The sequence below is a fragment of the Tamandua tetradactyla genome, chromosome 4, assembly GCF_023851605.1.
Source record: "Tamandua tetradactyla isolate mTamTet1 chromosome 4, mTamTet1.pri, whole genome shotgun sequence".
In the NCBI taxonomy this organism is placed as follows: Eukaryota; Metazoa; Chordata; class Mammalia; order Pilosa; family Myrmecophagidae; genus Tamandua; species Tamandua tetradactyla.
This window is the reverse complement of record NC_135330.1, coordinates 17,006,323-17,294,680: the sequence shown is the minus strand read 5'-3', so window position 1 is coordinate 17,294,680 and position 288,358 is coordinate 17,006,323. Positions and strand designations below refer to the sequence as shown.

Sequence of the window (288,358 nt, the reverse complement as noted above, 5' to 3'; positions counted from 1 at the left end):
CCAAGTCTGATCATAAGCTCTTCAATTTAATAATAATATACATAAAAAGACGTTATTCTCATTTAGTAATAATTATATTTAGAACATTATTTTATATGTTCCTGATTGGGGCTTTTTGTAGTGCTTCTCACATGCATACCCTCCAAGAATTTTATATGTTTTTTATTTTATTTTTTTGTTTTCACTTCATTTCACTGAAATGAACCATTTTCAGTGTACCCTAGACAAAGTAAAGGAGATGGATACTTAGAACACTAAGAAAACATTAAAACAACCACTTTGAGGTATTAAAGTTATGTCTTAGTTGTCTTCCTAATCTTATCATTCTTCAGATTCTACTGTAATGTTTGGAAAACGCAAGTGGAAATGGGTTTTCTTCTGATCCCACTTCACTGCCCTGAGTACTTCAGCAGTTATTCCTATTTAGGCACCAAAACCTTGGCTGTTATTGAGAGCTCTGTCTTCTTATTTCAGAGTTAGTTTTTTTTTTTTTGCATGGGCAGGCACCGGGAATCGAACTCAGGTTTCCACAGAGTTCTTTTTTAAGATATGAGATTATAACAATTCTTCTCTTGAGTCTCTGTATATAAAGGTAAAAAATTCAATCAAAGAGAATTGAAGTTCTACCTTATAATGAACAATGCATAGTTTATTATACAGATAATATGATAATATAAATGAACATTTAATCAACCATTAATATACTTATATAATATAATGTAGCTATAATGTTATTTTATAAATCTTATTGCTTTTCTTTTGTTTACCTTCTCTTTTCTTTTCTGGTTCTCTCTTGATTTCCAGTCTTCTTGGGTATTCCGGTCTACATCTTAAGCTGGTTCCTCTTGTACCAGTCATTTCCTTATAATAAAAGATACTATGAGAATCCAGATTCTTGTTTACTTTCTCTGCCATTAACCAAAAGTCAGATTCTATAATCCAAAGTTAGCATAAGTTGAATTTCTATAATATTTACCTATCTTAGTTCTGATTTACAACCTTACTTATGAATACAATATTAGAATTCTTTCTATTCTCCTCTAGGGTAGGAAAAATTTGGATGCCTGGGAACAGATTATTTTATTTGTCCTTTCTATTATTGAGAGTGGCTTTTGTATGTTATGTTAATATTTGGCAGGAAGAAGTAAAACTTTTAGTAGAAGAGCTACCTTAGGAAGTTTTCTCTCACAGCTTAAGAGATTGTTCACCTACAGTTACTTCTTATTCATACATTATAGATCACACACACTTTTGAAGTCACCTGTATTTTGGTCCAGGAATGAGTTGTTTCCAACTGCATTCTTTTTATATTGCTTGGCCTTACCAAGAGCGGGTATGAAATAATTGAATAACATTTGGGTTTATGGCATAAGCAAAGAGTTTTCTACAAATGGAAAACTCTGCAGATCAAGTTTTCTGACTTTTATTTTACTAGAGAGGAAAAAAGGCATCTTAAATGCTTCCCTTTCCCCATTGGAGGTCTGTCTTAGAATGGGAATTGCTAGGACCCAGCTCCTTGAATGGGTGACAATGAAAGATGTGTGCGTGTGGAGTAGTGGGGGAACTACAACTATCTCACAGTCCAGTGCTTCATACAGAAGATGTGATCTGAGCAGCATGAAGCCAAATTCACCAAAAGAAACACTGATAAAAGCAACTTGATAAATATTTAAACATTATATGAGCCCCTTGAATTCATACAAATACAGCTGGAAACCCCAGTAGCACCCAAAGCTACACCAACCAATTTCACTCACTGCTTTTGCTGAAATTGAGGGGCCACAAATCAGTAAGATCCCTAAAGGTCTCTTAGCATCCACTCACATAACATATGGAGCTGAGTTTTGTGATTCTCTACACTTGCTGGAAGAGATGCTGCATTTTCACAATACGTTAGGAAATTATGACAGGAAGGGTACGTGCATATAAGCACAAAAGGAAGGATTTTGTGTTAATGAAGATTGATTAAACATCAGAATGAGGAAATATTCCTATTATCTCTTAAAATGTGGATAGATATTCAGCTGCCTTAGAAGTTTCGTGCCTAGGTAGATAACCTCCAGCTAAGCTGGTTTTTGTGCTTTCTACATTTAAATGTGCTACTTCTTACTAGATATACACACATAGAATTGTGTTTAGATCTATATTTATTTTTCCATATTGATCAGTATTTGGCTTCTAAGATTTTTTTGCTATAAATCAAACAATTTGACAGTTTATATAATTGATTATAAAGATAAAGAAAATTAAATACTTAAAGGTATTTCCAGCTGTTTTCTTCAAGCATGTGATAGGCACCAAAACATAGAGTGTCAGACTAGATTCTGAATTAGGGTTAGGAATATAAAAAATGAAGAAAATAACATTGAATTTTAAGATTCATTCAATCTGTTTGGACAAATTAATGGCAAAACACATATGAACATCTCTATCAAAAGTAGTTCTTAAATTTAATCCTGTGGGTGTGAACCCATAGTTGAGGTGACTTCAGCTAAGGTGTGGCCCACGTCGATCAGGATGTATCTTAATCCTTTTACTGGAGTCCTTTATAGAGCAGTGAAATATAGACAGAGAGAGAGGAAAAAAATACCATGGGAAGCAAAAAGATGAAACAGAATCAGGAAGAAAAGGGACAGGTCAGGAGAGGCTGCCGTGTACACTGCCGTGTGACAAAGGGGCCAGGACAAAGGATCCCCAGCAGGCGGATTCAGAAGGCCAGTCTTTGGGAAGAAAGCATTGCCTTGATGAGGACTTGATTTGGACTTTCTCTTATCAAAACCATGAGTTAATAAATTCCCATTGCTTAATCAATCCATTGCATGGTATTTTCTTGAGTAGCCAAGGAAAGTAAAATACTAATTATGATCAAAAGTATCTACAAACCTTCTGCGTATCCAAATTCTGCCCCCTTTTCAAGTCTAGCTTAAAGACTACTCTTTAACCCTTAACAACTACTAGATATAAGCACTGCCCTTGGCAATGTAATAGAAACTGATTGCTTAAATAGTTGTAGTCTGATATTCGACTGAAAATATGAAGATTATCTAGAAATGTTCTAAAATACTGAAGAACCCTTTAAAATTATTGTTTTAAAAGCTCTGCAGCTAATCAGTCTGTTCACCAAATTGCACTTTATCATTTTTACTTTTTTTCCTTCAATAACCACAGTTCTTAGATCCATGATGATGGTGATTCCATCAAATTTTCTTCCTCTAAATACTTGTTCTAGTTGTTTGGGTATAATTAAGTTTCCAGGTTGCTTAGGAAACTAAACATAGGCAGCAGCTGCCAAGGTTTAACAATGAGGTCCCACTCCAATTCAGCAACTTTGTCAGAGGTTAAATGGACAACATATATCATTTCAGAAAAAAAAAAAAAACTTTAAAATTGCATTTAATTAAAATGTAAAAATATATTTTGCAATGTAATAGCCCAAGAAATCTTCTTATCTGAGAGTTGTTGAAGGAAAGAGGATTGCATTAATGTTAGAACCACACATTCCAGTATGTAAAACACCCTTTTATCAAATACATGCAGCACCGGGGACCTGGCTGGGAGTGAGACAGGAGCTGTGTTTGCAGAAGTGCCAGCATCTCTGGACAGGCAATTAAAAACCACCTGGCAGAGCAATGATACCCATGAGCCTTCCTCAGGCCAGACCAGGCAGAATCAATTGTTCTTTGAAAATGAAGGAAAAAAGGAGTTCAACATTATAGAAATTAAAATGGTTCAAAAGATCAACAACATAAGGATAATGGCTTCAGCTGTGGCTTTAGAAGAGTAATCAAATTTTCATGGACACCTTTTCTTCATATTTTATCATCATATTTCTGAGTCATTTATTAAACAGTCAGTTAATTTTATCAATTTGCTAGGCATACTATAAGAAATATAATATAGTTCCTCCCAAATATCTTAACTTTTCTTACTATTATTTGTGCCATTATTTTGTATGTATTAATTTACATCTTAAGCATGTGTTTACCAAATGCCAGGTATGTACTGAGACCTGTTCCAGGTACAGAGTGATAGCAAAGAGGAGAAAAGCACAGGTTTTCATTGAAGGAAGCTCAAAGTCTGCTCCTACAGACAAAGCAATCAAGCTATACTGGGACACTGTAATAAGTAGATAGGGTTAAGAATAAGATGCTATGGGAGCATGTAGGATAGGCGATAAACCTAGTTTGGGGTGATGGTCAGGGAAGGCTTTCCAGAAGAATTTAAGATGATGCCTAGAGATGACATTCTTTTAACTAATGGTAGAAAGTGTGTATGGAGCTGAGACTTCTATGTGGAGGAGAGTAGCATGAGATAGTGTCAGGAAGCAGAGCAAAAGGCAAATCATGCAAGATTTTGTAGGCCATGTTAAATAAAAATTTCTCTATCAGAAAGTTAAGAAACTTAGGTAAGTCTTTTAGATAATACAGTGAAAGTTTTTGTTTTATAAAGAAAGATTTATTAAAGAAAGATTTAAAACAAATAAAAACGTATTTTTTTTAATGGAGTTTGGATGAAGTGGGAAGGCTAAAAGTAGAGCCCTGTGAGATATTATAATCATAATCCAGTGATGAGATGTTGGTGGACTAAACTAAAATAGTAGTGATGGAGATGGTGAATTAAGGGAAAATTTGAGAGAGCTTTTGGAGGCAAAATTGAGACTTGACTTTTGGGTATGGGCAATGAGTGAGAGAAGCCAAGGTTCAATTTGAGGTTTCTGATATAGGCAGGTAGTATAGTATGAGGGCCATCCTTTGAGATAGAAAAACATCAGAGATAAATTAGACAATGGAAGATTTATTCAGCACCACTCCTGGGTAATGCACAGTATTGGACATGTAGTAGAAAACAGGAAAGACAGATATCTTGGTCTCAAATAGCTTATATTCAAGTTGAGAAAAACATAAACAAATTATCAAATACTTAAATGTTGATTATATGGTGGTGAGTGATTGACATGATTAGTGGAAAGTGTTAAGAAGAAATCTGATTAAAAAAAATAGGAGTATGAGAGAGGGTTATAGAAAGCTGGAGAATATGAAAATTAGATAACCAAAGAAGTCTTCTTTAAGATGCCAGTTGAGCTAAATGATAAGATGGAGGTAGGCTTGTGAAGAACTAGGAAAATGGCACCGCAACAGAAAAAACAGTATTTTTTTTCTATGAACAGTGAGAAGGCAATGAAAGATTTAAAGTAGGTAAGTGACGTGGTCTGACTTTCATCTGCTGTTTAGAGAAGTCATTGATTAGAAGGTGATAAGGTACCAAGATATTAGATAAGAATGATATCATTTCAAGTAAATTAGTGTTTCACTTTGCTTAAGCTGCCTGAATACAATATACCAGAAATTGATTGATTTTTTTTTGTATGCTGTATGGCGAGGTCACATTTCATTTTTTTTCCACGTGACAATTCCGTTACTGCAGTACCATTTATTACATCTTTGTTTGTTTGTTTGCTTGCTTCTTTGTTTTGGGAAGTGCATGGGCTGGGAATTTAACCCGGGTCTCCCACATGGCAGGCAAGAGTTCTACCACTGAACTACCCTTGCAATCCCTAGATTGACTTTTACAAAAATTGACTTACAATTTATAGTGCTTAGCCATGAAAATGTCTAAATTAAGGACTCAACAGTAGGATTTCTTCTCTGAAGAAAGGCTGCTGGCATTTGGGACAACTCTGTCACATGGGAAGGCGCACGACCATTGTCTGCTGGTCCTTAGCTCCCAGGTTTCCTTGCTATCAGTTCCTGGCTTCAGTGGTTTCCTCTCTCAGCAACTCCAGGGGCTTTTTCCAGGCTTTTTTGTGTTCTTTCTCCTGTCATAAAGACTCCAGTAAAAGAATTAAAACCACCTAGAATCAGATGGGTCACATCTCAATTGAAATAACCTAACCGAAAAATGCCATGCACAACAGCTCTGCACCACAGGAATGGACTAAAAGAACATGGCATTTTCTGGAGTAAATAATAACTTCAATCCAGCACAAGTGGTAAATATGGTTGTGATTAGATGAACTTATTTTCTTCTTACTGTTGTTATTTTTTCAAAGAATTATGATGTGAAGTGTCAGTTGAATATAAGGGTGTGGAAAGGAGGAAGATAAGGGAGTAAGGGAGTTGACTGTGATTCCAAGTGCATAATTATAATATTTTATCTTAGGAATGAGCATGGAGTATAGATGGATAGTGAAACACACTGAAAGGATTTGAGGTCTTTAAGTGAGGGATGCATTGTTGGACTGGAGCCATTACAGTGAGCTGTAAACATAGAAGACATTAGAGAGAAAGATTCTTGAAATTAAGATTGCAGACAGATCATGTAGTGGTGACGTGGGGTTGGGGAAGTGAGATGGGTAGAGAACTTGGCCAATGAAACTGAGTATAAAGAAATGGGAGTCTGGAATATTCAAATGGTCATTGAAGTCAATCATTCAAGGGGTTGCTGAAGTCACAAGATGTCATGACGGGAACAGAGGTAAAGAAAAGAAAGTACGCCTGAGAGAAAGAAAGTACATTTGAGAAATGCAAAACTCACCAGTAAATGAAAGATATAGTAATCAGGATGGCAGTTAAGAGAGACAATATAATTTAATGACATAGGCCTCAAAGTATCTTGGGTGTTTGCAGAGGACTGGAGAATAGTCATTTTGCTAATAGGTGGCTTTGCACTCCCTGGACATAAGTTTAGCCTAAATGGTTGGAGAGTCAACAGGACACCAAAGGAGATATTTTAAATACGTACCTTGAAGTCAAGGATGTGAGATGACTAAGAAGTACCAGATTTGGTAAAAATAGTTATATAAGACAGTTGAATATGTGGGAGTTGTGAGTTCATCTGGTGAGCATTTTGAGAGACACCACCCTTTAGGGGAGGAAGAAGGGACTATAAAAGAGAACGAGAAGCATCCAGAAGTGTAGAAAGGATGCCATGAGAAATGCTAGAGAATCCAAAGACATAAAAAAACTTCAGGTTAGAGTTGAATATAGATCGATAGTAAGTTTTGATGAGAAGGTACTTTGCTGGTGACAATGTAAAATGTTGTAACCATTTTGGAAAACTTGTTGGCGTTTCCTCAAAATCTTAAACATAAATATACCATATGACTTAGTAATTACATTCCTAGATATGTACTCAAAAGACAGGAAAACATATGTCCAAACATGTACACCAATGTGTATAGAAACATAGATCATTTTATTAAAAACACGGAAACAACCTAAATGTTCACCAACTGATGGGTGCGTAAACAAAATATTGTACATCCAAGTGATGGAAATAATTCGGCAATAAAAATGAATAAAATATTGACATGTGCTACAACATAAATGTACCTTAAAAACATTATGCTGGGCGGGCCGCGGTGGCTCAGCGGGCAAGAGTGCTTGCCTGCTATGCCGGAGGACCCCGGTTCGATTCCCGGCCCCAGCCCATGTAAGAAACAAACAAACAAACAAAATATAATAAAACAAGAAAATGTTTAAAGATGTTTCCCTTTCTTCCTCCCTTCCTTCCTTTCATCCTTCCTTCCTTCTCTCTGTCTTTCCTTCCCTTCCTCCCTCTCTCTAAAAAAAAAAAAAAAAACAAAAAAACATTATGCTAAGTGAAAGAAGTCAGTCATAAAAGGCCACAAATTGTATTATTTCATTTATATACAAAGCCTAGAATAGGCAAACCGATGGAGAAAGAAAGTAGTTTAGTGTTTGCCTAGGGCAGACGTGGGGTGGAGTGGGAAGGAAGTAGTGACTGATCTTAAATATGGGGTTTCTTTTTGGGGTCATGAAAATGTTTAAACACATTGTGGTGATGGTTGCACAACTTTGTAAATGCAATAAAACTCTCCAATTCTACTTTTAAAATGGGTGAATTTTATGGAGGTTGAAATGTACCTCAAAGATGCTTATAGAAATAAAATAATCAGGTGATGCAATGTCACAAGAAAAGGCAGAGATATGGGATTGTGGAAGACAGTTTCAAGGAATGGCAAATTGTCTAATTTTTCTTAAGCATAAGATAAGAATGGGGAAGAGTAGTGAAAAACTATTGGAAATGCAGGATGGAACCAAATATCTTTCTATGGAACTTACTCTAAGGAAGCCACTCTTCTGCCAAAATAATGGGAACCAATGAAGGCTTTCAAGAAGAGTAATGTGATCCAAACAGAGCTTTAAAAAGATGGATTTTTATATGCTGAGATTTTTAGGTTAGATGGATATCATTCTTACATTTTAAAATGCCGTCATTAGGTGCCAACATTATTTTTCAGTTTTTGTCAATATAGTCCCTCTACAGGAAATACAGCTAACTGCTTTGCTATTTCTCATATTTAAACTGTATATGTCTTTCCTTACCCCATTCAGCCCAACAGAGTAGCTCTTCCCTGCCATCCACTGTTTTTTAGGACCTTGTTTGAAACATATTTTCTCCTGAAATGTTCCCTGATTACATCCCATTCTACTCTGATCATTCTTCTACTTTGTATGTTTCTTTCAACTTATACACATTCAGTGTGTACTGTGCTGGATGGCATGCTTTTCTCTATACAATTAATTATGCTTCTTCTTGTAATAATGTTTTCCTAATACAAATTGAAGGTAAGAGGTACTACTTTGATTGCTTTTGAATGTGTCCTGACTAGCCATATATAGGATTGAGTGGCTAACAGTGGCTCAAAAAATGTTGCAGCTAGCAAACTCCTCAGGGAGGTCCACATTCATTTAGTTTACACTTCCTTCAGATCATTTGGCCGAATCTAATTTTCTCCATGTGACATTTAATGGCTATACTCTCAATTTTCAGAATGTGCTATCTATAATATACACTTCCCAGATGGCCCTATTGTTACAACACTGTAGTACAGTGCTTACATCTTTCTGACTAACTTTCTTTCCTACTGACATCTTATGACTAGTGCTACATCCAAATCACAGTGGTCTGATAATGACCTAAGTTGCTTGGAAAACCATGGGAAATTTCACTGAGACCTCACTGCAAATGCTAAGAATAACTGTCAGGCAAAAAGGGAGCTCTCACTCAACATTTGTCATAACTTGTTGGTTACCACTTTCTTCTTAAATAGACAGCTTTAGTTTGCAATTTTCCTAAGGAAAAGTACTTTTTATGAGTCAGGGTTAAGATTACCACAATTTTTAATGATGCTTGAGACCTACAAAAGATGAGTCTTCTGCTTAGGGGAGGAAGGGGTATCTGACTTAATTAACACCCAATGCACAGACTGAAGAACTAGCTGTGCACTGTTCAAATGAGGGCTACATACAGAAAATTATGAAAGGACACTAAATATCCTTTTATTCCTATCATCATCACGATTTAGCAACTGGGAAGGAATTCAGTTTCACTGAATAAGAACCTATCTTAAATTCAGTAGACCTTGCCTCTAGTTTCAAATTCAGGCTTTTACTATATGTTTATTTTGGGTTAAGTTGTAGAAATTTGCTGAGGCTTGTTTCAGTGGCCCTATCAAATTTTTTAAAGAGTAGTTATGAAGATTAAATGAACTAAAGCTACAAAAGTGACGACAAAATATTCTACAGTTAAAAAGTAATACTATTTTACACAGCATAAAAAAAAAAAAAAAATCCAGAGATCAATGCCAAAAGATCTTCTTAAAAGAGGCCTGGAGCAATGCAATCATTATTTTCTTCATGAGCTAAATCAACATATAAGCACCCAAACTTAAATATCAGATACAGTATATTAAAGCTATGCAAAGATGGGTTCTTTTTAAGTGCCATGAAATTAGATAAAATGGCCAGACTTTGGAATTAGAAGTCGAGTGCAGCAGATGCTGGGGGAATAAATCCAACTAGAAGGAAGTCCTGTCAAAGGTAATGGTGACAAATAACAGGTGGTAATCCTGTGGAATTATTACTATGAAGAAGATTTAGTCAGTTTAACAGGGTGTATCTACAGGCATTCAGTCCACAGCCATGGGGGTTCCAGAGGGAGAGAGGATTTGTGGAGGCAAATTATCCAAGTTTATGATACTTGGCAGGCCCTCAGGCACTTGGCTAGGGACTCAGCATAAGACAGCAAATGGTTTAAGGGAAGGGAAAGGGTGAAATCAAGATGAATCCTTGGACTTACTTGGAATTGAGAAGTTATCAAGGCAGATTCTCAGGCACAGGGCAATAGGACTAAGATCCAGTTACCAAGGCTGGACCCAAGATGAGCAGTGGGTCTGTGGACCAAGGCAGGAGCCCAGTTATGTAAACTGGGGAAAATTAGTGCTAATATTAATAATGACACCAGTGAATGTTTATTGACTGCTGAATATATGCTGAGTGTTGTTTTTTATGGAACGTGTATTATATTATTGACTTCCTAACAATTTCATAACATAAATTTTATAACCATCCCCATATTATAGAAGAGGACACTGAAGCACAGAAAGCTAAGCAACATTCCAAAGTCAAATTAGAATTCCCTTCTAGGCATCTGTCTGTAAAGTCCTGGCTTTTAATTACTACATTGTACTGCCTATTAGCCCCATGAGCAATCCCAGCATGAGCCTATCAGCAAGGGTGACATCGTGCTTCTGGTGTCCACTACCATAGAAATGAACTCACAGCATCAAAGACAATGAATTGGAGATTTCGAATTGCTTTTTCCAGAAGCTTAGGTCTGAGCTGTGAAAATAATTTTCAGTTGGAGTTCTGAAGACTCAGAATGAAGACTCAGAGAACAAAGGAAAAGCTGGTGCCAGGTAGAGTGTTTGCAGGAAAAGATAAACTCTACTTGCATATTCATCATTTCTTAGAACATTTGCATCGATTTAGAAAAAGAAATACAAAGACAACAGGAAAAAAAAAACGATAACAGAGAAAAAAAAGGTTATACATACCATGCCCCTTACCCCTCGCTTTCATTTACCACTAGCATTTCAAACTAAATTTATTTTAACATTTGTGATGATATTAAGAATTACTGATTGTATATGTAGAATGGAATGATATCTTAATGTTTTGTTTGTTGTTAATTTTTTTTCATTAATATAAAAAAAGATAAACTCTAAGAATGTATTGAGGCAGGGAGTCCAGAGATATGCATGGGCCAAAACCCATGTAGCAGGATATGCATAGAAATTTAAAAGACATGGACTAGTTTGGAGGAGTGCTAGATATGGTTAGTACTCTTTAAGTAACTCCTGCCTGTTGACAGGATTGGGTGGATTGGGATGGCTACACTAGCAGAGAGAAAAAAGCAATCAGAAACATTATTCTCCTCCAAGGAAGGCAAAGTCTTGTTGGCTTCATTTAATTGTTTTCTTCAGAAATGTTGTTTTAACTTAGGTGCAGCATTGATTCTCTTTTGGAGTCATAATTCAAAGTGAGTATCTGTCCATGTTTTCAGACATGTGTAAGAAGCAGAAGGAACTTAAAGTCCAGTCATTAAACTTCACCATCACACACACTCTCGGGAAAACTCATTGGTAATTTTGCACTCCTGATGAACTGAGGAATTTTCCAAAATTCAACAATATACAATAAATCATACTTCGAAAGCTTCCCTTCCTGATGGCAACAATCAGGACATTTCCACATTTCCTCAAAGGGGGGTGATGTCCCCTCCAAAATTCTTCTTCCTTCAAATAAAAACTAGGAACTGAACTGGAAGTACACAAGTTAATAATAATCAGAAGGATTTACCATGAACAATCACGGATTATCTGTATTGCCTAAGGGGCTTATTTTAATAATCTTGGTGAAATTGCTCAGAGTCTGGTGTTGGAGTTTCTGGAATGGGCTGAACCTACTGAGACACTTAATTCTGGGTATACCTTTAGGGTTCAAATTCAATTCAACAAATATTTATCGAGTCTTTTCTATTACTAGGAATTGGAGAAGCAAAATAAATAAGGAATGATCCCTGCTGAATTTGTCATCATTTGTTAGTTTATTGTAACAATTTTATTTTTTTTCATGTAAAAGGAAGAGTAAGTAGTCCATGGCTGTTATGGTAGATTGAGATTTAGAGACCTAAGCTTCTTTTACCTTTTTGTATTGAAGATTTTTTCTTTATTGACGTGTACTTTACATATAGGAAAACACACAGATTTTAAGTGTATAGCTCAATGAGTTTTGAAAAATTTACAGATACTTGAATTCAGTAACCAAATCAAGAAATTATTTCTATCACCCTGGAAAGTTTCCCTATATGTTTTTTCCAGTTAATCCTTTACTCTTGTGATTTCTATCCTTAAAAATTAGTGTTGCCTGTTCTGTAGCTCCATATAAATGGAGTAATACAATAAATGTTACTTTGTACTAGTTTCTTTAGCTGAACATAATATTTTGGAAATGTAGTCATGTTGCTGCAAGTTTATTAGTTAATTCCTTTCTTTAACATATTTTTTATTTAAGAAAACAAACAATACACTTAGAACAACCAACGATGGGTATCTTAGTTAGCGTAATCTTAGGCATATTTAAATAAAGTTAATTCCTTTATATTGCTGAATTGTATTCCATTGTATGAACATACCTGAGATGTAGGTTCCTGTGTCAATTTGGCCATTCTGGGGTGCCCAGTTATTTGATCAAGCAAGCACTAGCCTAATTATTACTATGATGTATTTTGTGGACTCAAATCACCAGTCAAGTTGATTGCATCTATAGCTGATTACATCTATAATCAACTGAAGAAATTGCTTTCAACAAAGAGAAACTTCATTTGATCAGTCTATGGCTTTAAAAGATGAGATTTCAGCACTCAGGAGAGAGAACTTCCATCTCTGCTTCAGTCAGCCTGCTCCTCCTGGGAGTTCATTGAAAACCTTCTTGGGATGCCCACCTCGTGGCCTGCCCTACGGAATTTGGGCTTGCCCATCCCCACAGTCATGTGAGGCAATTCTTATAAATGTGTCATAATATTTACAGACATTTCCCATTGGTTCTGTTTCTCTACAGAACTCTGACTAATGCAGTACCATAATTTGTTTATACGTTTTCTTGTGGAATGACATTTGTGATGTCTTCAGTTTTCAGCTATTATGAGCAGAGATGCTAAAAATATTTTTTGTACAGATCTTTTTTTGGACATATACATGTATTTATATTGCCTAAATATTTAGAAATAGAATTTCTAGTTATAAGATAGGTGATGTTTATAACAAACTACCCAATGTTTTAAAGATATTTTTTACCATTTACAGTTTCACCAGGGGAAGATTTAGCAACTATACATTCTCACCAATATTTGATATTGTCAGTCTTAAGGTTTACCCTTCCTAGTGAGAATGAAGTGGTGTATCATTGGGGTTTTAATTTACATTTCCTAAATGACCAATGATGTTCAGTTTCTTTTCATGTGTTTGTTGGACATTCATATTTTCTCCTTTGATGTGTCTTTCAAGTCATTTGCATGTGTCTAACCATATAATGTGTCTTATAACTGAAAATTAATAGAAATTCTTTATAAATTCTGGATACAAGTCTTCAAACAGATATGCATATTGGGAATATTTTCTTCCTCTCTGTGGCTTAAAACTTCAATTTCTTAATAGTGTCTTTGAATGAGTAGAGTTTTTAACCTTGAATCAAGTCCCAAGCCATCAATTGTTTTCTTTAATGGGAAGTATCTTTTGTATCCTGTGTAAAAAGTGTATATATATTTTCCCACTCCAAAATTATGATGGTCTTATCCTATGTTTTCTTCTAAAAGATTTGTAGTTTCATATTTTATGTTTAGGTCTATGATCCATTTAAAGTAATGTTTTTGTGTGCAATGAGGTTGAAAACAAATAAAAGCCAACTTATATTTTTTCCATATGAATATCCTGTTGTTTCAGCACCATTTGTTACAATTACTTTCCTTTTTCCATGGAATTGAATTGAAAAATTTATCAAAAATCAATTGAATGCATATGGATAGATCCATTTGTGGATTTTCTATCCAGTTCCATTGATCTATTTGTCTATTCTTTTGTCAATAACATACCATACTGTCTTGATTACTGTTGCTTTTATAGTACTTCCTAAAATTGGGTAGTATAAGGTTTAGGTTTGTTTTTATTTACTTAGATTGTGTCACTGTTCACATATCTGTATGTCCATACAAATTTTAAAATCAGTGGATCAATTCTACAAACAGGAAGCTGCTTATTTTTTAAAAAATATAATACATTTTATTTTAAAAGTATTTTTATATTTTCAAAGATTTTATTTTAAGATAGATTTAAACTTATAGAAAGGTCGTAGACATAGTGAGGAGTTACTGTATACCCCAAACCCAACTTCCCCTATCATTAACACCTTATGTATTAGTATGGTACATTTGACACAGTGAAAGAACCAAGGCTGATTCATCATTATTAATTAAAGTCAGTACTTCATTCAGGTTTCCTTAAGAATTTTTAAATATTAAATAATTAAACAATAATTAATTTGTTTTTACCAAATTCCCTTTCTCTGTTGTAGGAACCAATTCAAGATACCACATTATATTGTGTCATCAAGTCTATGTTACACCAAGGATTTCTGAACTCTTTCAATACCCTGGGGCTCAATGTTGTTCGTCCACAGAATGAGGCAAATCAAGTGTGCATAAACGCACCAGGGTAAAAAGGCAAAATGTGCATGGATTCAGGGTGCTCTGGTTTCTCTCTAAAGGAGGGTTTTCCCAAAGGAAGCCAGTCTGCCCACCCTGTTGAGCCAGCTCAACCTTGCTCTCATGAAGGAAGCCCTGGGGTTTCCGTAGCAACTGTGCAGGACTTTCAGGGATACTTCAGGGTCTGCTTGGTTGCTAGGGAAACAACAGCAGGGGGCACTGGGGAAGCTGGGCAAGATGGGTAGCTGCTGCTGTCCTGTGGGAAGAGCATTTCCAACTCCTGAGCTTTCTGGTGGGCAGGTTTCACCGTCATTGGAATCACCAGTTTCTAACAACCAGAATATGGAACAACAACAAAATTTTACCTTGAAACCTGAGAAGCATCTTCTCCTCATCCTTTCCCAGCTAAAGTTGTTTCTGTGTAAATAACTGGCAAGGAATACTCATCAAATATGGTGATTTTCAGCTTAAAAGATAAAAGTTGTCTCTTGCAATGTGGGACACAAGAGGCATCTCGTTAGAGACACCAACAGGGAAGAGCTTTGCAAAGTTTGAGAAATGTCTCCCATTATTTGCAGAGCAATCCAGGAAAATTTCTCAGACTGAAACAAGAAAGGCAATTAGTTTCCTGTTCAGAAACAAAGAGACATCTGTGCGAAGTATGCTAGCATATTCACCAGGGGCAGGCACTGTACATGAGGAATATATTACAGCTGTACACCTCTTCCCTTCTTCACCCCCAGTTCAAAAGCTCCAGTTAGTCTCAAGTAGAATTATTCACCATGATCTAAGGAAAGTACAGATGCATTAATAACCAATTTTCAACCTTCTCAAGGGTACAGGAGAAACGTGTTGTAGGCCCTAATTATAATATCTGTAGGCAATTTTGAAAGATTTTTGGGACTCTGAACTTCACAAATTCACAATATCCTTATTTTAATGAAGAGGAAACTGAGGTCCACAGACGAAAAGAGTAACTTACCCAAGGCACAAAGTAAGTAACTAAAATAGAAATCAGACCCCGATTATCTTGGACAATATGAATCATAGCATTTATTAAGCAGTCAATACGTGTCACAATCTTTACATATACACTCTCATTTAATTTGTATAATCACCTGACAAAGTATGTATTAGTATTTCTGTTTTATAGAAAAAAAGCAACAAGGCTTTCTATTTTATAAAGAATTAGCAAGCAAATTAACTAAGGCACATAGCTAATAAGCATTAGAAACTGAATTCAAACCCAGGACCATCAGACTTAAAAATCTAACCATTTTTCTCTGCATCATTCAGTACCTTCTGACTCCAGAGCCTAGGTTACTTTCACAAACTTGTATGATGTCTCATGAGTAGTTAGACATTCATCATTGTGGAAGAGGACAAAGCTGAAGTACTAAAGAAGAATATAAATGTTGTCCTAAAGTCACAGCTCTTTCTGTTTTCTGCCCTAGTTGCAGCCTGCCCCTCCCTTGATGGATTGTTTCCATCTTTTGGCAATTGTGAATAAGGCCACCATGAATGTTGGTGTGCAAATATCTGTTTGAATCTCTCCTTTCAATTCTTTTGCATTTAAACCTAGAAGTGGGATTGCTAGGGGTATGATAATTTTATATGTAACTTTTGAGGAACTCTCAAACTGTTTTCTGCCGTGGCTACACCATTTCACATTCCCACCATCAGTGAAAAAGTATTCCTATTTTTCTACATCTTCTCCAAAACTTGCAGTTTTCCATATTTTTTTTTAACAGTAGACATTCTAGTGGGTATGAACGGGTGTCACATTTTGGCTTTGATTTGTGATTCCCTAATGGCTAATGATGATAAGCATCCTTTTTAGGTGCTTATTGGCCATTTTTGTATCTTCTTTGGAGAAATGTCTCTTCAGGTCTTTAGTCCATTTTTTAATTGAGCTGTTTGTATTTTGTTGATGAGTTGTAGGATTTCTTCAAAAATTCTGGATATTAAATTCTTACTGGATATATGGTTTCCAAGTATTTTCTCCCTAAGCAGGTTGCATTTTTTTTTTCTTTCTTTCATGATGGCACCCTTTGGTGCACAAAAGTTTTAAATTTTGATAAAGTTTCAACTATCTACTGATTTTTTAGTTGCTTATGCTTTTGGTATAAAGTCTAACAAAACATTGCCTAACAAAAGGTCCTGATGATGATTCCCTATGCTTTCTTTTAGTAGCTTTATAGTTTTGATTATTATATTTGGGTTTTTGATTCATTTTGGGTTAATTATTATCTATGGTTTGAGGTAGGGATTGACCTTCAGTCTTTTGCATATGGAGATCAAATTTTCCCACTAACATTTAATAATGAGGCTATTTCCCCCATTAAATGGACTTGGTAATCTTGTCAAAAATCAATTGGCCTTGGATGTGAGCCTTTATTTCTGAATTTTCAATTCATTCCATTGATTGATATGCTTGTCCTTGCCCATACCATCCTGATTTGATGACTTTAGCTTTGTAAAAGTTTTTTAAATGGGTAGTGTGAGTCCTCGAACTTTATTCTTCTTTTTCAAGAAGTTTTGGCTATTTGAGGTCCCTTACTCTTTGATATATATATATAACATTTTTTTTTTTTTTTTTTTTTTTGCATGGACAGGCACCAGAAACTGAACCCAGGTCTCCGGCATGGCAGCCTAGAACTCTGCGTGCTGAGCCACTCTGGTCTACCCCTTTGAAATAAATTTGATGATGGACTTTTCCAGTTTTGCAAACAAGGTTCTTGGAAGTTTTTGGAATTGCATTGAATCTTAAATTATTTTGGGTTGAATTGACATCTAGACAATTTTTAATCTTCCAATACACAAGCATGGAATGCCCTTCATTTATATAGGACTTCTTAATTTTCTTTCAGCAATATTTTGTAGATTTTTCCATGTATGAGTGCTTTGTACCCTTGGGTAAATTTATTCCTAGACATATGATTCTTTTAAATGCTACTGCAAATGTAATTTTTTAACTTGATTTCCTCTCAAGATTTTTCATTACTTATGTGTAGAAACACCACTAATTTTTGCATGTTGATATTCTAATCCACTGTGACATTTTACCTCGCCTGGTGTCAACTTGGCCAGGATTTGATGCCCAGTTTTCTGGTCAGGCAAGCAGTGGCCTAACCATTGCTGCAAAGATGTTTGTGGCTGGTTGATTAAATAATCAGTCAGTTGATTGCCTCTGGCTGATTACATCTACAATCAACTAAGGGTGTATTTTCTGCAATCGAGATAATCCAGTCGGCTGGGTTTAATGCAATCGGTTGTAGACTTTTAAGGAAGAAAAGAGAATTTTCACTGTTTTTTTTCAGCCAGTGAGACGCTCCTATGGAGTTCATTGATACCCTTAATCAAAGTTGCCAGCTTCATAGCCTACCCTATAGATTTTGGACTCTTGCATTCTCACAGTTGCATGAGACACCTTTATAAATCTCATATTTACAGATATTTCCTCTTGGTTCTGTTTCTCTAGTGAACCCTGACTAATACGCCCACAGTTTTGTCAAATTGGTTATTAGATCTAGTGGCTTTGTTGTGGATTTTTCCAGGATATTCCATGTACAGAAGCACATCTGCAAATAAAGGAAATTGTACTTCTTTTCCAATTTGGTTGTCTTTTATTTCTTTTTCCTGTATAGTCACTCTGGCTAAAACATCCAGGACAATTTTGAAAACACTGTTGGCAGTGACCATCCTTACCTTGTTTCTGATGTTAGAGGGAAAGCATTCAATCTTTCACAAAAGTATGGTGTTAGCTGTGGATTTTTCATATGTGCCCTTTATTCTATTCTTAGTTTTCTAATAGTTATTATCCAGAAGGGGTGCTGGATTTTGTCAAATGCTTTTTTTTTTTTTTTTTGCATCAGTCAAGTTGATCATGTGTATTTTTCACTTCATTCTGTTAATAGGGTAGATTTCATTAATTGAAATTTATATGTTGAACCTTGTGTAAATCCTGTATGATCATAGTGGATAATTCTTTTAATGTGCTTTTGGATTCAGTTTGCTAGTATTTTTGTTGAGGGTTTTTGCATTTGTATTCATAAGGTATTTTAGTCTATAATTTTCTTTTCTTGTGGCATCTTTATTTGTCTTTGGTATTTGAGTGTTGTTGGCCTCATAGAATGAGTTAGGGAGTAGTCTCTCCTCTTCAGTTTTATGGAACAGTTTGAACAGGATTGTTGTTAATTTGTCTTTGAATATGTGTTAAAATTCACCAGTAAAGTTTTCTTGTCCTGGGCTTTTCTTTTTTGGGAGGTTTTTAATTATTCATCAATATTTTTATTTGTTATTGGGCTGTTGAGAACATCTATTTCTTTTTGAGTCTTGTGTTTCTAGGTACGTTGTGTATTTTTAGCCATTTGACCATTTTATCTAAGTTATCTAATTCGTTGATGTATAGTTTTTTCCAAGAATCCTCTTATACTGCTTTTTATTTTTGAGGGGTTGGTAGTAATATCTGACCTTTCATTCTGATTTTAGTTTATATGCATCCTATTTACTTTTTTCTTTGTCAGTCTAGCTAAAAGTTTTTGATTTTATTGATCTTTTCAGTAAAATTTTTGCTATGTTGTCCCTTCTGTTGTTTACTTATTCTGTGTTTCATTTATTATGGGCTGAGGTTCTCTTCTCATGGTATTGACCTTGAAAGAATTCAAGATTTCCCAGATGGACGCCTGTCCTGGTGAATTCATATGCTTGGATTCTTTTCTGGGAAGAAAGCTTTTGTGTGTACCAAGCATTGAAAGCCTCTGGTATAATAAAAGGCCTAGAAAGCAGAGAGACCTAAATTACTTTCCTACCTCTACTGTTGGTTGCTTTTGTGATCTTGGCAGACCGTGTAAGATTTTTGGGTCTCAGTTTTCTCATCTATAAAATTGAGATAATAGTCGCTATTTCAGCATTTATTTCTGAAAATTAAATACTATAACTTCTCTGAAGTTCTTAGTAGAGTCTTGGGACATTGAAAACATTTGCTAAATGGCAACCATAATTATTGTTACTATCATAATATTATTATTATTGCTGTTATTATTTAGACATTATTATCATGTGTTGGTGAGTAATGTAATTCCTATACTTGTGGTATAATACAAAATTAGGTGCTCAGAAAACAATGAAGGGAAATCTGCTTATGTAGATGATGATTCTTATGTTGGATCTGGATCTATGCTGCTTAGACAGGACACAGAGGAAATCGGTTGTGCATTTAAGTACAGATACTGCTAAAGGGTGTAAGTGTAAGAAAATCAGGCAAGAACCTCACATCTATGGAAATATTCTGTTCTTTCTCTCTTTTTTTTTCTTTTTCCTGTTGGTTTAAGAAAAATATGGACAATTTATCATAACACTATGATAAAATAAAGGATATAGAAAAATTATAAATATGTAAATGAGGAGGTTTCAATTTTACTTGTTGGAGGATTGATGTGGGTCTTCGGAAACTCTTTTAAGGGAAAGGTTGCCTGATATTTAAAAAAATTCGTTGGGGCCCCAGTATTCTAAAAACCCTATAACCCAAGCCTGCCCATGCCAAAACAACAACAACAAAAAAAAAACCCTATGACCCAAGGTTCATGATGACTTTTGTGCTTAAAAATATTAGAAAAAAGAGGGCGGGCCGCGGTGGCTCAGCGGGCAAAGTGCTTGCCTGCCATGCCGAAGGACCTCGGTTCGATTCCCGGCCCCAGCCCATGTAAAAAACAAACAAACAAACAAAATACAATAAAAACAAGAAAATGTTTAAAGATGTTTCCTTTCCTTCCTTCCTTCTCTCTGTCTTTCCTTCCCTTCCTCCCTCTCTCTTTAAAAAAAAAAAAAAAAAAAAAAATATTAGAAAAAAGAAACAAATCCCGCTAAAAAAACTACCTGGGAATATACAAAGTTCTTTGCAGAAAATAACATGGGATTTCCTGGCTAATCTTAAGGGATCAAACTATTCTGACTCATATGATTCAGTGAATCTCATCTACCTACAGAATAGCCCTATGATTCATCTCCCTCCAGTAAGAGATCTGGAGATTGGCTCTGTGTCTGTTAATCTACCATCTAATAATCAATATGAAAGTGGTCATTAGGAATCCTTTCAAATGGCTAACAATTTCAGAGGGAAATTATCATATTTTTTTTTGTTCCACAACAATTATTAACTTAAAAAAAGAAATAGAAAAAAAGGAAGCTAGAATAAAGACTTTTTTTTCCTTTTGGAGTTATCTAAAGCATTTACATTAGCCTGAGTATGATATGTGGATGTGTAACTTTGCTGAGAGGTAAGAATCTATAACCTTTCAATGGCTGGATCAACCATTAGCACAAATAATGAAAAATAAAATTTCAATACTGAAGAAGGGATTATACCGTTTTGGATTTCAAATTCCTCATCACATATTTTCCTCTCCTGCTCTTCTCCCCTCCCCTTTTACTCTCTATCTAGCTTTACAAAAGTATAATCCAGATGAACGGAAATTCATGCTTGGTGATTTATAGGATTCGCTCATGGAAGCTGGCAAACATTACTTAAATCTCTTATCATGGCCAGACTTGGTATTTCATAATCTGGGTGAATATGGAGATGCTTTGGAAAGTCAGATGGGAAGATGTGTTTTGAGGACCATCGAACCACCTGGAAGTTTCCACTAAGTATACTTTCTAGTTCGTAATTCTACAAATAGAGAAATGGCATAGATGGTTATTATCCTTGAATTCTGAACACTTAAAAACAATTAGTAGGAAATAAATCCAGAATTCTTATTTTCAATGAAGATAAGATGTCTAGAAGACTGAAGCACCTTGGCAAATTTATAATCCTAGCTAACGTCCAAGCAAGTCTACTGATGCCTGGCATTCTGCTCTTCCCAGGGTACACTGACATAAAAAGTTCAGTGGAGGGTGGGCCATGGTGGCTCAGTGGCAGAGTTCTCGCCTGCCATGCCTGAGACCTGGGTTCAATTCCTGGTGCCTGCCCATGTTAAAAAAAAAAATTCAGTGAAGTTCCCTTGTTCAAATGAATTCGGATGACCCCCCCCCTTTTTAAAAAAAATTTTCATGATAACTGAAAATTATTTAGATGATGGTATAGATGTGCATAGTCCTTTTTTAGTTGGCATTGAAATAGCAAAAAGAGTATTTTTTTTCACTCAGAGAACTATCATAGTGTAAAAGAAGCACATACAAAAGCAATGAGTGCATATAGATCATGTGTGCATGGAGATGGTCACGCAGTTACAGGGACATTAATTTTTCAGTGAATTAAAACTGATATTTTCATGTGACTAAGTTAATATGAAGACAAAGCACAGATTGTAGATTTGATATAAAATCAGAAAATAGTTTTAGTTTCATACATTAAGATCTAACTCCAGTATGTATAGCAAATATACGGAAAAGATACTTTCTATTTTTTCCTTTTCAATATTTTATCAGTTCTATTAATGTCCATTGTATCACTATTGCTATCTTGGTGTGGAAAGATGGAGGAAATGAAGAAAGTTGTAAAGGGGAAAATTACGAGTGGTTTGCAGCATAGAAACTGATGTAGAAAAAAGCAAAATGAAACAGGTAAAAAAGAGAGGAGTCAAGTCCAAGTTTATTTTTGGAGACATTTTATGCCCTGTTTTTAAAACCATCCTGTTATTCTCCTGATAAAAAAAAGAAGAAACAGAAAATGTTTATGTGCCTCTATCTCCTACCCAATATAGTAGTTATTTACGACTTGTTAACAATCTACCTTTCCAAGTTTCTATTCACTCTGCTCTGTATACAGTATTCTGGCTAAAATCTTTTATATGTCATTTGCTAAACATGGCATCTGTTTTCATATCTTTCTATGAACTCTTGTGTATGCACATTGAACTAGAAAGTTTACTTCATCTTCAAAGCATAATTAGGACATGACCTACTTTCCCTCAGCAGAATTAGTTCCACCTTAATCAATATGTCCTGACAAAATTTTATCCATACATGTTTTATAAGCCTTGTCATATTTTCTCAGTTAATACATAGATGTGTTTACTTCCTATGACAAAATGTGAGTTCCTTAAAGTTAAAGATAGGTATTTTACCCTTGTAGCTCCAGTATGTTCCTGACACCTGGTTAATATATGTTTATTGAAATTAATTTATATATTCTCATATTCCTTGTAAGAAAGTAAGGAATAGATTTTAGAGCTCCTGGTTGAAACTGGAGCCCAGTTCTCTTTATTGAACTGTGTGGATTCCTTGACTCTCCAGCTCTTTTTCAGAATGCTTCCTCATCTACCCCAGCTGGAGCAGTCATGCTCTAGTGACTCCAGATGGTTGGCCTGGGCCCTGGGCAGCTGGGTGGGGAATGTACCTTCCATCTGATTGCACCCACCACGGGCGGGCAGGTGCCCTCTGTCAGGATGGCTGCAACCAGGAGCCAAATGGGTGGCTCACTGAGGTGGAGGCAGCAAACGTGAATTGCCACGATTCAAAGCTCAACAAAGACCCCAAATTTAGAAGATATTATATAGTTGACCTTGAAATACTGCTTCCTCCTTATGCACATAATTTCCATTTTTATTGCCTAAGGGCTTGGCCTCTTCCTCAGATACTTTTACCCGATATTCCATATCTAGCTTGAGAAATAAGTCATCAACAGCCACAATGTGTTATTGAGTCAGATGTCTGGAGAGCTACCAAATTCTCTTTAGGTGGTGGGGGTTTATAATGTCACAGATTATGTCCAGATGGTCAATTACAGGTAAACAAAGGAGGTATGTAGGCCAGCATCATCCAATTCAGGAGAGCTCTCAGGGGCGCTGATCAAGCTCATTTCAATTGGGAGTTTCCCTGAACCTTCTCACCACTTCCAAGTCATCAGCATTTCTCCCAGGATATTACAATAGTCTCCTAACTGGTTTGCTGGCTTCTGTTTTTGTATCTCCTTCAGCCAATTTTCCTTGTGTCAAAGTGCTTTTTTTTAAAAAAAATAAAAGTCAGCTTGGGTCACTCCACGATATAAAACCCTTGAATGGTTTCCCATTTCCTTCTGTGTAGATGCCAAAGTCCTTACAGTAACCTACAAGGCCCCTCGGAGATTTGTTCCCCATTAACTCTCTGACCTCATTTTATCTCATTCTATCCCTCCTTTACTCTGCTCCATTCACACTGGCCATCCCATCGTTCCTCAAACATAGTAGGCATGCCCCCACCTCAGGACTTTTGCACCGGCTTTCAGTTTTTCCTGAATTGTTCTTTCTCCAGCCCTGCCTTAGACATCTTCACAATTAACACCTCACCTCCTTTGACCACACTTAATAAAGTTGAAGCACTCTTCCCCAGGACACTCCTAACCACTCTCTCTGTGTTGTTTTTGTCTGATGTACTTATTACTAGCTGACATACATATTTTACTGATTTATTGTTTTATTGCCCATGCCTTCTCTGTAGAATGTAAGCTCCACAAGAGGAAGGATTGTGTGTTTTGTTTGCTATTATACTCCTGTGCTCAGAGCAGTGCCTGACACATAGCAAGCAATATTTTTTGAGTGAACACAAGATATTGGCCATATTAATCACAGTATCGGCTACACATACACCCTTTTAATAGAAAATGCATTATCCATATTCCTTGCTGAGATAAGCCTTTTTTTTTCTTTTACATTGGCCACATTCTGCACCACATAAACTTGTACTTTCACCCTCCTATATTTCTCCCAGGGGTGGATATCTGTTTCAAGCAATGAGCTATAGACTGCTCTGAGGCCACTGGGTCTATGACAGTGATTAGTTGGTTGATTAGAGTTTCTCTTCTGGGAATCTGAAAAAGGAAATAAGAGGAGAATTTCTCAAATGAAAGTGAGAGGGAATTCAAAGTGAAAAAAAAAGTGAAATGAGAGAAAGAAAAGCAGAGACTGACTGGGAAAGAAGTTGGCTCCCATGGACATCAAGGCTTCAGGGTTGAGGGGAGAAGACTTGATGTTGAAGGAGGAACTCAGCTGTGAGAAGTGTCTAAGCTTCTCTGCAATTCCTTTCTTTCTACTGCTATGTGTGACCTCAGAATGAATCCTCATCAATTGAAGAAGTTGAAAAGTCTATGTTGCTTGGTTATAAAAAGCAACCTAAGATTACCTGGATGCATGGGAAGCAGATCAGTTTTCTCTGGTTGTCAAAATACTGCTGTAGTTCAGGCAGAAGGAGCCTCCAGATTTAAATTTCTTAATAATAAAATGTAAAAATTATTGAGCACTTACTATTTGTCAGGCATTGTGTTAATTACTTGACATGCACTAGCTAATTTAATCTTCATAACACATAGCACAGTCTGTATGAAGGGAGGTACAGTCAATTCTCATTATTCGTGGAAGTTATGTTCTATAAATGTTCTGAATTAGCAAATAGTGAACACTGCTCTTAGGGTTCACACAGGGTTAGGTTCCTGTGAGCCTTTAGTCACAACATTTTTGTCAATTGATCAGTGCATAACCTTGTATTATGTGTGTTTCAATTTAAGAAGACCTTATGTAATACATGTTTCTGATTCATTAACATTGAACTCTCAACCAATACCACTATAATTAGTTCCTAATTGATGCTAATCTTTTTTTTGCTTCTTATTATCCTTTGAATGATGCTTATCTAATACACATTTTTTCCTCCATAAGGTACATCACAAACTTCTTGCACTTGGAAGCACAAGACAGCACTTTACAGCTATGCTTGGAGGCCATTTTAAAAAGTGAAGTCACCAACAAATAGTACAAAAGTGTGTAAAATGTGGCACTAACTATACTGTGAAAAGCATGCTTGTTTGAGAATGAGAGTGGAAACAAGAAAGCAGAGCATCGCTTTGTTCCACCACAATTGGTAAAGTGTGCATCGGATGACTCAAATTTTTTGTTGCTCTGTATATATCCACAAATGGCCCCAAAACACCATGAGCATTGACATCAGGCTTACAAATAAATGTTAGAGAGTAGGAGAATTTGCAAATTACAGCATTCTAATTGGTCTCTCTGCTGCCATTAATGCCTCACTATACTCTGTAGAGGTGACACATCATCAAGAATAATTTTTAAATAAAATAATTAAATTATACCAGTCCTCTGCTCAAAACCACCCAGTAGGCTCCTGTTCTAGTTTGCTAGCTACCAAAATGCGATATACCAGAAATGGAATGGCTTTTAAAAATGAAAATTTAATAAGTTGCTTGTTTATAGTTCTAAGGCCAAGAAAATGTTCTAATTAAAGCAAGTCTATAAAAATGTCCAAATTAAGGTACAACAAGAAGTTACCTTCACCCAAGAAAGGCCAATGAAGTTCAGGGTTTCTCTCTCAGCTGGAAAGGCACGTGGAGAACATGGCAATATCTGCTAGCTTCCTCTCCAGGCCTCTTGTTTAATGAAGCTCTCCAGGGCATTCTCCTTCTTCATTTCCAGAGGTCACTGGCTGGTGGGCTCCATGGCTCTCATCATTCTGTTGTGGCTCTGCGGCTCTCTCCTCATTCTCAAAAGGAACTCTTCCTGAAGCATCTCTTTTATAGGATTCCAGTAAGCTAATCAAAACTTACGTGGAATGGGTGGAGACACATCTCCATCTAATTAAGTTTAATATCCCCAATTGATTGAGTCACATCTCCGTGGAGATAACCTAATCAAATTTCCAACCTATAGTGCTGAATAGGGATTAGAAGAAACCATTGCTCTCACAAGATTGATTAGGATGAAAACATGGCTTTTCTAGGGTACATAAATCCTTTCAAACTGGCACAGCTCCCATTCCATTTAAATGTGGCTCTCTAGATAGCACAAAAGGCCACCCAGTCTAGTTTCTACCTACCTTTTTGTGTTATCACTTCACTCTCTCCTTGTTCTATATTTTAGCTACCCCACATCCTTGAATTCCTTAATTCTGCCTCTGACCCTTGTACCAGCTGATCTTTCTGTCTTGCCTTCTCATTATTTAGGTGTGAGATCAGATGCCACTTTCTTAGAGAAACTTCTCTACATGTACTCACCAGCCATTCTCTAGATTCAGTCTAGTAGTCACCAGCCATGTGTTGTCATCCAGCATTTGAAATGTGGCTGTATGTACAAGAATGAAATACACACTGGATTTCAAAATCTTTGTAATGAAATAACTTCTAGAGAGTACATGTGAAGTTATATTTGGGGTATATTGAGTTACTTAAAATATAACCAACATTTATTTTTTTTACTTCATCATTATAAAATTTTGGATTACATTCATGGTTCACATTATATTTCTATTGTGCCACACTGATCTATACTATCATTCTGTTTATTTTCTTCATAGCATTTATGATTCTCTGAAATCTCTTACTTGTGTGTTTATTTTCTGACTCCACCACAAATGTGAAAGTTCCAGGAAGGCTGGGACTCTCTTGTATCGACTATTATATTCTATTCACTAGAATAGAGACTGGCACAGAATGGGTGACCAGTAAAGACTCACAGATGATTAATGAATGAAGTAATGGGGACTTTTTTCATCAAATTTGCTTCCTTTTTAATGAATTCTATTCAACTAGACCCAAGTGCTGAGTGCATTCTTCAGAATAATAATGCTAGTAGTCCTTTATATTACAATGTTATTATTATATAAACCAGTGATCAACAGGCTTGTTCTGTAAAGTGTTGGATAGACAGTATTTTAGGTTTGCATGACAAACATTTGTGTTTGCAATAAAACTTTAAAGAAACAGGTGGTGGGCCAAATTTGGTGCATAGGTAGCTGCTGGCTAACCTCTGATAGCTATCCAAAGATAATATCTTGGCCAGAAGGACATTTGAATCAATTAATATATATAAATCTATAGATAGATAGATAGATAGATAAATGGAGAGAGAGAGAGAGCCTGTATTAAATAGTGCCTTAGGAAACACAAAAATGAATAAAAGATGTCTCCAGTCCTTGTTGCTTACATGTTAGCTACAGAAACCATACATGTAAATGTCATCTTGATAACTATATAGATGGTAAGACCATATCCAGAAAGCCATACATTAAGATTTGCAACTCTTTCCATACTCTGATGTATTGGAAATAAATTGGGTTGGATGTAGAAAAGATATGGGATGTGAATATTCAAGTGGCAAAAGAAAGACATGACTTTAACTTAGTATACAGAGATACAGACATTTTATTCTCTTGGGCAACAGTTGAAGAAGACTTTATTCTACTAGCATCTTTTGAACAGAGTGAATCTTTGTGCAGACTGAGTACACAAGACAGAAATCCTCTAAGATGTTAAGCATAAAACTTCAAGTCTGCAGGAGAAATTTCTTTCCAAAACATCTAAGTCTGATGTTGTATAATTTCCATAAGGCCAATTTAATATTTCCTTGCAAAGCATAGAGTAGGAAAGGGAAGACTAATGCCGTTTGAACTTGATTGACTTAATGGGCTGGTTTAAGCAACTTAGATCTCAGGGACTCATGATGTCTCATCAAGTCCTCTGATGTGTAAAATTGCCCCATATTTTCTAATAGGTCCTAATGAATGTGAGTTCTTTCCAAATAGAATCATAAATTCTCTTAAGATCAGGTAAGATCTCACTCTTTTAGAATCAATAGTTTACTTTATAACCTTACTGAAGGTTTATAATCACCTACTTCCCAAGTAAGACCTTGCTTGACCTTAATGAGTTTCCTGGGCACACTCCTTTCCTCAGAAGGATGGGAGGGAGAAGAGATGACCCGTAGCTTAATAGAGAGTGGATTTAACTATTAATGTGCAAGGCCTATCTCTGTCCTTGCTACCTAAGTTGCTTTCTTTTCTTATCCGTCATGATGCTGATGCAGCACCACTCCTGTGGTTTTTCTGGGAAAGAAAGGTGATTACCAGCTGAATGACAATTGGGTTAAACAAGTCTGCATTGGAGAGCCAGCTGCTGAAATCTGACATTATAACTACCACTTACACTGGCATTTCTGGAGAGGAATTTACACATCTAATCATTAAAGTCACATCCTTTAGTACATGTCTATGCAAAGAAGAACAAGGGGATGAAAAGTATGGGACGGGGGTAGAGACAAATGAATAATATTTCAAAGTACTTAAATATATTACTGTATATGACTTGGATACAATACTGTGAGGGGATATCCCCATTCACATGTAAGTCATTTCCATATATAATCATCCAGTTACATTGAATATTCTGTTAGGATCTCCAAAATGAGTAATTAAGGTGGAGACTCAATGGACAAAAGACAGAGAATAGCAATTACAATTTAAGGAAAGCGACATGCACCAAAGTCACATAATTAATCTGTGGGGAAGGTGGGACGAGAACCACAGACTACATTTCTGAGATTTTTCCCCATAAACTTTTCTCCCTAGAATTTAGGACAAATGCTGATGATAGATAAATATGTGAGTTAGGTATTTAAGCAAGTAACAGAAAAAAGTCAGCACTGAGAGAAATATCCTTTATTCAATTATCCTTTCCTAACAGATGCAATTCTTTGCATGGCATTCTTTATTTTTTTTTAACTTAATTTAATTTGAATGTGAAAACCACAAGAATTTACATTATCCAGACTTTCTCAGTCTGATACCTAATCACCATTTCAGAAAGAAGGAAAGAAAAGTTGAAAAATCAGAAAAAATAACAGAAGGAAGAAGAAGAGAAAGAGGAGAGGTGAAATAAAAATGAAGATTTTCTAGCTAATACCCATTCAGAACATAAAACATGATATTAGAGTTCAAAAGATAAACAGGGTTTCTCTTCTTCATCCCTCTTTCTCTTCTATCTCAAATGCTTACCTTTTTTTTATTTCTCTTTTCCTCCTTCTGCTTTCTTCATCTGTTGTTTTTTTACCCTGATTTGATTTGCTAAAGCTGCCAGAATGCAATATACCAGAAATGTATTGGCTTTTCCAAAGGGGATTTATTAAGTTACAAATTTAAAGATCTAAGGCCATGAAAATGTACAAATGAAGACATCACCAAGAAGAGACCTTCATTCAAGGAAGGCATATCATGTCTGTGGTCTCTTTGTCACATGGGAAGACACATGGCAATATCTGCTGTCCTCTCCCGGGTTTTGGTTTCAGATGACTCTTTCAGCTTCTTCCAATGGCTTTCTCTCTAAACACCTATGGGTCCTCTCTTAGCTTCTTCGGGACAGACTTTCACTTTTGTCTCTTAGCTTAGCATCTCCAAATGTCTGGTTCCATTTCTCTGCTCTCCATGTCAATTCTGAACTCTCTCTCTCATGAGCTCTTTTAAGGACTCCAATAAGCTAATCAAAACCCACCTTGAATGGGTGGGGTCATATCTTCATGGAGATAAGCTAATCAAAAGGTCCTACCCAAAATTGGGTGGGTCTCATTTCCATGGAAACAACCTAATCTAAAGTTTCCACTTAAAAACAATAGCTCTGTCCCACAAGACTGGATTCGCATTGAAAGAACATGGCTTTTCTGGGGTACATAACAGTTTTAAACCAGCACACCCTTTGGTCAGCTATACCTTTAGCTTGTGTCCGTAGCCCTGCCAATGAACGCACAGGTATTTTAACTCTCTTCCCACGCTATCCAACCCCAGCTCGTCCAGCCTACCCCACTCCCCATCCTGGAAAAAAAAAATCAGACCCAAATCTTTATTGAATTCCACATGAGTACCTACTTTCTAAATCACAAGCTTTGACTGGGTGAGGCTTCTGAGCATGTTTGAAGAGAGAGCACAGAGAGAGAGTTAAAAGGGCCCTGTGAGGGCCCCCAAGGATCAACAACCCCTCACTTCAAGGCAATCTCTCGCCCTCTCCCTACGATCTACACAGAGATGGAGAGAGGAGCAAAGTCCTTGGCCAAGTAAGTCATCAGGCTCTTAGGAGATATAATTTCAAAGTTTCTGTGGGTCTGAGGTGAACAGCCATTAAGAGCTGCACAGCTAGGCTATTCAGAGTCCTGTTCCTCATTCTGGCAGACCCAAAGGGTTACAGCGCATACAGGGGGGACTGTGGAGGAACAAAGCTAACATTACTTGGGAATGGAAAATAATAGCCTGGCAGTGAGAGGGGAAGCCTTGCATGTTTAGGTAAATTTGGAAAATATTTCTCTCCCTACGTTAGCATCAGGTGAGGACTACGGAAGTGAAGGGTTTCTGAGGACTACCAAAGGAATGTTTGGTACGCATATGGAACAACACTTTTAGAAAATGTGTTTTAAAATGATTCCAGGCCATTAGAAAAATAATGAAGAGGAAACAATATTTAAAAATGAAATTTTATTTCCTATCTGTGATAAGTATTTATTTAGCAACAAAATAAACCTGCTATGGGCCAGGCTAGGTCCTAAATTTGGGGGATACAGTTGGGTACAAACAGCCCTTGCTTTGTGGACCTTACACTCCAATAGAGGATTTATTGAGTGATGAAGTAAGGAGTGTGAGAGAAAGAGTGTTGTACTCTCATCTAAATCACTGCAGTGTTGTGCAATACCTAGGTTATTCTGAGCAGATAATTGTAGCCACCAAAGATGTCTGAATTGGAGAGGGAGCGCTGTTTCCTCACAACCTTCTATCTGTTATAATAAATAGAGATCTCAGACCAAATTCTGGGATGCATAAAGTCATTTACTGGCAGGACATTCTTTAGTGAGAGAAACAAAATGCTTCACAGACACACTCAGGGAAGTTAAGCTCTCACACCCTATAGGACTAATTAATTCCAGTCTGATGTGACAACTCTTCTGAGGCAGGTAGCAGAATTTCATGGCCTATAGATAGAATCTAGAAATCAGAAATCCTGAGTCCTTGGCTGGGCAAGGACTGATTAGAGATTCAGCTTCAGGGTCTCATCCCTCAAGTTTGCAGAGCGTGGATCTCAGAGGAATGTTTACATGCTAACGTGGGGGAAGATCATTAAGCAGTTTCAGCTCATCTCTGTATCTTAAAGACTTTAATTTCATAAAAGACAGCCCATTTCTAACTCCCTCACACTAATGCGTAAGCTGCTACTTTTAAAACTCTAAGCAAATGCTGGTTTTCCAATGAAACTGGAATAACAGAGGGGCTCACTGGGACCACCTCTGGATGCAGTATGACTGATAACATACAGGTTGACCACACCAGGACTGGAAATTTTTGTAGTTTGTTAACTGGCCACACCCAGGATTCAAATTTAACCTAACTGGAAATGTATAGTGTCCTACTGATTATATCCTTTAACATTCTAAAATAAAGATCTCAAAATAGGTAGGTTGAAAAGCCACTAAGAAGACTTTAAGGTTTTGGCCTGAGTGGTGGAATGGAGTTGTCATTCACTGAGAAGGTACAAATCAAGGGTAGTATAGACTTTGGAGAAAATCAGGAGTTCATTTTGAATAAATTAGGCTTGAAATGGCTGTTAAACACCAAGTAGAAATATTGACTAGGAAGATTAATACATGATCTGAAGCTCAGAAGAAAAGGCAGACCTAGGGACATGAATTTGGGTATCATCAGGTTCTTCATGATAATGAAGACACTAAAGGAGTGAAGTAGATAGAAAACTAGAAGAGTTCTGGGGACTGAGCCTAGAAGCATCTTTTCAACATTAAGTGATCAGAAGGATGTTGGCGATGACAGTGATAAATGCGAATACCTACCTTGTGTTTAACTGTACCAGACACCATTTTAAATACTTTACATATATTAGCTCATTTAATCCTCAATACAGTTCTATGATCAGATGTTATTATTAACCCCATTTACAGTTGAGAAAATTCAGAAAGGTTAAATAACTTGCACAAGGTCACAGTTAATAAGATGAGGACAAACCAATAAAGGAAACAGTGAAGATGCAGCCAGCGAGAAAGGAAGAGAACTAACACAGAGAGATACCATGGGGCCAAGTGAAGAGAATGTCTCATGAAGGAAACAAAATCTAGTGTCAAGTGCTCTTAGGTCAAGTTAAAATAATCTGAAGGCAAGGTCATTGTGACTGACCTTCATAAGAGCAGTTTCATTGGGATAGTAGTGATAAAAGTCTACCTGAAGTTGATTCAAGGAAAAATGGGAGGGACAAAAGTGGAGATAGAAAATATTCAGAACAATTTCTAAAGAGTTTCTCTGTAAAGGGGGGTAAAAAAAATAAGGCAATACATAAAGGTGGGTGTGGCATGTTTGTATGCTGATGAGAATGACTCAGTGGAGGTTGGAGTCATTGGCATTTTGATGGTGCCAGAAGGAGGGTCAGTCCATAATGTAGAACAATGTCATTTAGGAAGCTGGCAGGTTGAGCTCCAGAAAATAAAAGAAAAGATTGGCTCTAGACAGGTATAGGGAAAGTTTATGCACTGTAATTGTAGGTGAGGCAAAGTATTGGGTACATAGAAAGATTAGTTCGCACATTTGTTGGTGGGAATGTGGAGCTTTCATCAGTTTGCTTCTTCTTTTTTTTCCAATGGAGTAAGAAGCAATGTCATCAGTTGAGAATAGGTAGAGAGAAACTTTGGTGGTTAGAGAAGTGAGAAGGGGATGAGATGCAATTTAAGAGATCTGAAAAGCACATTGACCAGAGAAATTTAAGAGGAGAGCCAGGTTGCTACTTCAGGTTAGTAATTATGAATTAAATGGGAAGTATTATTTAAAATTGTAATAAGTATTAAAAGTAAAGCTTTGAGAGTGATGCAAATGCTCTAAAAATGATCGTGGTGATGAAGACACAGCTATGTGATGATATTGCGAGCCATTGACTGTATACTATGGTTGAACTGGATACTATGAGTGTGCAGATTTCTCAATACAAATATATATATAAACAGAAGTAAAGCTTTGCCAAGGAATCAAGATACATAGATGCAGAAAACCCAGAGGGGTCAGAATAAAATGCGAACTTTTGAAATAGTGGCTGAAATACATGAGTGGTTTTGGTGGAATGGACGCAGCCCAGGGTAGAAAAAGAGCCAGTGTGGAGACACTGTATGTCCTGCTCAAGTGCACCATCAGAAAGGGCAATGAGGTTTCAGTGAAGTGATTCTGGGTATGCTGTGGATCACTTGTGAACCAGGGCATAAAGGGGAAATGGCTACCCTAAGGGAAAGTCCTGTCTCTATCATCAGAGTTCCTGAGGAAAGGCCTCCCCAGAAAGAGCCTCATCCCTGGAGGATGACTGCATTTCCCATGGCGGACTGGACTCAATTCCTTCAGTCTTCTCTTCCTTGGTGGTGGTAAAATAGCAATTATCAAGCCAGAATAGAAGAAGAAATGTTAGGCAAAGAAAGAAAAAAGAAGCACCGTCCGCTAGCTCTGAAAGAAATGAGCATACATGACTGTGGGGAGTTTTGTAATGAAATAAATACAGGAGTTTTAATTATTGTTGTGGATGTATTCATAAACTGAAGCCGTATTTATGAACTATAGTAACCCAAGGAAACTCTATTAGTAAACAACAGGCACAACACTCATAGAACTACCCCCTTTTAAAAAGAAAATGCAGGTGCAGGGAAAACCTTTCCTTACTAAATAAATGTTTAAATAATAGTGAAAGATAAAACAAATTTGTGGCTTGTTTAATGTAATAGTTATACAGTCTTTTACACCTTTTAATTTCTTTTCTTACTCTTTACTTCTATCAATGCAAAAAAATCCTAAATCATCCTTATAGATTTTTATGAAGTGTAACAAGTATTTGGTAGCTCTATCAGAAGCTTCTGGGTATTCAGATCAAACCAGAACCTAGAAATTAAGATATTTTTCTCAGAGCACTGCACAAATGCTAAAGTTAACAACCCATCACACTAAAAAAGTTGAATGGTTTCATTTTTCCAGTGAATTCTGGTCCATTCTTTAGGTTCACTGGATTTTGGAAAGTATTTCTTCACAATATCATAGCAATATTTGGATGTGGTTCTAAAATAGTAGAAATAATGCCCTATTGATCTTTATGTGATAAAAATCAAGTGATGACGAAACCTAAAATTCTGGTGAATGATACGATCACAACATAGTCATGGTTTCTAAAAATATAGTACCTTAACTTCGATATTTAAAAAATTCTAATATTTTGGCCTAAAAGGATAGGCACACAACCTCTCACTGAGTTAGGTCCCTAGAGTAAACCATGGGCAGTCTTAGAAATAGTCTGTAAGAGCATGCTGAAAAAATGCATGTGATGTTATCATATTTACAATTTTGCTATTTCTTTCAAAACTGAATTAGGGTAATGAGGCATATATTGAACAACAAGTAGTTACTGGGAAAACAAAGTTGGGTTTATCTTCTTTTAGTTGCATACCAATTGTCTGGCTAGTACTGATACCACTGGACCATTTTCTGTTTGTATCATATTTTACAAAGCAATCAAAACATTGCTTTTCCTGTATTATGACTCTTTAGTGATTAAAGGACGTGTCTACCCCCATATTGGTACAAGATACATATCAGGAAGTTTCTACACTCTGTCATTTCATTCTCATATAAAGCAAAATATCTGCTCCAGACATAAGTGATAGCATTTGCTCTGTCCCTTTGTGCCACTGATGTTTAGTAATGTCCAATGATGTCATTCAATTTCAAAATTGTTAATAGTTTATTCTGAATTATCTCTAACAAATCCCTTTGTCATTAATGTTGAAAGAGTTTTTTAGGAAAAGCATGACTTGAGCACTGCACAAAGGTTGATCCAAAGGTTGTAACTTAAAGCATATCTCCCTGGTTTTCTTTTCTCCAATTGATAATAAAAATAGCCTTCCTTTTTTATGGAAAACCTTATTCTACTTCTGTTCATAGTGGGGAAAGTCTCAATTGCTTTCCTGGAAAGGTCACTGTACCTTGTTCTCTAATGATGCGAAAACTTCAGTGACTTCTTGGTACTATTTGAAAATAACATGCAAGGCACTGAAGACCAAATATTAACATACCAATGATTGAATAAAATAAGTTTTCAGGAATTCCTCTTCATATTTTCAATTTGCTGTTTTAGTCTGAAGTCACTTGGTGCAATTACCACAATCACAGATATACTTGCTGCAGCATGTACTAGAGTCCTGTTCACAATTTGCCTAATTACAGTTTCAGATATTTGCTATTATTTTATCATTTTAAAAATAATTCCAGGGCGGTGCACTGGTGGCTCAGTGGCAGAATCCTTGCCTGCTGTGCTGGAGCCTCGGATTCGATTCCTGAAGCCTACCCATGCCCAAAATAATAATAATTGTAATAAGAATTCCAAAACCTACTCTTGAGACACAATACGCCTCAAAATAAATGCAAAATTAACATAAATAAGCATCAATATGAAAATGACAAGAGAATACGTTGGCTGAAATGAACTTCACCCTATTAACTGAATGTCAATGGGATTGCACTTATCAATGTAGCTCTTGAATGCAAGCTCAACATTTAAAAAATGTGTCTGTTTTAATAATGCTACTGAATTCCTTTGAAAAAAAGCCTTCACTTTACATCCCAAATTTGTGAGGTGTAATTGAAAAAGAAGGTTTAATGCTTTTTCCTCTGAATCTGTCAAATCTCAGGCCATTTTCTGAAGGCTATCAATGTTCAGTGGACTTGATAAAGCAATATTTTATAGAAAATATCTCTCAGAATTGTTTTTCTTTGTGAGGTGTGTGTTTATGTGCATGTGTGTGTGTGTGCGCAGGAAGATGAATTGGTGAGAAGTGAAAAAAAAAAAAGGACCAAACTTTTGGATCCCAAGAGGTTCAATTTATGCATTGGACCATAAGAAGAATTAAGGGCTATGGTTGTAAGTTCCCAGGGTTGTAAGACCTCAGAAATACATCTGTCATGCCCTCTCCCACTTTGAAATATTTTTGGAACTTAAAGTCAAAACTGGACTATCCTACCTGAGCCATTGAGGCATTATTTAAGTACAATAACTTAGGTCTAGAATGCTGTCAAAAATCCTGTCTTAAATATAAAGCTTTATACAAATATATATGTAGAAGAAAGTTACTTCTTTTGATTTCCAGCATTATCATCTTTGTCCAGCCACTGTTGTCTCCTACTTGGATTATTGCAATAGCCTCCAAATTAAACTCTTTGCTTTTGTCTCCCTACAGTATATTTTCAACTCCCTGTAGAGTTTCCTATTAAAACATAGATCTGATTACATCACTCCTCTTCTTGAAACCACAGTCCTTGCAGTGGTACATATAAACCCGCAGGAGCTGCTCCCCTGCTCCATTCCACCTATTTCCTACCTCTCTTCTCTTTGCTGGACCTGCTCTAGCCACACTGGCCTCCTAGGACATTCCAGGCATCTTCCTGCCTCAGGTCCTTGCAATTTCAGTCACTCATTCTAGAATACTCATCTTCCCCTTTATCTCTGTGCTTTACTTCTTCACCTCCTTCAGACCTTAACTCAAATGTTGCCTTCTCAGTATGGTCTCTTTTAAACACCCTATTAAAAATTGCATCCTCCCCTCCACTTCTGCACCCACCAGCCCTCTTCCTTGCTTTGATTTTCTCCAAAGAACCTATTACCATATGGTATACTATATTTTTGATACATTTCGTTATTGTCCACCCAACCCCCCACCCCCATCCCCACTACAATGTAAGCTCCATCAAGCATAGATTTTTCATCTCTATTTTTCACTGCTATATGGTCAAGTCACAGATCATCATTTGGACCATAATAAATATTTGTTGAATGAATAATGGAGTGTATTGATGGAAGTAGGAGGGTGTATCTTGGAATGAGCCCAACCTCTGTGAGTGAGATGGAGCTCTCCAAAGTGGTAGGAGATGTGTATGGTAGAAGTTGGTTGAAGACATTAGGGAAGTGCTTTTCTCAGAGAGAATTATGGATCTGAAGGCAAGTTTCATAACTGAACTATAGACACGAAATGTTTAACCTTGGACACTTTTCCCTTGCACTGTGAGCATTATATATGGTTTGCCATTTTTACTGTCTGGTTTCATGTGATGTAATTCCCTTTAGTTTTACACAAACCTAGTAAAGGCCAATAAACCAAAACTTGGTACAGTAGCTGTTTGAAGGAGAGATGGAGGAAGTAAGGCCTGCTTCACACTCAACTGCTCACTTCCACAGAGCTCCATGTAGGAGGGGCAAGGTTGTAGCAAGGGCGAGTGTGAGGTGTGATCCTTAACCTCTGAGTGGCGGCTAAGTGAATGGGGGTAGACAACTGGAGCAGTGATCAAGATTATTGATTGAGTATGGATATAAGAGATAATCCTCCTCCCTCATTCCTAAATATACTTCCCCTTTGGGGAAGGGAAGAACTGAAGATACATACAGGTGAGGAAGCAAACCCTTAAAAAGAGATTGACTTACAAAATTTCTTTGTCTTTGAATTCTTAATGCAGTGCTTTTGCTACTATTTCAGGCTATTCTTCTATATTTAGCTTATCTTTAACCCACAGATTTATGGGCTCAGTTTCCTAATCTACAATATGAGCACAATTCTCACACTCTAACTTATCTCAATTTATATGTGTCTTCCAAGCAATCGTGACTCTTATGATTTTATATGAATCTTAGAGCTTACTAAACTACAAATTTTGGAAATTTTCATCTATCCAGAGTTTATCAATAACCCCAAGTAAAAAAAAAAATAAAACAATCAGGAGAGGAGAAGGAGCTATATTATAAAAAATGCTGGGATCTATGCAGAGTGCTCTTTTTTTCTATCCACAATTCCACAGCCAATAAGAAAATGTTCCCCTAAAGAAAATCAGACTGATATGGGTATTTTCTCCTCCCCCTTGTCTATATTTTCTAAGCTATTTCATCTTCTAAGAAATGAGAAAAGGAAAAAAAAAGTTTATGTTGGTTTGAAATAACATATGTGATTTTGTCAGTTAGAAACGAAAACAACCCTTGCCCTTCCAAGGACCCTCAACCCAACCTTTATTCAGTCCAAACTAGTAGAGCCCAAAGCTCTGGAAAGGGCTAGTGCTGGAAATATTGTCTGTCTCGGTGAAGTCACACGATATTGCAAATGTTCCATTGGCGTGTTGTTTCTTTCCCCTACAATAATTGCCTTTCTTTTAGATTTCAGTGTTTCCCTTTTGTGTTTACGATAACAGAGGGATGCTTTATTGCATTTCACCAGGCCGGTTGCCATGGTGATCAGCAGTTGCTGTATGCTGTAAAAATAACCCTCCTTCCTTGATAGATTTCACTTGAGTGAAAATAACCCTTAAAAATAGGTTGAAATTTACATACTAACTCTTCCAGCAGGTTCAAGGGGAAAAAAAAAAAGAATGAATCAAATCATGATTTGACAAGCTATTAGGCAAGGGGCTGTTGGATGAGGTTTGAGCGGAGAAGTCTGATACAGGCCAGTGTGAGACCCACCAAATTTCTGTATAAAAACACCAAATTTATTTCCCTTTTATTGAGTCATTTCTCATTAGTATTATATAATGGCTGCAAAGGAATACAGGGAAAATTAAAATTTTGGCAGACATTAGCGATAGCAAGAACTGGTGGATCATCATATGACAGGTTGGTCTAGACTAGATCACCACTTCTCAAACAGTGTTCCAGAGAACACTGTTCCAGAAAATATCAGTGGAAAGTTACTCCAGAAGATGTTAATCAGGCAAATATATTTGAGAAACATCACGTGCTATACTCATAATACATATCATGCTGAGCATATTGAATCTTGTGAGATAGTCTACAAAAAATGCTTATCTTAATTTGATAGACATATCACCTTTGTTTAAGCACGGATGAATTAACAAATAACAATTACGAGAATTACATTTTGGGAAACTTTTAGGATCCTTCAAATTTCTTTATTTCTTTTTTCTAAGGTTTTTTCTAGGGTTCTCAATGATTTCATGAAGACAGTGTTGCAAACTATCTTCTCTTACCACTTTCTGCTGAATATATTTTTACCCAAGAAAAAAAACAATAGCAGGACATGTGAGAGTAGTAAAGTTGATATAGATAAACTGGGTATTGAAATAGAAGAAAAATACGCTTCCTTGGCTGTCTCAGGAGAATTAACAAGTCTAGAGTAAAAATTCTGTAAGAACAAGGTTAGAATTGTCCTAAATACTTAACTTAATCTCTGGTGAATTAAGACGTTAAGCATCAACAAAATACGCTTATCTGAAATAAGTTAACAAAATAGATTTATATGCAAGGTTTTTAGGCATACACATACATTATAAATGTACCCCCTCCAAGAAACTGAACCCACAGATAGTATCCTTTTGGCTTTCCCTAGTTATATTCTCATATCTGTGATCTTCTCTGGTTCAGATATCTCATATCAATATTCTGCACAATGTGTTCCCACTTCTGTAAATCAAAATGTAATGATTCTTTTTCTATTTAACACCCAAGGATCTCTGGAGACTAATTGGGTACTTCAAGAGATGGTATTCAAACCTTTAGTTCTAAATGGGTTGAACTCTTATCATATGACCAAGTTATTCCTCTTACCTCTCAGTTTATTTGACCTTATGATACCAACTTTTTTTTTTTTTTTGGCATGGGCAGTCTCTGGGAATTGAACCCAGGTCTCCAGATCGGTAGGCGAAAATTCTTGCCACTGAACAACATTGCACCGCCCATGATATTAATTTTCAACAATATCTGAAAACTTTCCAAAACACTTCATAAATCTGATTCTTATCCTCAGTCCCTTGAAAGAAGGAATCACAGCCTCATCAAATCTTTATCTTGAAATAAATTAAATTGTGTTTGAGAGGGCAATATATCATGATATTTTACATATATATGCATAACACTTGTGTGAGTGCACACACACACACCTCAAAACTTCAAGGAACTCATAGTTAAAAGAATAGACCTCAGTAATGGAAAGGAAAAACTTCCCTTCTAACTTTGACTTCCTACTTCATATCATACACAAAAAATAATCTGAGATGAATCATATTCCAAAACTGCAAAGCTCTAAGAATGCATAAGCAAATATCCTTGCAAGCTTGAAGATAGCATATAAGATAACCACAAAAGGAAAAAAAAACTATAAATTGGACCTCATAAAAAATGAAAAATTCTGCCCTTCATAGGATAGCATTAAAAAAATGAACAAGCAAGCTACAGACTGGGAAAGTATGTGACAATATATACACAATATATTGCAATATATAACAAAGGGCACATATCTAGCACTTATAAAGAACTGCAACTCAACAATAAAAAGGTTAAAAAAAAACTTAAAAATTGGCAAAGTACTTGAATATGTACTTCATAAAAGAGGATAGAGGAATGGACAATAAGTGCCTGTGATTATGTTCAACATCATCAGTCATCAGGCAAATTCAAATGAAAACTTCATTGAGATACCATTTCACAGCCATTAGAATGACTTAAAAAAACAAACAAAAAACAGCAGACTAACAAATCCAAATGCTGGCAAGATGTAGAAGACTGGATCTCTTATATATAGATTATGGTGCTAAATAGCCACCCATTTAGAAAAAAAAAATCCACTGTTTGTTGTATAGTGGAGGATTTATCTAGTCTATGGCTCAGCAATTGTACTCCTTGGTATTTGCCAAATAATAATAATAATATATATGTATAAAAATATATGCATCTAAAAAAGGGCTTGAATAAGACTGTTCATATTAGGTTTCTTAATAGTAAAAAAAGAAAAAAGTGAAGCAAAGCAAATGTCCTTCAATAGCTGAATGGTAATCAAATTCACTAGTGTTTTCATAGAGTGGAATATTGCCCAGCAGTTGAAAGAATAAAACTACTTGTACATGCAATAGCATGGATGAATTTCAAACATATTAAATTGAGTGAGTAAAGCAAGGCAGAAAAGAACACACACTGTATGATTGCTTTTCTATGAAGTCCTAGAAGGGATAAAACTAAGGCGGTGGGGGAAGAAATCAGGCCAGTGATTGCTCTGAAAGAATGGGCTCTGACAGGAAAGGGGCACAGGGAAATTTTGGGGGTGATGAAAATGTTTTGTATTTTGATTGGGATGGTGATTATATGAGTATATACATCTGTCCAAACTCATCTGACAGTACAACTTAAAATCTGTGCATTTAATCTCATGTAAATTGTACTCTTACTTAAAAATATTCCAATAATAAATGAAAGAAACAAAAAATTCTTGCTTTTAAAATTTTATCTTTTTTATAAGCATCGATTCAGTGGTCTGGGTTCCTTTCTCAGTATTGTCCCCAGTTAGAACTCAACTACAGAAAATGAAATAATCTAACAAGCATTGTAATAGTCATTATTGTCTCCTTTGCTCAATTAATAGAAGGAGAAAATCAATAACTTGAGTTTTACTATTGACCCACATTTTGAAGTCCTGATGTTCATTTTGAATGTTTGCCTTCGGACCCCAGGGAAGTAGAAACAGGGAAAGCAGGAGGGTTTTTAATTCGCATGCCTGACTTACCTCATCCGGGATGTTTTCATTTACAATATACTGAAGTATAATCTGTCTTTTCTCACCCTATTTTATTTCCTTCTTGAGGCAGATGAGAAAGGGGGACCCGAAACAGGAATAGATAAGTCCTAAATTTTTTCGTAAGATTCCAAATGAATATTCTTTTCAAAATATGAAAAGTGAAAACCCAGACTTTACCTTTAGTTTTCTAATTTCCAAATAGAATTTCAATAACAGAAAAGATGAAAATGGTTGCTGGCAAAATATAGTTAACTGCTGTGTAATCCTTATACCTTTGATTTCTATCTTTTTTTTTTATCTTGTCTTATTTCTATCTTTTTAAATAGAGAAGTTCATTTCTAAAAGAGTAAAATAATTCTCTTGGATATAAAGGCCTACCTCATGTAGTCTCTGAAATTACTGCAAAAAGAACCGTGCTTAATTTACAGAAGGTTCTCAATATACGGGTGTTGAATGAATGAATGGAGGGATGAAATGCATCTTTTATATAAAAAATTTTTTTAGATTTGGTTTACCTATTACTAAAACATAATAATATCATAGTTCCGGTATCATCAGGGTTAGGATTTTAGTTTCTAATTTTTAAGGGGTAATTCTCTGTGATTCCTTCTAGAGAATTACAATCTGAGTTGTTCTTGGTGCTTCCACCAGCATTAGGTGTGGTGTCACAGGAAAATTATGCTAAGCCTTAGCTCTGTGTAAATAAAATATATTTATTTTCCCTTCGAAGTGCAGTGGATTTAATAAATAAATGTTTATGAAGAGGTTAGAGTCCCACCATCAAAGGTGTTACAGAACTGGTCATAGTCGTTGTTGACATTTGAGAGAAAAGATCATGGAAAAAGCAATGTTTATAGCCGGATGACGGTTGAAGAAAATCTACTTAAACATACATTGCAATTTGCACTCAGGGCTCTCACTCCATCCCTGAACTATTTCCCTGTTTTGATCCCCCTTTCCCGCCCCCCCACCACACACAAAAGATAATGAACTCAGACAGTATGACTTGTTTTTTTTTTTTAACGTGAGTACTTTGTTTTCTTTTGAGTGAATATTCTATTGTGTACTCTGAGGTTGTGCCTGGAGAGAAACAAAGCCTTTGTAATCAAAGGCAAAGACAGCACATTTAAGCATTTAATGCTTGCATCTTGATGATTTCATTATTGACTTCTATTAAGCTCTCTCTGGGCTAAGAACCAAACTCCCCTACAGCTCTACAAAGCTGCATGGCTGGCTCTATTTGCTATTAAGTTTAAATCCTCATTTCTCCCCATGACATGCTTATTGGCTTGGGATGACTTCCTCCTGGTCCCATAGAGACATCTGCAGACACCGTGTCAAGTTCCTATCCTTCCATCCTCTCTAGTCTCTCCAACAATAATTTGCTGAATCTCTTCTCTCACAAATTCCTGTGTATGCCTGTCTCCTTTCTTTCTCTCTCCCTGCCTCCCCTTTCAACTACTTCAGCCACTTTCCCCTCGGCCCTGAAGACCATTCTCAGTTCCGAAACAGAACCAAATTCTTCTTGCAAGGTGAGTCCAGCCATCAGAGGTAAAGTAATGAGATTATGATTAAAAGTACACCTCGATAGTGGAGTATCCATCAACCTGTCATAGAAATCTTATCTCTGGTGCTAGTCTCATCAATCTGACCTTTCAATTACTATCCCCAGTTCATGACTCTAAGTATATATATCTTAGAGATGGCATATGAAACATACAACTCTTTGTTTGGTGCTTTTGGCAGTCAGCACAACTGGGTATCTCTTTTGTGGAATCTGTGGCCTCCTTGGAAGGTAACTTTTGCTAGGATCGGACCTGGTCATTTTTACTTTAACCTGTGTATTTAAATGACTCTAGCTGTTCTAGTGTACAGACCTTTAGATATCAGGGCCTTAATACAATGGAAGTTCATTTCTACTCACACAAGAGTCAGTGAGGGTATCCCTGGTTTGTAAGTGGTTTCACCCACATGGAGATTCAGGGACCCAGTTGTGTTCCATTTTGCAGGTTTGCTACCCCACTGGGCCTGGGGAGGGCTTTGTATTCAGAAAATGTGGAGAAAGCTGGCCTGTTTCTCATAGATCCCCAGCCCTGGTGCAACACCATTCATTGCTGTTTCTTATGTTCATAAGAACTAGACATATGGCTTCCCAACTGAGGGGAGTTGGAAAATATTTTCCCTGGTGGGGCAAACGTATCCACCTCATAATTTATTACTACAGAAAGTGGAAAGAGGTGCAGGAGTCCTTTAGCCTGATCTGCCACGAGCCTCTTCTGTAATTCTATAAAGATTTAAAATATGTGTTAAATGTGTTTCAATCCTGAGACTATACTATTATATTAAATATCAATTTCTACCTGAATTTTCTGTCTTCAGGTACACGCTTGACAAGAAAATCCTCCTTGAACATGTGATGATACCTTATGTGCAAGGACATTCTACATCCTGGTAATGCAGAACTTGGTTACAGATTATAGATATTCCAGTTTAAAAGCTGATGACTCACTTTGATTGTTGAGAAGTATCCATGCCTGACAAACTAAATCTGAAGGCATTAATTAAGTACCTTTTTGTGCACAAATAAAGCAGAATCAGCTGTTGTGCAGAAGAGTCATTACAGCTCAGTAAGGATCTTGTGAAAGAATATAAATCCCCCCTTTAGCCAAAATAGATTACATACCACCTTCACATCCCAGGGTCCTTCTTGCTTAGTCTAGGTAAAGATCTCTGGAGGTGACAAAGAACTATAGAATTTATTGGCTTGGGTGTCAGCACCCTAGGACTGGATTCCCTCACCCATACTCACTCAAATGGCCCGGACATTTCTGTGCCTCAGTTTCCTCCTTACTCATATGATAAGGTTGGACAAGATAAGGTATGAGGTTTCTTCCACCACTGGTCTCCCATGATTCTATACTCTCTGATACCAACAGGCTTTTTTCTAAAATATGGGAAAAAGGGGGAAAATGAGCAAAATGTTGATAGTGAAAGTATCATCGGACTAATTTTGAAATCTTAAAAATTAGCAGACAAGACCCCTTTCCCTTAAAGCTGGTAATAAAAACACCACATATAGAAAACTGAGAGATCTAGTCTTTCAACAGTTTGAGTAAGAATATTTGCAATTTATCACTTCACAAACCATCAAATACTTACATTCAGAATTGCATTCTGACAGTGTCAGAGCCAATAGGGCTTCAAAGAGATCCAGCATATTTGTCATCTTATGCTCAGAAAGCAGTCTTCATGCTCATCTGTGTACAGCGGTAGTCCATGTCCCCTGCCTTCAGACTTCATTCTGCTTAAGGATGGACTGTGCCACTTAATGGCTCAACAGTGTTGTTGCGTCTTCCCACCAACCTATCAATACAGCAATTGCTCCTAATCAAATGTTTCATTTTCCATAGGGCATTAAACATGGTAACAGCTCTCAGCTAGATGTGTATAGCTGTCCTGAAGCAATAATGCTCAGGTGAGGGGATGAGAACAGGTCAAATATTACTGATCAGAAACAAGCAAGTGTTCCATGCAGGATATCATTTTTGCTCTAGAAGATGCTCAAGAGATTCTAGAAGTCCCTCTGCAAGTGGAGGGACTTCTGTCTTGAGCAACAGGGAGGGAGCCAACTAACAATCAGCCAACTGATCGTTATGTTTCTCTGCTCCATGGTTCTTGCAGGCTCTACCTTTTATGTTAAACAGTACTTGGAAGTTCTTAGGAAGACTGCAGATTAATCTTAATTAAACACAGTGAAGTCAAAGCAGGCATGCAGTATTTAATGATAACACTAGCCATCATTAAATAAGCTCCTTTTACATAGAAGTTCTGTAACTGGTGTCTATATACGTGTCCACTGAATTATCACAATATTCCTGAAAAATATTTTTCAGACGAAGGGATTGAAATTCTTAAGTTTATGAAGAAATTTTGTAGGTCAAAAATTTGAAAGATCAAATGTTGCACCCATGTTTAAAGCAGATGCTTTTATCTTAATGCTCAATGTCTTTCCTAGCATTCCTTTCCTCTTTATTTTGTTTTACTCAAAGCAAACTGCTTTTCTTTTGTTTAAAGAGGAATCAGAGAAAAGGATATAGGGAACACTTAAAGAGTTAATTAAGAATTCAAAGAATGAAGAGTTAATGTATTTTAACCAATGTGCTTAGAAACTGGCAGTAAAGATCTTTTTAGACTAAAACAATTGAAGCAGCGCTGTAAAAATAAGCATCTTAGAGTTAAATCCAAACTGACACTTAGGCTATTCAAAACAAAATTGAAATTTAAGAGAAATGATTAACTATCTTTTTGAAGAAACATTAGGACAAAGAAAGGTTACATGAAGCAGTGCTGAGAACAGTTGGAGACTTTGAGAAAATACCTAACTCTAGATAATGTATTTTTTTTTATTTCCTTATATCTTACTCTAAATTGCATATGCCTTTCCACTAATATTAGGTAAATGCTTATGTTATTTTTAAAATGGTTTATTTTGGAATCCAAATCACAGATTTCTAGAGAGTGCTATATACTTTTTTCTCAGTTATTTGATCCTGAAAAAAGTGAAACACCTTGTAACAGATCCACAGTTTACAAACATTGGAATTATAAAAAAGTACCTCCAATTTTAGATTTGTACACCTAACTAAACCTCTAAAGTTTCAGAACATGGCATCATTATGTTCATTCTCTGGGTATCATCCTTTCAGGGAATTCCTGTATTTCATTGAATCCTATAATTTTAAAGTTCTAGGCACCTTATAGCTCACCTGCTTTTGTGCTTCACTACCATTTTGTTTTTCATTATCAGATTTGCATGAGAAAAACTGTTATATTTAAACTCTCGCTAACAAGAGACATTAAATACTAAAGAATATGATTTTGTTGAGTTAGGTTGTGCTTTGGAAGGTCACAAACCATTGTAATATGCAAGAGTCTGTCCATCCCTCAAGAATCAATTTCTACCTTCTTGGGGGCAAAATTACCCCTGTTGAGAATATGCGATCTAATCCAATTTACAAATGAGGAAACAGCCTAGAGAAGAAAGAGACAATGGCCACATAGCAATTTAGTGACAAGGCTATGTAGAGGACTTGGTTTTTTGCTTCTTTTGTCATTGTTATTCCCCAGCTCTTACCTTGCTTTCCTATCCCAAGTCTAAGAGGGTTGATCTAGAACGGGCAGAATGTGCTAAAATTGGCTCTGATGCCTACTCTAGTTTGTATCCACTATGAGAACATGAATGTAATGGAAGAGACACACAGTGGGACCTTCAATTCCAGTCTGATAGGGCTTGCAAAAAAGACTTGGTGGGAAGCACAACCTCGGCAAACATCTCTTGTCACTCAGACCACTACACTTTGAAATTCACACCAAGTGACCATTTTACTCTGGGTTTCTCAGACAAAGAATCTAAGAAATCAATATCTACTGCTGACAGCAAAAGTAGTCTTTAAAACCAATTGCCCACTCTCAGAATAAGCACTCACAAGAGCCAAATTTCTAATAGAAAAAAAATGAAATCAGTTTTTCTTGCTATAGGATTGTTCATGGAAAGCATCTTCTCCTTTAGAGAACTTGACTCTGAATTCATAACATTCTCAGTGGCATCCCTCTGAATAAAAGCTGAGTTGAGGCAAACTGGTGCAGAAGCATTTCATGCTCCTCTATTTATGTGTGCAAGTAGTCCAATCTGTTCTTGAGATAAAGCACTTAGAATTGGATTAAAGGCAAAACAGGTAGCATTCTCAAGGAGTGATAAACAAGGCAGGAACAGAAAGCATTATGGTTATAGCTGAGAATTATCATGAAGAGTGGTGGGGTATTGAAAAATAAACTATTTGGATGTCAGGCTTAGTAATTTATTTAAATGTTATTGCTGCTCTGCTACTCCCAGTGGAGTTTCCCTCTCACATTTTTAATATCAAATAACTTTGAACAGCCCATATACAAATTTCATAAAATGAAATAACTCATTTTTGTAAAGCAATCTTGGCATTTTCATTTGCTAACTGATAGCTGTAGCTCCAGGGCAATGAATTGTTGGTGAGAGACTGTCCTCACCCAGCAGATTGTTCACTTGCTGGTGGTGGTGGAAGGAGGTCTTGTACCACGTCTAAGTGTAACGATATTCAAGCACTTGCTTCTGATTCATATTGGAACAAAGGCGCAAAGGCACAAAGCAAAGGGAAAAGAAGAGAGGTGCCAGCCCTCTTTTGATCCTTGAGGCTATTTTAGTGGTGTCATCTCTGTCCAGTGGTACTTGGGAATGCAGGTAGGTAAGAGTTTTCCATATTGTCCGAAGCAAGATGGGAGGTTATAATTGTTCTTATATGAGAAAGAATGGTTGAATGTGCCTCCAATTCAAAAGCCAGTATTTTCCTTTTTAGGGGGATGTTTCTCTAATACTATCAGGGAACTCTTTTTCGCCCTGTGATTTCAGATATAGAAGACTCTTTAGTGATGTCCCACTTAATGCATATTATGAACAATTTGCTTGCTTGTTAAATTCTCATGACAATTGTCTAAATTGCATGCTGCTGTATAAAAAGTTTCCAGTAGAGGAAACTGCACTCCTGAAATATCCACATGACATTAATTCATTGACTTAGATCACAACTTCCCATTGTTTTAGGCACTGGTGTACCTTTGATGGGCTTAGGGTGTGTCAATCCATTCATCCCCTCTGTCAGCCTTCTAGTGGTCAGCCTGAGGGGAGCGATGGGCAGAGAACTAGGGCTAGTTTCTTACAGCCTCTCCTGTGCCTTACAAATACGATAGTTTTCTATGTATTTTACCGTGCATAAAAGGCCGAGAAGTCCTGACCTACACCATCTTAGCTAAACATTTTCTTGGTGCCATCAAGGTTTAAAGGTAGCAGTTCAGTTTATTTCAAGAACAAAACGACTGGACAGAAGTAAGACTGAAGAAGATAACTAGATTTGTTAAGTATCTTCTGTATACCGGGTGCTGTGTTGGGAAACTTACGTATAATGTCTCAGGGAAACCTATCAACTATGAAACACATATATGATTATATATTATATTAAATATGATTCATTTTAACATGGAAAAGAGGTTCTAGGAGTCACTTGTTGCTCCAATTCACTCAATTAGTAGAGTGAAGAAAATTAGTTCAAATCTGATTTTACCAGACTCTAATGGCCATGTTTAAACCATAAACAAGTATGTGAGATAAAGTATGTGTCTGGCAATGTTCTCACCTACTCCTACATGTAATTGCAAGCTTCTTGAAGGATGGAGTAGGCCTCAGTCATCTGTGAATTTCAAAGAACATCTTGCTCATCTAATAATAAGTGCTGAGAGTGGAGAGAGAAATGAAATTCAATACTCCATGTTTTAAAACAAAATCAGTGACTGTGGTCTAGAATTTGTAAGTCAGAAAAAAAAAACAGAGAAGATTTTTCACAGCACAAAAATAGTCTAAAATTATCAACATATTTTAAAAAAGCAATCAATTAATTTAAAACATGATTGATTTGCTAATCCAGGGGATTATATTTCAAAAAACAAAGTAAATCAATGTTTCACTTTTTGTCTTTGGAAGAATGTGTGTGGTCTAAGCTCATGATATCTATATAAAAAGCAAATAAAGATGCACGTGGGATTCACGATGGAACTATCATGAGGATCTATGCAGTGTGAGGAAAGAATGATCTTCTCTCTCTGGGAAAGAGAAACTACACAGTCTTATTTCCCATCAGCTCCAAAAGACCAGGATTTCTTTGAGAAATTGAAGCCCAATTGTAAATAGAACTAAAATTTAATGACAAGAACATACAAGTAAAGTATAGATGTATTCAGCAAAAAAACCTGAACTTTGAACAGAACTCAAACTCTGGATGAGCTGATTTTGGAAAAATAAAGAGCAAGCAGAACTTCAAATAGCATGTGACAAAGGTATAGAACTTCTTTTTCTTGAGATAAACATAAGGCTTATTCATAATGATGATTTAGGTGCTAGAATTCAAGCTAGGGTCTGTTGAAAAGAGTGAAAGTAAAGTTAGAGAGATCTCTGGCTTAGTCTTCAACTTTGGGAGTGATATCTGAGAGGAAATGCTCTGTTCCTCTTTGGTTCACTGTCAGAGCAAAAAATTATTCTGGGTGGAGCACTAGCAACATGGAGGTCTTTTATTTGGTTGAAATAAACTTTGATTATTTTTTCTCCATGTGCTACTATGTACAAATATCCTATGCTAGTACACGCATGCACGCATGCACACACACTCACACATACACACACACTCACTCACATACACACAGATACACTCACACATACACACACACACTGATATCTAAACAAAGAACAGCAATATTTTCCACTACCTGTCCAGTTTAGGATAGCTATTCAGAAAGCTCCGATTTCATTGCAAAGCAGGCAAGACTCAAAATAATCACTCAACATTCTCTGGAAGGCCAGTGCAGTGGGGGATTGTATGCTAATGCCACCCATAATCCCATGCTAATTTATTTTATCAAATTAAAGCAAATGCTGCTCTTTGACCTCAGGGGAACTTCCATTCTTTTTCTGATCCCACAGTGAGCTAGAATCCGTTTAGTGGAAGAGTTTGCCAAGAGTATAAATTAATAAAATAGGATTAAAGGGAGACATGGTTATAACCGATTCCTTAATCCCAGTGAATAATTAATGATAGTGATTCATGATTTGGCTGAATTTTTCTTATATTTGAATAATAAATAGCTTCAAAACAAACTTGCAATGAAAACCAACTGAAGCAAACTTCTGGCTAGTGGAGCTTCTCTTGAAAGAATCATGTCACTGCAGCAGAATCCAGAGAAAACTTTTCATCCTGCATGTTTTTTTAATTCATATTTCAGGATGGAAAATTAATTCCATTATCCGCAAAGTCTTCTATATTTAATTAAACATAATTTTAAATGTTGCCTTCATCAAATGTGGTCAACCCAATATTATATTTGGATTATAGCCTTGCAAAAATGGTTAGTAATAATAATAATAATAACAATAAAATAACATCCAGAAAACTAAACTGCCAAGATTGCTGCTCACTCAAATATCCATTCAGAATAAAAAATGTGTAGTAGCTACTGTGTTCAAGCACTGTTCTCAGAACTAGGTAGGGAAGCAACGTGTATAGAAGAGACAAACTGTCCTTTCATGGAGTTTACTTTGAAGAATTGCTAAAATGGATGTGTTTATTTGTTTTGAGATCCTTCTCCCACAAAATGTGATCTGTTCTACTTGTTCTTAAAATGGTGCAAATAATATCAAATAAAGTAGTTTTTCCCACAATGGCTATGTCATTTCTGTCCATTATTGTCTAGACTCACTGATAAAGAACAGCTGGTTGCATCTTGGCTGCTAAATAGCTTCTGAGTCATGTAATTTCTTTCTCTGGCTACCCCATGACTCTCAGAATATCATCTTTCTGTAGAATGTGCTTTTTCCTTTGCTCTCTCCCTAGGTGTCCATTAAGTTGTAAATAACATAAGAAGGATGGAAGAACCTCAAATGTGATTTATTCACGGCATTCCCTCATTTCTTCAATGTACACCAAACTATTCCCTCTACCCTCAAACATTCTCATTTGCACTGTAAACCTACAAAGCAAGGACTTGCATTTAAATGCTCTACATCAGTGGTTCTCATCCCTGACAGGCACAGAATCTTTACACAAAGTTCATAGATAATATAATCTATGCACAAAGATGAACTTTAAAAATCAATATAATTTCTTAATTGTAATATAAAGGAGAAATTAAAGGATATTAATTTATAATAAGACATGATGTATTTTAACATAGCAATGCTGGGAAATGCTACCTTACAATCATAACTAAGTCATTAGTATCATCTGTTTGTAGATTTACTGTGACTATGGCGGCTACAGAATCAAACTACTACATATGTGTTGTTTTGGGTACTTAATATTTTAACCAGTTTTTCCTTCAATGATGCGATTTTTCAAAATGATGATCAGATTATGTAAAGTTCAAACAAAATGAAGCAAACTTTCCCCCCAATTGACATGCAGGTAATATTCCTGGAAAACTCAGTGTATATTAAAATCACATAAAAACATGTAATTCCTTATATGTATAGTGGATTTATACATATTCAGGGTTTTTTGCCTACATGAATGTTGTGAAGGGCATAGGACAATCTTCTTTATTGTGCTGGTGTGCACCAGAGATTGCAGACCCTTACCCATTAAATGTCAGTCATTCTCTGTAATCATTGTTCCAACCAAAATCTCTTACCAATTTCCAAAATATGTACTAGGAAGCAGTTTCACCCCCTGTTAATGGCCACTGGTAGAGATTTTTGCAACTAATCTACTTGGAAATGTATAAAGAAGGGAACTTTTCTTTGAAGGATTTGATCAGAGGCTTAAAGTTTGCAATTGCAGGATCAAATATGCCAGAATATCCTGACTCTTGTCAGGCATTATGTACTGAATATCTAATGTGGTGAACAGGGAAAACTGAGTGTTTGGTCACTTCAGCATAGCTGCCATTTCATTCTTGTTTTCATAATATAATTTATCTGATTGCTGAATGGAGATGTTGCTCTTATTTTCAGAGAAAGAACAATTCATTCATTCATTTGACAAATACTTACGAACACTTCGCTAAGAGTGTGATGCAATAGAAGATTAAAAAAGTAAAACACTGGCTTCCACATATCATGGAGTTTCATACTAAGTTGGGGAGATAAAGCGTATATAAAATGTTCAAAATTCTCCCCCCTACAAAAAACTGTCTAGAAATCATCTCCTTGTGTTCGTTATTGTCAAATGGGCCTTTCCTAGTCAGGAAATCATATCTCCTTTCTTTTTCTCAAGATAGGAGACATGACTTTTGGATTTGGTGTCATTGAAGCAATGGAGATCTTTGTGCCTGTGCATTTCCCAGTTTCGTTTATTTAATAACTAGCTGCCTCATTACTCACATTGTTACATCAGCTGTGGCCCCACCTGTGAATACTGTCTTCCAATGACTCTCTTATTGCTGATGACTGCAAATCTCATTCAAAATATACAGAAAATGTGAACAATAATTTTGTTAAATTTACCATTCAGAATTTTATAGCATAAGCAACAAATGCCTTCTTTTGAACACCTTAAGTTGAAATCACTATATTCTTCAAAGGTGACCTCTTTCATTGTTGAATGCTTCTCCTTTTACTTCCAGAACATGAAGGATTCAAAGGTGATTAAAGGATCCACATATACACTTAAAACCCAAAGGCCAGCAGTGGACAATTGGTATCACGGATCTCTGAACTCACCCTGGATCTAATGTGTGTCATCCATGTGTCAACACCATTCTGGCAGCTGAAACTTGTGCAATACTGTGAGAGAAATACCTTGCCAGTCAGAAAGAATGATCCACTTGCTAGGCATCCTTTTATAACAGGTCCCTGGATGTGGAAATCTTATACAACCTTGTAGACATGAGCCTGGAATTCCTTGGGGCATCTTGTCAAACTTACAGGTGAAGTAAAGAGTTGGCGAATATCCCAAAGGGGAGAAAAGGGGACTAGGACCCACTTAGGTTGCTGACTTTGTCTGGGGCTCCCTCTAGAGATGGTACTGATGGCCCTAGAAGGTCCCAGGCACTGGAGCGGGGCTTAGAAATTTTTGAGGAAGTCATTCCAAAGCACTGAAGATGGGGGCTCCTCAGGCACAGTGCTTAGGGAAGTGGCCCTTTGTTTCTGGGTCTAAGGGCATACTGGAAGAACTCACCAGCATCTTAAGAAGCAAATTACATTGCTATGGAGAAGGATATATTTTTAATTTTTGGTGAGATTTCAAGTCTTTCACTTTAAATAATGTTGAAAATGATTGTGACTGTGCATGATTCCTCCAACACAGTTGAATGCAGTTTGGATATTCAGTCAGTGGATGAGTGTGAATTGTTTCATGTTTAATATAATTTGAATATATATAATTTAGAGCTTCTAAGAGGTATTCATGCTTTGTAACAACAAACTAACTTTCAATCCTAATCAAATATTTGCTGAAGGTTTATTGCATTTTCAGCATTGTGCTAAACTCTTTGAGTAGAATAAGGCAAATATTAAACCCAAACCTTACTTTCAAGGAACTTATAATCTATGAAAAAAAATGAAGAAGGAAGAGATTAATGAAATAATAAAAAGTTAATGTCCAGCCTTGACTACAAGTAGAGATTCTTTCATGAGTTAATATTTCAAAATACAATTAATTATTGCTTTTGGATGAAACAGTATAATTTATTAAGTGAATTGGTAAAGAGATAAAATTGCAAAGGAATCTTTTCGATATTCCCCATCTATTAGTTCACATTGGCTTTAAATTAGCTGAAACCTTGGCTAGCTTTGAAAGTAAAATACAATGTATATTTAATCAATAATTCTGTAAATTAAAAAAATATGTCACTTAAACCCATTTAACAATCATGCCAGGAGAAGCTGATGAGCTATTTTAGTATGTGAAAAGTTGCTGTTGCCAGTTTTCCCTCTGCTCTGGAAAAGTTTATCTTAAAACTGCCAGATACAGGAAGTAACCACTCAGTAGAATTTTTATTTTATACACTCAAAAAGAAATGGGCTCAGAGTATCCTCCTTTATCTGAGATAAGACCCTGATTATTTTGCTGACTCTCTCACTTGGAAGGGAGCCAGGATAATAATGGCTATCTGAGGATCTTCAAAGATTTAATCTTGGAGATGAATTCTTTACAGGGCTCAATTCCTTTTGCTTTGCCAACCTGTCCACTTTGTCAAATGGCCTTTAGTGTGAAGGTACCTGACAGGGGTGTACACCTTCTCAAAGTCAGCTTACTGAACTTCATTTCTGTAAATCTCAGCTACACGTGCTAGAGGAGGTTACAGTGGTGCTTAGGGTCCACTAAGAACTGTGCTGCCTGGGATCCCTGATACCAAGTCCAGACTTTGCAATGACTCAACCCAGGCATCTGCACAGTCAATCTACACACTGAAGAGGACGTGTGGGAAGACAGGAAGCCCAGAAGGGACAAGACAAAGCAATGGGCAGATCTGGGAACAGGGCTCAAATTGAAGGTAAAATTCATTGAACATTCGTACATGTGTTCATCCTTCTTTCTTCAAGATTGTTTAGTGCCTACGATGTACTTAAGCACTGTTCTACATCTAGTACACAGTCATGAACAAGATGAAGTCTCTTCCCTCGTGGAGCAACATTCTATGAAGAAAACATACAACAAATGAACAAAAACACATATAAGAAAATGTAAATTGATGGTTGTTTCAGTTTGCTAAAGCTGCCAGAATGCAATAGAGCAGCAATGGGTTGACTTTTACAAACGGGATTTATTAGCTTCCAAATTTAAAATTCGTTGGCAGTGAAAATGAGGCATCAACATTTTCAAATTAAGGCATCAACAGAATAATACCTTCTTTAAAGAAAGGCTGCTGGCTTCTGGGACACCTCTGTCACATGGCAAGGTACATGACCAGCATCATTAGTCCTTCTCTCCTGGGTTTTGTTTCTTTTAGCTTCTGGCTTCAATAATTTCCTCTCTCAGCTCATCTTGGGACTTTTTCTCTCCAACTTCACTAAGTGATTCTCTCTGAGCTTTCTAGGATTTTCCTGTGTCCTTCATCCTCTCATAAAAGAATGAATTAAAAGGATGAAGACCACCTTGAATGGGCTGGGTCACTTCTCAATTGAAATAACCTGACCAAAAGATTCCATCGCAACAGGTCTGTACCCACAGGAACAGATTAAAAGAGCATGGTCTTTTCTGGGCTACATAAGAGTTTCAAACTACCACAGTGATTAAGTGCTATGAGGAAAAATGCAGCATAATATTTTAGTTAGAATAAGATGAAGTTCCTAAAACAAATTCCATAAAATCCAGGGCCTTAAAGAAGATGGAAGTCTGTTTCTTTCTCACTTACATAGTGTGAGAGGTGAGTGTTCCAGGTTGGTGGACAACTGCAGTCCACGAGGCCATTCAGAGACTTGTATTATTTCCTTTGTGTTGCTTCATAATCCTCTAAGGCTTATTGTTATCTGCATGGCTGACACTGCCTGGGTACCAGGCCCTATACAGCAGGAAGAGGAAAGAGAGCAAGAAGAAGGCATAGCCATGTCCTTACGGAGCTGGCCTGGAAGTAGCATGCATCACTTCCATTTACATTCCATTGGGGAGAACTTAGTGAAAGGTCCTTAACTGCAAGATGGAAGGGGGATATTATAATGTAGCTGGGCATCTTTAATTCCATCCCTGCAGGGAAAGGAAAAGATAGATTTTTGCACATAGCAGTCTCTATTACACAGAGTTAGGAGAAGAGTGATGGGATTAGGGGCTTGAGATACATTTGAGAGGCCAACTTTTGAAGTAGGACCCAAATGAACTGAAGGAATGAGCCACATGAATATCTGAAGGAAGAGAGTTCTGGGCAGAAGGAATACAGAGTGCAAGTGCTCTCAGTCAGAAAGTGCTTGTTTTTTTGTAGAGGAAAGTTCATGTAGTTTTAGCAGTTAATAAGGGGAACATTAAGTAGTTTGGTGTCAGGACATGAAAAGACTTACAGGATTTAATGAGGCTTTGGAAATGTATTATTTGAAAAGATGGTATCATAGAAGGGAGGAAGTTGAGATAATGTTGGCTAACAATGGGACATAGGCAGATGGGTAGAAAGCAGCTGTGAAAATGTTAGAAAGTCTTCCTCCATGAAAAATATGTTTACCCTGTGGGCATCAAATGGGGAGGATAGATTCATTTTAAGATCCTACCTTCCATCTGTGGCTTCCATGTGCTTTCAAAGAAAAGAGATTTTGCATCTTTGACTTTATGTTGTTCATTATCAGGACCAAGTATTGAATGTCCTTTTAACTGCCACTATCATTCAAGGAAAAGATTACTGTAGGTACTGAGGCCAACAGTATTTACATCAATAACTCAGACTACTTAACATTTTATTTATACTAATGAAAAAGCACTTAAATTCATTTGTATAGGCTCCTCTTTCCGAGAGATTGAGAAAAAGGAATATGTGCTGTAAATATATGAAAATGACTGATTTCATTATTCTTTTAATAGTTGTTCCTAATAATAGGAATTTAAAATGCAGGCTGAAGTTTAGCTTAATGTACAACAAAAGTCACAATTTTTATAGATTTTCCCTGCTAATGACTGTCTTTCCCATTATTATATAAGTAGTTTGCACGTGGTGAACAATTAAAATTTTAATGTTTCTGTTAATACTGGAAATAAGATTAAAATAAAAGGCTCTCCCCCCTTTTTATTTTAACACATGTACAAAAGCCAGACCTTTAAGAAATAAATTCCCTGCTTCTCTTGTCCTTCTATTGCATGCATTTTGCCAAAATCACAATCCTAGGTGAACTTAATTATCCACCTTAGTTGAGTATGTATTCAGAACACTAATTGCTGCTGAAGAAAAAAAACTTAAATAACTCTTAGATTGGAGACACTTCTGGATCTTCAGCAATGCTCTGCCATTCCACTATAGACTGTTAATCAACACCATTTATTGGAATAAATCCACGGTGGCTGTTTCCAACATTCACATATTCTTTAAACATATAAGCCTTATATATGCTCCCTCACTCTCAACATGGAACTCCCATCCTTGCCAGCCTACAGAAATTCTTCATTTCCTGACACAAAATGTGCTTATCTACACATATTCTCCCTTTCTTTCCCCCTTTCCCATGTGTGAAGGTGGAAGCGGTGTCTCTTTTGTCAAAGACAAATCTGTAACCTGTGTGTGCCCTGAGTCCCATCTTCTCTAGCCTACTTAGGAAATTTGTTTTTAGACTAGCACCTCTTTTACAGAAAACTTTAACCTTTCCCTCTCTGCTGGCTCTTACTGATCGACATTTAAGAGTTCCCAAGTTATTATATCACATTTCTCTTGCATTTTCAGAGGATTCACTGGCTGTCTCCATTTCCTTATATTCTTTTCTTTTCTCAGACTGCTTTGATCTGGCTTCCACCTATACTCTTTCTCTGAAGCTGCATTACTCAAGGTCTCCAATGATAGCTTGTTGCTAAATTTAATAGTCAATTGTTGCAGATAACTTTCATGTTGTCCAGAGCCTTGCTATGATTTCCAGAATAGCATCATCATCACCTGGGAATTCGATGGAAATGAGAATCTCAAGTACCACCCCAAATCTACTAAATCAGAATCTCAGGAAGTAGGTCCCAGGAAATTGTTTTAATAAGCTTTCCAGGTGATTCTCAGGAATGGGTTTGGAACCCATTGGTTTAGATGAATAATGCAACTTTCTTCAAAGATGTACACGCATGGCCCAAGCACACTGTTCACTCAAACTGGACACCAGTTCTGGAGCTGTGTATTCCTATAGCTGTGTATTTTTCCCTTGGGATGGATGTAGCTGATGATTAAGAAGTGTTAGTGTCTCTTCCTGGACCACCTTTGACTGTAAAGTATTTCTTTCCTTTGAAATACTCCTTTCTATAGTCAATCAAAAGAGTTAGCTTGGGTCTCAAGGTTTCTGCCAAATGAGGAGGATGTATCCATGACAGCAATTATGCAGCAAATTAGGACTAATTCTTTTATGGTGTTCCTTCCATTAGTGTCTTTGATTTTGAAACAAAAATGGGTTTTCTCTTTGCTGAGGTGCTCTAAGTCTGATATCAGCCATGGACATTTATCTTTATAGGCTGATAGCTCCTGTATGAGTCATGATTCTAAGCTGTGAGCTGTGAAGCAAATTGTTGTTGATTAAGCAGAAAAATAATGTATTAAATGGGTATTGAGGGAGTTTGTGAAATAGGTATAAGGGCTCACCAACCAGACTTGAGCCCACATTTCGGGAAGAATATCCACAATCAAGTTACACAGCTGGTCTGGTGAGGATAACACTGGTTCAACAGCTCTTGCATGCTAGATGTTACAGTGGGCAAGCCCATGGATACTGCATCCCAAATTTAACTTTGTAATCGATGATGACCAAAAGCTTGATGCCTCCACCACTTCTTTTACCAGAGAATGGATTCTGTATGATCTGATTCCATCCTTCCATTGGTGGCTCTCTTCTCAATAGGAATCAATAGCAGGTGCTTTTGATTTATTGGAATAAATCCACAGTGCCTGTTTCCAACATTTGCATATTCTTTAAACATATAAGCCTTATATATGCTCCCTCACTCTCAACATGGAACTTGGTAATGGCTCCTGTGGGGCAAGTTGCTGTAAGGTATGTTTAGGCATAAAAGAGACTACTCACAAATGACCACTTCATTGATTGCACAGCACTAAGGGTCCAAAAAGAGCAAGTGGTTCCCTGGAGAGCCCACCTGCTCTAGTGAGTGTGAGACCAATTGTGACATGTCCCCCAGGGAGGCCAAACTACTCAGAAGCTCCACACTTCTCTGTACTGCAGAGGAGAGGCACCTGCACTGACTCTGTACTGTGCTGTTGTACACTGAAGGGATCGGGTTTAGACAATAAGCTACCTTTGTTCCCAGGCAAGCAGCTGTGACTGGTTAAGATTTAAAGTCTCTCTGGCTACCTGTGGTCTCTTGTAAAATAGAAACACACAGAACTGCTAACTACAAACAAGCACAAATGGAAACATAACCAACACGTGCACAACTGCATACAAAGACGCAAAAAGGGAAAAGGCAGGGAGTAGGCAAGGGCTGTGAGATGGCTGTGAGTAGGTCCTTGACTTCTCTAATAGCACCTCAGTTATATAGTTGCCCTCTAGTTGCAAAGGAGGCTAGGAAAATGTGCTTATGGCTTCCTCAGACATAAGAAGTTTCAAAAGTTCTGGCCAGTGACAAACACATGACAAATATTTACTATGATTCTGAAGTATACTCAGAGAAGAAGATAGGGTCATAAATGTGTTGATGTGATGGTGGGGTGGTATGGGGGATGGTATCTCAGTTTGCCAGGGCTGCCTGTATTAAACAACAGGAATGTATTGTTTCACCCTTTTGGAGGCAAAAGTCCAAAATCAAGGTATGGGCAGCCCATGTTTTCTCCAAAGTTTGTAGTATTCTGGTAGTGACTTGCTGGAAGTCCATAACTCACTGTCCTCTATCTCCTTCTGTGTCTTTCTCACTCCTATCACCATGGCCAAATTCCCTCTACTTTTAAAGACTCAAGTCATGATGAATTAAGGATCACTCTCATTCAGTTTGGCCTCCTCTTAATAGGATCTTTGAAGATCCTATTTACAAATGAGCTCACACTCACAGGACTGGGGGTTAGAACTCACACATGTCGTTATGGGAGACATGATTCAATCTGTAACGGGTGGTTCATAATACATAGAAATTTTTATAGTCACTCATGTGGCTCAGTATAAGCATCTTTAATTCATTATTCATACTGGGCCACAACATATTATGTATCTAAATCTAAACATATAAAAAAACATGGCTTTTACTTCTTTTTCCAAGCAAGATAATCTTTAGGAAGTTTAGGAAACTCTTTAGGAAATTTTCCATGCACCGTTTTCAGGCTTCATTTTTATTGAGCTTACGGCAGGATTAGAATTTGTTCTCTATTACTCAATGTTTTTCTTCCCTGTAAGACTGTAAACTCCATGAAAGCACAAAAAAATTTCTGAAAGATGGTTTTATAAATAGTAGTCTAACTCTAGTGTCTAGCACTTAGTAAAGCAGCAGTAAATATCTGTTTAATGACTGTATCCATTAATGAGAGGCAGAATAATGGGTGTGTCTTAATTCCCAACTTGTATTTTCCCACTCAAAAAATTTATGCGTCATTGTTTTACTTAGGTATGCAGTTTGTAAATTTATTACCAGTTCAACCTCAGTAAAATTGTGTGGAGAGGCCACAAACAGTCAAGAAAGTTCTTATATGAAGAAAGGAAACTCCCTTTCTTCATATAAGATGAAAGATACATTTTTAAAAGTAGATAAGTGTTGGTGAGGATGTTTTATTTTGACTTTCATCCCTGCTCATTACAATGGAGCTGGGGTTGGAGGATAGAGTCCTCCTTTAGGACTAACAAATACATTCTGCTCATGATTTAGACAAAAAGAATGAAACCCAAGGAGTTAGATGACTTGCCCTAAGCCATTAAGGAGAACTGGAATAGAAACCAAGTTTCTTAGGTCTCAGTTTATAATTATTTTTCTTCTACATAATACTGCTCTTCTAATCCATACAGTATGAGAAGTGGAGATATTCCAAAATTTAATCTAAATTGTGGAATCCATTTGTTACTTAACCAAAGGATAAGATCATTATGATAAGAAAAGAGCACTAGATTAGTGCAGAAAGTCTTACAGCAGCTTATCACGTTGAACAATCTCTCCCAAGCAAGAATTTCACCTGCAGCACATATTATGCATGTGCATTCACATAATCTACTCTTGTGTGATGTGTTGTTTCCTAATTGTGTTCCCTTTGGCATTCATTCCCCATAAACTTAGGTCATCTCACTTGTTAAGCAAGGGTAGTGATATTTTCCCTGTGTATTTGATAAAGTAACTTCAAGAATATAACAAGCCTATACATGTGAGTGTTCTTTGAAAATGTTAAATAATAAAAATACAATATATGATATCTCAGGAGGGGTTCTTTGAAGACCTCATCTAGCACAAAGGTAACTTCAAGAAATATCTCTCTTTGGATAAGTCTAAACACCATCCACCACTAAAATGGATACCAGGAAAATACTGCTCTAAATCTGTATGCACCTCTATTCCCAGCCTCAGGATTACTGAAATTTTGTTCATTCTCTGACTTAGATTTTCTGATTTGTCTCTGACCTTAATGCAAAGGATTCAACAGTACTGATGTTTCTCCTGCATTCTGGGTGCAGATAGGCAAGTTGCAAAGAGATGGAGAAGCTTATCCTAGACCTAAAGCAGTTTGTAAGTGGTCCAGGGACTCTGTTCCTGTTTGATTCCAGCATTGCCAGAAAAGTGAAACTAAGAGGCTCTCTGGTGAGCTCCCCGCTGGTAAGTGGGCTGGGGTGGGACAGGGCAGGGGTGGGGCAGGGGTCAGAACCTGGTTCTGACGACTTACTCCAACTATTGCTCTTTCCACTGAACAGGCAATTCAAAAAAAAAAAAAAAGAAAAGGAGTAAAAGCTGAGCAAGACCAAACCTAAGAGGCAACTGGGAGAAAAAAAAAGAGTTCTAAGATTTTAGAAGAGTACTTAAATTCTGTAGTTAAAAAGGAAAAGGAGATGGAGAAGTAATTTCAGGGAGTTTAGGAAAAGAGAAAACAGTTTATAGATCTCTTAGCTGGAGGATTTGGAGAGTTGTTAGTAAATTTTATTGTTTTAATTTGAGAATGAATCAGCATTGCCTTGGGCAGCACAGCTGTCACTATCAGCAAGAGAGTAACACGAGATCAGATTCAGCAGAGAACTGTGGAAAAAGACAATTTAATTCCTTCTCTCTTCCTTATTTTAGCCCCCACCCCCCACCCCCACCTCCTTCTTTATCCCCAGCCCTTCAATCCCATGGAAGGGGTGACGTTTTTTTAAAGATTGGGAAATTAGGGGTAGAATGAGTTAGTAAAGTAATTATCTGGAGTTGCAAGAGTAAAGTTGCTTCATCATTCACAGCATCCACTATCAATACTACCCCCTTTATACCAGTTGTAATGAATGTTATTTAGGGTCACCATAATGTCATCTAGATAAATGGAGAAAAGTAAATAGTAACATGGATTGTTCTCCTCTATTTACTTCATCATCATCTAATTAATGCCCTCTATTGGTAAACAATGTTTTACCATGTTATAAAATGCTTTCATATTAGTTACTAAGTTTCGCAGATGAAAAAACAGGATGCCCAGTTAAATTTAAATTCCAGATAAACAACACTTATTTGGGGCATACTTATAAAATACTCATATTTATCTGAGATTCAATTATAGCTGGGTGTCCTATATGCCATCTGACAACCCTATTTTATGTCCATTTTCTAATTAAGGGCCACAATCATTTTTGATACAATTAGGTATTAGCATAATTTTCAAATGAATAAATCAAGGCTCAAGCCTTTTAAGGGACTTTTCCAAAGTTATCCTATGGCTCTGGCTGCACAGTGGTGCATAGGTGCATATTTTCATAGCTTGTGCTAGTCTGGAACTTTTTAAAAGACCCCTTGGGGTGGTGGGGTGGAGAATGCAACGCGGAGAAATGGAAGAGATTGCTGTCTTGGGAGCAACAATGGAATTGACTGAAAATTCCAAAGAAACATGCTAAGATTGGATATGATTTAGATGAGATCAATTATCAAGGCATCTTACTTATTTGTGAGCAATGCTTGAGAGCAGGAGTCCCTGCAGTGGAAGTGATGCTGTTGGATAAGTAGTAGTATATAGGTTTAAGTAGTAGTACAAGTAGACAAAGGGAAACCCAATTATTTAATGAAGAAGATCAGGATACTTGCGATAAGTGAGAGTAGAGTGATGGGATCCAGTCCTTAGAGAGAAAAAACAGTAATAGATATATGTACCACATCCAGGGAGAGTGCAGAGGACGGAGCATTTGAACTGCATTTTGGAGGTGGAACAGGGGAATGTTAGTTATTCAGGGCTAATAAAGGTTTGATTTTCTCTTTTTACCAAAACCACCAGATATATTAAAAAATTAAAAGTTAGAAAAAAGAAGATATATATATATATATAGGTTAAACTAATTTGAAATTGCCACTGAATTTTTAAGACTAAATTCAACAAAAGAAAATAATATAAACATACAAACTTTCCTGTCTCTCAAAATACCATAAAAGTCTTGAAACTGAGTTGTCAAATGGGAACAAATTGCACTATGTATGAAAAAGCGTAGTGTATTCATTTTACAAAGCACCATTTAAAATATTGGGCAAAACACAACACCTTAAAAGAAGAAAGGGAGCTGGGAGGAGGACACAAACAATTTACAGGAAAAGAAATACCAATGACATTTAACATGACAGTCAATTATAATAAAAAATGGTGAAATATGAATTAAAATAATCCACTATTTTCATTGGTCAAATTGACAAAGTTTAAGAAATAATTATTAGTGCTAGTGAGAATATCATATAAATTCTGTGCCACTTGTGGGAATAATTTTGTAGTCTGTTGAATTAATGATTTGCCAATTTATAAAGGCTCAAAAAATGCTCAAAAATAACCAGAACCTATGATCAAATGATGCCATTTCCAGAAATTTTTCTAAGGGAATAATTAGAAACGAAAATATGAATTTTGTGAAAGGGTATTGAGTGAAGTATTCAAAATAACTAAAATAAAAACAATGAAAATTTCTTATAATATTGGATCAGTTAAGTAAGCCATCTGTATGTAGACAAGAGAATATTAGGTAATCCTTAAAAGTTCCATTTTGAGGGGGTGTGAGGGTAGTTCAATGGTAGAATTCTTGCCTGCCATGCGGGAGACCTGGGTTTGATTCCCAGCCCATGCACTTCCCAAACAAAAAAACAAAGAAATCAACAAAAACAAACAAGCAGTTTAACAAATGGTGCTGCAAGAACGGGATATTCACATGGAAAAAGAATGAAATGTGACCTGCCATGCAGCATACAAAAGAAAAGGATTCCATTTTGGTGACTATTTATTGCGTGGGAATATTGATCTTGAGACAAATTAAGTGTGAAACAGCGAAAAGTACTATATTTTAAAAAAACAAACAAATAAGCAAACAGACAAACCTGGAAGGAACTCATAAGCAATAATGAGTTTATGAGTGACTTTAACATTTCCTGGTATACTTTATACATCCTTTATACTGTAACTTTTACAATGGCAAATTTAGTATTTTGAAATTAAACCCTTTAACATGTAAACTGAAATGTGAACAAATCACAAATGAACAGCTGGATGCGTTTTTACAAACTCAAACACATCTTGTCATCAACACCCAGATCATAAATAGCACACCATCTCACTCTCCCAGATGTTGTCCTGACTTCTATCACCAGTGCTTACTTTTACTGGATTTTGAATCTAATATGCATGAAATGTACAATATCTTGCTCATTGTGTTTGGCTTTTTTTGTTTGTTTGCTTTTGCTCAGTTTTGTGTTTGTGAGGTTCATTTTTCTTGTATGTAGCAGTAATTTATTTGTAATGTTCCATTGCATATTTACACCACGATTTATTTATCTCTTCTACTATTGATCGAGATTTAGGCTATTACAAAGAGAGATGCTAACTTACATTTTTTCTGTGTGTTTCTTTGATGAACACAAATAATTCATTTCTGTTTGGCATATACATTGTAGAGAAATTACTATAATCAGATAACATATTCTGAATTTATTCAGTCTTCTGAAATCTGGTGAACATTTTTTTATGCCCCAGCATCTATAGGGTCTATTGTGGTAAATGCTTCATGTGAACTTGAAAAGAATGTGTATTCTGCAATTGTTGGACGTGGTGTTCTATATATGTCATTAGATCCGTATTTTTAAACATGTTGTCCAAATATTCTATGTGTGGTCTAATCTGATAGTAATTTTCCCATTTCATTAACATTGCTAGCACCTTGAACACCTTGATTCCATTTACCCTCTCCCACTTTTTGTACTATTAAATATTTTAATTTTAAGTATATTTTAAACCAAATAAAGTATTACTATTATTGTTTTAGTTAATTTTCACTTTGTTTATTCTGTCAATTGCTCTATATATTTTTCCTACCTTTCCTTGTCTCTACTTAGGATCATTTCTCCTCTGTTCAAATAACTTTTTTTTACTATACCTTTTGGGATGGGTCTTCTAATGACAAGTTCTCCCAGTTTTTTTTACTGGGAATTTCTTTATTTTGATGTCACTTTTGAAGGAGGTTTTTGGTAGGTATACAGTTTTATTTTTTTTATTTTTTATTTTTTTAGGTATACAATTTTAGACTAGCAGTTATTTTATTTCATTATTTTACAGATGCCATTCTGTTGTCTTGGTTTTAATAAATTTCCTGTGCCGTATCTTATTTTTGCTTTTTGAATCTAATATAATTTTTTCCTCCTCTAATTGTTCTTTTATATGTTGCATGGTGGGGTCACATTTCATTATTTTTCCATGTGAGTATCCCGTTATAGCACCATTTGTTGAATTTTTGTTTGTTTGTTTTGCTTGTTTGTTTATTTTTTGGGAAGTGCATGGACCGGGAATAGAATTTAGGTCCCCTTCTCATTTTAAGTTTTGTCTTTGGTGTTCTACTTTTTCACTTTAATATGCTTATGTGTTAATTTCTTCGCATTTTTCCTCCTTGGTGATTGTGATACATATCGAATCTGTGACAATGTCTTTCATTGATTTGGGGGAAATTCTCAGTCATTTTTAATTTCCCTACCCAATTCTTTTTCTCCACCCCTTCTGGAAGTCCAATTATATTTATGCTATATCTCTTCTCCACGCCAATACATATTTAAAATTTTTTTATTGTTATATATTATGTATTCACATACTATGTAATATTGATAATATACAGTCAATAGTTCACAATATCGTCATATAGCTGTGCATTTATTATCACCATCTACTTTTTTTTTCTTTTTCGTGAAAAAACATATATGCAAAAAAGCAATAAATTTCAAAGCACATTGCAACAATTAGTTGTAGAACAGATTTCAGAGTTTGGTATGAGTTACAGTTCCATAATTTTAGGTATTTACTTCTAGCTACTCTAAGATACTGGAGACTAAAAGAAATATCAATATAATGATTCAGCAATCATATCTATTTGTTAAACCCTAACTTTTCTGTATAAGTCCACCATCAACTGTCATATTTCTCCCATTCTTTAGGGATATTTGAGCTACACTTATTCTAACTTTATCATATTGGAAGGGGTTGTCCATAATATGGCATGGGGTGGGGGTGGAACTTGTTGATGTTCTAGAGAGGCTGGCCGCTCTGTATTTCAGGACTTATCTGATCCAGGGACCCATCTGGAGGTTATAGGTTTCTGAAAAGTTACCCTAGTGCATGGAACCTTTGCAGAATCTAATTTAACACTCTAAGTGTTCTTTAGAATTAAGCCAATACATTTTTAAAGAGAAGTTGTGGGTTACAGATCATGCATAAAATACGTAATTTGCATATACCGTCCTATTACTAACACCTTGCATTGATGTGGAACATTAGTTACAATCGATGAAAGCACATTTTTGTAACTGTACTATTTGAATATTGTCCATGGTTTAACTTAGGGCTCACTGTGTTGTGCAGTTTATGGATTCATTTTTTAAAATTTTATTCTAGTACCATATATACAGCTAAAGAATTTTCCCTTTTGGCCCCATTCAGATATATAATCCAGTGCTGTTAATTCTGTCCACTCTGTTCCACTACCATTATCACTATCCATTACCAAAATTTTTCCATTATCCCAAATAAAAACTCAGTGCATTTTAAACTTAAATCCCTATTCCCTATCCCCACCCAGCCTCTGGTAATCTATATTCTAGATAATATTTTATGATTTATTTTTCTCTCCTTTTCATCTCTTTGTTTTAGTCTGGGTTGTTTTTTACTATTCTGAGCACTAATTCATTATCCTTCTCTTTAACTATGTGTAATTTCTGCTATTGCACTCATATTCAGTTCTTAATTTCGATTATTGCCTGTTTTATATTCTTTTTCTTTTTTACAGATTGCATTATTTCTCACAAAAATCTTAATCTTGTCATTTATCTTCTTAAACTTAATTGCAGTTTTCTTAAAGGCCATGTCTGATAACTCTAATAGCTGTACATTTTTATTAATGCCAGATTTTTTTTATGAAAAATTATAGGGTTACTGTGTCATATCATGTTTTTTGAGAGAGGATTCACCTATCTTCTGACAGTCAGCAAGGGTAAGGGAAGGTAAGCTATTACTATCAGGGAGTTAGGGTGATTTGAGGTTACATTTAATTTCATAAGCATCAGTCTACGTCTGTATCCTCAATTATGGGGATGTAGTTTTCTATTGGTTTCAACTGAAAGTTTTTACAGTTCCTACTTGGCAAATTCCAACCTTAAAATTTGTCTCCTTTATACTGCAGGATTGTTGAAATCTCAAGATTTAGCACTTGCCAGGCACTTTCCATCTAGTGATTGCATTGTTTAGTCCATGGAGCAATCTCTGATATAAATTCTATTGAAAAGGTTGATTGTACAGAATCACCCAGCCACTAGTCTGAAGAACTAATATTTGAACGCAGAATGATTTGACTCTTAAGTCCATAGCTTTACCAATATACTATAATGTTTGTGAGGTCTTAAACTGAGCTCTTACTCTAGATTTCATTTGTCTTTTTATGTCACCATTTCTCTTAGCTCATTACAAAAACCTCTTGGTCATTCTCAAATTTTCATTTTCCCTGAATCTCATGTAATAGTGGCTAAGACTGATTTCACATCTGCAATTTTCTCACATCTGTCTTTTCCATGTTACCCTAGCCCAGATTTTCTTCAACTCCTAACTTTTCATCCACTAATGTAGTTCATTAGTTGTTGCTGAATAAATTTTCCAGTGCTCCATTCTGATCATGCCACTCTACAGTCAAAAATCTTTTACTGGTTCCCTGTATTCTAACAGATTCACTTCCAATGACTTTAGCCAGTTACACTAATATTTTTTGTAATATGAAAACTGCTTTAAAAATCTTTTTACTGTAAAGCAAAACATGGATACTGAAAGCCACACACATCAAATGCTTAGTTAGTGGATTATTATAAGATCAACACCACTCAGGTTAAGACCTATAAATTTGCCAACTTCTTCAGAAGCTCTTTCCAGGTAGCCCCTCCCAAACACTTCATCCTTCCTGTTACAGGTGGTCATTATCTTCATTTTTTTTTTTTTCACATGGGCAGGCACTGGGAATTGAACCTGGGTCTCCGGCATGGCAGGTGAGAACTCTGCCTGCTGAGCCATCTTGGTCTGCCTTATCTTCACTTTTATTGTAATCATTTTTGTGCATTTTTCTTTTCATACTTTGTTACCAGAATATGCATTGCTAGACACTAGAGTTTTGTTTTACCTTTGTTTTCTAATCTATTTCATATCTATTGATTTCCCCTCTAACTCTTTCATTTCTTACAATTTTTGTGCTAGGGAAATGGGCCATTTGACCTGTAGAGTATCCCATCATCTTTTTTTTTTTGAGGGGGATCTCATGTTCTTAATGCAGCTCAGCAAGTTCTTCTGTCTTTGATGTTTCCTGCAAATTGGTAGGAAACCAATTTGGATGGCCACCTGTAAGGATAAAGTGTTTGGGAGGGGCTACCTGAAAGGAGCTTCTGGAGAAGCTGGCAAATTTATATGTCTTAACCTGAGTGGTGTTGATCTTATAATAATCTACTAATCTAAGCATCTGATGTGTGTGTTTTTCAGTACCCTTGTTTTACTTTACAGTAAAAACTGGATGAACCTGGGTCTATATGTTTGGGAAGACCATTGGAAGTATATAATGTCTGGTGATCTTGGCAGCCGTTGCTGCTCTATGAGTAAGTATAGCTCATCACTTAATGGGGTTGGAGAATGGTGACATTCTAACTATTATTTCCTTTTCATTTCTTAGCTATAATACATTTATGAGGAGACATTTCTCCTCATTTACTATTTGCTTACCCTATGACATAGTTCAAACAGGAAGGGCAGGATCAATTATTTAGGCAGGATGATTATTGTCCTTTATTTTCTGGTTTTCAAGGTAATCAATTGATTCCCTTTTATCTGATGCAAAGGTGATAAATTTTTATTGAGCTAATATATGTAAATATATTGTACCAGTTTTAATCACCTGGATTTATTATGTTATTAAATTGTCGCATTTTAGGCCAATGAGAGCATCTCCAAGATAGCCCTGAATCTTCTTGACATGACTCTATTAGTCTTTGGTGGTTTCCTTGCTAGCTGAGGTTCAAATGTTCCAAGCTCATTTTCCTTACTTCCTGCCTCGGACGTGAAATTAGCTATATCTCTAAGAAGGACCCTGTTTCTTTTAGTGACAATGGTATTTTAAGTCTACCATCTGGACACTAAGGGATGCTCATTACTACTGGGTGGACTACTGGGAGTTGATCTACTTTTATCCATTCATTGATTATCCATTCTTCCTGCCATTTTTGGAGCATTATTAAAGCAAGATATTTGGTTGAGTGATATAGAAGTTTAAAGGTGACACCACATAAACCCTAACCTCAATGAACTTACAATATAATAAGCAAGCAACTAAAATGCTAGGCATATAATAATAGCAGTAATAACTGAAACTTTGACCATTTATATGTACCAGACACTATTCTAGAATGAACACATTGAATCATCACAATAATCCTGTGGCATTGGCATTATTATTATTATCATTATATTGATATTAGAATATCAAGCTCAAATAATTTGTTCAAGGTAAGAACAAAAAATAGGAATTCAAAACTAGGCAGTCTGGATCTAGGGCCTGCCCTCATAACTATCACACTACCACCCACTCTGATGGCATTTAGAAGAGATTTTTCTGTTTCCATAGGGAGAGCTATATTGAGATCATATGGATGGTAAAGCCAAATAATTATCTCTTACTAGCAGTTGTAATATGTTATATATATATGATATAGACATAGATAGATATACAGAGATGATGGAAGCAGAGATATATTTAACAACCAGTATGTATACAGACACACATGCATACACATATTGTATACATATTGGTTGTCAAATAAGTTTGAATATGATCCACATAAATCATAAATTACAGTCATACATCAGATAAACACACATCCATACACTCACATCCATATACCTACACACCCTAACACACCATTCTTATTTCTCTATCATGTTTCTTTTCTGTTTCTTAGTAGCATCTTGGAAATGGTAGTGAGAATTCCTCAGAAGTGATGATACACTGAAGTGATGGGATGCATGAACTGGGAAAGGGTGAATAAATGATCATTCAGAGTATAATGGATTTGGAAATCCCTGACCTCCTGGAAGATATAATACACAGATTGGTATTTTTTTTCTCCTGGGCTTCATCCACTCTTACTTACTATTCTTGATAAAGGAGATAACCCCACTCCCTTAATAAATACCATGCTATCTTTGTTGGAGAGGCTTGTTAAAGGATAGATTGACTGTGAAATCTTCTCTCATGTAATGATTAATGAATCTAATATATATTGTTAATTCACAGTCCACTCCTCACCCCCCAGCTTTCCATTTTCTGGCTCAACTCGTGAAAGCCAAATCAAAGGTGGCCATCACCACAAATGCAGCTTTAATTATTTATTAATTTTAATCATAAGCAACCTTTCTATTGAAATCGTAATGCATTATGAATGTGTTCACAGAGAGGGGATAATATGGTAGTGATGACATTTCTTGGACCCTTTTTCTTTTTTTAATATGGTTTAGCATCAACTTGTTCAAACAGAGAAGAGTGGGGACTGATTAAATATCAGGGCTGGACTGTAATGAAAGAAAAGTCCATAGCAAATATATGGTGATTGTTTTAAATCAAATGTGTGGGAGATTGGATTTCAGGTGATAGCTCAGCAGTTTCACTCTTAATCCCAACCGAGGCTGCCATGTCGTTTTTCATTTGGCTTACAAAATGGAGCTGGATTTCAACAAGTCCCTGTTGGCTGGTCCAGGAGCCAAGCACCACATGCCTCCATCTTTGGCATTTGACAATATTGTTATTTTAATATTACAAACTAAGAGAAGGAAGCTGCTGCTGATAACCTCTGTTTTGGAAGGTTGTATTAACTCATTAAATTCCTGAAACCTGCTGGGCTTCTTTAAGTAAAGCAGGAAGTTTAAAATGGGATGAAGAAAAAATACTCTGGGTGTCAATAAGTGCCATGATTTCAATTTACAACATTAATGAGGTCATGAGTGCTGCGTTTTATTTTGGAGGTTTCCACCTCAGGTTCACTTATTAAAGTAAGTCAGGAGTCTTGAAAGCCATGACATTAGAGACTGTTTACTTCTCTTGTGTCATTTAATATTGGCCTAGACAGAAGGAGCATGCATCTTTACCTGACCCTGTGCTTTAAACCCAGACTGGTCTATCTAGCAGGTGTGCAATAAAAGAGATGTACACTAAACGAGTGTACATCTATAGCCAAAGTCCAGCACCTTTCACTTGGGCTATCACTTGCTTTTCAGCTGTCATTCTTTGTGTTCCTCCAACCTCTCTTATTTTCTCTCTTCTGTGCTTTGGATGTGAGGAAGCATAGGCCAAAAGAGCGTATCAAAACTACTTAAAATATTATTTGCACAAGCAAAAATTATCTCTGAAAGTCTCATGGAACCTTTCCCAAAATGTGAACACTGCTGATGGAAAGCTCTTATGAACAGTGAGTTTGTGCTAATTTTCTGGAAAAGATAATGGAAAATATTACATATTTTGTTTCTCCTATGTTCTTTGAATTATGCTAGATGCTTTACAGCCATTATCTTATTCAAACATTAAGACTGTCCTTTATGATTTCTATTCGGTGTGAAAGGTAGGCACATCACCACAGTGGAAAGACTCCTAAGTCAAGAATAAGGTTTCAAGATTTTGCTCTGCTTCTTATAGTGCATTTCTGTTAAGCCATTTCAATTTTCTTGGCTTTAGTTTTCAGATTTAATAAATAAGAGTATTGATATAGTGCTTTCCAAGATCTTTCACAAATTTCAGTTTCTTTGATTTCATGAGCCTCTCATAAGAAATATTTCTTAATTTTATTGAACCAGGTTTTGAATTTTTTTTTTTTACTATAAACTTCATTCAGAGTCTTATAACAATTACTGTACTAGTTATCTTTTGATTGACCTGCAAGTATCCTTTCACTTGGAGGTCTTCTCTCCAAGTCCATATAGTCCTAGGGGAACACAGAAGCAGATGACTCAGTCTAGGCTAATCATAATATCACTTTCTTCTGGAACCAGTGATGGGTTTAGGGACTGGACATGTAACACATACCCAGAACAATCATACTCTTTCCAAAGCATTTTCTGAATTGCAGATAGATAGTTGCTCTCTCATCCTTTTGGACCACAAACTATACGTAGGTTTTCAGCTCAGTGCTGCAATCTTCCCAGTGTGTGGAGAAGGCATGCCTCTAGCATGATACAATGAGATCATCACATAAAGAGAAACTGAAAGAGATAAAAAGAAAGTCAATATACACCAGGAAGAGAGAGAGAGAGAAGAAAGAAACAGGGGGGGAGAAAGAATGAATGGATGCTATTAAGCCTATAAATCCAACCAGCTTCAACCCTGAACTCCCCAGTTATGTTGGCCAATTAATTGTCTTCATATGCCTTTTTTTTTTTAATCTTTTGCTTAAACTACTTTGAGTTGATTATTCTCACTTTCTTCTAGACCCAAAGCTATGGACAAATAAAAAAAGAAAAAAGTTTCCATGCCCTTATTTTAATGCTGGGAGTTACAGGCATTATCACCAGCTTAAGAACATTTGCCAAAGATAAAATAATAATAAAACAATACATTTGTGTAGTTCCTTATAAGTTACAAAGCAATTTTCTATAAAATATTTTCAGTTTTTATGAGAACATTGCAAGCTTTGTATTATTATCCCCGATTTGCAGATAAAGAAATGAAGGCTCAAATAAGTTAGGAGACTTCCCCACAGTTCCATAATTAGGGTGAGTGACAGAGCCAAATTTGAGATGCCTTTCTCTAGTTTTGCTTTTTAGAGAAAACATAAGAAGTATGATGGCAAGGAAAACTATCTTTCTAAACTCTTCCACTTGCAGAGTAGCAGGAATAAAATTCAAGGTCATAATAAAAAGTTACAACAATTTCTCCTATTATCCTAGTCAGCTTCCCATTTCTAATTGATTTTTTTCATGTTGCTTCTCCTGTTTGTCAGCACTGCTGAAACAAAATGTTTAAAAAACTTTTTCCTTGAAGAGTTAATGACTCCAAATCTGTATTTGATTACTTGGTTCCATTGGGGCTTGTGTTTGTGCAACGGCCAAGATAGAAGAGCAAAAAGAAATTGTGTTGGTCATGCATTATGTATCTGCTGCCGTTGGATTTGGGCTGGGACCGAGGCTGTGACGTCTTTACCGGGCTTGGAATTTACTTTGAACTGTTTGCTGTGTTTGAACATATTCTCTTCAGACTGTGTGGGGTTTAACTCATGAGTCAACCATGGACAACTACTCACACTATAAATTCCAAGAAAAGTCAAGGAGATTTAGTTTCCAGGTTTGATCTTTAAAAGACCAATAGATTTCCTCTTCTTGTTAAAATCCTTCCCTTCCCCTCTTCTCTTCTCCCCAACATATATCAGCTCTTTGAATGAAGACTGTCAAGATCAATGCCATGATATTAATAAATGTTTTCTTAATCAAAATAGAGAAAAAAGTGTGTAAACTAACTGGGATAGGAGTGGGTAGATATGGATCTACCATTAACTTTTTTTGTGTGATCCTAGATCAGCTGTTTCATTAACCCATTCCCAGTTTCCCATTGATAACAGGAGACATCAGTACCATCTATTCTTTTAAACTGTATAAAATTACAACCACAGAGCCATTTCACTTTGTTTCTGATCTAATCTGTATTTTACAGTACAGATGTACTTATTGGTTCTTATTTATCAACTCTTATTTAGAGATTCTAAACATAGACCTAACCAAAAATGATTTTTTTCAGACTGGGTTGAAAGTAAGTTAAGGATGATACAATCCTAAATTCTGGTTTGAATTTATTGCTTTTAAGCATTTGTTTCAAATTATAGATGAGAGTATATGCCTATTGACTTGCTAGAGAAATCGAGAACTCTCTCTGAGTAATATTTGGAGAAGTCATTTTAGGTTTCAGTTCATTGCTTTATTTAATATTACTGATTCTAAATCTTTATTGGGATGTTGGTGGATAATGTATTTAAGATAAGGTTTAACTTGAAAAGGTAGGTCTTCTACCAAGATCCTTCATAATCTGATCACATCAAGCCTTTAAACCTTCCCTTTCCTGAATTCCAATAATTTACAGGCAAACACTACTACAAGATATTTATTCAACACATCTTATACTTTCCCACTGCTGTACCTGTTGATCATTCTCTGTTTTACAAAAACCTACCAATTCTTAAAGTATGAGCCAAATGCAACTTCCTCCATGAATCTAACTCAGATCTTTCTAGCTAGAATTCCTTTCTACTTCCCTTCCTCTATCCACTTCTCTGTATTCTCACACTATTCTGTTGGTACTTCTCTTGTGGCATTTAACACACTCTGTCTTATAGAATAGCTAATGCCATATGGCTGGTAAATTGGATTTTTGCCTGCTTAAAGAAAAGCTAATATATGAAAAATCAGAGCTTATAAAACAGATTCACTAGGAAATGATTATTTTCATAACAAGAAGACTCTTAAGTTGACAAGATAATTTGCTGTGAAATTACAAGTACATTTAATGCATTGAATATTATTTGATTTATCACAGATTTATATCAACTCGGTAGGGCACATACTTATTGTATAAATTGAGATAGTAAAAAATAAATTAAATTTATTTGAGCTCATCAATGTCCTAAACTTGGAACCAATATTATAGCGTAACCATTGGACTATACATTTTCAATGTGTGCAAGAGTTTTGTAGACACTGTTACTCTAGGGTTCTCAGATCCTCTCCATTAGAAGGGAATGCTCTCTTCCAGAATCTTCGCACGAGATTACATGTTATTTTAGTCAATTTATAAAACTACCAGCAGCCTTGCTCAGGGAATATGAATAAGAATTTAGCTGGATAGAAGAATTGTGGTTGACTTGTACTGAAGGTGAATGAGTAGATAAGAAATAACTTTATTCATGGGAAGAATATCATGGGCTATTTGGATATTGAACTTTTTTTCACTTAGACACATTCTTCCTCCTTTCCTTGATTCATTCTGAGGCTCGATTCCTAGCCTTTTGGTTTCAAGGTAGGTTTGCCCAGTGGAGAGGTTTTATGTTATGGATTAAACCATATGACCCACAAAGACATGCTCTTGTCCTTACACCCAGTCCTGTCATTTGAACACATTTGTAAAGAGGCTCTTTGAAGATGTTATTAGTGAAGGTGAGGCCAAACTGAATCAGGGTGAGTCTTAATCCACTTTGACTGGAGTTCTTATAAGCAGAGGAAATTTGGATTCAATCAGTAAGAGGCAATCAGGGAGAGAGATGGCTTTGTGACAGACGCTGAGATTGAGATTTGGGTTGCCAGCAAGCTAGAATGCTAAAAATTCAGTCTTTAGCATGGTCCTACAATCTTTGACTTCTGGCCTCCTGTACTAAGAGACAATAAATTATTACTGATTTAGTCTGTGGTACCTTGTAATAACAACCCTGGAGAACCAAGCCAGGAGGGCAGGTAGGAGATTGGAGTGTGAGAGGGACAGAAAATCCAAGATGTCTGTCTCTTCTCTCTCTACTACATTTGGTATCCCGGGCTGTGGCTGTGTCTTCTCCATGCCTCCACAAGTGAGCCACTTCCTCTATGATCTTAGATTCTGCAAGGCAGATGTACCACAGTTCCAGTATCATCTCTTGACCCTGGCACTGAGATCTGGTAACACTATCTGCCATATAGTATTGGATCTCATTTCTACAAAAAGATGAGAAAAACATTACCTCAAAAGATGATGAGGTCTGTTCTGTTCTAGATGCATATACATATATTATATTATGAACTTTCCAATAATCCTACAAAGCAGATTTCATTATTCTCATCTTGCAGATGAGGAAGCTAGAAATAAAAAGTTTACATAACCAGCTTGAGGATTAAAAGCTTGATAGTGTCAGAGACAAGATTCATACTTAGTTTTCTGTTTCCAAATCTATTGCACACGTGGGCATTTGGCTCTTCTATTCAGTGAGATAAGAAACTCAGAGTAGACTATATGACTTTGTTTCCAATTGGGATGGTTTATAATTCTGAATCAGGAGATGTTTGTACAATCTTCCCACCAGGTTAATTCTTTATCTCAGAATTAAGTCATGGGAATTTATGCATCATTAGTCACAGAAAATGTTATTACAAAAAATGGTTGAAGATAATTTAATAGAAAAAAATAAGTGACTTTCAAATCAATGTCAAAGTTTTCTTTCCTCTTCCTGAAAACTCTCTGCAGCTACACATTTAAGATGGCAAAGGCAAGGGTCATATGAAGTGCCATCATTAGTGATCTCAGGCCTTAGGCTAAGCTACTCTACTTTTGAAACACAAGTACACTTGAGAAAATTAAAAAATCACCCACCTTTGAAATCAGATTTTCTCCAATGTAAAATATAGGAACAATTATTTGCCCTAAGAATTAGAAGTGTGTTTATTCATTCATGTGTTCATTCCTTCATTCTACAAGTGTTTTTTGAAGACTTTTAGATAATGAGTTGTTGAGTCAGATTCTGTAAAGTTTCACTTGTAAAGGTAAAACAAATGTTAAAAATGCACATATATAGAAGTCCTTCTCTAATTCTTTTGAGCTAATCTAACCAAACATCAGGCACCTGGCCTCCAACTCTTCACTGTTATTAGAGCTAGACTACTGAGATTAATTCAACATTCTTGCATTACCTTCTGTAGTTACTTCAGCCCTTTAGCCTTGGTCATTTAGATGTTGGCTTTCTCCTTTTCCTTTTTCAGATCTGAGACAGTTCTCCAAGTTCTGAAAACCTAATATCCTTCTTGAAATATACACACACGTACACCCACACACAAATATATACTCCAAGTCCGATTATTTCTCACTTCCCACTCAAGAATCTAGTCAATTCTGAGTCCATGAAGATTTGGGGAATCTGGACAAATGGTAAGAAACAGGAAAATCAAAATGTAAGTTTGAAAGAAACAGGAGGAGACAATCTAATCTAGGTTTATAGCTAGGACTGAGTGAGAAGTCCAAAGTAGCATGGAGATACTGAGCATCGGGGAAGATGAGTGAACTCTCTGGAAGAAAACATGAATATGCCCTCTATGTCCACAAGAGGTGGACAAAAAGTGGAAGCTTAATAAAATAAACACCTTTACAAAATGTATCACTTTACAAAACTAGAATGGGTACTCTCTGAATCTAGGAACTTCTCTGTGCTGGAGGTGCATATAGACATAATTGTGGTATCTATATCATAAGACTATTCCAGAATGGATTTCAGCACCAGATGGCAAGTTGAATTGTATGACCGTTAAGATCTCTTCTATCACTGAGATTCTCATCTGAGACCAACTATATCCCTAAATATTAGATCAGAGCTCTCATTTTCCTCACTAACTCTTTATCCTCCACCATTTCCACTTTGCCTTTGTAATTCTAGACCATATTCTTAGTCTCAAAATCTGCCCTTTGGTTGTGTCTTAAGTATTCATATGAGACAAAGTATGTGATGTGAAAGAAAGAAATGAAAAAGTTCTGATAAACTCAGCTTTACCTTCTTTCACAATCCAACAAGGGATCCTGGAAGCAAACTGCCTACATATCTTCTCAAGTACATTTAGTTGCCAAGAGTACTGATGAAAATCTTTTCTGAGAGAAGTTAAAACTTGGTTCCTGTAGAGAATTATCAGAGCTTTGCCTGAACTGCTGCCAGTGGAGCCTCATCACCCAGGGCTGGCAGATAAAATGGTCACCTACTGTCATGGTTACAGACTGTCAAATGCTCATTTGAGGACACAAGATTGCAGCTCTGTGAGCCCAAGGCACATTAAATTTTTTACCTTAAAGGTGTCAGGAGTTCTTGGGCTACTGCCACCTTCTCCTCCCCTGCTCTCCAGCCTCCATTTTCTTGCTCTAGTTTTCACATCATATCTACCAGAGGAATTGGGGAATGGTTTCTGTCCTTGCCTTTTCTAGAGATACCCTTTCCTCTTCTCTATTACTGTTTTAGTTTGTGAAGGCTGCCAGAATGCAATGTACCTGAAATGGACTGGTTTTTATAAAGGGTATTTATTTAGTTACAAATGTACATTTAGGGGGAAGCCACATGGCGACATCTGCTGGGGCTTCTCTCCCTGATTCTCAGTTCAAGCAGATTTTCCCCAGGCCAGTTCCTTTCTGCATCTCCATACATCTGGGTTTGAGCCAGCTCTGAGCTCTGAGCTGTATTATGCTGGGCTGTGCTGAGCTCCCTGGAGCTGTGTTGAGCTGAATCTTTCTCTTCTGACTTCTCCTTTTAAGCCTCACTCATTGCAGAAGTACTCCCCTTATGCGACTGCACACATATTCAGCCTTTCACATGCTGATGATTTAAGTCCACAGCAACACAACAACTGGGCACCATTACCTGGTCAAGTTGATACCTGAACCTAAGTACTACAATTATCTACAGAACAAAGTCCTCATTTGTAAGACTAACTTACAAGTGGCCATATCCCACCTTATTTGCCTTGACCATGCCACTTTCTTTCACGTATATTGTACCTCACTGGGACCTCTGAAATCTCTCAACTCTTCAGCCTTTCCTTTTGTTCCTTTCCCCCATGCCTAGAATGCTACCCTCCCAACCAGCCATCCCTATATGCATCAATCTTTTCTACTCTTCATAACTCAGCTTATCTATAGCCTGGAAGACACTGTTTATCCAAACAATAAGGAGAATGCTGATAGAGATGCACCAGCATTAAGAAGCTGTCCTCTGCAGGTCAAGGTTAGTGATAGGAGGTGCCGATTAATATAGAAGTAGACTCTTTAATAGCAGTAAGATGGCAAAATATAAAAAAAAAAAAAATAGAAAATATGTGATTGTTTTCAACTGTCAAAAGCAAAGTGGGTACAATTATCATAAAGAATGGAAAGGCCAGAATTAGAGTTGGGAACCTGAACAAACTTTTTCCTAGGGGCAAGATAAGGTAGATAATCAACAAGATTATTGTTCAATCTATAAAACAAAATGAATGCAAAAGATGGATAATTAGAAGTCAGAGGTCAGCTGTCACTAAATTATTTCATTATCCTTGGCCTCATTTTCAGATCTGAGAAAGTATTTAAATAGGGATCCACTGATTGAAAGATAGACCAGGTTCCTAGGAGAAAGGACCTGCAACATCATGACAATGTATGGTGATGATTTTCTCAGTTCATCCTAGAAGAGCCCTGTGGCCATTTACTTGGAAGATTATATACCGGGAAATATTCAAACATTTTGAAGAATGTTGAATGTAGGGTCCAGAATCACATTAACACCTAGAGAACTGAAACATTGCCATGCCCCCTCACTTCAGACCAAAGAATATGGGGCTAAATAATAAATTTAGTTCTGGCCCATGACTGAATTACAGTGGTTCCACAAACCCATCATTAATCAGTTCTTCTTTTTTAAAATACATAATTGCAGTGAATGAACTTGGTATTTACCAGAGGCCTTTTATGAGTTCCCTGGCTACGGAATTTAAACTATTATCATAAGAGAGGCCAAGGGGAAGCCTCTGACACTCCCTCCACCGCAAACCAACAGTTAGTCAAAAGCATCATCTCAGAAAAGGGATTGCAGCAGGTCCAGCCTGTGGTTCAAGCAGTCTAGTTACTTAGGCCATATGACCTAGCAGAGTCTATGGGGTAGAGTAATCTGTGGGAAAAAGAAAGGAATTTGTGGGAAAGATGCCACATGGGGCTTATGGTAAGCCTATGGAAGCGGGCAGGAAATATGAGGATCTTTGAATCACCCATTAACATACACTAGAGACCATTCATCCCAAATGAGCCATTAAACAAAAAGACAGAATGACTCAGGAAGTTGACATCAGCCAACCCCTATCATCCATCTCCCCAGTGCTAACACAATAAGTGCCTTGAACAGAGTGGCCCCCGTGGTAGAGGTGGAGGTGCAGCATGGTCAAGAGCTCAGGTTCCCATTTACCAAGGTTGATCGAGTGACCACTACTGGTGATTGCCCAAGTTAACAGCAACAGAAATTATGTTTAGCCCATGAAACAGCATCATCTCTCAAAAGGACAAACAACCACTTGGTAGCAAGTTGACCATGTTTTACCTTTTTTCACAATGGAAGAGGCAGTAATTAACCAGGATTAAAGTTGACTGAGAACAATACTTATTCTGGGTATGGTTGTCTTAGTTTCCCAGGCTTGCTGTAACAAAGTTCCACAGGCTACTTGACTTAAACAACAAGAATTTATTGTCTTATAGTTTGGGAGTTAAGAAGTCCAAAATCAAGGGTTTGGCAGGATCATGCTTTCCCTGAAGTTTCTAGCATTTTGGTTATGTATTGCCAGCAGTCTACCACTCAACCTCTACCTCCATCATATGGCCATTTGTCTCTGTAATTACTGTCCAAATTTTCTCTACTTATGAGGACTCCAGTCATATTGGATTAAGGCCCATGTTGGATTAAGGCACTGATTCAGTTTGGCCTCATGTTAATATGTTAATAACATCCTCAAAGATCCTATTTACAAATAGGTTTCCATCCATGGGACTGGAAGTTAGGACTCAAGCATATCTTTGTGGGGGACATGATTCAATCCATAGTAATGGGTTTGCTTTTCCTGCCTGAAAGTAGTGTCCAAGCCAGCTACTATCAGAGAGTTATAGCATGTTTCATCCACCATGGGATCCTGCAGAGCATCACATTGGACCAAGCAGCTACTTTAAAGCAAAGGAGATATGGCAGTGCACACAAGAACATGAAATCTGTTGTTCCTATCACACAACATACCACCTCATAACAATCCTCTGTTAGAAAACAAAACATATCTTTCATTCATAGTTATCTCTTGAATTTTGCTTACACCTGAAACCCTACTTCTGAAATTTATTTCTGATATACACTGAAGAAAATGGGATATTATACAATGAGTTTTATTTAGTATGCAGGATAGAGACTGGGCTGGAATTACATTTGATTTCTTGAATGTAGAATTTTTCTTCTTCATTGAATTCCTCTTTCTGGATTCTCTCTGCACCAATCAGAATCTAGTGGGAACCACACCTATGCTATTTTTCATAGGTTATCCATGTCTGTCTCTACATGTTAGCTTTTATCATGGCTTATTTCTGCACAATTACGTGAACAAGTCATGCTGTGAAGTGAAGCTGATTCTTTAAGTACACTACAGCTTGTAGGCCACACCTGGTCCCATGGCTTGTTTTTGTAAAGTTTGATTGGAATACAGCCATACTCATTCAACTACATATTTTCTATGGCTGTTTTCATGCTATAATGACAGAGCTGAATAGTTGTAATAGAGACTGCATGGCCCTGTGAACCCTAAAATAATTACTATCTGGTCTTTTACAGAAAAAGTTTACCAACCCCTGCCTTGAGCCAACAGCTGAAAATATCAGAACTGCTTTTGGAATCAATGTCTTTCACCAACATTTCCAAAAACAAAATTTTGTAGTAGATAAAAGATACAGATCCACTTTTCCCACACTGAACAATTCAATCCGAGTTCCAGCATCTTCAAAAGTGAATGCATTATTCCGAGGTAAAAGATCTGTGACTCTGGTTCCTATCTGTTTCAAGACCATGCTCTATCATTGGCACAGGAGGGAGAGAAGGGCCAGGCAGCAAGCCGAAGTCACAACATGAAGGGACTTTTTATTTGAGTGGTAGCTTTCTTGGGAAACACAGTGTCTGGTGTTTCCCATGATGGCTCTTTTTCCATCTTCCTTTACCCTTCCTTCATTAAGTGTCTATCTTCTAAAATCTCAAACCACTACACCCCTCTTTGGGATGCTTAGAAGGATTCACTGGCAAATGTTTTTCAATGCATTCCAAAAATTGAAGCTTGTTAGGTCTGTGTTAAGTATTATTGATTAAAATGGCTCTCTTTTCACAGTCTTTCCACTAATTATGTCCATGTTTCACTTTTCTAAGTGAATATCAATGTCACAAAGAGCATTTCCTACAGCAAACCTGAAAGCCCAATACTATCTTCTTTAAAACAAATAGATTTCTCATTGAAATCAACATATCTTTCTGAATCAAATCGGTTTTCATGGGGCCAATAAATTTCTTCAAAACAATGCATTTTTATTACAACATATTTTTGTTCAAACCAATACTTTTTGACAACCAGATATTAATGACCTGGCCAGAACTATAAATTTACACCATACTATGTGTTTTCTCAGCAGAAAATAATTTTTCTTATACAAACACATTTTTATTTGAATCAATCCTTTTCTGAAATCAGATATATTTCTGCAGGGGACATTGGGAACCTCTTTTCTAAAAAATGTCATTTGGTTAAAGGAACATGGTCTGTGTTTCAATTTTCCCTAGTGACTTACCTTAAACATCTTTATTCAAGGACAGGTGAAGTAAAGACTATCAAAGAAAACCTACTTTTTTTTTCAGCCAGAAATGCACTGAGATATGAATAGACATTTCTTATGGAGCTCAAAGAAATAGATATCAAGTCCTATCTGTTGTCAGGGCTAACAGTACTCTACTTCCTTGAGTGCAGCATGACATCCATCTTTATGGAAGCTTGGTAGATAACTAACTAACTATAGGGCACCAAAGCCACAATATTAAGGCTCCTCTTTGGCATCAGATAGCAATGCCAGTACTATTATTTTAAGTTATCTCAACATTTTGGATTTTCCCTGTATGTAACTGTGGCTCTAGGAGAGACCCACTCTAAGGAAAGAACTTTATTACTACCGGTTGTCTTTATACATCAGCCTGTTCTGGAAGCAGGTCCCCATCCTTTTAGAGAAGGGGTTTCTAACTCTGCTCAAATATGAGAAATTCAAACAGCTGACTGAAGAATTATAGGGAGTTTCTGGTCCTGAAAGGTAAAAAGCATAAAAATAATACCTAAGTAAGCTTCAACAGTTACGTAAACACATAAAAGATATATTCTCATAGTTTCCCATTTGTTCTTTTATTCCTTTTTAAGTATGTAGCCATAGCCATTTGATCAGTTTAAGGCCTCATCAAAGATTTGTCACCTCTAGTATATCTGGGGACTACCAGCTCATCCACTGATGGCACCATTTTGGTGTCACATGGGCACAAAGCTATGCTAACATGTACCTTCACCATGGAAAACTCACAAAATCCAGAGAGAAGATCTAGTTTTGTAAAGCTACACATTTTAGATATTTCCTTAAATTGAAGTTCTACTTACTACCCTCCATTCAGAGCCAAAGAGAAGATAGTCATGGCCGCTGCTGTCTCAACTATAGTAAATATATGGGAACTGTGGTTTTATTTTTCTTATTTTTTTCTTTATTCTTCATTTTGGAACTGTGTTTCTTACTATTAGTGTAAGCACATTCATTTATCTATTTCCTAGTCATCTTTCTTAAAATAATAAAAGAAAGGGACAAAGGGAATGTTCACATAATTATTTCAGACAAAGGTAGCTGTGTGGCTAAAGCTGAACTCTTGGTGAGCAGGTTTTATAGACATCCTAAATAGGCAATTGTGGGCTTATGTAAAAAAAAATTTTTTCTCAAAGTTTCAGGGTACATGAAACAATTTATCCCAAGAATGTATGAGGTAAGAACGCCTGTATTGTAACTCTTAAAGAACCTATAGAGCAAAAAAAGTTGGAAACGGGATGCTTAAATTCTTATTAATGAAAGCAATTACTATTGTTAGGCATCTACTATGCACTAAGTATTTCACATCTGTTTTCTTATTTCCTTCTTATGACGAATCTATGAAATTGGTAATTTCCCCATCATTAAGGAATGAAAACAGAAACAAAAGCAAAATTCAGGGAAGCTTCTGGCCTAAGCTTACAAAACTAATGAGTAATTAGTAAGGGACTTTGAACACAAATCTGCTCAACTTCAAAGCTGTTGACATTCACATCAGCCTATCCTTTTTACTTAGGGCCACCATTCACCTGTTAAGTGATTTTGAGTGCTCTTTACCAATAAACCTTGGTTTTCTCCTTCATACAGTATGGTTAACATATGCCTCTCCCACCTCCCTCCCTAGATTTTGGAAGCATTCAGAAAATAAGTGATTGTAATAGAAATTTATAAAGTACCAGTTGGTAAGTGCAAGTTCATTTTTCAAACATGGATTGAATGAATACATTTTGAATACATTAATAGATTTTTTCACACTACTTAATCGATTACTTCACTTATCTGCAAACATGTTTATGCATATCTGAAAGTTCCTTATTAGAAGAACAAGAATCTTGTGCAACAGTAAGGGAATTTAGCTAAGATGCAGAAAATGGATCTGAGACTGCATGAGATAGAAAGTTTACAAAGTAAATAAATAAGCAATAATGGTAACATTATCATACATTTATAGAACTTTTTTTTAAGTTGGAAAGAATTTCTACTTAAAATATCTTCTTTGACCTTCATAGTAGCTCTGAAGAAGGCAAAGCAGGAGGGCAATTAAAAATGCCCACTTAAAAATGAAGTCACCAATCCCCCAAAAGATCAGATACTTGCCCAAGAAATGCAGTTTAAATAATTAACATGGCCAGAGGCCTTTCACTTCACTATATTGAAAATTATTTAGTTGTCTAATAAAAAAGAGCAGAAAAAAGTATTTGCAAGAGCAAGGAAAAGAAGTAATAATACAACACCCATTATGTAAAGCATTTTCAATTTCTTTACCTTATTTTTTCCTTTGAATCACCCTTAAGTTTAAGTCATTTGCCCAAATTTACCCAGACCGTTGCTCAGCAAATCAGGACTGACATTCAGGTTTTCTGACTTTGATTCTAGTTCTTTTATAGGAGCCTATGCTGTGAAAGCAGAGCCTGTTATGAGAGGGCAGAGTGGGATGTGGGGAATTAGGAAAATAGCAAGGCAAGGTGGGGAGATGTGGCTGTCAACACCTGGGTGTCTCTGAGGCGATATGGAAGCTGCAGAGCTGTAGCAGGAGAAGCTGAAGGTATCATTGAGTCATGCTTGGATGAGATATGCAATCAGATGCTGCCATATGGGTAGGACACTGGACCCAGCATCTGAACATATGAAGGAATAATCTGGGAGGGGAGGGGGATGAAAAAGTCAGGCCAATTCTGAATAACCAACAGATCTTCTTGAAAATAAACTTCATCTTTGCAAATTCAAATTCAAGAACTATTATTATATTCATTTATAGCAGCTATCATATGTATTATAGCAGCTAATTACTGTGAGAACCACAAAGATGTCTAAAACTCAACTTCTTTGGAACTCAGTTTTCTCATCTATAAATAAGTGGATTGAAATAGAAAATATTCAGAGGCTGGTGACTGTCCCTTCCTGATTGAATTTACAATCTAGTGGTCACAAAATGTAGCATGTTGGCACTGGATGGATGTTAGAGCTCACTTGATTCAAATATGAAGCAATAGAATTGCTGGTTCAAGCTAGGACTAGAGGCTTGATCTTCTGAAACCAAGTCCCAGATTCCCTCCACAACTAAGCAGCTCCCACTGACTACACTATATGAACCCTCCATGGTGGAGGAGACCTTACAAGCTGTAAGTTCAACTGCTCATCCACTGCTGGAAACTGTTTTGGGACAGCATGTATCTCCAGCACAGAAAACTCATTAAATCGAGAGTGAAGTTCTAGTTTTGTAAAGCTACACTTTTTAGGTATTTTCTTTAAATTGAGTTTCCACTTATCGCCCTATATTTAGAGCAAGAGAAGATAGTCATGGCCTCTTTCAGTTATCTAGTTCATGCTTTTTTGACTCATTCATGATTCTTGGCACTGGTCTACACAACAGGCTGTTACAGATGGTTTTTAGGATGAGCAATGACTCACAATTAGAAAAAGCTATGACGTCCTTCCTGAGAACACTTCAGTTTGTGCCAATTAAGAAGAGGACATTGAGTTTCATGTGGGGCATAAGGTGGTGGCCAGTATGACCCAGGCCACTTTCTTCAACACAGGACTAAATTTTTTTCTCCTTTATCTTTCTCTTCCTTTTTTTTCCCGGGGGAGCAGGTTTTCCTCATTCAACCTTTCTAGTACCTTCATTCCTAACTGTGTTAGTCAGGGTTTTCTAGGGAAGCAGAATCAACAGGAGGGATCTGTAAATATGATATTTTTATAAGAATTATTTCATGTGACTGTGGGGATGGGCAAGTCCAAGTTCCAAAGGGCAGACCACAAGTTAGGAACTCAAATGAAGGTTTTCCATGACTTTCCCAGGAGAAGTTGGCTAGCTGAAGCAGATATGAAAATTCCCTCTTGTAACTGCTGAAATCATCAGTTCTCCTTTTAAAACTTTCAACTGTTTGGATAAGACTTCTCTCATTGTTGAAGGCAATCTCTTCAGGTCATTGTAGATGTAATCAGCCATGGATACAATAACTTATGATGATTTAAGTCCACAAAATGAACTCACAGTACCAGTCAGGCCAGTGCTTGCCTGCCCAAACAACTAGGCACCATAACCTGGCCAAGCTGATATGAGAATTTAAGCATCACTGCTATAAAACTAAGAAAATACAGAGTCAGGCTTTTGCAACAATGAAAGATAAGACAGATGTTCCTTGTGCATAATAATGTACCACATTTTTACCAGAGAAAAGGTTGTTTATCATGTGGTTGCCTCCTTGTCAGGCTGGTCTGGGAAGTCTTTTACCCTTTCCACACCCCACTGCACAGGATCTGAGGCCTTCTCCTGCCCTGTATTCTAAATTAAGGGAAAACTTGGCCCAGAAACTGAAAAGAGGAAAAAGAAACCTAAGAGGGTGAGTGTGGAAGGGATAAAGTATAAACAAGAAAGAAAAGAAAAGGAGAAGAAGAAAAGAAGTGTTTCGAGGGAAAAAAAGAGCAGGAGGTCAGAGAGGATGGACTCTAATCCACATCTTGGTAAATTCAAATTTAAGAAGAAAATAGCGGGCTGCTTCAACTTCTGGACTTCACGTGTGTACTTGATTGTCATAGTCACTCATTTTGGTAATGCTTTTGGGCAATACAGCAACTCTCCAAGCTCTGAGATTAATGGCATAGGGAATACTTACATGGCTACGAAGATGGAGATACATCTTTCCATCAGTATTGAAAGTGAGGCATATATTCATTGTGATATGTTAAGACCAGATCATTATTCATTAATTCATTCATTCCTTTAAGTTATAAATTTGAATACTTATTATGTTCAAAAAGCTTCATAGGAACTGTGTTTTATCCTTGTACTAGCAGCTTACATGATGTTCAGAAAAATGAGATAATAAATTGCAGCAGAAATCAAGAGAAAGTTCATAGATGAATTTAACCTGAAGTACAAAATGTGTAATATAAACAATAATTGCTTGGAGTTCATAGGAAGATTATACTTTGGAATGAATAGGGAAGGCTTTGTTGAGAAGGTGAGTATTCATCTGGCCTATAAAATGGGTTGGAATTTGATAAAGAAGAGAGGGGAGAAAATCTTAGCCATGGGAACAGAACAATCAAAAGTGAAGAGGAAGAATGAGTGTACCATTTATGAGTAATGAGTAGAACCAATTTAATTGATGAATACTGTTTTTAAGAGTCATTAATGAAAGAATAACCTAGAAAGGTAAATTATGGAAGATCTGAACAAAAGGCTAATCAAAAGTTTTGGTCAGGAAAGTGATATTAAAATGGTGATTTAGAAAGAACATGACATAGGAATGAACTTAACTAAGGGTACAAAAGACCTATAAAAATAAAATTACAAGAAATTACTAAAAGAAATCACAGAAGACCTAAATAAATGGAAAAACATACCATGTTCATGGACTGGAAGACTAAATAAAGTTGAGATGTCAATTCTACCTAAATTGATTTATAGATTCAATGCAATACCAACTAAATCCCAAAAACTTACTTTGCAGAAATAGAAAAATTTGGAAGGGCAAGTTGCCCCAAATAGGTAAAAATATCTTGAAAAAGAAAAATGAAGTCAGAAGTCTCATACTACCTGATTTTAAGGCGTATTATGAAGCTACAGTAGTCAAAACAGCATGGTACTGGCATAAAGATAGATATGCTAATATACCAATGGAATTGAATAGAGTGTTCAGATATAGACCCTCTCATTTATGGACAATTGATCTTTGATTGGGCAGTCAAGCCAACTCACCTGGGACAGAACAGTCTCTTCAATAGATGGTGCTTGAATAACTGGATATCCATATCTAAAAGAATGAAAGAAGATCTATCTTTCACACCTTATACAAAAATTAACCCAAAAGACCTAAACATTAGATCTAAGACCATAAAATTTTTAGAAAAAAAATGTAGGGAAATATCTTATAAGACTTGTAATAGGAGGCAGTTTCCTAGATCTTATACCCAAAGCACGAGTACTGAAGAAAGAAATAGATAAATGGGAACTCCTCAAAATTAAACACTTTTGTGCATCAAAGAACTTTGTCAAGAAAGTAAAAAGGCATCCGACACAATGGGAGACAATATTTGGAAACGACATATCAGATAAGGGTCTAGTATCCAGAATATATAAAGAGATTTTTCAACTCAACAATAAAAAGACAAACAACCGAATTACAAAATGGGCAAAAGACACTTCTCAGAAGTAGAAATACAAATGACTAAAAAGCACATGAAAATATGCTCAACTTCCTTGGCTATTAGGCAAATGCAAATCAAAACCACAATGAGATTTCATTTCTTACCTAGCAGAATGGCCATTATTAAAAAAACAGAAAACAGCAAGTGCTAGAGAGGATGTGGAGAAAGACGCACACTTATCCACTGTTGGTGGGAATGCAAAATGGTACAACCGCTGTGGATGGCAATTTGACGGTTCCTCAGGAAGCTAAATATACAATTGCCATATGATCCAGCAATACCATTGCTAGGGATTTATACAGAGGACATGAGGGCAAGGACACAAACAGACATTTGCACACCAATTTTTATAGCAGCATAATTAACAATTACCAAGAGATGTAAATAGCCCATATGTCATCAACTGATGAGTGGCTAAACAAGCTGTGGTATATACATACTATAGAATATTATGCAGCTATAAGACAGAATAAAGTCATGAAGCATGTAACAACATGGATGGACCTAGAGGAGGTTATGCTGAGTGAGATTAGCCAGAAACAAAAGGATAAATACTGTACAGTCTCACTGATATGAACTAACATTAATGAGTGAACTTGGAGAATTTCAGTCAAGAATAACAAGGTCATCAAGAGATAGAAATGGAATAGAGGTTGGTTAATTGGAGCTGAAGGAATACAGATTGTGCAATAGGACTGATTGAAAAAATTCAGAAATGGATAGCACAATACTACCTGATTGTAGCACAATAATGTAAGCACACTGAAGGAAGCTGAATGTGAGAATGATAAGGGAGGGGGTCTGGGGGGCACATATGAAACAAGAAGGAAAGATGGATGATAAAGACTGAGATGGTATAATCTAGGAATGCCTAGAGTGTACAATGATAGTGACTAAATGTACAAATTAAGACATGTTTTTGCATGAGGAAGAAAAAAAGACTACATTATCTCAATAAATAAGTAAATAAATAATAAATTTAAAAAACCCAGTAAAATGGTCAGCTTGTGGAATACATAAGGTCTTTAACTCCAGTGGGTAGTGGTGGATTGAAAAAAAAAAAACAAAAGAAAGAACATGGCATGGAAATGGACGCCATTTTGGTAAGTAGACCTTAGGAAGGCAGATACCCATTAGCAGCATTTTGGTAATAATACAGGTGGGAGAACTAAGATGATAGAATTGATAAAATAAAAAAGCATTGTTTATGAGTGAGTTATAAGTGAAAACTAGTGAGATTTTATGACTGGATATGGAGCAAGAAGGAAGTTAAAAGGATTCAGAGATTTTGAATTTGTGAGTTTATTACTGTCAGGAAATTTTGAAGACCAAAAATACAGAACGGTCTGTTGCTGTATGAAAGTAGAAAAGAGTGGTTAGAGAGGAGAAGGATGGAGTCCAAACTTCTTAATACGAATCAGAAGATACTCTTGATTTGTCCTTTGATAATTTCTTCAGTTTCACATATTGCCATTCTCACCTCACATTCTATAATTTGGCCATTCTAGATGTTCTCCCTTGATTCTGGGTGTTAGTACATAGTGGTCCCCATCCCTGCAATGTTCTTTCCTTCTCCTTTTCCCTCTGCATTCCCTATTTTACTTTATCATCCTTCTTTTCCACTTTTTAGCTTAGATGACATTTCCATATGAAAACCTTCAATAAATTCTAGTTGTGGATTAGATTTTTTTCTCCCCTGGCTTTCACCTCTGTCATGGCATGTATTACATTATTTACTTATATCTAATCACCACTAAACCATTAGTTTTTAAGTATAAAGACTATGCAAATCCTGGTCACCCATTTTATACCTAGCTCCCAGTAAAGTGCCTGGGATATAACAGATGCTCACTTAATAATTTTAGCATCACAATGAAATGAGTCCTCTCTTATTATATTACAAATAACTTAGGTGCAGACACACACAGTGTTTAATACATATTTGTGTCCTATGCTATGAACGTAGAGCAAACAAATAGCTGTAGGTAATATTTATTTATTTTTAATTCAGGTCTCTATGAAGAAACCAATGGAAAAGCAGAACACTTTAGTTTTAATCATCTCTCTGTAGAGGCAGAAAAATATGAGGGTTACTCCAAATTAATCTAAATATTTATCTCTTTGGATGAATATTATTACTATAACAAATGTCAAGTTATCATCATTGGTATGAAGCACAATAGAGAAAAGATTAAAACTAATAAGAAGTTCTGGTGAGGCATCAGACATGAAAATTTAGCTTGGCTGAATTAAGTGCCAAAATCGAACGGTAAGGTATTCTATGATTTACTAATCCATTACATTTACTAAGCTCCTTAATTCGGCATTTAAATGCTTCCTGGAATTTCAATGCCCACATCTAGGCCATTACATTTTCTCATATAAGAGAAGATTGGGATGAAATTTCACTGCATCAGTGTTTTGAGATTAAATTCCTTCAGGAATATGGGAGGGGAATTAAAATGGTTTTGATTTTCTCATCTTTTGGTTTCCAGCTCCTTTGCCATCCAGAAAAGGCCTGACAATCAGGGTCAAGCAGCCCAGCACCAGCAGGACAGAACATGTTTCCTTTGTTCATTTCTCTGTGGGAGGACATTTTAGGCATGTAGCCACGCCCTCTGAGACACAAGAGTGAATTAAAAGTGGATTTAGAGAGCACCCAGTGATGATGAAGTGAGTTCTGAGAGGAATAAATTCACTGCCTAGATTCCCTTTGTGCAGCTGAGGGAGGGACCGAGAAAAGAAGCAAAATTCACCTTACTTTGCCAACAAACAAGAAGTATGGAGTTTTCTTGTAACTCTGCAGATAATTCATTAGGGTAAGGACAAAAGAATTTAGGCCTTTATTTTTATTTCTCTTAAATTCTAATGGTGAATAAGTGTATAAAACAGAAAATCACTCCACAAAGGGAGTTCCCAGGGTATTTAATTCTAACCCTTTGAATGACAAACTGTCTTACAAGTATAGGTGGTAGGGACCATAGGAGTTATTTAATCCAACCAGTATCTGACACTCACATTTCTTCTGTAACACCTGGGCCATTGCCCAGGAATTTGTCTCACATGTGCTTTCTGTAATAGGAAAGTCCCAATGACCAAGAATAAGTGAAGCCACTGGGAGTGGCCTTTTGGGGCTGTGTTTCTTCCTAATCAGTCTTGTTGGAAACTCTGCATCAGCAAGATCTCTACTACTTATTCACAGGACTCAGCACAGCATGCACATATGAGAAACGCCACTCTGCGATCCATATCCTATCTCTCCCAGAATCCGGTGTCCAACTATGAAGCCAAAAGCTATTTTTCAGGTAAGCTGTCTTTTAGAAAAACTTTTTTTTGGGAAATGTAATAATTATCCCCCATGGCATTGTCTTAGCGACTGGAGAATTACTAAGAAGCATCACGTGCTTTCCCATGCTCACTACCATACTTAATCTCAGTTCTTTACACGACTTAACTCAACTCACATTTCTTGAGTTCTAACTTTGGATGAGTGTCTTGCTAAGTGCTCTCTCCTCTTGGGACAAGTTTATTCTGTGAAGGAGCATTTCTTAGTTTTTCACATTTAGTCTCTATATTTCATGGAGTAGCACTTATAGTTCTTACATTTTAGAGAAAGAAACACATTAAAGGTAAGATTATGAATACCTTTCACCTATAAATAGACTATAATCTATCACTACTGGCTGGTTGATTATAGATTTATTGTTAGTTTTTATTTTTGTTTTCACTATGTCTTTCTTATTCTGATCTGGTATTTCTCAAAGTTTCCCATTGCAGTATTCCAACTCATAGGCCCTAAAATCTGGGTCTTCTACAGAAGGGTGTATATGTTTTAACTTTATAATTGATCAGAATTTTGCATTCTATATCATTATTTATTCAATTTAATAAAACATAATATTTTATATGAATATTAATTAAAGTCAGTGTTTATCATGTGACCTAAATCACAGTAGGTCTTCAATAAACAAAGTCTTAGAACTCATCTAGAGTCAAGCTTCAGACTCCTCTTGCTGTGGGTATCCAGTGATGTGTCATCAACAGCCAACTTGCTATGTAAGTCACCAGCAGAGGCATGCCAACAGTGAGGAGAACATATTGAAAAGAAATTGTATATTTTTAAAAAACATGGTAATCATGGAAAAACTAGATTTTTATTGTACTCCCTTATCCATATTCTACATGGAATTAGAGATGTACGAAGTTGGGACCACCATCATATTTTAGTTCTTAAAGCTACTAAAGTGTCTTGGACTTATTAGGGCAGACATGCTAGAAACTCTGCTTTGTAGTATATACTGAAAAGGTATACTATTCTACCTGCTGAGTTATTCTACCTCAAAAAGAGTGAGTTGGAAAGTCAAAAGATTCAGTTTTCTGCTTCACTACACAAAAGAGTCATCATTTATTGAGTACCTACTATGCATCACACGATTTATGTACATCTGTTCCTTTAGGCTTTACCATTATTTCAGTCTTAACATGTGAGGAAATTGATGATTATGGATGCAAAGCTGTGTGCCATGGGTTACACAGCTTCCCCAGAGAAGAACTGAGATTGAAAGCTTGGCCTTTCTGATTCTGGAGCCTGAAAACTTAACCCCTATGTTATACAATCTCTTTATTTTCCTAGTTCAAATGGTTATTTCCAAGTCGGCCTGTGTTAATGCATGTTAGGCAAATCATTTTTAAAACTGTTTCTTCCACTGCAAGCCTCATGTGGATGAGAAAAAAAGTGATAAACAAAATTAAGCCAGAAGACAGAAAGGGGTAGGAAAAATGATTGCACAACCTAAGAAAGAATTTGCAAAATGAGACAACAGAGCTAACCCCCGCCACAAAGGGATGTCAGGAGAACTGATGAAGTAACTGATATAAGCTGTACTATGTTCCTTGGAGGAACTGAGCTTTATAAATAACTGAGGCTATTCTCTTTAAAAGCAAAATAAATGACTGTTGATTGTTTGCTTAACTAGCACAACTTGACCTTTATTGCTAGTGATTTTTTTCTTTCCATAAAAAGCAGAGCCCTTGAGATCATACAGCATCTCCAACATGTGGTGCAGCCCAAAATTTGCATTGAGGGTCCCCAGAAAACCATCTTCATCCCAGACAGCCTCACCCAGGCTAGCACAAGGAGTGCATAGGATAAGCAAAGGGCTGGGTGCCATGGCATTTGTTTTCCATTGAATAGGATTAGGGATTCTGACATGAATGATTAATCACCACATTGCAGACGACTGACGAACACAGGAAAGAGTCCACACGGAATGGATGGTGCACGCAATCTATTCCAAACAGCTGCTGGGTGTTCCTGTCCCTTTGCTTTCTCCAGTTTCCTTAAGTTACTCATTCCTCACTAATCTTTCTCATTCCCTTCCTCCCTTTTCTCTTAACTCTTCTTCTCTCTTTTCACTCTTTCATATCACTTTCTTGTCCCCAGTCCATCTTTGTTAATTCCTTCCCTCTCTTTTCCTCTCTCACTCTCTGTCCCTCCCTCTCTCCCCTCCTCCTCTTCTTCCAACATCACTCCCTTTCTTGTCTTAGTTACACACCGAGCTGTTACCAAGTCTGGAGTCCTGAGGAAAAACAAACTGAAGGCTTTTAAAACAAATGCTCAGGAAGCTGGATTTGAAAACACTGGGCTAAATGACAGCTTTTGCCATCACACCCCTATCATAAGGCAAAGAAGGGGAAAGTGTCCTTCAGCTGCCTGAGGGTGAAGAATATGAACCGAATTGTACAGAGCCAGCCATACATAATTTCATGCAAAGAACACAGTAGTAGGAGCAGAATTTGCATTTCTAGGTGTCTCAAGATCTAGAGGTTTAGAGTAGCCCCTTTTTATGGAAGTAGATTTAAAGGGAGACTATTTCCCAGAAATGTGCCCCAGAAAAAAACATATTATTAGTTTAATCCATTACAATGTGAAATCATTGTAAGTAGAATCTTTTGATGAGGTTGCTTCAGTTAACGTATGGCCCACCTCACTCAGGATGGGTCTTAATCCTATTACTGGAGTCTGTTATAAGCAGAATGAAACTCAGACAGAGAAGAGAAAGCCACAGAAGGAGCTCCAAAAAGAACCCAGAAGAGAAGGAAGAAGCTAGAAGAAGCCACCATATGACATTGCCATGTAACGTGATATGATAGAAGAACCCAACATCAAGGATCACTATTAAGACAGCCTCTGGATGCCACTTTTGGGAAAAAAGACTCTCCTTACTCACACCTCCATTTTTTAATTCTCCTAGCCTCAAACCATGAGCCAGTAAAATTCCATTGCTTAAGCCCACCCATTGCATGATATTTGCTGGAGCAGCCAAGGAAATTAAAAACAGATCTTGGTACCAAGTGCTGCTATGCCAAATACCAAAACTGTAGAAATGGCTTTGGAATTGTGTAATTGGTAGAAGCTGGAAGAATTGTGTGGTATTTGATAGAAAAGGCTTTGATTTCTTTGAAGAGACTCTTAAAAGAAATATGGATGTTAAAGGTACTTCCATTGAAACCTTACAAGGAAATGATGAGTGTGATACTGGAAACCAGAGGAAAGGCAAGCCTTGCTTTAAAGTGGCAGAGAATTTGGCAAAATTCTCTGTTCTAATGTTCTAATGTTGGAAGGAAGGCAGAACTTGAGAGCAATGAACTTGGATATTTAGCTTAGATTTCCAAGATGTGTGTGGAAGATGCAGTCTGGTTTCTTTTTTGCAGCTTATAGTGAAATGCAAGAGGAAAGGGATAAGCTAAGAATTGAGCTTCTAAACACAAAGAAAGCAGAAAATTGATGATTTAGAAAATTCTGAGCCCATCTAGATAGTTTACTATGAGACTAGGATCAGAAATAGCTCTATCATGGCCCTTCCTGAGCTTCTGGAAAGTGAGTCTCCAGAGAACAGTGCTTCATGTGAGGGGATAACTGAACATGAAATAAGTCAGCCATTTCAGTGGAAGTCAACATTAGAAATGCCATATACGTATACAGGGAGGATCCCGGGAAGTTCTACTGTCTGATGGTTTAGATCCCTGTGAACTACATGCAAAAACAATAAGATTTTTGCAAAATTTGTATGAGCAGAACCACTGCCAGCCTGGACAGAAAGGACAAAGAAGGGACAAATTCAAAGAAAATTGGCCTGAAGGGTATAAACAAGGAAGCAGAGGTCCAGACTAAAGAGATCTCTTCAGGCCAAAAGAGCCAGCACACCCAGGTGTGTGGAAAGGGCAGGTCTACCTCTGCACTTGTCCCATTGTTCAGGGAGAGTGTTGTCAGCCCAAAGCTTGGAAATGATGGGTCCTCTGTCCTCTGGTTTTCAGAGAGTCTGACCACCATGTCAAGACTTCGAGAGGGTGTAGTTCACACCAGTGTTCAATGAAAGCATAACCTTTGTGCAAGAACTTGGAAGATGTGGGCCTGCTTCTCCATCAGGCCCAAAGGACAAAACATTGATCCATAGGTGACTCTCAGATATTAAAATCCAATGGAGTTTCTCCTGCTGGGTTTCAGAATTGTTTGGGACCTGTGACACCTGTTTTTGTTCCAATTTATCCTTCTGGAATGGGAATGTCTATCCTATGAGTGTCTTTCCATTGCATATTAGAAGCAGGTTAATTTTTCTCTAGATTTTGTGGGTCCATGGACAAAGGGAAATTGTGCCCCAGAGCAGAAGCATAACATATTTTGATGATACTTTGTACTTGGCATTGTTTCTGAAATGATTTAAGGCTTTGGGGATGTAATGACAGAATGAATATATTTTGTAAATAGAAAGAACAAGTTTTTCTGGGTCCAGAGGAGTGTGGTGGTTTGGAGCTATGTTCTCCAGATAAACATGTTCTTAAAATTAACCCATTCAGGTGGGCATGAGCCCAGTGTAAGTAAGACCTTTTGGTGAGGTTACTTCAGTCAGTGGGTCATAATCCAATTATTTGTAGGCTTTCTAAATCTCTTGGAAAGAGATTTAAATCTCTTGATTTAAGCCAACCCATTGCATGGCATTCTAGGGTTCTCTAGAGAAACAGAATAAGCAGGAAATATCCATAGATCTAAAATTTATAAAAGTGTCTCATATAAATTTTGAGGAACATAGAGACCAAAATCCATAGGACAGGCTGTGAAGCTGATGACTCAGATGAAGGGTCTGGATGAACTCCATGGGAGAGGCTTGCTGCCAAAGAAGGAAGAGAGTCTGTCTCTTCTGAATCTTCCCTAAAAGCCTTTCAGTTATTAGATTAAAACATCATTCATTGCAGAAGACACTCCCCTTGGCTGACTACAAATGTAATCAGCTGTGGATGCAGTCACCTTAATCACGATTCAATTTTATGAAATGTCCTCGTAGTAACAGGCCAGTACTTACCCAACCAGACAAATAGGCATTACCACCTGGCCAAGTTGATGCATGACCCTGACCATGACAGTCCACCCCTTGTCAACTTGGCAGCTATAAACATCACCTTTAACCATACTTAATTTCTAAATAGAGAACTAAAGGACATATTTTTTCCCCTCACCTAATAATGCTCAACTGTCCACTTACAACCAAAAATGCATTACATCTTCCCAGAATAAGGTGCAAGTTCTTGGGTGCATAGTCACTCTTAAACTTGATATCTTACAACTTAAATACTATAATATGAACAAAACAGCATTACAGTCCTTGTTTCTGTAACTGATCATGTGGTCATCATTCATATTGATTACTATCTTCTTCCTCTACCCATTCCATGTTCCATTTACCCTCAGCAAGCATTTCAGATGGCCATAGTTCTTTGCCTGGTAGAGTGACCTAAACCTTCATTCCTGAATTTTCAGAGCCATTAGTAGTCCTCTATGGATTGGGTTGTCACAGTTTTCCATTGATTTTAATCACAGGGCATGGTGGTACTAAAACACACCCTAGGGAATCTCCTATATTCCAGGGAAACTCTTCTTTACCTCCATTGTGTAGTTGCAGTCCTATTTCCCCATGATAGGATCAATAACTCCAGCCAATAAAGTAATCCCTTTCTTTGTTTGTTGATCCAGGGGCAAGAGTAGCCCAAAGTGACCAGGTGGAAGCCTTAGATTCCAGTTCAATGGAATCTTTGTTGTTTCTCCTGGTGGAAGCACTCCCCCTTCTAGAACTAAAACCTGTAGGCCAGCAGAGCTCCAGGTTGCAGGGACAGCAAAAAATTTCCTAGTGGATCACTAGGGATTATAGTGAGTGGTGCCCCTCCCTTTTCCACTCCTTGGTTCCTGGAAGTATGGATCCTGGCTACGGGAGAAACGGCACCATACAGCGGATGTTGATTCAGAGCATACACAGCTTCCTGGAGAACATTACCCCAGCCCTGAAAGGTACTGCTACCTAGTTGGCACTGTAATTGAGTTTTCAAAAGGCCATTCCACCGTTCTATCAATCTAACTGCTTCTGGATGATGGGGAACATGGTGAGACCAGAGATTTCCATAAGCATGTGCCCATTCCAACACTTCACTTGCTGTAAAGTGTGTTCCTTGATCAGAAGCAATGCTGTGTGGAATACCATGGCAATGGATAAGGCATTCTGTAAGTCCACAGATGGTAGTTTTTGCAGAAGCATTGCATGCAAGGAAAGCAAACCCATATCTAGAGTATGTGTTTATTCCAGTTAGAACAAATCACTGCCCCTTCCATGAAGGGAGTGGTTCAATGTAATCAACCTGCCACCATGTAGCTGGCTGGTCACCTTGGGGAATGGTGCCATATAGGGGGCTGAGTGTGGGTCTCTGCTGCTGACAGATTGAGCACTCAGCAGTGACTATAGCTAGGTCAGCCTTGGTAAGTGGAAGTCCATGTTGCTGAGCCCATGTATAACCTCCATCCCTACCACCATGACCACTTTGTTGATGAGCCCATTGGGCAATAAAAGGAGTTGCTGGGGAAAGAGACTGACTGGTATCCACAGAACAGGTCATTTTATCCACTTGATTTTTAAAACCTTCCTCTGCTGAAGTCACCTTCTGGTGCACATTAACATGGGACACCAATATCTTCATGTTTTTAGCCCATTCAGAAAGATCTGTCCACGTACCTCTTTGCCAGACCTCCTTGTTGCCAATTTTCCAATTATGGTCTTTCCAAGTCCCTGACCATCCAGCTAAACCATTAGCAATAGCCCATGAGTCAGTATACAAATGCACCTCTGGCCAGCAAAATGAACAACCAGGTGCACTGTTCAAAGATCTGCCCACTGGGAGGATTTCCCCTCACCACTGTCTTTCAGGGACATCTCAGAAAGGGATTGCAGTGCTGCAGCTGTCCACTTTTGGGTGGTACCTGCATATCATGCAGAACCATCTGTAAACTCAGTCAATTCACTGTAAGGAACTCCCCAAGAGGCCACAGCTCTGCTCTTGGAAAGAGAAGGTAATGTGGCAGGAGTGGGGACTGTGGGCATTTGGGCCACTCTCTCATGTAACTTACTTGTGCCTTCAGGACCTGCTCTGGCCCTATCTCATATATGCCTGTGGTAGTTAGGTTCAGGTGTCAACTTGGTCAGGTAAATGTGCCTAGTTCTGTTGCTGTGGACATGAGCCAATGGTACATGAACCTCATCTGTTGCTCATTATATCTGCAGTCAGCTAAAAGGCGTGTCTGCTGTAATGAATGACATTTGAATTAATTGGCTGGTGATTAAATGAGAGACCTCAATGTAGCACAGCCCAAGCAGCTCAGCATACCTCATCTCGGCACTCACAGCTCAGTCCAGGCCTTTGGAGATGCAGAAAGGAATCACCCCGGGGAAAGATGTTGGAACCCAGAGGCCTGGAGAGAAGGCCAGCAGAGATAGCTTTGCACTTTACTATGTAAGAAAGAACCTCAGTTGAAAATTAGCTGCCTTTCTTCTGAAGAACTAATGAAATAAATGTCTTTTTATTAAAAGCCAATCCATCTCTGGTGTGTTGCATTCCAGCAGCTAGCAAACTAGAATAATACTGTTTCCATTTTATGATGAAGTGCTGCTGTACAAGCCCAATTTTATGCCTTGGTGGGTCAGACAACACCCAGCTCCTTATAGGCAACTCAGATCTCATGGTAACTTGGTGGCCCATGGTTTAGCATTCAGTCTCTACTAACGCCCAGTAGCAGACCAAAAGCTGTTTCTCAAAAGGAGAATAGTTATTTTTAGCAGATGGTAAAGCTTTGCTCCAAAAGGTCTGTATTGCAGTTCTCCTATAGGGGCCTGCTGATGGCTCCAAACAGCATCTGTATTTGCCACTGACACTTCCAGCACCATTAGATCTGCTGGACCATATGGTCTAAGCAGCAGAGTAGCTTGTGCAGCAACCTGGACCTGTCACAGAGCCTCCTCCTGTTCATGTCCCCACTCAAAATTAGCAGCTTTTCTGGTCACTCAATAAATTGGCTGGAGTAGCACACCCAAATGAGGAATATGTTGCCACCAATATCCAAAGACATGAAATAGGTGTTGTTCCTCTTTTTTGGTCATAGAAGGGTCCAGATGCCAAAACTTATCCTTCACCTTAGAAGGGATATCTCTACATGCCCCACACCACTGGACACCTAGAAATTTGACTGAGGTGGAAGGTCCTTATATTTTTGTTGGATTTATCTCCCATCCTCTGACATGCAAATGCCTTACCAATAAGTCTAGAGTAGTTTCTACTTCTTGCTCACTAGGTCCAATCAGTATGATATCATCAATGTAATGGACTAGTGTGATATCTTATGGAAGGAAGGAATGATCAAGGTCCCTGCAGACAATATAATGACATAGGGCTGGAGAGTTAATATACCCCTGAGGTCGGACAGTGAAAGTGTATTGCTCGCCTTGCCAGCTGAAAGCAAACTATTTCTGGTGGTCCTTACTAACAGCTACTGAGAAAAAATCATTTGTCAGATCAATAGCTGCATACCAGGTACCAGGGGATGTATCGATTTTCTCAAGCAATGATACCACATCTGGAACAGCAGCTGCAGTTGGAGTTATCACCTGGTTGAGCTTATGGTAATCCACCATCATGGTCCAAGACCCATTTGTTTTCTGGACAGGCCAAATAGGAGAGTTGAATGAGCATGTGATGGGAATCACCACCCCTGCATCCTTCAAGTCCTTAAGAGTGGCAGTGATCTCTGCAATCCCTCCAGGAATCCAGTATTGCTTCTGATATACTCTTTTGTTAAGTAGGGGCAGTTCTAGTGGTTTCCACTTGGACTTTACCACCGTAGTAGCCCTCACTCCATGAGTTAGAGAGCCAATGTACAGATTCTGCCAGTTGCTCTGTGTATCTATTCCAATTATGCATTCTGGAACTGGGGAAATAACTACAGGATGGGTCCAGGGGCCCACTGGAGCCACTTTGAGATGAGGTTGAGTTAAAATTCCATTGATCTTCTGACTTCCATAAGCCCCCACTCTGACTGGTGGAACAGAGTAATGTTTTGGGTTCCCCGAAATTAATGTCACTTTTGAACCAGTGTCTAATAATCCCTGACATATCTGATCATTTCCTTTTCCCCAATGCACAATTACCCTGGGAAAAGGCCATCAGTCTCTTTGGGGAAGACTTGAAGGAAGATTAACAGTATAAATTTGTGGCAGTGCAACAGGGTTCTCCCCCAAAGGGACCTGGCTTCCCCCTCATTCAAGGGGCTCTGGGTTTGTAAACTGCCTCAAGTCTGGAAGTTGATTAAGGGGCCATGACTTTCTGTTTTTGTAATTCAATTTAGGCTGCTGTTCATTTGACCTAGAACTCTTTTGTTTATACAGCTCAAACAAGAATTTAGTAGACTGCCCATCTTTTGTACTTCTAGGAACCCCATGATCTGCTAGCCAGTGCTACAAGTCTCTGTGAGTCAGATTATTTTGACTCCTGCTTAAAGTCTGCTGTCTATTATGACAGCCACGCCCACCTTGTCTTTGGTGATTAAGTGTTGCCACCTGGCTTCTGCTAGCTCCAGATCCAGTCATTCCCATCGTATTTAAGGATTCCAGCTCAGTGGCAGCTGTTCCCACATAAAATCTGACCTACAGAGAAGTGCAAGTACAGAACTGTTCGGGGATGATGGTGCTAGTCTCACAAATTTATTTCTCACGGTTCTGGTAAAAGATGCATCCTCTGGATATTCCTGGGGTATAAGAGTAGGCTTTCCATGATAAATTCACTCCAAGATTCCAATCTCTCTAAGTCTCTGGATCCCTTCATCCATATTATACCAGGGCAGTTCTGGCATTTCAACCTCAGATAATGTCAGCCACCTTTTGATCCATGTTTCAGCCAACCATCCAAACAAACTCTTAATGCCTTTTCTAACCCCTTGAGTTATAACATTGAATGCAGAATCTCTGCTGAGTGGGCTCATGTCAATCAATTCAGTCTGACCCAGCTTTATATTTCTCCCACCATTATCCCACACCCTTAAAATCCATTGCCACACATATTTACCTGATTTCTATCTATATAAGTTGAAAAACTCACACAGTTCTTTTGGGTATAACATACCTCCTCATGGGTGATACTTTGTACCTCATCTTATGGGGCCTGTCTGGACTTTAGTCTAGTTGTAGATCTGGAAGAAATGAGAGATGGTAGGGGTGGGTCATGAAAGGAATTAGAAGTATCTTCCAAGCCATTTGCTCTAGGGCATTCATTTTCAGTTTCATCTGGTGAAACAAGATTAATCACTCTAGGGATAATCCCTTCAGGTGGAGGCTGGGTGGCCAAATCCTCAGGGCAGGTTGGAAGTGGGGTGGACTGAAGGTGGGGTGGCTGTGTTCTCAGGGCAGACTATTACAGAGTTATCTAGAGAAGACTCAACATGACCTAGGGTTTCAACTTCTCCACTGACGTCATTATCAATCCATATGTCACTATCCCATTTTTCAGGGTCCCATTCCTTTCCTATCAATGCCCTCACTTTAACAGCAGACACCATGCAAGACTGAGATTTCAGTTTATGTTGTAAAGTTGCTACTCTAACAATAAGATTCTGAGTCTGATTTTTGGAGATCTCAAGTCTACAGCCACAGGAAAAAAGATTTTCCTTCAGGACACTCATAGAAACATTTACATCTGTCAGATGGTATGCAAGCTTCCATTTGAAGCCTTTAGCCCATCCCTTTCACTTATTATGCATACAGTGTATCTAACAACCAGCCAACATCTGTATACCTCTTATTTCCACAAAACTCCATAAAAGTGTCAAAAACATTATCCCCCAGAGCCTGACTTTGTACAAGTGAAGCATTAGAAGAATCAAATGGTGATGTTTTGACTATCTCTTTTGCCAACCACACCATGGATTGGCAGAATCATTCTGATTATGGGAATCAAAGTCCTTAGTGCCTTTGAGTCCAGTCAGAGTAGAAAACCAATCATAAAAAAAACATTTTTAAAGGCAGGCCACAGTAGCTCAGCAGGCAGAGTTCTTGCCTGTCATGCTGGAGACTTGGGTTCAATTCCTGATGCCTGCCCATGCAATAAATAAATAAGACCCATTTTTAAGATTCTGTTTTTTAAGAACCACCCCACTCCTGGTACCAAGCTATATTAGCTAGGGCTCTCTAGAGAAAAAGAATCGGCAGGAAATATCCACAAATATAAAATTTATAAAAGTGTCTCACATAACTTTTGAGGAATGTAAAGTCTAAAATCCGTAGAGTGGGCTGTGATGCTGATGACTCCAGTGAAGGGTCTGCATGAACTCCATAGGAGAGACTTGCTGCTGAAGAAGGAAGGGAGACTATCTCTTATGGTTTCTTCTTAAAAGCCTTCCAGTGAGTAGATTAAACATCACTCATTGCAGAAGACACCCCCCTTGGCTGATAACAAATGCAATCAGCTGTGGATGCAGCTGATGTGATCATGATTTAATTCTATGAAATGTCCTCATAGTAACAGACAAGCCAGCACATGTCAAACCAGACAAATCGGCACCACCATTTGGCCAAGTTGACACATGAACCTGACCATGACACATGGTGTTTGCTTAAGTAGCCAAGGAAACTAAAGCAATCCTCATAGTTCTTTTTATTTCTGTGGGTTCAAGAACAAAGTTCCCCTTTACATTTTTGATTGTAGTTATTCATGTCCACTCTCAGTCTAGATAAAGTTTTGTTGATTTTATTGATCTTTTCAAAGAGCCAATTTTTGGTTTTGTTGATTCTCTCTACTGTTTTTTATTCTCCATTTCATTTTTCTCTACTCTACCCATTGTTATTTCCTTCCTTCTCCTTGCTTTGGGGTTAGTTTGCCCTTCTTTTACTAGATCCCATGGTTTTGAAGTTAGATCTTTGACATGGTTTTTCTTCTTATTTAATACAGGAATTTACAGCTATAAATTTCTGTCTCATAAATTGCCATATCCCATAAATTTTGGTATGCTGTGGTATCATTTTCAATCACCTCAAGATTATTTCATAATTTCCCTGGTGTTTTCTTCTTTGACCCATTGGTCAAAATACATTGTTTAATTTCCATATATTTTTGAAATTTTTATTTCTCTCTCTGTTATTCATGTTTAGCTTAATTCCAGTGTTGTTGGAGAAGATACATTGTATATTTTCCATATTTTTTAACTTACTGAGTCTTTGTTTTGTGACCTAATGCATGGTCTATACTGGAGATTGATCCATGTGCACTAGAGAAGAGTGTGCATTTTGTTGATGTGGGGTGAAGTGTTCTCTATATGTCTGTTCAGTCTATTTGGTTTAGAGTATCACTCAAATCTTTTATTTTTTTTTTTTAGTGGCCTTCTGTCTAGCTATTATATTCATTATGGAAAGTGGTGTATTGAAGTCTCCTACTATTAATGTTGAAACATCTATTTCACCTATCTAATCTGCCAATATTTGCTGCATATATTTCAGGGCTTTGCTTTTAGTACATATATTTGTAATTGCCATGTCTCCTTGTATAATTGATGCTTTTATCAGTATATAATGACCTTCTTTGACCCTCATAACAATTTTATCTGATATTGGTATAGCTACTGCAGCTCTCTTCTGGTTTCTACCTGCATGGTAAATTTTTTCCATCCTTTCACTTTCAATATACTGTGTCTTTGAATTTAAGGTGAGTCTCTTAAGAACAGCATTAGTTGAGTCATGTTTTTTATCCTTTCTGACAATCTCTCTTTCTAACCAACAAGTTTAATCCATTTACATTTAAGGCAACTACTGATAAAGCATGCAATTCTTTGTCCTTTTGTTTATTTTGTGTATATAAGTCTTATACATTTTTTGGCCCTCAATTTTTCCATTAATGCCTACTTTCATGCTTATATATATTTTTCTTTTTTTTTTTTTTGGATTGTAACATTTTGAATCCCATCTCATAATTTCAGTATATATATTTTTAGATATTTCCTTTTGGTTACCATAGAGCTAATTTTCTTTATGTTAGATTTATTTATTTATTAAACATAACAACATACAAACACAAACATTCTTACCATATGATCATTCCATTCTTGATATATAATCAATAACTCACAATATCATCACATAGTTGTATATTCATCATCATGATTATTTCTTAGAACATTTGCATCAATTCAGAAAAAGAAATAAGAAAACAGAAAAAATTTGTACATACCATACCCCTTTCATTGATCACTAGCATTTCAATCTACTAAATTTATTTTAGCATTTGTTCCCCCATTGTTTATTTATTTTTAATCCATATGTTTTACTCATCTGTTGATAAGGTAGATAAAAGGAGCATCAGACACAAGATTTTCATAATCACAAAGTCACATTGTGAAAGTTCTGTCATTATACAATCACCTTCAAGAAACATGGCTACTGAAACACAGCTCTACATTTTTCAGGCAGTTTCCTCCAGCCTCTCCATTACACCTTAACTAAAAAGGTGATATCTATATAATGTGCAAGAATAACTTCCAGGATAACCTCTTGACTTTGTTTGGAATCGCTCAGCCATTGACACTTTATTTTGAATCATTCGCTCTTCCCCCTTTTGGTCAAGAAGTTTTTCTTAATCTCTTGATGCTGAGTCCCAGTTCATTCTAGGATTTCTGTCCCATATTTCCAGGAAGGTCCACACCCCTGGGAGTCATATACCATGTAGAAAGGGGGAGGGCAGTGAGTTTGTTTGTCTTGTTGTAGAGAGAGAGGCCACATCTGAGCAACAAAAGAGGTTCTCGGGGGGTGACTCTTAGGCCTAATTTTAAGTAGGTTTAGACTAACCTTTGTGGGGTTAAGTTTCATATGAACAAACCCCAAGATTGGGGGCTCAGCCTATTACTTTGGTTGTCTCCACTGCTTATGAGAATATCAAGAATTCTCTACTTGGGGAAGTTGAATTTCCCCCCTTTCTTGCCATTCCCCCAAGGGGACTTTGCAAATACTTTTTTATTCACTGTTCAAATCACCATAGAGCTAAAATTTAACATCCTCAATAACTAATATTTACATTTGAGTTGATACAAATTGACTTAAATAATGTACATATGCATTGTTCTTATACCTCTCCATTTCCCCACTTTTTTTGTAAATATTACAAATTATGTCTTTATACATTTTTACATACAAAACTATTTATTTTAAGTACTTTTTTAATTTCAGGTGCAGCTTCATTCAGTGTTTTAACATAGTTACATTACAATTAGGTATTATTGTGCTGTCCATTTTTGAGTTTTTGTGTCTAGTCCTGTTGCACAGTCTGTATCCCTTCAGCTCCAATTACCCATTATCTTACCCTGTTTCTAACTCCTGCTGGTCTCTGTTACCAATGATATATTCCAAGTTGATTCTTGAATGTCGGTTCACATCAGTGGGACCACACAGTATTTGTCCTTTAGTTTTTGGCTAGACTCACTCAGCATAATGTTCTCTAGGTCTATCCATGTTATTACATGCTTCATAAGTTTATTCTGTCTTAAAGCTACATAATATTCCATTGTAGGTATACACCTCAGTTTGTTTAGCCACTCGTCTGTTGATGGACATTTTGGCTGTTTCCATCTCTTTGCAATTATAAATAATGCTGCTATAAACACTGGTGTGCAAATGTCTGTTTGTGTCTTTGCCCTTAAGTCCTTTGAGTAGATACCTAGCAGTGGTATTGCTGGGTCATAATCCATTCTGCCAGTCTATGTCTTTTGATTGGGGAATTCAGTTCATTAACTTTTACTGTTATTACTGTTTGGACAATATTTTCCTCTACCATTTTGGCTTTTGTATTATATATATCATATCTGATTTTCCTTCTTTCTACACTTTACTCCATACCTCTCTCTTCTGTCTTTTCGTATCTGACTCTAGTGCTCCCTTTAGTATTTCTTGCAGAGCTGGTCTCTTGGTCACAAATTCTCTCAGTGACCTTTTGTCTATAAATGCTTTAATTTCTCCTTCATTTTTGAAGGACAATTTTGTTGGATATAGAAGTCTTGGTTGGCAGTTTTTCTCTTTTAGTAATTTAAATATATCATCCCACTGTCTTCTAGCTTCCATGGTTTCTGCTGAGAAATCTACACATAGTCTTATTGGGTTTCCCTTGTATGTGACAGATTGTTTTTCTCTTGCTGCTTTCAAGATCCTCTCTTTCTCTTTGACCTCTGACATTCTAACTAGTAAGTGTCTTGGAGAACGCCTATTTGGGTCTATTCTCTTTGGGGTGCGCTGCACTTCTTGGATCTGTAAATTTAGGTCTTTCATAAGAGTTGGGAAATTTTCAGTGATAATTTCTTCCATTAGTTTTTCTCCTCCTTTTCCCTTCTCTTCTCCCTCTGGGACACCCACAACACATATATTTTTGCGTTTCATATTGTCATTCAGTTCCCTGATCCCCTGCTCAAGTTTTTCCATTCTTTTCCCTATAGTTTCTGTTTCTTTTTGGAATTCAGATGTTCCATCCTCCAGTTCACTAATTGTAGCTTCTGTCTCTTTAAATCTACCATTGTAGGTATCCATTGTTTTTTCCATCTTTTCTACTTTGTCCTTCACTCCCATAAGTTCTGTGATTTGTTTTTTTCAGATTTTCTATTTCTTCTTTTTGTTCAGCCCATGTCTTCTTCATGTCCTCCCTCAATTTATTGATTTGATTTTTGAAGAGTTTTTCCATTTCTGTTCGTATATTCAGCATTAATTGTCTCAGCTCCTGTATCTCATTTGAACTTTGGTTTGTTCCTTTGACTGGGCCATATCTTCAATTTTCCGAGCGTGATCCATTATTTTCTGCTGGTGTCTGGGCATTTGATCAGATTTCCCTGGGTGTGGGACCCGGCTGGTTGAAAGGTTTTTCTGTGAAATCTCTGGGTTCTGTTTTTCTTTTCCTGCCCAGTAGGTGGCACTCATCTGTCTGCGGGTCCCACCAGTAAAAGATGCTGTGACTCCTTTAACTTGCCAATCCAAATCTCGCAGTCAGCCCGGGAAACCGCGCGTGGAGGGGGGTCGCTGGCCACCGCGGCTTGGGGGAGTGCCGGTCCTAATTGCCCAGCTGGCCCAAGATGCCAAGCGTGGCAGGAGGGCCCCGCTATCCAACGTTCCCAGTGAGACCGGGAAGCCACGTGTGTGGAAGGGACCCCAGTCGCCAGCAGCCCCGGCCCGGGAAAGCATGGGCCCCTCGGGTATCTCACCGCAGCGGATTCTCCCTGCCCGTTCAGCCATTCCAGAATGGGGTACGCTGTCTTTTTGTCTCTGTCGTGGCTCCGGGAGGTGTTTCATATTGTTTCTGTTTCTTTAGTTGCTGTTCTCTTAAGTACTTTTTATGTTTGCATTTTAACACTTGTAAGAAAAAAGCAGTTGAACTACATGCAGAAATTTACTATGCAATAGAGTGGCACTTATATTTACCCATATGGTTACTTTTACAAGAGTTCTTTATTTCTTTTTGCTGCTTTAATCCCTTGTCCTGTGTTATTTCCTTTCAGTCTGAAGAACTCCCTTTAGCATTGCTGATGGGGCAGGTCCAGTGATAATGAACTCCCTCAGCTTTTGTTTATCTAGGAATATTTTAATCTCTCCTTCATTTTTGAAAGAAAGTCTTACTAAATGTAAAATTCTGGCTCTCAATTGTTTTCTTTCAGCACTATGAATATTACATAAAACTACCCTCTTGCTTCTGATTCTTTCTTCTGCCACTTCCAATCTTCTGTTGAAACCATGTAGGACATGTTCATTTCAGTTCATGCGTTCCTCAATTCTAGTATTTCTCTGTAAAGGTTCCCATATTGTTCATTCTTTGTTTTCCTTATCTCCTTTCATTCTTCCTCCTTGTTCTCCTTTATTCACTTGAACATATTAAAGAGAATTAAAAAAAACAAAGTCTGATCCTCTTTGTTGATGGTTTCTGGATTTTTTTTTTCATGTTCTTTTGGGTGGACAACATTTCCTGTTTCTTTGTTTGTCTTGTAATGTTTTGTTGCACACTTTCTGTTTTAATATTTTAAAGTGGTAATGCTGGGATTCTGTCCTTGAACTGTCTGTTCCTTAAGTTAACATCCAGATAGTGATATATCAGAGATTTCCTTGAATCCCAGGAGCTAATCAAAATAAACAAAACAAAGCAAAAACACCTTTCACAGTCTTTGTGAATTGGTTGGTAATCTCCTTCAAAGATTAGCTGTTCTATCAAGAGCTGATCAAGACAAATGCAAAGTGTAAAGTCCTCTGTCTTACTGAACCTATGTTGAACCACAAAGCCTGCTTCTATTTCTGGGTTTGTGCTTGCTCCTGGCTTTGGAAATTCCCCCATTTACAGTTTACAGAAGTTCCAGTGCATGCCCTCTCTACTTCCTTTGAGATAGACTTTCACCCTTTCCTGACTGCTCTCTTGTGAGATACAATGCAAGTAGTGCTTTGCCTCAGGCCACTTTGACTTAATTCTTTCTTACACTGTCCCAGGTGTCTGCAAGCCACTTCCCTGCCTTCAGGGTAAATTCTGGGAGGAGAAACTAAGGCATGTTCCCCAATTTGGTCCCTTAGATTTCTACCCAAATAATTGACACTTACATACATAATCCCCCAGACCATTCTGCTCTTTCTGTATCAAGACCCACAATAGGAACAAAAGCTGACTCCATCCTGTATTGTGGAGGGGGATGGGAGGCAGCCAGTTTGCAAAAACTGTGAAAGGCGTTTTTGGTTTGGTTTGTTTTGATTAACTCCTGGCATTCAAGAAAATCTCTAGGGTATCGACTAGCTGGATCCAAACCTAACAGACAGCTCAAGGACTGAAGCAAGGGTGCCAGCAGCTTCTATGGCTTTTGAAGTTGAATTTTCTAGATTCAACACCTTGTAGTTCTTTTCCATAGTTTCGAGGAAGGTTACTGTCTTTAAGATCCATCTGCTGTCTTTCCCCAAGGGCAATTGGAGCAATGGCTACCCTCATAGCCATCTCCCTAGCAATCTGAAGTAGCTAATCAAAACAAAAAATAATCATACATACCTAGAATTTGGAGGACTATGTCTTTATGTCCCTCCCTGGCATTGGCAAACTGCACAGGGAACCTATGCTGCAGTCTCCACGGCTGCCCACCATAAGACTGGATTATAGGTGATCGAAGCTACTGCGGAGAGGGCAGAACTCACTTGTATTTACCACAGTTTAGCAATCTGTTCCTCCTACTCTTCCCTGGATGATGCACCATATTCCACGATGTTACAGATTCAAAATAATAGATTTAGATAGTTCCTGCCTGTTTAGTTGTTTTAGTGGAGGGACTGTTTCCTAGAGCTTCTTTGCCATCTTTGTACAATCCTCTCCTCCCCCCTCTACTTTTATTTCCTTTTTTCCCTCATATCCAGATATGAATTTTCTTGCATGTGGCAACAACTATAAAAGCTATGAATGTCCTAAATTGCAATAAAGTGAAACAACCTCAAGTGTTACGCTCTCTAGTGTGCTGGTTTTGTAAATGGAGTTAGCACTTTGAAACCAGTGTCTTGAAATCCAAGACTGGCTTTTTCAGACACTGGCCCAATAGATGAAAGGTACTGAAGTTACTGATTCTTACTCATTCATAGCAAGAGATCCTGACTATGCTGCTGACCCCACCCACTGTTTATATAGCCCTGTGGGAAAAATTGCCTCAATGTATTTGAGAATCTACTTCAAGCATAATCCTGCAAGGGGGAATGAAGGACATTTGTCTTTTATGAGTAAATACAATCTTAAAGCCCATGGATAGTTGATTGCTGTAATATGCATGGTCCCCAAAAGCTGAGCTGTCACATTTAGCTAAAGGATGGGAACAAGTAAAACTTTGTAAATATCAAAGTTTAACATTTTTCCAGTAACATTAATTCACCTACCCTGTATATAATTTCTTAGATTACTCATTAGACTGGTAAAATATAGAATATAGCTTTATATAGAATAGGAAAAATATGGCTGATTGTATATGACTTAGTTTCTCAGGTTTTGTATCTCCTAACTTTTTTTTAAATAAATTCTTAGTATAAATTTGTTTCTGACTGCTTAATTAGCATGATTTTTGCATATAATTTCCCTAGTGGTTTTTTTTTAAAGAAAGTATGACTAGAGCAAAGGAACTACCAGTATTTAATAATGTTTGAATTTAATTATTCTGCATAGATTTCGAGGTTAAAGTGGTGACCAGAGTGACTGTGTGAGGAGTAGATATCATTCATTTTGTTTCTGCTGCTGTATATATAGAGGCTTCTATCCAGGCTTACCTGAACAGACAAGAGAGAAAAACTGAGAGCAGAATAAGGTTTCTCTGTTCTCCTCTCTCAACCTCCCCTTGAGAGCTTTCTTTTTATAAAGTTTTAATACTTTACCCAGAGACTTCGCTGGGTGAAGACCTCAGATTCAACATGAGAGTTCCTACCTCCTCCATCAGAACCTAGACCTATTATAGACCTTAACCTAAATAAATGCCTTGCTCTCTGCCACACAATCATTGGGTTAATCTGAGAGAAGCTGGAAATTGATACATAGTAGAATATCACTGGAATTTGAATATTTCACTGAAACCCTCTTACCATAAATTTCTTCATCTATAGTGGGAACAAACCACTTAATTCATAGGATTGTATTGAATAAATGAAATTGAGTTATAATTTAAATGAAAGTGGCTAGAACATTGTTTTGCTTTGTTTTCTACATCTTCACAACAGCCCTCCCCCCCACACACACAAGACATATTACAGGAGGATCACAATGCTGAGACGGGTGTAAGAGATGACTTTCATGAGTAAATACAATCTTAAAGCCCAGGGTAGTTGATTGCTGTAATATGCATGTTCATGGGACATTGGGCATAGTTGAATGTTTATTATACATCATAGACTGGAACATCCCAACACTTTTCCAACCATAGCTGAAAGCAGTGGATATTAACAATATTCATTAAAAGGCACACCTTAATGTAACAACAGAAATTCATTTGCACAAAGCCTGATGTAGAGTGCATTGTAATTGAGCAGAAACTCACTTTGGGAAGCAGGGCTTGAAAATCTGTCAACTGCTGTCATGAAAGCAAGGAAATCCAACATCTTTCACACACACAGTAAAAGCCTTGAACACAGATTGAGGTTCCTTGGGAGCCTAGAAAGGGCACCCATGTTTTACTGAGGGCCCATTCAGGCTAAAGTTGCTGACAACTGAGTTCTCCCAGGGAAATGCTGTCAGAAATCTTGCTTTTCTTCTGTCAGGACAAATTTAAACATCAGGTTTAGGAAAGAAGGACCAATTGCCTAAGTAAAATTTCGGAGGATAGCCGATCTGAATTTATGGTGACAGTATCTAAGGTCCAACTGCTCTTATTAGCCATTTAGGATCCTTACTTTGTTCGCTCCAATACAAACAAATTGTGAGGAGAAAAAAAAAAATCAGTTAAATTAAATCATGAAGAAATAATTAGATCTGATTTTCAAAGTAAACATTTATTTAAGCTTTTCCAACCCTCTTCTCTGACCACAAACAAAGAGACACAAAGATTTGTTTCAACATTCATTTGAAGTGTCTGCTCTGGAAATGTGGGCTGAAGTCCATAACTCTTCAGGCAGGTTTGGCAACTAATTTTAGGAAATGAGCATTAAAGGCCCTCTTTTATCTTCATTTTTCTTGATATCTAGGAAATGTGGGACCTATATTTTGCTCCTAGAATCTCTAATGTGTAGCACAGTGCCAACATAGAACATTTGTTTGGTAAACTTTTTGTGAACTGATGGGTGAAATATGTACATATGAGTCATTTACCAACTTCAATCCCCTAAATTTATGTTTCTGTCTGTCTATCTATCTATCTATCTATCTATCTAATCTCTATATATGTATGCCCACACAGACATATACACAGGGATTTGTGTGTAGAAGCATGTATGTGTGTAATTTAATATATTTATACTTTTTCATGTTTGCCTCTTCAAATAAATTGACATTATTACATTACTTACTCTCCCTTAAGGAAAAGTAACCATACGTGATCATGTGAACATTATTCACCATGGCTCTTTCACTAAAAATTACAAAGAAAGCTATTCAACACATTTAAAAAGTAAGCTTTTCTTATTTCCTACTCTTTTTCTTTTTTTCCACAGTAAAATTTATTGTCCTACACCTGACATTATGAGATAGCTTGTAGTACATGTGCTATAATATATTCTTATTATGTATATACATGATTCAAACAGACAAATATTTCTGTAAGACCTGATGAAAGATAGCAGTATCCTGCCCCAATCATTCCCGCCCCACTCCATGGCTCATGTCCAAGAAGTAGTCACTTTCAATGTTTTTTTTTTAGCAATTTCTTTTGGAACAGATTTCTGTGTTGTGTAAAAACCTGCCTGTACTAATATTTCTTAATTTTGCATTTTTAGACATTATCTTTTGACTTCATAGAATATAAAATGAGGACCGTGTTCATTTTCTTACACACATGCATTCACGGATGTATCTAGCATTTTCCATCTTTCCCAATGTAATCATTTCCCACATTTTTTTAGTGTTTTTGCATTTAAGCTATGATGATTATATGATTGCTGCTTAGCCAAAGTCTGCATGGTGAGTATACTTCCCCTCTGGTACAATATCTTGTTTCTCCTGAATTGATAATCATAGTCTTTCTTCTGAGACCATACAATGAATTTGTAGTGAGATTTTGGTACAGATTTCTAAAATTAACCCCCCAAATGTTTTGTCTTGCTGGTTGTTTGGTTTGCTTTGGGGACACTCCTCTTGGACCCATGTCGCCTTGGCTACCACAGGAGAAGGGTGAGCCCAGGCCTAGCCTATCTGCATCACCCTAAGAAAACTGCTTGCTCCTGTGTTGGAACCTCAGTTCCCTGAATACTGTGCCTTCTTTCTTGACATCCTTTTTGCATGAGAATAGGGTATTCTCTTGAGAAGGTGTGCCTGGGAAATTAATTGTGATGGTTAAAGTTTTTTGAGTATGTCTTTGTCTATCTAGCCATCTGATTAGTTCACTTGAGAAAGATTTCTAGGTGGTATTTTTCTCTTTTTCTTCTAAATTTTCCATAGGCTTCTAACTCTTGGAGTTTCTATAAAGTAAAATGGCACTGCAATTTTCAATCCTTTCTACAGGTTTTTCTCCAAAAATTATCTGGGTTGCCCCAGTGGTGTTCTCAGCTTCACCATTGTGGACCTTAATGGAGGTCTATTTTCTTCCAATGTGATGTGCTCTTAATAAGCCTTTTCAATGTTGCAATTTATGTTCTTGACTGTAGGAAAATAAATTTATGTTACTTCTTTGGCAATACCCTCCCCTCTATTTTCTTGTTCTTTTTCTAGAACTTCTATTATCCAGAATTTGACCCTATGTATTGAACCTCAAATTTTGTAATTTCTCCCTGATCTTCACTTCCTTGTCATTTTCTTTCTCTCTCTCTCTCTCTCTTTTTAAATAGTTTACCAGATGTCCTATGCTTTAAAAGTTCCTGTATTTAGAATCCTGTCCCTGTTTCACGCAGGCAAAGAAATCCACTTGGATGTTAATTATAGGATTTTTTCCTTCTATTCCTTGTGGTTTTCTGTTTTCCTTTGTGTGCTTCTCTTTCTTTTTTGTCCTATTTACACATATCTATATGTTCTAGCTTTCACATTAAATGCTTTCCTCAAATATCTGGTGATTCTTGGTTATGCATACATTTTTAGGAGTTAGACTCTAAAAATCCAGTTGTGTGTGTTTAGAGATGACAGATTAGAGGCCTTTAAGGACAGATATTGGACAGAGTTCTTCTCGGGTACCTTCAAAATGGGGAGTTGCAGGTTTTATTTACCGTGTTGGTCCTTAGAGAAGAATTTTAGTTTCTCTTTTCCAGGTTTCTTGACAATGAACAGTATGGGCATCTATAAATGCTTATTATTGTTGTTATTGTTGTTTATTTTACTATCAAATTTTAAATGAACAGATCTGCCCAAATTTGGTTTTGAAATCATAATGAAAAACATCTTGAATGGAAAACTGAGAGAGGACGTTTATAATTTGTCAAAACCTTCATGACAGAAACTTTTCTTAATGAAAAAAATACCATTCATATGACAATATGGAATACTACATGAAAAAACTGGTTGATTTTGTTCTTCATGGTTTTCTCATTTGATTTATGGAGGTTAATGTGAAGCAGTACCAATAAGATCCTTAAAATAACCAAAATGTAGAGGTCTCCAAGTGGCAGGGCCAGATTTTAACTCATGTAACTTTATTTCTCAAGTGCACACACCAGCTCTTTCCTAGTGTCGTGGTGTTGGATGTTGCTGGCAGGAAAAAAAGCAAGTGAGTGAACAAAAATCCAGCATCTTCTTCAGTACATGGAACTCTTTAGAGCCTCGAAGCCAAGACTTCTCAGAGTTACAATTCTAGTAATTTATTCAATGGAGCTGCCCTTGTGACCTCAAACAAGGAATGTCCTGGTAGAAAAAAAAAAAAGAGCAGTGTATTCACTTCTCACCCATAAGAGTTGGCCTGAGATTGATATCTGCCATTTCTGCCTTTACAAGGGTATCAGATAAGGAGAGCTGGTAAAAGATTTGGTGATGTTGGAATAAAAGCCTTCTATAATACTAAGAGCTGTCAAAGTGTTTAAAAAATTGACCATGCCACAGTGTTGCCAGCAAGAACTTTTTTGCGGATGTGATAAGCAAGTGAATATCAACTCATATCAATGCTGTGAAGCATTACATCAATCCAGAGATGGATGAAGTTATTTGCACCATATCCAATGCCCAGGAAACAGAGATGGGACCTCTAGCCATTACTTCAAAGCTATAAACCTTGTGTCTTTGTCCCCAGTGGAATACACTCCAAATTGGTCAAGGTCAAAAAGTATTTGAAAAAAACTGAAAGAAAAAATAAGAAAGCTTCCCAAGTCTTGATGCACACACACCGACACACATACACACAAACACAAACATGTAATGTGTGTTAACAGAGAAGGAACTCAAGGAAAAAACAGCACCAAAATTTAAAGCTAATGACTCGATAAGATAGTCATTAGTTATAAAAACTGGACAAATTAAAGATGATTAAAAAGTTATTCTCCACTTTATAGAAAGATCCACCTCAGAGCTCCTTCCTTGAGCCTTTATTTGACAGTTTTTAGAATAGTAAATGATACAGCTGACAAAAAGGCAGGGAAAGAAAGGAGAATGGGGAGCTGCTGCCACATGAAGATCACTTAGAAAACGAAAATAAATTCTTGGAACTGATGATTTCGGGAACTAGAAAAATGGGAACCCATTCACAGCCAGTTGGGTTTTGTATGGTTTTTCTCAAGAACATGACTTCCAGTAACTGGCAAACCACAACCACAGAAACTCATAAAACGAACGTTTATTTCTTTAAGGATCTATACTGCGAGTGTCAGTGCCACTTTCTTGGAGACGGGTGGACCCTTACCTGCTTTCTGGGTCTTCCTCAGCAGTTCTAAGACATTTAAATTCTATAAACAATAAGATTAAAACCACTGCAGGGGCAAAAGACTGGTGTGTAGGGAACAGGGAACGAGGGGCAAGCAGACACAGGGCTGCAAACTTTATTTCCACAATAGAAACATTAAACAAAACCAAACAAATATATTAGCTTACTGTGTCTTTATTTTTCATTTCATAGAAGAAAGGATGCAACACAATCCAAACAACAAGAGCACAATCTCAAAATAAAAGACAGTCCTTTACCTTAAATTTTTTTAAGAATAGCAAGATAAGTTCACAAAAATCTTACTCCATGGTCTTTAAATCTTGAATCATGAAACACGCCGGTGTTCACCTTTCTGTGTTCAGCAGTGGTTACTGGAAGGGGTATGTGATCCAGACATTGCCAGGTACTGGGAGGTCGCATAGATGATCCTGTTAGAATAAGCACTGGAGCCAGAAAGTGACTTAGAGGTTATTTTAATAAATTGTTTGTTTTACAGTTAAGGAATGAAGACTTCGACTTGTCTAATGCAGCCCAGCTAATCAGGGGCTGTACAGGGTCCCGGTCCCCAGCTCTCCTGCCTGATGGGCTTGCGGCCATTCCTGCCGTGTGTCTGCCTGCCTGTGGTGCTAACACTTGGGCACAGCTTTGCAGGGTGTGGAGGCGCTTAAGGGATACTTCCTTTACATTGAAAGGGTTTCATTATCAAGAAGTATTTACAGGGTACCACCCTGAGCAGGTCCCAGGGGGTGTGGAAGTCGTTTTTTCTCAGGTTGCTAATAAGGTGGTTTGGAAGACAGTTAAAGTGCATAAAAGTAAACCTGAGAGCACGAGATAACATAAGCTCGAACATTCCATGAGGGGGCAGATAGCAAGTGTCGACAGGGCCTGGGGGGAGGGTTTCGTCGCGTGTTTCTGAGAGGCATTTATAAGAAGTGGTATGGCCACATTGTAATTTGGCTTTGGGTCCAGAATTTGCCTCTTACTGTCTAAGAATTAAGACAACTGAGCCTTGCCAGTCCCCTCAAAAGTGTTTGGAATAGCTTAACCTTCAATGATTTCAATTCTCTGGAGACAAAGAACTCAGGAACAGAGGAGTTGCAAAGAAGGCATGAGTATTGGCAATGAAACATTTAATACTCCCTTTTCCACATCTCAGTGGATGCCTCAGCCTTCACTATTAACTATGCTCTTGACCTTGTGGGACAAGCTCTAGGAGCAAATTTCTCATTTGCTGGCCTCTCCCTGGGCCTTCTGCGACATACTGCCTCTCAGACAAGTACAGTTCTTAATGGGTTATGGGAAAGGGTTGGCCTGCCTTTCCATCTGCACCTTCTGCTGGCTCCCTCTGAAAAGCTCTGGCTTGCCATACGACATTCCCTTGAATTATTTAGACTGGTAAATCTTTCTGCATCTCACATCTTTAGTCCATCTGTTAGCCGGAGCTTTGCCTTTATAGGAAGTGTCCTTTATGCATGCTGGCTTCTGTCAGCAGTACACTTCCCTCTTTTATTCATGATCTTCTATGGGAGAGGGTACAAGCTGCAGCAATGCTGCATGCCTGGTATGCATTTCATTTTAATGGAAGATTACATGACTGGGGTGCTGGTTTATCACCTTGCTCCACATGCCTCCATTCATCACCTGGCAACCTGCTTCACCAGCCTGCCCTCCTGCATCCCCAACTTTACTCAGGAAATGGGCTTGATGGGGAAGAGAAAACCGGTTCTTTAAAAAAAAGAAAAAAAGAGATGAAAGATGGTGAGGAAAGAAAAAAATATAATGGGTAGTCAAGGCCAGGGAAAGGGAAAAGATCTTGACCTTAGCCTAATATCCAGATGCAGACATGGAATCATTTAAATAAAGCACAAGACGCATTAAGGAAAATGGTATGGTGAACACCATGTTCTAGCTGAGGATTTTCTCCCTGGACTTCAAGCTCCTAAACTTCATGCTCATGTTTCCTGGGTTGCCTGGAACATTCATGGTTTATGTCTATTGTAGATTAGTTCACGCCTGTCAGTGATTTTTTGCAACCCCTTTCACTCACAAAAGTATGCTGGTTTGAATGACAAAATAGGGTAACCTTAATTTTAACTAGTGCAGATGGCCACTCAATCTCTGACTACTGCTAGTATGATTTCAGTGCCCATGTTAGTGATTCTGTTTGCTTTCCCATGAAAATGCATAGTGCCAAGGCTTGCTACTTTACTACAGAAATAAGGATTGCATGCCCAGTGAGGAAGAGGCCAATATCTATATTCAGATGATATTTTCTCCTTCTAACTTGGATATTTTTTAACATAGCATTCATTCATTCATTCAACAAATATTTATCGAGAGCCTTCTATGTTCCACATGCTTTTTTAGATACTGAGGACACAATGTGTGTACAAGATAAAAGTCTTTACTCTTATGGGATTTAAATTTGTTGAAAATTACTAAAATTATGCTTTTTTTAGATACTGAGAATACAATGTGAACAAGATAAAAGTCTTTACTCTTTTGGGATTTAAATTTGTTGGAAATGACTAAAATTATGCTTTTTTAGATACTGAGATACAATGTGAACGAGATAAAAGTCTTTACTTTTATGGGACTTCAATTTGTTGAAAATGACTAAAATTATAATCTGCTTGAAAGGCACTTCCAATTTATTTGATGTATTTGTATACCTAAAGGAAGAAGTGTTCTCTGGCCTTGGGTGAGCACAGATTTTGGTAAGTAGTGCAGACAGGCAGGGTGAGGCAAAAGACCTACGGGAAAGGAATGAGAACGAAGGTCAGTTCAGAGTTACTGCAGGCTGGAGCTCAGTCCTTTTCCTCTCCACCACATCTGATACATTTTATAGGGAAATGAGAAGAATGAAGTTTGAGCTCCTGCCACTTGTTATGGGAACCTGTAGAAAAACTGGAAAGTGACCAAAAGAAATATGGGTTAAACCCCTAAGCAGAAGTGAAAATTCTCAGAAATTTTATTGGAAAAGAACACTGGAAGGGTTAAAAAAAAAAAAGTCTTTCATATGGTAATCAAGTGAGAACCTGGCCTACAGAAATTTAAAACTATAGTTTACTTGAAATTTCCTTAATTTTATCTTCCAACTCTTCCATTGAATTTTCTATTTCAACTAAATATATTTTTAAGTTTTAAGAGCTCTTGTTCTCTCACTTTTCCTTTTTTATATCATCCTGCTCAAAGTCTATGAATGCAATATAATCTCTTATCTCTCTGAGGACATTAATTACAATTAGGTTATTAAAGCGTCCCTCTGCTCCTTGCAACTTTGTCTTTGTTCTCTAAGAATTCCATTTCTTTTATACTTGCTGATTTGGGTCCTGCCTTTAATATTAGGTTTTTATTTGTTTTTAAATAAAGTATCCGGCACTTCTGACCATTTATGAGAGAGGATTACAAAGCTATTTGGAAGTTTTGTGCCCAGGGGAAGGGCTTGCTGCCTGCAAGGTTCCCTGTATGGTGATTTGAGCAGGGACCACACATTTTCACTGGAAGATTCCCAACTGTCAGGTTCTGTGAGTCTTTTCTCTTCGACTAGCAAATATCCCTGCGGTGGTGGCCTTCTACCTCCAAACTGTCCACTTTCTAGATGGCTAAAGGGAAGACTGGAGAGTCTCATAATTCATAAATAATTTCTCTTACTCTCCCTTTTCCCCTCCTGGCATCGGATCCCCTTTCTCTAATAGGCCTAGCATCCCCTTGCCTGAAATCTCTCTGGTTCAATTTCTTCAGAGAGTTAGTCTTTCAACTCCTATCAGAATGGGAAGAAAGTCATCACTCATCTCAGAGGGTTAGGAGAGGGGATCTTGGGGACTAAATGAACTTTAACCAATCCTCCATTTCAGTCTCTTTGTACCCCACCTTTGGAGGTAATGGGTATCTCCCATTCCCAAGTCTTTCTTGGCTTGAATTGGATTGCTTCTTCTTGGTCCTACTCTGAAAGTTTGGGTTTCGCTACTTTTGCTCCGCTAAGAGAGATGCAAATAATCCATCTGCTTTCTCATGTCCAGAATGTTATCTATAACCTCTATATGCTACCATGTTCTTTTCTCTTCTCTTTGAGTTTATGGGTTTATTTCTTTCTTTTAAAAATTCTACCTAATTGTAGTAGAGTTTCAAGTGGGAGCAGAGATGAAAATTTGTGATCCATTTTCCAGCTTTAACTGGGGGCCCCTTTCTCCCTTTTCCAGGATAAAGATTTCTGATGACCCCCTCAGCTCTTCATATGAAAAGGTATAGAGTGCTCTTGCTGTTCTGAATGTCCTCTTGTAGCATGAGCCATTGCTGTCTGGCTTATTTCAACTCCTAATTATTATACATAAGAAAAACAAAATATAAGCTCCATGGAAAGTAGGGATCTTTTTTTTTTTTATGTTGCCATATGTTAAAGTGACAATGAATATATTATACATAATATGGCCCTGCTCTTTAAGATGGTGATAAGCCATTTAGGTTTTGGGTCTCAGGTCAAAAGATTAGCCAGAAATCATCAAGAACAAAGGCTGCTGCTCCTTATTTTCTCTACTGAGAGAAACCTTAGCTCACCAAATTTGTCCAGCCTCCTAGGCAGGTAGAACATAGATAAGAGTCTCAAATTTCTTTCTTTCTACTGACACTCACTTTATTTGAGCGGGGATGACTATGTGGTGGTGAAGCCTCCGAACACTGGGGAATTCAGATGGAGGATATCCTGGTTTGGGGACCAGCTCCAGGGTGTCTATCCTGGGTAGCTGCACATGGATCTCTGCTCAGAAGGACCCATTGTATATATATGTTTAATGCTCTACTGTCCCCATCTTGAAATTATTGATCATTTTTGAACAAGGAGTCCGCCTTTTTATTTTGTATTGTTCCCTAGGCACCGAGCCATAATTTGCACTTACAAATTATGTAACCTGCTTGGCATACTTCCCAAATACTTTGCAGCTGAGAGAGTAGAAGGTGACTTTAACAAGTCTGACCTCCCTGTTGTGAGAAAATGGCTGGAATGGTCATAGAAGCTATCAAAGTGAAGGAAAGAAAAATAGCAGTATAGATGGAATCTGCCATAGCGAAAGTGTATATTCGGGGTCAAGGCAGGCAAGCTACATGTAGGAAGAGGCTTGTGTAATAGCATTAGGTTAGTTGTTGGCAAGCAGAAACAGTGTGTCCTTCCTAAAGATACTCAAATTCAGTTTTAAAAACCGTGAGTTGTAGTAGTAGACCACCAATTTACAACCATGTTTTATAGCCACTTAGGAGGCCCTTGTTATTTCCCAAGACATCTGCTTATCTTCCACAGTTTGTTCAAACTAAGATTTTTCTCATCCAAATAGGATGTCAGGTCAGTTCACATATCAGTTTTCATTTTCTTGTCTGTTACTTCCCAAAGATATAAATGTATGTTTTACACTTAAGACCCATATCTGGCACTAGACCTTATACTGAATCTTCCTGTTTCCCTTCACTTTGAGCAGCCTTACTCTTGCCAGTCATTCTGTATTTGATATTTGCTGCCATCTGATTAGATAACTGGTGAAGGTGTCATTCCCTGGACAAATCAGCAAAACATTTACGGAGAGCCCTGTGAGCATACTGAATGAGGGACAAAGAACCTGTCTCACCATGGCAGAAACTGAAGAGGTGCATGTTTGTGTGCATCTGTGTACATAAGCATGTATGCATTGTCACTACAAACAAGATTCACCAAAACAGGTGGCAAAAATGTCCCAATCCTGAGTGTTGCTGCAGGGACATCCAAGGGACTAAAGAACTTACAACGTTAGCAGCTAAAGATTGATACTGTACTGGTTTGAAAATATTATGTACCCCAGAAAAGCCATGTTTTAATACTGATCCACTCTTGTGAGAGCAGCCATTTCTTTTACTCTTGATTCAATACCATAGATGGGAATCTTTTAATTAAATTATCTCCATGAAGATGTGATGCACCCAACTATGGTTGTAAACTTTGATTAGATGGAGACGTGACTCCAACCATTCCAGGTGGGTCTTGATTAGTTAACTGGAATCTTTTAAAAGAGGACATATTTTGGAGAGAGTCAGAAATGACAGAAACCTCAGAAATGACAGAACCAACAGAAACTTTAAAGCAGAGCTGACACAGATTCCAACACTTGGAGAACAGTGATATGGGTGTTTGGAGATGCTTGGAGTCCAGCAGACATGAGATGTTAAGCAATCTAGAACCTGGAGAAAGACAAGGGAAGCCAAGAGATAAAAGCCATCCCTGGAGAAGCAAAGTGAGAAATCCTCACAGAAACAGCTGAAAGCGACAGAGCCCAGGAGTAAGGGACCAGCAGATGCTAACCATGTGACTACCCAGCTGACAGAGGTGTTCCTGACCCATTCACCTTCCTTGAACTAAAGTATCTCTCTCTGAATGTCTTGGTTTGGACATTTTTATAGGCTTAGAACTGTAAAGCTGTAACTTGTTAGATTTCTCTTTTTAAAGGCCATTCCACTTCTGGTATATCACACTCCAGTAGCTTGCAAACTACAACAGATACTGGTGCCAGAAAAGTGGGGTAGTATTGTGGATTGCAAATACCAAAATGTTGAAATGGCTTTTTAAATGGAAAAGGGGAAGATTTTGTAAGAATTCTGAGTATCTTAGTAGATAAATTCCTTGAAGAGATTGTGTAGATAGAAATGCAGACTCTAGAGATACCTTTGACAAGGCTTTAAAATGAGGAATGTGTCATTGCAGGTTGGAAGGAAGGTGACCCTTGTTTTAAAATGGCACATAATTTGACCAAATTGAGTATTGCTATTGGAAAGAAGTTAGAATTTAAAGGCAATGATCAGGATACTTGGCTGAGCATATTTCCAAGCTATGTATGGAAAAGGCAGACTTGCTTCTCCTTACAGCTTATAGTGAAATATGACAGGAGAGAGATGAACTGGGGCCTGAACTCTTGAGCACAAAGAAACCAGAAATTGTTGGTCTGGAAAGTTCTGGACTTCCAGAAGGGGAGACCCCAGAGAGTGGTGCCTTATGTGAGAATTTGACCAAACAGAACCAGTCAGCCATTTCAGAAAACGCCAATATTGGACATGGAGTCATCTAGGATGGATTTGTGGAAAGTCCATTTTGTCTGGTGGGCATGATCCCAGCGTACTGCATAGAAAACAAACAAGAGTGTTGTGGGATCTGTATAAATGGAACCACTGTCAGTCTGGACTAAAAGGGACAGAAATGGGACAAAGTGAAGGAAAAATGTCTTCAGAGGCAGAAAAATGGAAGCTAAGGTCTGGACCCAGGAAACCTTGGGCCAGGAGAGCAGACTGACCTATACATGTAGAGAGGGTGAGTTTGCCCTGGAAACAGAGGATGGGCCTTCCACTTCATTGTGCCACTCAGGTCTCAGAGAGGATGGAGTGTATAAGCTGGGGATTGGGGGGAGCCTGGCTGCCCCCCTATTGTTCTGGACACGTTGAGCATGTGCCTTGGAGATGGCAGAGACCCTGGGTGTTGCCCCGATGTATACAGAGGGTGGATCCAAGAAAAAGCTTGTCCCCCCCAATAAGACCCGGTGTTGCAACACACCCTACCATTTGGAGAGAGAAAGTCTTGTAGAAAGGGTGGGACTGCTGCTTTCTAAAGCCCTGAGGATAAATGACCCTCAGACTTTGAAATCTAATGGAGTTTGCCCTGCAGGTTTTCAGAACTGTTTGGGTCTTGTGACCCCTGTGTTCCTTCCAATTTCTCCCTATGGAAATGGGAATATGTATCTTATGACTTTCCCTCCTTTGTATTTTGGCAGCAGATAACTTATTCTGAGTTTTACAGGTCCAGAGGCAGAAGAAAAATTTTTGTCTTAAGAACAGACCATGCCTAAAATTGGCTTTGATGAGATTTTGTATTGTTTTAACTTTGTATTGTATTTCTATTATTACTGGAAAGTTTTAGGGCTCTGTGATATTGTGATTGAGTGAATGTATTTTGTATAAGGTAAAAAAATGCCTTTGGCAGGGGGTCCAGAGGATGGGATGTACGGGTTTGAAAATATTATGTACCCCAGAAAAGCCATGTTTTAATCCTGATCCACTCTTGTGAGAGTAGCCATTTCTTTTGATCTTAATTCAATACTGTTGGTTGGAATCGTTTGATTAGATTGTCTCCATGGAGATATGATACACCCAATTGTGGGTGTGACCTTTGACTAGATATGATTCCAATCATTCCAGGTGAGTCTTGATTAGTTTACTGGTATCTTTTAAAAGAATTCTTTGGAAAGAATCAGAAATGACAGAAACCTCAGAAATTACAGAGCTGACAGAAACTTCACAGCAGAGCTGACACAAATGTCAACACTTGGAGAACAGCGATATGGATATTTGGAGATGCTTGGAGCCCAGTAGACATCTCCATGAGATGTTAAGCAAGCCAGAATCTGAAGAGAACTAAGCGAAGTCAAGAGATAAAAACCAGCCCCAGAGAAGCAAAGTAAGGAACGCCCACAGGAACAGAGACTGAAGGCAACGGATTCCAGGAGCAAGAGACCAGCAGATGTCAGCCGTGTGTCTACCCAGCTGTCAGATGTGTTCCTGATCCATTGGCCTTCCTTGAATCTCTTTGAATATCTTTCCCTGGATGCCTTGGTTTGGACATTTTTATAGGTTTAGAACTGTAAAGTTGTAGCTTATTAAATTCCCCTGTAAAGTTGTAACTTATTAAATTCCCCCTTTTAAAGACCATTCTAGTTCTAGTATATCACATTCCAGCAGCTTGCAAACCAAAACAGATAACTTTACCTCCTGAGTGTTACCCAGTGGCACAGTGACTAACAGAGACATGTTGGTCAATGCACACAGCTTCTTCCCCAATTTAAAATTGATTTCTTTTTCTCCAAGCATGTTTGAATACATACGTATATCAAATTATAATATCATATTCTTGTTCTTGAACTCTCAGAAAAAAAGCTGAAGTCTTTATTGCCTGGTAAGGTGAACATAAAATGCCTAAATGTATGTACCATGTAAGATTTGGCAAAAAGAGTGCAAGACCAAGATTCAAGTTCCTGTTCTACCTCATAAAGCGTAGCCTTATACAATTTATTTAACTTCACTGAGTCTGTTTCATTATCTCTAAAACGGAATTGTAATGATAACTACATCACTGGGTCATTGAAAGGATCAGATAATATAAAAAATCCTCCCTGTTACCCAGAGTTTTAGGGGCATTTAAAGCTAAACATCCTGTAGTTCATTCATGGAACCCAGGTTGGTAAGAGCTTTTTGATGCGAAGTCCAACGATTACCATACTCTAGTCCATAAGGAGAGGGTCTCTCATGATTCAGGTGGGAAAAATTAATTCTATCCAAATAAATTATTTGTGTAAAAGAATTTGTAATTTATCTAAAATGAGCAGCTTTGGAGGAAAGGGAATATCAACTAATTTGGATGGAGTTCAAAGGTAAAGAACAAAACAAGTTCATAATCCTTGGGTCTGTGGGTTCTCTAAAGGTCAAAGATTTAGGATTTTTATAGATAATAGTTATATCACTGGACTGAGAGTTACTGGAGTAACACCCATGAGGTCTATGACATTATTTTTTGTTGTTTCCAAGGGACACTGATGATGCCTTTTGGACCATATAACACCAGAACCAACTTGTGTCAAAAGATTCTTGTTCACTCCTGTTCACTTGTGCACTGGGTGATAGATTGGGCCTTATGAACCTCCACTTGCTCCAGTGGTAATTCTGGGATATAAATGAAGTCTGTCTTTAAGAAATGGAGTACTCTGAAATGATGAAGGCATCTAGCAGCCTCCATACAGATTATGTGATATTCAGTAGATTCTGTAAGTAAGGTGGAGGTGAAAACATTCCGCATACCACATCCAGATTAATCTTCCAAAAAAATCATAGGGTAGGCTGAATAATGGCTCCCAAATATTCAGAGTCTAGCCTGTGATTGTCACTCTAATTCAGATTTGATTTAAGGTAATTCAGATTTGATTTAAGTTAAGGATCTTGAGATGGGGAAATTATCCTGGATTACTAAGGTAGGCCTTAAATAATAAGGACAAATGTCCTTATGAGAGGGAGATTTGACTACAGAAAGTAAGAGACTTGATGATGACAATGGAAGCAAGATATTGGAGGGATGTGAGGAAGGATTCAGGAGCCAAAGAATATAGGCAGCCTCCAGAAGCTAGAAAAGACAAGGAAATGGATTCTCCCCTAAAACCTTTAGAAGGAACCAGCCCTATAAACAACTTTTCTTCAGTCCAGTGAAATTGATTTCAGACTTCTGGCTGCCAGAACTGTAAGAGAATAACTATATATTTTAATTCACCAAGTTTGTGGTAATTTTTTACAGCTGCAATAGGAAACTAACTCATAATATCTAAAGTTTATTGAGCACTTACTACTATGTGTTAGACCCTGAATAAAGTATAATACTTTACATACGTTATTTATTTAATCTTCCCAGAATTCTTTAGGCAGACATCAGTAATATCAGCATTTTACTGGAAAGGAAAATAGGGTTAATGAGGGCTAAGTAACAACCACAAGGTCACCAGCCAATAACCTGCCTGATTTTATTGTTTACACCTCTTTTAACCCTAATTCTTAGATTCTAGGTTTCTTACAGGCAAAGGTTATCTCTTAACTACCCGTGTCCTGACTCAGTTTTCACCATAGTTCGTGAATTTAAATGAAAACAAATTCAAATGAAAATAAAATTGAAGCCTACCTGCAACCATGATGTTAGCCAATGAGAAAATAATTTTATATGTGTGAATTTAAGCTACAGCATCTGTTCAGAACTCTAATTGCACAAGATAGGTCCATCTGATTCCCTTCAACAGTCACCTCTACTCAATTTTCTAATGTCTTACGACATGGAACACCTCTTCCTGGAAACTGGGTTTACACTCTTCTCCTTGGCTACATTTTGTTTGTAAAGCCATTCGGTCAGAGGAACCAGATTTCTTGCAAGAGAGCTGTCACACAGAAGCCAAGTGCTTCTGGTATTTCATCTGATATCATGGTGTTAGATTTAAAGTTGACTCTGAAGTCTAATTAAACATTATGCTAATGCACATATTCTGCAAATTTAGACAAAGCCCAGTCTGAGATAAGTTAAAAAGAAAGCTGGCAACATGCAAAGGACTCTGTTAAGTACATTAAGTGCAAACTTTGAATTCAAAATACAAGTGAATTGATACCTCTTTTCCTTTCAAGTTGGGAAATGAAAATTAAGTGAGATAGAGTTTTATTTCATTTTTACTAATTGAGGAGTTTTGACTCTAATAACAATACAGTATATCACAGCAGTGTTAGAAATGGCAAGAGAAACTGGTCTAGAGCTAACAACCCACTTTTGGCCCCTCACTAGCTGAATGAAAAGCACACCAACCCCATCAATGTTGACAAGTCAGCACATGTATTGAAAAACATTTTCAGATTAAAACAGGCAGGACCACTGGCACGCTTTGGATTTGTACAGCTGTGGAAAAGTTCTATACCTGACTCTATCAAATTGAGGTAAGTAGAGTCTTGGAAAAATCCAGAGAGGTTGTGAAATCCCTGGTGTTGGACTCCGAAGCTGCTGAGCTTGGAAGAGAGCTGACTCTATTAGAGGAGACAATCAGTTCAGTGAGTAGGAGGGTGGGACAAGAAACCATGATGAAGGGGGCGGGAACACTTGGGGAGGCAGAGGGTGTGCTTTCCTTCTCTGCATCCATGTCCAGTAGCCAATAAGAGCTTGAGGTGAGATTCATCTCACTACACCTGGGATTTAGCTGCTTTTATACATTTATATTTCTTAGTCTTCCCTTCTTGCTTTTTTTCTGAGATGTTATTTGTACTCACCAAAAAAATTCATCTTCACTATGGCCACATCATGAGTAAATGAACACAAAGAAAATGTGGTTGCTGTCCTGAAAAAGTTTGTAATTAAAAAAGGGAAAGAAGCACAGACACATACCTTACCAGCTGCCCTTCCAAGTGATAAATGCTTCAATGGAAACTAACACAAACTGATCTCCTTCAGGATGGAGCAGAGAAGTGGGTCCAAGTCAGGTTAGAGAGGAAGTATGTATGAAGACCTCACAAACACAATGTATTTGAGTTGAACTCGAAACAGAGGTAAAATATACATTGAAGTACTTTGAAAATAATGTTTCAAAATAAAAGAAAATCAGATTAATTGAAATAATGTAAAAAAAAAATCATATCTATTCTACTCAACCAAAAGAGTAATAACTTGATTGCTTAATTTTCTGAGATGTTTATTGGTTTATGACTGACTCCAAGACATTTTATATGGTCTATCAAAGAACTGAAATGACAGTTTTGATTACTTTAAATTTTTAGTTACTTTGGTCTTAATAAATTAAATAGAGTTGGGATGTAGAGCTCTGATTGAGCAACTAATCCAGAAAATTGGATGTAAGTTGGTTTTATAAACCCTGTCATTAGATCATTAAAATTGTTTAAATCATCTACCCCTTAAGAAAGAACTCCATAAGCCTTGGTCAAAGCTCCATGCTAATAGTCAAACAAATTTATTTTGTTTCCATTAAATTCAGTTCCTATCATATGTGCAATAGTCTGTCAAATAGATGGAAAACACAAACCCATATATCTGCATGCATACACACACACACAGAAATACTGGGTTTTGCTCTCAAAGAAGATAATATTTTAATGAAAGAAAGGATTTATGTACATGAAAAACTATAGAGCAATAATAAACTATGTAATAAAATACTACATAGAATAAAATTCAGGGCCAAAATCTATAGTACAAGAGAAATTCTGTGGGTGGCAAGGATAGAAAAAAAATCAAAGCTGGAAAAGCTTATTGAACTTGGCTCAAGTCAGTACTTTTATTAAATGTACAAATATATGATTTTATAGATGAGTTAATAATTTTATTATGCTATGTAGTTTGAGATCCCAAAATGGAAAGTACCATGGAGCCACCAGAAATTAAAATTTTGTAAAACTTTTCAAAGTTTGCCTTTTAAAAAAAATTCACAACTTTAAAAATTTTCTTTAACGTATTGAACTATTTAATTTTCTTAAAATCATACTGAGAAAACAGGTTTTAAAAATTTGTGGGCAGGCCATGTTGGCTCAGCAGGCAGACTTCTTGCCTGCCACACCAGAGACCTGGGTTCGATTTCCGGTGCCTGCCCACGGGGAAAAAAAAAAATTTGTCTTGATTTTTAAGAGTGAATTTAATGTACAAAAACTGATTGAATGACATTTAATGGATTTTGCAAACTGAAATAATCAAAGGATAATTGCTTAATAATGCCAATTTATTTTCTGCTGTATACAATTATTAATTACATACAAAGAAAATTGAATTGTTTACTGTTTTTGTCAACTGCAATGATTGAATAAATTATTTAATAGCATACAAGTAATTGTGTTCTATTCAATAAGATTATAACTGATTGAAAAGTAATGGATGGATTTGGTCTTCACATTCTGTAAACAACACTACGTGGAATAGAAATCCAGTTTAAATCAAGAAAAGGAATAAATTACTTATTTATTCTTATAAGTCAATAGATTCTGTTAAAATTAATTTTTCCCTTATTAAAGTGAGTTTGAATACAACTATGTACCTTAACATGTTTTTTCCTAGAAAAAAAAGCTGAAAGCTGCTACATAAGCCCAACCAGGCCTCTTTTGTGCAGTGAAGTGAGGGGGCCTCCTGCATCCTACAAGGGTGCATAGGTAGTGTTCCCTGAAATTCTGCATGAATCTGGAAGACTTCTGATGATGGAATGCATGTTCAATTGTTAGTAAGCCAGACAGGCAGAGTGAGATGCAATTTCCTTAAGCATACCCAATCACAAGCAATACTTTCATGAGCAAATTCTCTCTTTCCCCATGCTGGGAAAGCTGTCCATATTTCCTTCACTAACAATTCCACCTTTGATAGCAGCAGTCATTTCAGAATCATAAGTTAAAGTTGTAATAGATCTTAAAATCCACCCAGTTGCATGGTCCCCTCAATACGTGAATCCACTTCCTTTTGGTGTGGACAATGCACCGATGCTCATGAATCTGAGGGGAGGGACCTCAGCCAGCGGTGACTGTTCCAGGTGCTCCTCCAGCAGCCAGTAGTTTCTCCAGTGCTGTGGGTACTGCCCCCTTATAGTAATTGATGGAAACTTCCTAGAGGAGGGGGTAAGAAAAACATGGGACAAAGAAGCAGACAGAATTAGAAATGGAATAAAGGAAAACAAACAAATATTCTTCCCTGAACACACACACCTGGTCAAAAGTAACTCTCTCTCTATATTTGCGGGTGGGGGTGGGGGGTAGGGAGAGAGAACGAGAAAGAGGTAGAGAGAGGAAGAGAAAATAGGAGAATGGAAGGATGATGGATACATCTTCCTTTTGGTTCTTTGGTCATATGACAAAACACCCCTTTACTTATGCTCATTCTTACTGTGGTAGCTAAATGCAGCAAAGGAAATTTCAAATCTTACACACCTAAGACATATTCTTGTCAGACTCCTGAATTTTTAATTAATAATTTTACTCTTACCATAACATTAAATATTTTCATTGTAAGATATTCAAATAAAAATTATCTTCCCTAACCAGCTAATGCATCTCTACCCAGTTCTGTTCCCTAGAGGTATAAGTTGTTAAAACCTTCCATCTAGCTTTCTAGAATGGGGGGGGGGGGGGTCAGGGATGGGGGAAGGGCTTGAAAAGCAGTTGTAAAATTTTTACACAAAAGAAATCATCAATAAACAATATTTTGTAACTTGTTTTTTTCACCCTAAAAATACAGTTTGTGTGTAGTCTATATGAGGATATATGGATCTACTTACCTCACTCTTTTTAACAGCTGCATATACTGCATTGCGTATTAGTATAATTATTTTTTAACTAATTTGCGCAAGATGGACACTTAGGTTATTTTCAGTTTTTCAATAATACAGACCTGTTGAATTTTAAAAGCTGCATTAGGAGCCAGCAGTGTAGAAACTATTCATCAAATAATAGGCAAGACCTTTGCTATGAAAAACATATCTGAAAATAAGAGAGTCAATGTTCTTTGTCTGCTTGGAAGTCAGTTAAGACAGCAACGTAACTGATTAAATTGATCGCAACTTTAAGGTTGATAATGGGGAAAAATTTTTAAATAGTCAATACACTGCCTATCTGTAAGCATTGTCACAGTTACTTTGTGACCTTGGCAAGCCTCTATCTCTTTACCCCTTCTGTAAAGTGATAATAAATCGTGACACATCACAAATATTCCTAAGTGAAGTTTTCCCCAGTTTTTAGCCTTGTGCATCATTTGTATTGAAGAAAATAGTTAGAATGAATTTACATGATATTCAATGGACAATGCCATTGGCACCATTCTCTTCAGTTCATTATAATCCATTACTTAGGAAATTAATTTAAAAAAAACTCTTCTTTGACTCCCACTTTGAAATTAAAGCACCAAACATATGTTTTTCTTTTTCTCATTTACCTTGGACTTTGGCTGTCATTTATTCAATCATTCAATACATATTATTTTTTTAATAGTCACCATGGGCCAAGCACTGTGCCAAGAGTTAAACATAGAAACCTGAATATGCTCTAAGGTAGACTGTGTCTCCACATTACTTCAAAAATGTTCAAAAAGGACAGCTGTCATTCTCTTTGCTTTTTTCACACCGGTAAATTCTGAACTCTTTCAGATGATCCTACCTCATACTTTCTAATTTTTTTCTGATTTCCTGTGTCCCAGTTTTAAGGAGTGGCAGATAGTTCAGTGTGGCTACACTTTAGAGAATTAAAAATTGAAGTGAGACTAGAAAGGATTCAGCAAAAATATAAAAATAAAAATTGAGCTCTATCTTGCAATTGCAAAGGATTTGGACATGGCAATGATGTGATCAAACCAGTAACTTAGGGAGATAGTTCACAATTAGGTTTATGAAAGAAAGGAGTCTATCAAAAAGCAAGAGAGAGAGATGATGGAGGACTTGAAATAAGGAGGGACAGCAAAGGTGGAAAAGAAGAATAATTTCAGAATAAGTATCAGAAATACGTGGGGAACAACTAAATAGAGGAGTGAGGGAAAATGGCACTCTGATCAAAAAAGAACCCATTCTTTCTCGTCTGAAATGGGAGGAGGGTGTTCCTTTATCCGTATGTCACTGCCGTAAGAGACCTTGGCGTTATGTGTGTCCCCATGAAAACCCCCAGCTTCCATTAAACAAAGTGCTCTTCTTAAATGCCTTCCTTGTAAGACCTGGCTGCCCTACCCCAAACCATTAGTGGGAACAGAACGTTAATAAGGAGGGACTGTGGTATCTCTAAGAGAGGTTGACCTCCTTCAGCGGAAGCAGGACAGCCATTATAGTGTAATGATAAATCACAAGCTTTCCCTTTCCATTATTTCCACAGAAGACTCCTCTCTGAATGCATAAACATACTGGAGGGAGAAAGGAAAAAACAAGCAACAGATGAACGGAAAGGTGAAAAACAGAAAATCAGCAGACTTGCAGTGGGATTTAAAATAATGAATACACCATATACAGGCACACATTTGCATCTAGTAAAACTTTAACATAACCTCACAAGGAAAAAAAATCCACGAGAACATGTATAAATATACTAGAAGATTCAAGTACTTCACTCAGAATTATAAATACAAATAACCCTTCTAGGCATGCCTTATTGTATTTAATATTATAGTGCTTCAGTCTTTGCTACAAATCCAAAAGCAAGCTAAACCAAGAGGGAAAAGGGAGCATCAGTTATTAATAAATTTATAACTGAGCTTATTACCTACTTGCTTAGCCAGTCTTTCAATTTTATCAGTGATTGCCTCACTCTGTGCTTCAGAAAGATACACATTTAACAGGAATAAGCTTTCAGGGTAAAAATGTACTGGGTTCTCCTCTCCTGATAACACAGAAGAAGGAGATCAAGAGCCAATGCTGAAAAGGCTCCAGTAACTCTTGCTGGCCATACATGGATGACCATAAGACAATCCAATAATTATCATCAAAAACATTATTTTATCACACCAAGGCTATACCAGGCAAATGTTGAAATGAGCTTCAGAGCTCTGAGAAGATGGTCCTGGTCAATGAAAACAGGATCAGTGTGAGAACGACTGGGAATGAATAAGGCAGCTTCCAAGGTGGTTGATCTGAGCATTGAGTGTATGGTTTGCCTGTGTAAACTGGTGAGCTCACAGACAGTCCATGGGTTAGTTGGACTGCCTCTCCCACATCAGACTCCATCTACTTCTATTTTATCTCTGATCCCAAGAACTTCTGTTTAAGTGTCTCCATATGGGAAATTTTGCATTCCACTCCTTAGGTTTTTAATTTTATATATGGCCTCTTTCTGTTCTACCTGATATAAATCCCCTTATAAGACTCTGGTCCAGTGAAAATGGTCTCATTTGGCAACTAAACTGAGCCAATCCCAACCTGCTTATAAGATTGATAAGGGATTGATGTTGAACATTAAGGGTATTAAGGGCATTTGATAAAGAATTGAAGTTGGACATTAAGGACACTGTGATCAAGGGAAGTCCAGCTGTTCTCTTCTATTTGAATCTCTGGATGCACTTTCTGTATCCATATCAATATATCTGTATCTGTATCTATATCTATCTTTCTGTATAATCTATATTTCTGTCTTGCCCTGTGTCTGTATCTCTAGCTCTATCTGTCACTATCCCTATCCCTATCTAATCTCTCTATATTTTTAAGCTTCTAGTGGATATTTAACAGTTGCCTCCAAACTTTGCTTCTATTTGATTTTGAGATCCAGGTCCATATGGTCCTGGGGAAGCTGGCTTGATCTCTGGCTAAGAAACGAAGTGCATAACCTAGGCTAAGCCAATTGATGCATTCCACTCTCCTCTTCCCTTATATCCTGGCCAAAGTGATATGTGACCTGAGCTGGTCCAATCAGAATGAACTTCAGGACTTCTACTGGGGATGCTGGGGTGAAGGTATAGTCTCTCTTCTGCAGATGTGAATGGGAAAGCATGCAGCTGTTGGAGCTACAGCTATCTTGGAGCAGTAGTGAAGCTAGACTTAGAGTCCAGTCCACAGCAAGTTAGGTAGGACAAAGTAATGGGAATAAAATGGGCCTTGGGGTATACTGAAACTCCTTATGAGGCTTTCTTAAAGCTAACCCTATTTCTGGAAATTTCCTTGTATGAGACATTGCATTAAATTAAGTAATTTGCTTGTGAAGTGTGGTTTCATAAACCTGGTATATGATGTAAATAGTGTGTTTCCTATGTGCTATGCCATCAAGAAAAATCTAAAATACACAGTAAAATGCATAATTCAAAATTATTGGTCGATTTCTTTTTTCTCTATTGGTCATCTAGTCAACTTTGAAATTCTTCCTCCAGCGTATTTGATATACATTACTTCCATTTTATCAACTTTTTACAACTTCATTAAAAAAATAGTTTTCCATGTCCTCCCTCCTACTCTGTTTTCTTCACAATTGCTTTCTAGTTTATATTCCATAGCTGTTTTTATGACGTTTGCAGATATTTCTCCTTTGTTTTAGTAAAAATTGCAGTTAGCACCATGTGCACGGTAAAGGACCAAATCATCTTTGGTTTGAGTTGAGAAATATTTCCTCCCAGACTACTGATTTATGCCTCATATTTTTAAAATATTCTCCAATAGTGCTTTCCATCAATAGCTACTTTATATGTACAAAGTATTCATTGCTTTCTAATAACCAAAACCGCTTTTCTTTAGCTTTGTCGCTAACATCTATTTTTTTTTTTTTTACCAAATGTCAGTTCAGTAACTCAGTCATTTTAGAGCCATCATGACTTTCATCCCTTTCCTGATTTATTAGCAGACTACTCTTTCTCTAGTATGCCTTTCTTCCTTAATATATTTGTGAAAGACTCTTTGACCCCAGCTGTCTTGAATGTTTTACTGTGTTTCCTGGCCAAGGCTTTTGCAATGGGTGCAGTCTTATGAAACTCAAAATGGCTTTGCTTTTAAAAGCTGCCCTTTCAGTTCATTTAAATAAAATGTCTCCAGCTGTGTTTATACTACAAAACCATTTGCAACCATCTCCTACATTTTGGCCCCAAACATTTTTTATTCACAGACCTCTAGATTGCAGCCACAATGCTTCATGTTTTTGTACTTTGCTATGAACCTATAATAGTACTATTTTCAAGAATTATCAATCACTACTCCCACTCTGAGTCTGCCTTTCAAGCCCAGACCCCTGAAATTTGCACACTAGCTTCATAACCAACATTTTATTGTAATCCCTCTACCCAAACTCAGACAGTATCTTCCGCCACCAATTTTCAGAAGCTCATGGTGTTTAGTTAATCGGCCACTTAGTTTACCTGTGGGATCTGACAATACCAGAAACATTTAGGACTGACTGAAAGTGCCTCTGATTAATTTATGAACTAAGGAATTTGGCTCATGGAAGCTATAATGAAAAGATAACCGTGTTAATTTGTAAAAATATATTTTCAGTATGGCAATGGCCAAAAAAAAAAACCAAACAAAAAACCACCAGAATCCTTTCATGGATTAATTGTTGATTCCTTATTTTGTCTTCTCTCCAATATTTTGCTTGATCTTCCATTTTCTTTTTCTACTCTACCTTGACAACATTCGAGGACTCCTTCAATTCTCACAAATAGATATTAGATATCCATTTGAACATTCCCCACTAATCTGCCACAGTGGTGCCATACGAGTGAGCCACTGGCAAGCACTGATGTGGTTGGGTTGGAGTTTTCTTTTTTAGTAGGAAATGTTTTCAGCTATGATATTACTCTTGGATTGTGGCAGAGCATTCACTCATCATTCCGAATGACAGCCTGATGTAGGCTATCACATGTCAGACTGAAGCATCAGACAGGCTTGGTCATGGAAACAGGGAGAATTAGGTATGTGCGACTTGAGAATTTAGTAATGTAAGGTATCCTATACTGGGTAACTCAAACTGGCTAAAAACTAATCCACAACAAGTCCTTGAGAGAAATTTGAGAGTCAAGCTGGTAAAATGAAATACCACATTAAGTTCAGATAGACAGGAAAATGATTATACCTTAAAAGTGGAGCCAAGAATAAGAAGTCAAGAAAAAAAAGGATAAGAAGTCATTATGGAATCATAAAAAAGGAGATACTTTTAGGGTAATGAATGGGATCATATATGTGATATTAAATAACATTGGATAAGTACGATAAAATTAAGGGATAATGATTACTGATTAATAGGAAGAATGGTTTACAAATGCCTTGGATAAAGTAGATTAGGGATTGGGATGCTTTAACAGATGTTAGAGAAATCTGGATAGCCATTGCTCTGACATTGATTTATCCATAAGTTGATGCCATTTAAACTTCTCATTAAACCATTTCTTAAAATATGTACTGGACTTCTTGGTTCAGGGTTCTAACTTCCGATGAAGTAGCAGAGCATGTGCTGCCCATGTAGCAGATTTTATAGACAGATTTGCCTCTGTGGCAATTATTGATTATATTAGGCAATGTTTAAATCTTCCCTGACAAAGGATGGAAGAATAGCACAGTTGTGTTTACTTTTTATCTTTGATCCATAATTGCATGTGGATTTTGCAAGGTGAGCCTTAACCATAAGCATGATTTATGCTAACTTATTATCCTGTTGACTCTACTTAAAGTTAGAAAGGAAATTCCAATTGAAGTTCACTGTGAGCTTACATTCAAGAGCTCGTGGGGATGTCACTGATCTAAATGTAATATTTAATAATATGAACAGCAGTTTAAAAGGAAGGGGTCCTATTGTCCTCCCCCCTACTTGGGACATGGCATCCAGGGGTGAATATCTCCCTGGCAGCATGGGAGATGACTTCCAGGGATGAGTCTGGCCCTGGAACCATGGGATCAACAATACCATCCCCACAAAAAGGGGGGAAAGAAGTGTAACTAATAAAGTATCAGTGGCTGAGAGTTCAAATAAAGCTGAAAGGCTACTCTGGAGGTTGCTCTTAGGCAAACTTCAGTTAGACACTGCTATCTATCATAACTTGCCAAACTCCAACCAAAACCATTCCAGCCAATCCTAAAGAACACCTAGGGAAATATATAAGATTCTACAAAGATTCCACGCACTAGGGTAACTTTCCATAAACCTTCAACCTCCAGATGAGACCCTGGACCAGATAAGTCCTGAAGTCTAGAGGGCCCACCTCTCTAGAAAATCAGCTAATTCCATCTCCCTACCCCATATTATTGACAGCCTCTTCCAACATGAAAAAGTTTGAATGGGCATAGCCCAAATACCCCTTTGATCTTGAGAAAGATCAAAGGTGATGGTGAAGTTATACAGAGAAGGTAGAGTTTAACAAACAAGTATGATTGCTGAATCATTTTATTGATATTTCTTTTAGTCTCCAGTATCTTAGAGCAGCTAGGAGTAAAAACCTAAAATTGTGGAATTATATCTCATACCAAACTCTGAAATCTGTTCTACAACTAATTGTTATGCTGTGCTTTGAAATTTATTGCCTTTTTGTATATATGTTATTTCTTACACACACACACAAGTGAAAAAAAAAAAAAAGTGGTCCTAGATGCAATTTGGTATCCTGAATTGGATCCTGGAACGGAAAAATGACAGTAGTGAAAATTCTGCTAAAATCTCAATAAAGTCTGTAGTTTAACTAATAGAAATGCACCAGTGTTAATGTCTTAGTTTTGAGAAATGGACTGTAATTAAGTGAGATGATAACATTGGGGTAAACTGGTTGAATGTTATGTGGGAACTTTTTCTTACTATCTTTGCATCATTTCTGTAAATCTAAAATTATTCCAAAATAAAATTATTTAAAAGAGTCAAGTCTTCACTGCAAAACAGAAAACAGAATGTGATTTCTACTATTACTGCCTTATTTTTTCTTTGGCAAATTCATTCCCCTTACTAAAATGGTTTCATTTGATTCTCTCTTTTTCTAAAGACAGGAAGGAATTAATGAAAAAAATTAGGCAGTTAATTATGTGGATGTCAATAATATGTCTATAGAAGATATTTGCAATAAAATAAAAAGTGAAAAAAACAAACAATAGAAAAACAAGCAAAGAAACAAACAGAAAAAGCAACAACCTACAAAATTAAAGTTCGCTTTTTCTCTTTAAACTAAGTTCTCTAAAAGTAGAAGTATTTTTATTCTTGAATTGAGTCAAGATTCAAAACAAATATTTGTCAGGATTCCTTTGGTAATTAACCCAGAATCTTCCACGGGTTTTCTTTATTAAGCACCTACAGATGATATTTGGCCTTGCTCTATCTGCATGCCCAATTCTCCTAAAAGCTGCAATTCACTTGATAATAACAACCATTGGTGGAATTCTGATTTGTCCCCACCCTGAATACCTGACTGTTTTAGTTTTCTAGGCTATTTAAGCAAACACTGTGAAACGGGTCAGGTTAAACAATGTGAATTTATTCACTCATGGTTTTGAGGCTGGGGAAATGTTCAAATCAAGGTGTCTTCAAGGTGATGCTTTCTCCCCAAAACCTGTGGCATTCTGGAGCTGGCTGCTGGTGATCCATGGTTCCTTTGTCACACAGCAAGGCACATGGTGGAATCTCCTGATCTCTCTCTTAGTTTTCAGGTTCTGTTTCATTTTGTTGCTTCCTGTGGTTTTCTCTCTCTCTGTCTGAATTTCATTCTCCTATAAAGGACTCCAGTAATAGAATTAAGACCCCATTTGATTGAGTTGGCCACACCTTAACTGAAATAACCTCATCAAAAGGTCCTACTTACAATGGGTTCATACCCACAGGAATGGGTTAAATTAAAAAAAAATTAAATTAAAACATGTTTTTCTGGAGTACATAAAACTATAAACCACCATGCTAGCAAATGGTGGTTGCTTAGTAAATGTTGCTGAATGAATAAATCAAATTGAACAGGGAGCTTCAGATAGAAGCAGAGACCAAAGGACTCTGTCACTTTGGTCAGATGATCCATTCCTGGCCCAAGCCTAGTCCTTGAACATTGTCTAATACTTACAGAACTATAACTCACTCTTGGATATTGTCCTGTGCTAGGAACTGAATTTGCTTTGTTCACAAACTTTTCCAAAGGTGAATCTTGTCCAGAGGCATTAATCATACTCTGGGGTCAGAAATGGGAGAATTGCTCAATGAGTTTGATTCTTGTCTTGAATTGAAGAAGGTCAATTGGTTGTTGAAAGTTTGATGTGGCATAAGCAAAATAGATTTCTGTATGTACGCATATAATGGAGGGCTGTAATAATGTACCGTCATTTCCTTTGGAACTTACACCTCCAATAAGCTCTATGAGCTTGTCCCCTGACAGTTTTGCAGTTAAAGAAGCTATTGGGGAAAATAATTCTGCAGTAATCTATAATAATTCCTGCCACTGCCATATGTTTCTAAGCAGTTTGTGTTTTGAAGACATCCTTCTTCCTGTGTGGCCAAAGCAAGGAGTTTTGACGCTTTCAGCAAAGTAAAAAGAAAAAAAATTAACATTGAGAATATGGAATGGAATTTAGATTCTCACTTGGGCATTTGTGAGGTATCCCCATTTTTACCTTTGTACGCACTAGTTGCTGCTACATTATGTTTAATAGCAAAAAAAGGAGGTTGTTCTAGTTTGCTAGCTGCCAGAATGCAACACACCAGAGATGGATTGGCTTTTAATAAGAGGGTATTTATTTCATTAGTTCTTCAGAGGAAAGGCAGCTAACTTCCATCAGAGGTTCTTTCTTATGTGGGAAGGCTCAGGGTAATCTCTGCTGGCCTTCTCTCCAGGCCTCTGGGTTCCAACAACTTTCCCCTGGATGATTCCTTTCTGCATCTCCAAAGGCCTGGGCTGAGCTGCAAGCGCTGAGATGAGTTATGCTGAGCTGCTTGGGATGTGCTACATTGCGCTCTCTCATTTAAGCACCAGCCAATTAAGTCAAATGTCATTCATTGCAGCAGGCACGCCTTCTAGCCAATTGCAGATGTAATCAGCAACAGATGAGGTTCATATACCTGTTGGCTCACATCCACAGCAACAGAACTAGGTGCGTTCACCTGGCCAAGTTGACAACTGAATCTAACTACCACAGAGGTTTCAAAGTTTTGAGATTCATCATGAGTCTATCATCTACCCACATATGTAGAAGGGGATCTATTGCTTGGAAAGATTTCAAAGGTATCAAGTCACCTCCCCCAAATAAATTAAATTCCATAATTAAATACCCATTCCTTTTGCCCCCAAACTTCCTAGTCTGTTAAAATGCAATTGCCCTTGGTAGAACTAGCACATTAGCTTTAGAATCCGTTAGTGTGGATTTGTTTAACAGACCTTTTTCTAGATAGTTTTGGGAGAAGAGAAAAGGACCTTGAGAAAGAAATAAGGAAGCAGCTTTTCTTAAATGCATTTTACATGTTTCATATTTAATCATCATATGATCCTAGCTCAATTTTTCAGATGAGGGAATGGAAACTCTCAAAGACTAGGCAGATTGCCAAAGGTTATCCAACTGTTAACTGAAGGTTCTGAGACTTAAATCTCATGCATCTGACTCCCAAATTCAGCTCTACTCATTTGAAGAAGCGAAGAGTGCATTGAGTTGCAAGTCAGTGATGGCAAGAGCAGAGGAGGCAAGAGAGAGGGGTGGGATGGAAAAAAAAAATTAGCGATCATTTGTAAAACATGATTACTGGGTTCCAAAGCCCTTAAGGAGATTAGCTCAGGAAAATCTTTTTTCTAAGAGTGTCTCTCTGCCCCCCACACTATACAGAGGCAGATTAGCACAATGGTTTAGCTCAGGAGTGCTGAAGTTAGAGTACAACTTGGGGTTCAATACAGTCCCTGTTTACTAAGTGCTTGATCTTGGAAAACACACTTATTTCGCTCTTTTTCTTGTTCCCACATCTGTAAATTGCAGTCATTAATTGACAGTTCTTTATAGAATTATTGCGAGGATTAAATAAAGTTCTGTACATAAAGTGCTTAACACTAAGATAGGAGTAGAGTAAATGCACTGTCAGTGGTTGCTGTTATTATTCTGCAGGGAAAGGCAAGGGCATGGTATCCTGTCATGATAGATCCTTCCAACCTTTCTCAGGAAAGGAGCAGCCTCAGACTCTTGACTTCATGACAGTGAGGCTTGATTTTATGGTGCTATTTGAAACTTCCTTTGTTTTTTTTTCCTTCCCATATGGGGCTTCTCATCATCTCATTACAGTTCTGGCACCTTCCTGTCTCTGAATATGGAACAGAAAAACACTGTAAGTGCAATTTTCTCAGAGAAGAGAGAGACAGAGGGAGACAGGCAGAGAGGAAATGTCTGAAAGGGCTGAAGCAGGTTTATATCAACTTATGCCTTTTCTTTAAGGTAGGTCAAATATTTCATATTTCCATTTACTGTTCTACATTGGGGTTTGTTGGGGGAATGTATGGAGAGGGTGGTCAGTAAACAGGAGACAGTAAGCAGAAGGTTCTTCAATGGACAAAAACATCATTAATTTCTGTGTTACAAACTGAAGTGACATGGCATGGGGGAGGGGCAGTTTTTCCCTATCTTTCAGAAAGCTCACCTGGTTACAGTGGGTCATAATGGCCAGGAAGAAAGACCTTTCTTCTAAGGGCTGCAGCTTAGAGAGAGAGAAATGAGGGAGAATAGATAGGGTCTTGCTAGGCACTTGAATATTACCCCTGAAAATGGATTGGAGATGGGGGTGGTCAGGAAGAGGAGGGGAGGGGTAAGGAGGCTGAAATACAAAACAAAACAAAGCTGAAACACCCAAGAGAGTCCCAACCCCTAAACTGGTAATAAGTCAGCTTTTGTTAGCTTGGCTTTTGAGTATTAAGCACTCAGTTCATCTCCATTGATTTGTAATGAGGCTGGGAGGCTCACAAAGCCTTAATCAAGCCGAGATCCCTTTAAAATGAACTCTTCTGCGAAGAGAGCTGGCAGATAGCATCTGTGGAGTAGCTGTGTTGGAGAGAGCTCACTGGCCCCATTGTGAGGTTTACACTGGGCCAGAGAATGGGTAGGGGCTTCATTAGTCTGATAAAAACAGACAGGCCAACTTTTCATTAGAGGGATGTACAAATCCACTTTACTTGGCTTTCCTCCTTTACATTATAAAGGCATTATCAGGCTCAAGCTTATGGGACTCATTATTCCATACAAACACTGGGCTTGGAGGTGGGAAGGAGCAGAGTAAGCTGAGGCCTCCATCTTGGAAAAAGGGATTGAGCACTTCACCTTTTTCAAAGCAAAAGCTTTGAATTACCAGGGGCCAAGCCTCCCAGGCCCACAGAATTAAGATCCATAAGATAATTTTCTGCTTTTTTTTCCATCGTCAAATGAAAAAAATAGTGGTAGAACTTTTGAGCTTTTGCAGTGAAGAGTGACATCTTCTAAATTTATCCTTCAGGACTCTGGATTATAGAGAAATTCTAATGTTGGTTTGTCTTATGATCTCTATCTCTATTCCAGTTAGGATGTTTTTAAGTAATTTAAGTAAATCATATACTGCTACTGTTATTTTTTTCTGCATCATGCTTAATTATGAAATCGCATAATATTTGTCTAATTCTCTAGTAGGTTTAAATTAAAACTAGAAGGTAGAATGGTTGAGATAATGAATAGGATCCAAATTCCTAAGGTAACTTTTACAACACTTTTTCAGCCCTGGCCTCAGCCTTCTGCTGTGCCATCTCTTTGTCTTACTCACTTTTTATCCTCTCAATTTTTTTTACCATTTACTAAGCCGACAAATTTATACCCTGCTTAATGTGCGCCTGTCGATTAATATTTAAGACTTTCGAATGCTTCACTCTTTTATGTACCCTTCTATACATAATGATGTATAATGTTTAATGCTGCATTTTATCAGGTTTCTACATTTTACGTCATATTTATATTTGTTGTCTGATGTTGTCTTTAGATTAAGGCTCCTTATTTTATAAAATGATAATACTAATAATCATAGCATCTTTATTAATATGATACGTACCACGTTCTGAAAGATAAGTTTATTCAAAGTGAAGCATACCTAAATAAACCACAAATTTATAAAAATAAAAGCACTTTCTGCTTTTGAAAAATTATACTGAAACCTTCACTGGAGATGTCTAATCCAACTAAGGAAAAGCTCAAATGTTGGTTGTATTCTGTTACTCCAGACTAACCAAATAACTTACTTCCTAATAGAGAGTGATCTGAAGCTTCATGGGGGAAAAAATAGGTAAGACATGGAGAAAGCTAAGTCTGCATGGAAAGCCAAGGATTCATTTCATTCTCTGACATACGTGAAGCAAAGCATGACTTGACCTGGAGCTGCATACTGTTGCAAAATGCACACCAATCACTCAGGAGTGGTGAAGTCTACCAAAGAATGGCAATGTCTTGAACCTGCTTTTAGTGAATTTTAACCTCACCACAGATCTCAGCATCAACATTTCAACCTATATGTTGTTAACAATACTGTTAATCTGGCCCTCCCCAAAGTGTCTTAGAATCCAGCCTACATGAACCAATGCTTAGGATAGTGATATATTCTAGAGTACATAACCAACCTGAGTTTGTAACAACCATGTTGATAATAATATGATAGTGATGATGACAATGAGGCAACCCAATCCATCCCCCTCTCTGCATTTTTAACTTCTGACTTGAGTATGGCAGAGGCTGAGGAGCCAATACCTCTACTGTTTCAACTTGCAGAGCTCAGGAGATTCATCACCTTGGGGTAAAGAGATCCATCTCCTGGAGGGTGACTCTTTGACTTAAGGTGTCATTTCAAGATGTTTCCCTGGGGCAGGCCTTGGGATTAATTAGGTCCAGAAATAGCAAAACAGGAAGTAGACAGTTTTCCAAACTGTGACTTGACAAGATAGGAAATAGACATTATCCTTTTCTTCAGGAATGTCTGAGTTTACTAGACAAAGGCCTAACTTTACTTCTAAGAATGTAGAATTTGGGGCAATGCCAGGAATATGCAGTTAATAACATGTTTGATGAAAGGAAAAATCTGTCTCTCAGTTTGTATAAATATCCATGAGGACCTATCAATGTTTGCTTTCTAAATCTTTACCTGAGACAAGATTTACCTGTTTATATTCAAAGAAGAGGAAACCCTGACCTTTCATTTAACTCTCTTTGAATGATACTGCCATGGACCCTTACTACAAATATAAAGTTATTGTTTAGGCCTAAATCTGAGCCTCAACCAGTGGAAAACTAGATGTGTTTGCATCTTCTGACTGAGACCATGCCATTGACACAAGCCTACTTGTGATACACTACTTGATCTGAATGTTAAGTTTTATCTTTCAATAAAGGATTAAACTCCTCTGTTATCTAATCAGCACTAAGAGGGCTGGGTTATTTTGCTTCCTTTAGTGATAAATTTAATTGGGTCCTAGTCCTGAAAATAGCCTCTGGTTTAGCACTTATCCAAAGAGAGATGATGGTATGTGGTATGGAGGTTAAGCACAGGGTGATAAATTGAGAAATTATGGATAATACCTTCAGGTCTGTTATTTTAATAATTTTTAGCATCATCATGAAAGAAGATTAATCCAGCAATGGTCAAGCCTTTACCAAAATAAAGCAAGAATTGAAAGCATGAAAAACAGGAATAGATGTGCTCTGGTATGGGATTTTCTGAGGTCAAATTATGTGTAACTCCAACTTTTTTCAGACACCAGCAATGGAATAAATGGAAGTGATGCAGCCATGAAGATGTGAAGCCTCTCAAAGAAGCCCTAGTTTTAATATAGTCATGAATGGGCTAATATCAATAACTGAAGGAGTTATTTGAGAACATAGGAAGTTTCACAGACTGTTTTGGATGCTAGCCTGGGGTACAAAACAGGTAAAGTGTCCCTGGGGCACTACAGAAGTGGTTGAGAACAGCCTGATGGTTCTGCTAGGTCTCCCAGTTTAGACAAAGAAACCTGGGTACATAGACCTTGACCAATGTGAAACTAAGGACATTCATCAAGGGATGCAATGAAGACAGGGGCTGACATCCAAGGGCAAACATGCCGACATACTTCTAAACAGATGTCTTTTCTCCTATGCCAGCATTGCCCTAGTGAAAAGAAAAGGACTAAGGGAAGGAAAGAACATGAGACTGTTCTAAATACTAAACTGTTTTAAATACTAGACTGTTTTAATACTAAATTCAAAGTTTAAAACTAGAAGGGATGATCTATGTGAATTGGTAAATTTTTTTTATCTGCCACGAAGAGAAAGTTACATATCTATATACCTGAATCTTGTGAATACAAGAGGTTCTATATACATCAAGAAGAACTGAAAATACTGTGGAAGAACAAAAATCCAGTAAGATAAGGACTGAAAAGGATTCTCTGAATGAAGCAATGTGATGGTCTTTTAAGAGAGAGCAGTTGCAATGTACTGGTGGGAACTGAGATAGACTTGAGAGTGAATGGGAAGTGAGGATGTAGAGATAGTGGTCGTAGTTAACTTTTAAAATCAGGGATGAGAAGGAAATAAATGAGAGAGTATGGAGATGAGAATAGATATTAATGTCTATTAAAGTTGAGGTCAAGTTAAGGATGCAGGTAGTCAGAATGTTTGTCTGTTAAGGACAAAGCCAACAGAAAAAAGAGAAGCCATGTAAAGAAGAAAGGATGCCTTGGAAGAAGTAAGAAGGTATGGGGTGGAGTGGATGGGTAGACTGGCTAGTTTTTGAGCAGGAAGAGATTTGCTTTATTTCTTCAGAAAGGAAGAAAGTAGCTAAAAATGATTATATTGCACTTTATATAAAGAGACATGAGAGGTTCAGGAAGATAATGGCTCGTATATTTCTGGCATTGGAAACATGCACCATCTCAGACACTCCTGTATGATATTTTCTCTAGGTGCTCTCTCCCTCCAGAAGTCTAGAATCATGACATCTTAGAAAAGGTCACTAAAACCTGTATTATCAGCCTCTTGCCCTCTGTTTCTACTTTCTCTTTCTAGTTCTCCTCTGCCTTGTCCCATAGATTCAAACCTGATCTCTAACTGCTCTACGTGGAGTTTTCAGATTGGCTGCCTGCCATTTATATAACTTGGCGATTTCCTGATATGTGTGACCTCCAATATTATAGCATTAGATTCTTAATGAGGCTGGTGGACAAGGGACACCACACTGCATGTTCCAAGTTTCTAGTCTATCGTACCCTGTAACTCCACTTTTATCAAGGAGCTAGAAGTATCAGAACCATTTTGTTGATGGTATCTGTATTTTTTGCAAATTCACCCTTTTCTCTACTTTTTCTCTCCAGTTTGTTAGCATAATCAAAGTTCCTACCTCTTAACTCCTGACATCTGGGAACTCTGGTAAGTATATAAGGCACTCAGAAAATGATGAAAGTAGGAAATCCCAGAATGAGCTTTTGGCACTCTGTTTTGTTTCCTGGAACCTAGGAGATGTTATTGGTTGCCCTCATCTCTCCTAGAAGCCAATGGTCATCCAAAGAAAGAGCATTTTACTTCTTGACAACATTTACCTAATCAGGTAAACAGGAGCTTGCTTCTTTTGATAAGGTAGAAATTCTGAATCCTAACAACATTTAATTTCATGGCAACAGAAGCAGCCTGATCTGTACTATAGTTTGAAATCTATGAGTGTTTAACAAAATGCACATTGGTTGGGCATAAATGAATACAGCAAGGACTTGGAGTCACAATTTTCACACCTCAATGATTCAGGTCTCCAATAGTGAAAATCCAACTACAGAGTTTGTTCCAGTCTGATAACATTCTTTATGGCTTACTGCTGCTTTAACTCATACCCCTGTATGATCAGGTTGGGACCCTATTTTCCTGCTCCCTTTATACCTGAGGTAGAGATAGGTCTGACCAGTTAGCTCTCTGCCTCCTTTCTCCATGTCCTAGCACAAAACCTTCTGAGGATGAGGGTAACTCCATTTAGGAGGCTCCCCAAGACATGCCTTACCATATCATCTGTGTGAGCATAAAGACACAAGGGTAAAGTCAATAGAAAGTGTTTGCTCCCAGCTCAGTTTCATTTGGTATCCCTTTGTTCCTCCTATTATGATTTCTATATCTAATATTATAGCTTCTCTGGTTGTTCAATGGAAAATGTTTAATACAGAAATTGTAACTTAGTAGATAATCAATGTTAAGTCCTCACTATTAACATTGGTCATTGTCAGTGTGACCTACAATAAATAGGTCCTTCTTGAATAAAAGCTCAATGTGCCAGAGCACAGACATTTTTCCCTTATGTAGAAGTGGTTTGGAACTCCCATCTGGCCTGGTTAAGCCACCATTCATCTCTTAAAAAATATGAATGAAAGATCTAAGCACTGGTTTTGTTTAGAAGTAGCTAGCTTGAGAACACTAGATTCTGATTAGCACCCCCTACTCCCTGGAAACATAAAAAGGAGATCTTGGAGCCCGAGGCTGAATCTCTCTTACTTTGTGCAGTTTTCACCCCACATCGATGCTGCCCTTGTCCCAAAGGCCAATGCCTCTTCCCTAAGGGTGTTATTTAGCCAAGAGAGTAAAAAAGGGGCTTGGAAGTAGTAAGATATGTTGTGCTTACATTAAATAGTGCCAAGCATCAAAGCCCCAAGTGCCAATCAATCAGTAGATCATTACTTAGTCTGTAGTCTGTGCATACCTCATTTGTCTGTGCAACCCTGAGAGACTTAGACTTTTCTGGAGATTTAGAGATGCTACTCCCAGGGAGCTGGGTGCTCTGGCACCGTGTGGTTAGCAGCACTCTCACTGACCTTCCATTTGCACTGTTTTAAAGGTCCACGAGTGTTCCCTCCCCTAACAGCAGGGCAGAGAACCCTGAACTTGGTGGCTGTGCCTCCTCTGAACAACAAGTACAAGCTGCTGCCAGGGCAGTCCTGGGGGATTCAATGCTGAGCAGCATTGCTCCCAAACTGTCTGGCTCCGCCCCAGCCCAGGCACAGATCAGCTCCAGGAATCTGAACCCGCTGTCTACAGGGGACAGATTGAGAGGTCTGGGCCTGTGCAGACAGCAGTTGTGCCAGCGGGGATGGGGTGAGGTCCCTGTGTGGGAAAGAGACCAGGAAGGAGGTGCTTGAGTCTGAGGTTGATGATCAGGCATCCTATAACAAACCAACCTGTGAGCCCTACCAGACAGCTCCTGAGTCCTTCCACTGAATGAGGTAATAAATATATCACTACACCATGAAATGGCCTCTGGGTGGCTATAGAACACTTAATTATTGATTAATCTTCATTAATTAATGAATTTGAACATGAGTGCTGCTAAACAGGAATATGAAAAGCCAACATTCGTGAGGGCGGAGAGAGGAGGGCTGTGCTTCTAAGGCTGGAAGGACTCTGTCCTTCTAGATCCAGGCAAAAACTATTACCACAGGAGTGCCTAGTGACTCTTTTGTCCCAGATGCTACTTCTAGGGTTGATGGTGCCTGTGGATGTCACTGCAGTCCCAAGACCGATGTAAAATAAACACAGTGATAAAAAGGCGGCAGAGGAGGAGGGAAAGAGATCATTGGAAACATGGAGAATGACAGGGGAAGCAGTGATTCAGTTCAACTTTTATTTACCACCTACTATTTACCAGGACTTGAGGTTTCAAAGGTGAATAAGACGTTGCCCTGCCTTTGAGTTGTTCACAGTGTAGTAGGGGAAATAGACGACGTCAGTTTAATACCTAACACATTTATATTTGGCATTTCCTGAGAATTCTGAAAATGTCATGTAGGGATCAGAGGACACTGAAGCAATAATTTAAACATGCATTTGATGCGCACCATTGAGATGAAAAAGACCACAAGAGATAGTAATAATAACAACAACAATAAAAATAATGTCTTCTTTCAATTGGAGGAGGGGAGACAAGAAATTATTTACTAATGCAATCTCATCTCTTCCTCCAGAATTTTGCAGGTAGCACAGGTTGTCATCAACGGCAGCAGAGTGGGTCAGGGCTGGTTTCACACAGGCTGATGGGCCTTGTGCATGCTCCTTCACCTCGCTGGCTTCTAGTTTCCTCATCTTTTAAATGAAGATAATTATGCCCTCCTTACGAAGTTTAGAGACAATTACTGGAAAGGGGTATAGGTCCCTGACATGGAAGATTCATATATACATAGTAGTGATTAAAGCTATTATTTTATTTGGCAGGGTAAATTATAATCTTTTTACCATGTGACTTCCATACTCAAAAACCTTCAATATTCATTAGTGATTGTAAGAAAGAAACCATGACACAGGCAAATAAAGAAGTTCTCATCTTCGGAGAAAGACAAAATAGTGTATTGCTTAAGAGCGGGGGTCCTGCCTTCAGCTAGTCTGAGTTTGAAGTCTACCATAGCTATTTACTTGCTGTGTGATCTTGAGCAAATAACTTAACCTTTCTAGCCAGCACCTGAGTTTCCTTATCCATTAGAAACAGGTAATGATATATGACAGGTAATAGATATAATGATATATACACCTGCCTCTTATGGGTCTCATGAAAATTTAATGTTATATTGCATGTAAAGCACTTAGCCTGGTGCCTAGCATTTAAAAATACTTGAATGTTAAATATTAAAATAATGCTTTATAATATCAGTATTAGAGAGAATCATGGCTAAATCCCATTGTGGCATAACATTCTACTACTTATTGAAAAAGCACTCTTTTTCACCCACTACTCCTCCCTTCTCTTCACTTACACCCCCATACACTCACCAAACAATTTGATTTGTTATATTGGGGTAAACTCAAGTGCATCATGAGGAGGTATTGTCTAATCTCCAAGTTGCAGCAGTCTAGGAAGGAGCTAACCCTCAGAGAATCTCAGCAGGACTAACTCTGCATTTTTTCCACTCTGACAACAAATTTACAATCGACCATTGCAGAACTTGAATTCAAAGGGATATGCTTTTCTTAGTGGAAATTTTAGAAATGAATAAAATAGAACTCCTACCCTCAAGGAGTTTACAGTTTAAAAGTAAAAATAACAACCCTACAAGTAACTTGAATGGCATTTTAAAAGCTAGAAAACCGTTACAAAAGCAAAACGCAGGTGGAACTTGGAGGAGTGAATCAAGAACTTTCATCTGGGTGATTAAGTAACTTTTCAAAGAGGCATCTGAATGGCGCCTTGAAGGATAAGCTGAATTTCAATAAAGAAGGAAAATGATTGACGTTTTCCTAAGTTGAAGAAACAGCATAAATATAGTACAAAGGCCTAAAAGCATGTGGAACATTCTAGAAATGCTATATTTGTGATTTCTTTTTTTAAATCAATGATTTCTATGCACATGCATGTTGTTTACTTTTACAGTTTTTGTTCCAATATGAGTTACAGTCTCAGCTCCTGGTACTCACAAAGAGTTCCATGTTATAAAAGCCTCTTTTTCAGTTCCTAGGGGATATGGAGGCGCTAGGGACATATGTCCTTTGCCTGTGGAAAGCCATTTTGCAGAGGATAATGTCAGCTAGAATCCAGGGCAGGCCCTTTAGAAAGTGGCTTATAAGAATGACTGAGAAGAATCTTTTTTTAGCATGTCACCAAGATTCCTTAGCACGTATCCTGGTATGGACAGCAACAATTTTTTTTTTTTAAAGAAAACATAAAAGGAAAAAAATAAAGATGTAAGAAACAAACAAAAACTCTCGATCCATAAAATGCAATCCATGACCTGATGGGTAGTCTGGAAAAGCAGCTGGTGACCACTATTTGTTGAGAGCCAGGATGAGTTGGGCAGTGCCGTATTCCAGTTCATAGGTGGGTTCCCCCATGGAAAAGAAATCACCGAGACATAACTTTCCCTATCCCCCAGCTCTTCCCCACCCTTGTGCATCATTGAATGCCTGGGGGAAAAGAAATAAATAGCTAGGTAGAGTTCAAACCAGAAAAAAATAGAAACCAGATTCTCTGAGGGATAAACACAATCAGCAGCAACACAGCGAGCTGCGAGAGAAACCTGGAAAGCAGAAATGCTAAAAGCGAGTGAGCGAGGCTCTTGCGAAAGGAAATTAGATATGAGCTGCCAGGTGATATAGCAGCTGAAAGGTCAATGCTATTTTGGGCTGAATATGAAGAGGCTTCAGGCATCTCAGGACTGAAAAAAAAATGTACAAACTAGAGAGGGTTCAGAGAAAGGCAACAGCATTGATTAAAGAATGGCTGTTGGCTTTGTGGTGAAAGATTAAAGGCACAAGATAGGCAGGAGCAGCCAGGGATCTTGATGCCAATTGTATATTAATAGCACTTTGTGGTGACAAAGCACTCAACACTATGTTTATTTCTTATCTCTCACATGGCTGTTCTTCCTTGTAAAATGCATTCATTCATCCAACAGTCATTTATTGACCACCTGCTATGTGCCATTTACTGTGCTGGTGAGTCAAAGTTAAATAAGTGACAGCTTCAGTCCTTGAACAGCTCATTGGCTAAAAGAGACAATGACAAGCAGTAAGAAGAATGCTGTGCAGTACCATGGACTCAAGAAAAGAGATAAATAGTTGTGCCTGTAAGAGGAAAGGAAAAGCTCTAAGGAGAAGCTAATCTTTTAGCTGGAATTTTGCAGAATGAATGGGTTTTCACAAAGTAGAATGAGTGAAGAGGTTCTTGGGGAGAGCATTCCAAGCAGAGGAGACATGACCAAATGCACAGATTAGGGAATGTGGCCCAGTGAGGCTAAAGCCTACGGGGTCAGAGCAAGGAGGAGAGTAGAGGAAAATGAATCACAAAAGGAACCAGTCACTTGTTAGAGTATATTGGAATATTCTGATTGATATTTGACTTGAAGGTCTAAAACAAAGCTCTGCTCTAGACATTGTAGGAACTATAAAGGTGGGTATAAAATAATCTCTGGCCTTAAGGAGTTTATCAGTCTATCAGCAAACATTTGTTGAAGTCCTACCCTGTTGCAGGTGTTAAGCAAGGAGTTAGGGGATTCATCTAAATAAGGCAAGTACAACCCCCCACCCTTGCCAAAAAAAAGAAAAAAGCTTTCCAACTAGAAGATGGATATTGATCACTTATACTAATTGTTTAAAAAAAATTAATAGCATGCTGATAGGGAGGGATGACAGTATATGAAAAATTCCTGTTCCAAATATCTATTGGTATAAAGTAAATCTCCACAAATCTTAATGACTTAAAACATGGTTTATTATCATTACACATTCATGGTTCTGTGGTTTACTGGGCGCAGCTGGGTGGTTCTCTTTTGGGGTCTCTAGTGCCCTGTTGTGAACAGATGGCAGCTGAAATCATCTACAGGCTCAATTGGGTTCGATGTAAAATGACTCCTTTACTCTTGTGTGTGGTGCCTCCATGGGGATGGTTGACAGAGTTGGGGCCTGCCCGTGCATCTCTCTTTCTCTCTCTCTCTCTCTCTCTCTCTCTCTCTCTGTCTCCCACACCCACACTGTGTGGTCTCTTTGTGCAACTACCTTGCACTTTCTCACAGCACGGTAGTACCAGGTAATCTCAGACATCTCATTCTGGCTTCCCTCAGAGCAGGTGTTCCAAGGGGGAGTGTTTCCAGAAACTAAGGAAGGAGCTGAAAGCCTTCTTAAGACCTAACCTTGGAATCATGCAGTGCCACTTCCATCGTATTCTATCAGTCAAAATGCAAATCACAGAGATAAACTAGATTCAAGTGCAAAGACTACACAAGACGTAAACATCAAGAAGAGGGTGGCACTGGAGGGCCACTTTGGAGACAAGTGATCTCAGTTCCAAATGGCAGTACGGACTCCAATGGAGGAAAGGATCATTGTGCATAGGACTGTCAAGGAAGATATTTCACTGAAGATATGAAGCGTAAGGTGGCTTCATTTGAAGGGAATGTGTGTTTTACTTAAGGAGGGAGAAGAGCTCATGGTGACAAAATCTTATACACTCAAGAGAACTGTGGTTTCTATCTTCCTTTTTCTAATCACAGACTTTTGGGTATGATGCATCAAAGAATAGTGATAGTATTTGTAAAAAGTGGAGACTCATAAAAAAGAAGCATTTATTATTTTTAATACCTTACAAAGGAGGACATTCCAAGTTGTGTAAAAATAAGGACTCAAGATATATCAAGGGAAGAATGAGTGAATTACAGTATTATTAGTGGTGTTCAGAATGGAATGGGGCGGGGGGAGATTCATAACAAGGTCCTAGATCCTATAGCTTCTGCATTTGTAACCAGTTGGGCTTCCTAAAATATATACGTGATAATGATCTGACCAGGTGCTATCATGATGTTGCTAGAGAGCAAAGAAGACTCCCTTATCCCAAAATATCATCTTCTCTAATATGCCCAAGGGTCTTCTTATTAATAGTCCGTTCTTCTCATTTAAGATATCTTGTTCCCTGTGATGTTCTATCACAATGGATAAACTCTGGGAGAGATAGTACATTAAATATTATCAATTACTAATGATGTAGTATAGTTTTGATTACTTTTCAAAGTATTTCAAGATGCTTTAGGTTATGCAGTGGTAAAAACATTCCCACAGCCTTAGTTCCTTTTAACACAACTAATCTTATTCATGCAAAGTCCCCTGCATGTTTGGGCAACTCTCCAGAGCAGCTGTATTCCATGTGTTGGTTCAGCATTATAGACTGCTTTGATCTTATGGCACCTCCGTATCAGCATGTGCTCCAGTGATAACCACAGTCAGAAGAAGGGAGGACTGGAGAGTCATGTCCTAGCAATTAAATGCTCCTACAAGAAAGTGACATACATCCCTCCGTTTCCTATTTCACTGGCCAAAATGAGTCACATAGCTAAACCTAACTTCAAGAGGAGTTTCAAGGGAGTACACACCTTTATGTGCCCAGAACAGCAATCAGATATTGGTTCAGAGAAGTATACACAGCCCACAGACCAAAGAGAAATTAAGGAAAAAATAGGCTTCAATTGGGAAGACTTTTGATAATGAAATGGGGGAAACTGTTAAGTACAGATTAAAAGAAGATCATATGGGTCATCACTATGAGTTTCCATATACATAGATACACCAGGTTACGTTAAGCTTCTGGAATTTGGTGAGTTGTCAAAATTGGAGATAGAGGCTCCTAATGAAAAAAGAATTACATACCCAGCAACAGATTTGCTCTTCCTTTTAAACATCTCATCATTTACCTTCAAACACTGTATTGTGATGATCACCACCATCAAGAAGTCAAAATTCTAATGGTAATCTTTTACCAATAGTTAACAAATGGAGAAGGTTCTGGGTAAGCATTTCTATATCAGGTAGAAAAGGATGGAGGCTGAAATAAAACAGCAAAACTGTTTTCTTGCTCTTTGGAAAAGGAGGAACTTTAGATAAGTTAGCTGTGAAGTTTGAACCTATGTGTCTCAGAAAGGCTGTCTTTTTTAATCTATTATTGTGGGGAGCAAACTTACTGTGGTTGGGACCATTTGATTAGATTGTTTCCATGGAGATGTGACCCATGCAATTGAAGGTAGACCTTAATCCTTTAACTCAAGTCCTTCACGAGAGGTAGCTCAGAGATAGAGCCCAGAGAGAGGAAACCAAGAGGACACAGAGAAAGACATGCCTGGAGACATGAAGAAAGGCCCACAGGAGCTGAGCGAGCCATTTTGAAATCAGAACCAGGAATAAAGGGCCAGCAGACATTGCCATGTGCCTTCCCATGTGACAGGAGAAGGTATCTTCCTCCTGATGTCTTAATTTGGATATTCTCATTGTCTTGGAATTGTAAATTTGTAACCTCATAAACTCGCATTGAAAAAGCCAGCCAATTTCTGGTACATTGGTTTCCAGCAGCTTAAGCAAACCTTAACAGTAGCAATAGGGAGGATCCTAGAGATCCTAGGAAAAGCATCCCAAAATGTTTAAGAGAGCTGGTCATCCTTTTCCTCCTAGGGCTGCTGCCCAACTTTGTCTCTATGGACTTTGGAAATTCTAAGAGTTTATCTCTGCCACCCTGACATGATTCCTACTATCACTTGTCCTCTAGCCTTAAGTGATAGTGGTTTTATATCAGGTGAATGGCTCACAAATCCTTTGTTTTGACTTTTTATTTCAGAAGTTTTAGACTTACAGAAAGATTGAGAAGATACTACAGAAAGCTGCCATGTATCCTACAGTCAGTTTCCTGTATCATTAACAATCAATATTGGTAGATTATTATTATTAACTAATGGCTGGCAACTTTTAAAACCAACTCTACATATGATCTAGAGATTGGTAATAACAACCATGACATAAATTTAGTAAAATAGAAGAGCTCATGAAACAGTAAAACTTTACGTATAAACAGCAGATCATTTCAGCAACATTTTCTTTGGTAGGTAAACAACAGTAATAGAATTGCATACAAAAAAAGGGCCTGTAGGAACCATATGGGTATTTTTTTCATTTATGCATTAAGGTTCACACTAAATGGGACAGAATAAAATTAAGGGGACTATAGATGATTGAGTTCATGACAGCTTAAAAAATTAAAAACAGGAAGAAACAGTCACCAACAAGAACTGTGTGAAACTCCACCTATCTCAGCTCTGCTCAGCTGCAGGGTGTGAAACTTTTCATCACACAGAAGCTGGATCTCTTTTTTTTATTTATTTATTTTAATTTGGGAACATCTTTATTTTTATACATGACAAAATTTTACACCAAGAATAGTCAGTTAAATGGTACAAATTTACATTCATGAGGAATGTTAAAAAAAATTCAACTAAAAAATCCCACTTCTTCCTGTGACCCACAATCCCAACAATTTACAGTGCAGGGGAGAATGGATCTCTTTTAAATAAGCCTGGTAAAAAAGTTTGCCAGCCCTTTCCCACAGGTGGAGTCTGGAATTACTTATGTAGCTCCAGGCTAGGTATCTAATAGGTACAGGTGAATGTCTGACTACTGTGTGCCTTCCAAGCTGTGGCCTTCACTAATGCCCAAGATGCTTGCACATCTTACATCGTGTGCTCCTGATTTACTTCTTCAGTCCTTCCCTGAGTGCCCAGCCTATTTGAATGACGATACTATGGGCCTTTCCAGGTGTCTCAACAAACAGCTGGACTTTGTCCCTACCTGTATCTGCTGCCTGGGGAACTATTTCAAGCCAGATAGACCTCATAGAAATGCATTTCTATTACCTATTTGATTATGACTATTACTACTTCCAAAGATACCTGTTGCCATTTTTCACCCATTCCTTGGATTTCCAAAACAGCTGAAATTAGAATAAAGGTCACTGCACCCTCTGGGCACTGTGACTGAAACTGTTGACTGCTTGGTTTTGTGTATAAACCTGACTACTGCTGGATAGTCTGACCTTTCAATATAAGTAGTTAACACTATCTGTTGACCTGAGTAGATCCAAAACTATTGAAGACAGCACATAAGCACATATGCTTGCATGTATATTGAGGATGGTGGTGGGGTACTGCAGGAGTCCATGAAAAGGTCTGTAGGGCACAAGTATAGTAGTGGGTTAAGCAAGGCTATTGATGGGGAGAGACTGTGGGATCATTATAGGCTTAGGGACCAGGTGTCAGTATAGTTTTATTTTTACAGGTACTCCTTTGAAAGAACAGTGAGCTGGGGGGTTATTGGGCAGAAGAGAAAAGAAACAATGAATGATTATTAAAGTAGAAGAGGGAAGAAGACTCCACCTTTCCCTTAAGTTAGAGATCTGAGCCATTGATGGTAACTTGGCATCGATCCCAAGGGGCCATATAACCGCCCTGAAGCATTAGTCACCAGCCCCCAAATTTTGTCTGCACCTAGATTCTGGCACAAACTACAAAATTATTTGATTTGAACTTTCATCTTTTATTTCCAGTTTTTAGTTACACTCAAGGTTTCTATTTCATTAGCGGAAATATATGAGAGCCCTCCAGTGGCCAAAAATAAAACCTATAAATTTATACCACCTCTAAGTAAAGCTTCTATAGCCTTGTGGAAAAATTTGTCTCCATATTTCAAAGGCGAAGAATTCAGAGCCAGATAAGGTGGGACTTTTATTATCATTCCATTGACTCTCAAATAACTTGAGTAATTCTTAGCATCACCACATAGATGGACAGTATTGAAAATAGAATCAGAAGTGCAATATTAAAACATACACAAAAAGATTCTTGGTATATTTTCTTAAATGGAGATTTGTTACATTAAAAAAAGCAGCATCAAAGAAGAATTAATGTTTATTATGGTCAAGTTGGAGAACTCATGTACAAAAGAACTTGGGCTCCTCTCATTGAAGATATAAATTTATAGCCATGAGGAAATGCTTCTAAATTCTTAATAGGGATTTATACAGATATATATGGCCAGACTGTTTTTTTTCTTCTTCTCTCCCTCTGACTTATCTATGCTGCACACTTTCTCTTATCCATGCTAATGGAGAGGATCAGTAGTGCAGATAATTGAAAGGTTGTGTGCCAACAAACTGCTTTGTGGCTGCTGCCAAAAACTCCCCAGTGTTGCATGGTTAATGAAAAGTCAAGCAATGGCAGGGTTCTCATCATGTAGCAGCCCCACATAATACTAATAATAGCTATTTTTTATTGAGCCCTCATTATGCGCCAGATTAAGCACTCTATGTTCAATTATCTCCTTATGTCCTCACCTACAACCTTATGAAATTGCTATTAAGATCTCTGTCTTATGAATGAGGAAACTGAGGCTCAGAGAATCAAGTAACTTCCCAAAGTCACCCTGTTCGTAAGTGGTAAAGTTGTCTTCTGAACTAAGCCTTCTATTGAAGCAAGGTCCATACATACAGTCATTAAGCTATACTGCCTCCAGATGCTATCATGCATAAACCCATGCTTGGCAGAAATTTTCTGCAAATGTGGGATTTTGGAAGTGGATTCCAAAGACTGGTCCTGCTTGAACCCTTCAAAAACAGATATTGCCAGGCTGCTCTTATTATTCATAGGCTATCTGTCTTTGAGGCTTCCCCCAAATTTCTGTTTCATCTCTGGTTGAGTGAGGGGGTTGAGAGTCCACATACAAAGGACACATTTTAATCTTGAACTTACTGAATTGTGCTGCAGGATTTGACTAGTAACAGCTCTCTTCTCAAAAACTTTCTTGTATCAGTTTCAGAAGCCATTCAATCCTGGTTCTTCCTTTACAATTGCTTCCAATTTCTTTCATTGTGGCTTCTTCCTCTAGCTATCTTTTAAATATCTGTATCCCCCATGGTATTGCACTTTGCCCATTTTATGGCTTGCTCTAAGCTCTCTGGACATAATTTCAACCAAAACCCATATGCCAATGAGTGGTTATTCTTGATATTCAGCCCTGATTTCACTACATTGCCATGGCTTCCATACTTCCAGATGACAAATTGCTATTTCCATTTGAATGTCATGTTGGTACCTCAAACTCATGAATTTTGAGTATATTGCTTAGATTACTAAGAAAATTACATTATTACTTAGCAAAATATCTAGGAATTAATAACCTTTTCTATGTGATATTTTTTATTACCATAATTATCAGTAAACAATAGATGAGCAAATGCATGAAGTCCAGATTTCTTAGCCAAGAGTGTAGAGACTGTCTTTCCCTGGCTTTAAATAAACCTTTATTTTTACATCCTCATTCCCTCCATTTCTGTCCCACCCTCATCTGCCCTCAGTACCCTAAGTTCTTTTCTTAACTTTCCACACTCTAAAGATAGATAATATTTTTTTCTCCTGCCTCTAGTTCAGTATGTATTGCTTTCTTCATTTTATCTTTATCTTATGAATTCTTGACCATCTTGTAAAAGTCATTCCAAATATCCCTTCTTTTGTTCAGTTCTCCCAGGCAAAATTAGTGCTACTTTTATCTGTGTTCTTGTACACAGAACCATGCATTTTGTGACCCAGAATGACATGTCATATCCCTCTTCATCGCAATAGGAAATGGACAATTTCAGCAAACATGGTCTATGAGTAAGGCAAAATATGGACTCAGACCACTTGGAAATAAAGGTTTGGGTCACCCCACCAAGCGAGCAATTTATATCAATTGAAGTGCCAGACAGGAGTGAGGGAAATCTAGAATGGGTAGTAGAAGAGAGAGATTTTGAATATCAATTTAAACCTCTGGAACAGTTGGAGCAGTGGGATTGTAGCTTGTTTCTTAAATTTCTTTATAAATCTCAATAAATCTTATTTATTATACTTCCTGTAAAGTTTGTAGCCAGTCACCACCTTTGAGAGCAGTTTACAGATCAGACTTTATGAAGGCATGAGCAAATCTGTAAAACATAAGAGGTGGACTGTATAAGGTGCATCTAGTGTTCCATACCACCGCATATAAACATACATATTATTCCTGCTATGACAGCATGTAGGTTTCAACTAACTTCATACAACAGTGCTTCCATTCAAGAATACCCTGCACTCCTTTGGTTTCTGCCCTAGAGCTTTCCCAATAGCTAAGACATTGGCAGAAACTTGCTTAGGCAGCATGAATAAGCATCTAAGAAGTTGGTCCTTGACTGATGAGGAATGGACTCTTGTAGATAAATGCTCCCAGCCCCCATTGTTCAGCTGAATAACTCTGAAGACATTTAGTAAATTTCTCAGGAGATCCCAGGGAAATTGAGAGACCATTACTTAATAAGGAGACTTATACTGGCTTTTTTTTCCTTTCCTGTCTTACTTTCCTTATCCCTCATTCTTATTCTCCAGAATCATACCCCAAATAAACTGCTTGAAAATATATATTTGTCATGGGATGTGTTTGGGAGAACATAAGCTAAGATAACAGCTCTGGATTGTTAACTCCTGGTCTGACATGAAAGAGATAAATATTCAACTTATTCATGCTATCATCATTGACTCTATCCAGTTAATATATTCCTTATGACTCCCATTATACTCACTTGATATGTATTTTCAGTTTCAATTCTTATGTCTATTTTTCCTTTTACAGTATTTTCTAGTTCAAATTCCAGAGAGAAAGTCTTTGACTTAATTCATCTGTTCACACCAGATCAATCCATAGCAAGGTTATCAGGTTATGGATTTACTGCCATCATGGAAACAGCATATTATTGGACAAATTATGGGGAGTAGTAAGATAATAAACAGAAGGCTCTTCCTCAGCAATAGCTTAAGTAAGACAGCTCCCCTAGAAGAAAGTGTGAACTGGTCAGTCTCATGACTGATTTGAATAACATAATCCCCCAGGCCTCCAAAACTTCCCCAGGTGTCTCTCATTTCTATCCCTTCATCTTCATTTCTGCTGCCCCATAATAATTAAGTTTTGGTAGGTAACCACAAGTCTCTTAGGACAGCTTCCATTCCTCCAACTTCATCACATTTTCACCCAGCTTTCAGAACTCTGCCATGCTAAGCTTTCTGAGTTACCACTTTGATCATTATCCTCTCTTGTTCATGTATCTACTATAGGCATTTCTTTCTTATACATCAAATTTAAGCCACTGCCTAATATTTAAGGATGTCCATCAACTACCTACTGGAATACAAATTTCTTTAGGGTAGAGGTTATATTATCTGTTTCTTTAAATATCTCCATGAATCTGAAGAATTCTAGATAAACAATAAGTGCTCAGTAGATGCATGGTAAATTGAAGTGAATTGAATTGATGCTTCTGAATGGTTCATCTATGATCTTCTTAAGGGAATCTTTGAATTGTGAAACCAAATATTTTCCCAGTGAAAAATAAGCTGAACAGAATAAGAAGGGACAGTAACGTAAAAAAAAAAAATAGTAAAATGAAAGTACTGCTATTAAGTGGCATCACCAGAAACTGGGGAGAACAAAACAGGTTATATTTTAGCAATGGCTGTGTCCAGAGAAAACAAATAGTCCCAGAGTCATTCTTGAATTTTTACCCAACTAAAAGATGGAAATTTATTGCTAACTGATCAATTTCATAAATTATTTTTTGTAATTAATCATTAATGTGGACAAAAAGTCCATGAAATCTGGTGAACATGAAAGCTACAAACAGAATCTTCACCCCCAGAAGACCATTTAATTAAATACTATCAAATGACTTTTATACAATATAATTTTTGTTAAAATACTTTTCAAATGTCTCTCTTTTAAATGAAGGTTGAAAAAACACTGACTTTCCTTATGTGTGTTTAAAATTGACATATTGGTATAGTTCAGTTCTGCTAAGAGCAAAACGATTTAGCCACTTAATTCCTGTAATAATGATCAACGCAGTTCTACCTGGAATACCAAGTTCAGGAATGAAAACTTGTACCCTATAGCCAATGAGGATTTCATTTCTCCTTTTAACTTTTTTTGGGGCCATGGACCCCTTGAGATTGGGTGGAAGGCTATGGAATGTCTCTGTAGGGGAAGAAAAAAAAATTGTCCACAATATATCACATACAATTCTGAGGGGTCAGGGAATCACAGACACCTTGAAATCCAACCATTGATCCTTAGGGGTCTCAAATTTAACCCCTCTGACTAAAATGATGGCTCCAAAGTTGCAACATGCTCTCAGGGAACATGAGTACTCATTCATTTAACCAACACAAGGCCCTTCCATGTGTCAGAAACAGTTCTAGGTCCCGAGAGAACAGGTAAATGAAACATGTTCCTTTTCATAAGGGGAATTTAAAAATTGGTATGGGGAGCTTAAAATGCACCCTAGTGCAATGAGATATCATGAGTACTATGAAAGAAGTACAACCTATAAGAAATTGACATGTAATTTTAATAGGTAGACTTTGGATTCAAATTGCCTAGACTTGAATCTGCCTTGATGTTTTAGGACTAGTAGGACTTTGGAAGTATTCTGTGCTTCAGTTTCTTTTTCTATATTTTGCAGATAATAGTATATACAATTCATAGGGTTGTTGTGAGGATTAAATGACTCATTGTATGTAAATCACTTAGAACAGTGCCTGGGCCACAGTAAGAACTCAATAAATTAAGATAGTTAAATTAAGATTACAAATTATGATTATCATCTCATTGGAGAAGGATGCTTTCAACTGGAATAGTACCCCCTCACCCCAGCCCCCCCACCCCCCACCCCCCCACCTCCTCGTGGCTAAAAGGGAGGAAACAGCTAATTGGAGGCAGGAGAGGAATGGAGGGAGGAGCAGTGACTGTAATGCACATTTTATCTCTTCCCAATGAGTTGTCCTTTGAGGTTTATAGGAGCCCAATATTCCACATTCTTCAAAAGACTAAGATATGTGATGCTTTCCTCTATGAAGCTTCCATCATCCTAATAAATATTTGCATCTTAATATATATTTGCATCCTAATAAATTTTTGCATCAAGTGCTGTTATACAAGCGGAGTAAATGACTTGCACAAGGTCACAAGGGGGAGTGCCCACAGAAAGACAAGGGACTTCCTAAATCTTGCTTGGTTTCTTCTCCAGCATACCAGATGGACTTCCAAATAAAAATTCATTTATTTGATTTATCCAATGAAGCAAACATCCTTTTAAGATGACAAAAGTTATCTTGGACAGGTATTAAAACAGGATTTTTTAAAGTCATGAAGTCACTAATTGCAATATAATAAGAAAGTAGGAAGAATTACTACCAGGACATGATAGGAGAATACCATGTATTTGCTGTTTCCTTGAATTTCTCCAGTAATAAGTCAGTTCATTTTAAGAAAATTAATCAGTGTCCATTTAGTTACATGAATAGATAAACTTATAATTTCCTTAAAATATTAAGCATTGAGCTTTCTGTCTAGAAACTCAATATAGGCTCGAATTCCTGGAGTAACAGTTTTCAGATTTTTTCCTGTATAAGTCAAACTAAAGTTTTCAACTATACTGCTTGCTTCTTTGTTCTAAATCTTTGTTTTGAAGATGAATGGGACAATGTGTTTATATCAGTTATCATAGTACCTGACTTAGTAGGAGCTCTATTATTAATATTATCAATAATAACAACTAGAATTATGATTCTCATAATACTTTTACTATGGCAACATTTGATTTTTTTTAATATGCAGACCTTAAATGTTTATAGATATAGTGGAAGAGCCAAATTTTACCCACAGACGGAAGGGCAGAAGGGTAATTTCATGGCCAGCAAGTAAAACTTATTCCCTTCAAAAGCCTCCCTAACTTTTTGCTTTATTCTTGAAATTCCACAACCACAATTTCAGCCTTGATTATGTATTAAAATCCCTGGTATCCATAGTTTCCTTCACCTTTGCGCCTGAAGACTAATAACTTAAGTTTTATCAATCATTTTAACCTAAATATGGAAGATATCCAGAGAATGGATTCGATTGCGGTAGCAGATCAGAGACTGAAAACACAAAGTGCCTAGTAAGAGGAGAGGTGGATATACAAGCCATGCTGATTCATGAAGAGGAGGCTGGCTGTATCTTAAATACTGGGGTTTCTGAAGCTTCTGACCTCAAGTCTCTTTTTTTTATCATGTCCTCTGACCCTCTCACTCTGGTGTTCTCATCTGCTTCAGTTTGAACCAGCTGTCCACTGGCTGAGGATTTCAAACCTTCCAGACCAGATCACCATTTTGAGAGTCTGCTTGTTTTGTACAACCATGGACAGAAACTCTCCACATCAAAAAGTTTTCCTTGAATCCTTTGGTGACCATCAAAGGATGTTTCATGGGTCTCAGACAATGCCCAACTCTACCATAGCACTCACCATGTTGAATTACAGGAGTTACTCCACTTGTCATCCCCAGGGACTTGAGTGCCTTGTGAGTAGAAACTATGAATTTTGTTCCTTCATCAATTTATTCATCCTTTATTCATTCAACAAATGTAGGACTCATATTTAGATCCAAGGGAACACAATTATGCTTGGTTAAAAGGGTGATCAATGAATATTTGTTTTATGAATAAGAGGGTAAATATATGAACGAACAAAACAAAGGGACTTGGGGACAAGATGGTGGGTTCACGTGAACATCTATAGAGGTTTGAAAATATGTGTGCCTAGAAGCAGATTTTTAAAGCAGTTTCTCTTCAAAACATCTTTTTATAACACTCAATATATACATTGATTCACCATGACAGTAGTAGCAGTAAAATGAACGATATCAAGTAGGAATATCTTGAAACATTTATTTTTGATCCAAAGTGGAGCTTTATATCACGTTTGTCATAAATCTACATACTCTTCTCTTCCAGATGACTATAATTGCAAAGTAGAACTTGCTTTGACATCCAATGGCAGGATGAGAGTATAGTGCCACCCTTCTGTGGATATGCCATATGAACACACAAAAGGAAACAGGGCTGCAATTCTTGTGGGCTCTTTGATTCTCTATGCCCTGGAAAGCATACTGCCTATGAAGATCCTGGTCAAATCCTCACAAGTATCAACCGAGACTAACCTTAAGAACGTTAAGATGATTTTCATCTTTGGTTTTCTCCCTATCCGTCAACCAGATCCTGTGCATAATAATGAAGAAACATGATCGAGTGCTGAAAACCAGATTAGAAGGAAATCTTAAGCAAGGACCCATGATTGAACAGCTTAGCAAAATGTTCTTTACTACTAAGCACCGTTGGTATACTCATGGACAGTTATCAAAGATGTCATAGGAAACTGAATCCCCCAGATGAGAGATTATTTTCAAATTCTCTTTAGGACTCAAAGAAATGTTATCTTTTGCCTTATTTGCCATTTGAGAAAATATAATCTGATGTATTTACTAATATGTTATATAGTAAAATAGTAATAAAATAACTTTTCATATAAGTCATTTCATAAAAGTATATATAAATATACTTTTCATATATATGTACATATATATATAAAGCAAAAGGACTATAAGCCCTAAAGACCAGCTTCCCTGCCTCACAATTAGGCTTAAGGCTTGCCCTGGTCCTGTTGTGCAGAAGCTGCCATCAGAGGCAAATGTATGACTACGTCTCTTCTACAACATTGTGTAGCAGGCTTCAGAAAAAGGCAATGTGATGAGAGTGAGATCAAGCAGTTTAATAACATCAGATACCAATTTCCATTTCTTCTCATGGTGGACTGAAAGATGAATGCAAGCCTGTCAGGCATCTTTCGAAATTCCTAGGGTCCATGGTAGCTCTCTCCTGGCTTCTGGAATAGCTCTTCTCTCCTGTCTCTGAGTGGATATGAGGAAATACACTTCAACCTTAACTTTATCTCAGAAGCTCCAGAGACTGGTTTTGTGTCTTGGAATTTCCTCCCCTAGGAAATTGGTATTTTATTGTACTTCCTTTGACCTCTTGGGTAGCTAGAACTGGGTTGGAGTATTGTTTGACCAGGTCATTAAAATGTTCTTAGATAGAATAAAGGGAAATATATTTTGGAGCCTTTTTGCAAGTCTGCTCAACTACTTTTCATTTGATACTAACATCAAAAAATGAACATGGGGACTGACAAATGACTAAGGAGTCTGGCTCAGGCTCTCTCAGAAGTAAAATCAAAGAAGTGCCCTGGATTTTCCAAAATAATTTGCAACCTATAGGCATCCTTGATTTCAGGGATAGAATATATTCAGAGACTGTAGACTGTTCGAGCTAGAATGAAACTGTGTCTACTTCAAATTTTTCACATTACAAATGCTGAAATTGAGTCTCGGAGATTTGAAGTGACTTGCCAAAGGCTATTCCCTTAGACACTTAATTGCAGAACCTGCAGTAGAATCAGGTTTGTAGATTCCTGGTCCATTTTTCTCTTCCTTTTTCTTTTTGCTTTTAACCGTACCACAGCAGGTTCTGAAAACTTATTGTGCTCTGGCACGCAGTGAACTCAAAGATTCACTCAGTGTTCAACAAGATTTACTGAGCATTATGTGTGAGATACTCTGCTCCACACTGTCTTCATGAAGCCTACAGTCTACTCTCCAATAAGATAACATGCTAGTTTTAGAAATGGTCTGTAGTGTAGGACCAACTAAAGAAAAGATTTATTAGGGACCTGGAAACTGAATTTGCTGTTGAGCTCCATAATAGAATCTGACTGTGCATTTCCAGCTATCATTCTGGTAACCATCCTTACAGGCATCCAGGGAATCTCCTTTCCGGGTGGTAAGCAGGGTGCACATTTGTTCACCAATCTTGCATTTTCCATTTCTTAGAGCTGTCATCCCATATTTCTCTAGGGCTCCATGGCTTCACTCACCCATATCCCAAATTAAATCCCTCGTGATCACTATTTCTAAGTGGGATAAGCTGTCTCACAGTGTCAGGGAAGTCTCATATGTGCATTCAGCAAGGATTTGAGCTACAGGGGTAGGTGAAAGTTGGTGGGTAGTTGAAAATTGGTGGTCTTCATGACAAATCCAGCCTGCTGATGTGTTTTATTTGACCCAACTGTGCTGAGCCATATAGTATTTTAAATTTGAACTTGCCTACACCAGTTTATAACAACACCTGACTCTGTTCTAGGTAATTATAACAATAGGTTATAATTATTTGATTAGGTTGGTAGTTAATTTATATTTGTTTACATTAGTGCACATTTAATTAGTGTATAATATTTACAATTGCGTTTTCGCAAGTTGTAGGCCTCAGAACTCCATGAAATGGGACATAGCTATAATAATGCCCACTTCTCAGCTAACAGCATTGAATCTTGGATAGATAGAACAATTTGTCTAAGGATAGACAGACCTCAAATTATCCAGCCCATGGCTCTTTTTTTTTTTAAACTTTTAAAATTGTATAATATAACATATATACAAATCAAAGACAGAAAAAAGCAATAGTTTTCAAAGCACTCTTCAACAAATAGTTACAGGACAGATCCCAGAGTTTGTCATACAGCCCATGACTCTTTACATGATGTCTCCACTTGATGGCTATAATAATAGTTGCTGTACCTCCAAGTGTAAGAAATAAGTACACATTAGTCTTTTGGTCCCTATATTGCTGTAGCTATTGAAGCAAACTTGCATTAATAAACGATAGGAGTAATTTCCGTTACAATGACACACCAAATGTTAGTCTTCAACCTTAATTCAGAATAGACTGAATTTTCTAATTAATAATGTTAATTTGTGCAAATTTTTAATTTTAAATTAAATTCTACCATAAAATGTTAGAGGTGTAAGGAGATTTTTGTATAACTTCATCTATTTCCTTTACAGATTATAAGACTAAAATTTAAACTGTGTACAGTGCCAGAGTTGGTATGGAAACCTGGATCTCCCAGTTGTAAAAAACACTTTTCATGCTCTTTGTCATGCTATATATATTGATTGAGAAGAATTTACTTAACTCAACTATGCAAATGAATATAGGAGATATCAAACAAATAAAAGACAATTCTTACCTTCCTTCAAATAACATAAAACTTCTCTATGGAACTACAAAATAAAATCCTTTAGAGAAACAAACACAAGTTTTTATCTTGTGTTCTACCACATTCTTAAAAGAGATGTATTATGCTGCAGGTGATACTAGAAATAATTCTTAGAAAACTCAAACAGATTTGTCTGCATGTAGTTCCTCTTATCTTCTTCTTTTTCTTTTGTATTGTAGAGTACACAGAAATCATCATAATACCGGGTGGGACAAAAAGACTGGAATACAGGGGCGGATAGATGGGGCTGTGGATACAAAACCACATAAGGGAGTGAAAAGGCAAGTGTTCCCAGCTGGGAGAGGGGGAAGTGTCTAAGCTAGTAGGTGAAATATGACCATGGAAATCAAAACAACAATTTTGCCTCAATATCGGCAGGTACAACCTGAGTCCAGTTAGAAATCTTCACAGAAGGGAAAGGTCTATGAAGGATGACACTCAGCATAAAACATAACTGAGTTAATGAATGTGTTTTATCACATTTATACACTTATTACTCCTGGATTTTGGAATATCAGCTTTGAAGAGGGCCATCGGAGTATATGGGAAAGAGGGAAGGGTGGCATGTTCTGTGTCTCTTTATGCTATGGTTTGGTAGCTAGGCTGGTGACCTTTAGGTGGCTTTTTTGAGAATGAAGAATGTTGTCCAAGTTGCCAGTGAAGAACTGTCTCCAGGAAAAAGCATTTTATCATGGCTTTTTTCATATAATCAGAGATTTACCTTCAAATACTAGCCTGGTAGGATACAAAAGTGCTAAGTGGAGAAACCAAGGCAAAAGACAGGTCATTCAGAATTTGTCAACACAAAAGAGGAAGTCAGGGCTGAGCACATAGGAGAAAGCTAAGAGTTACTGGACAAAAGCCTCCTCAAGATCAATCACTACACTCTAGAATCTTATTCAATAATCATCAATTTAAAACCAGATCCCACCAGCTAGTAGGAGGTGATACACCTCCTACCCCGATCAGGATGACCACATGATCTGAGCTAGTCTGGAGACAGCATCAGTGGCTATTGCTAGGAGCGTCTCATTACACCAGAGCTGAATAGCAACATTAATTATTTTATATTTGGTTCTATGCATCTGAAGAAATAATAATGCTCAAATCAGTGGGATGTTTATCATATGCATTTGTAATAACTTCAAAGATATTGAAACTCTAAATTAAGGACTATCTCACATGTTTCTTTCTTAACAAGAGGTTCTATGTTTAAATAATTTAATTTGTTTTCATTTGTTTGATGCATTTGCTACTGACATTGCATTCCTATTTCTGAAAGCATTAGTAAATTACACAGGAACATTAAGCATTTCAACCACCATTCTTCATCTCTCAGAAAGCAACTCTCCATATTGTATGGAAGAAAAGAATACTTTTTAAAAATCATTATATCAGCTTTGGAGTTCGACATTATACTTTGAAACTATTAAGAAGAGCAGAGAATGAATAAATATGTACGTTTAAATTTTCAATGAAAACACTGCTTTTCAGAAATGAACTAATTGATCTTCTATAGTTTCCATGAGCTGGATTCCACATGTTTAATAGTGCAGTGGTCACTTCTCTCTGCAAATGTGAAATATATGAGAGGATCATTTGATTTTAGCTTTGCTCTGGGACTCCTCTCTTCCCACAAGGCATAGAGAGACAAACACATCTCAATCATCTGCAGAGGATTATCTACTTTCCAATTTGTACATGACAAATATCAGAGACAAGGAAAGGCTGGTTTGTTTTCAACTATTTGTTAATAAAAACAGCAGTACTCAATATCTATGTAGTCTTCATGATTAACAGTGTTTTCTCATTTGCTTTCTTATTTCATTGCCACAGAATACCCGGGAGGTCAGTAGGGCAAGTATTATCATCTTCATTTTATATTTGCATTAACTGAGGCACAGAGAGGTAAAGTAACTCATAGAAGATCACACTGCTAGCACACAGGTAGAAGCAAAACTAAATCAAGTCTTCAGAATCCTCTGTATGCACATGTGTATCTGTGTGTGTGTGTGTGTGTGTTTGTGTGTGTGTGTGTGTGTGCATGTGTGTCTATGTGTCTGCTCTTTTCTTCTAATAGGAAATGAGAGCAGCAAGGAGATAAGGTTCAGCTGCCCAAGGAAAAGTTTCTGAAATTATAATTCCTCCTTTGTCCCCCAAATATTTTCTGAATTAGCCAGAAGTAGAGTTAAAGGCAAAGACATATGCTTAGATTAGATTCAAGTGGATTGTGGGTAGGAGGGGACTTGGAGATGAGGAGAGAAGGGGAAAGAGGGTGGGGGCAGCAGGAAGGCATTGGGCAGCTATGGGGGGGTGGGAAATGAAGGAAAATGTAGTTGGTATTTTCCCCCTTTCAGAGTGAAGCCTTCACAGTGCTGCTTTGCTTCCTTGGATGGAAGTCCCTGAACATCAATTCAATCCATTTCAACATGTATTTATTGAACACAAACCATGTGTTCAGCCATGAGCATGGCATCATGGGGGACATAAAAGAAGAACATATTACACAGTACCACAATAAAGGAGCATGCAATCTCACAGAGGGGAAGGGAGATGATGGCAATACATATGAAGCAGTTGGAGAAAAATCTAAATACAATATATTACAAAGTGCTAATCTGAAACACCAATGTGTTTGGAATAAACAATAGATATGCTGGGAAATCAGACAGAGGAGAAAGTATTATGCACAGAAATTTTGAGGGAAAAGCTTTGTGTACAAAATGTAACTAGAGATGAGTGAGAATGTACTGAATCATTAAGTTAGAATTGGCAAGTAACACTGATTGTAGAGTACAACCTGTCACCCAAAGCCAGAATCCTCTACAAATTTTGGACAGCCAAGCACCTAGTTTCAACTTGAACAATTCCAGAAACAGAGATTCTTACTATCAGGGAAAACAGCTAACTATGTCTTAGGGCTATATCATAAACTTACTGTTGGAAAGTTCTACCTTAATTTGAGCTGAAACTTGCCTCCTTCTGCCTCTCATTTTTGACTCTGGTTGTGGTCAGTCTCTGGAATCACACAAAACACTCCTGATTCTTCTTCCACATGAGAGGCCTTCAAGTGCTTGAAGAAAACCCCAATTTTGTAATGGTCTACTCCTTTCCCATCTGAACACCTCAAGTCTTTCTGCCAGTTCTCTGTTCCAAAGAAATGAAATGGGGTAAAGGAGAGAAGAATTGAGAGATGCAGCCTTTCTTTCGTCAGCTGTGAGTCATTTCCTTGAAGTCTGAGTGTAAGACTTGAACGCTGCAGGTGTGTTAAAACACTAGTAAGGAACATTTTGAAGGTCCAACGGGATGAAAAGTCGTTTCACTTTTTTAGTTTGCTGCCTTCATAAAACAAAGTTTTGCTTTGTTTTCCTTTCTGTCTCCATGATTCTTCCATTCTTGTTAGATAGGGTAAAAGAGGTTTAAAGTATTAACATGAACAAATAACTAAGATTATGTGTATCACACCTAAGTCAGAACCTGGAATATAACTTTCCATTGTGAAGGAGCAGAAGCATTTCTACATTGAATGTGTACTTCTTCAGAAACAAACAAGCCTTTGACAGTTGGCACATAGAGCAATACACAGAAATACTCAGTACTCCTGTATACATGTGATTTCTCAGGGTCACTGCCCACAGTTTTGTGGAGTCACCAGGAAACCACGGAGTTTTATAATTAAAAAGGACTTAAGACATCATCTGGCCTAACTCTTCTACTTTGTTAATAGATATGAAGATGAGTAGGTCCAATGTTTTATCCCAGAAACTTTAGAGAATATTCTCAATGTGGATTTGTCAATCTCCAACAGTTTCCTTAATTTTTAGATTGCGGTGATCAGAATAATTTGTCCTATAAATCCCCCCTAGAGATCCATTCAGAGGCCAATGATATGCCAGTCTGGAAATCATCTGTAGGAGCCTAGATAGATGTGATGCAAGGCAACGCTTTTCAAATAGTTTTTAGTAACCCAATAGTGAGTGGCAACTGGAACTGAGCCAGCAGGAGAGCTGTACAAGGTCTTGCGCTATGAAAAGGCATTGTTAGGTGAGAATATCAGTGGTCAGACCCCCTGATCAATTTTAGCCTCCCTAAAGATTAGGTAGCCAAACATTACTTGCTTCCCAATGATAGATATTACAGAGAATAAAATACCACCTATAAGGGAGTCCAAAAATAAAGCAACCATGTTCTAGTTTGCTAGCTGCCGGAATGCAATATACCAGAAACGGAATGACTTTCAACATGGGGAATGTAATAAGTTGCTAGTTTACAGTTCTAAGGCCGAGAAAATGTCCCAATTAAGTGTATAGAAATGTTCAATCTAAGGCATCCAGGGAACGATACCTTGGTTCAAGAAGGCCAACGATGTTCAACGTTTCTCTCTCAGCGTTGGGCACATGGTGAACATGGCAGCGTCTGCTGGCTTTCCCGTGGCTCTACCAAAAGGGACTCTCTCAAAAAGTTTCCTCTTTTAAAGGATTCCAGCAAGCAACTCCACCTTCAGCGGGTGGAGACACACCGCCATGGAAATCATCTAATCAAAAGTTACCACCCACAATTGGGCGGGTCACACCTTGATGGAAACAATCAAAATGCTCCCACTCAGCAATATTGAATAAGGATCAAATGGCATGGCTTTTCTGGGGTCTGCCACAGATGCAGACCAGCACAAACCATAATCCAATCACAGTTTTAAATCTCATCTGCAGTCCATAGGAAATATAAAAAATTAAGAAACTAGTTAAATGACACAGTAAGGTGGCAATGAGACAAAGCCAGAATGGAGTCATCCTGCCCTACTTTCTTCAATAAGTGCATGAGTAGGTTAATTGCAGAAAAAAAGAAATAATAGAAAAGGAGAGAGAATAGACTGTTCTGAATTCAAAGAAACTTAAAAGATATTTACCGATATAATAATTAAATGTAGCAAATAGACCTTGTTTATTTTCTGATTTGAACAAAAAATAATGTTTTAAACAAATGGAGCAATTGAATATGGGCTAGGAAAGGTATTAATTTTGCTAAAATAATAATGGCATTTTAAGACACTATTTTATTTGAGGCAAAAACAAAGGCACTTAGAGGTAAAATGAACTCTAGTATTTGATTAAAATTATTCCATGAAAAAAAGATGAAAGATGGGAAGGACAGATGAAATAGACAAAATGGTTTGTTCGATGGTTTTTGAAACTGGGTATTTATACTCTCTACTTTTTATAAACTTGGAAATTTTTATAATAAAATGTTTTAAAATTCAGGGTGTCAAAGAAGAGACATAAAACAAATTTCATATATTAGATCGGTATCCCTTAGCAAAGTGATAGAATAGTGAAATTTAAAGCAATCTGAGAGATCATGGGGATGGTTCCATTTGTGAGATAGAAATATTTCTTTGATTATGAGTTTAAAAAATGAAAATTTATTTGTTAGAGACCATGTTGTATAAAATGGTGAAGCTACTGTGGAAAATAGTTTAGTGATTCCTCAGGAAGTTAAGTATAGAATTTCCTTATGACATGGAAATCCCCTTCTGGGCATTGAGAGAAAAGACTTGTACAGATATTTGCACACTCATGTCATATATAGCAGCACTATTCATAACAGCCAAAAGGGGGAAGCAACCCAAATGTCCATCAGTAGGCGAATGGATGGTATATGTACACATCGGAATATTATGCAGCCCTAAAAGGAATGATGTCCTGTTACATACAACAATATGGATAACCCTTGAAGACATCATGTTAAATAAAATAAGGCAGATACAAAAAGACAAATATTGTGTGATCTCACCGATATGAAATAATTCAAATAAGCAAATTCATAGACTCAGAAACTAGAATACAGGTTATCAAAGGCTGGGTTGGAATAGGGAATGGGGCAGTAATGCTTTATTAGTACAGAGTTTGTGTTTGGCATCATGGAAAAGTTTTGATAATGGATGGTGGATGATGGTAGTATGACATTGTGAATGTGATTAAACCACTGAATTATATATTTTAAAGTGATTGAAAGGGATCATTTTAGGTTGTGTATATTACTAGAATAAAATTTTTTTAAAAAGCACCATAGGACTGTTCAACACAAAAGCGGATCCTAATGTAAACTTTGGACTATAGTAATGGTATTACATTAATGTTGTTTCCTTGATTGTAACAAAATTATACCACACAAATGTAGAATTAATAATAGGGAAATTGTGTGAGGGGTTGTAAATGCTCTGTATTTTCTGCATGATTTTTCCATAAACCCACAACTGCTCTAATAAGAAATTAAAATAGGAAGCATGTTGATTTTTCCCTAGGAGGAGGAATTCTCACAGTGATTTTAGAAGATAATTGTATTTCCTATTCCTACTTATAATCTGACCTATGATAATCTTAATCTCTCCCAATATAAAGTTATTGTAACTTAATTGCCTCAGTTTAAGGGTGAGAATTAAAAAAAAAAGAAAGAAAAGAAAATCTGAATAAGTAGTAAATTAACAGAAAATGGTTATCCTGAGACCAGTTTTTTGTTTGTAGCCTCACTGTGCCCGTCACAGCCTCTCTAAGCAATGTCAAATATAAGAATTTACATGGGGTGAGTGCAGGGACTTTATAATGGCTGTAGTAAATTGTCTCTGCTCACACAGTCCTTACTCTAACTGATGCCAATTTGAGCACATTTTTTTCACTCGCCAGATAATCATGTCTCACAGGAATAGCCAATCCTATTCAACTAGCTCTTTTGCCCACTGCCCATTTGGCGGCGGCTGTTGGAAAAATGGGCTGTCAGCCACAAGGCACAAATTGTTTCTCTTTCCTTGTCAATGGTTTGAGGTACCTGTTTCTTTTGTGGGCAGGCAGGAAATTCTATCTGCTAGATGCTAATGATCATAGAAATTTCCCCTTGTTTTGTCTTAGAAAATCGATTAAGGGGTCCATTATTTCTTTGAGCAGAAAAGGCAAGAGTGGCTAATATTAACACTAAAATCCATCAAGTACAATCAAAGAATCATTTAGTGGTTTCTTGGCCATGCTGAAATCTTGACTGCCCACATCAGCTAGCCAGTCTTAATATTTGACCATGGTTAAACAAAGGGAAGAGCCTTCATTCATTCCATCATTCACTACCCAAGGTGAATCCTTCAAGTTCCAGGCACAGGGCTAAAGGCAGGGATATGATCATGGAAATGGCAGGTGTGGTTTCTAGCACCACAGAGTAAATAATCCAGGGGAGAGAACAGAGTTTAAACAGCAAGGATGATATTTGATGTTTGACAGGGAGGTGAGGGAAAATCTTCTTGAGAAAGGGAATTTCACTTCTAGATGTGAAGGATGAAAGAGGAATTAGTTATATGGAGGATGGGAAGGATTGGAGGGGCTGTTTACAGGGATACAGAAACCCATAGATGAAGCAAGCAGTATGAGTTTGTTACATAGAAGAGGGTAAATTACACCCAAAATGTTAATAATAACTGGTTTAAAATAGGTACTAAAAGAATTATGCTTATGCTTGCTTATCCCAATACGTAATATGTGGATTAATATGAAATATGGAAATAACCAATTTGTTTACCTTTAGCTGGAATGGGTCTGATTTGCTAGATTTTCTCAAGGGATTCACAGTTTGTCAGTGATTTACCAGAATCTCTCTTTCCATAGAATTCTTTCCATAGTTTTCAGTGTCTGAGCCACTCATTGTGTGCTTGGCACATGCCATACACTTAGCACTATAGTGAGGCCATTAAGACGTCTTTATGTTCCTCCAATTTGAGTATGTATTTATTATTATTATTATTATTTATTTATTTACTTACTTACATGGGCAGGCACTGGGAGCTGAAACCGGGTCTTTGGCATGACAGGCGAGAATTCTACCTGCTGAGCCACCGTGGCCAACCCCATGAGTATGAGTTTAGTAATGAGTTTTAGTAATTTTGATTACTAAAATACCATGAGCTGCATCAATAAAGGATTAGATTTAGTGTCCTTAAAATAGAATGCCCAGATGTAGTGACTTAAATGAAATAAAAGGTTATTTTGTTGCAACATAAAAGAGCTCTTCAGGTAGATAACCCTGGGCTGGGAAGGCACTTCCGAGTCATTAGAGAGAGTTCCTTCTGTTAACTGGTTCTGCCATTCTTAACACATGCCTTTCACCTTCAAAGTTATCTCATAGTTCAGGATGGCTGCGGCAGCTCCAGCTTTCTTGACAGAGACTTAGACAGCAAGAAAGAGGAAGAGCAAAAGGCCATTCCCACCAACTAAGTAATTTTCTTTAAAAAGCTTCCTTAAGAAGTCTACCGAATGACTTCATGTGACATCCCACAGGCCATCACTATGTTAGAGGCTAGAAGAAGTAGGCTTGTTTGCTTATTCATTCATTCAATCATTTTCGTCATTTATTTTATCTAAGTATATTGCTGCCCTTAATAAATTGGGATTCTGTTACTAAGAATGAAGGGGAGAATAGATGTTCTATAGGAAACAGGGAGTCTATATCTAATAGTTACCATTTTCTGGATATTCACCGAGTGCCAAGTACTATCACGGACATTTTCATCACATTATTTTTATTTAATTCCACAAATAACTTTGTAAAGGTAAATATCTCTATCCCATTTTACAAACACTATAAGGTAAGCTCTAGGAGTCAATGTAGAGACAGCCTGGAGGAGTAAAATTGTCATCTAAGCAAATGCTTTATTTATTCATGCGATTTATTTATTTGTTATGCATTTCTGCCCAAGCACTCTATCGTTTACAAAATTCAAATTCTTGAGCCAAAGGAACCCTATTTTGTTCCTCCTTCCTCCCTGTCATGGTTGGGGACATGTGTCAACTTGGCTAGGTTGTGGTAGCTGTTTATCTGATTGGGCAAGTGCTGGCCTGTCTGTTGCAATGAGGACATTTCATAGGATTAGATCATGATCACGTCAGCTGCATCCACAGCTGATTCCATTTGTAATCAGCCAAAGGGGAGCGTCTTCTACAATTAGTGATGCTAAATCTAATCACGGGAAGCCTTTTAAGGAGGACTCAGAGGAGACAGGCCCCATTCCTGCTTTGGCCGGTGAGCATCTCCTGCGGAGTTTATCCAGACCCTCCATCGGAGTCGTCAGCTTCACAGCCTGCCCTGTGGATTTGGACTCTGCGTTCCTGTGGTCATGTGAGACACTTTTATAAATTTTATATTTGCAAGTGTTCCCTGTTGATTCTGTTTCTCTAGAGAAACCTAACTAATACACTCCCCTACTGCTATGAGACTGCACCTCGCTTGTAGGAGATCTCATTAAGCTCTGCTATGCCAGTGTCTGTTTAGAGCCAGCCTAGTGTTAGGTGCATCCTTCACGGACCATCCCTCCGGGTGCCATAGGGACCTCTTCCTTCCAACCTCCCTACGCCAAGCCCATCTGCACTGGAGATTGAGGACAGGGCCAAGAAATTCCTGCTTATTCATTACCCCCATAAGGGCTGGCTGCTTCCAGCTGCTCCCTTGATTCATGAAGAGGCAAACTTTGAAAGTACTGAAAGGTGGCCCTTCTTGTTTCCAGAACACCCAAGGGCCAAACAAGGGGAATGTGGGAGTGGGGAATAAAATAGGGGCCAATTTATAGACAAAGTTTAAATCATACTTCTATCACAGCCAATGGTTTCTAAATACAGCAGTACTACGGATATATAAACACCAACAATGTGGGCAGGCCATGGTGGCTCAGTGGCAGAGTTCTCGCCTGCCATACTAGAGACTCGGGTTCAATTCCTGGTGCCTGTCCATGCATAAAAGAAAAATAAAATAAATTTAAAAAGATAAACACCAACAATGCAAAACAGATTCACTTGCAATGACTCATAATCTGGTATTTTCTGATGGAACAAACAGTCTTATGGATTGAGGTTATTACTTGCTTTGACTCTTGTTCTTTCTTCTTTTTTAACAAAAAAGTGCTCCAACAACTATAGCTATGAATAATCAGATAGACTAAATATATTTACTCAGAACATCGCTTTTTCGATTTTTGCCTGTTACTGTGCACAGAAAAGAATCTGCAAATGCAAGGATACATACAGATGGCTTCTATTATCAGACACTCCTCCCAGTAATACTGACAGACACTGGATCACGTGACAGAAAGAAAAGCGAAACAGGAAACCCCTACAATGCAAACGTTAGAAATCTCTTCAGTCCATACGGACTTTCTTATGGAATGCTAAAAGACCTTTTTGCTCATCTCAATTTCTGTAATCGTGGCAGTAATATAGCTCATAAGTATAAAATTCGCAGATATCTCTTTCATCCCTTCTCTCTTCCTGTTTCATTCTATTTCTTGTGGCAGGTCTAGTGCTGGTTGTGTAAGGGGATGACATTTATTATCAACCTCCCAGGATGGTTGTCAAGTGTGGAATTTGATAGACCATATAAAGTGGTCAGTATAGATACATCGCTCTTTGGAAAGTAAGTGGTTTGTAAAATAATTAATCAAATAAAAACATTACTTTAAAGGAGGGCTTAATACTTCATTAAATGCACTAAGACTGTTATTTTCAAATGGTGCCTTCTTGGGCCCTGGATTTTCTGAGGGAGTGCCACACGAGTTGCCTGGGGAAGTGACTTTTAATGTGTATATAGACTTCTCTTTCAAATGCCTTTTGAAGAAAAGATTTGGCCTAAAATACTGAAACCAGTATGCTCAACACATTTGCTATTTTAATGTAAATGTCAAGAATGCAGCCCTTTGTCTTTTAGTCACTTGAGTTCATGCAAAAGTACTAATCACATAGTAGGGCTTCAACTAATATACATTGACTAAAGGCCCGAAAGAGTCCAAATTGAAATCTGTAGGACACAGTGCAGTACTTTTTAATTTCATTTCGTGAAAATAATTTAATTTAATCTAAAAAAAAAACCTTGATTGTCCCATTTCTTTGCATTATATTGTCAACCAGAAAAAAGTCATTCATTTAGTGTCTGATTTGTTGAATAAATATTTAATGAACTACTATAATATTCCAGTGCTAGGCACTAGGAATTGGGAGATAATTTTGAGACAACCTCTGCTCTCAAGTTGCTCATAATAAAAAAAGAAAAAGAAAGGCACAAATACCACTATTAACACAAGGAGACACAAGCTAAAACTTAAGGCCCACAATGTTCTAAAGAGGGAGATACTCAGTCTGCCCACAGGTACTCAGAAAAGGCTTCCTAAGGAGTTAGGTGTTAATCTAGGTCAGGAAGGATAGAGGGGATTTAACCATTCTCCATGTCCTGGAGGTAAATGAACTAACCCATAGTAAAAATAAATCTGTGGCATAGTGAAGTGCTCTACAGCAGGGCTTGTCACATGTAAATGATAACAGAAAATAAGATCTAGACACCTGTGCCAAATTCAGAACTCTGGGATTATACAATCACCTGCCTGTGGTGTCTAAACCTTGTTGCCAACGTATGGTTGTTAGAATATTAGAAGTATTAGGCTAATTGTAATAATAATCATGATCTGGCCAGACATTATTTCTTTAAAGCAATCAGTATTTGCCTGAGATGTGCAGTGATTGCCTGAGGCTCACCGTGGAAGTTGAAGATGAACAAAGACCCATTAAATCACCTTGAGTGTTGCCCTGGAGGGAACACTCAAGGGCAACATTGAGTGTTCCCTCAATGTTGAATCTGAATATTCAGATCAGATTGGGTCATGGTATCTGCTTTTGCTTTAGATATACAATCTGGTCAACCCAGGAAGAGAGGGACAGAAGTGACCAAGACAGTGGTTAGCTGCCTTGTCAGAGTTTCACAGAGAAACTACTCAGCTTCACCATAAGGAAGCTGCAGTGAAGAATCTCTCTGTGATACAGTGTGCAGAAGTGTTCACAAATAATACATGAATTGTTTTTATTGATATTGATCATCCTTCCACTTATTTTCTTGCCATCTCTTAACACTCACAACACTCTGCTCCTTTACTGCTTTAACCAAAATCCCTTCCTGTTACCTTGAATCACCCACCACACACATGCAAGAAGTTTCTTGCACGGTCTAAGAGGAAACTTTTTACCATATTTACTCATAGACTTCTTAAGATTCTTTGGTATATCCCTAATAAAGCATGAACATGTACACCCCTATTCACACCCACCTGTGCACAGGCACACAGCACATACAGCATCACATATGCTTGCAGAGGGGGATAGGATTAGACTTGTTAACTTCCATTTTTCCCAGGACTCATCTGAAATGGTCCAAGTTAATTAAAACTCCAGGTAATAGTGCTTTTACTTCTTTGATGTTTGGAGGAAGGAATAGCAGAATTGGTGCCACCAGGAAGTGGGGGAATATGATGACAACATTCCCCATCCCCAAAGTGAAAGAATTGTGGAATCACCACCAGTCCATACTCATAGCAGACTCTTCCAGAATTTGAACAGGCTTACGTTACATAAACTGCGCCACAACAGCTTCCACCTAATTACCATAGTTTCCATAGTTAGACTGAAGTCGCGCCTAATCAAAAATTATATAAAATACAGCAAAAGCAGAGGCTGTGTGGAAAAACTAAGAGACATCACCTGGTGTGTTAGTCAAAGTTCTCTAGAGAAACAGAACCAATAGGAGAGATCTGTAAATATGAGATTTATAAAGGTGTCTCATGCAGCCGTGGGAATGGAAGATTCCAAAATTCGTAGGGCAGGATATGAAAATGGTGGATCCAATAAAGGGTATGGATGATCTACACAAGAGAGGCATGTTGGCTGAAGAAACAGTGAAACAGTTTCTCTCCTTACTTGAAAGCCTCCACCTGATTGGATTATCTCATGGTGGGGGGGGTGTGTGGATTGGGTGGGGAAGAACTCCTTAGTTGATCACAGATGTGATTAGCTTGCTGATGATTTAATATACCAGCCTCCCAGTTTATTAACTAGACATGAAATCTTCTTGCAGTGATGGTCAGACCAGTGCTTGTGTGACCAGACAACTAGGCCTAATCACTTGGTCAAGCTGATTCCAGAACGTAACCATCACAATCCATCCCTTGTCAACATGGCAGATTATCACCTTGAAACACACTTAGTTTCCAAACAGAACACAATAACAGACATAGGCTTTGCCTAACAATACTCAACTGTCCTGCATACAACATATGTACTACATCTCTCCAGAATAGGGTGCAAGTCCTGAGATAACATTCACTTAAACTTCATATCCTATGACTTAAATACTGTAACATGAACAATACAACTTATGTCATAGAATAAGCGGGAAGCAGATACTTGCTTATGTACAGATGCAAACATACTCATAACAAAACAGGGAAGAAATATAATCACAGTACTTGTTTCTGTAACTGGTCATGTGGTCATAGTTCATATTTATCACTACCTTCTTCTACTACCTATTTCATGTTCCTTTACCTTCAGCAAGTACTTCAGCTGGCTATGATTCTTTGCCAGTGGGGTGACCCAGAACTTCATTCCTGAAGCTTCTGGGCCATTGGTATTCCTGCCTGGATTAGGTTGCAGTTTTCCATTCACCTTAATCACAGGACATGGTAATACTAAAAGACACCCTAGGGGATCTCCTGTATTCGAGGAAAACTTTTCTTTACCTCCATCGTAAAGTTGCAGTCTTATTTCCCCTGGATAGTCAGAATCAATCACCCCAGACAGAACAGTAATCCCCCTTATGTGCCTGTTGATTCAGAGGCATGAGAAGCCCAAAGTGGCCAGGTGGCAGTTTTAACTTCCACTTCACTAGGATCATGTTTGTGTCTTCTGGTAGATGCACTCCTCCTTTTAGAACTAAGACCTGTAGACCAGCAGAGCTTGAATTTTCAAGGACAAGAAGCAAAAATTTTCCTAGTGGGTCACTAAGGGTGATAGTGAGTGGTGCCACTCCCATTCCCACCCCTTGATTCCTAGACCCATGAATCCTGGCTATGAGAGAAACAGCACCATAGAGTAGACTCTGATTCAGAGCACACACAGCCTCCTGGAGAACACTGCCCCAGACCTTCAAGGTATTGCCACCATCATTGGGTCTTCAAAAGGCCATTCCACCATTTTATCAACTCAACTGCCTGTGGATAATGGGGAAAATGGTAAGACCAGAGAATTCCATGAACATGTGCCCATTCCTGCACTTCATTTGCTGTGAAGTGAGTTCTTTGATCAGAAGCAATGCTGCGTGGAATACCATGGCAGTGGAGAAGACATTCTGTAAGTCCATGGATGGTAGTTTTGGGGGAAACATTGTGTTCAGGGAAGGCAAACTTATATGCAGAGCACATGTCCATTTCAGTTAAAACAAACCACTGCCCCTTCCATGATAGAAATGGTCCAATGTAATCAACCTGCCACCAAGTAACAGGCTGATCACCTTGGTGAATGGCATCATATTGGGAACTGAGTATGTGTCTTTGCTACTGGCAGATTGGGCACTTGGCAGTCACCGTAGCCAGGTTGGCCTTGGTAAGTGGAAATCCATGTTGTTGAGCCCATGCATAACCTCCATCCCTACCACCTTGCCTATTTTGTTCATGAGTCCATTGGGCAATGGCAAGAGTGGCTGTGGAAACAGATGACTTATGTCCACAGGATGCGTCATTTTATCCAGTTGATTATTAAAACCTTACTCTGCTGAGGTCACCCTATGGTGAAAATTCATATGGTACACAAATTTCTTCATGTTTTTTGCCCACTCAGAAAGATCTACCCACATACCTCTTCCTCAGACCTCTTTGTCACCAATTTTCCAATCATGCTCCTTCCAAGTCCCTGAGCATCCAGTCAAACCATTACCAGCAGCCCATGAGTCAGTATATAAATGCACCTCTGGCCAGTTTTCCTTCCAAGCAAAATGAACAACCAGGTGCTCTGCTCAATATTTTGCCCATTGGGAGGATTTCCCCTCACTACTGTTCTTTAACATCCCCAAACGGGGTTTTATTGCTGTAGCTGTCCACTTTTAGGTGGTCCCTGCATATCATGCAGAAACATCTGTAAATCAGGCTTGAGTTTTCTCTTTCTTAGTCAGTTGACTATAAGGAACCCCCCAAGAGACCACAGCTCTGGCTGGGAAAGAACAGGTCATATGTCAGGAGTGGGGGCAATAGGCATTTGGTGCCTTCAGGACCTACTTGAGCCCTAACTCTAATGTACCATTTCCATTTTATGATGGAGTGCTGCTGGGCATGCCTGACTTTATGGCTGGGTGGGTCAGACAACACTCAGTTCATGATAGGCAACTCAAGTCTCATGGTAACTTGGTGGCCCAGGGTTAAGTGTTCAATCTCTACTAAGGCCCAGTAGCAGACTAAAAGCTGTTCCTCAAAAGGAGAGTAGGTATCTGCAGTGTACAATCAGGCTTTGCTCCAAAATCCTAAGGATCTGTGTTGTGATTCACCTATATGGGGCTGCCAAAGGCTTTAGCATTCCTACTTGCCACTGACACTTCTGGTACCATTGGACCTGATGGATCATATGGCCCAAGTGGCAGAGTATCTTACACAGCAGAATGGACATGTTGCAGAGCCTCCTTGTTGTTCTGGCCCCCACTCAAAACTAGTAACTTTTCTGGTCATTCATTAAATGGGCCAGAGTAGCACACCCAAATGAGGAATATGTTGTCTCCAAAATTCAAAGAGGCCAAGTATGTGTTGTGCTTCTTTTTTGGTCAGTGGTGGAGCCAGATGCAACAGCTTATTTTTTACCTTAGAAGGGATATTTCAACATCCCCTACACCACTGGACACCTGGAAATTTTACTGAGGATGGAAGGATCCTGTATTTTTGTTGGCTTGATCTCCCATCCCCTGACATGTAAATGCCTTACCAATTAGTCTACAGTAGTTGCTACTTCTTGCTCACTAGGTTCAATCAGTATGATATCATCAATATAATACACCATTGTGAGGTCTTGTGGAAGGGAGTAATGGACAAGTTCCCTGTGGGGAAGATTGTAACATAGGGCTGGAGAGTTGATTTAACCTTGAGGTAGGACAGTGAAGGACAATGAAGGCCTTGCCAACTGAATTAAAATTGTTTCTGGTAGTCAGAACTGATAGCTATTGAGAAAAAAGCAATTGAAGATCAATAGCTGCATACCAGTTAGCAGCAATGTGTTGATTTGCTCAAACAGTGATGCCACGTCTGGGACAGCAGCTGCAATTGGATTCACCACCTGATTAAGTTTATGATAATCCAATCTCATGCTTCAAGCCCCCATCAGTTTTTTGCACAAGCCAAATAGGAAAGATGAATGGGGATGTGGTGGGAAATACCACCCCTGTGTCCCTCAAGTCCTTAAGAGTGGCACTAACCTCTGCAGTCCTTCCAGAAATATGGTAATACTTCTGATTCACTATTTTGCTAAGTAAGGGCAGTTCTAATGGCTTCTACTTGGCTTTTCCTACCATAAAAGCCCTTACTCCACAAGTCAGAGAACCAATGTGAGGCTTCTGCCAATTGCTGAGTATGTCAATTCCAATTATGCATTCTGGAACTGAGGAAATGACCACGAATGGGTCTGGGAACCAACTGGACTCACTGTGAGATGGACTTGAGCTGAAACTCCAGTGACCACCTGACCTCCATAAGTTCCTACTCTGACTGGTGGACCAGAGTGATGCTTTGGGTCTCCTGGAATTAGTGTCATTTCTGAGCCAGAGTCCAATAATCCCTGAAATATCTGATCATTTCCTTTTCTTCAGTGCACAGTCAACCTGGTACAAGACCTTAGGTCTCCTTAAGAAAGGCTGGGAGGAAGGTAACAGTGTACATTTGGGGCAGTATAAAAGGGGCCTTCCCTCATTCAAGGGATTCTTAGTCAGGAAATTATCTCAATTCTGGGAATTGATTAAGGGTCTATGACTCTCTGTTTTGTAATTGAAGTTAGAATTCTGTTAATTTGACCTAGAATTCTTCTGCTTATACAGCTCAAACAAGAATTTAGTAGACTGCCCATCTATTTTACTTCTAGGTACCCTGTGATCTACTAGCCAATGCCAGAAGTCTCTGGAAGAAAGAGTATTTTGACTGCTGCTTAGAGTGTGCCATCCATTATGGCGGCCATGACCACCTTGTCTGTGGTGATTAACTGTCACCACATGGCTTCTGCCAACTCAGGATCTGATCAGTCCCATTCTGTTTAAGGATTCCAGCCAGTGACAGCAGTTCCCAGAGTAATATCTGACCTACAGAGAAGGGTGACTACAGAGCTCTTCAGGGTTGATGGAGCTAGTCTCATGAATTTATTTCTTAAGGTTCTGGTGACCTTATATTCTGGTGACCTTTATTTCTTAAGGTTCTGGTGACCTTTATATTCCTTCTACCATTGTCCTACACACTTAATCCATTCTTACACATAGTCTCCTAATTTCTGTCTATATAGATGGGGAAACTCATGCAGTTCTTTTTGAGTACAGTGAACCTCCCCATGAGTCACACTTGGTATCTCACCTTTTGAGGCCTGTAGGGACATTAGTGTAGTTATAGGTCTTGAAGAAAAGAGGGGTGGAGGGGGTGTGCCATGGAAAGAATTTGAAGTGTCTGTCAAGCCAATTACTTCAGGGTATTTTGTTGCAATTTCATATGATGAAATAGGGTTAATCAATCCAGACAGAGGAGTGAAAACTGTTTCCCCAGGGGAGGTGGTTACAGGGTTAACAGGCATTGAAGGGTTAATTTCTTTAGGTGGAGGTTGGATGGCAGTGTTCTCTCAGGAGATTAGAGGCCTGGAAGCTCTTCTCTCAAAGCAAACTGGAGGACAGGAACTCTTTCCTCAGGATAGTCTATTACAAGTCTGTCTGGCAAAAGTTCAGCAGATTCCAAGGATCTTATCTCCCAATCATTGCCATAATTATCAAACCATATATTATCATCCCACGTTTCAGGACCCCATTTTTTTCAATCAAAACCCTTACTTTAACAGCAGACACCCTGGAAGGTAGAGATTTTAGTTTATGTTGTAAATCTACTACTTACACAATGAGGCTTTGTGTCTGGTTTTCAGAGATCTCAAGTCTGTGACCAGAGGAAATTAGATTTTCTTCCAAGGCACACATGGAAACTTTGACATCATTCATATAGCACTTATGGTGCAAATTTAAAGCCTTCAGTTCATCCTTTACCACATCACAGTATCCAGAATATCTAACAACAACCAGCTAACATCATTATACCTCCTAGTTCCACAAAACATTAAAGGCGTCAAAACATTCTCACCAAGAGCATTGCCTCATGTAAGTATACAACTAGCAGAATCTAATGGTGATATTTTGAGTATCTCTTTTGCCAAATCACTCCATGGACTGTCATTGCTGTAAGGGATGGTGGACTCCTTCCACTCAAATAAAGAAGTAACTTAAGTTTTGACCTTCTTAACCTGGTCCATATACCCCCTTAAACAACATATGATAATGAAGGATTCAACATACCCTCTTCTGTGATTGGTCAAAAGCAAATGAATAATTATGATAAATAAGATGTAGAAAATTCACTTTTTAATTGACTAGTTTCTGAGACTAGATTGTAACTCCTAAATAGCCAGCCAATGGTGAACCAGGAGAGGGACTCCTCTGCATTAGGGATGAAGATAAAAGGAACCTGCAAGCTCCCATACTTTGCACTTGCCCCTTGTTTCTGTGAGTGCCCTTTCTCATGAGAAAGAAATAAAAGAGCTTCTGCCATACTGTGTGAGCATCTGAAGAACTAATTGAGCTAGTAACACTTGAATTAATAACACTGAATTGGTAACACTGCTCCATACACTGCCTTTCTGATTATTGAAAGCAGAGTCATTAGTGCTTCTGAGCCTAGTCAGAGTAAAAAACCAATTGTAAAAACACATTTTTAATGTTCTGTTTCTCAAGAACCACACAAGGTAGTTGTATTAGTCAGGGTTCTCTAGAGAAACAGAATCAACAGTAGAGATCTGTAAATATAAGATTTATAAAGGTGTCTCACACAGCCATGAGAATGAAAGAGCACAAAATCTGCTGGTCAGGCTGTGTAGCTGGTGGCTTCAATGAAGGGTATGGACAAACTTCACAGGAAAGACTTACTAGCTGAAGAAGCAGTGAAAGAATCTCTTTTTCCTTGAAAACTTTTGACTGATTGGATTATCTCATTGTGGGAGGCATGCCTTAGTTGATCACAGATGTAATCAGCCATAAATGCAATCAACTGACTGATGATTTAATACACAAGACCGGCCATCATCATTTTTTTCCCTGTTGGTTTGCCACCACAAACCAGAGAGCTTCTCAGGGGAGAGAATTCAATCAGATGCATGTTGGCTTATCTGACTTGTAGATTTGTTTGTTTTGCCCACTTATTTTTTTTCAATCAAATCTGTTACCAACATGCTAGACTTGGACTATTTCACATTAATAAGACATCTGTTTTTCCAGATTCTGTTCAAAAATTTAAAATTCCAGAAATTCTAGACCCATATAATCCTATCACAGCAATGATGTAGCCTAGTACTGATGGCCTCTTTGGGATGGGTCCTCTGCCCTCCAGTCTGACACAGTGGCTTGGAACTCCCAACTGAAGCTGTTTTAGTCATTTGAGATTATGATGCTTGCTTTTTTCATCCAGAAAACTCCTGAATATGGAGGAAGGCATGGGAATTTGGAAGCCATAGAGAATGAAAGAGCTAAAAGAAGAAAGTGGGGGCAAGACAGTATTAGGAAAATATATGGAGAAAGACTCTATCCAATTTACTATTGTATAAGGTTTATCACCTTTGAGAGTCTCCAATCAAGGACAGGTCTCTTCCTCAAAGCTTAGAGACCTGGCTGAGAGATCTAATGGGGATCAGGGAAACACCATTTTCATCATCTCATAATCAAACATATCATTGGCAGCAGTAACAAGTTTATTGCAAAAAGCCTGACCTAGAAAAAATTGTGATGTAGGTCAAGTTTGTTCTTGGTGCCAGTGGAAGACAGACTTTAGGGTGGTTTCCAGTGTTTTTCATGCCTTTGGGAAATTCCTCCTTTTGAGTGTAGGAAAGACCGATGACTTTCTTCCAATCAATAGAATATGGAAAAAATAATCATGTCACTCCTGTGATTATGTCATGTTATATATGACTGGAGTAAAGCACCTCCTTGTGGGCTTGGTGAAGTAAGATGTCATGTTGGAGAAGCTCACGTGCCAAGGAACTGTGGGCAGCCTCTAGTTGGTGAGGGCAGCTTCCTGCCAATAGCCACAAACAGCTAGAGCCTTTCATCCTACAGCTGCAAGAAAATTCGTTCCATTAACATCCTGAATGAGTCTGGAGGCATATTCTTTCCCAGCCTAACTTCTAGATGAGAACATCCTGGCTGACACCTTGGCTGATGTTTTGTGACACCATGAGCAGAGGCTCCAGCTATGCTGTTCCCAGACTCCTGACTCACAGGACTGTGAAACAATAAATATGTATTATTTATAGCCACCACACTTGTGGTAAATTTTTTATGCAGCAAAAAGCCACATATACAGTGTCCTTCTATGTTTCTTCTGTTTATCACTTCCTTCCTATTGGTGTTCCTTCCTACATCTGTCTGCTACCCATGGGAAACTATCCACCTGTCCAACAACCCCCCATTCCCATTCCTCACAATGCCATTAAAAAATGGGTTCCTCAATATATTTTATTTTCCGAACCACTTTCCCCAGCCTTTTTCCCTTTCCACTTAACTTCTGCTTATGCATTTACTAAAACACACCTGTTCCTATCCATCTGTGTATCAGTTTCCTATTGCTGCTATAACAAATTATCACAAATTTAGTGGCTTAAAGCAATACAAATATATTATCTTAGAGTACTACAGGTCAGAAATACAAAATGGATCTCACTGGACTAAAATCAAGATGTCATCAGGGCTACATTCCTTCCTAGAGACTCTTAGGGAGAATCTACTTCTTTGCCTTTCCCAGCTTCTAGAGACTGTCCATATTTCTTGGCTCATGTCCCTATTCCTCCAATAACATTGGGTTTAGTCCTTCTCGTGCTGCCATCTCTCTGCCTCTTTTTTCTGCCTCCTTCTTCTACTTGTAAGGATTCTTGTGATTATATTTTTCTCCACTCCCAAATTCATCCAAAACAATCTCCCTATCTCCAGGGCAGCTGATTAGCGACCTTAATTCTATCTGAAAATTTAATTTCTATTTGTCATCTAACCATGCAACATCCATGGATTAGAACAGGGACATCTTTGTGGGGCACCATTCTGTCTGCTACACTCTGCAAAAGCTGTAAATATAAAAAGCAATCAGTGAAACTAATTGAAATCCTGGTGCTAATGACTGATAGCAACTTACTGGGTGAACCCTCCCAGGGGAGTCTGCATCCTAAAAGGACCTATCCAAATTACACAGAACTTTCATATCTAAGGGACACATTTTAATGGAAGAATTTGACACTGGCCTGGCAAGTCTATGAGAGAGATATATTTTAAGCAAGGAGGGCATTTAACAGTTCACAGATTATATAATACAATGACTGCTCGCTCTGCCTACTTGTAAAAATATTTCCCATTTTTAAAATTCATGGCCCAAACTGGTATAGTTCTACTTGTATAATCTAAACAGTAAACAGGTTAGTGGTTTAGGCTCTGGTGATGATGTAGTTAGTTGAGAAAACTGGGAGGCTCTCCACAGAGCTTGTACAATGACTGCACTGCCCTAGGGAGGAAGCAAAAGCAGTGAACCATTTTAGCTGTTACAACACCCAAGCAGTAGTCAAATGCAGGGGCTCAGCTTTGTGACTCCCCAGCGTGTATCAATTATCTCAATGGGAGTTGCAAATTTTTCAATAAGTCCCCAAACAAAATTAATTTTAATAGCTTTAATTAGGCTTAATTGTATTATTACTATTATTATATGTGCTCCTTTCATAAGGTTGATGAGAAAATGCTTTAAGTGAAACAAACCAACAGGCAAATGGGGGATATACAAGGTCCAAAATATTTGTATATTAATTGCCTGTATCCTTTCTTATGTATATTTCTGGTATCAAAAATAAGTCAATTACAAATGGCTGTGGCATATTCACATACTCTCAGACAGAGCCAGAAACCATATACTCTAATTTATTTCTCTTTAAAATGGCTGTTTCCTCTCCAATAGATACACACAATCAAGAAAGAAAAAAAATTATATATATATATATTTTTTAATATTTTATCTGTATTTTCCTGGCCCTCTAATTCATAGTTCTGAGAACTGTCCTGTAGGTCACTGCTTCAACTTCCCTATTTTTAAAAAATCTGGCCATGGTTGTCAAGAGGAAATTAATCTTTTGCAGCTAAATGAAATTTGGGCTTCCCAGCACTAGCCACTAATGAAAAATGCATTAATGGCAAGCCTCAGAAAAACCCCTGGCTCTCAGTTCCAGAGGTACATTTAAATAATTCTATGAATATAGATCAATAAAACTAATTTACTTATAGCCTTTGTGTGCAGTATTCAAGTCTGAATAAAAGTCATATGTATTACAATGTTCTGTATTAATATGGGGTATCTATTGTTTTACATATTAAATTAATCGTGGTCTTGAGACAGAATTTTGTGTACAATATTAAAACATGGGACCTGGGATTTGATATTAGTAAAGCTATGATTTCATAATTCAGCCTGGTTTGCCTGGATGTCATTTGAAAGGCTTGGAGAGGTCCCAGAGGGCCAGCACTGAGAAGCCAGGGTTAAATTGGAGAGAGAACAGAGGGCTTTAATATTCAAGCATGCAGCATCTCAGCAGCATACCCAAAGGCCCATGGGGACCCTGGGGGTTTGGAATGGGATCTGCTGAGAAGGGATGTGGGAATGGCATTCATAAGCACCTGAGTGCTCAGAGCACGAGATGGTAGCTGCAGAATGTGAATTTCCTATCTCGAGTACTGGGATCAAGAGATCACTTCCTGTTTCAATTAAGACAATTATTTATTCAGCCAGTATTTACTGAATGCCCTCTCTTTAGTAGGGACACTAAATCTTTCTTCAGGTACAAAGATTAAAAGATGCAAAATAAGATTTAGGAGCTTAAAATCAACACAGGCATATCACCAGGCCATTGTGATTCAATGTGACAAGTACTATGGAGAAGGGTTAATAAGGAGCATCAAGGGCCCTTCAATAGGCCTCAGCAACCCACTGTTTTCCAAACTTATCTGACCATGTAACAATTTTAAAGGACTTATTTATATCCCTTTAAACACGGTTCTAATTTGTAACCATTCAGGTAAGACAATGACAGTTAACCAGGACACAGTGATGACGGCTGAGAATCCAACCTAGCCCTATCCACCCTGCACAAAAAATATTTCAATGCCACCTCACAAACCCTGACCATCTTCAGCATCCCCTCCACAGAAATGTTCTTGCTCTGCATCTTGGAGGCCCTCTCGGTCCTCAGACCCAAAGGCTGCAGGAGCTTCCTGAATGGTAGCTTTGCTAGGAGCTAATCGAGGGAGAAAAGTAGGAAGGAGAGAAAGAGAGAGGGAGGTAGGGAGAGAGGGAGGGGGAGGAAAGAAGGATTCCCTGAGGACCAGTGTTAGACCATAAAGTCTATGGTCTTTATGGTATATCATAAAGTTCTAGATCATTATTTTATTCATTCACATAATTTCTGTGCCTAAGACACTGTGGTAGTTATTGGGATATAACAGTGAACAAGAAAGACACAGTCCCTGTCTTCATGGAGCTTATAGTCCCAGTGGGCAGGGCAGGCTTCATGGTATATGCTTTAATCCTCCATTATTGATTTCTCAAAGCCCTTAACAATTCTGAACAAGGGACCACATATTTTCATTTTTCACTGGGTCCCACAAAATATGTAGTCTGACTTCCAGGAAGATGGCCAACTAGGGTAACTTGAGATTAGCCCTGCTCCATGGAAAAGTTAGAGAAGGGACAGTAGGGTGACAGAGGTAGCAATTTGGGAGTGTGGCTGACCTGGGGGAGCCTTCTGCACCACCTGTGGCAGCCCTGGTTGCAGAGGCCAAGAAACGGAGAGGCAGAAAGCTGGAGCTTGGCATGGAGGCACAGAGCAACGGAGCCCGCAGGAGTGCATGGAGGGGTACTAGGGACTAGGAAGTAAGCCAGGCTGCATTTCTTAGGCACTGCTACCCTCACTGGCACAGCCCTGTAACCAGTGACTCACCCTACATCCCACGTACCTGAACCTCCTCACCTACCCCCATTTCCCCACTCCAGGCATCCCCATCCCCCCAGCACCCAGCACAATTACCTCTCCCACACCCCCACCCCAGGTGCAGCCCAACCCACCTCTTCTGCACCCTTTCTGAGCACTACCTTCCCCTCCCTGTTCCCTGCAGACTGTTACCAGTGCATAAAGTTTGCAGGCACTAACTTCCATACCTAGGTTACCTCTGTCCACCCCTCATAGTGTCGCACAGCCTCACCCCGCCCTCCCTGAGCTCAGCTCATCCGTTTAAGGCACTCCCAGGCCCACACATGCACATAGGTCCCCAATCACATCATTCACCTCTGGGAACTGCATGTTACAGCAGTCCTAGAACTGTGCATGCACACAGCCCTCAGCCTCATTTCCCAGCTCTGAGAAAGTACCGACCTGTACAGTCGGGCCACATCTGCCCCCAATCCATGAAGGCATAACCCCAACCTGCTACCACAGCTCTACACATGCACACAAAAGGCTCCGAGCCTTAAACCAGAGCACACTGGGGTTATGTACCCAGACAGGCACACCCACACAACTACATCCTCTCTGGTCACTGAGCGCCCACATTCACAAGCACCAGCATAACATCCCCAACCCGCGCCCATGCCTGCCCTGAAACAAATCACCATACTAAGTGCTCCACCCCATGCCCTGCCCCCTGCTGTACAACCAGCCTGCAAACACAAAGCCTTAGACTACTGAAAGAAATCAACTCCCAAGTAAATCAATCAAGATATCTACATGTGGGCAGGCCACGGTGGCTCAGCAGGTAAGAACACTTGCCTGCCATGCCGGAGGACTCGGGTTCGGTGCCTGCCTATGTATAAAAAAAAAAAAAAAAGATATTTACATGCAATGAAAACAGCAGAAAATCACTAAGCATATCACAATGCAGACAGATATAGCCCTGCCTAATGACCAAATTAAAACACCTGGGGAGATGCAGACATTGGAACAACTAATCAAAGATGTGCAAACAACTCTACTTAATAAAATAATCAGGATAGCAAATGATGTAAAGGAAATCAGGAAGACAGTAGAAGAGCACAAAGAGAAATTTGAAAGAATAAATAGAAAAATAGTGGAAATCACAGAGATTAAAGAGTCTGTTGACCAAATAAAAAACTAGAGGCACACAACACCAGATCTGAAGAGAAAGAAGAAAAAATAAGTGATATAGAGGACGGGATAATTGACTTCAAAAACTCAAAACAGCAAATGACAAAAAAGATGGGAAAAGTTGAATGGAAACACAGGGTAATGATAGGAAAACAAAGCACACAAGTATAAGAATCACTGGTGCCCCAGAAGGAAAAGAAGAATAAAGGGCTATGAAGAGTAGCTGAGGATATAAGGGTGAAAACTTCTCAAACCTAATAAAGGACATAAATATGTAAGTCAAAGAAACCCAAAAAACTCCAAACAGAATAAATCGAAATAGGTCTTCACCAAGGCATGTAAAATCAGTCTGTCAAATGTTGAAGAGAAGCAGAAAATCCTGAAAGCAACAAGAGAAAAGCAATCTACTGCATACAAGGGAAATCAAATAAGACTGAGTTCAGACTACTCAGCTAGCACCCTGGAGGTGTGAAGGCAATGGTATAATATATTCAAGATCCGGAAAGAGAAAGACATCCAGCCAAGAATTCTGTATCCAGCCAAATTGTCCTTTAAAATTGAGGGAGAAATTAAGGCTTTAACAGACAAAGCAGTCCTGAAAAAATTTGTCAACAAGAGTCCGGCTCTACAAGAAATACTAAAAGGAGTTCTACCAGCTGAAAAAAAAAAAAAAAAAAGCACATCAGGAAAGGGAGGTCTGGAGGAGGGCACAGAATGGAAGAGTACCAATTTAAAGAATACAAAGAGAAAGAGGGAAAAGAATATATAGATCTGACAAATAAAATAAAAAAGATAAGATGGTGGAATCAAGAAATGCCTTTTCAGTAATAACTTTGAATATTAATGGATTAAACTTACCAATTAAAAGATACAGATTGGTGGAATGGATTAAGAAACATATCCAAGTATATGGTGCTTACAAGAGACTCATCTTACACACAAGGATACATAGATTGAAAGAGAAAGGATGGAAAAAGAAAGTAGAAGTAGCTATACTAATATTGAACAAAATAGACTTTAAATGTAAAGACATCATACGAGACAAAGAAGGACACTATATACTAATTAAAGGGTCAAGTCACCAAGAAGATACAACAATCATAAATGTTTATGCTCCCAATCAAGGAGAACCAAAGGACAGGAGACAGACATTGGCAAAACTGAAGGCAGTGATAGATGTTTCAACATTAATAGTAGGAGATTTCAATATACCACTTGTCATGGTCAGCTTCATGTGTCAACTTGGCCAAGTTGTGATACCTGTTTGTCTGGTTGGGCAAGTGCTGGCCTGTCTGTTGCAATGAGAACATTTCCTAGAATTAGATCATAATCACGTCAGCTGCATTCATAGCTGATTCCATTTGTAATCAGCCAAGGAAAGTGTCTTCTGCAATGAGTAATGCTCAGTCTAATCACTGGAAGCCTTTTAAGGGGGATTCAGAAGAGACAGGCTCTCTTCCTGCTTTGGCCAGCAAGCCTCTCCTGTGGAGTTCATCCGGACCCTCCATCGGAATCGTTGGCTTCACAGCCTGCCCTGCAGATTTTGGACTGTGTTCCCATGGTTACATGAGACACTTTTATAAATTTTATATTTGTGAGTGTTCCCTGTTAATTCTGTTTCTCTAGAGAACCCTAACTAATACACCACTCTACTCTATAGATAAAACAACCAGACAGAAGATCAACAAGGGAATAGAGAATTTAAATAACTTGACAAATGAATTAGACCTAACAGACATATATAGGTCACTGCACTTCAAAGCACAAGGTTATACATTCTTCTCTAATGCTTATGGAATATTCTCCAGGATAGATCATATACTGGGGCACAAAACAGGTCTTTATAAATTTAAAAATATTGAAACTAGTCAAAGTAATTTCTCTGATCACAATGGGATGAAGCTGGATCTTGATAACTACCAAAGAATGAGAACATTTACAAATATATGGAGATTAAATAACGTACTCTTAAACAAACAGTGGGTCAGAGAAGAAATTGCTAGAGAAATCAGCAGCTATCTGGAGACAAATGAAAATGAGAATACAACTTATCAGAACTTATGGGATGTGGCAAAGGCTGTGCTGAGAGGGAAATTTATTGCCCTAAATGCCTATATTAAAAAAACAAGAAAGAGCAAAAACTGAGGACTTAGCAAACCTGGAGGATCTTGAGAAAGAACAGCAAAAACCCCAAAGCAAATAAGAGAAAAGAAATAACAAAGATTAAAGCAGAGCTAAATGAGTGGGAGAACAAAAGAACAATAGAATGAATCAAAACCAAAAGTTAGTTCTTTGAGAAAATCAATAAAATTGATGGGCCACTACCAAGGCTGACAAAGGAAAAAAGAGAGAGGATGCAAATAAATAAAATCAGAAATGAGAAGGGGCGTGTTACCAGAGACCCTGAAGAAATAAAAGAAATCATAAGAGGATACTATGAACAACTATACACCAACAAACTAGACAAGTTTAGATGAAATGGACAAATTCCTGGAGACACGCAAACAAGCTACACTGACTCAGGAAGTAATAGAAGATCCAACAAACCAATCACAAGTAAAAACATTCTATCAATCATCAAAAATCTTCCTATAAAGAAAAGCCCACAGCCAGATGACTTCACAGGGGGATTTTATCAAACATTCCAGAAAGAACTAACACCAATCCTGCTCAAACTTTTCCAAAAAATTGAGGAAAAAGGAACTCTACCTAACTCATTTTATGAAGCTAATATCGTTTTAATACCAAAACCAGATGAAGATGCTGTAAGAAAGGAAAACTACAGGGCAATCTCCCTAATGAACACAGATGCAAAAATTCTCAATAAAATATTAGCAAATCATGTCCAACACATTAAAAGAAGTATACAGCATGACCAAATGGGATTTATACCAGGAATGCAAGTATGGTTCAACACAAGAAAACCAATTAATGTAATAAAGCACATTAACAAATCAAAAGGGGAAAATCAGATGATCATCTCGATTGATGCTGAAAAACCATTCAACAAAATTCAGCATCCTTTTTTCTGATAAAAACACTCCAAAAGATGGGAATCAAAGGCAACTACCTCAATTTGATAAAGGGAATATATGAAAAACCAATAGCCAGCATCATACTCAATGGAGAGAGATGAAAGCCTTGTCCTTAAGATCAGGAACAAAACAAGGTTGCCCACTGTTACCACTATTATTTAACATTGTGCTAGAAGTTCTAGCTAGAGCAATCAGGCAGGACAAAGAAATAAAAGGCATCCAAAGTGGAAAGGAAGAAGTAAAACTCTCATTATTTGCAGATGATATGATACTATACTTGGAAGATCCTGAGAAATATACAGCAAAGTTACTTGAGCTAATAAAAAAATTCAGCAAGGTGGCAGGATATAAAATTAATGTATAAAATTCAGTAAAATTTCTATACACAAGCAATGAGTGAGCTGAGGAGTCAGCTAAGGAAGAAATTCCATTCAAAATAGCAACTAAAAGAATTAAATACTTAGGAATGAACTTAACTAGGGATGCAGAGGACTTGTACACAGAAAACTACATAACATTGCTAAAAAAAATCAAAGTAGATCTGAATAGGTGGAAAGACATTCCCTGCTCATGGATAGGAAGGCTAAAAGTAGTTAAGATGTCCATAGTTAAGACAGAGGCACTGACCAATGGAATCAAATTGAGAGTGTAGAAATAGACCACCACGTCTATGGTCAACTGATTTTTGGCAAGGCCCCCAAACCCTCTAAGCTAGGATGAAATAGTATTTTCAATAACTGGGCATGGAAGAATTGGATATCAATAGCCAAAAGAATGAAAGAGGACCCCTCTCTTACACCCTACACAAAAATTAACTCAAAATGGATCAAACACCTAAATATAAGAAGCAGTACCATAAAGCTTCTAGAAGAAAATGTAGGGAAACATCTTCAAGACTTAGTAATGGGAGATAGCTTCCTAAACTTTACACCCAAAGCACAAACAATGAAAGAAAAAATAGACAAATGGGAACTCCTCAAAATCAAATGTCTCTGCAACTCAATAGACTTTGTCAAAAAGGTAAAGAGGCAGACAACTCAATGGGGGAAAATATTTGGAAATCACATATCACACAAAGGTTTGATTTCCTGTATATACAAAGAAATCATACAACTCAACAACAAAAGAACAAGCAATCCAATTATAAAATGGGCTGAAAACATGAATAGGTGTTTTCCTGAAGAACAAATACAGATGGCTCAAAAACACATGAAAAAATGTTCCTTTTCACTGGTTATAAGGGAAATGCAGATTAAGACTACAATGCGATACCACCTCACACCTATAAGAACAGCTGCCATTAAACAATCAGGAAACTGTAAATGTTGGAGAGGATGTGGAAAAACTGGGACACTTATGCACTGCTGCTGGGAATGTACAATGGTGCAGCCACTATGGAAGACTGTTTGGCGGTTTGTTAGGAAACTAAATATCAAGCTGCCCTATGACCCAGCAATAGCGCTACTTGGTATATACCCAGAAGATCTGAAAGCAACGACACAAACAGCCATTTGCACAGTGATGTTCATAGCAGCATTATTCACAATCGCCAAAAGGTGGAAACAAACCAAATGCCTATCAACAGACAAGTGGATCAACAAAATGTGGTATATACATGCAATGGAATATTATGCAGCAGTAAGACAAAATGATGTCCTGAAGCACATGACAAGATGGATGAGACTTGAGGACATAATGCTGAGCAAAATTAGCCAGACACAAAAGGGCAGATACTGTATGATTCCACTTTTATGACCTGTACAAGGTATAATCAGAGACTTATAATATAGAATACAGGGGACTTAGAGATAAATAGAAGCTAGAGACGAGTGAACCATCAGCTAATGAGGTTGAATTCCAATGTAAGGGAATAGATAGGTGCGAAGGTAATTCTCTAGTGGGTCTAGAAGTAATATTACCATATTGAAGATGAACAAGATTGAAAGGGGTTGTATAAACCTACGTGTCCCACTGACTCACACTAGAAATTTGAATGAGTTCTTGTAAAAATAGCTTCAAAGATAAGATTCTTGTATAAGAAGTGTCTAAGTCCAGGGTACAGGGAAAACTGCTATTGTATTCTATGAGCTATGTTCAAAAGGAAACCATCAGCACTATCACAGAAACAGCAGAGATAAATAATGGGGTGAGGGACAAGAGTTAAGAGGAGGTTTATATTTCCTATTTGGTGTGGGTGTGTTTATTGGTTTCTGTCTCTTGGGATCAATGAAATTATCTAAAATTGATAATGTTGATAGACTGTAGACTTTGGGCCCTCTACATGATGCCCAATGAATGTAGGTGGCTGAAGGATGTACTGATGGAGAAGTAGAATGGCAAATGATGGTGTGTACTTATAAACAAAGGCTGGGCTGCTACAAAAAGGAACATTGCTGTGAGATATGCAGTGATGTGAATGAACATGTGGGATATTTGGTGAGACAAAATAAGCCAGAAACAAAAAAACAACAATGGTATGGTAACCTTTAGAAAATACTTATTAAACAGGGGCCTAGATTGTAAGCTTTTAGAGCAGACACCTTAAGTGCAGAGGGGTGATTATTACTTCTGGATTTTGAGAAGCTGTTTTATATATATAACCTGATATTTAGAGACAAGAATGAAACTGAACAGGTTGGGGTTAAAGTAATTCAGAATATAGAGGTAAGGAAGACAGTGTCTATAATTTAGAACCACACATACTCTTTGAAACCAATGGAAGAAAGGTTTATTTGATCTGGAACTGAAATTTTCTGTAGTGCTTAATCTAATTCAACCTATCTATATACCTCACTTGAACAACTGAAACACAGAGAGCAGAGAGCACAGAATGGGAAAGAGGTCTTTTAATCCTGCATAGATTATTTTAATGCCTGGAAACATTCTAGAGTATATTAAGCAGATAATCAAAAAGTATTGGCAAAGTCTGCTGAGGGAGGGGAGAAAGACTATGAAACTATTAAACCTTACCATCAGGGAATCCCCTGACACTGTGTCAAACTTTAGGGACACCCAAATCAATAGGCCATGCTCTCAATCATGAGGCTTACTCTTGTGAAGCTTATGTAGGTAGCATAGAAGCTTAGACTATCTATAGGCCTGCTTAAAGTTACTTCTGGAGGACCTCTGTTGTTGTTCAGATGTGGCCTCTGTCTCTCTAAGCCCAACTCTGTGAGTGAAATCATTGCCCTCACCCCTACGTGAGACATGACATCCCGGGGGGAAGTCTCCTTGGCGATGTGGGAGAGGATTCCCAGGGATGAATCTAGACCTGGCTCCATGGGATCAACAATTCCATCCTGACCAAATGGGGGAAAAGAGGTGTAATTAATAAAGTATCAGTGGCAGAGAGAGTGCAAATAGAGTCGAGAGGCTACTCTGGAGGTTGCTCTTAGGCAAGCTTCAGGTAGACTTTGCTACCTATCATAATCTGGAAACCCCCAATCAGGACCATTCCAGCCAATCCTAAAGAATACCTAGGACAATTTATAAGATTTCACCAAGGTTCCAGGCACTAGAGTAACTTGCAGGAACCTACAACCTCCAGATGGGACCCTGGTCTAGTTAAGTCCTGAAACCTAGTCCAGTCTCCCCAGAACATCAGATAGTTCCTTCTCCCTACCCGATATTAGTGACAGACCCTTCCAATATCAAAAATTTAGAATTGCCATCACCCAAACAACCCCAATGAGAGGTATGGAAGGATCAAAGGTGATGGTGGAATTATACATAAAAGACAGGACTTAATAAATGAGTATGAATGCTGAATCATTAAATTGATATCTCTTTTAGTCTCCAGTATTTTCGAGCTGCTAGAAGTAAAAACCTAAAATTTTGAAATTGTAACCCACGTCAAAGTCTGAAATCTGTTCTACACAGAGATGTGGCACACCCAATCATGGATGTGACCCTTTGATTAGGTGCAGACATGACTCCACCCATTCCAGGTGGGTCTTGATTAATTTAGTAGAATCCTTTAAAAGAGGAAACATTTTGGACAGAGTGAGAATTGACTGGAAATGACAGAAATGACAAGTCTCAGAGCCAACAGAAACTTTGGAGCAGAGCTGACACAAATGTGAACACATGGAGAACAGAAACACAGATGTTTGGAGATGCTTGGAGCCCAGCATATATTGCCATGAGATGTTAAGCATGCCAGAACTTGGAGAGAGCCAAGGGATGCCAAGAGATGAAAGTTAGCACCAGGTAAGCAAAGTGAGGAACCCCCACAGGAACAGAGGCTGAAAGCATAGAGCCCAGGAGCAAGTGACCAGCAGATGCCAACCACTTGAGTACTAAGCTGACAGAGGGGCTCTTGATCCATGGACCTCCCAAGCTGACAGAAGTGTTCCTTACGCATGGTCCTTCCTTGAATTAAAGTAACCTCTTGTTGGTGCCTTAATTTGGATGTTTTCATTGCCTTAGAACTCTGAACTTATAACTAATTAAATTCCCTTTATAAAAGCTATTCCATTTCTCACTTATCACATTCCAGAAGCTTCCAAATTAATACAGAAGTTATTGTTGAAAATGATAGTTAAAGAGCTGACTGTGTGAAGTACAGTAAGAAAGAAAAGGACACAGGTAGAAGATAGAGGGGACCTACTCAAAACTGAGTGAGGAGGGCAATGTTCCAGTGTCCAATCTATATTGATGGAGAAGAGACAAAATATAGAAAGAAAACAAAGGAAAACTGGATGCTTTCCAACTGAGGTCATTTAGCAACATAAATAAATATAGAAAAAGATGAGATCAAAGTGAAGAATAGCAAAGGAACAATCCTACCTAAAATCTAGCTACTGCCATATTGGTGTAAGGTTGTGGTAGAAGAGCTATTGATGGAGGGTGTGGGGACAGGGTGGAGTCTGGGCAGTGTAGGAGCCACAGCTAGATCATCAGTATGAGTTATGGCACCTTGGCATGGCCAAATCACTTCAACCTTGTTGTACCTAGATCAACAACTGCTTGGGATGGAGATAAAATTCCTTACGGAGGCCCCTCCCCCCCATAAAGCATAGGCTCTTGCTTTATGGTTTCATAACAAAAGCTGCTTTGTACTTCTGCTTTCAAACAAGAGTTTGAGCCTCCCTGTCCTACCAGAAGTCCTGAATTTGGATAATTATGTTTTTAATATAATTAAAACATATTATGAGTTTCAAATATATGTTTGAAACTCATAAGCTTTCTTCCTGGATTGCTATATGCAGTAGTCTTGGCTTCATGTTCTATTAATTCCATAGGTCATTTTTCATAAGTAGGTGTTACTAAAAAATAGCCAATTTGTAGTCATCATGACAGTGGTGTAACTGTAGATAATGCTGGTCCCATACACAATAGATATAGAAGGTCAATGTTAAAGGGCAGAAGTCTTTAATAGATAGGTTTTTGTATAAATTTTCTCTTCTTCATCATCATTATTATCAAGTTTATTATTATTTTGATTTTTGTATTATAATAAATAACAATAATCTCACCTGACGTTTGTAAAGGGCTTTCTACATTTTAAAATATTTTCATAGCCATTATCTGATTCAGACTATCACTCAAAAAGCTCTGTGAAATTAAAAAGAAAAATATTACTTTTATACTTTAAGATAAGGAAACTAGGGAGCAAAGGGGTTGGAATAATTATTCAAAGTCATAGAGAAATTACTGGAGGCAAATCTCTGGGTCCTAGCATTCTACTTTCCACTTCAGGATTCGTTGGCACCCATGACATCTTTAAGCCTGTGAATATGGTTCTGTAGGATAGCTTATGTAGGACCAATGAGCTAGTCAGAAAATATTCTCTTAGATGATTCAGTGCAATTACAAGAAAAAGATTTGTAGTTTGTCTAATATTCTAAGAAAAAAAGTATACAAGGAATTCTTTTTTAACAACTTCTGAAAGAACATGACTCTATGAATCAAAGGCTTACCCAGAAATTTTAAAGACCGGAGATCCATCTATTAACTACTAGGGCAAGGATTCAAATTATCTTCCAATTATCTAAACAGATGTGGGTTCAAATGCATGCTCTATTACCAGTCATATAATTCTTGATTATTTATTTTTAATCACTTATATTTTTTTTACTAGGAATACAGCAAATGGTACAAAAATTAAAAAGAACAAGCAGTTCAAACAGATTCCTTCTCACTTTGACAACTAATTTTATTCCTCAGATGATATCACTCTGTCAACAGTTTTATTGAGAAAGAATTCACATACTATACAACTCACCCATTTAAAATTTGCAATCCAATAGTTTTTAGTGTATTCACAGGGTTGTGAAAACATGAACATAATTTAATTGTATAATATATTTTCATCACTGGAAAATCAACTTCATAACCAGTAGCAGTTCCTCTCCATTTGCCTCTACCCTTGGTTCCTGGCAACCACTAATCTACTTTCTGTCTCTGTGTTTATTTGTCAGGGTTCTCCTGAGAAACAGCACCAACAGGTTGGGTGTGCATTTGTGTGCACATGTGCACATAAATATTGAGATTTATTATAGGAATTGATTCATACAGCTGTGGAGAATGGCAATTCTGAATTCCATAGGCACACCACCTCATCTGATGGTTTCGATGAGTTCCCCAGGAGAAGCTGGCTGACTGAGTAGAGATAAAAATATTCTTTCTGACTGTGCTGAAATCATCAGTTTTCAATTTAAAGCCTTCAATTGATTGGATAGGTCTTCTGTCACTGCTGAATTCAATCTTCTTTGTGGTTTCTAGGTGTAATCAGCCATAGTTGCTATCAGTTGACTAATTATTTAAATCCATGAAATACTCACGGTAACAATCAGGCCAGTGTTTTCTTGACCAAACAATTGTACACCATAACCTAGCCAAGTTGACACATGAATGCAATCATCACACTCCAACCCTTGTCAACTTGGCACCCATAAACTATACCTAATCACTAAATTAAAACAATAGCAGTCATAATTTCACCTATGTAATTCAACTATTCTGCATACAAATGAAAATATCCTAACCCTTTCCCCAGAAGGGAGTAGAAGTCCTTGGGTATTAATATTCACTCCTATACTTAATATCTTGTAACTTAGATACTATAACGTGAAGTTAATACAATGTATTTTATGTGATAAGAAGATAAGATGGGGAAAAGCAAAGATATTTGACTTATGCATATGCAGAAACATATTCATAACAAGACAAGGAAGAAATACTCATAGCCATTATAGTCCTTGTTTCTGCAATTGGTCAAATGAACATAGTTCACATTTATAACTACCTTCTACCATCACCCATTCCATAGTCCCTTTACTGTCAGCAAGCTCCTCAGCTGGTCTTGGTTTTAGGCCTTCTGTAGTGACCCAAATCTTCATTCTTGAAAGGTCTGGGCCATTAGTGGTGGCTGGATAGCAGTCTTAACTTCCAGTTCAATGGGATCTTTTGTTGTGTCTTCTGGTGGAAGACTTCTCCTTTTGGAGCTAAAACCTGCAAACAAGCAAAGCTTAAGGTTGTGGGAGAGGAGGCAAAATTTTTCTAGTGTATTACTAGGGATAATAATGTGTGGTGTGACTCCCACTTCCACTTTTTGATTCCTGGACCCTTGAATCCTGGCTTAGGGAAAAACAGCACCCTACTGTAGGTGTTGATTTAGAGCAAATACAGCCTCCTGGAAACATTGCCCAGGTCTGCAATGTATTGTCCCCCAGTTGGTGCCGTAATTAAGTCTTGCAAAGGCTATTCCACTGTTCTATCAATCCCGCTGCTTCAGGCTGAGGAGGAACATGGTAAGGCCAGTGATTCCATGAGGATGTGACTATTTTGCACTTCATTTGCTTTGAAATGAGTTCCTTATTCAGAAGTAAGTCTGTGTAGAAAACATGATGGTGGATAAGGCATTCTGTAAGTCAACAGATTTTCATTTTGGCAGAAGCATTGTGTATGCTTGGCAGAAGACAAATCCATATGCAGAGTATGTGTCTAGTCCAGTAAGACCAAAATGCTGCTCCTTTCATGATAGAAGTAGTCTAATCAACCTGTCACCAGGTAGTAGGCTGATTACCTCAGGGAATGGTACATATCAGAGACTGCATGTTCACTTCTGCTGCTGGCAGATTGGACACTCAACAGTGGTGGTAACCAGATCAGCCTTGGTGAGTGGAAATCCATGTTGTTGAATCCATGCATAACCTCCATCTCTACCACCATGGCCACTTTATTCATGAGCCTTTTGGACACAGGGGTAACTGAGGGAAAGAGGCTTATTTGTATCCAGTTGATTGTTAAAATATTCTTCTACTAAAGTCACCCTTTGGTGAGAATTCTTATGGAATATAAATATGTTCTTTTTTTCCCCCTTCTTAAAGGTCTGTCCACATAACTCTTCCCCAGATCTCTTTGTTGCCAATTTTCCAATATATTCTTTCCAAGTCCTTCACCATCCAGCCAAACCATTGGTACAGCACATGAAACAGTACAAAAATGCCCCACTAGCCATTTCTCTTTACAAGCAAAATGAGAAACTATCATTATTATTCTTCAGGGATATCCCAGAAAGGGGCTGTTTGCTGCAGCTGTTCACGTCAGGTGTGGCCTATATATCATGCAAAACCATCTATAATGTAGTCTTGAGCTTTCTCTTCCTCAGACAACTTATCATAGGGAATGCCCCAAGAGTTCATTGATGCATGCTGGAAAAAAGAAGTTAATATGGCAGAAATAGAGGACGGGGCATTTAGTTTACTTCCTTGTTTAACTTGTGCCTTCGGGAACATGCTTGAGTTTGGTCTCATATATACCACTGAATTTGACGATGGAGTGCTGCTTTGGGCACCTAACTTAATGGCTTTGTGGATCAGACAAAACCCAGTTCATGATGGGTAACTAACTCCGTTCTCATGGTAACCCAGTAACTGATGGTTAAACATTTGATCTCTACCAAAGTCCAGTAGCTGGCTAAAGCCATTTCTTAAAAAAAGAGTAATTATCTGCAGAGGATGGCAGAACTTTGTTCCAAAATCCTACATTTTTGTCTGAGCTGTGATTCTCCTACAGGGACCGGCCTATAGGAGAGTATATTTAGTTGCCACTGAAACTTCTAGCATCATTGGATTTGCTGGATCATATGGACAACTGGAAAAGTAGCTTTTATGGCAGCCTGAATGTGTTTCAGACCCACTTCTTGTTCCAATTCACATGCAAAACTAACTCAGTAAATGGGTTTGAATAGCACACCCAAATGAGAAATATGTGACTTCCAAAATCCAAAGAGTCAAATTAGATATTGTATCTCTTTTTTGGTCACAGAACAGGCCAGATGCAACAACAGCTTATCCTTCAGTTTAGAAGGGATATCTTGACATGCCTCCATACCACTGGATGCCTAGAAATTTTCAATGATGTAGAAGGCCACTGAATTTTTGTTGGCTTTATCTAACACTTTCTGATACGTAGTAAGTCTAGAGTAGTTGCTACTTTGTACTCACTAGGTCCAATCAGCATAATTTCATCAATATAATGGACTAATTTGATATCTTGTGAAAGAAAAAGGCAATAAAGTTTTCTTCATTCTAGATTATGGCATAGGGCTGGAGAGTTGTTATACCCTTGGGATGGGGCGGTGAAGGTGCATTGTTAGCTTTACCAGCTGACAGAAAACTATTCCTGGTGATCTTTACTAGCAGGTATCAAGAAAAAAGCATTTGCCAGACCAATAGCTGAATACTAGGTACCTGGGGATGCATTAATTTGCTCAAGCAATGATACCACATCTGGAATAGCAGCAGCAATTGGAATTACCATCTGATTAAGTTTATGATAATCCACTGTCATCATACAACAACCATCTGTTGGGGACCTAAATGTGGATGTGACTGAAATCACCAGCCCTACATATTTCAAGTCCTAGATGATAGTCAAGTCCTTGACTAATCTCTGGAATCCCTAAGGAATGCAGTATTGATTTTGATTTACTATTTTGCTACGTAGGGGCAGATATAGTGGTTTCCACTTGGTCATTCCTAAGCCCTCACTCCACAAATCAGGGAACTGATATAGGGATTCTGCCAGTTGCTGACTATGAGTATTCCAAATATGCATTCTGAAACTGGGAAAATGACAGAATGGTTTTAGGAACCCACTGGACCCACTGTAAGATGGACCTGAGTTAAAACTCCATTGACTGCCTGACCTCCAAAAGCCTCTGCTCTGTCTGGTGGACCAGAAGGATTTTTGTGTCTCTTGGAATTAATTTCAGTTCAGAGCCAGTGTCTAATAATCCTCAAGCATGTCTAATCATTTTGTTTTTCCCACTGCACAGTCACCCTGTTACAGACAGTAAGTCCTTTTGGGGAAGGTTGGGACTAAGATTAACAACATAAATTTTTGGTAGTGTAGCAGGATCCTTCCCAAGAGCACCTGGACTTACTTTTTAATTTTTTAAAATTTTTTATTGTATAATATAACATATATACAGAGGACAGAAAGAAAAAGTAACAATTTTCAAAGCATTCTTCAACAAGTAGTTACAGGACAGATCCCAATTTGTCATGGGCTACCATTCCATCATCTCAGATTTTTCCTTCTAGCTGGTCCAGAAAATTGGAGTCTAGGAGGAATATATATGTATATTTTTTATCATCACAATTGATTTTTTCTTTGTTTTGTGAAAAATAATATACATACAAAAAAAAAAAGCAATAAATCCAAAACAGTGCAACAATTAGTTGTTGAACATATTTCAGAGTTTGGTATGGGTTACAATTACACAGTTTTAGGTTTTTAGTTCTAGCTGCTCTAACATACTGGGGACTAGAAGAAATATCAGTATAGTAATTCAGCAATCATACTCATTTGTTAAATCTTAGTTCTCAGTGTAACTCCACCATCACCTTTAATCTTTCTCCGACTCTTTAGGGATATTTGGACTATGACCATTCTAACTTTTTCATGTTGGAAGGGGCTTTGTTGATAATATGGGTTAGGGGGATGGAAACTAGCTGATGTTTTATAGAGGCTGGTCCCTCTAGGTTTCAGGACTTGTCTGGTCCAGAGACCCATCTGGAGGTTGTAGGTTTTAGAAAAGATACCCTAGTGCATGGAACATTTGTAGAATCTTATATATTGCCTTAGATGTTCTTTAGCATTGGCTAGAATGGTTTTGGTTGGGGTTTGCCAAGTTATGATAGGTAAAAATGTCTAACTAAAGCTTACATAACAGTGACCTCCAGAGTAGCTTCTTGACTCTATTTGAACTCTCAGCCACTGATACCTTATTTGCCACATTTCTTTTTCCTCTTTTGGTCACGATGGCATTGTTGATCCCATGGTGACAGAACTAGAATCATCCCCAGGAGTGCTCTCCCATGCCACCAAGGAACCTTTCGCCCCTAGATATCATGTCCCATGTAGGAGAGAGAGCAATGTTTTCACTTGCAGAGTTGAGAGAGTGATGCCACATCTGAGCAACAAAAGAGGTCTTCCAGAAGTAATTATTAGGCATGACTATAGTTGGCTAAGCTTCCCTGCTACATACGTAGGCTTCACAAGAGCAAGCATCAAGATCAAGGGCTTGGCCTATTGATTTGGTTGTCCCAAATGTTTGACACAGTATCAAACCTGGTGGCAAAGTTGGATAGATCCATATTTTTTCTCCCATCCCTCAAGGAACTTTGCCAATACTTTTGGATTTTCTACCTAATATAAATCCTGGGATGTATCTAGGCACTACATTAAGCTATACAGGGTTAAAAGTCCCACTCTTATTCTGGGATCCCTATGTTTCAATTGCTTACATGAGCTATCCAGACAAGTTGAGTTAGATTATGTGCTATGGAAAATTTAGGTTCTGGACAAAATAAACCTTTCTTCCATTGGTCTCAAAGAGTAGATGAGGTTCTAAAATGTAGACAGTGTCTTCCTTACCCCTGTGTTCTGAGTTCCCTAATCTCGATCTGATTGGCTTCATTCTTATCTTTAAATACCAGGTCATACATATATAAAACAGCCTCTCAAAATCCAGAAATAATAATCACCGCTCCAGACTAAATGTGACTGCTATAAGAGCTTACAATCTAGTCTCCTGTTTTCTTAAAAACATTTTCTAGAGGAGACCATACAATAATTGCTCTTTTGTTTCTGGCTTATTTTGCCTCACCAAATGTCCCACAGGTTCATTCACAATGTAGTATGCATCAGAATTTCTTTCCTTTTGGTAGCAGCACAATATTCAATCATATGTAAATACCATTGTTCGCCAGTCTACTTCTCAGTCAGTGTATCCCTCAGCCACCTCCATTCATTAGGCATCATGTATAAGGTCCAAAATCAACAATGCATCGACACTCAACTTTATATAATTTCATTGTTCCCAAGAGAACAATAACCAATAAACACATTTTCACCAAATAGAAAATCTAAACCTCTCTTTAACTCTTGCCCCTCCCCCCATATTTACCCTTGGTGTTTGCTGTCATACTGTTGATATTTTCCTGCTAAACATAGCCCATAGCATGCAATATCAGTTTTCTCCCTATACTCTGAACTTATATACTCTTTGTACAAGAATCATACCTTTGAAGTAGTTAATGCAAGAACTTATTTATATTTATAGTGTTAATCTGTGGAACACATGAGTCTATATAACCCGTTTCAATCATGTTCACTTTCAATATGTAATATTACTTGTAGACCCACTAGTGAACTGTGTTCACTTCTATCTATTCCCTTACATTTGGGTTCAACCTCATTAGCTAACTGTTCACCCATCTCTAGCTTCCATGTATCTCTAGGTCCCCTATATTCTGTATTACAAGCTTCTTATTTTGCCTTATCATGGTCATAAAAGTGGAGTTATACAGTATCCTTTTATGTCTGGTTTATTTCACTCAGCATTATGACAAGACTCATTCATCTTGTCATGTGCTTCAGGACATCATTTCATCTTACTGCTGCATAAAATGTGTTAGGTAGCATTACTTTTCCTCAATTTTTTGGGAAGTTTGAGCAGGATTGATGTTGGTTCTTTTTGGAATGTTTGATAAAATTCCCCTGTGCAGCCATCTGGCCATGGGCTTTCCTTTGTAGGAAGATTTTTGATGACTGATTGGATCTCTTTACTTGGGATTGGTTTGTTGAGATCTCCTATTTCTTCCTGAATCAGTGTAGCTTGTTTGTGTATTTCCAGTAATTTGTCCATTTCATCTAAGTTGTCTAGTTTGCTGGCATATAATTGTTCATAGTATTCGCTTATGATTTCTGTTATTTCTTCAGGGTCTGTAATAATGACTCCGTCTCATTTCTGATTTTGTTTATTTGTGTCTTCTTTCTTTTTTTCTTTGTCAGCCTTAGTAGCAGTTCATCAATTTTATTGATTTTCTCAAAGAATCAACTTTTGGTTTTATTGATTCTTTTTGTCATTCTTTTGTTCTCCCATTCATTTAACTCTGTTTTAATCTTTGTTATTTCTCTTCTTCTATCTGCTTTGGGGTTGGTTTGCTGTTCTTTCTCAAGTGAGCAATTAAGTCTTCGATTTTTGCTCTTTCTTATTGTTTAACATAGATATTTATGGCAATGAATTTCCCTCTCAGCACAGCCTTTGCCATATCCCATAAGTTCTGATATGTTGTTTTCTCATTTCCATTCCCAGATAGCTAACGATTTCTCTAGCAATTACTTCTCTGACCCACTGGTTCTTTAAAAGTGTTTTATTTAATCTCCATATATTTGTGAAAATTCTCATATTTTGGTGGTTATTGATATCCAGTTTCATTCCACTGTGATTAGAGAAAGTTCTTTAAATTTATAAAGACCAGTTTGTGTCCCAGCATATAATCTGGAGAATGTTCCATGAGCATTAGAGAAGAATGTATATCCTGGTGTTTGGGGATGTAATGACCTATATTTCTATTAGGTCTAATGCATTTATTAAATTGTTTAACTTCTCTATTTCCTTGCTGAACCTCTGTCTGATTGTTCTATTTATAGAGAAGAGTGGTGTATTGAAGTCTCCTACTATTATTGTTGAAATGTCTATTGCTCTCTGCAGTTTTGCCAATGTCTGTCTCATGTACTTTGGAACTCCTTGATTGGGAGTATAAACATTTATGTCTTTTTGGTGAATTGTCCCTTTTATTAATATATAGTGTCCTTCTTTGTCTCTTGTGATGTCTTCACATTTAAGGTCTATTTTGTCTGACATCAGTATAGCTACTTTTGCTTCTTTTTTTTTTTTGGTTACAACATGTGTGGGACAACATGTCTCTAGTAAGCAGAAAATAGCTGGATTATATTTCTTAATCCATTCTGACAATCTGTATATTTTAATTGGTAAATTTAATCCATTAGCATTCAAAGTTATTACTGAAAAGGCATTTCTTGAATCCACCATCTTATCCTTGGAATTTTGACGGATTTATAGATTCTTTTCCCTCTTTCTCTTTTTATCCTTTCAGTTACCCTTATTGGTACTCTTCAATTCTGTGCCTTCCTCCAGACCTCCCTCTCTTGTCTTTTTTTTTTTTCTCTGCTGACAGAACTCCCTTTGGTATTTCTTGTAGGGCTGGTCTCTTGTTGATAAATTCTTTCAGCATTTGTTTGTCTGTGAAAATTTTAATCTCTACCTCAGTTTTGAAGGACAATTTGGCTGGATACAGAATTCTTGGCTGGAGGTCTTTCTCTTTGAGGATTTAAAATATATCATACCACTGCTTCTCACCTCCATAGTGTCAGTTGAGTAGTCTGAACTCAGTCTTATGTGGTTTTCCTTGTATGTTGCAGATTGTTTTTCTCTTGATGTTCTCAGGATTTTCTGCTTCTCTTTAACATTTGACAGCCTGATTAGTATGTGTCTTGAGAAAGGTCTATTTGGATTTATTATATTTGGAATTTGGGCTACTTTGATTTGCATATTTATGTCTTTTATAAGGGTTGGGAAGTTTTCCCCCATTAGTCCTCAACTATTATCTTTTCAGCCCTTTACTCTTATCTTCTCTTTCTGGTACACCAATGATTCTTTTATTTGTGTGCTTTATTTTATCTATCTTCTCACTGAGATCCAATTCAAATTTTTCCGTCTTTTTTTGACATTTACTGTCTTGAGTTTTTGAAATCAATAGTCCTATCTTCTAGTTCACTTACTCTTTCTTTGGCCTCTTCAAATCTACTGTTGTAGATTTGTGTGTCTCTAGTATATTTTTTATTTGGTCTATAGCATCTTCAATCTCTGTGATATCGGCTATTTTTCTATTTATTCTTTCAAATTCCTCTTTATGCTCTTCTAGTGTCTTCTTAATCCCCTTTATGTCATTAGCCATCCCATTTATTTTATTTAATAGAGTTATATGAACATATTTTATTGGTTATTCCAAAATCTGTGTCTCTTCTAGTGTGTTAATTTGGTCATTAGGCTGGGTTATATCTGTCTGCATCTTGATATGCTTAGTGATCTTCTGTTGTCTTTGAGGCATGTAAATATCTTGACTGCTTGTTTTGGAAGGTGATTTCCTTCAGTAGTCTAAATTTCTGTATTTGCAGGATGGATGTGGAACAGGATGTGGGACACAGGGTGGGGTTCAACAGTGCAGTGAGAGGTTTCAGCACAAGTATAGGCACAGGCTGGGGACTCTAAGCTGGTGCCTGTGAACCTGGGGTGCAGGGCACAGGGTTGTGGACGTTTGGTACAGGAGCTGTGATGATTAGGTGCAGCTCAGGCAGGCCTTGGAGGTCAAGAGCAGCATGCAGCATGTGGGACATAGAGGTAGGGCACAGTGGGAAGTGGACGGGGATCTGTGGTAATACACAAGGGCTGGTAAGCAGGTAGGATGTGGGGTGTGGTTATCAGAGTGTAGGGTAGGTTGCACAGAGGTCAGGGCACAGAGGAGCATGGCATGGGCATGTCCTTGCATAGGAGGAAGGGTCCAGGGGACCAAATGCAGACGTGAAAATATGTAGTTTGCAGGACATGGAACAGAGTGGGGTGATTTCATTTGGGCAGGGTCTGATGCAGGTGTGCAGGTGTGGAGTGGGTTGAAGTAAGTGTGCACGCATGTGCAGGGCAGGGGGTTGGGGTTCGGGGTTCAAGAAGTCAGTGCACAAATGCGTGGGCACCCGGCTGCAGGGAGGATGTGGTTTTGCGTGTGCACTGGTCTAGGGGGTGGAGCCCTTGAACGCTCATGTGCAGATCTTAGGGGCAGTGAGCCAGGGTTGCATCAGTGTGGGCTGGGGGTGGGTGTGACCTGAATGCACAGGTAAGTGCTTGCCCAGAGCTAGGGGACATGATGTGGGGATGTGTGCCTGTGTGGATCTGGGAGGACCATAAACTGATGTACACATGTACAGAGTTTAGGGAGGGTGAGGTGGGGTTAACTGACTGTATGGGCTGGGAGTGGGTGTAGCCTGGGTATGAAGGTAAGCTCCTGCAGCCTTGATGCACTGGTCACCCTCTGCAGAGGGCAGGGAAGGGGAGTGTGTGTTGAGGGGCTGGGTGTGGTGGGCAGGTCTCAGGAGGGGTGGAGTGAGACTGTGCTTAGGCAGGAGAAGTGGTTTGTGCTGGTGCTCAGGGTAGGGAATTGGGGTGCATATGCATGGGGGTGGGAGTCAGGGTGGGGACTCTTGGAGCACTGGGGATTGGGTGGATGATGGGGTTAAGCTGTTGGGCAAGTCATGGGTCATGAAACTGTGTGCCTGAGGGTAGCACATTCAAGGAATGAGGCTTGGCTTACTTCTTGGTTCCCATTTCCCTGTCCGTGCACTCCCGAAGGCTCCAGGCTTCCATTTGGAAAGGGGCACATTAGGTTGCTTGCTCTAGCTGGAAGGTCTCTGGTTCTCTGCATCTCTGTTCTTCAACTTTTACAAGCAGGGCCTCTCTTTGTGGTGTAGAATATCCTCCCAAGTCACTTAGACCCTGGAATTGCCATCTCTGTCACCTTCCCATCCCTTCTCTAGCTGTTCCTTGGAGCAGGGGTGAACTTAACCTATCCTATTTCACCATCTTCCTGGAACTCTGTACCTGGACTTCCTTTTATTAAAGCAGTTTATTGACCCAATTCTGGGAATTGATTGAGGGCCTATGAATCTCTCTTTTAGAGATCCAAGTTAGACTTTTGTTCACTTGACCTAGAACACTTTTCCTTATACAAATCAAGTAAGAATTTAGTAGACTGCCCATCTATTTAATTTCTGGGTAGTACATGATTAACTAGTCAACATCTTAGGTCTCTGCAAGTCAGACTATTCTGACCTTCATACTGCTGCTTTGACTGTTGTCCATTATAGTAGCCATACCCACCTTTTCTTTATCAATTAAATGTTGCCACTTGGCTCCTGCCAACCCAGGAACCAATCATCTTTAGTGTTTAAGTATCCAATTTCAGTAGCAGCAGATCCCACAATAGTATCTGGCTTACAGTGAAAAGCGACCACAGAGCTCTTCTGGGATAATGGAACTGATCTTACACATCTATTCCTCACAACCCTGGTGAAAGTTTTGCCACCTGGACTTTTTTGAAGTGGTGAGCAGGTCTTACATGATAAATCCACTCTTATATTCCATCTTCTCTAAGCTTTTTGGATCCAATCATGTATATTATTTGGGCAGTCTGGCATTTCAACTTTAAGCAATGTAGTCTATCTTTTGGTCTGAGCTTCAGCCAAACACTAGAACAAGCTATTAAGAGCCCTTTCTAACCCCTTGAATTCAAAATCTCTGCTTTGTGGGCTGATATATATATATATATATATATATATATATATATAAACTCAGCCTGATCCAATTTATCCATTATCCCTCCCACTTAACATCCATTCCCATGCACACTTCCCTGATTTCTAACTATATAAATTGGAAAAATCAAGCAGTTCTTGTGGCACATCCTCATGGATGACACTTTGTATCTTACCTTTTGAGGACTGTTGGGAATTCAGTCTAGTAAAGATCTAGAAGAAAAGAAGAGGGATGGAGATGGGTCAGAAGGAGTTTAAGGGGTCTTGTAAGCTAGCTACCTCAGAGAATCCCATTAGAGTTTCATTTGGTGAAAAGGGATAAATATATTAAGAAGGAGGTATGAGGCCTGTTTCCTCAGGGGAGGCAATTACAGATTTATCAGGCACTGAAGGGTTAATTTCTTCAGAGGGGAGTAGGATGGTTAATTCTTAAGGGAAGTCTGGATGTTGGGTGCCTGACCCCTCATGGAAGTACTTTACAGGTTTATCCAGAAAAGAAAATTCAACAGAATCTAGCATTTCAGTGTCCCGAGCATAACTGTTATCTGTCCATGTGTTCTCATTCCAATTTTCAGGATCCCTTTTCTTCCCAATCAATGCTCTCATTTTAACAGCAGATATCCAGCCAAAAAGAGAATCCCCATCGTGATCCCACCACTTGAGCAATGACACCCTGGATATGGTATTCAACAATATCGTATCTGCAGCTGTAAATATATGAGTTTCTGTTAGGGCACACGTAGAAACTTTCATGTTCCTTATGAACTGCTTCAGGTGGGAATTTGAAACCTTGAGCTCATTCCTTCCTATAAAAACTGTATCCAGCATATTTAGGAGCAATCAGCCAAAATAATTACACTTTTTAACTCCACAAAATTAAAAAATTACAAAATACAAAAAATTGGAGGATTCACACTTCCTGATTTTAAAACTTACTACAAAACTATAATCCAAACAATATGGTATTTGCATATGGATAGAAATATAGAACCAAAGAATATAATTGTTCAGGAAAAAAAAAAACACCTGACTTGTATGACCAATTGGTTTTTGACAAGGAGATCCCAAGACAATTGTTTGATACATAATTCATGTGTTATGTAGCAAATACATTGCCACCAAGAGCCTTGTGTCTTACAAACATTTGAGAAGCTGTATCTAATGGTGATATTTTGTGTATCTCTATGGCCAATCCATACCATGGACTGTTAGTGCTATCTTGATCATTGGGAATAGAGTAATTAGTGCCTTTTAATCTAAACAGATCAATTCTCCAAACTCCAGAACTAACTCAGAAATCTCATCTGTAAGATTCTGTTCCACAAGAACCATTTTCTGCACCAAAAATCTATATTAATCAGGATTCTCAAGAGAAACAGAACTGGCAGAAATTGGACTGTGTGACAATGAGGACTGGCAAGTGTGAATTTTGTAGGGCAGGCTGCAAGTTGGGAACTTAGATGAAGGTTTTAATGAATCCCCCAGGAGAAACTGGCTGGCTGGGGTAAAGATAAATTCTCCTTTCTGACTACTGAAACCATCACTCTCCCTTTAAGGCCTTCTACTGATTGGATGAGACTTCTTTCATTACTGAAGGCAATCTACTTTGTTGATTGTAGGTGTAATAATCTGTAGATACAATCAGTTGACTAATGATATAAATCCATGAAAATTTATATCATTGACTAATGATATAAATACCCTGACAGTAACAATCAGGAAGTGCTTGCTTGACCAAATAGCTACACATTATAACCTAGCCAAGTTGGTGCATGAAGTTAACCATTATAATACTGATTCACCTATTTGGGGAATTTCATATAACTTGAATCCTATAATATGTGGTCTTTTATGACAGACTTCTTTCACTTATTGTAAGTATTCAAAGTTCATCCCTCTTGAAACATACATCAGTAAATCATTATTTTTATGGCCAAATAATATTCTATTGTACAGATATACCATATTTTATTTATCCATTCATCAGTCAGTGGACCTTTGGATTGTTTCCACATTTGCCTATTATAAATAATGTTTTTATGAGCATCTGTGTATAAGTTTTTGCTTGGATGTATGTTTTCATTTCTCTTGAGTATATACCTTGTAATGGAAATACCAAGATATGTAATATATTTAGTTTTTTGAGGAACTGTCAAAATATTCTCCAAAGTGGCCATACCATTTTACATTTCCACTAGCAAGCTATAAGGATATTACCTTCTCTACATCCTTGACAATAATTCTTATTGTCTTTTTTTTCTTTTGTTGTTTTATTTTGGTTTTGTTTGTTTACAGCATTACTAGTGGATATGAAGTGGTTTCTTATTGTGTTCTTCATTTGCATTTCCCTGTGCTTTTGATGTGCTTAGGCCATTTGTATATCTTCTTTGGGAAAATGTCTATACATATTCTTTACCCATTTTTATATTAGCAACCATATGTTTACATAATTTCTTTTATGCCATTTCTAGTTATCTCCATTTCTTCTTGTATATTTTAGTTACCATTACTTTCTTTCTCCGATACAGATTTTTTTCCCAATACAGTTTTGTCCTACCATCTTTTTGTGCTGCTTTTGCCAAATATATTAAATTTCTCTATATTTTAATCCCAACAACACAGTTGTACACATATTATTTTATACAATTGTTTTTTTCAATGATGTAAGAGAATAAAGAAGAATATGCATGTTTACTCTCATTTATAATCACTTACATAATGACCTTTATTGACAGCACTTGTTTTTGTATGAATTCAAATTTCTTTCTGGTGTTAATTGTTTTCAGTTTGGGAATTTACTTTAGTATTTCCTATAAGGTGAGTATCATAGATGAATAATCTCTTTCTCAGTTTTTATTTTTCTGAGAATGTCTTTATTTTACCTTCATTATTAAAAGATAGTAGGCTGAACATAAGATTCTTGTTTGACTATTTTTTTCTTGCAGCACTTTGAATATGTCATTCTATTGTCTTCTTGTTTGCATTATTTTCTTCTATGTCTTTGTCTTTCAACATTTGACTTTGAAGTGTATGAGTGTAGATCTCTGCATTACCCTATTTGCTTTTAGTATAATGCAAGAAGAGAAAAATAAACTAAAATAAACAAACATAAGGAAGCCAAGAATTGCTTGTCCAGAAAATTCTGAGTCACTCCGTGTTTTATTTTACTAAAGCTGCCAAATATATTAAAGAATGCAATATATCAGAAATGCAATGACTTTTATAAAGGTAATTTTTTAAGTTGCAAGTTTACAGTTCTGAGATCATGAAAATGTTCAAATTAAGGCACTGTTCTAGTTTGCTAGCTGCCAGAATGCAATATGCCAGAAATGGAATGGCTTTTAAAAAGGGGAATTTAATAAGTGCTAGTTTACACTTCCAAGGCCAAGAAAATGTCCCAATTAAAACAAGTCTATAAAAATGTACAAATTAAGGCATGCAGGGAAATATACCTTGGTTCAAGAAGGCTGATGAAATTCAGGGTTTCTCTCTTAGCTGGAAAGGTGCATGATAAACATGGCAGTATCTTCTAGCTTCCCCTTCAGGCCTCTTGTTTCATGAAGCTCGCCCATGGGCATTCTCCTTCATCTCCAAAGGTCGCTGGCTGGTGGACTCTGTAGTCTTCATGTCTCTGTTGTTCTCATCATTATCCAAAGGCTCCCTCTTTTAAAGGATTCCAGTAAACTAGTCAAGACCCACCTGGAATGGGTGGAATCACATCTCCCTCTATTCAAAAGTTAATATCCACAACTGGGTGAAGCCACATCTCCATGGATATAACCTAATCAAGTTTCCAACCTATAATACTGAATAGGGATTAGAAGAAACCGTTGCTCCCACAAGATTGATTAGGATTAAAACATGGCTTTCCTAGGATACATAAATCCTTTTAAATCAACACAGGCACCAAAAAGAGGTTAACTTCATTCAAGAAAAGCTAATGCCATCCAGAAGAACAACTTTGTTAGCTGAGAAGGCAAGTGGCTAGCATCTGCTCAGGTCTTTGGTTTCTGGACACCTCTGTCACAGGGAAGGGACATGGCAACATCTGCTAGCTTTCTCTCTTGACTTCTTCAGTGGCTTCCCCAGGGGTGTTTTCTTTCATCTCCAAAGTTCTCTGGCTATGTGGGCTCTGTTTGCACTTTCCAATATGGTGTCCTCTTAAAGGATTCTAGAAAGCAACCCACCTTGAATGGGTAGATGCACATATTCATGGAAATCAACTAATCAAAAGGTCCCACCCACAATTGGGTGGGTCACATCTCCATGAAAATGACTTAATCAAAAGATTCCAGAAATACTGAATGAGGGTTAAAGAACATGAATTTTCAAGGGTACACAACAGTTTCAAACCATCACACTACAGATGTCAAACAATGCTACAATTAAGAAAAGTCCTCTAAGCAAAATGAACATTTTTGGAATTATAAATAGAGCTCCTGGGAACATCTGAATACAGGCCTTTGTGGAAATATATGCTTTCATTTCATTTGGGAAAATACATAGATGTGACTGTTGGGTGATATGGTAAGTTTTTGTTGAACTTTATCAGAAATTGTCAATTTGATTTGCAATGGAATTACAGAGAGGTATATGGAAACTTTTGGGAATAATGTATGTGTGGAAGCATGAAGCTATATTCACCAGTAAAACATGTCCTTAAACTTGATTCATTCCTGTGAATAAGATCTTTCAATGAGGCTCCTCCGGTTAAGGTGTGGCCTAAATGAATCAGGATGAGTTTTAATCCTGTTACCAGAGTTCCTCATAAGCAGAATGAAATTCAGACACATAGTGAGAAAACTGTGGGAAGAAGCTGGAATTCAGTGGAACTCAGAGAAGCAAGGAGAGGCTACCATTTGCATTGTCATGGGTCAGAAAAGCCAAGGACCAAGGATCGATGGTAGCCAACCTCAGAAGGCTTTCCTGGAGAAAGCATCACCCTGAGGGCACCCTTTTTTTTGTTGTTGTTGTTGTTTTTTTATGTCTTTCGGCTTCATAACCATGAACTAATAAATTCCCATTGTTTAAGTGACCCCATTGCATGATGTTTATTCTAACATCCAGAAAACTTAAACAGTATGTCCTCTTTATATTGATGATAGTGATAGTTTCACAGGTATATACATGTGGCATTTCACAGGCAGATCCATATGGCAAAATATGTGCTCATATTTTTAATTTATTTTATGTCAATTAATTTCAGTGAAGCTGTTTAACACTCTTAAGATACAATTCAATTTTCCTTGTGATTACTTCTTTCATGCATGTATCTTGTTATGCTGTTTAGTTTCCATAATTTGGGGATTTTCCAAATATCTTTCTATTTTTTATTCCTATTTAAATTCCCTGTCATCAGAGAGAATACTTTGTATGATATCAACCATTTAAAATTGTTAAGAAATGTTATCACCCAGAATTATGGTCTCTCTTGATAAATGTTTGCGGTAGAATAGAGCCTTATGCACCCCCAGAAAAAACATGGTCATAAACTTAATTTATTCCTGTGGGTACAAACCCATTTAAGTAGGGCCTTTTGATGCTATTACTTCAGTTAAGGTGTGGCCTACCTCAATCAGGATGGGTCTTATTACTGGAATCCTTCATAACTGGAATGAAATTTGCACAGTCAGAAGTAAAGCCACAGGAAGCAGCCAAAAGCTGAAATTCAACCAAATTTTGAAGAGAGAGGAGAGGCTAAAAGAGGCTGCCATGTGCATTTCCATGTAACAAAGGAGCCAAGATCAAGGATCCCCAGTAGCCAACCCCAGAATGCCCCAGTCTTCAGGATGAACACATTGCCTTGATGATGCCTTGATTTGGACTTTCCTTTAACCTCAAAACCATGAGCTAGTAAATTCCCATTGTTTAAACCAATCCATTGCATGGTACTTACTTGAGCAGCCAAAGAAACTATAACAATGTTCCATGTACATTTGAAAAATATATATGTTCTCTTATTGTTGGGTGTTCTATAAATGTCATTAGATAAAATTATTTGGTGGTGTTTTCCTAGTGTTTCATATTCTTTTGATATCTTTAGCTTTTCCTACATATTCTATAAATTACTTAAAGAGCAGTATTGTAATCTCAATGATATACTTGTGAATTTGTCTATCCTTTCACTTGTATTAGATCATGTATTTTGCACCTCTTTTATTGATATAAACACATATCAGCTAAATTTTTCTTGATAAATTGATCAATTTATTAATATGAAATGTCCCTCTTTATCTTTGGCTACAGTCTTTATTATGAAGTCTAATTTGTCTTATATTAATATAGTCACTAGAGCTTTCTTTTGATTGTTATATGATGCATATTTTCAATTCTTTTATTCTAATCTGTTTGCACCTTTATATTAAAATTTGATTTCTTATACACAACATTTAGCAAGATCTTGTTTTCTTTTTAACCAACCTGGCATTTTTTTTTTTTTTATGAATGGGGTGTTTAGGATATTTACTTGTAATATAATTATCAATAGTGGTGGGTTTAAGCCATCTATTTTGCTGTTTGTTTTAGATTTTTCAATGTGTGCTCTGTTCCTCTTTCTTCTCTTCTTGTCTTCCTTGGAATGTTTGAGTATATTTTAGGATTTCATTTTCCCTTTAGTATCATCTTATTATTTATATCATTTCTCTTATTATTTTTAGTGTGGTGGAACTAGGGTTTACAATAAATATTTTTAATTTATAGTCTACCTTCTAGTTATATGGCACCATTTCACCTATAGTGTAAGAACCTTACAATATTGCAGTTTAATTTTCTGTTTCCTATTTCTTGTAAAATTATTATTTAAAAAAATTATTGTGAAATATAGCATATATATAAAACAGCAATAAAATTCAAAGTACACTTAACAAGTAGTTATAGAACAGATTTTAAAGTCTGGTATGGGTTACATTTCCACAATTACAAGTTTTTCCTTCTAGCTATTCCAAGACACTGGAGACTAAAAACAAATATCAATATAATCATTCAGTAGTCATACTTATTTGTTAAATCTTATCTGTTATAATTCCACCTTCTCCTTTGAACCCTTCCCAGTCTTTACGGGTATTTGGGGTTATGTCTATTCTAATATTTTTCATGTTGTAAAGAGGTGTTGGAAATATGGGATAAGGGGATGGAACTAATTGATGTTCTTGGAGAGACTGGCCCCTCTGGGTTTCAGTCCTAATCTGGCCTAGGAACCATCTGAAGGTTTTAGGTTTCTGAAAAATAAACTTAGTCTGTACAACTTTTGTAGGGTCTCAGATATAACCCTAGGGGTTCCTTAGGATTAACAGGAATGATGTTGGTTGTGTTGTGGCAAACTGTGGCCATTAGGAATATCTAGCTGAAACTTGTATAAAAGTAGCCTTGAGAATAGTCTCTTGACTCTATTATACACTCTTAACCACTGATACCATATTCTGTCACGTTTCTTTTTTCCCTTTTTGTCAGGAAAGCATTGTCAATCCCATAGTGCAAGGTCCAAGCTCATCTCTGGGAGTGATGTCCACATTACCATGGAGACTCTCACCCCTGGACGTCATGAGCCATGTAGGGAGAATGGTAATGATTTTACTTGCAGAGTCGGGCTTAGAAAGAAAGAACCTCAAAAGAGGTACTCTGGAAGTAACTCTTAGACATAATTATAGGTAGGCCTATTTTCTCCACTACAGAAATACGTTTCATAAAAGCAAGCATCAAGATCAGGAGTTTGGCCTATTAACTTGGGAGTCCCTAGTGTTTGAAAGAGTATCAGGGGTTTCCTGGATGAAAAATTTAATAGATCCATATTTCCTTTTCCATCCCTCAAGGGACCTTGTCAATACTTTTTAATTATCTTCCCAACATCATTTGGGTATATCCAGGTATTACATTAAGCTCTACAGAATTACAAGCCTTCACTAATATTCTGAGCTCTGTGTGTTTGGATTGTTTAAATGAACTATCAAGACAGGCTGAATTAGATTGGGTGCTACAGAAAATTCAGGTTTGGGGCAAAATAAAGCTTTCTACCTTTGGTCTCATATAGTAGGTGAAATTCTAAAATACAGATACTGTCATCCTTTTCCCTGTATTCTTATTTACATTAGTCCTAACCAGATCAGCTTTGTTCTTATCTCCAATTGAAGCCTGATCTATTTTTCAGTTTCTTTAACAGTTGTTGTATGTAGCAATGCTGACTTTCAGAGCTGCAGAACTCCAACTCTGAGTCTTAGGAATCACATAAGTACCAAAAGCTCCAGGGAAATACCAGGTTCTACAATATAGCATGTATTAGTTAGAGTTCTCTAGAGAAACAGAATCAACAGGGAACACTTGCAAATATAAAATTTATGAAAGTGTCTCACATGACCATAGGAATGCAGAGTCCAAAATCCACAGGGCAGGCTGCGAAGCCGATGACTCCAATGGATGGCCTGGATGAACTCCGAAGGAGAGGCTCACCAGCCAAAGCAGGAATAGAACCTGTCTCCTCTGAGTCCTCCTTAAAAGGCTTCCCATGATTACATTTAGCATCACTAATTGCAGAAGACACTCCCCTTTGGCTGATTACAAATGGAATCAGCTGTGGATGTAGCTGACATGATCATGACCTAATCCTATGAAATGTCCTCATTGCAACAGACAGGCCAGCGCTTGCCCAATCAGATAAACAGGTACCACAACTTGGCCAAGTTGACACCTGTCCCTAACTATGACATAGCACAACATCTCAGAATCTAGAAATAACACCTAAAGCTTAAGAATAAATGTGACTGCTATAAGAGCTTACAATGTATGTCTCAATTTTCTTATAAGTGTTCTCTAAAAGAGACCGTACGATATTTGCCCTTTTGTTTCTGGCTTATTTCACACATTATGTCCTCAAGGTTCATTCACATGTTGCCTGCCTCATGACTTTGCTCTTTTCTGTAGCTGCATACCATTCCATCATAATCATACACCACAGTTCATTTCTGCCTCTCAGTAATTGTACCCTTTGGCCGCCTCCATCCTTTGGGCATCACAGATAGTGTCCACAATAAACAATCCATACCTCACAGTATCCTCACTTAGTTGTACAATCATCATCACTCTCAATTTTAGAAACTTTTAATTGCTCCAAAGAGAAAAATTACAAATAATCACTCTCACCAAAGGGAAAATCCAAAACTCCCCTTAACTCCTGTCAATCTCCCCTAATTATTTACCCCTATATTGCCGTGATACTGGTGATGACTTCTTATCAAATATAGTATTCCTCCCTCATACTCCCCTCCATTACTGACTCCTAACAAAAGATTCATACTTTTGAAGTAGTTCATGCAAGTACTTATTTATATATGTAGTGTTAATTGGTGAAATACAGCCTATACACAACCCCTTTCAACCATATTCACCTTCAATATGACAATATTACTTATAAACCCACTAATGAACTCCCATTGCTTCTATTCATTCCCATACATTTAAGTTCAACCTTATTAGGTAACCATTCACCTGTCTCTGGCTCTGTGTAGCTCTAAGTACCTTATATTCTACAGTATAAGTCTTTGAACTTATCTTTACCAGGGCCATATTAGCAAAATCATATAGTATCTATCCTTTTCTGTCTAACTTGTTTCAGTCAACATTATGTCCTCAAGGTTTTTCCATGTTTTCATATGCTGCAGGATCTCATTTTACCTTACTGTTGCATAAGATTCCATCATGTGGAAACTTAGGCAACATTTTTTTATCCATTAGTCTGTTGATGGGCACTTGGATTGTTTCCATATTTTGGCAGTTGTGAATAATGCTACTCAACATCAGTGTGCAAATGTCTGTTCGTGTCACTGCTTTAAACTCTTCTGGGTGTATACCAAGTAGTGGTATTGCCAGGTCATAGGGCAACTGAATATTCAGTTTTCTGAGGAACCACCAAGCTGTCCTCCACAGTGGCTGTACCATTATACATTCCCATAAGCAATGCATAAGTGTCCCAATTTCTACACATCCTCTCCAACATTTGTAGTTTCCTGTTTGTTCAACAGCAGTCATTCTTATAGGTGTGAGATGATATCTGATTGTAGTTTTGATTTGCATTTCCTTATAGCTAATGAAAATGAACTTCTCTTCATGTGCTTTTTAGCCATATGTATTTGCTCTTCAGAAAATGTCTATTCATATCTCTTACCTATTTTATAATTGGGTTGTTTGTTCTTTTGTTGTTGAGTTGTATGATTTCTTTATATATATATATATATATATATATATATATATATATATATATACTGATGTCACCCTTATCTGATGTGATTTCCAAATATTTTCTCCCATTGAGTTGACTGCCTCTTCACCTTTTTGACAAAGCCCTTTGAGGCACAGAAGCACTTGATTTTGAAAAGTTTCCATTTATCTATTTTTTCTTTCATTGTTTGTGCTTTATGTGTAAAGTTTATGAAGCTGCCTCCTATTACCAGATCTTCATGGTGCTTCCCTGTATTTTCTTCTTGAACTTTTATAGTACTGTCTCTTATATTTAGGCCTTTATTCCACTTTAAGTTAATTTTGTATGGGGTGTAAGATAGGGTTCCTTTATCATTTTTTTTTGGCTACTGATACCCATTTCTCCCATGACCATTTATTGAAAAGACTATTCTGTCCCAGTTCAGTGGGTTTGGGTACCTTGCTGAAGATCAACTGACCATAGATTTGGTTGCCTATTTCTGCACTTTTAATTCAATTCTATTGATTAATTTGTCTATCTTTGTACCAGTACCATGCTTTTTTTTTTTTTTTTTACCACTGTGACTTTATAATAAGCTTTAACATCAGGAAGTATTCGTCCTTCCACTTTGCTCATTTTTAAGAATATTTTTGACTATTAGAAGCCTTTTTCCCTTCCAAATAAATTTGATTGCTAGTTTTCCAAGTCTCCAAAGAAAGCTGTTAGAATTTTGATGGTATTGCACTGAATCTGTAGATCAATTTGGGTAGAATTGATATCTTAACATTTACTGTTCCTATCCATGAGCATGGAATGTCTTTCCACCTATTTAGATCTTTGATTTCTTTTAGCAATGCTTTGTAGTTTTATGTGTACATGTCCTTTATATCTCTCATTAAGTTTATTCCTAAATACTTGACTATTTTCATCACTATTTTGAATGGAATTTTTTCCTTAATTTTCTCCCCAGTCAGGTGTTTACTTTTGTGTAGAAATATTACTGATTTTTGCACATTAATTTTATATCCTATCACTTTTTTTATTAGTTCAAGTAGCTTTGCTGTAGATTTCTCCGGTTTTTCCAAGTGTAGAATCATGTTTCCTGCAAATAATGAAAGTTTTACTACTTCCTTTCAGATTTGGATGTCTTTTATTTCTTCTGCTTGCCTGATTGCTTTAGCTAGAACTTCCAGCACATTGTTGAATAATAGTGGTGACAGAGGGCATCTTTGTCTTGTTCTTGATCTTAGGGTGAATACTTTCAGTCTCTCACCATTAAGTACAATGCTGACTATGGGTTTTTTACATATGCCTTTTATCATAGTAAGGTTGTTACCTTTGATTCTTACCTTTGAGTTGAAGTGTTTTTTATCAGAAAGGGATGTTGAACTTTGTTGAATGCCTGTTCAGAATAAATTGAGATGACTGTGTGATTCTTCCCTTTTGGTTTGTAAATGTGTTGTATTACATTAATTGATTTTCTTGTATTGAATCATCCTTGCATTCCTGGTATGAATCCCATTTGGTTGTGGTGTATAATTCTTTTAATGTGTTGTTGGATTCAATTTGCTAGTATTTTATTGAGAATTTGCATCTATGTTCATTAGAGAAATTGACCTGTAGTTTTCCTTTCTTATAGCATCTTTACCTGATTTTCATATTAAAGTGATGTTAGCTTCATAAAATGAATTAAGTAGTGTTCCTTTTTCCTCAATTTTTTGGAAAAGTTTAAGAGCATTGATGTTAGTTTTTTTTTGAATGTTTGGTAAAATTCCCCTGTGAAGCCACCTGGTCCTAGGCTTTTCTCTGTATGAAAACTTTTGATGACTGATTAAATCTCCTTATTTGTGATTGGTTTGTTGAGATCTCTTCTCGAGTCTTGGGTTGTTACTGTGTTTCTAGGAAATTATCAATTTCATCTAAGTGTCTAGTTTGGTGGTGTACAGTTGTTCATAGTATCCTCTTATGATTTTTTTTTATTTTTTCAGGATTCAGATCTTCATGTAATGACATATGTCTCATTCCTGAATTTATTTATTTGCATCTTTTCTCTTTTTTTCTTCATCATCCTAGCCAGTGGTCCATTAATTTTACTGATTTTCTCAAAAAACAAACAAACAAACAAACAACAACAACAACAAAAAGACTTCTGGTTTTATTGATTTTTTCTATTGTTTTTTGTTGTCATTGTTATTTCCCAATTCATTTATTTCTGCTTTAATCTTTGTTATTTATTTACTTCTATCTGTTATAGGATTAGTTTGCTGTTCTTTCTTTAGTTCCTCCAGGTGAACATTTAAGTCCTTGACTTTTTTCTTTCTTCTTTTTTCATATAGGCATTTAGCACAATAAATTTCCCTCTCAGCACTGCCTTTGCCACATCCCATAAGTTCTGATGTATTGTATTCTCATTTATTTTCATCCATATCCAGATATTTACCAATTTCTCTTACAATTTCTTCTTTGACTCACTGATTGCTTGAGAATGTGTTATTTAATCTCCATAAATTTGTGAAAGTTCTCATTCTTTGGTGGTTATTGATTCCCAGATTCATTCCAATGTGGTCAGAGAAAGTGCTTTGAGTAATTTCAATCTTTTTAAATTTATTAAGACTTTTTTGTGCCCCAGCATATGTTCTACCCTGGAGCATATTCCATGAATATTAGAGAAGAATATATATCCTGATGTTTTATGGTTGTAATGATCTATATATGTCTGTTATGTTTAATTCATTTATCACATTGTTTAGGTTCTCTATTTTCTTATTAATCCTCTATCTGCTTGTTCTTTCTATAGAAGAGAGTGGTGTATGAAGTCTCCCACTATTATTGGTGAAATATCTATTGTTCTCTTTAATTTTGCCAATGTCTACCTCATTTACTTTGGAGCTCCTTGATTAAGAGCATAAACATTAGTGACTGTTATTTCTCCTTGGTATAATGTCCCTTTAATTAATATGTAGGGTCCTTCCTTGTCTCTTTTAACATCTTTACATTTAAGGTTTATTTTGTCTGATAATTAATATAGCTACTCCTGCTTTGTTTTGTTTATAGTTCGCATGGGACATCTTTTCATTCTTTTCACTTTCAATCAATTTGTAACCTTGGGAGTAAGATGAGTCTCTTGTAAGCAGCATATAGCTGGGTCATATTTTTAAATATATTCTCCCATTTTTTATCTTTTAATTGATGAGTTTAATCCAGTAATGTTCAAAGGTTGAATATATTCTTATATTTGTTTTTTGCCTGATCTGTATATTCTTTTTCCCCTCTCTCATTTTATCCTTTAAGTTAACTTACTAATATGTTTCAATTCTGTGCTCTACTAAAGTCTTCCCTCTCCTGTCTTTTTTTTCAGCTACAGGACTCCCTTCAGTATATCTTGTATGTAAGGTTTCTTGCTAACAAATTGATTCAGCATTTGTTTGTGAAGTTTTTAATCTCTCCCTCATTTTTGAAGGACAGTTTTGCTGGATAAAGAATTCTTGGTTGGGGCTCTTCCTCTTTCAGAAGTTTAAACATATCATGCTACTGCCTTCTTGCCTCCATGGTGCCTGTTGAGTAGTCCAAATATAGTCTTCTGTGGCTTCCCTTTTATGTGGGAAATTGCTTTTCTTCTGTTACTATCAGGACTTTCTGCTTCTTTTCAGCATTTGAGAGCTTGATTAGTATATGTCCTGGACTGGTCTATTTTGATTTATTGTATTTGGGGTTTGTTGGTATGCCAGTTTGAAAGGATCATCTACCCTAAAAATGTCACATCTTAATCCTGATCCATCTTGTGGAGACAGTCATTCCTTTTAATCTTTATTCAGCCCTGTGGGTTGGAAAGTTGATTAGAGTATCTCTACAGAGATGTGACACACCCAATTGTGGGTATTAACCTTTGATTAGAGGGAGATGTGACTTCACCCATTCCAGGTGGGTCTTGATTAGTTTACTGGAATACTTTAAAAGAGGAGACATTTTGGGAAAACCTTGAGAGTCACAAGAGAGCCATGAGACCCACAAGAGCCCATGCAGCTAAAGACCTTAGGAAATGAAGAAGGAAAACATCCCTGGGGGATCTTTACGAAACAAAAACCTAGAGGGAAAGCTAGCAGACATTGTCAGGTTTGCCATGTGACTTTCCAGTTGAGAAAGAAACCATGAACTTCATCGGTCTTTCTTGAGAGGAGGTAACCTCTTGTTCATGCCTTAATTTAGACGTTTTCATGGCCTTAGGTTGCAAACTTGCAACTTAATAAAATTCCCCTTTTAAAAAGCCATTCTCTTTCTGGTATGCAGCATTCTGGCAACTTGCAAACTAGAACAGTTGGGCCTCTTTCATTTGCATATTTATAGTGTTGGGAAGTTTCCTCCCATTATCTCCTCAACTAATCTTCCTAGCCCTTTACTCCTCTCTTTTCATTTTGGGACACCAAAGATACTTACATTTGTGCACTTCATGTTGTTCATCATTTCCCTGAAATCCAATTCCAATTTTTCTTCTTTTTGCCATTTGTTCTTTTGTTTGCTTGAATTCAATTGTCCCACCCTCTAGTTCACTTTATCTTTCTTCTGCCTCCTCAAATCTGCTGTTGTGTGTCTCTAGTATGTTTTTCAATTGGTCTACTGTGTCTTTCATCTCTGTGTGAGCTACTAGTTTTGTATTTATTCAAATTTTTTTATGCTCTTTTAGTGTCTTCTTATCCTTTCTGCCATTAGCCAACCCACTGAATTCATTTAGATTTGTATGAATGTTTTTGATTAGTTGTTCCAAATTTTATATTCTCTAGTGCTTTAATTTATTCATTTGCCTGGGCCATAGCAGCCTACATCTTGTGCTTTGTGGTCTTCTGCTGGCTTTGAGGCATCTGAATATCTTGATGAGGTTATTTTGAAAGTTGATTTCTCTTGCTTATCTAAGGTTTTGTATTTGCTCATGTTTGTGCTGAAAAGCCCCTTTTGCTCTTGATTTGTCAATAATTCCCTACCAAACCAAGGTGCAGCTGTCATGCAGGAGATGCAATTCTACTTTTAGACCTGTTGAAAGCTAGGCAGAAAGGCAGCTTGCCAGACTGCACTTTCCGCATCTTCATAGCAGATGGTGCTCTTGGGCTTCTTCTTTCCCTCAGACCCACCTCTCCCTAATTAGCAGCCAGCTGAGCAATATTGAGAACTGCTGCAATTCCAGCCATGGCTGCTGTACTCTGTACATGCTGAAAGCTGCCAATCTAGGGACTGCTGGATGGGTAGTGTGCACCTCAGTGGAGAATCTGCTTGTGGGTCTGATGGGTCTAGTGGTCACCAGGCTCCTGCTAGGGACAATGTTAGGCTGTGGGACTGAATATTTCAACTGCCCCTGCCCTCAGCTAACCCAGGAAAGCCTGGTGGTATTGCACAGCTCAGATCACTTCCTCAATCATGTCTCTCCACCCATGGATGCTTGAGGGCTCTGTGTCTCCAGGGGGAATGCAAAGCAGTTAGTGGTACCAAATCAGTCTCTTATTTGCCAATTGTCAGACTGACTGCACTCTGTATCTCTCCCTCTTTTCAAAAGAAGGGCCTGCCAGTCTCTGTCAGAAAAACAGGCATCCACAGTAGCCTGTTTCAGGGGTCAGTGGCAAGCTCTGTGCACTGGCTCAAAGGTATGTGCACAGGTAATCTAAGTCTGCTGGCTTCTGGGTTCCCCACAGGAGCTCCTACTGTGAAACTGAAAGGGAAGATCTCTCAAGCCAACTATGGAAGCTGACCCTGCTCCTTCAGAACCCACTCCTTCCTGTGTGCTGCCACTTGCTCCATGTGGAATCATGACCAAGTACACTCACCCCATTCTCTCCATCCCAATTCCTCTTTTTTTTCATCCAAGACTTACCTATGTAGTATAGAAGAACCTCTCTGATCACTTGCATCCTGGAACTTCTGTTCTGGTTGTTGTTCTATCACTTCTTTAGTTGTTCCATGGAGCAGCAGTGAACTCAGTCTATCCTATTCCACCATCTTCCTGGAAGTCTGTCCTTATGCTATTATGTTTATGGATTTTATTTCAGCATATGTTAAAACCCCCAAATTCATTGTTATGGTTCTTTGTTTTACAGTCAATTATCTTTGAAGTCAATAAAATAAGCTTAAAATAGCTTCTATATTTACTCACATATTTACCACATCTGGTGCTTTTCATTCCTGTGTGTGGGTGTAAATTTTTATTTGACATCATTTCTCTCTGCCTGAAGAATTTATTGGGTCTTATTATTTAATTTTTTTATTTTGAAATAATTTCCAATTAAGAGGACGGTTGCAATAATAATGTAAATCCAACACTGAGAACTTCAATATATACCTTACCAGATACTCAGATTTACTAACTTTTAACATCTTGCCACACTTGTTATATTATTCTTTTTCTTTATAACTATCTATGTCTGTCTGTCTATCTATCTATCTATCTATCTATCTATCTATCTATCTATCTATCTATCTATCTTTTTAAGTATCACCTACCTAACCTATTTTTTAAACATTTTAGGGTACATTGAACATATCATGGCTTTCAACATAGTACTTCTTTGTATATTTCCTTAGATCAAGGGTATATTCACTTAAGTAACTACATTAAGTATAATTATCAATTGCAAAACAATTAACATTGATATGAAGCATAAAGTCTACATTCTATTTTAAAAATTGTTCAGTTATGTCCTTTAGAGCATTTTGTCTTCCATTATTAGACCCAGTCCAGGACATGTATCATATTTGTCATTGTCTCTTTAGTCTCTCTTTTTATTTTTTAATAGTCACAACACATACACAGCATAAACTATCCCATCTCAACCACTCCCAGTTTTACAGTTCAGTGGGATTAATCACATTCATAATATGCACTACTCTTACCACCATCTGCAACAAAAACTTCCATCACTGTGAACAGAAACCCTGAACAGATTAAACATTAGCATTCCATCCCCTACTATGGTAACCTGTACCCTACTTTTTTGTCTCTATAAATTCATATATTCTAATTATTCCACACAAGTGGAATCATGTCTGTCCTAGTGTCTGACTTATTTCACTCAGCATGATGTCTTCAAGGTTCATCCATGTTGTAACATGTATAACAAATGTATTTTTTTCATGGTTGGCTCATATTCCATTGTGTGTGTTTGTGTGTGCATGTGCACGTGTGTCACGCTTTGTTTATCTATTCACCTTTGATGGGTATCTATGCTGTTTCCACCTTATATAGCTATTGCAAATAATGCTGCTATAAACAAAACAGTCAACTGGACACAGATGTGTGGGATTATTTCTAAACTCTCAATTATATTTCACTTGTCTGTATGTCTGTCCTTGTGCCAGGGCCACACTATTTTAATTACTCTAGCTTTATAATAAGTTTTGAAAATGGGAAGTTTGAGTTTTCTACATTTCTTCTTCTTTTTCAAGATGTTTTTAACCATTTAGGGACCCTGACCATCCATATGAAGTTGATCATTAGCTTTTCCATTTCTACAAAGAACATTGTTTGAATTTTCATTGGGAATGCATTGAGTCTGTAAATCACTTCAGGTAGTATAGACATCTTAACCACATTGTCTTCCAACCCATGAACATGTAATATCTTTCCATTTATCCAGGCCTTCTTTAATTTCTTTGAATAATTTATTTCAACATATAATGTTTCTTGAGGTGCAGATTTGTTGGTGATGAATTCTTTCATCTTTCGTTTTAAAAAGTCTTTATTTTGCAGTTTTCATTGTGAGATATTTCTGTTCAGCATAGAATTCTAGATTGACTTTAATTCTTATTGTTCTTTAAAATTGAACATCACTGTCTTGTGGCTTGCACAGTTTCTGATGAGAAACCAGCTATTATTATCACTGCTGCACTGTACTACTGTTATACTTTTACCTTCACTGATCTTTTCTCTCATAGCACCTATTTTGATGTCAATTCATTCCATCCAGTGCATTTTAAATTTCAATATTGTATTTTTTTATCCCTAGGATTTCCATTTGGTTCTTTTAAATATATTTCTATTTTCTTCTTAAGTTCATATTTTAGTTTACCTTCCTACACATATGAATTATATTTATAATAGCTGTTTTAATATCCTTTTCTGATAATTCCATTGTTTCATTCATCACTCTGCTTCTATTGATTGATTGTCTCCTTTTTTTGTTCACACTCTCCTCCCTATATGCATGCCTAGTAATTCTTATTTGAGTGTGAACATTTTGAATTTTATGTTTCTTACTGCTGGACTTTGTTGTTGCTATTATTATTGTTTTAAAGTTTGCTTTAGATGTAAGCTGCTCATGATTAGATTAGTTGCTCCTTTGATTCTTCCTTTTATGCTTTATTAGGGCAGGCCCAGGGTATTCTTTAGTGGAGGGCCAATTTATCCCATTAACAAGGCAATACCCTTGTGAGGACTCTGATGATTATGTTTTCTGGGGTATTACCACTCTGACTCTTAGAATTAAAACTATTCCCAGCTTTCTGTGAGCACTAGGAATTGTTTCCAGTGGTTCCTTGTCTGTATGCATGTATTCCTTTACGTGTACTCACAGCTCACCACTCATCCAATGACTCAAAAGGGCCTCTCTACAGATGCCCAGAGAGGTCTCTGTGATATTCTTTCCTCTCTGGTGCTCTGTCCCCAAAATTCTAGCTATCTTGCTTCTCTGAATATAACTCTCACTCTCCTCAATGAAGCAAGACCACTAGGCCCTGTTTGGATTTCCCTACTATGCTGTGGCCTGGAAACTCTATCAGGAATTGAGTTGAAACAACATAATGCTTCTTTCACTTGTTTCACTCTTCTCAGGGATCACAGTTCTTAATGCCTATTGTCCAATTACTAAAAATAGCAGTTTCTTATATTTTGCCCAGTTTTTGCTACTTGTTTAAGCTGGATGGGCAAATCTGCTCTCTCATACTACATCATGGCTGGATGTGACATTTCATATTTTAATTTCTACTAGCTATTCAGAGCAAAGTAATTCACCTCTCTGCGTTCCAGTTTCTTCTTTTAAAACATAGAAATAATAATATTTATTTAAGAGGATTATTGTGAGGAAGTTATATAGCATAGAACTATGTCTGTAGAAATCACAGGATAAATAATCTCTTTCCCTTTTCTTTGACCCCCTAAGAGACACAGCACTGTTCTCTACTTAACAAATGATTTCCCACCATGCCAAGAATTAATTAAAACAGTTTTTCCCTTAACCACGTCCTTGCCAACCACTAAAGGGGTTTCTTCTTTCTCTGAAATCTTCTAGCAATTATTGTCTGTACAAATTTCTCAGTAATTAATCAGAGGCGCCATTCTGCAGTAGGACAGTAGAAGTCTTACTGTCTAGAAAAAGTTTTTAAATCTGCTCTTGTTGGATATCATCTAATATTTGTAAGTCTCTGTACCAATAAGAAATAAGATTCTGTTAGGGCAGGTTATTCATCTTAAATGTGTTAATATCCTGTAGAGATCCTGAATCAGGGCTTAGCACATTAAATAGAAGCTCAATTAATTTAATTGTGATAATACATGGTCAAAATTACTGTTTATTCCTTAGGTCTTTTTCCTTCCCTTTTATCATTTCTCTGCATTGTCCTCAAGGACCTAAAAACGTATCCTAGAAAAGACATCATGCTAAAAGTATGAATTTGACTCAGTACATGGGAAAGATCTCCCTGCTTCAAATCAGCCCTACATGATCAGCTCTGCTTTTTTCTCTTTAAGCCCCCTTCTTTGGCATTCTTCAGAGAAATGAATAAGTAAGAAGAGGACCATAAAATACAGAGAAAAAAATCTGGGAAAGTATATGCTACCTAGATGCCCAGCAGGTGCACAGCTGAAGAGCTGTGCCCAATTTAATTCTGTTCTCTGTGTGGAGTATGAGGTCTGCCAATCTCTGTCTATCTAATATAAGACTCTGATCAGACAAAACATCAGGCAGATAAATCTCTGTGTTTCTGATTTCTTTGTTATAGTCAAACCGAAATCATGTCTTCAGTGTGAGTTGTAGGATTTATTGTGCTACTCTGTTATATATTAAAGATAACCTCCCACCTGCACATCCCCCCCCCAAAGCAAAAACTGTTGTTACTCCATGGGTTTGAAATCTTAATGATGAACCAAACACATCAGAAGTCATCTACAAAGCTCTTTCAAGGGGCAATTGGTATCGGATTTTCTTTCCCCACTCCATGACCATGCATTATTTTCCCTTGAACTGGAAATTTCCAAGGAGAATGACGCGTTTATGAATGATGCTGTGGATTTGGAAACCCATTTCATCTCAGTGACTTCTCCAGAACTTGGACATTTGTTAGTCACATGAAGACCGGTGCGGCTGAAAACCTTGGAAACTTGCTAGAACCTTAAAATTCCTTTGCATTCGTATTGTCCTGGCACAAAATCCAGGTAGTTATGATTTTGCTCTGCTTATAATTATATAGGAGATTAATGGAGCTTAAAAGAATAGAATCCATTGTCCTAAATTGTTCAAGCTAATTCCGGTCTTTTCCTTTAAGTGAATAATATTGAGACTGCTACTTTCTTACATCCTAGTAATCTAAGGCATATGCAGTAAAGAACCTTGAATATCATGGATTCCCAGGACTAAAATGGAATCAGGAAATGTTTATTCCTGCCACGTTGTTTGCATCAGATCTAGAGCCTTTTTTTCCTAAGGTAAAATGTGAAGTACACTTATTCTCTGGTTTCATCAGTTCTGTCAAGGATACCACTTTCCTCTGTCTCAGATACTCAACAGCCTCATGTTTTATTTCTCACTTCTTTCTTGCCCCTTACTCTCTAAATCAAGAAAAGACATTAAAAATCATTCATTCACATATTACTCAACCCCCTATTTCTCCTTTAAAATAGGTAAAGCCTTAGCCAAAAGAATCAAGTGTATAATGGGGTATTTTAAACATTACTGAATAGAAAATTGGAGTCACAGAGGTTTTCTTAAAGCCCATGAATCCAAATTCCTAAAGCCAATCCCTACTTGACCATCTGCTAGGAGTGATCCAGTGAGAGGCACCCAATTAGTGTTAGCCATTGCAGGGTTCTTCTCCAGCAGGTATAGGAAAGTCAAGCTAAAAATGGTTCATTTCACATCAGCACAGCCAAGAAGGAGCCTGCTATTTCACAACCTTCACTTGAAGTTGCAGACTTGCCTTGGGTATAAATGAAGCCTTTCTCTCTCAAGCCTCTCATGGTCTCCTCCTCCAGGTCTTCAGTTTCCACATGGCTGCTTTGTCCCTTCCTTGACCTGTTCTCTGAAATAAATGAAACAAAAACTTGGACCACCATTTCCTGTGTGAGTTCCTCTGCTTCACAGAAGGAAAAGAGGAAGACAGAGTGGTTTCTGGTTTCATCCTCCTCTACCTCCACTTTTCAGTTCCATGGTTCCTTTGCTCCCCTTGACTCCCAAGGGTGAGCCCTGTTTTCCTTCTATTGTCAGTACCTGAATCCAACCTCCCTCCCCCAATCCCTTGACTTCCCTATAAACACACTAAGACCGTTATGTTTCAAGGAGTTTGTGAGGGCAGTTGGCGAGGTGAATTGTGCTCCCTGACAAGTATGCAAAGCATTTTATGATATACTGGATCGGGAAGTCCCTATTACAGGAGATTTACTATTTTGTTCTAAGGTTGCACTACAGGTTGAAATTGGCTGACAAGGTCTCAGCTTGGGTAGGATTTATTCCTATATATTAAATTATTTTTTTAATTAGTTCAATGTCCAGGTCATTTCTAAACCAAAGAAAATGTGAAATAAAAAAGGAAACAGGCTATGGTTTGAGTTAGTTGTTCAGTTCATACAAAACTGTTTGCTGTCCCCAAGCTATTAGACACATCTACATATTGGCTTAAGCCCCAGTGAGCCACAGATGTCCTAGACCTTCACGGATTAATTCCTGTTGCTGCCAACCTTCTTGGTCTCTGCTTTCAGATCAGCACTGTTTTTTAAGAAGCATAAAGTGCGTGTAAAATCTTGAGCAGAAAGGCAGAAATTAGGACTTTTCAGTCTCTATGTGAAATCCTTTTCCACATCCCTAGTTCAGTGAGTATAGAAGCGTGGGAGAGGTCGATGGAGGGTGTATGTGCTTGGCAGATTGTGGGGAGGAGGTACTATTGCTTGTGCGCATGCACACACAGACAAACACAAACCCCAGATGGTAACTAGATGAGGAAAAGAAGTGCCAACAACACCAGGAGTTATTTTAGGAACAAAACTAGGAATCTGCATATGGTTAGATTTTTCATCCTACATGTTGCTATCGCATATGACAAGCTCCTTGGTGGAGTGGAAGCCAGTCCATTGATCTGTTCATATAGCTTTCCCAGAGCCTCTTGGAGATAAGGGGAAAGAGGTGAGGGCACTTTTTATAAGCCCTAAATATCTCAGAACTCCCCAAATCCTCTTGGGGTAGATTTGCAAGGACCTGGAAGGACAAAGAAGAGTTAAAAGTCAAGTGAGATTGAAGAAACATTGCAAGATGTCTTTCAGCCTTTGGTGGCTAATTAGCTGTGTTGGTTATGGGATTCTGCTGGTGAGAAAAAATCATGTAATTGACCGACAACGCAGTTAGCTTTGCTAATGTTCCACACTCACTAACTGTGCCCCAAACACTGGTCAACACACACACGAATTCATGCGGCTTAGGAAAGAAGAAAGAAGTATGTGAATGGCAAAACACAAATTCTTGACTACTCCTTTCACCATTAAACTACCCCAAACACAATACTGCCGAAATGGTAATTTAGTAACAGCACATCATATTGATATGTATATATCAATGATATTGTTGTTATTATTTAGTTGTCTGTTCTCAAAAAGAAAATTGAGGCAAAAAGAAAAGCATAAAATAAGTACCATTCTTCTCTTTTTTCTTCTATCCTGTCCTTTTAATCAATCATTGAGGACCACTAAAGGATAAGTGCCATGAATTTCAGGTGCAATATTAGTTTTCAATAGCATTATTTACCTGAAATGCAATGGAAGGCTAAATTTTTTCACATTGCTGCTTGAAGACTTACTGCTTCTATGACTTGAAAACAGTTTCAAACCAAGGAATAATTAGTTTTCTCTTCTCCAGCAAGAGATTCAATGCCACTGAAGTACCATGTGGAAAACCCTGGACCAGGCACTGGGCATGTGAAAGTGATGAAAACAAAGTTCCTGATCTCAAGGAGCTCACAGTTTATAGATGAAGATAGACACATAGATAATAATTACAAGTAGTAAGTGGATTACCAGATGTGTACATTTGATGCTATAGGAGCACAGGGTAGTGAGTCATGAATCAGAACAAAGAATACGGTAATGCTTCTTGCCCAATTTCATATCCTCAGGGCCAGACAGCCCAATACTTGTATAATTAAACTTCCATTGCCTTTATGCAAAACTATGGGATGGCATGGTGGAGTTCTTTGCACAAGTCTTTGTACAAATTTGATAATAGATGGCATAGCATGCATCTATTTATTTTTCTGGTAGGCATGCTTTCTTTCTTCATAAAACAGCTTTTCCTTTGGGGGGAAATACTGTTCCCCTCCTCTTTGAATATGTGATTCTATTAGCAATAGTCAATCATGTTACTCAACCCAGTGGGTCCTAGGGGTCTTCAAATTGAAACTAGGGGAAGATGAGCAGTCCTTCTGTTTATTTATTCATTGATTTATTTTTCACATGGGCAGGCACCGGGAAATGAACCGGGGTCTCAGGCATGGCAGGCAAGAACTCTGCCACCAAGCCACCATTGCCCACCCATGAGCAGTCTTTAAGTGGAAGGACTTATAAATGCAAACCGGGGATCTCTGCCAATGAACATGTCTTCAGCTCAAATGGTAAGGCCATCTAAGGAGAAGGATGTATGGACACAGAATTGAGAGTGAGATGGAGAGAGAGAAAGAGAGAGCTGATGGAGACCACAGTCCCGTTCTAGTCATCCCTGAGGCCCGACTGCACCTCTACACTCCCTGATGTTTGATTCTAGAGCCAAAGCATTTCACTTTTTGCCTAAGCTAATTTAAATAGATGTTTATCTCTTGTGTCCAAGAGTTCTAACTAATTTAGATTGCCAACTGAGTCAGTGGTGGCATTTCTCTACAAATTAAATCTATTCGAACTTCATACGGTATCAGTCCACGTATCTACAGGCAAAATCTATTTCTGTAGATTTCAATTACCTAGTGCTAATGACTTTCTTTTTCCAGTCTTTATACTCTTCCTACTAGGATATTATGGTAGGCTGCATAAGTCTACAACAGACCACAACAGAGTACTGGGTTAGGAATACTTTAGAATTAAGCAGAAAGAGGTAAGAATGTGCTGGCTTATGAGTTCCAAGTATATACCCTCTTCTTAAATGTGTACTGGAGACTGAGAGTAACACCTTACTCCAAATGATGTGGCTCTAAAGTAAATGGAAAATTTTTGGCCTGACAATTGCTTAGGCAATTGAGGCAGGTCTTTGGAAACAGGTTGGGAAAACAGAACAGGCTTTATCCCTAAGAACTTCAAATTGAACCTGTCCAGAGCTAAGTTCATCATTTGCCCTCTCCAACATGCTCCTCTTCCAGTATTCTTCATCTCAGTGAGATCACAATAAAGAAAGATATACAAACTAAGAAATGAAGGCCTTATCTTTGACAGAGCTTTCTACCTCAGCCTCAGCATCTAACTACTCACCTTTCTGGTTAATTTAAACTCACATACATACACATGTGCACACACATACGTAGTCCATCTCTTCTTTCCAACCCTTCTAATAACGCCCTGGTTCAGACCCTTATACTTGACCAGCCCTAGTTCAACATCCTTTTAACTGGTCTCTCTGCCTCCATTCTTGTCCTTTTCTAACTACCTTTCACACAGCTGTCAGAGTGATTCATCTGAAATGCAAATATGATCCTTTTACTTTCCTATTAAACATGGTATAGGAGTGTCTCATCACTACAGCAACATTAGTCTGGCAAACTATGCAAGTTCTGTCACAGAGGAGAGAGTTCATGGTCTGTTGCTATCTATCTTTGCAGTTTCATTACCTACTACGCCCCACCTCTTGAGATTTTACTCCAGCTGTGCTGTTCTTGTTGCAGTTCACTGTTCTTTTCTCTGGAAACCTTTTTACTAGGCCAGAATTAAGTCATTGAGCATCTGTAAGCACGGAGAAAATTAGAATGCCCCCGTATAAAAGCTAGAATTAAAACAAAAAAATATATAAAATAAGTCCAACATTGTGTTGATTGTTGATTTTCCTTTAATGGCTCATTTCATTTTTGTTTTTTTTAGAAATCAAATACTCAAAAGAAGTTTGATAACATCTGGGGTATATTAGATGAATCTGGATCAAATGGTACAATAAAGACTCCTGGTTGATTCCCAAACACTGAGTAAATGGAAGCTCTGAAGTCACAACTTGCAATTGTTCCTGCCCTGCCCTTTCTCTTGGTAATAGACCCACCCATCTTCTCCCGATAATACCTTTCAACCATCAGGGAAAGGAAAGGAGAAGCAGCCCATGAATGGAGACTTCCTGATAATGCTATTGCCTGCCTAGAAGGATAGCTTGATTTTTCTTCACCAAGCAATTACTTAAATGGTGTTTTGGCCCTTTTTTCTCTGAAGCAGGACATACCCTTTTTGACATTGTGGCTGCTGCCACATCTGTCACATTGACAGAGAGAAGGAACTGGCCCAATCCTTATGATAGATTTGGCATTGTCAAACCTTCAGCACAATTTGTCATGGAGCTAAAAGCAGCTTGTTGCCAGGGGAAGTTTCCACAATCCTTACCAATTTGGGGGATGGAGGTGGACTGTACCCCTCCTTCTCCTGTCACCTTCTTTTTAGTATCACCTATGAAGTGATCCAGAGAGAGGTTTAGTTCCTTTTTCAGGAAGGTCCTCTCACTCTTGCCAGCTGTTGATCACTGCATCTGGAAGCTGCTCATAGTGAGTGCTGAGAAGAAAGTGTCCCCTGCACCTGCATGGACACCCTATAAATCTATCTCCTAGAGACAAATGAACACAAGAAGAAAGGAAGAAAGAAAATACCTGGGCAGAGCTACAGAACAGAGAGCTATGGATGGAGATACCTGTCAGTCCAGGAATAATGTGTTGCAGGGTTTGCATCAGATGCAAGCTCAGGTTATTACCGTATATTCACCATGTGCATTTTGTAGAATAAAGCTCTGTCTGTGACTTTAGTCTAGGGCATCTCTACTCAAGCACAAAGTATTTTATAATTTAGCAATCTTAACCGGACTTAGCATTCAAAGGAAAGGCTGTAGTTACACACCATACTGAACTGAGGTCCTCTGGAGGTAATAAAACACTGAAGAGATGCTATCTCGTGGATTTGGAGCATGTCATTCCCTTGAAAGTCAAGGAGACAGCTGATTTAAAGTTTCCAGCTAGGTCACAGAAAAGTCAGTGGCGGCTGTATCCAGCTGAGTTCAGAGTTTGAATATTTATGGTGTCAATCTGAAATCCAGATAACCACAAATAATATAAATCCATTAACTCCCCTTCCACAGAAAAGCTTTCTTGCTGCTAATGCTTTGATTGCTAGGTTACTGCAGGACTGGTACATGGATTTCTTACTTTGGGGCTTTCTTTTTCTTTTCTCTCCCCCTGCCCCTCCTCATTCCTCTCCATTTTCCCTCTTTTTTTTCTCTCTCCCTCTCCCTTTACAATCATGCCTCATGATCCCTTTTTCACTCTCCCATCCACCCTCCCCCCCGCCTCATTATTGCACAGCTGTACCAAGCTGCTCTAAAATGATTGAAGCACCCTTCCAGGAAAGTTAGGCTGGAGCAGCAATAGTGTGGACGTCTGGTCTCTCTGTCCTCCACATTTATTGTTAAAACAATGTTTTTGGCCATTTACATGGAGAATGTTCATTATCCAGGTCACCAGATTATTGTACCTAAAGTCCCCATTGTATTTGTTTCCTCCATAAGTAAATTGCTTGCCCATCAAATAATATTCATATCTTATCTGTTCTCAACCACCCTAGAGGGCTGCCAGTGGTGGGTCTGACGGTCCAATGAATAAGTGGCATGACCTTTTACATATCATGTGACACTTACGACAGCCTGGTGAGTTAAGGGATTATTAAGCCTCCCCCCCCACGCCCCCCTTTTTGGATGAGGAACTAGTGATTCAGCAGCCAGCTGAAGAGCACAGTCACATTAAGAAGGATTTGAAACTCTTACCTAGAGAGGCTTGTATTAAGGACAATTCACCAAACTGCTGATGGCTAAGAGAATTCCTTCATGGAAGGCTTTGAGTGACCTATTGGGAGGCTTTGTAGAGAGAGTAAAACAAGGCCTGGAAAGAGCAGTGCCTCACAAAGAAAGAAAAACTATGTTGCCATGATTTGGGTGGACCAGGAGCCCTATGTAGCATTCATTTAAGTTGTACCACTCCTAACCTGGTTTTCTCTACTTCAAAAATGTTACTGTGGTCTTGAAGATACTTGGGAAAAGTTAATTATAAAAGTTCTATAATCCTCTTGCTCCTGCCTTCTTCAACGTCACTATTATCAACGCTTGACCCTGACTTAGATACTTGAGTATGAATGGCAACAGAGGGACACCCTAGTAGCAGAAAGTTATAGCCTTAAGCAAAATAGTGTAGGTCAAATCAAGGACTTCTAAACAATGACTCAATCATGAAAATGTATTATAGGTTCAAACAATTAAACACTTAGAAGCACAGAGACATATGACATACACACAAAGCGCCCCCCTCCCCTTTATTTTTTGGGTGCATGGTCCAGGAATTGAACCCAGGTCTCCCACATGGAAAGCAAGCATTCTAACCACTGAACTAACTACCTGTGCACACACAAAGCCCTTTAAAACCCTGGTTATCAAGCTTTAGATTAAAGCAACAGTTTTCAACAATCTCTATGCACTGAAATCACACAGCAGAATTATTTTTTAAAACAGATCTGGTCCCCAGTCCTAGAGACTTCAATTCAGTTTGTCTGGATTAAGGCTTGAGCCACAGAATTTTAAAAATATCCCTATGATTTTAATGTGCAAACAGGGTTAGAATCACTGATTTACAGATTCTGTGTCAGTGAATTCAAGAGCTGGGCTCTTCAAGATTTTAAATACATTGATAAATAATACCTCCAAGACACCTAATTGTCAAACCCTGTTTTAAGTATTTTAGCTTTATTAGCACTTTCATTCTTTACAACAGCTTGATGAAAGGAAAGTGCTTTATCATCCCCATTTTACAGATGAGGAAACTAAGACATAAAAAAGTAACTTGCCCAAAGTCACTCACCTGACTAGTGGCAGGTGTGGGATTTGAAGTCAAAGTGCCAGAGGCTGTGCTCTCCCTAGACCATAAAGTCTCTCTGAGGTTTGGGGAACATTAATTTCAAATTTAGAATTTCAGGAGTTGTTAAAGAGCATAAAGGAGTCTGCTTCTTGTATCTATGTTTTCCATTCAGTGGATGTCTCTACTGACTTGGCAACAATGGAAGATCAGTGGAAATGATGAGAACAGTTTCTATTTAGTCTTTCAGTTTCAGTTTCAGGGAAGAGATTTTTAAAGTTTAGAATCCATTTAGGTAACCCTTATGTCCTTTTTCATGAAAATTGAAACTGTGACGTTAAAACGTTGATTTTTGACAATATGCCACTTATGGCTCTTCAGGCTATGAGATGTTTTCTTATTTAAATCTCAAGTTGCTTCTCAAGCAGTTAGTATGACTTATGAGATAACAATTGGAGGAATTCAGACTAAATAAATCAGAAAAGTATCAATTACATAATGTTCAAAAGAATGCCACCTTAAGACTGTAAAGGAACAGGCCCTAGAACATGCCTGGTTTTACAAGCCTCATATGGCTGAAAAGGTGTTCAAAATATTTTTCAAACCCTAAATGATTTTGTACTCCTCACTCATTAATGACAGTAATGAATAATTATAAAAATGTAAGTCATCTTTTCTTTTTTCCCCCAAAAGGAAATGTCGTTCAAAGAAATGCAAGCCACTCCATCTCTATATGAGAATTTGAGCAAGAAGAAACAGATTTAAACAGGATCAATCCATTTGAAAATTCCCAAGGATATCTTTAGTGACAACATTGTACACAGCCTGGAGGTAAATACTCTGAGATTAACCATTCAATACAGTTCCTTCTCATAAGATCTTCTGGAATAACTCACCTCCCTCCCCACTTTTAGACAAAGCTTCATTCCAGTCTCAGGAACAATTCAAACCCAAGGTATAGGCTTATAGAGGCTACTACATCCACGGTGCAATAGTTAGTCTAGTCAGCCTTGCTACTTGCTAATTCAAATTCAATTCAATTCACAAGATAGTTGCTGATTGTCTATTCTGTACTAGGTAAAGGCACATGTCATTCTGACAGAATTACAGTGACAGCGATGTTATTTTTAGAAAAGTATTTACTTGCCACTTAAAAACCTCTAGACATCTGGACTCCAACCTATAGCTTCATGCTATGCTTCACTCCATCCTAAACTCATTCCAAACCTCACCTTCACCTAGGGTGTCTAACTCACCTCAATTTGCCTAGGACTGTCCAGGTTTTACTACTGCATATCCCTATAAATCCCCCAGTCTTGAACAAGCCAGCACAGTTGGTCACTGCTATAGGTTGAGCTTTGTCCCCCCAGAAAGATATGTTCAAATCCTAACCCCCATTCCTGTGAACATGATCCTATTTGGAAATAGATTGTTAAAGATGTTACTAGTTAGGACAAGGCCAAATTGAAGGTGGGTAAGTTCTAGTCCAATATGACTGGTATCCTTATAAGGAGAAAAAAAGTGGACCCCACCAGTAGGAGAAAGACAGAAATAGAGAAAGCATGTAATCCAGGCAGAGACTGAGTTATGACACAAGCAAGGAACATTATGGAATGCCAGAAAGCCACTGCCACAACTGTACAGACTTCAGAGGAAATAAGATCTCCAGGATGGTGAGACAATGCATTTGATTGTTTAAGCCAATTAGTTGGCAGTTCCAGGAAGCTTAAATTTATTCGCACTATATCCCTGAATCTCATCTTATCTTTGAGCCTCACCTTGTTCAGGATTCCATGCAAATGAAGCATTGTAGTTCAGATGGTTCACAAGTGCACTCAATTTTTTGGCCACCAATGGAGAAACTGGAAAAACACGGTATCTAGATATCACAGGCCATTGGGGGTAATCTATTGCCTTGCCTTGAATCCACATAAAAGGGCCTGGAGCAAATACTTTCTGGCCTGGTACAGGGAGAAGAATACTGTCCATCCAGGGCAGCGTTATCTTGCAAAGGAAGCATAGATTAGGGGATATTCAGGGAGTCTGTTCTTGTCAAAGGGGATGGAAGACCATTTATGCTTTACTGTGTTTCATAAATCACTAGCTTCCATACTTGAAAACCTGAAGTCAAAATGCTTATCTAGAATTTAGAGATGGTCACTTTGCCTTTGGCGGCATGATACCAAAGTCATTTACAGAGCAGGTACCAATAGCCTGCTGACTGTGCGTCATGTCATCCATCACACAAAACTAAACCAACAAGGCGTGAAAGGATGGTGGCAGGAACTCGTGTCAGATGGGTCAGACCACTTCATCAAAGAGTCAAGGTAACGGTTAGGATACCAGGCCAATGAGATGCGCTGCGTGGGGTTTTTTTCTTTTTGCATGGGCAGGCACCGAGAATTGAACCTGGGTCTCTGTCATGGCAGGTGAGAACTCTGCCACTGAGCCACCATGGCTTGCACTGGGCCAAATTTTTAAGGGGTCCTTTCCTGTACTGTAAAGGGAAAATCTCAGGAAGCAGGAAATGACCTTTACATTTGGAGCACCAAAATGTTTGAACAATATTTCTCACTACTGAAAATACTGTACTAATTCTCCTTTTTCATTCCTGCTGGAACTTTTCAAACATTTCCCTCACTGTCAACAACTGAAGTTACTTCCTTGACAAGTTGCTACTTTAGAATATTATTCAGCATACATGAAAGACCTACACTGTGAAACAGACTTAATTGCTAAGCCAGTCCTTGGGCCCCACACCCCTATGTAGCATTCCATATCAGCGCGCCAAGCCTTTTCAAGGAAGGAGATATGGACATTGCTCTTATTGGAGAGAAATTAAAATCCATGTAGTCCAACCCTTATTTCACACCCCCCTCACCTTATAGAAGAGAAATATGATGGTCAGATTGCTAAATGAGATGTCATTTAAGGCAAAACTAGAACTGCAGGCCTGTGTTCTTTCAGCAAACCCAACTTTTGGTTCCAATGAGGCCAATATGATTATATAAAACTTCAAAATGGAGAAGCAAGAAAGCATGAGTGGGCTTTCTATAGAGCCTGCAGTATACTTCACACATATTTAGGAGCTCAAAAATCATTTATTTCATGATAATATATTCTAATGAATATGATTAGAAAAATGGATGCAAGAAGAATTAATCTAAAACTATTGCAATTAGCTATATTGAAAAACAGTAGTTTACAAATAAGAATAGCTAATATTCATTAAGAATAAGTTTACTAAGCACTGTCCAAGTTTTTCAGATACATTAACTTATCACTAAAACATAAGTTCTAATCCCCATTTGCAGGTGAAGAAATTGAGCAATAAAGAAGTTAAGTAACATGTCTAAGATCATGCACTAAGTCAAAGTTAGTATTGGACACCACTGGCTCACTTTCAGAAACCAAGAAGTTAAATATTAATGTTATATTAATATTTAAGTATATAATTAACATTAAGCTATACCATGTCTACTATTCGATATTCTTACTTGTGATATGACTGTGTTACCCAAGACTACTTTAAAATACACCCAATTATTCTAGAAAGCTAATCATTAAACACAAGAAAAATATAACTTCAAAGTAAGCTCTACCCTAATTCATTTGTATTTGTAATGGTCTGAGATCATACTATCCTACTTATAGTTTAATCACTATAAAATCTAGGAGAAAAGGAGATGTGAATAGAAATTTAATCAGAGTGTTTCCAGTGTTGTTGAAGAGAGAGTAAGTTCTGATTCAGTAAAAAGAAACACCTATAAGAAAGAATAATATTTCTGATTACTCTAATTTGATGAAAATATTCCTAAAAATAGCACACCCTATATTTGCACATGCTTTGATACCAAAAATTTCTTTCCCTCTACTTTGGTCTCCTGAGTGGATTATTTAACTAGAAGGGGGCTGCCAAAGAAAATTATCAATTCCAGTTATCCCAATAAATCTATCACACTGTAAATCAATTGTCACAGAGGAGGACAGATCAAATAAATAAAGATATTAGGAACCAGGTTTCTCACTGTTAAAGAAGGAAGTTACAGATTTGGAAAAGGAAAGAATGAAATTACCCCTGGGGTGTTGGACTAAAATTGGAGGTTTCCATAGTAAATCATGACAATTGTTTGATGATTAATTGATTGATAGATAGGTAGATAGAGAAATAAATATAGTGTAAATTTGTGTACACAAATTTAATACAAATACAAATATAAAAAGTGTGGCTGTGTGATATATTCCCTATCATTGTCCACTGAAAGAGTTTAGTAGTAGTGACACACCAAAAGTAATGAGCACACTTAGCACCCAGATCTTGGTTTCTAAATACCATTTTTTACTGAAGGGACCTAGAGATGTGTGTGTGTGTGTGTGTGAGTGGGGGGAATAGCCAGAAAGGATGAGGTGGGATGGAATAACTTGTGATACAAAGTAAGATAAAGCTCAAAGAATGGTTGGGGATATATCAAAAAGACACAGAAGCCAGTTAGAAAGAACTTCCACTACCCAAATTTGGAACAATTTAAGCCTGACAATAAATGATAATATTAACAATTATAACCTCTCAATTAATGTAGAAAAACATGAGTCCATATTTACATCCACTTGCAAAAGCCTGACATAGACCACTTTAATAAAATTATCAAAGTAAACATCATCAAGTGACGAGACAAACTAAAATCACACATCACTGCATAGGATACAATGTGAAGGCATAGCATCATTAATAAGATAGTCTTGTCAAAGATACATTGTCTCAATCTTACCATGAGAAAACATCAGACAAATCCAAATTCAGAGATGTACTACGAACCAACTGGCTGTAGTATTTGCCAGGGTCAAGCTCATGAAATTCGAGGAATGACTAATTCAGATTGACAGAGGATGAAGAAATATGACAACTAAATGTAATATGTGATTCTGATATATATACTTTTCTATAAAGAGTATTATTGAGATAATTGACAAAATTGAAGACTTAATATTAGATAGTTTTAAACTATCATTGTTAAGTTCTCAATTTTGGTGGCTGTATTGTGGTTGTGTGGGAGAATGTTTTTGTTTATAGGAGAATCATGTTAAAGTATGTAGAGATAATGGAATAGCAGGTTGGCAACATATACTCTAATGCTTCAGGTAAAAAAATTATTTGTGCTGTAATTGAAACATTTCTACAAGTTTGAACCTTCCCCCAAATTAAAAATTTCTTCCATTATAGAAAAAAATCATGTTTACCACATCCATCTTTCTTCCTTCCTTTGTATAGATTTAAGTTTACATCTGGAATCATATTCCTTCAATCTGAAAAACTTTAACGTTTCTTATAGGGTAGTGTTCTGGTTTGCTAGCTGCCGGAATGCAACACACCAGAGACGGATTGGCTTTTAATAAAAGGGGATTTATTTTGTTAGTTCTTCAGAGGAAAGGCAGCTAACTTTCCACTGAGGTTCTTTCTTAGGTGGAAGGCACAGGATGGTCTCTGCTGGTCTTCTCTCCAGGCCCCTGAGTTCCAACAACTTTCCCTGGGGTGACATCTTTCTGCATCTCCAAAGGTCTGGGTTGAGCTGTAAGTGCTGAAATGAGGAATGCTGAGCTGCTTAGGCTGTGCTACATTGCGCTCTCTCATTTGAGCACCAGCCAATTAAGTCAAAAGTCACTCATTGCAGCAGACACGCCTCCTAGCTGACTGCAGATGTAATTAGCAACAGATGAGGTTCACGTACCATTGACTTATGTCCGCAGCAACAAAACTAGGTACGCTCACCTGGCCAAGTTGACAACTGAATCTAACTAACACATGTCCACCTCTTGTCAACTTGGCAACTTCAAGCATCACCTTAAACAGGTGCAAAAAATTCTCTTCTTGCTGTGGACCTGTGAATCTCAAAGCAAGTTGTCTGGTGTCCAGATGCAAAGGAGGATATTCACAGGATATAGGTTTTAATTTCCATAGGGAGAAATTGGAAGAACACAGATGTAAAACCTGCAGGGCAAACACCATGGGATTTCAAAGTCTGAAAGTCATTCATCCTTCGGCTTTAGAAAGCGGCAGTCCCACCCCTTCCAAGGGACCATGCAGTGACCCGCCTCTTTCCAAATCAACCTTGGGGAACATTGAGGAGACCACCTCTTGGCTCCATTCTCTCCTGGCATCAGGGCCACCCCTGGGCTCTCTGCCATTTCTGGGGCACACGCTTAACCCCTCCATGTGGTGGCAACCAGGCTCTCCCAGTCCCCCAAGAAGAGTGCTCTGCCTTCTCCAAGGCCTGAGGCTGCACAACTCTTCCACTGCAATGAGAGGGGAGACTCATCCTCGCCCTCCAGGGTAAACTCACCTTCTCCACGTATACAAGTGGGTTCATTCTCCTGGCTGAGGTTTCTTGGCTTCAGACCCAAGCTTCCATGGTTCTTACTCTGCAAACTCCAATTTCCCCCTTTTGTGTCCTCCTTTGTCAAGATTGGCAGTGGTGGTTAAGGGGCCAAGATGGCAGCTTAGTAAGGTACGTGCGTCTTAGTTCCTCCTCCAGAGCAACTATTAGGTGACCAGAAACAGTGCAGAACAGCTCCCGGGGCCATGGCAGGGACCGGACACACAGCGTACCTCAGTCTGGACTGGCTGGACCAGCTGCGAGACTCAGCTGTGGTGAGCTCCCCGAGTGGCGTGCGCTTCCCCGGGCTGCGGTGGCTGGCGGCCGGCGCCCCTCCCTCCCTCCTTCCTGGACCAGCTGAGAGTCTCGGAGAGGCAAGTTTCCCAAGCTGCGGCAGCCGGCAGCTGGCACCCCTCTCTCGCAGGCGGTCCCGGACCGGCTACGAGTCTCGGATCAGTGAGTTCCCCAAGCCACGGTGGCCGGCGGCCCTCCCTCACAGGTGGCTGCCCGGAGGGAGAGGAGGAAGTTTCCGACAGTGGCAGGGACTGGGTCCAACCAAACACCAATAGTGGCATTACTAAAGTAGCCACAACATCTATTGCTGTTGGGACCCGCAGACAGACAAATGCCACACACTGGCCAGGATAAAAAAAAACAGAGACCAGAGACTTCACAGGAAAATCTTTCAACCTACTGGGTCTCACACTCAGGGAAATCTGATTAAATGTCCAGACGCCAGCAAAAAATAACAAATCACACCAGGAAAATTGAAGATATGGTCCAGTCAAAGGAACAAACCAATAGTTCAAATGAGATACAGGAGCTGAGACAACTAATTCTGAATATACGAACAGAAATGGAAAACCTCTTCAAAAACCAAATCAATAAATTGAGGGAGGACATGAAGAAGGCAAGGGATAAACAAAAAGAAGAAATGGAAAGTCTGAAAAAATAAATCACAGAACTTATGGGAATGAAAGATACAGTAGAAGAGATGAAAAAAACAATGGAAACCTACAATGGTAGATTTCAAGAGACAGAGGTTAGAATTAGTGAACTGGAGGATGGAACATCTGAAATCCAAAAAGAAACAGAAACTATAGGGAAAAGAATGGAAAAATTTGAGCAGGGGCTCAGGGAATTGAATGATAATATGAAGCTCACAAATATACGTGTTGTGGGTGTCCCAGAAGGAGAAGAGAAGGGAAAAAGAGGAGAAAAACTAATGGAAGAAATTATCACTGAAAATTTTCCAACTCTTATGAAAGACCTAAAGTTACAGATCCAAGAAGTGCAGCACCCCAAAGAGAATAGATCCAAATAGGCGTTCTCCAAGACACTTACTAGTTAGAATGTCAGAGGTCAAAGAGAAAGAGAGGATCTTGAAAGCAGCAAGAGAAAAGCAATCCATCACATACAAGGGAAACCCAATAAGACTATATGTAGATTTCTCAGCAGAAACCATGGAAGCTAGAAGACAGTGGGATGATATATTTAAATTACTAAAAGAGAAAAACTGCCAACCAAGAATTCGATATCCAGCAAAATTGTCCTTCAAAAATGAGGGAGAAATTAAAACATTTTCAGACAAAAAGTCACTGAGAGAATTTGTGACCAAGAGACCAGCTCTGCAAGACATACTAAAGAGAGCATTAGAGTCAGATATGAAAAGACAGAAGAGGGAGGTGTGGAGAAGAGTATAGAAAGAAGGAAAATTAGATATGATATATATAATACAAAAGGCAAAATGTTAGAGGAAAGTATTACCCAAACAGTAATAACACTAAATGTTAATGGACTGAATTCCCCAATCAAAAGACATAGACTGGCAGAATGGATTAAAAAACAGGATCCTTCTATATGCTGTCTACAGGAAACACATCTTAGACCCAAAGATAAATATAGGTTGAAAGTGAAAGGTTGGGAAAAGATATTTCATGCAAATAACAACCAGAAAAGAGCAGGAGTAGCTATACTAATATCCAACAAATTAGACATCAAATGTAAAACAGTTAAAAGAGACAAAGAAGGATACTATCTACTAATAAAAGGAACAATTCAACAAGAAGACATAACAATCATAAATATTTATGCACCAAACCAGAAAACCCCAAAATACGTGAGGAATACACTACAAATACTGAAAAGGGAAATAGACACATCTACCATAGTAGTTGGAGACTTCAATTCCCCACTCTCATCAATGGACAGAACATCTAGACAGAGGATCAATAAAGAAACAGAGAATTTGAATATTACAATAAATGAGCTAGACTTAACAGACATTTATAGGACATTACACCCCACAACAGCAGGATACACCTTTTTTTCAAGTGCTCATGGATCATTCTCAAAGATAGACCATATGCTGGGTCACAAAGCAAGTCTCAACAAATTTAAAAAGATTGAAATCACACACAACACTTTCTGGGATCATAAAGGAACGAAGTTGGAAATCAATAATAGGCAGAGTGCCAGAAAATTCACAAATACATGGAGGCTCAACAACACACTCTTAAACAACCAGTGAGTCAAGGAAGAAATTACAAGAGAAATTAGTAAATATCTCAAGGCAAATGAAAATTAAAACACAACATATCAAAACCTATGGGACGCAGCAAAGGCAGTGCTGAGAGAGAAATATATTGCCCTAAATGCTTATATCAAAAAAGAAGAAAGGGCAAAAATTCGGGAATTAACTGTCCACTTGGAAGAACTGGAGAAAGAGCAGCAAACTAACCCCAAAGCAAGTAAAAGGAAAGAAATAACAAAGATTAGAGAAGAAATAAATGAAATTGAGCACATGAAAACAATAGAGAAAATCAATAAGACCAGAAGTTGATTCTATGAGAAAATCAACAAGATTGATGGGCGCTTAGCAAGATTGACAAAAAGAAGAAGAGAGAGGATGCAAATAAATAGGATCAGAAATGGAAGAGGAGACATAACCACTGACCTCACAGAAATAAAGGAGGTAATAACAGGATACTATGAACAACTTTATGCTAATAAATACAACAATGTAGAGGAAATGGACAAGTTCCTAGAAAGGCATGAACAACCAACTTTGACTCAAGAAGAAATAGATGACCTCAACAAGCCAATCACAAGTAAAGAAATTGAATCAGTCTTTCACAAGCTTCCCAAAAAGAAAAGTCCAGGACCAGAAGGCTTCACATGTGAATTCTACCAAACATTTCAGAAAGAATTAGTACCAACCCTGCTCAAACTCTTCAAAAAAATTGAAGTAGAGGGAAAGCTACCTAATTCATTCTATGAAGCCAACATCACCCTCATATCAAAACCAGGCAAAGATATCACAAAAAAAGAAAACTACAGACCAATCTCTCTAATGAATATAGATGCAAAAATCCTCAACAAAATTCTAGCAAATTGAATCCAGCAACACATTAGGAGAATTATACATCATGACCAAGTAGGATTCATCCCAGGTATGCAAGGATGGTTCAACATAAGAAAATCAATTAATGTAATACACCATATCAACAAATCAAAGCAGAAAAATCACATGATCGTCTCAATTGATGCAGAGAAAGCATTTGACAAGATTCAACATCCTTTCAAAGGATTCCTATCCTTTGAAAACACTTCAAAGGATAGGAATACAAGGGAACCTCCGTAAAATGATAGAGGGAATATATGAAAAACCCACAGCTAATATCATCCTCAATGGGGAAAAATTGAAAACTTTCCCCCTAAGATCAGGAACAAGACAAGGATGTCCATTATCACCACTGTTATTCAACATCATGTTGGAGGTTCTAGCCAGAGCAATTAGACAAGAAAAAGAAATACAAGGCATCAAAATTGGAAAGGAAGAAGTAAAACTATCACTGTTTGCAGATGATATGATACTATACGTCGAAAACCCAGACAAATCCACAGCAAAACTACTAGAGCTAATAAATGAGTACAGCGAAGTAGCAGGTTACAAGATCAACATTCAAAAATCTGTAGTGTTTCTATACACGAGCAATGAACAAGCTGAGGGGGAAATCAAGAAACGAATTCAATTTACAATTGCAACTAAAAGAATAAAATTCTTAGGAATAAATTTAACTAAAGAGACAAAAGACCTATACAAAGAAAACTACAAAAAACTGTTAAAAGAAATCACAGAAGACCTAAATAAATGGAAGGGCATACCGTGTCCATGGATTGGAAGACTCAATATAGTTAAGATGTCAATTCTACCTAAATTGATTTACAGATTCAACGCAATACCAATCAAAATCCCAACAACTTATTTTTCAGAAATGGAAAAACCAATAAGCAAATTTATCTGGAAGGGCAGGGTGTCCCAAATTGTTAAAAGTATCTTGAGGAAAAAAATGAAGCTGGAGGTCTCACGCTGCCTGACTTTAAGGCATTTTATGAAGCCACAGTGGTCAAAACAGCATGGTACTGGCATAAAGATAGATATATCGACCAATGGAATCGAATAGAGTGCTCAGATATAGACCCTCTCATCTATGGACATTTGATCTTTGATAAGGCAGTCAAGCCAACTCACCTGGAACAGAACAGTCTCTTCAATAAATGGTGCCTAGAGAACTGGATATCCATATGCAAAAGAATGAAAGAGGACCCGTATCTCACACCCTATACAAAAGTTAACTCAAAATGGATCAAAGATCTAAACACTATGTCTAAGACCATAAAACAGTTAGAGGAAAATGTAGGGAGATATCTTATGAATCTTACAATTGGAGGCGGTTTTATGGACCTTAAACCTAAAGCAAGAGCACTGAAGAAATAAATAAATAAATGGGAGTGCCTCAAAATTAAACACTTTTGTGCATCAAAGAACTTCATCAAGAAAGTAGAAAGACAGCCTACACAATGGGAGACAATATTTGGAAACGACATATCAGATAAAGGTCTAGTATCCAGAATTTATAAAGAGATTGTTCAACTCAACAACAAAAAAACAGCCAATCCAATTACAAAATAGGAAAAAGACTTGAACAGACACCTCTCAGAAGAGGAAATACAAATGGCCAAAAGGCACATGAAGAGATGCTCAATGTCCCTGGCCATTAGAGAAATGCAAATCAAAACCACAATGAGATATCATCTCACATCCACCAGAATGGCCATTATCAACAAAACAGAAAATGACAAGTGCTGGAGAGGATGCGGAGAAAGAGGCACACTTATCCACTGTTGGTGGGAATGTCAAATGGTGCAACCACTGTGGAAGGCAGTTTGGCAGTTCCTCAAAAAGCTGAATATAGAATTGCCATACGACCCAGCAATACCATTGCTAGGTATCTACTCAGAGGACTTAAGGGCAAAGACAGAAACGGACATTTGCACACCAATGTTTATAGCAGCGTTATTTACAATTGCAAAGAGATGGAAACAGCCAAAATGTCCATCAACAGACGAGGGGTTAAACAAACTGTGGTATATACATACGATGGAATATTATGCAGCTTTAAGACAGAATAAACTTATGAAGCATGTAATAACATGGATGGACCTAGAGAACATTATGCTGATTGAGACTAGCCAAAAACGAAAGGTCCCACTGATGTGAACCAACATTAGAGAATAAACTTGGAAATTGTCATTGGTAACAGAGACCATCAGGAGATAGAAATAGGGTAAGATAATGGGTAATTGGAGCTGAAGGGATACAGACTGTGCAACAAGACTGGATGCAAAAACTCAGAAATAGACAGCACAATACTACTTAATTGTAATGTAATTATGTTAAAACACTGAATGAAGCTGCATCTGAGTTATAGTTTGTTTTTCTTTTTTCTTTTTTCTTTTTTTAATTTTTTCTCTCTATTATCGTTTTATTTCTTTTTCTGTTGTCTTTCTATTTCTTTTTCTAAATTGATGCAAATGTACTAAGAAATGCTAAATATGCATCTATGTGATGATATTAAGAATTACTGATTTTATATGTAGAATGGAATGATTTCTAAATGTTCTGTTAATTTTTTCAATTAATAATAAAAAAAAAAAGATTGGCAGTAGTTCCATTTACACCAACAGTCTGTTCAAACACTCCAGGACTTCTCCATCATTCTCTTCACTGTTCCTCCAAAATCTTCCCGTTAGCCATCCAAAAAACTGTTCCAACATATCTGGCATTTGCAAACTGCAAGCAGGTAGTTTTGCTGGTAACAATTTTTCTTAATTTTTGTTTGTCAGTCTTTATTTGGTCTTCATTAATGAAGGACGTTTTTGCTGGATATAGAATTGTATTTTGACAGTTTGAATTTTTTTTTTTTTTGTCCTTCTATACCTTGGAAATGTTCCATTGCCTCTGGCTTGCATTGCTTCTATTGAAAAGCAAGTGTTAATTCTTAATGTTTCTTCTCCTATAGGTAACAAGACTTTTTTTCTCTGTTGCTTTTAAGATTTTCTGTTTATCAACAGTTTTCAGCGAGCTGATTTTGATGTGTCTCAATGTGGTTTCCATTGTCTTAACATTTTTAAGCTTCTGTGATCTATGTGCATTCACACAAATTGGAAAGTTTTTAAATATTATATATTTAAAATTTTTCCTGTCTCCATTTATTATGTGATTTTGATTATACATATAATATACTACACCAATATTGCCTGAGACTGTGCTTACCATTATACCCTTGAGCTTTTCCTCGGGCTATCTTTCCATCCAGAGGAAACAACTGAGAATTAGACAACTGAGAGTTAAGATGCACTTTTATTGATACTGGGAAAATGGATGTCAAAGATTAGCACTAGCTAAAGTCAGAAATTGTAGTTTTGCCACTAAGTTCCATTTAGGTGGCCTAGAAAAATAATCAAACCTTGTTTCACAAGTGTTTTTAGCTTGTGATACACACACAGACAAATTCTCTCTAGAAGAAAATGTTCTAGATCTCACATAGTTTCTCGAAATTATTTTTGAAACAAAATGTCCAACAAACAAAAAAAAATAAGACACACCAAAGTAAGAAAACTTGAATCGGATTATCAGAAGTAAGGGACCTCCAGACATTGGAATTATATGACTCAAAGTATAGAACAACAGTGCCACTAAGATCATGGAGATAGACAAATTTGCAGGAAAGACCTAGAAACTTTTTAAAAGTTTCCATTTATTTGAAAAAGTTCCAAATTACAGATTTGGAAGCAATTATCTTTTGAGAGAGAGTTATTATAACATTTTTGTTATATAAACATAAGAGAAACACTGAGAAGGTTTAAAATACATTTAATTGCAATCCTAGAATTTGAGGAAAGAGACATTGGGTTGAAATAATATTTTAAGCAATAATGGCTGAAAATTTCCTAAAACCTCTGGGAAAACATTATTCCCAGTTTGAAGCAACCTAATGAAGCTACAGGACAAATAAAAATTACTCCACATCTAGACTCCGCAATAAACAAACTGCAAAACTTCACTGTCATCATTCAAAACACTTTGAAAGAGAGCTGATTCAAATCTCAAGTAACTGCCAATTTCATATAAAAAAAAGTAACAAATACAACAACATAGCTCTTTGTAATCACTGTGCTGGTTTGAAAGGATGGATGGACCCTAGAAAAGCCATGTTTTAATCAAAATCCCATTTCATAATGGCAGAATAATACCTATTCAATACTGTATGTTTGAAACTGTAATCAGATCATCTTCCTGGAGATGTGATTTAATCAAGAGTAGTTGTTAAACTGGATTAGGTGATGACATGTCTGTACCCATTTAGGTGGGTCTTGATAAGTTTCTGGAGTCCTATAAAAGAGGAAACATTTTGGAGAATGGGAGATTCAAAGAGAGCAGAGCAGAATGACTTAGCCACAAGAAGCAGAGTCCACCAGCCATCGACCTTTGGAGATGAAGTAGAAAAATGCCTCCCGGGGAGCTTCATGAAACAGGAAGCCAGGAGAAGAAGCTAGCAGATGACACTGTGTTCGCCATGTGCCTTTCCAGATGAGAGAGATACTCTGACTCCGTTCGCCATGTGCTTATCCACTTGAGAGAGAAACCGTGAACTTCATCAGCCTTCTTAAACCAAGGTATCTTTCCGTGGATGGATGCTTTTGATTGGATATTTCTATAGACTTGTTTTAATTGGGACATTTTCTCAGCCTTAGAACTGTAAACTAGCAACTTATTAAATTCACCATTTTAAGAGCCATTCTGTTTCTGGTATATTGTATTCCAGCAGCTAGCAAACTAGAACAATTACCTATTTTGAACTAGGCACTGGGCTGGAAAGTATTGATACATTGTTTCATTTTAAAGGAATGGAGAGTCTGATAACATTAGAAAGTTTGTGAATGAAGGGTGAAAAAATTCTCCATCTCAGAAGTAATTTTCTCTAGTCAGAGAAAACCTGACATTATTTGCACGTGACTTCCACACAAACACTCAAAAACTATTCAAGGATTTTAAATGATTTGGTTTGAGGATTTCTAAATAGATTCTCATTTGTGATGATGCTGATCTATTGTCCTTCATTGAATAGCTTTTGTATAGGCCAAGGTCTGAACTTCACAGTAAATAATCTGTGCAAATATATACTTGTGTTTGAAGGTTTGTGGCCAGAGTATTTGCAGTGATGAGAGTAATTAACTTGATACCTGTTTTCCTTATGCAATGACATTTTTTTTCCCACTCTCAATTCATTGCTCCTTTTTCTTGTCTCTGAAATAGTTTTAAGGAGAAAGATCCAAATAAGAGAGATAGGATCTTAGTGAAAAATTAAGTATATAGCATTGTTGGAGTGTTTAGTTCTTTCTAGTGAAGTTCAGTCTTCTCAACACTGTATATTTCTCTTTTCTAAAAACCATATTCATTTTGTTTTCCTCTCTTCACACTCTTTTCTTTAGGTAGAACCGAACCCAGGTTAAATCAATGTGATAAAGTGAAAGTGTGAGGAGTCAAATGGCTTGGGTTGCCACCTTATCTCTGCTACTAACATTTGTGACCTGGGGATTGTTTAGTGATTTCTCCAGCTGTTAATTACATTATCAGCTTTCTTCAAGCCTGTGTCTTACTTTTTCTTTTTCTTTAATTGTGTCTTTAGATAGATTTTGCATTTGGTGAAGTCCAATTCATCACTTTTTTTCTTTAATGGTTCATTCTTTCTTGGGTCCTAGGAAAACTTTGTCAAACCCAAGATCTTGAAGTATTAACGTGTTTGTTTCTTACTTAGATTTTAACTTTTACATTTAAGTCCATATTGTGTTATTTTGTGTTTAGTATAAAGAATGTCCTAGATTCATTTTTATATAGATATTCAGTTATCCCAGCACCATTTATTGAAAACAGGATCCCAAATTCCAATCTACAGAACCAAACATATTCAGAGGAGTCTTGCTTTTATCCTTGCCATATTCTCATGTTTCATCTCTCTCTTTATCAGCAACTATTTTATTTGATACTCATACATACATTACTTTGAGATGAATAATATATTCTCCACTTAATTTTTTTTGCAATGAGATTAACTTTTATTTGAAAGGAAACTTTTCCCCACATCTATCATCTAAGGACTTTATGCTTACTATATACAATAACCTACCTAACCAATATGAAAAGTTTTAGCAGCAAATTATATAAATTGCTCTGGTTAATCAATAAGGATTGTCCTTCACTGATTAAGGGAACATTTAAGCTTCAATAAATTTAACATAAAAATCACAGTTTATAAGTTTGTAAGTTTAACAGATGTATTTAAAATACAACATGTCATGGAGGAATCCACAAGCTTTCATTTCTAAAAAACAAAAATTTAGTTTTAGGGCTCAAAATTTCCATTCTTTGAAAGAAATGACCAAGTGTTTTCTTCTATAATAGCTTCAAACTTTACTAAACTAATCTATTTGTTCATGCCACCACAGATAAATTTGATTTGACTGAACTACTTTGTGTGTTACTATCATACTCCAAAGAAAGTATAAAAAGGAAAGTTTGTCCTAAATGTAGATCTCCAATACAATGTCTAATAACATACCTAGCACAAAAGAGGCTTTAAAAAGCTCACTTTATTTCCTCATTTGATTATGGGTTAATTTTCTGTAAAAGCAATGGAAAAATAATTTACAAATCATAACACTGGAGTTCCTTTTTGACTCAGGATGTTTAACACTCAAAATGACAATTACATCTTCAAGAGTAAGAAGGGTGGAAAACAGCAGCACAATGGACAAATTGTATATGCTAAATAAACCAAAGATTTTTTAAAGCGTTCTTTTTATGGAGTAGCAAAGATTAAAAGCTTGGAGAAATCCAGAATTAAACAGCAGCAACAACAGCAACAAACAAACAAACAAAAACTAGAAAGCGTCCCTAACTGAAATGATAGCATCATGGGCTGTAGGAATGAGATCTTGATTGTCATCAGTATTACTCTAATAAGGAGAAGGCGATCTTCTGCACTGGTAATCATAGTCTTCATATCTGTCATACCCATGATCATATCCTCTATCATAGGAAGAGTCTCCTCAACTGCCACCTCCTCTACCTCTGCCTGCCCCTCTGTGCCTCTGCTTCCACCTCCAACACCTCCCCCTCCACCTCCACCTCTGCGCCTCTGCTTCTACCTCTACCACTACTACCTCCACCTCTGTGCCTCCACTTCCACCTCCACCACTTCTACCTCCACCTCTACCTCTGCCTGCACCTCCACCTCTGCCTGAACCTCTACCTCCACCTCCACCTCCACCTCTGTACCTCTGCTTCACCTCCAACACCTCCCCCTCCACCTCCACCTCTGCGCCTCTGCTTCTACCTCTACCACTACTACCTCCACCTCTGTGCCTCCACTTCCACCTCCACCACTTCTACCTCCACCTCTACCTCTGCCTGCACCTCCACCTCTGCCTGAACCTCTACCTCCACCTCCACCTCCACCTCTGTACCTCTGCTTCACCTCCAACACCTCCCCCTCCACCTCCACCTCTGCCTCCACCTCTACCACCTCCACCTCCACCTCCACCTCCACCTCTGTACCTCTGCTCCCACCTCCACCACCTCTGCTTCCACCTCCACCTCCACCTCCACCTCCACCTCTGCCTGAACCTCTGCCTCCACCTTCACCTCCACCTCTGTACCTCTGCTCCCACCTCCACCACCTCTGCTCCCACCTCCACCACCTCTGCCTCCACCTCCACCTCAGCTTCCACCGCTGCCACCCCCTCCACCATGAATTGGTCTGCTCATGTAGATACCTGGTGTAGGTGTGAGTGCTCTCTTGGTGAAAGAATCATCCACACAAATTCTTCTACCATCCAACTCTGTTCCATGTGTCCTTTCTGGAGCCCCTTTGAGTAATCTATTCTCTCAAAATAAACAAAAGCAAATCCTCATGATTGTAGGATTCATTGATAATAAACCACATTGATACTTACTCAAAGGCTCATATGGAGAAAATATTTCATGAAGATCCCTTTCTGTTGCAAGTCCAAATAGTCCAAGACAAGTGTTGGGATCTGGTTCTCCTGCTGCCTGTATGTTTTCTTCAGCTAGACCTTGGAGAATGACTTCTGCTCCTTCTCTGGGGTTACCTGGTGTGTACAAGCTATTCCTGAGCATCTCCTATGAGAATGAAAGTGGGCTATGGATCAAGTGTAACGTCTATGAGAATGCCTCCTTAATCTCGACCTGGATTTTTATGTTGATCGGGAGTGGGATTCATAATATTTGGAAACCCTTGATGGAGAAAGAGATCCTGACCTGCTCTCCAATTTTAGAACAGGAGTTCCTGTTGGAGATTTTGACCGAGAGCAATGTTCTCTGTCCTTGAGGTTGCTCTCTGCATTATTCATGTTGGCCAGGCGTGCTCCAGAACTAAATAAGAGACAAATCTCAGCTTAAGGTCCAATGGCCTAATCAATTTGCTGACTTGACCGTGGGGAGAAGGTAAAAGTTGGCAACAATGGCCACTCCATTTCACTCCCTCTGGCTTCATCTTTTTTTTTTTTGTCTTTGTTTTGTTTCACTGAATATTTCCTAGAGATGTCCATGTCAGTAAATAGAGATACCTGTCATTCCTCTCTAGCTGCATATTACTCCACCATGTGGATATGGATATCCAGTCCTTAGCTTTTATAATAATATTGCAATGAATTGACTTGTAAGCTCTTGCTTTAAAAGGGGCATGAACAAGCTGGAACACAGGTTATAGGAAATCAATGAGAATTTCAAGAGTGTTAACACCACAGCATAGTGTTAAAGGATCTGTGGATTTTAATGTGGAGTAAAGATGACTGGGATGTAAGATACCAAACACTAAGTTTCAAATGTTTAAAGAGAACTCACAGTAATAATAAAGCTCACTATATCTCAGGGACTATTATCAGTACTTGCACCTAAATCTCACCATAATCTCATAAGGTAGTTACCGTTATTTTTATATAAAATACACATATATTTGATATATTTATATTATCTATTTTATATTTAGCTTAATTAGATGAGGAAACAAGCAAAAGGAACACATATAAGTGCCCAATTCACCAGCGTCACTTGGAATAAAACAATTAAAGTGTGGCTACTCTTTTTTTTCTTTTCTTTTTTTTTTTTAATGTGCCTACTTTTAACCACTAAATTTTTTTCAGGAGCACAATGCCAATTAGTCAAAATAAGCCAAAAGAGAGGGTTCGGATCCAAAGCCATCTATTAACTATTTGACTTTGTTGGAGTCACACAATTTTTCATGCCTCAGACATTAAAAAAAAAAGGGGGTTATAAATGATAATTTTATTTATTTACACAGGAAGCATGTATTTGAGTACCTACTATGTTAACAGGCACTGTTCCTTATACTGGTGTTTCATGGCAGAACAAGGCTCCTGCTTTCCTGCAAATTAAATTGTGGCAGGAGAAGGTATAGGATAAGCAAGTTGACTGATAAATAGATAAATAAAATAATGGGGAGTGGCTATTCTAGATAGAACAGTCAGAGAAGGTCTTCTGGAGGAGATTTCATTTGCACAGAGCCCTAATGAGAAACCAGACACAAGATGTACAGTCAAGGATTCCAGATGGAATACACTCCAGTGAATAGCCTCAAGGCAGGACAAGCACAGAAGGATTGATGAGGAGCCAGAAACCCAGCTGGGTGGAGTTTAAGGAATGAGAGTGAGTGGAGATTGAGTTCAGAGAAGTAGGAGGGGTTGTCCCTGCTTTTGCATAGAACAGTGTTTTGAAAAGAGCTATACAAATAGAAGGTATTTATAATGATCATAATTCATATTATGCTTCTGTCTTGGGGTTTGTGCCATATCTGCTGTGAAGGCAGGTCACTGTTCCTGGCTGTGGGCGTATTTTTAAATAGCAGCATCAAATGCACAATGAATAGCAGTTATTACCTCCCATTTCTCTTTCACTGAGGTCCAGAGAAAAATGCCTTGGATAAGCTAGGAGGAAAATGTCCTAATGCTCTTCCTTAACAAATGCATCCTCTATTGACATAATATATAGCAATTTCAGTTGTTAATAACACCATCATTCAAGAAATTAAGTGACCACTTTATCACTTCCTAAAATGCACACATCGTTGCCAATGAACTTAGACAACAAGATAGTTTAGGGTTCATTAAAATGATCATATGGGTTTATAACAGGGTTAGACAGAGAGCATTCAACTTATGGTGATGGAGACATGTTTACAAAACAGAAATGGAAACTTGATATGGTCAAGTAAGATGGAATGAAAAAAAATTGTCCTTATAATCGTTCTAAAAGTTGACTTTTCCAAAGAGTTAGTACTCCTTTGCCTTATTTAATGATAGAGCATTTCCAAGTGATCACTTCTCTTATCTGATCCATGTCTAAGATCCAAACCAAAATTTGACATCTGAATAAACCTGTGTGAAAAGTACAGAGAAAAGACCTCTCTCAGCTCTATCTCTTCAATGGGCCTCATCTTTCTTTCAGCACAAGCTTTAAACGTTAGCTTTCCTGAGCTTTGCTTCTAAATCAGAAACCAGAGAAACTGGCAGCTAAAAAGTCCAGGACCTCTCACCACCGAGTCCAACAGAAGGGATGAGATGGGAGAGGAGAGAGGAACTCTCTAATGGCAGCTCTGTACTTGGGTCTTTGTCACCCTCTCTATCACAAACTCAGTGTGTAACCATGGGCAAAGCACTGAAGTTTCAAGGTTCCATTTTCTTATTTCCACAGTGAGGTTAGAATAAATTGTCTGCCTGGAAGATCATGATCTCTTGAACACCTCTCCCCCCTTTCTGCTTTAGGAGCTTTAGGTTTATGAAACACCACCGAAACTGTAGTAACCCCTTCCAGAATATAGTAATGGAAGGAACCCTCCATGGAACACAATATTCCACAGTTCTGCTAATAGTGGTTTTGAGAAAGATGCTTCACATTTCTGTGCCTAAATTTTCTTTCCTTTTTTTTTCAAAGGAAAAGAGTATAATAAATCAAAGCTTTTCTAGCCACAAACATTCCTATTTCTAACAAAGTCTTACACCAACTTCTAGTGTGTAAAATATTTTAAGTAAAGCTGGTTTGGGAGTCAAAACTTGGGTGTTTAGGATAAAAATTTTGGAGTCTCATGTTTCTACCTTCCCAGATGGAGCTGCATAATCCCAAGGGATGGCTCAGGTTAAAGAGACTATAATTCCACTGTCATGAAAAGTAATTTGCATGGGGTTTGGGGCAGCCATATTTTATTTATAAAATAAGATACCTATATTCAGTTCTGGTCTCCTGAACAAAGTCTTTACAAACAATGCTGCACATGACAAACCCAACTCAGAGTTTTCAAAAAAGTCACATGCATGGTACTTGGACATTTTAAACCTCTATCTATGGTGTGCTTAAAGGCAAACTGAGACCTTTCCATGATCCACTCTGCTTTATCTCAGGAAAGAGAGGAATCTTCTTTGACTAGCTAAACTTTTTCTCCAAGGAGTTATGATCCCATACTCTCTGGCTTGCAGGTCATGGCAAAAATGAAAAAGTCCCTTAAAGGAATTGCTAAAATTTAATGAGACAATCAGGGTTTTGGCCCTGAGGTTAAATACCTTTGGAGATTTCAGGTTTCAAGCTGGGGCTATGACAATACCTTTTATATCAACCTAAACGCCAATATCACTCACCTTAATGAATGACATAGCAACTCCTGGCAAATATTTTGCCCCTTCTCTGGAGCCCCAGCTCACCCATATCTGAAGAACGTTGGCTTCCTATGGCCTGCCCTGAAAGGCTCTAGAGATTAAGAAGAAAAGCATTGGTAAAGTGCAAGTTCTGTAATAATGAGGTGTTACTGGAATATCCAGTCATATCATGATTCATAGAAGAATTTTCCCCAAATAAAAGTTCTCAGACAATTGTTAAGGCTCAGCAATGTATATTGAAGGGGATAGGATTGAACCTTCTTAGCTGATATATATGGTTTCACTTTTATCAAGTCAACATTGTACAGGGAGAAGGGGCAGAGCAACCTTCATTGAACTGATGACTGAGCTCATCTAGGTTGTTCATCCAGTACTTACATGGGGAAACAGTGGAATATTAAGTACTTTTTAGCAGTGATTAAGTATTTTAGAACTTTTGCATCATGCAAAAGTTTTTGTCTATTTTGTCTATTACCAAATCCCTGGTAAATAATAGCAGGACTTAAGTTAGATGGGAAAAACTATTGAATGCAAACTTCTCCAAGAAAGATTGCCAGGAGTAATCTGCAAGATAATTGATTGTTTGGAGGAGAAGGATGAGTTGGAAGAAAATATAGCCTTTGTTCAATTGCTTATGAGCCTGTTTTGTATTTTTGTTTGTTTGTTTTGTTTTGTTTTCTGTTTTTATCAAAGCTGCTTTGCAAGAACCTGACTCTTTAAAGGGTCTAGCATTCCACAGTATCTGACCAAATACCATCAGTAATAATCGATCATCAAGATGACTCCTGGTGAGGCATACTAATCACTTAGTGCTGAAGTTGGCCTCTTAGCTGGGGGGGGGGAGGGGACTCGGCAAGAGATAGAGACCGTGCACTCACTCACTAAGGGTTACATATTTTATAATAAATGATTCATATATCATGTAAATAAGCTTGCAAATAGGTTCAACATAAATCAGGCCCCTAGAGATTTTATTGGCCTCTCACATTTTCCTCAATTTTCTCACATCTTCTAGTATGACAGAATCAATATATCTGATGGAAACACACTTCAGTTCCCTAAACAATATAGTTGAGCAAGCATTTCATTAGTCTGCATTTCATTGGCTTAAGCCCTTCTTAACCCACCATTTCACACACTTAAATCTCGGTAGTCACAGATGTTCATAGTTCTGCATTTGAGGTATAGCAATATCTTAAAGGGTCTTTTGAATTTCTAAAGAAAGTTTCTATTGTATTGGGTACACTTTTGTTTTACATGTATTTTATGGTCATCATAGGGTAAAAAATTATGTCTTATGGTCAAAACCCAGTCCACCATGTTTTGAGCGGGTTTTTGGAGGCACATCCACATTCATTAATGTTTTGTTGCTTCTGCATGACAATGCAAAGTTGCGTAGTTGTTAAAGAGAACATGTGCTGTTCAAATCCTAAAATATTGACTATCAGTCCTTCTCTGAAAAAGCTTCCCAATCCCTGTTGTATATTAACTTGAACAATGGCATTCTTGGCATCATCCACGCTCTGGTTTGCTAAAGCTGCTGGAATGGAATATACCAGAGATGGGTTAGCTTTTACAAAGGGGATTGATGGGCTACAAGTTACAAGTGAGGCCATGAAAATGTCCAAATCAAGGCACCAACAAGAGGTTTCCTTCCTTCTCAGAGGAAAGACAGCTGACATCTGGGTTTCTCTGTCACATGGGAAGGAAAGTGCATGGTGATGTCTGCTGTCCTCTCTTGGCTTCTGGTTTCAAATGGCTTTCTCAACTTCTGGTGTTTCCTGGGGCATTTTCCTCCTCTATCTCCAAATGTTTGTGTCTTCTCCAAAATGTGCTTCTCTTAAAGGATGCCAACAAATGAATTAAGACCCACCTTGAATGGGTGGGGTCACATCTCCCTGGGAACAACCTAATCAAAAGTCCCACCCACAATTGGGTGGGTTACATTTTCATGGAAACAATTTAATCAAAAGGTCCTACAAAACAATAGATCTGCCCCCATAAGATTGGATTGAAAGAACATGGCTTTTCTGGGGTTACGTAACTGTTTCAAATCAGCACAATTTGTATGGTGAGCAATGATGTGACGAAACTTCCTTGAACCAGCTCATGAGAGCTGATTGTGCATCTCTCTTCTCAACTTCAATATGTCATGAGGGCAGCTGGAAATTGGCCATGGTGGGACTATCTACACCAGGGAAATCATCAAGCACTACAAATCAGGTCATTTACTGGAGTTTGTTTTGTCTTTTTGTGTTTTGTGTGTGTGTGTGTTTTGCAAAGTCCTAGTTGTTAAATATTTATCAACTCCCTCCTAGCGGTAAGTCTCTATTAGCTAGAACCCCTGGTTATGCGAGAAAATGGATGCACTGGCATCTGAAAAACGACTTCTTTAACAACGTGGACCAAATTTAGCTTAAAGAACTACAACTTCCCTGGATTTCAAGGTATTTAATTTTGCTAATTACAAAACAAACTCAGCTTAATGTATAAATCTTAGAAAATACAAAGAAAAAATGTGTATAAGCTCACCAGCAACAGAAATGTTTATGTATTTCATTCATATGATATAATGATATTTAAAAATGAGAATGTTATTTGTAATATTTGTAATTTTATTTTGACAGAGTAATAGAGCATGCATAGCTTTTGGTGTTGATAAATATTCTTTTGCAACATCATCTTGCTTGACAATTTAGTATTGTTTTCCATAATTCAGTTAACTAAGTTTCTATTGTGGCATATTAAAAAGTTGTGATGGAAATCTGTATGTATATATATATATATATATATATATATATACATATATATATGCATACATATATATATATATATATACATATATATATATATATTCACAACTCTAAATACTTCTTTAGGATAAATTCTAGAACCTCATTTCATTAAAGTTCAATATTTAAACACACATAATTTTTTGTTCATTTTCAAGTCTGTTCAATCATTCATTCATTAACTGAATTTAAGGTATGATTATTAAGTATCAGGCACTTTTCTAGGGGTTGAGAATAGAGCAATGAAAAAAAACAGACCCAAAACATTCTTGTTATAGAGGAACTTTCATTTTAAATACAATGGATAGGGGTTGTACAAGGGAATTTAAATAATTTACAACTGAATTCTGTTCAATACAACATGAATTCATCCAATACCTAGTATATGCCAGACACACTTCAGAAACTAAAGTATTGTGCTTAATTTCATTGACACTACAATCTTAGTGAAAGATAAAAATAAGTTAATCCACATGTATCACTTAGAAATCTTGATTGCAATCAAATGCAATGTAAAAGAGCTTAAGCCAGAATGAGAATGCTGCATTATGAGGATAAACGTATATCTAAAGTGATGCCATCAACATGGCTATGCAAGCCATCCCCTGGAAATTTTTCCCCTCAAGAAAAATAAAAGGCAGGAGATCTGTGATCTGGGCCTCACAGACCCTTTTCCCTGACTCTGTTACACACAGTGACGGCTCAGCCCAGGTACCTCCTCTTGTGGATAGAGGTACTCAAGAGCAGTGAGTTAGAACCACCAGCATATCCAGGAACAAGGACCCCAGGCAGGTTCATTTCTCAGTGTCTGCCCATGCAAAAAAAAAAAAGGAGGGGGGACTTCCAGGAAAAAAAAGAGACTGTAGCAGAACTGTTGGCAAGAGGTGCATCCACCCAACTTGGTCTCTGATTGCTGGAGCACCCAAATGAAAAAATGGCCTTTTGAACATTGACCCCATCTGACTCTCTGGGCAGAATAACCTAGTGGGGCAAGATGGTGGTCTGAAGCTGTATGTACCCCAGAAAAACATGTTCTTAAATCTAATCCATTCCTGTGGATGTAAATCCATTTGTAAGTAGGACCTTATAAAGGGGGTTACTTCAGTTAAGGTGTGACCCACCTCATTCAGTGTGGGTCTTAATCCTATTATTGGATACTTTTATAAAAAGAATTAATACAGAAAGAGAGAAAGTCATGGAAGCAAGAAGTTGAAAGCAATAGAACCTGGAAGAGATGGGAGAGATCAGCAGATGCCACCAAGTGCCTTGTCATATGCCAAAGGAGCCAAAGATGACTGGTAGACAGTCTTTGAGACAAAAGCATTGCCCTGATGATGCCTTGATTTGGACATTTTCATGGCCTCAAAAACTTTAAGCTTGTAAGTTAAACTGTTTATGCTAAAACATTTTATGGTATTTGCTTTGAGCATCACTGGAAACTAAAACAGGAAGTTACCAGAAAAGCCTCATGGGAAAAAAATGAAAGCTGAACTTCAGTAAGGCAGGATGAGTCCTGGGGCAGAAAATGAAAACTAGGCTCTGAGTGAGGGAGAGCAGTTAAACAAATCCTAGGAGCTGTGGAGAAAATTCTACAGAAAAATAAACTAAACAGATCAAGATTCCTGGAGAAGGAACAGAGGAAAGTAAACTGTTCTTGGAGGTGAACAATTAAACATAAAAGAGCAATCTTAAAAGTTGCACCACATGTCCAGGGCAAAAAAAACAAGTGGAAAAGACCTGAGAAAACCAAAACAGTTTAACGTGGGCAGCTCTGAAGTTTCAGTATAAGCTGTACCAAGAAGATCCTTGACATATAGCCAATCTACAGTAGAACCCTAGGCAAGAGAGAGAAGCTGACTTTCAGATTTAGCACATCAAAATTATAATCACATACCCAGAGAGTGATGTCATCAATATGGTGATGACATCTCCTAGAAAAGCGTCCCATCAGAATCAACTAACAAAGGGGAAATTCCACTTGCTTGGATCTCTGGAGTACAATAGAAACTGGAGAAGGCCAAGCAATGAAAGAAAAAATAGATAAGTGGGACCTCCTCAAAACTGAACACTTCTGTGCTTTTCCAAAAGGGTGAAAAGGCAGCTTACTCAATGGGAGAAAATACTTGGAAATCACATATCTGATGATAGTTTGATATCCAGAATATATAAAGAAATCCTTTTCAACTAAAAAAGACAAACAACCCAATTAATAATGGGCAAAAGACACAAAGATTTTTCCAGAGAGGAAATACAAATGTTCAAAATGTAAATAAAATGATGCTCAACATCACCAGCTATTAAGGAAATGCAAATCAAAACCACAATGAGATATGATTTTACACCTGCTTGAATGGCCATTATTAAACAAACAGGAAACTGAAAGTGCTTTAGAGGATGTGGAGAAATAGGAACATTTATTCACTGCTGGTGGGACTGTAAAATGATACAGCCACTATGGAGGATGGTTTGGCAGTTCCTCAGAAGGAAAGTACATGGTTGCCTTACTACCCAGCATCCTGCTACTCAGTTTATACCCAGAAGATCTGAAAGCAGGGATGTGAACAGACATTTGCACACTGATGTTCATAGGATCATTATTTATAATTTCCAAAAGATGGAAGCAACCTAAGTGTCCATCAAAGGATGAATTGATAAAGGAAATGTGGAATATACATACAATGGAATGTTATTCAGAAATAAGAAGGAATGAAGTTCTAAAACACGTAAAAACACGGATGAACCTGGGAACAATATGTTACATGAAATAAGTCAGACACAAAAGGATAAATATTGTATGATCTCACTAATATGAACTGTTCTAGTTTGCTAGGTGCTGGAATGCAATATACCAGAAATGGAATGGCTTTCAAAAAGGGGGAATTTAATAAGTTGCAAGTTTACAGTTCTAAGACCGAGAAGATGTCCCAATTAAAACAAGTCTATGTCCAATCTAAGACATCCAAGAAAAGATATCTTGATTCAAGAAGGTTGGTGAAGTTCAGAGTTTCTCTCTCAAGTGAGAAGACACATGGCGAACAGTTAGGGCTTCTCTCTCAGCTGGAAGGGGACACAGCGAATATGGTGTCATCTGCTAGCTTTCTCTCCTGGTTTCCAGTTTTATGAAGCTCCCCGGGAGGCATTTTCCTTCTTCATTTCCAAAGGTGGCTGGCTCGTGGACTCTCTGCTTCATGGTGCTGCAACATTCTCTGCTCTCTCTGAATCTGTCTCATTTTCCAAAATGTTTCCTCTTTTATAGGACTCCAGACACTAATCAAGACCCATCCAAAAGGATGGAGACATGTTGTCACCTAATCCAGCTTGACAACCACTCTTGATTAAATCACATCTCCAGGGAGATGATCTGATTACAGTTTGAAACATCAAGTATTGAATAAGGATTATTCTGCCTTTATGAAATGGGATTTAGATTAAAACATGGCTTTTCTAGGGGACATGCATCTTTTCAAGGCAGCACATGAACTAATTATAAAATGTAAACTTGTAGATGTAAAATCTAGAATATGGGTTACTAGCATAAAGAATGACACCAGAGAATAGGGAGTGGTTGTTCAGTATGTGCAGAATTTTTAACTAGGTTGATCTTAAACATTTAAACAGAGGTGATGGGAGCACGTTATTGTGAGTATAATTAACAGTGCTTAATTGTGGGTGAATGTGGTGGAAAGGGGAAGTTTAGAGTCATGTATGTCACCAGAAGGAAAGTCGGAGGTTAAAACATGGGCATGTATAACATTGAATCTTGTGGAAGGCAATGACTCTAATAAACTGTTCAAATTTTAAAAAGTTCTTTCATGAACAAAAACAAATGTAAAGGTATTAGAAGGAGTTAATAGTAATAATAGGGAAACTACCTATTGAAAACTACAGAATATAGTTAGTAATATCTTAATGTTTTTTCATCAACAGTAACAAATGTACTATACCAATACTGGTGTCAATAATAGGGGGGATTAGATATTTAGGATTTTCTTTTTTATTTCTTTTTCTGGAGTAATGAAAATGATAAAATTTGATCATGATGATGATTGCACAACTATGAAATGATTCTTTGAGCCATTGATTGTATACTTCAAATGGATTTCATGGTGTGTGAATATCTCAATAAAATTACATTTTAAAATATGGTAAATACATACAATGAACTGTGTTTCAACTATAAAAAGAAATGAAATCTGCATACATGCAACAGCATGGATCAACTTTGAAGCCATCATGTTGAGTGAAATAAATCAGACATAAAAGGGCAAATATTGTATGCTCTCACTGATATGAAATAAGTGTAATAAACAAACTCATAGAATCCAAAAATAGTTTACCAGAGGATGGGGTGCATATAAGTTAAGGCTTAAAGTATACAGTATTCCTATTTGGAACAATGGAAAATATTTTGGTAATAGATGGTGGTGATGGTAGCATAGTATTGTGAGTGAAATTAACAGTAGTGAAATATATATCCAAATGCGGTTAAAAGGAGAAAACTTGGTGTATATATATGTGGTAACAGAATAAAAATGTTTTAAAAATTCATGCAAATGCACTACACAATGAGCCCTATGTTAAATATGGATCATAGTTAATAGTATAATTATAAAAATGTGCTTTCATCAATTGTAATAAAAGTTCCACATCAATGCAAGCTGTTAATAGAAGGGTGGTATATGGGAATCCTGTCATTTTATGTGATTTTTAAATAAAACCATAGCATTTCTAATAAAGAAAATGAAACTTAAAACAAAAGCAAACTCATGGGGTGCAGCAAAGGCTGTGCACAGAGAGAAATGTATAGCCCTAAATGCATACATTAAAAAAGGAGAAAGACCTCAAATCAGAGATGCAACTGCATTCTGGAGGAACCAGAAAAAGAATAGCAAAGTAAACCCAAAGCAAGCAAAATGAAAGAAATAGCAATGAGTAGAGCAGAAATAAATGAAACAGACAATAAAAAAAAATTACAACAGGTGTGGAATTTAGTTCATCTCCCAGAGTAGCTGGTAAATAACCAGTAACGGTACAGTACAGAACAACTGCTAGGAGACATCAGTGATCAGACACACAGCATACACCAGTCTGGACCAGGTGGAATAGCTGAGACCCCACTGTAAGTCCCCTAAGCTGTGAAGGCTGGCACCCTTCCCCATGGGCACAGCAGCCTGATTCCCCAAGGGGAAAGGAAATGGACTTTACTAGCAACAAGGGCTTAGCTCAACCAAGCTCCAATTTCAGAATTAATTAACAAATTCCGACTACTAAAACCAGGCCACCAGCACAGATAAACCTGGAATAAGCACTAAAGGAACTAGGAGTTTTTGCCCTGGCAGAGAGAGGGTGGGTGGGGATGACAGAAAAATAAAACAACAAGAAACAGAAGCTTTTTGAATTGGACAGCACAAAATACTGGAAAAGGGCTGGACCCCAAGAAAAGGGATACATAGAGACTGGAGAGACATAGAGCCATGTACCAACTCAAGCTCTTGATTGACAAAGCCAGGGTCCAGCTCTGAAAAGGCTTTTTTGCTCTTTTTTAAAACTCTTCAAACAGCCCATTAGATAGAACTGGAAATCCTCTCAGGCTCCAGCACTGCTCTGGGAAAGGGCAGAATTAAGCTTGTCTGAGAGACAAAGTAACTAGTCAGGTCAAAGGAGTTAATTCCCTAAAGGGTGTTTCTTCCCCAATAGAAAGGAGGCAGGGCCCAGCTCAAGTGGAATCCTCCTTCAAGGGATTCAGGCCCCAGAGACTGGAAAACAGAAACAATTAAAGTGATCCTATAACATCAGCTCTGTCTTAACCATGCCCCTGCCCGGGAGAGTCTGTGGAAATTAAAGGTACCAGATCACTTTAAGCTGTGGGAAGCCCCAGCAGACAAATGCTACATGCTATGCAGGATAAGAAAAGCAGAGTCTAGAGGTTTCATAGGAAAATCTGACAACCTGCTGATCTCATGCTCAGGGAAAACTGGTGCTGGCTACTCTTTCCTCCTGAAATGTAGGCCTGTCTGATCTACAAAAATCTGACAGGGGTCTATAATATCTGAGGACATGCTCATCAAAAAAAGAAAAAAAGATAGATTCTATATATGCAGGGTGAGAAACAAAAACAAGAACTGAAAAATTCTTATCAGTTAAACAGAACCTATGCTAGAGGTCTAGAATAAGCTGAACCAAATGCCAAAGAACAGATAGAGAACAAAGCGATCCATCAAGAAAATTCCAGGTAAAAAAGTGAAAACAAACTCCAGAATAAATTAGTTTAAGGAAATCAAATGCCTAGACACCAGCAAAAAATATTGAGTTATCTTAGTTTGAAAGCTGCCAGAATGCAATATACCAGAACTGTAATGGCTTTCAAAAAGGGGGATTTAATAAGTTACAAATTTACAGTTCTAAGGAAGCATTTGTCCAAATCACCAACAAGAGGTTACCTTCACTCAAAAAAGGTCAGGAACACTCTGTCAGCTTGGAAGTTTCATGGGTCAAGAACACCTCTGACAGCTGGATAGTCATGTGGCTGGCATCTGCTGGTCTCTTGCTCCTAAGCCGTAATGCCTTTAGCCTGTATTCCTGTGGGGGTTCCTCACTTTGCTTCTCCAGAGATGGCTTTCATCTCTTGACTTCCTTTGGCTCCCTCCAGGCTCTGGCTTGCTCAACATCTCATAGTGATGTCTTCAGGGCTCTGACCATCTGTGTCAGCTCTCTTTCTCTGTTGGCTCTGACATTTATGTAGTCTTTAATGTTTCTATTATTTCTGACTCACTGCAAAATGTTTCCTCTTTTAAAGGATTCCAGTAAAATAATCAAGACACTTGGAATGGGTGGAAGCACATCTCCATTTAATCAAAGGTCACACTCACAATTAGGTGCGTCATATCTCTGTGGAGATAATCTAATCAAAAGTTTCCAACCTACAGTATTTAATCAGGATTAAAAGAAATGGCTGCTCCCACAAGATTGGATCAAGACTAAAATATGACTTTTTTAGAGTACATAATATTTTCAAACCAGCACATGAGAAGTACTAGGAAAATTGAAGATATGGCCCAGTCAAAGGAACAAACAAACACTTCAAACGAGATACAGGAATTGAAAAAACTAATTCAGGATGTTTGAACAGACACACAAAATCTCATAAAAAATCAAATCAACAAGTTGAGGGAGGATATAAAGAAGGCATTGGTAGAACAAAAAGAACAACAGAAAAGTTTGAAAAAATAGACTACACAACTTATAAGAATGAAAGGTATAATAGAAGAGATGAAAAAATAATGGAAACCTACAACAACATATTTGAAGAGGCAGAAGAAAAGATTAGTGAACTAGAGGTCTGGAGTTGTAACTGTTATTTCTAAATCCTGAGGTACTGAGCTGTTTGTATGTAATCTGGTCATTCCCAGATACCTCAGGTATTTATGTGACACCTGAGACAGGGTTAGAGCTCTGAAGCTCTGAAAGTCAGCAGTACACTATACAGGAACTGTTTAAAAAGTTGTAAAAGGGATCAGACTTTGACTAGAGATATGAATGATTCTGATCGGGATAGGGCTGGGGTAGATCAAAATACAGAGTAATATAGATATTGTCTATATTTTAAAACTTCAACTTCTGTGTTAAAGGGAGAGGTTTGTTGCAAAATTTATATTTTGGGTAGCACATTACCTAATTTAACTTGTTTGATCAGTTTAGTTGAATGCTATAAGTACATGGAATCTTGAATAGGACATGAGATCTTGTTGGTTTTTCCAGGTTAGTGTGATGCCCCGATATATCCCAGAGTAATATGAGCAGTGAATAAAGAAGTATTTGCAAAATACTTCCTTCAGGGATTGGGGAGAAAGGAGGAAATATTCAACTTCCCCATTTGGAGAATTTCTGATATTCTCACAAGCAGTAGGGACAACAAAATCAATAGGCTAAGCCCTATGAAACTTGTTTCTGCAAAGGATAGGCTAAACCTACTTTAAATTAGGCCTAAGAGTTAGCCCCAGAGAACCTCTTTTGTTGCTTAGAGGCGGCCTTTATCTCTAAGCTAACTTGGCAGGTGAAATCACTGCTCTACCCAACCCCCATATAGGACATGACTTTCACGGGTGTAAATCTCCTTGGCAATGTGGGACAGATCCTTTGAGATTTGTCAGGACCCAGCATCATGGGATTGAGGAAATCTTCTTGACCAGAAAGGGGAAGAGAGAAATGAGACAAAATAAAGTTTCAGTGGCTGAGAGATTTCAAACTGAGTCAAGAGATTATCCTGGAGGTTATTCTCTTGTATTATATAGATATCTCTTTTTAAGTTATGGTGTATTGGAGTGAATGGAGGGAAGTACCTGGAACTGTTGAGCCGTGTTCCAGTAGCCTTGATTCTTGAAGATGATTGTATAATGATATAACTTTTGCAATGTAAGTGTGTGATTGTGAAAACCTTGTGTCTGATGCTTCTTTTTTCCAGGGTATGGACAGAGGAGTAAAAATATATAGATTAAAAAATACACAAATAATAAGGGGGCTAAGGGTAAAATAAATTAGGTAGATTGATATACTAGTGGTCAATTTTTCTTTTTATTTCTTTTTCTGGAGTGATGCAAATGTTCTAAAAATGATCATGATGATGAACACACAGCTATGTGATATTGTGAACCACTGATTGTACACCATGCATGGACTGTATGTGTCTGAAGATTTGTCAACAAAATTATTTCAAAAATAATAGAGAGCATTAACAAAACTAAAAGTTTTTCTTTGAAAAGATCAATAAAATCAACATGTATTTTTCTGAACTAATAAAGAGAAATGATGAAAATAAATAAAATCAGATATGGGGAAGAGAACATTACTAGTGACTCACCAGAATAAAGAATGATTATAAGAGTATATTATTAAGAGTTCTATGTCAACAAATTAGACAATCTAGATGAAATGGACAAATTCTTAGAAAAACACAAAAACCTACACTAACTCTTGAAGAAAAAGATTTCAGGAGACCAATCACAAGTAAGGAGATTGAATTAGTAATCAAAAGTCTCCTCAAAAAAGAAAGTCCAGGACCAAATGACTTAACAGGTGAATTCTACTGTTATGATTTGCTAAATCTGCCAGAATGCAATATACCAGAAATTGAGTTTGATTTTACAATGGGCATTTATCAACTTACAATTTTCAGTTCCTAGGCCATGAAAATGTTGAACACAAAGCATCAAAAGGATGATACCTGGACTCTAAAGACAGGCTGCCAGCATCTGGGATACCTCTGTGACAAAGGAAGGCACATGGCCAGCAACTGCTGGTCCTTCTCTCCTTGGTTCTGTTGCTTCCAGATTCTGGCTTCAGTGGCTTCCTCTCTCAGCTTCTGTAGGTGTGCCCTTGTCTCTCAGCTTCTCTGGGGTTTTTTCCATGAGCTTCCTCGGTGTTATACCTTCTAGCATCTGCCTGTGTTTTATTCTCTTATAAAGGACTACAGAAAGAGGATCCAGACCTAACATGAATGAAGGAGGTCACAACTAAATTGAAATAACCTAATCAAAAGGTCTCACCTGCAAAAGGTCTCCACCCACCATTTAAAGAATATAGCATTTTTCTGGGGTACATAGCTTTAAACTACCACATCTACTAAATATTACAAGAAGAATAATACCAATTATGCACATTTTCACACTGATGTTTATAGTAGCAGTATTCATGATATACAATGGATGGAGAGTACATTGGCTGATGAAGAGAAGATTGAACTGTGGTGCATATATACAAAAAAATTTTGAGCAGTTGCAAGAAGGAATAAAAGTGTGAGGCAGGCAACTAGGTGAATGAACATTATGTTGAGTTAAATAAGCCAGAAATGAAAAGACAAATATTGTAAGGCCTCACTAATAAGGACTAACTATAATGTGTAAGACTCTGAGAATTAAATTTAAGAGCATAGGCTATTAGGCAATAGAACATGGGCAGAGATTGGGCAGCTAATGATTAAAGAGAACAGAATGTTCAAAAAGGCTTATTGTAAAGGTTTCTAGATTGTCAGCTCTTATAGTAGTCACATATATTCCTGAGTTTTAACTGTTATTTCTAAATTCTGAGATGTTGAATTCCTCGTGCATAGCCTGATCATTCCCTGAAACTTTGGGTATCTGTGTGACACCTAGACTGAGAGTTAGAATTCTGCAGCTCTGAAAGTCAGCATTACCCCCTGTACTGGTCTGAAAGGATGTATGTCCCCTGGAAAAGCCATGTTTAAATCTAAATCCCATTTCGTAAAGGTAGAATAATCCCTATTCAATACTGTATGTTTGAAACTGTAATCAGATCATCTTCCTGGAGATGTGATTTAATCAAGAGTGGTTGTTAAACTGGATTCGGTGACAACATGTCTCCACCCATTTGGGTGGGTCTTGATAAATTTCTGGAGTCCTATAAAAGAGGAAACATTTTGGACAATGAAAGAGATTCAGAGAGAGCAGAGCAGAATGACATAGCCACGAGAAGCAGAGTCCACCAGCCAGCCACCTTTGGAGATGAAGAAGGAAAGTACCTCCCGGGGCACTTCATGAAACAGGAAGCCAGGAGAAGAAGCTAGCAGATGATGCCATGTTCGCCATGTGCCCTTCCACTTGAGAGAGAAGCCCTGAACTTCATCAGCCTTCTTGAACCAAGTTATCTTTCCCTAGATGCCTTGGATTGGACATTTCTAAAGACTTGCTTTAATTGGACATTTTCTTGGCCTTAGAACTTTAAATTAGCAACTTATTAAATTCCCCCTTTTAAAAGCCATTCTGGGCCGCGGTGGCTCAGCGGGCAAAGTGCTTGCCTGCTATGCCGGAGGACCTCGGTTCGATTCCCGGCCCCAGCCCATGTAACAAAAACGGAGAAACAGAATACAATAAAACAAGAAAATGTTTAAAAATGTTTCCCTTTCTTCCTTCCTTCCTTCCTTCTATCCTTCCTTCCTTCTCTCTGTCTTTCCTTTAAAAAAAAAAAAAAAAAAAAAAAAAGCCATTCTGTTTCTGGTGTATTGCAATCTAGCATGTAGCAAACTAGAACACCCCATATAACAAGTTTTATAAAAGCTGAGAAAGTGGTCATACTTCAATTAAAGATATGAATGAAGCTGAACAGGTTAGAACTACATTAAATTAGAATTCATGGTAAAGGATGACATTTACTATACTTGGAAACTTCAACTTCTGTGTGAAACCAAAGAAAGAGATGTTTATTTGGTACAAAATTTATATTTTCTATAGCATACTATCTGATTTGATTTGAAAGGTCAGTTTATTCAAACAACTTAATTACATGGAACCTTGAATAAGGAGTGAGATCTTGTCATTTTGTACAGGTTAGTGTAATACCTTGATCCATCTCAGAGTGATTTGGGCAGAAAATTAAAAAATATTTGCAAAGTCCCATTTGAAGGTCTGGGGGGAAATGTGGAAACACTAAACTTTCTTGCCTGCAGAATTTCTGATATTCTCACAAGAATTAGGGACTACCAACTTAATAAGCCAAGCCCTTAATCTTGGGATTTGCCCGTATGAAACTTATTCTTGTAAAGGAGAACTAATGCTACTTACAATTATGCCTAAGATCAACCCTAGAGAACCTCTTTTGTTGCTCAGATGTGGCCTATATCTCTGAGTCAACTCTGCAAATAAACTTTCTACCCTCACCCCTACATGGAACATGACTCTCAGGGGGGTAAATCTCCCTGGCAATGTGGGTCATAACTCCCAGCGATGAGCCTAGCCCTGGATTGAGAAAGCCTTCTTCACCAAAAGGAGGAAAAGAAACAAAATAAATTTTAATGGCTAAAAGGTTTCCAAGAGTCAAGAGGTTATTCTGGAGACAGTTCTTATGCATTATATAGATACTCCATTTTAGTTTTTAGTATATTAGAATAGCTAGAATGAAACACCTGAAAATGTTGAACTGTAGTCCAGTACCCTTGTTTCTTGAAGATGATTTTATATATAGCTTTTATGGTGTGACCATGCGATTGAGAAAATCATGTGACTGCCACTCCCTTTATCCAGTGTATGAGCAGATGAGTATGCACAACTATATGATGACACTGTGAGCCACTGATTGTATACTTTGGATATTTATATGGCATGTGAATATATCTCAATAAAATTGCCTTTAAAAAATCAATGCTACTCAAACTGTACCAAAATTCAAGAAGAGAGAGCACTCCCTAGCTCATTCTATGGGGCCAACATTACTCTGAAAGCAAAGCCACATAATGAAACTACAAGAAAAGAAAATTATAGACTGATAATTATTATGAAAACAGATGTAAAAATCCATGAAAATATACTAGTTGTGGTGGTTTGAAAGGATGTATGGACCCTAGAAAAGCCATGGTTTAATAAAAATCCAATTTCATAAAGGCAGAATAATCCTTATTCAATACTGCATGTTTGAAACTGTAATCAGATCATCTCCCTGGAGATGTGATTTAATCAAGAGTGGTTGTTAAGATGGATTAGGTGACAACATGTCTCCACCTATTTGGGTGGGTCTTGATAAGTTTCTGGAGTCCTATAAAAGAGGAAATATTTTGGAGAATGAAGGGGATTCAGAGAGAGCAGGGAATGCTGCAGCACCATGAAGCAGAGAGTCCATCAACCAGCACTTCAGAGATGAAGAAGGAAGAAGCCTCCCAGGGAGCTTCATGAAACAGGAAGCCAGGAGGGAAAGCTAGCAGATGATGCTGTGCTCACCATGTGCCCTTCCAGACAAGGGGGAAACCATGACTGTGTTCACCATGTGCCTTCTCAGATGAGAGAGAAACCCTGAACTTCATCGGCCTTCTTGAACTAAGGTATCTTTCCCTTTATGCCTTTGATTGGACATTTCTATAGACTTGTTTTAATTGGGGCCTTTTCTCAGCCTTAGAACTGAAAACTAGCAACTCATTAAATTCCTCTTTTTAAAAGCCGTTCCGTTTCTGGTATATTGCATTCCAGCAGCTAGCAAACTAGAACACTAGTCAATCTGAATCAAATAGCAACTTAAAATAATTATACATCAGGACTAAATTGCATTTATCCCCAGTATGCATGGACGGTTCAACTTAAGAAAATCAGTTTATGTAATACACCAAATTAATGGAACTAAGGAGAAAACGCAGGCTGTCATCTTGATGCAGAAAAAGCAGTCTATAAAACCAGATCCTTTCTTGATAAAAACACTTGGAAAAACAAGAATCAAAGATAACTTCTTCAACATGACCAAAAGCATATAAGAGAAATCCACTGCTAACATCATACTCAATGGTGAAAGACTGAAAGCTTTTTCTGTAAGACCTGTGGCAAGACAAGTATGCCCACTGTCACCACCATTATTCACCATTGTACTGGAAGTTCTTGCCAGAACAACGAGGCAAGAAAAAGAAGTAAAAGGCACACAAATTGAAAAGGAAGAATTAAAACTTTCCCTGTTCACAGATGGCATGACTTTAACTATAGAAAGTCCTGAAAAACTACAATAAAACTACTTAAGTTAATGAATGAATTCAGCCAAGTGGTGGGGTACAAGATTCAGTGGCAAACTCAGTAGTATTTCTATGCTAGTAATGAAAAATCTGAAAGTGAAATTAAAAAAAAAATCCCATTTACAATTGCAACTAAAATAATCAAATTTCAACGAATAAATCTAATCTGAGATACAAAGGACATGTACACAGAAAACTAAAAAACATTGCCAAAAGAAATGGACAGCACAATACTACCTAATTGTAATGTAATTATGTTAAAACACTGAATAAAGCTGCATCTGAGATATAGTTTTTTGTGTTTTTTTTTAAATTTTTTCTCTCTATTATCATTTTATTTCTTTTTCTGTTGTCTTTCTATTTCTTTTTCTAAATCGATGCAAATGTACTAAGAAATGATGAATATGCATCTGTGTGATGATATTAAGAATTACTGATTGTATATGTAGAATGGAATGATTTCTAAATGTTGTGTTAGTTAATTAATAAAAAATACAAACTATAAAAAAAAAACAAAAAAAAAACCACACTTACTGCTCAATCTTTCCTGTACATTATCTTATTCGTTCCTCACTACACCACCATTTTTACGAAGAATAAGCTGAGACTTGGGAAGTTGAAGAGGTTAAATGCTAGAGCCTTGGTAGTAAATGATAGGTAGTAAATGATAGAGCCTTGACTCAAATTCTCCTCTTTTGATGAAAACCCTGTATTCCATATCCTTCTCTGCCTACTGGTATAACTTCATTCAGACTCTACAGATTCCCCCACTTCAAAAGCTCTGCCTCAAATCTTCAAAGCCAATGTGTAACAATTCCAAAATGTGCCTGTGAAAGGAATGCCCTGATGTTGGCTCATTCTAAACATGCTGCTATTATTATAGAGCTTTCCCAAATTGTCACCAGAAAGAAAAAAAGAGAAATTAAGAGTGGAGAAAGTGAGTATACCAGGAAGTAATTGCAAATAATTTTTTCTTTTGGTTCGGGAGCCAGGAAATGTCAAGGAAACGAATGTAGGTATTATTTATACCCCATCTCCAGTTGTACCATAGGATTCAAAAATAGGCATTTTTATCAAAATGCACACAGTACAAAAGATGACAAAGGACCAACTGCTACAGACACCGAAAAAATTTCCAGTTGATTCTGGATTTTACTTTAACTTAACTAATATATTCAGTTGATGGTAGGGAAGAAAAGCACTTGATTTTACCCTGAGTCTCTGGGCTTTTCTTGTTTTCAAACTCATTGGTCTGGACAATGGAAGGCCAGCAGCCAACAACAAATCCATTGTAAGCTGGAAATGGCCTCCTCTGAATACAACTAAATATTTCTTTAATCCTTAAATTAATTTTTTTACTATGTGCTCTAAATTTAAGCTTTTGTAACAGTGTAACTGCAGGTGCAACTACAAGGAAGGGCAACCACTTTAGGGTAAAACATCAGACACTTGCTTTACATTTTTATTTTTGGATCCTATTGAAATTCCTATTGTTAAATGACTCCTCTGAAATCTTAAAAAAAAAAAAGAAAAGAAATGAAAGATCTTGAAAAATGGAAGAACTTCCATGTACATGGATTGCAAGACTAAATATTGTCAAGCTGTCAATTCTATCCAAAATGATTTACAGAGTCAATATAATCCAAATCAACTTGATTGTGGTGTGTAACTGTTTTAATGTAGGTTGAATTCACTGTGTTAGTATTTTGTTGAGGGTTTTTCATCTGTATTCATAAGGGGTGATTGGTTTGTAATTTTCTCTTATGATATTTTGTCTTCCTTTCATATTAGGGAATGTTGGCGTCAAAGAATGAGTTAGGGAGTATTCCTTCTAATTGAATTTTTGGGAAGACTTTGAGCAGGGTTGGAAAAATTCACCTGTGAAGCCATTTGGTCCACAGTTTTTATTGGTTGGGATGTGGTTTTGACCACTGATTCAATCTATTTACCAGTTATTGGTCAGTTAAAATCTATTTCTTCTTGAGTCAGTGTGGGTTGTTCATGTGCTTCTAGAGATTTTTCCATTTCATCAAGATTTTCTAATTTGCTGGCACAGTAGGTCAAAGTGTCTTCTTGTAATTCCTTTTCTTTCTATGGAGTTGGGTAGTAATGTTTGCTTTCATTTCTGATTTTAGTTGTGACCTCTCTCCTTTTTTACTTTGTAAGAGTAGTCACAGGTTTGTTGATTTTACTGAACTATTCAAAGAATCAAATTTGCACTTGTTGATTTTATTGTTTTTAATCTATATTTCATTTATTTCTACTCTAATATTTGTTATTCCTTCTCTCTGCTCACTTTTGATTTAGTTTTCCATTCTTTTTCTAGATCCTCCAGTTGGAACATTCAGTCTCTGGGTTGAGATTTTTCTTATTTTTTAAACGTAAGCATTTAGAGTTCTAAATTTCCTTTTTAGCATTGTCTTTGCTGTAACCCATAAGTTTTTTTTTATTTTATGTTTTATAATCGGAAAGAAAAAAAAAGAAATTAACACAACATTTAGAAATCATACCGTTCTACATATGCACTCAGTAATTCTTAACATCATCACATAGATGCATGATCATCGTTTCTTAGTACATTTGCATCGGTTTAGAGAAACTAGCAACACAACAGAAAAAGATATAAAATGTTAATATAAAGAAAAGAAATAAAAGTAGTAATAATAGTAAAAAACAACAACAACAAACAAACCAACAAGCAAACAAAAACAAAAAAAACCCTATAGCTCAGATGCAGCTTCATTCAGTGTTTTAACATGATTACTTTACAATTAGGTATTATTGTGCTGTCCATTTTTGAGTTTTTGTATCTAGTCCTGTTGCACAGTCTGTATCCCTTCAGCTTCAATTACCCATTGTCTTACCCTGTTTCTAACTCCTGCTGAACTCTGTTACCAATGACATATTTCAAGTTTATTCTCGAATGTCCGTTCACATCAGTGGGACCATACAGTATTTGTCCTTTAGTTTTTGGCTGGATTCACTCAGCATAATATTCTCTAGGTCCATCCATGTTATTACATGGTTCACAAGTTTATCTTGTCTTAAAGCTGCATAATATTCCATCGTATGTATATACCACAGTTTGTTTAGCCATTCTTCTGTTGATGGACATTTTGGCTGTTTCCATCTCTTTGCAATTGTAAATAACGCTGCTATAAACATTGGTGTGCAAATGTCCGTTTGTGTCTTTGCCCTTAAGTCCTTTGAGTAGATACCTAGCAATGGTATTGCTGGGTCATATGGCAATTCTATATTCAGCTTTTTGAGGAACCGCCAAACTGCCTTCCACAGTGGTTGCACCCTTTGACATTCCCACCAACAGTGGATAAGTGTGCCTCTTTCTCCGCATCCTCTCCAGCACTTGTCATTTTCTGTTTTGTTGATAATGGCCATTCTGGTGGGTGTGAGATGGTATCTCATTGTGGTTTTGATTTGCATTTCTCTAATGGCCAGGGACATTGAGCATCTCTTCATGTGCCTCTTGGCCATCCGTATTTCTTCTTCTGGTAGGTGTCTGTTCAAGTCTTTTTCCCATTTTGTAATTGGGTTGGCTGTCTTTTTGTTGTTGAGTTGGACAATCTCTTTATAAATTCTGGATACTAGACATTTATCTGATATGTCATTTCCAAATATTGTCTCCCATTGTGTAGGCTGTCTTTCTACTTTCTTGATGAAGTTCTTTGATGCACAAAAGTGTTTAATTTTGAGGAGCTCCCATTTATTTCTTTCTTTCTTCAGTGCTCTTGCTTTAGGTTTAAGGTCCATAAAACCGCCTCCAGTTGTAAGATTTGTAAGATATCTCCCTACATTTTCCTCTAACTGTTTTATGGTCTTAGACCTAATGTTTAGATCTTTGATCCATTTTGAGTTAATTTTTGTATAAGGTGTGAGATACAGGTCTTCTTTCATTCTTTTACTTATGGATATCCAGTTCTCTAGGCACCATTTATTGAAGAGACTGTTCTGTCCCAGGTGAGTTGGCTTGACTGCCTTATCAAAGATCAAATGTCCATAGATGAGAGGGTCTATATCTGAGCACTCTATTCGATTCCATTGGTCGATATATCTATCTTTATGCCAGTACCATGCTGTTTTGACCACTGTGGCTTCATAATATGCCTTAAAGTCCAGCATTGCTAGACCTCCAGCTTCGTTTTTTTTTCCTCAAGATGTTTTTAGCAATTCGGGGCAACCTGCCCTTCCAGATAAATTTGCTTATTGGTTTTTCTAATTCTGAAAAATAAGTTGTTGGGATTTTGATTGGTATTGCATTGAATCTGTAGATGAGTTTAGGTAGGATTGACATCTTAACTATATTGAGTCTTCCAATCCATGAACACAGTATGCCTTTCCATCTATTTAGGTCTTCTGTGATTTCTTTTAGCAGTTTTTTGTAGTTTTCTTTATATAGGTTTTTTGTCTCTTTGGTTAAATTTATTCCTAGGTATTTTATTCTTTTAGTTGCGATTGTAATGGGATTCGTTTCTTGATTTCCGCCTCAGCTTGTTCACTACTAGTGTATAGAAACACTACAGATTTTTGAATGTTGATCTTGTAGCCTGCTACTTTGCTGTACTCATTTATTAGCTCTAGTAATTTTGTTGTGGATTTTTCTGGGTTTTCTACGTATAGTATCATATCATCTGCAAACAGTGATAGTTTTACTTCTTCCTTTCCAATTTTGATGCCTTGTATTTCTTTTTCTTGCCTAATTGCTCTGGCTAGAACTTCCAACACAATGTTGAATAATAGTGGTGATAGTGGACATCCTTGTCTTGTTCCTGATCTTAGGGGGAAAGTTTTCAATTTTTCCCCATTGAGGATGATATTAACTGTGGGTTTTTCATATATTCCCTCTATCATTTTAAGGAAGTTCCCTTGTATTCCTATCTTTTGAAGTGTTTTCAACAGGAAAGGATGTTGAATCTTGTCAAATGCCTTCTCTGCATCAATTGAGATGATCATGTGATTTTTCTGCTTTGATTTGTTGATATGGTGTATTACATTAATTGATTTTCTTATGTTGAACCATCCTTGCATACCTGGGATGAATCCTACTTGGTCATGATGTATAATTCTTTTAATGTGTTGTTGGATACGATTTGCTAGAATTTTATTGAGGATTTTTGCATCTGTATTCATTAGAGAGATTGGTCTGTAGTTTTCTTTTTTTGTAATATCTTTGCCTGGTTTTGGTATGAGGGTGATGTTGGCTTCATAGAATGAATTAGGTAGTTTTCCCTCCACTTCGATTATGTTGAAGAGTTTGAGGAGAGTAGGTACTAATTCTTTCTGGAATGTTTGATAGAATTCACATGTGAAGCCGTCTGGTCCTGGACTTTTCTTTTTAGGGAACTTTTGAATAACTAATTCAATCTCTTCACTTGTGATTGGTTTGTTGAGGTCGTCTATTTCTTCTTGAGTCAAAGTTGGTTGTTCATGTCTTTCCAGGAACCTGTCCATTTCATCTAAATTGTTGTATTTATTAGCGTAAAGTTGTTCATAGTATCCTGTTATTACCTCCTTTATTTCTGTGAGGTCAGTAGTTATGTCTCCTCTTCCATTTCTAATCTTATTTATTTGCATCCTCTCTCTTCTTCTTTTTGTCAATCTTGCTAAGGGCCCATCAATCTTGTTGATTTTCTCATAGAACCAACTTCTGGTCTTATTGATTTTCTCTATTGTTTTCATGTTTTCAATTTCATTTATTTCTTCTCTAATCTTTGTTATTTCTTTCCTTTTGCTTGCTTTGGGATTAGTTTGCTGTTCTTTCTCCAGTTCTTCCAAGTGGACAGTTAATTCCTGAATTTTTGCCTTTTCTTCTTTTCTGATAAAGGCATTTAGGGCAATAAATTTCCCTCTTAGCACTGCCTTTGCTGCGTCCCGTAAGTTTTGATATGTTGTGTCTCATTTTCATTTGCCTCTAGGTATTTACTAATTTCTCTTGCAATTTCTTCTTTGACCCACTTGTTGTTTAAGAGTGTGTTGTTGAGCCTCCATGTATTTATGATTTTTTTGGCACTCTGCCTATTATTGATTTCCAACTTCATTCCTTTATGATCCGAGAAAGTGTTGTGTATGATTTCAATCTTTTTAAATTTGTTAAGACTTGCTTTGTGACCCAGCATATGGTCTCTCTTTGAGAATGATCCATGAGCACTTGAAAAAAAGGTGTATCCTGCTGTTGTGGGATGTAATGTCCTATAAATGTCTGTTAAGTCAAGCTCATTTATAGTAATATTCAGATTCTCTATTTCTTTATTGATCCTCTGTCTAGATGTTCTGTCCATTGATGAGAGTGGGGAATTGAAGTCTCCAACTATTATGGTATATGTGTCTATTTCCCTTTTCAGTGTTTGCAGTGTATTCCTCACGTATTTTGGGGCATTCTGGTTCGGTGCATAAATATTTATGATTGTTATGTCTTCTTGCTTAATTGTTCCTTTTAATAGTATATAGTGTCCTTCTTTGTCTCTTTTAACTGTTTTACATTTGAAGTCTAATTTGTTGGATATTAGTATAGCCACTCCTGCTCTTTTCTGGTTGTTATTTGCATGAAATATCTTTTCCCAACCTTTCACTTTCAACCTATGTTTATCTTTGGGTCTAAGATGTGTTTCCTGTAGACAGCATATAGAAGGATCCTGTTTTTAAATCCATTCTGCCAGTCTATGTCTTTTCATTGGGGAATTCAGTCCATTAACATTTAGAGTTATTACTGTTTGGATAATATTTTCCTCTACCATTTTGCCTTTTGTATTATATATATCATATCTGACTTTCCTTCTTTCTACACTCTTCTCCATACCTCTCTCTTCTGTCTTTTCAGTTCTGACTCTAGTGCTCCCTTTAGTATTTCTTGCAGAGCTGGTCTCTTGGTCACAAATTCTCTCAGTGACTTTTTGTCTGAGAATGTTTTAATTTCTCCCTCATTTTTGAAGGACAATTTTGCTGGATATAGGAGTCTTGGCTGGCAGTTTTTCTCTTTTAGTAACTTAAATATATCATCCCACTGTCTTCTAGCTTCCATGGTTTCTGCTGAGAAATCTACACATAGTCTTATTGGGTTTCCCTTGTATGTGATGGATTGCTTCTCTCTTGCTGCTTTCAAGATCCTCTCTTTCTCTTTGACCTCTGACATTCTAACTAGTAAGTGTCTTGGGGAACGCCTGTTTGTGTCTAATCTCTTTGGGGTGCGCTGCACTTCTTGTATCTGTAATTTTAGGTCTTTCATAAGAGTTGGGAAATTTTCAGTGATAATTTCTTCCATTAGTTTTTCTCCTCCTTTTCCCTTCTCTTCTCCTTCTGGGACACCCACTACACGTATATTTGTACGGTTCACATTGTCCTTGAGTTCCCTGATACCTTGTTCAAATTTTTCCATTCTTTTCCGGATAGTTTCTGTTTCTTTTTTGAATTCAGGCTTTTCATCCTCCAAATCACTAATTCTATCTTCTGTCTCTTTAAATCTGTCATTGTAGGTATCCATTGTTTTTTCCATCTTTTCTACTTTATCTTTCACTTCCGTAAGTTCTGTGATTTGTTTTCTCAGTTTTTCTATTTCTTCTTTATGTTCAGCCCATGTCTTCTTCATGTCCTCCCTCAATTTATTGATTTCATTTTTGAAGAGGTTTTCCATTTCTGTTCGTATATTCAGCATTAGTTGTTTCAGCTCCTGTATCTCATTTGAACTATTGGTTTGTTCGTTTGACTGGGCCATATGTTCAATT

At 37.7% G+C, this 288,358-nt stretch overlaps 2 long non-coding RNA genes and 1 pseudogene across 4 annotated transcripts; 1 reads left to right on the top strand and 2 right to left on the bottom strand.

Moving 5' to 3' along the window:
• Positions 1–92,461: 92,461 nt before the first annotated feature.
• On the top strand, positions 92,462–238,565 carry LOC143680194 (uncharacterized). The gene is made up of 3 exons (XR_013174042.1): positions 92,462–92,612; positions 142,384–142,533; positions 238,273–238,565. It is a non-coding gene; the product is annotated as an uncharacterized LOC143680194 (long non-coding RNA).
• LOC143680192 (uncharacterized) lies at positions 188,226–244,876 on the bottom strand. 3 transcript variants are annotated; one of them, XR_013174038.1, is made up of 6 exons: positions 244,653–244,876; positions 235,747–235,848; positions 214,568–214,604; positions 202,933–204,161; positions 202,184–202,262; positions 188,226–188,602 (listed from the first exon to the last, which is right to left on the bottom strand). It is a non-coding gene; the product is annotated as an uncharacterized LOC143680192 (long non-coding RNA). The 3 variants fall into 3 exon arrangements; XR_013174039.1 differs by having other exon boundaries at positions 203,956–204,161; XR_013174040.1 differs by lacking the exon at positions 202,184–202,262 and having other exon boundaries at positions 203,956–204,161.
• A 14,687-nt stretch (positions 244,877–259,563) lies between these two features.
• Positions 259,564–261,193, bottom strand: LOC143680191 (transformer-2 protein homolog alpha-like; annotated as a pseudogene).
• Positions 261,194–288,358: the final 27,165 nt, after the last annotated feature.